Genomic DNA, 288358 nt, shown 5'->3' with positions numbered 1-288358 from the left:
ATTACTCAATGCTACTTGGACAGAACATTGTTGAAAGCAGCAAAGCAGATGATGTAGGTTTATAAAACCACGTGTGGGATGGAAACAGTAAATAGGTACCGATTATTTATCTTTTCAAATAGTTAAATAAATTGGAGAAAGTATGTTTTTAGTTCATACACAATCAAGCGGTGGAATTTATTGCTGGAGAATATGGCTACATCAACTAGCATCGTTGGGTTTTAAAAAAAAAGTTTGAACAAGGTTCTGGAGGAAAAGTCTATAAACACTTATTAACCAGGTACCTTCAAGAAACTCACCATGTATCCCAAAAAATGAGCAATACAAAATTGGATCTACGTTTTGGGATTGGCCCCTATTGGAGGCAGGATGCTGGGCTCGACGGACCTTTGGTCTGAGCCCGTATGGCACTTTACTTTTAAGCTCTTACTATTCATAGGATGTACGAATACCAGCATTTAAAGTAGGCAACCCGAGTCAAGAAATACAAAAGAGAAAAAATAAAAATGTGAAACAATGTGATATAGAGCTGTCTCACACTCACCTATAATTTCATTATTATTTAATCTATCATTTGCCTTTCCTATTCACTACCTCCACATTCCTTCCAGACCCACTAACACATAAAAGGAGAGAGACTGACATTGATCCACACAAAAGGTCACGCTGCTCAGCAGTCACATGACTAATATCACATGACCTTTTCTGTCGCACAGATAATTTGACCATGCGTTCCGTCTCCTCTATGACGCAGGCGCCGCGAAGCTCGGCCGCCAATCATAACTACGTCTCAGCCCAAGCGCTACCAACTCACGTGACATGGTGACGTCAGAGAAGGACAAATTCGATGGTGTTGGAGGACGTTCTGTCTCTGTGAGCCGGCGACGGGAAGCGGCCGCCATCTTAGAACGTGAGGCTCGTGTTGTCGGGATTTTTTTTGTGGGGATGAAAGGGGTGCTGGTAGAAACGGGCCCTCAGATGTCACACTGGAAACGCCGATGAAGCTGGAAAGGAAAGTTCATAGTTGACTGACTGCCGCTGTAGGGTGGAGGTTATTAGCGGGCGTCGAAACTTGGTCTGGCGGTTAGGGGGGGGGCAGCCTAGCCTAGCCTACCGCGGAAGGCCTTCGAGCGCCCTGTAACTGGTGTTCCCTTGTCCCGTATTGTATCTCTTTTTTTTGTTTGTTTGTTTCATTTTATGTGTCGCTAACCGTTATTGCTTTCCCTTTAGCATCAGCCCGCGATGTATTTCTCCGTCGCCTCTGTGGCTCGGGTGAATCCGTTTAGCGCCCCTCACTTTCAGCTGACCCAGGATGGAGTGAGCGTCCGGAAGAGCAGCGTCTTGCAGCAGCCGCAGAACGGGACCTCCCGGCGTTTCGCCGCCGCCTCCGCGACTACTGAAGGTGAGACCCGCGATTGTGGTATATAGATTAGCACCGCGTGATGAGGCAAATCGGCACCGGGAGACCACCTCGCTCAGCCTCCTTCCTACCCCCTACTCTGTAAACTTCGACCTGGTCGTCCTTTTAACTATAAATCTTTTTTTCCTAATGAAAGTGAGCATAGGCCTTCTTTCATTGGTAGGGGAGGGGGGAGGTTTGTACCCATCCTCACCGGTTCCCACAGAACGGTTGTTGGTATTCTTGCTAGAGATCGGAGATTTGAGTCGTGGAAAGGAGCTTTGACCTTTCTTTGTCTTCTCTGAGCCTCTTAGGCTTTGGAGGTCAAGCGAGGATGTAATACCAGTTATGCAAGTGATGGAGCTGTGGAAATTCAAGGCCTGTATTAAAGTTGTAAGAATTAAGAGAATCTGCTGATGTAACTTTATAGTATTTCTTTTAAGTGTTTGAATATATTCCTTGATCAATAATACTGCTGTATAGTTGAGCCCGTTTTTCGTTCAGCTTTTTTTTTTTTTTCTCATTGTTTTTGTAGCTTTGTTCTTAAGATGTGCATTTGAGTAGTGGGTGGAAGGGCACATTGATATGTTTGTACCAATATTACTGGGCATAATTAACTTGTACAGTTGTGAAATCAACTTGTCCAGAGCCAGAGTTTACTTGTACTAATCAGTTGAAACCAGATCATTTCAGTTGTTTGTGGCAACCTTGGTTCAATGTTAAACAGTTTAACCTTTGAAGTAACATGCTAATTTATTTCCTTACAAATAACCCTTTTCATCAAATTATTTTTTATATTTGGTCATCTATTTTTTTAACTTTTTTTTAATATACCGATAGCTTTTTACACATCGTACCGGTTTACAAGGAACAAAGTGGAATGGACCACAAAAGGGTGTATCCTTTACATAGAACAGTGATAAATGGATATGAACATGGAAAAACAAAATAAAGAAAAGACATCATTAAGATAATACATAAAAGCAAACTTAGGTTCAGCATTTAAACCAGGAGGATAATAAAATATATACAATTTATGTAAGTAGGAAAAGCATAATTACATTGCAAATAATTATCCAGGGGTTCAAGGGGGGAGAGAGTTAAAATAGACAAGTGATTAAAGAGTAAGATATAGGGTCTAGGAAAGGGAAGAAGAACTGAAGGGTGAAGAACTGAATTAATTTGGGAAGTGACCCTTGGGAAGCAGAGGTAAGTCAATTGAGAATAGCCGAGGTGTGGAGGAATTTAAGTAAAGGCCTGCTGAAATCACTGGTCATGAAATCAGTCAATATTTTGTTAGATTTTGTTTAAATCTGGTCAGACTTTATGTAATCACACTAACAGGCCGATACAGTATAGTGTGCTCCGGAGCGCACTGTTAGCCGGCATTTGGACGCGTGTTTTGGACGCGCTAGCTTTACCCCATATTCAGCAAGGGGTAATAGCGCGTCCAACCCCCCTGAACCTAATAGCGCCCACAACATGCAAATGCATGTTGATGACCCTATTAGGTATTCCCGCGTGATTCAGTAAGTAAAATGTGCAGCCAAGCCGCACATCTTACTTTAAGAAATTAGCACCTACCCAAAGGTAGGCGCTAATTTCTCCGGGCATCTTAGAACGGTGCACAGAAAAGCAGTTTTTACTGCTTTTCTGTGCACCTTCCGAATTAATATCATGGTGATATTAAGTTGGAGGTCCCAAAAGTTTAAAAAGGTAAAAAAAAATTTGAAATCGGTTCGCGGGTTGGCTGCACATTTTACTTACTGAATCGCGAGGGAATACCTAATAGGGCCATCAACATGCATTTGCATGTTGCGGGCGCTATTAGGTTCGGGGGGGTTGAACGCGCGTTTTGACGCGCTATTACACCTTACTGAATAAGAGGTAAAGCTAGCGCGTCAAACGTGCTTCCAATCGCAGGTTAACAGTGCGCTCCGGAGCGCACTGTACTGTATTGGCCTGTTTAAGTGCCAATGGGCCTTTTCCTTTGCACATTGGATAGGTTGCTTAATACAGGAACTGGGGGTGAAAAAAAGGGGGGAGTTAAGATGGTGTCAAACCCCCCCTTGATTTTGGGGGGGGGTTTGACACCATTTTACCCCCTCCCACTTAAATCCGAGGTAATTAGTCATACTTTGGCTGTAAAGTATGTAGATTTTACTGTAGCAATAGTCAGTTTTAAAATCTGTAATTGCTCCGGTGTTGAATTGTCTGCTCAGGTGAGTGAGAGTTTATAATCACTCAAGGAACATGGAGAGAGAATAAGTTATGAGTAAATATTAAAGCTTGTACGAGTCAAATGTAGCTTTAATGAAAGATAATTAAGTTACATCAGAAGTTTAAAGAAGATTGCTAGGAGGTTGAACTGGAGGTTTTTGAATTTTCCCTAGCTTCTTGATTACACCTTTTTGAAATGCTGAAGAAATTTTATGTGGATTTTCTAAAGAATCCATTTCTTCATTTTCAAAAGCATTTTATTTGGTAAGGAGAAACTAGTTTACTCTGAAGAAAATGTTTGTAAGGTCAAGTCATCTAATAGTTCTAATCTTACATCTGACTGCCACTACTCTAAATAAACTGTAATAGAGCTTCTTTATTAGTAAGCTTTACACATGAATCTGATTAACATTAAGATTTTTCTTTCCTACTAAGAGGCAGAAGATAACTGTATTAGGTAAAAACAAAATAGATGAAAAATGTTTCTTTAAAAAAAAAGTGCTCTTGATGCAAGTTTTGTTTTGAAAATTTCCATATGTTGTGAAACTGGCGAGAACAAGATTATATAGAATGTATGGGAAAAGCTGGGGAAACTGAAAGTGGAAAAAGTCATGGGGCTGGATGAGGTTCATCTGAAAGAGCTCAGAGATGTGCTGGCAGCTCCACTGAGTGACCTGTTCAATAGATCCCTGGAAAAGGGAGTGGTGCCGAGAGATTGGAAAAGAGTGGTGGTGGTTCCGCTTCACAAGAGTTGGGAGCAGAGAGGAGGCTGGTAACTACAGACCAGTTAGCCTCACCTTGGTGGTGGGAAAAGTAATGGAGTCACTGCTGAAAGAAAGAATAGTGAATTATCTATAGTCGGGAGAATTGCTGGACCAGAGGCAACATGGATTCACCAGGGGAAGATCCTGTCAGACAAATATGATCGTTTTTTGACTGGGTGACTAGGGAATTGGATAGAGGAAGAGCGCTCGATGTCATCTACTTGGATTTCAGCAAAGCTTTTGATACAGTCCCGCAGAGGAGGCTGGTGAGTAAAATGATAAGATTAGAAGTGAGTGCTGAGGTGGTGGCCTGGCTTGCAAACTGGTTGACGGACAGAAGACAATGTGTGATGGTAAATGGAATTTACTCTGAAGAGAGAGCGGTGTTAAGTGGAATGCCGCAAGGATCTGTGTTGGGACCAGTCCTGCTCAATATCTATGTGAGCAACATAGCGGACAAGATAGAAGGTAAGGTTTGTCTTTGTGCGGATGACACAAAGATCTGCAACAGAGTGGACATGCCTGAAGGAGTGGAGAGAATGAGATGGGATTTAAGGAAGCTGGAAGAGTGGTCAAATACATGGCAGCTGAGATTCAATGCCAAGAAGTGCAGAGTCATGCATATGGGGTGCAGAAATACAAAGGATCTGTATTCGATGGGGGGTGAAGGGCTGATGTGCACGGAGCAGGAGAGAGACCTTGGGGTGATAGTGTCTAATGATCTAAAGTCGGCAAAACAATGTGACAAGGCATTAGCTAAAGATAGAAGAATGCTGGGCTGCATAGAGAGGAATATAGAGTTAAAAAAAAAAAAAGGGAAGTGATTATCCCTTTGTACAGGGCCTTGGTGAGGCCTCACCTGGAGTACTGTGCTCAGTTCTGGAGACCGTATCTCCAAAGGGACAGAGACAGGATGGAGGCTGTCCAGAGAAGGGCGACCAAAAAGGTGGATAGTTTTCATCAAATGACTTATGAGGAGAAATTGAAGAATCTAAATATGTACACCCTGGAGGAACAGAGGTGATATGATAGACTTTCAGATACTTGAAAGGTTTTAATGATCCAAAGACACAGACAAACCTTTTCCATTGGGGAAAGAAATCAGCAGAATCAGGGGTCACGATTTGAAGCTCCAAGGAGGAAGACTTAGAACCCATGTCAGGAAGTATTTCTTCACGGAGAGGGTGGTGAATGCCTGGAACGCCCTCCCGGAGGAAGTGATGAAGACTAAAACTGTGAAGGACTTCAAAGGGGCGTGGGATAAACACTGTGGATCCATAAAGTCTAGAGGATGTGAAGGAAGAGAGGGAGGCTTGCGGGAAAGTCTTCTACTACTACCTGGAGATAATACCCTTATTCAATAGACATACACGGTAAATGCGACTCAGACAGTGCTCTATGCTTCAACGGCAAGAGGAAATGTGAAAAAAAGGATTTGCATTCACAAAAAATGCAGGGAGTAGCTTGCTTGTTATGGCGGTTACTACCCCAAACCAAACAAGCCCGATGTTTCACTTTCAATGCATATCCAGTGTTGCTCTCTGCTTCAACGGCAGGGGGAACGAAGAAAAGTGGATTTATATTCAGATAACAACCAACAAGGACTGAATTGCACATGCTGGGTAAACAAATAAGCATGGGAGTAGCTTGCTTATTGCAGCAGTTACTACCCCTAACCAATTAAACTAAATACTTTACTTAGAAGCAGTTCCAGCACTTCTCTCTCTCTCTAGATATATATATCTATCTTTTTTTTTTGTCCATTTTTTTTGTCCATCTAAAAAATAGATTAAAAAAAAGTTTAAAAAATCTGCTTTTCCCTTTTAAGCCTAAGTGATTCCAAAATTGGTGATCGGTGTTATCTGAAGTAATTTAAGTAGACTAGATACTTTGTAGTCATATGCTGGCAATATAGTGATTTGTTCTGATTTTGTCCTAGTTCACTTGCTATACATTCTTGATTACAAGTAAAATCAACACTTATCCCATGGTTTCTTGCTTTGCAGTAGGGAGTCCAATCCTGGTACATGATTTAAGAATAAAATCTTATGCTTTTGGAACTGTTGGTAGCTCTTGATGTTTATGATTTCAGATGTTAGGAACATTTTAAATTAGTTATTTGCATGATATAGTTGCAGATTTGTGTCTTGGTGTACCGGCTCTGTTTCAAAACATTTTCCCTGTGATCTCGATATTTGCTTTTCTCGGAAGAAATGAGGATAAAATCATCAACCTTGTATTATGTATCCCTCACTGATTCGTTTTTATTTCATTTTGGATAAAAGCACTAGGCAAGGAAACTTCCAAATTTGGTTAGAAATCATATTTTGAACCACCAGAAAGTTAGTATCTTAACTTTTTTTTTTTTTTTTTGTCAAACAGAAGAATATAGCTGCAGATATGGATCTGGCAAATTCTTTGCTCTTTGTGGCCTTGGTGGAATCATTAGCTGTGGTACAACACATACTGCAGTGGTCCCACTAGATCTGGTCAAATGCAGAATTCAGGTTTGTGGTTGCATGACAAAAGGCAATGCAGTGGAATAACTAAAGTATGGCTACATGTGAATATAACAAGTAGTTTCACTAACTAATCCAAACTGGTCCTGAATGTCCTTTAACTTTTATGTTCTTCCAGCAATGCATGTGGTTTATCTAAAAGCATGGTGTGTCTCTTTGCTACAGAGTACAGCTGTGAATATGGTTCGCTCAAGTTTTATGCGCTCTGTGGCTTTGGTGGGGTCCTAAGTTGTGGTATAACACACACTGCAGTTGTTCCTCTGGATTTAGTGAAGTGCCGTATCCAGGTTTGTATCCCGTGAAATATAAACCGTGTTCCAACAACCAACTTACTAACTGTCTGACCCAATTTTGTCTTGTGCTTGCCTTGTCCTTCTTGAAAATGATATCATTTGTAATGTGATTCAAGTTATGAAAATACATGAGAATTTGGTACTCATCGCAGTAAATTAAAACTTTGCAGAAATGTATCAGGCAGGTGATCAAAGATAAGTTATAGTATCAAAAAAACACAAACCCTCAAGCTTTATTTAATCTGGAAAAAAACTGCTGATCAGAAGTCAGTTCATCCATGCTCACATAGCAGGTTTGCAGTACTTCAGGTGTAGTCCTATGTAATACTTATGTCTTATTTCCAGTCATTTCTGAAAATGTTTATGTAAAAAATCTAACTGATTTCTCAAGGAAAACTTATATAGTGGACAAGCTAAAATCATGTGTTACCAAGTGACCATCATAAAGCACCAGGTTGAGTTAGTATACCTTATTCTGCAACCCGCAAATATTTGTGTGTACTTAAAAACTTTAATCTTCAGTCACTTGGCTCGTTTTATGCTTTTTTTTTTTTTTTTTTTTTCAAAAAATATCTGCTGGTAATTATTAAATATTGCACATGTAACAAATTGTGCTTTTAAGCTTTAAGGAACTTGCATGTTACGGTGTTGACACTGCAGCGTTTCGGAGGGTTACTCCTTACTCAGGGGTTGCAACAGCTCCTCAATTCGTGAAGTGGTGTGCATTCTACACCCTTGGTGAATAAGTCCAGCATTTTCTGCCAAAGAACATCAACGTAGTTTTGTGTTGATAAATTTAACATCCAACTATGTACATTGGTGCCACAATTGTATATGAAAAGGTTCTCACCTCAGACTTCTTCCATGGTGCTCATTCCACATGTGCAGTGTATCACTTTCGGTTTTCTCCTCAGTGTCTACAGTCGGCCTCTGATGAAGCCGCCATGTTTGTACTTTTTTTTTTAAATTTTATTTATTTTAACACTTTACAGGCAATCCCCGGTAGGAAAATGCATGTCCACCATCATATTCTAGTATAGTCATTGTGCCACCATCCGGGATGATTAGAATCCGATTTGATTGAACACCGGAGCAGCGTGTCCACCAAAGATCTTAAAGCACTGGTGGTGGCACATTGCGTATTGAAAGGACATTCCTTCGGGGATTTTAAATGGACTATACTAGAATATGTTCCTCTGATAGAGCGCGGGGGAGACACACGCCAGATTAAATCTAAGAGAGAACTATTGGATACATAAACAATATGGTAGAACCTGGAGGTTTAAATGATGATCTTAACTGGTACACACTCATTTAAGCTTACATTCTTTCAAAAAAATTGTCAGTTGTGCAGGGCATTTTATACTATAATAGTTTGATCCTTTTGACAACCAGAGTTTCGCAGGCTTTCAGTTATATAAAAATGGTGGCTTCATCAGAGGCCGCCAGTAGACACGGAGGAGAAAACCAAAAGTGATACACTGCACATATGGAATGAGCACATAAGAACATAAGAATTGCCATGCTGGGTCAGCCCAAGGGTCCATCAAGCCCAGCATACTGTTTCCAACAGAGGCCAAACCAGGCCACAAGAACCTGGCAATTACCCAAACACTAAGAAGATCCCATGCTACTGATGCAATTAAAGCAGTGGCTATTCCCTAGGTAAACTTGATTAATAGCCGTTAATGGACTTCTCCAAACCTTTTTCGAACCCAGCTACACTAACTGCACTAACGACATCCTCTGGCAACAAATTCCAGAGCTTTATTGTGCGTTGAGTGAAAAAATAATTTTCTCCGATTAGTCTTAAATGTGCTACTTGCTAACTTCATGGAATGCCACCCCATGGAAGAAGTCTGAGGTGAGAACCTTTTCATATACAATTGTGGCACCAATGTACATAGTTGGATGTTAAATTTATCAACACAAAACTATGTTGATTTTCTTTGGCAGAAAATGCTGGACTTATTCACCAAGGGTGTAGAATGCACACCACTTCACGAATTGAGGAGCCGTTGCAACCCCTGAGGAAGGAGTAACCCTCCGAAACGCTGCAGTGTCGGAGTGTCAACACCGTAACATGCAAGTTCCTTAAAGCTTAAAAGCACAATTCATTGGAATAGGCAGAAAGCAAGATTTGTTACATGTGCAATATTTAATGATTACCAACAGATATATTTTTTGAAAAAACAAAGAATAAAAAGAGCCAAGTCAAGTGACTGAAGATTAAAGTTTTTTTTTAAGCACACACAAATATTTGCGGGTTGCAGAATAAGGTATACCAACTCAACCCGGTGCTTTGATGGTCACTTGGTAACACATGATTTTGGCTTGTCCACTATATAAGTGTTCCATTAGATTTTTTTTTATATTAATTTTCTCAGTACTGAGGTTGTATTGAAGTAAAATGTTTAGCATGAGGCATACTACATAGATTAGACTTTTTTTTTTTTTATGACATTTGATTTTCAGTCTTAAGATTTAACCCTAAAATTAAGGTTAACTGTTCATTCGCCTAGACATGCATGCATATCTCATGTTTTAAAATTTCCTCTGCATTCAGGCAAGCCAATCCCCACAGTGGATTTTGCACCTCTACCAGCAGACTGAGATGGAGTAAAAGATGTCACATATATAGCCCTATCCCAACACAGCACACCAGAATTTTCAGGTTCCAGCAGATGGTGGACATGCATTTCCCTACTGGGGATTGCCTGTAAAGCAAAAAAAAAAGTACAGTTTCTGGAACAGGCACATTACTGGATAAGTACCGCTTGCCTCCTGAGGTGATACTGAGTGGGTCCCTCCCTCCGTTGAGAGCCTTGAGTATGATAACCTTTTTCTGGCATAGTCTTACAAAAAATAAATAGCTGTTGCAGGCCAAGACTTTCATCCTTTCCCCCTGTAGCAGGAGACATCTTCCTGCTGTCAGCCAGACGTTTGTGAGGTTCTCTTTCGTTCAATGCCGACCACCAACTTCCCAGCATTGATGTTCATTGTATACCACTCACATCTCTGGGGAGTTTAGTGAGGGTGGAGGAAGAGCAGGTTGAGCAGGCTTTTGGCTAGGCCAGGCTTCCTCTCTCTGGCCATGTGGTAGGCAGTGGCAGTTCCTTCACTCACATTTTTTGTATATGACTGCGTCTCCTGTTTGTGTGCACGCTTCATAGATTGGCTGTGTGCGTAGCTAAACACGTACTTTGCCGTGTAGCTGAATGTGTATTAAGTGCGTATCGTACTGAGGCACATTAACTGGGTCACTGTGGAGCCAGAGACAAAAGTCTAAGCGCTTAGCAATTTGTGCTGCAATTTTCTCAGTGGAAGGGAATGGACAGTGGAGTGCCTCAGGGATCTGTATTGGGACCCTTACTTTTCAATATATTTATAAATGATCTGGAAAGAAATACGACGAGTGAGATAATCAAATTTGCAGATGACACAAAATTGTTCAGAGTAGTTAAATCACAAGCAGATTGTGATAAATTGCAGGAAGACCTTGTGAGACTGGAAAATTGGGCATCCAAATGGCAGATGAAATTTAATGTGGGTAAGTGCAAGGTGATGCATATAGGGAAAAATAACCCATGCTATAATTGCACAATGTTGGGTTCCATATTAGGTGCTACAACCCAAGAAAGAGATCTAGGTGTCATAGTGGATAACACATTGAAATCGTCGGTACAGTGTGCTGCGGCAGTCAAAAAAGCAAACAATGTTGGGAATTATTAGAAAGGGAATGGTGAATAAAACAGAAAATGTCATAATGCCTCTGTATCGCTCCATGGTGAGACCGCACCTTGAATACTGTGTACAATTCTGGTCGCCGCATCTCAAAAAAGATATAATTGCGATGGAGAAGGTACAGAGAAGGGCTACCAAAATAAGGGGAATGGAACAGCTCCCCTATGAGGAAAGACTAAAGAAGTTAGGACTTTTCAGCTTGGAGAAGAGACGACTGAGGGGGGATATGATAGAGGTGTTTAAAATCATGAGAGGTCTAGAACGGGTAGATGTGAATCGGTTATTTACTCTTTCGGATAGTAGAAAGACTAGGGGGCACTCCATGAAGTTAGCATGGGGCACATTTAAAACTAATCGGAGAAAGTTCTTTTTTACTCAACGCACAATTAGACTCTGGAATTTGTTGCCGGAGGATGTGGTTAGTGCAGTTAGTATAGCTGTGTTTAAAAAAGGATTGGATAAGTTCTTGGAGAAGTCCATTACCTGCTATTAAGTTCACTTAGAATAGCCACTGCCATTAGCAATGGTTACATGGAACAGACTTAGTTTTTGGGTACTTGCCAGGTTCTTGTGGCCTGGATTGGCCACTGTTGGAAACAGGATGCTGGGCTTGATGGACCCTTGGTCTGACCCAGTATGGCATTTTCTTATGTTCTTCTTATGTTCATATAAGGACATTGCAGCCAGAGCTTTCTGTGAGCCTGTCGCGCTGCCTGGATGCTCGAGGTGATTTGCCCCCTACTGATTTTGCCAGCGCTACTTGCTCACAGGACGTCAGGTTTCAACCTGTGGGGCCTGGTATGGACACATCCTCTCCTCCTGGGTGGAATTTTTCCAGGGACTACAGACTTTTCTACAGGGGGTGCCCTTCAGAGTTGGTAATGCCATCATAGAATGACGGCAGAAGAAGACCAAACGGCCCATCTAGTCTGCCCAGCAAGCTTCACACTTTTTTTTTTCTCATACTTATCAGTTACTCTTGGCAAAATTGAGATCGCATGCACGGGGTCTCTGTCTGCCACTGCATGCAAATGCTGTGGTGCAACACTCCCTGACAATGTTTAAGTGATCTGGATGAAAATGACACTGATTTGGATTGTTCCCCTCTTGAGGAAGGGGAAATTCTCCCAGATTTAGAGCCACATAGAACTCAGTTTCTTTCATAGGGATGAGTTGCCAGGTCTGATTTCTTAGACTCTGAAGCCCCTTGGAGTGGCTAAGCCCGATCATTAGAGATGGAAGGTTGAAAACATAACAAACCTGCCCTGATGCAGCATTAGTGAAACGTTGACAACGTTGGCTGAGGAAACACATCGTTTTATGAGGCACTTTCTTGCTAAGAATAGAAATATCATTATGGAGCAAGTTGAAAGATAAGTGCATAATTTATTCCCCGCCCCTCCCCCGAAGAGGGTAGCAGTGGAAACTACATTGGAAAGATTTTTGGACCTGAAGATCATAATTGCTGTTCCTAAATTGTAACAAAATACAGGCCGCTGTTCAATCTATTTTGAGGTACTCATGAAAGAGGGGTGTCTTTGACCAATCCTGGATCTCAAAGCTGTCAGTTGTCATTTGCGCGTGGCTTATTTTATGAATGGAGACTGTACGCTCCATCATAATGGCAGTACAAATGGGAGAATACCTCATGTGTCTCTGGATCTGACTGCAGTATATCTGCATATTCCCATTTGCCAAGAACATCAATGGTTCCTAAGGTTTGCCTTTCTGGGACGTCCTTATCAGTTTCAGGCCTTGCCTTTCGGGCTGGCCACTGTGTCCAGGACCTTCTCCAAGGTCATGGTTGTAGCACTAGCAATCTTGTGCAAAGACTGCATCCTAGTTCATCCATATCTGGATGATTAGTTGATTTGAGCTAAGAGCATGGAAGAAAATTGCTGGACCTCTCGCAGTGTGGTCACCTTACTGCAGCATCTAGGCTAAGTGGCAAACTTGGCCAAGAGCAACTTATAGCCATCTCAGATGCTGGAGTATATCTGCATTCACTTTGATACAAAGTAGGGCAGCATGTTTCTGCCAGAGAGTCAGATTCAGAAGTATACTCTAGTTCAAACCCTGAGAAGGATTGTTTGCACAACAATGGTCTTCTCTTCTGGTCCTGGGTTTGATGGCAGCCATGTTAGAGGTTGTTCCCTGGGTGAGGACACACATGCAATCTCTTCAGCACAAGTTGCTTTCCCGCTGGAGGCCGCAGTCACAGGACTACACGGTGAGGCTTCTCTTATTGGAGGAGTGTGTCCAGTTGCAGAGGTGGTTGCATGCAGATCATCTCAGGAAGGGTGTTTCTTGAGATACTGGCTTGGTTAGTGCTCATAACAGATGCAAGCCTCCTGGGTTGGAGGGTTCACTCAGGAGTTGATGGTACAAGGTTACTGGAATACCAAGGAACTGTAGTGAAGCATCAACCGACTGGAAACACACAGGTGGTATGGCTGGCATGCTTGTGGCTTGCCGGGCGTCGAGAGGCTCAGGCAGTCCGGATAAAGTCTGACAATGTGACAACAGTGGCCTAAATCAATCGGGGTGGAACCAGAAATCAACAAGTGTCAGAGGAGACAGATGCGCTGATTAGTATGGGCACCATCTGCTAGACATATCCTCCCACTTTGCCGGAAAGGTCAGTGACTTTCTCAGCAGGAAGAACTTGGACCCAGGAGAGTGGGAGTTAGCAGACGAAGCCTTTCAGTTCATAGTGGAGCACTGAGGCTGCCCATACTTGCTGGCAACTTCCAACAACAAAAATTCTGCAGTTTTTCAGTTAGACGGGATCCGACAGCACTGGGCATCAATGCTCTTGTTCAGGTGTGGTTACGTGGCAGCCCGCTTCCCACCCTGGCATCCCAATACACTGGATCATTCTGAAGGTTGCAAGTCTGGCCAACACCATACTTTCGGTGGCTTTGGATTGGCCCTGGAGGCCATGATATGCCCATTTGCAGAGGTTGCTAGTGAGCAGTCACCTCGGACTGCTGCCTCCTGAAGAATGTTATAGCAGGGACCCATTCTTTACAAAGCTCTGGTTTTGATTTTATCTTATAGTTTGGTCCATGAGAGGACTAGGTGGTTCAAGTGTGTGGTTATTCGCTTGTAATTTCCACTTTTACTTCAGGCCAGGAAATTTTTGTTCACATCTAGCCAATATAGTGTGTGGAGAATATTCGAGGCCTGTTGTACGGAGAGAGGTTCTCAGCCTCTGAGTGGATATTCCATTGATTTTGGAATCTTTACAGGAAGGGCTGTGTAAAGGTTTGGTCCTTAACACTTTGAAGATTCAAGTGGCAGCTGTCATCTGTTATAGGGGGTGAGTCAGTGGTGGGTACAATGTGGCATATATACAGAAAATAGAGGAGGGAAGGTAATATAAAATCTTAAAGGGGGGGGGGGACAGGCATCAGGGATTGAGTTCACATGTGACAAGGAGTCAAGAGAGGGGAGTAGAAGGCTAGGTAGCATCCCCAGCCAGGGGACCGGTTGAAGGTAGTCCGCTGTCATCTTGGTTTGGGAAAGCTTTAAGGGCTTCTTTGAAGAGTGTTCTTTCTAGGAGGCATCTTATTGTCCGTGGTAGGCCGTTCTATAGGAGCGGTCCAGCAGGGAAGAAAGCGCATTCTCTGCTTTATATTAGGTGTGTGTTTCTTGTGGGTGGAGTATCTAGTAGCATCTGGTTAGAAGATCTTAGCTTTCTGGTAGGGGTGTGGATTTTTATTGTTGAGGAGCCATGGGGAGTTTAAGTAGTGAATCGGAGTGGATGATCATTGCCAGCTTATATTGTATTCGGAAGGAGATAGGGAGCCAGTAGAGATGTGCTGGCGTAGTAAGTGCAGTTTGTAGAAGGATGAGTTGGTGATTTTTCTTATGGTTACGCGTGGAGAGGGAGGGATCAACAGTGACTCCTAAGTTCTGTACACTTTGGGGGATGGGATGGGTATCGAGTGATATGGTTGAGAATATTGAGGATTGGATGGCACAATAGAATGATTTCTATTTTGGATATGTTGAGCACTAATTTATTATGGTGTTGCCATTTTTTTGGATCATTGTGAGGCAGTTGTTGAGGAAAGGTTCAGTTACCTTTTGCTAAGGAAAGATGAGAACCAGTTCAGCACAATACCGGTTATTCCAAATGTGCATAACCTTGAGAGTAGGATGGAGTGATTAACCATGTCAAATGCAGTGGAGATGTCAAGTAAACATAGGAACAAAGAGCCATGGTCAAATCCATGTCTCACTGTATCAAAGCTAGATAGTAGGAGTTCAGTGCTGTGGTGCTTCCTGAAAGCAAACCTTATATTGGGTTGAGAATGTTGTTTGAATCAGTGGAGAACTGCAGTTTCTAGTCCTTTGGCCATGAAGGATAGGGTAATATCGGACAATAATTAGAGGTGATAGATGGGCCTTTGTCTTCCCATCCTGATGTGTCCCAGTTGTTGAAGAGAGTTGAGCATCTGTGCCTTCCCTTAAAACTGATGTGGGGTCTTAATCTGGTCTTGAATTTCTTACCGGGGCCAACTTTTCGGCCACTACATGGCCTTTCCTTGTGGCTGCTTACCTTGAAGACAGTTTTGCTAGTGGCAATCTGTTCTGCACGTCAGCCTGCCTCTCGGAAACCTTTCTTGCCATGAGCCTTTTCTACATATGACTTTGGGAGCAGTACAGCTTCAGACTGTGTCTTATTTTTGCTAAAAGTGTTTTTTAAGCTTCATTTGATTCAATTTCCCTGCCCACTTCGGACAGGGACCAAGTAGAGAGTATTGTCTTTTGCGAACCTTGGATGTTCAGTATTCCCTTTTTGGTTGGATGCATGAATATTTAATTATCGGTTCAAGTATATTCAGTGTTTTCCACACTCTTTTTTTCAGGGAATACTGACAGGCTGATGTTGGGTAGGGCTGTATATCCATGACATCTGCTTTTACTCTATCTTCATCTGCTGGAGAGGGTGCATAACACACTTGTGGGCATTGGCCTGCCTTCATTAGAAGAAAGGTAAATAGTAATGTCTCCTTACTTTTGGATTTAGTGGCACAGTGCATTAATGAGGAATTGGGTAGGTTTTAGACTTCCTAAATTGGAGATTGTGAATGTTGGTCCTTAGTTATTGCTGTATCTTTTGACAGCTAGAAGTGCTTGTACTACATGGACAACTGTTTTGCCTTCTCATATCCTCTGGTTCATGCTGTTGTCAGCTTGTTGAACCTCCCTGCTTGTAACACAAAACCTTCTTGCTCCAACTGGTGGTCTCATGTTATTGAAGTGCTATGTGAAATGAGCCCATATAGGCAAGGGCAAGTACTCCTCCTTTATTATAGTTTGGGAAAAGAACTGCATGACGGACCCTTTCATGTTAGCTTGGAATCTACATCTCTTCTGTTTTTGTTTAAGCTAGAACATTCCATACCAACTGCAAGAAGCTAGTATTCCAAAGGGAAACTAGGAAAAGAAGTAATGACTGCTGCACAATTCCTTGATACGCCTTCTTTCACATCTCCAGAATTTTGTTCAAATGGTTTGGCCTATTAACCATACTGCCTCCTTTCCCCCAATAATTTAGGGTTTCAGAAAGGATTTTCTTAATTCTTCATCCTATGACTGCTAAGAATTTGAGGTTTGAGATGTTCCAAAGCAGCCCTGTTGAGGATAAATTTAATTGCTGGTAAAATCTGTGGTATGAAAGCTGCAGTATTGGCAAAAATATCATCTTCTAGTTTGCAGTTAACGAAAATCAAAGCAAGTTGGTATTCTGAGTAAATGTGCTGCTGCTTTAAGGTATGAACATGCTCCTTAGATCCACTTCTGTCTGTGCCAGGCTTGCACAGAGTTCAGCTAAATTTTCATTTGACGTTCTTGTTGCTCTAGTCAAATGACATTCAGCAATTCTGCACATTAACATTTTATGTTCTGATGTTTTAACGCCTGCAGCATTTCCCCTATCCATGACTTGAGCTGAATTTCATATTTACTTTTACTGAGTAATGTGCTTGATAACGCTAATAGACATTCAGTTTGCTGAAATGCAGTTACTGTCCTTTTCTGTCCTACATTTCTTATACTACCATGTCTATATACATGGTAGTATGAAACCCCTCGAGCAGTGGTTCTCGAGCCTTTTCCGTTCATGACGCACCTCATTTCAATTCACGGTGGAAATAAAGTAAACGTCTAGTATTTATTTTTATTAAGAATGACACAAGGGAAAGATAAGTACTCTGAACAGAAATGCATAAATAGTAAACATCCCATACCAAAACGGCACCAATTTCCAACACTCAAACAGTAACTACCTTACCTAAGAAAAGGCAACACTGAAATATTACACCAATACATCTCCTATTAGGAAAACGGACTAAGCCAGGTTGCTGTAGAGCCCCACACAAACTACACACCAGCAGAAAACCTCACCTGAATCACATGCTGACCCTCACCTAACAAAGAATAAAGAGACCAAAATGCATAACTAAAAGCATGCAGACAAAAACTGAATTGGAAACGGCAACAAGCCAGAGAGACTGTATGCAGTGTAACAAAGGAAAAAGAGAAACATCACCCATCCTTATAAAACAAATCCAGAAATATAAAATCAATAGCAGTAAAACTATACTAACAGAACAGATTTCAAAATAGCTGATGAAAGGAATATCCAGTAATTAAAAACTCATATCAAAAATTTCTAGATACCAATAAAATATTTCAAAATAACATACACAGTTCCAATAATGAAAAATAAGGATGATAAAATGCTTTGCTCTGCATACCTGGGAACTCTTGATATCCAGGTGCCCTGAGATTATTTTGCAGGAGGAGGGATGGTTTTTCCTCTCTGACACACACACTCTCTCACACTGGCTCTCAATCTCTCACACACACATGCTTTTTCTCTCACTTATATAGGCTCTTTGTCACACATTTTAAACACACATTCTGTTTGTTTCTCACACTTACACAGGCTTTCAATCGCATATTCACATGCTCTCCCATCTACCCTGGCTCTCAAGCACACGACACACATGCTCTCTCATGTCACAGGTTCTCAATCATACATTTACATTCATGATCTGTCACACTTTTTCACACAAACAGGTTTTCAGTCACATACGTGCTGTAACACACATGCACACGATCTGAAGCATGTATGCTAATTCACTCTTCTCCTCCCCCCCCCCCCCCCCCCCCCCCCCTTAAACTAGCAGCAGCCTCCTCCATTTCCAGCCCTCTTGGCCCCAAGAAAGGACTCTCATCCACCACGGGGGCTGACTTTTTTCTCCTCTTTTGCGCCGTGCCTCTCTTCTAGCTGACTCTGCACACACTAGTATGGTCTCTTCTTTCTGCAAACGCGGTCACTGCATACTACTTCCTCTTTCGGGCTGTGGGAGGCGGGAAGAAGAAACCATGCTGCGAGTGCCGCTGACTCCAGCTCTCCTGCCACGTTCTGCCTGGGCGGAGGATGAGTTCCTATTTCGCTGGGTCAGTGGGGGACTGGGAAGTGTGGCAATAAGCAAGTTAGTTACAGAAGCAGCTTATCATTTGGCTTAGTCACACTTGGCATGAAAATTGCCTATACAAAGCTTTCAAATAATCCTCTTCCCTAGTTTAGCATTTCAATATAACTGACCAAAATTGAGCATATAATTCTATTCCACAACTCTATACACCATTTGGAAGTAAATATAATTTGTTTAGAGCAGGATATGTGTTTTTACACAGGTAACTAAAACACCATAATTAAAATCACACAAAATCAGTAATGAGTCCAATAACAATTAAGAAATACATAAATATAGCCTCAAATTGTAGTCCCCTATCTGCATTTGGGTAATAGTATCAAATATTAACAATACCAGCTTTAACTCCTCATTGTAGAGGTCTTGGTAAAACCTACTGAACTGATTTCTTGCACTCAGTTGAATTTTTCTCTTTCACAAAAGCTAAATTCAAAAGTTTCTTGAAAGTTCATTATAATGGTTCAGACCCCAATTAGCTCTGAGAACTTTGTCCCTGTGCAACCCCTAAAAAAAAAGTGGATACGAATTATGAGAATATTCAGACACTGCTTATGACATTTGAACAAGTCATTTCACTCTCCATTGCCTCGCGTACGAACTTAAGGCCTCATTTACTCAGCATTTTTCCCATAAATGCAGAATGGGGGAGAAGCCTTAATAAACAGGATTTTCCTAGCGTCCATCTGTCTACACTAAAGAAAACAAAATTATCAGGTAAGTAATTTCTCCATTAAATTGTAAGTCCTCTGGTATCTGAATGTAATCTGCTTAGAGGCTGACTAGTCAGGAAAGGTGGAATATAAATTGGATATGAAATGTTTACACGTATATTGATGGCATACATTTGTAACTCCCAACAGAAGTTACTCGCTAGAATGAGTCTTTTTATTGAAAAGAAATAGGATTTAAGAAGAAGTCTTTACTGTGGACTCTGGAGAGGAAAATACAATTATAGAAAACGAATATCCAGGTTTGATAGCTGAATCTAGCCTGTCCCTCCCTGCTCTGGGGGTTCTTAATTACATTTTTCAAGGGCTACAAATAAGTCTAGTTTCCAGACCTTGAAAGCTACACAAATTAGCCTGCTTGTTGGACAGTGTATGCAGATTTACATAATATTTATTGTGGCTTTCCTGGAAACCAGGACTCTGCAGCCTTTGAAGGTCCCTGCCTGGTTGAAAATTTAAGCATGAAAAAGATACTGGAGCGAGTGAGTTGTCTTTATTTTCTCTCTTATACACTTTCAGAACCTAAATTTTATTTGTTTAGGTGGACCCAAAGAAATACAAAAGCATTTTCAATGGATTCTCAATCACAGTTAAAGAAGATGGTGTCCGAGGACTTGCAAAAGGATGGGCTCCAACCTTCATTGGGTACTCAATGCAGGGACTTTGCAAGTTTGGGTTTTATGAAGTCTTCAAAGTCTTGTACAGTAACCTTTTAGGGGAGGTAAGTTCACATTTTGTCTGACTCCCTGCTTACCCTCTTACTGCCCATGATTCATTAGTGACCACTGACCCATCTTTTTTTTTTTTTTTTTTTTTTGTGAGTAGTGAGAATTTGGTGTCTAAACTGACTTCTAGACATCTAGAGCATTGTACTGGTAAACTACATTTGATACTGGCATCCAGTTTTCTTCTCTATCATTGAGACCTGTTTCTTAACATTGTTGGTTTTTACTTAATTAGACCCTTGATCTTATTTTCTTCCTGACAGTACATATCTTCACCTATTACTACTTTTATGACTTTAAGGAGCTTTAGCACCTGAACAGTCTGGGTACCTCCCATTTCGAATGTCTTCTACTGAGCCTCCATTTTCCTCCCCATTTGTAGTCAAACCCAGCACTTAGCTTTTCTGCCTCACATGAGATCTTGAAATTATACCAGGTCCAATGTATAGACATCCTCTGTATTTTACACCAGACATTTTCCTCCTCCTCCACACCTTATTCTGTCAGGCTTTTTTGGATAAAGATTAAGGGAAAGTTGAAAATTTAGGGGTTCAGTATCTATCCTCTCCTATTTCTTGTTCTTTCCATTATCTTTCTTCCCTCCCTCATCTCTCCTCATTTTCTGACTGCAGGCATCCTGTCTAGCATGACCCTTTTTTTTTTTTTTTTTTAATGTCTTCTATCCTTTCCCTCTTGGCTCATCCTGTTTTGTCCCAACCTTGGTGATGCTGCCGCTGGTAATCTCCTCAGTTGGTGTTTGCTCTGTATTTCAGGAGAATACATACTTGTGGCGTACATCTTTATATCTGGCTGCATCTGCCAGTGCAGAGTTCTTTGCAGATATTGCCTTGTCCCCAATGGAAGCTACAAAGGTTCGCATTCAGACACAACCAGGTTATGCTAACACTCTGAGAGAAGCTGTTCCAAAAATGTATGCAGAAGAAGGATTATGGGCGTAAGTATTTAGTACCCAGACATGTTCTGTCAATGGCAATGTGATCAGGAGCTCTGGGTGTTTTTTGTGTAAATAAACTATAAATTCCATCTCGTCCTGCTATACTAGTCCAACCCAGACAAGTGGATTATTTCCCCTTTCCAAATGATGGAGGCAGATAATACTAATTTTTCATCTGACATCACAGCCACTACTTAGGAGGAGGTGATAGAAGTAGGAATCCAGTTTTTCTGCCTCTAGCAGGTGGTAGAACCGGCTGATACGGCAGCTTGTCATTGGATCCAAAGTCAGGCTACTGGTTGCAACCAGCAGTACAAGCCCTTGCTCTGCTGCCAGCCCCTGAGGGAGTATATGGTTGAGCTTTGGCTGGGGAGCAGATTTTTAAAAAAGAGAAAAAGGGGGGGCCTTAGGAGAATAGAGAAGTTTGTTTCTATTTTTCTCTCTGAAAGGAACTTTTCCTGCTTCCTGTGCCCTTTGTGAATTCATTTGTCATAGTGCTCCCTCCTTGCTCTCCCTCACCCCCACTGTTAAAAAAAAAAAAAAAAGAGAAAATAGAACAATTGGGCTAATAGCGGCTGTGCATGTCTGCAAGTGAGAGGAGTGTGCAGGATAGCAACAGCTAGGAGGCAGGGCTGGCCGTCTGGCAGTGAGTGCTGCTGGCGTTACTAAACTGGGGGGGGGGGGAGTCAGAGCAGATGCGGCTGAAGCTCTCTAGCAGCAGTATATGGTGCAACTGGCCTGATGGATAGGTCGACCTGTGGTGTCCATCACTGCAGGGTCCGCTGGGCTGCAGTGGAGAGATGACCTGGCTCAGACTCTCGGAAGGGTTTGGCTGCCCCTTTGCTGCCTGCTGTCTTTAGTGTGCCGACTCTGCAAGGCTGTATGGACTCGTGGTGGCGGCCAGCTTGAATCCTGCTATATGCTTGGGCTTGCATGTCAGTGAGGAGGCAGCAGGGCCCAATGGCGAGGAATCTGATTCCCCTCCAGTATTGGTGTCAGCTGTAGCTGCAGAGAGATCTGTAAGGAAGATTCTTCTGGTTTGGCCCATGGGAGACTTCTCTCTGGAATATTCTCACTTCTTTCACCTTGCCTTCTCTAAACCTGGGTTGGTGCAAGGTGGGGCCATTGCAAAGGCATCAGGTGGTTTTTGTCATCTGTTCCCTCTCCCCATATCCATGCCAAGAGGGTACGGCTGGCTATTAAGGCACCGGGGCCTTCTTGGGAGGACCCAGGGAATTCTGAGAAGCCTGGAGATGCTGATAGTTTGGTGTCCTTAGAGGAGCAGGAGCTTCTTCCTATACATAATGTGGATTCCATGATTCATCTTTCACAGGGACGTGATAGGCTATTTGATTTAAGCAGGTGATTTCTTGTCTCTGCTGGAGGAGTCACAGCCTCGAGACTCCAGTGTAGGGCTCTCTCTAAGCAGAAGACCTCTACCACCTTCCCGCTCCACCTAGAGGTAGAGGAGATGTTGGCTGAGTGGGAATCTCTGGAGTTGAGCCTATGGGATGCCAGTCTTCTGCAGCTCTTTTATCCCCTCCCACTGGCCTCGGTATAGATGTTTTTCCAATTCCCGGTTGTGGATGCTCTGGTTACTGCTGTCACCAGGTGTACCACCATTCCTGTGGAGGGGGGCATGTCCCTAAATAATCCACAGGACAGGATGAAGGAGCCACCCTTGTGGCATTTATTTCGTTAGCACCAGCAGTCCAGATTTCCATTTGTTCGGCTATGGTGGTCCAGGCTGTCCTTAGTTGGATCCAACAACTGCTGGAAAGTGCCCTCCTGGCCAGTGGCCCTTTTGGTCGCAATGCGTCAACTGACGTGGCTACATAATTGGGCAGCTGACTTGATCTAAAACCTGTATGGGGAAGTTGTACATGTGCATGCGATGCAAAGAGCTCCTGGCTCTCAGAGAACGAGTCCAATCTCTGGAGGCTAGAGTGGCAGACCTGGAGGAGCTGAGGCAGATAGAGAGGTATATAGATGAGACCTTCAGGGACATAGTAGTCAAGTCCCAACTTCAGACTGGTAGCCCTGGTGCTGCCTTGGAGGAAAAAGGTCTCATGATGGGAGAGCACCAACCAGGGGTAGCAGGAAAGGATCCTGTAGCAAGGACCTGCTCTCCAGGTGATGCATTATCCTTTCGCACTGAGGATATCTCCCCAAGGCCTACTGCCCAGGAGGGAAGGGTTAGGTTGGCCGTCATAGTTGGTGATTCGATTATTAGGAATGTAGATAGCTGGATGGCTGGTGGGCGTGAGGATCGCCTGGTAATATGCCTACCTGGTGCGAAGGTGGCGGACCTCACGCGTCACCTGGATAGGATTTTAGACACTGCTGGGGAAGAGCCGGCTGTCGTGGTACATGTGGGCACCAACGACAGGAAAATGTGGGAGGGAGGTTCTGGAAGCCAAATTTAGGCTCTTAGGTAGAAAGCTTAAATCCAGAACCTCCAGGGTAGCATTCTCTGAAATGCTCCCTGTTCCACGCGCAGGTCACCAGAGGCAGGCAGAGCTCCGGAGTCTCAATGCGTGGATGAGACGATGGTGCAAGGAAGAGGGATTCAGTTTTGTTAGGAACTGGGGAACCTTTGGGGGAAGGGGGAGTCTCTTCCGAGGGGATGGGCTCCACCTTAACCAGGGTGGAACCAGACTGCTGGCGCTAACCTTTAAAAAGGAGAGAGAGCAGCTTTTAAACTAGAACAAAGGGAAAAGCAGACAGTCGCTCAGCAGCGCATGGTTCGGAGAGAGGTATCTTTAAAGGATACTAATGATGCATTAGAATTAGGGCATCCCGACAGTGAGGTTCCAATAATAAGAAAAGTAGTCCAACTTTGAAATGTTTGTATGCTAATGCCAGAAGTCTAAGAAGTAAGATTGGGAGAATTAGAATGTATAGCATTAAATGATGACAGACTTAATTGGCATCTCAGAGACATGGAAAGAGGATAACCAATGGGACAGTGCTATACCGGGGTACAAATTATATCGCAATGACAGAGAGGAGCACTCGGGAGGAGGTGTGACGCTTTATGTCCGGGATGGCATAGAGTCCAACAGGATAAACATCCTGCATGAGACTAAATACAAAATTGAATCTTTATGGGTAGAAGTCCCTTGTGTGTCGGGGAAGACTATAGTGATAGGGGTATACTACTGTCCACCTGGTCAAGATGGTGAGACGGACAGTGAAATGCTAAGAGAAATTAGGGAAGCTAACCAAATTGGTAGTGCAGTAATAATGGGAGACTTCAATTACCCCAATATAGATTGGGTAAATGTATGATCGGGTCACACTAGAGAGATAACATTCCTGGATGGAATAAATGATAGCTTTATGGAGCAATTGGTTCAGGAACAGACGAGAGAGGGAGCAATTTTAGATCTAATTCTCAGTGGAGCACAGGACTTGGTGAGAGAGGTAACGGTGGTGGGGCCGCTTGGCAATAGTGATCATAATATCAAATTTGATTTAATGACTGGAAAAAGAACGGTGTGCAAATCCAAGGCTCTCGTGCTAAACTTTCAAAAGGGAAACTTTGAGAAAATGAGAAAAATTGTTAGAAAAAAACTGAAAGGAGCAGCTACAAAAGTAAAAAAAAATGTCCAAGAGGCATGGTCATTGTTGAAAAATACCATTCTAGAAGCACAGTCCAGATGTATTCCACACATTAAGAAAGGTGGCAAGAAGGCAAAACGATTACCGGCATGGTTAAAAGGGGAGGTGAAAGAAGCTATTTTAGCCAAAAGATATTCATTCAAAAATTGGAAGAAGGATCCAACAGAAGAAAATAGGATAAAGCATAAACATTGGCAAGTTAAATGTAAGACATTGATAAGACAGGCCAAGAGAGCATTTGAAAAGAAGTTGGCTGTAGAGGCAAAAACTCACAGTAAAAACCTTTTTAAATATATCCGAAGCAGAAAGCCTGTAAGGGAGTCAGTTGGACCGTTAGATGATCGAGGGGTTTAAGGGGCACTTAGAGAAGATAAGGCCATCGCGGAAAGATTAAATGATTTCTTTGCTTCGGTGTTTACTGAAGAGGATGTTGGGGAGGTATCCGTAATGGAGAAGGTTTTCATGGGTAATGATTCAGATGGACTGAATCAAATCACGGTGAACCTAGAAGATGTGGTAGGCCTGATTGACAAACTGAAGAGTAGTAAATCACCTGGACCGGATGGTATACACCCCAGAGTTCTGAAGGAACTAAAAAATGAAATTTCAGACATATTAGTAAAAATTTGTAACTTATCATTACAATCATCCATTGTACCTGAAGACTGGAGGATAGCAAATGTAACCCCAATATTTAAAAAGGGCTCCAGGGGCGATCTGGGAAACTACAGACCAGTTAGTCTGACTTCAGTGCCAGGAAAAATAGTGGAAAGTGTTCTAAACATCAAAATCACAGAACATATAGAAAGACATGGTTTAATGGAACAAAGTCAGCATGGCTTTACACAGGGCAAGTCTTGCCTCACAAATCTGCTTCACTTTTTTGAAGGAGTTAATAAACATGTGGATAAAGGTGAACCGGTAGATACAGTATACTTGGATTTTCAGAAGGCGTTTGACAAAGTTCCTCATGAGAGGCTTCTAGGAAAAGTAAAAAGTCATGGGATAGGTGGCGATGTCCTTTCGTGGATTGCAAACTGGCTAAAAGACAGGAAACAGAGTAGGATTAAATGGGCGATTTTCTCAGTGGAAGGGAGTGGACAGTGGAGTGCCTCAGGGATCTGTATTGGGACCCTTACTTTTCAATATATTTATAAATGATCTGGAAAGAAATACGAGTGAGAGAATCAAATTTGCAGATGACACAAAATTGTTCAGAGTAGTTAAATCACAAGCAGATTGTGATAAATTGCAGGAAGACCTTGTGAGACTGGAAAATTGGGCATCAAAGGGCAGATGAAATTTAATGTGGATAAGTGCAAGGTGATGCACATAGGAAAAAATAACCCATGCTATAATTACACAATGTTGGGTTCCATATTAGGTGCTACAACCCAAGAAAGAGATCTAGTTGTCATAGTGGATAACACATTGAAATCGTCAGTACAGTGTGCTGCGGCAGTCAAAAAAGCAAACAATGTTGGGAATTATTAGAAAGGGAATGGTGAATAAAACAGAAAATGTCATAATGCCTCTGTATCGCTCCATGGTGAGACCGCATCTTGAATACTGTGTACAATTCTGGTCGCCGCATCTCAAAAAAAGATATAATTGCGATGGAGAAGGTACAGAGAAGGGCTACCAAAATAAGGGGAATGGAGCAACTCCCCTATGAGGAAAGACTAAAGAGGTTAGGACTTTTCTGCTTGGAGAAGTGACGACTGAGGGGGGGATATGATAAAGGTGTTTAAAATCATGAGAGGTCTAGAACGGGTAGAGGTGAATCGGTTATTTACTCTTTCGGATAGTAGAAAGACTAGGGGGCACTCCATGAAGTTAGCATGGGGCACATTTAAAACTAATCGGAGAAAGTTCTTTTTTACTCAACACACAATTAAACTCTGGAATTTGTTGTCAGAGGATGTGGTTAGTGCAGTTAGTATAGCTGTGTTTAAAAAAGGATTGGATAAGTTCTTGGAGGAGAAGTCCATTACCTGCTATTAAGTTCACCTAGAGAATAGTCACTGCCATTAGCAAGCAATGGTATCATGGAATAGACTTAGTTTTTGGGTACTTGCCAGGTTCTTGTGGCCTGGATTGGCCCCTTGTTGGAAACAGGATGCTGGGCTTGATGGACCCTTGGTCTGACCCAGTATGGCATTTTCTTATGTACTGTTTTGAGGAGGATCTGGACCAGTTGATGAATCTTGGAGAGCCAAAACTCCAATGCTTGCCAGAGAACAAGGGCTGCTCCTTTTTATAGTGTGGGCAGAGGTCAGGGGCTGTTTCAAGCCTCTAGGCGATGCCAACTGAGTAAACTCTTTCGGGGTCACCTTTGGAGTATTCTGGTCCAAGAGGCCAGGGTCAGGATTTTTGTGGAGAGAGAAAAGGCAGAGGTCTGATACCTGTTCCTCTAGAGCAGGGGTGGGCAGTTCCGGTCCTCGAGGGCCACAAACCAGTCTGGTTTTTAGGATATCCCTAATGAATATATATGTGAGAGATTTGCATGCACTCTGCCTCAGTTGTATGCAAATCTGTCATGCATATTCATTAGGATATCCTAAAACCTCGACAGGTTTGTGGCCCTCGAGGACTGGAATTGCCCACCCCTGCTCTAGAGGGGCCAACAGATCCACCTATAAGGGTCTGTGGGTTTTCTCCCCCATTATTCCTGTAGGGGGGCACCTGTGGGAGTTTGAGGGAGTGGACCCATATAAAGTCCAATCAGTGGGTGTTGGAGATCATCCAGTCAGGTTTTGATGTTGGACCTTCATGTCCTATTCGGGACATCATTATGGTATCTCCCTGTTCCTCTCTAGCCAAACAGGCTGTCTACGAGACCTTATTAAAACCGCATATCATGCGAGAAGTGGTGTCTGTGCCTCCTTTAGAGCAGGGATGGGGCCGTTATTCCATTTATTTTGAGGTGCCCAAAAAGGATGGTTTCTTTCATCCCATCTTGGAACTCAGGGGCATGAATCGCTATTTGTGTGTCCCTCGTTTCCACTTGAAGACTCTGTGGACTTTGCTTGCCGCTGTTTAAAGAGAGTTCCTGTGTTCATTGGACCTGACTGAGACCTATCTTCACATCCCAATTCAGAAATTGGATCAGAGGTACTTTTTGTTTTTGCGTGCTGCATGATCTTTTCCAGTTCAGAGTTTTGCCTTTTGGTCTAATGAGTGCACCACATGTTTACCAAAGTAATGGTTGTGGTAGTGGCCGCTATCTGGAGTGAGGGAATCATGGTGCCCCCATATCTCGATTCATTAATCCACATGTCAACTCATGAGGTGGTGTGCGTGACTAGAGTGCTGCAGTTTTCTAGAGGACTAGGGCCGGGTGATCACTTTTACCAAGAATACCCTTTAGCTTACCAGTTTGTGGAGTATTTGGGAGTACTGTTCAATACTCGGTCAGACAAGTGTCCCTCATGGACGAGAGGGTTCACAAGATAAGTCAGGTTTGAAGCTTCCTGGTGCTGCCCATTCCCCACACCTGGGGCTATTTGCAAGTGCTAGGCTTTATGGCGCGACCATGTGCCCTCTCTAGGCATCACTCTTGTCTAGCTAGTCTCCAGAGTTCCAGGACTACAAAGTGCACTAACCTCTGATTCGGCCGTTTTGCAATTAACTACACTCATGGATGATTCCTTTGCATTTGTTGAAGGGAGTCAGCCTAACCACACTGTCCTGGATCTTGGTGATGAGGGATACAAGACTCTCCACTTAGGAACTCCTTGTGAGGCTGTTGGCTCAGGGTAGTTTGACGGAGGCTTTGTGCTCCATCAGCCACCTGGTAACCAGAGCCATTTGTCTGGCCCTTCTCCATTTCTGCTGTTTTGGGAAAAGTCCATTCTGGTCCTCTTGGACAGTGCCTTAGCAGGGGGCAACCCAGAGTTGGAGTTTCGGTAGAGACATCACTTCTCTTCCCCTGGGCAGAGAGGAAACTATGGCTGCTCTCAGCAGTGCACACTTGTCGGCCAGGAAACGTTCAAGCAGTCTTTTTCAGCCAAAACCTGTTGGATCCTGGAGAATGGGAGTTGAGCTTGGATGTGTTTTGCCGGATTTGTCGTAGATGGGGTTGCTCACAGGTGGATTTGATAGTGGCCCAGTGAAATGCAAAGGTAGACCACTTGAGCCGTGACAGAAGTAGGAGCTCATGGGCATCGATGCCCCAGTGGAGCCTGGCTGGCGGGAGACCACCTGTACGTCTTCCTTCTGTGGGCAGTCAGTGGCAAGCTGCTACAGAGAATGCAACTAGAAAGCAACTGGGTCATTCTGATTGCACCAGACTGGCCTCACAGGCCATGGTATGTGGATCTCATATGGTTGCAAGTAGACCAGCCCTTTCGCCTTCCAGAGGCATGTGGTCATGGAGGATCCTACTTCATTTTTGTCTTATGGCCTTGCTCTTGAGTGGAGATAGCTCTGCAAGAATATGTATTTGGCAGTGATTTTTATGCTGATAAAGTCTCTGAAATGGTCTACTTCCTTGGCCTATATTTGCATCTGGCATCTGTTTGAATAATTTTGTGGGTCCAGGTTGGGGTGTCCCTGGCATGCGGATGTTCTGTCTTGGCCTTTTTCAGGGCAGTCTCGACAAGGGGCTTTCTTTGAAGGTGCTGGTGGTGGCAGTTTCATGCTACCTGGGTCCACGGGGGGGTGCTTCCCTAGAGGCTTATTTTGAGGTATTCCCCCCCCCCCCCCCCTCTTGAAGGGTGTGAAGAGGTTGCAACCCCCTTTTCGACCCATTGTTCCCCTGTGGGATCTCAATTTGGTGTTGAAATCCCTAACGGAGGCTCCCGTTGAGCCTTTGAAGCAGACTTTGTTTTCAGCGATTGCTGAAGGATCTGTGTTCCTTGTGCCTATATGTTCCACACGGCGGGACTCGTGTTGCAAGCCTCGTCTTGCTGGGATCCCTTTTTGGTGATCTCGTTGGCGTGGTAACCTTTCTGTTTCTGCCTAAAGTGAATTCCATGTTTCATATCAATAAAGTGATTTTTTTTTTTCCCTTCTGGCGTTTTCCCAAGAGGAATGTGGGCTGGAGTATCAGTCTCTCAGGTGCCTAGAGATGCAGAGCCTTGTGCCGCAATATTTGGAGGTCACCTATGCCTTCGTCAAGTCTGACAAATTTTGTCCTGTTTGGAGGTTTGCATAAGGCTACCTTAGCTCACTGGATAAAAGAAACTATTGATTCAGCTTATTTGCTCAAAGGCAAGAAGCCCTCAGAACTGGTGTGCATGCACTGCATTAGGGCGGACGTGCATGCACGTGTGCCTGCTGGCATTTGCTGGGTGGCTGTGTGGTTATCCCTGAGTATTTTTGTGAAATTTGATTGGCTGGATGTGCTGGCGTGGGAGAAAGCTGCTTAGGAGTGGGGTTCTGTGGGCAGCCCCACTCCTAAGCTTTTGGTACTTCCCACTTATCTGAGCTAGAATGGTGTAGCAGGACAAGATGGACAGAGAAAAACCTCCTTTCCTGTTTTTCTTTCCATTAGTCCTGCTGCATCCTGGCAAGCATGGGTGCAGGTTTTTAGATTGTTCTGGTTAGATTTCAGAGGTAGGATAGATTTGAGCCTTTTCCCTTTCTTACCAGTATTGTTGCATTCATTCTTATTTGTTGCAGGAAAACTCCTTTTCAGGAGTTTTCTATTACTGTTGGACTCAAAGCTTTGTCAGGATGCTGGATTCCTGCTGCTAGTAGCACCACCTAAGTAGTGGGTGTGAGGTCACAGGAAAAAAGTGTTATCTGCTGGTAAGGGGAAATAACCCACTTGTCAGGGCTGGACTAATGCAAAGAAAATGAACAGGTAAGGACTTTTTTTTTTTTTTTTAATATTTTAACTTTTTTATTAGTCTGAGATTTATGCATTCCTCCCAATCTAAAATATCAAGCCATCTTGGGGTGAGGTTTTGTTTCTAAATTTTTATTCTGCATCTTGTACCAGATTCATTCTGTCATCCTCTTCAGAATTTGTCTTGATAGAAATTGATGCCATAAGCAGTGAGTTGACTTTAAACTGAAAATAACCAATTGAATGCTTATGGAAAACTGTGCTTCGGTGCAATCATTCTTTATGGGAAGTTTATAGAAAATAGTGTGGCATGTGCTATATTTATTAAAGCTCCCTCTATCAGTCGTTTTTAAAAGCCGCCTAATCCAGGACTTCATTTGTCCATTGTGTATAATGATTTAGCTACAAGACACAGCCTTTTTATTGTAATCATTATAGTAATGTAAATTTATCTTGGCTTTTGTTTATAAAGTCTTTCTGCAAAATGAGTTGAAAAGAATACTCTCATAAGGACCAGATCAGGGTGGTTGGTGAGGGTGCCCAGCAAAGAATTCCTTTTAAAAATCTGTAATCAAAGTGCACTTTTTTTCAGCCTTTTTTACCCCCCAAAAAGGTTGAAAAGCAGCAACATGCTCCTTAGATCCACCTTTGTGGATGCCAGGCTTGTGCTGAGTTCAGCTAGACTTTCATATGAAGTCCTAGTTGCTCCAGTCAAGTGACATTCAGCAACTTTTTGGTTGCACAGTCAAAGGTGCTTGAGTCATTGGCATGTGAGAGCAATATACCTGCAAGTTAGCCTTTTACGTCCTGATGTTTAACGTTTGTAGTATTACAGCGTTTCCTACCATCAGGATTTGGCTGGTATGCAGACATTCTTATAAATCAACACTAAATGTATTAAAGTGCATTGTTCATTAGAGCAGCTGTTTTATTTTTATTTTCCTTCTAAAGCTTCTACAAAGGTGTAGCACCCTTATGGATGAGACAGATCCCGTACACCATGATGAAGTTTGCTTGCTTTGAGCGCACTGTTGAAGCGCTGTATAAATATGTGGTTCCCAAACCCCGAAGTGAATGCAGTAAACCAGAGCAGCTGGTTGTCACATTTGTGGCTGGTTATATTGGTAAGCAAACTTTATTTTTAATCTTTATAATTTAAATTGTCTTCAAAATCTCAGTGATTCTCGGTGGAAAGTCTTTTCAATACTACAACATGTTGATGCTTTGAAGAGGTGAAATCAACTCTTAAAATCCCATTTTGTGACTCAGCCCCTGAAAGAGTCCTTCTTTAGCTTCTCTTCCTGTTTTTAGAATCTTTAGTCTGCTATTCATGTTGTATTCAGGCTTTACAAGCATCACCGATCTTGCATAAGGCTCTGGCATCCTGATTAACTGACATTTTTAAGGGTGACATTCACCAAGGATAAGTTTTCAGTGTTTTGATTTAAAAAAAACCAAAAAAAAACTAGCATTACAGTATCTGAAACTATGTGAAGCATAGAATTTGTGCAGGTAACACAAAGGTCTGTTTTACTATATCTTTGAGGGAGGTGAATGGTACACTCTTCGGTATTAAGAACCAGTAGTAACATTACATAAAGAGCAGAAGAGAATTGTCATAAACATACCCATATTTTTATATAAAAATTTACACAGCATGTCCAATATTTTTAGAAATTACCACAAAGGTATGTTGAGGGCCTAGTGGACATGTAAAAACAATTGCACCTTGAAAGTTATTTTTTTGTCTGCCACAGATAGCTAAAAACTAATGGTGGTTTTCTCTTTGAACATTTGGTGTAAAAATCTAATACCTATAGTACCTGAATGTAAACAGATCTGATATCTCAGATCGAATGTCTATATATAAAAAAGAATTTCCTATTCATAAGAATAAACTCTTAGATAATTGATTTTAAAGTACATTTGTAGGAATCTAAAATTAAATTTGAATATTCATAATATGAATTTGCTCCCATTTCTGATTGTAGCCTATTAACTTCATACCTGCTGTTCATAGTCACCAGGTTGAGAGTACTGCATTTCTTGTTAACACTGTAATTATTGAAAATCTTTCAGCTGGTGTGTTCTGTGCCATCGTTTCTCATCCTGCTGACTCTGTGGTGTCTGTGTTGAACAAAGAGAAGGGCAGCACTGCTTTGGGTGTCCTCAAGAGACTTGGACCTACAGGTAAAAAAAAGTGCTATCCACCTTGGGATATCTTTTTAACCTGTATTCTCTTCTTTGCCTATATTTATATAATATATATATATTATTTTCCATTTTCCAGGTGTCTGGAAAGGTCTCTTTGCCCGTATTATCATGATTGGTACCCTGACTGCACTACAGTGGTTTATTTATGACTCCGTTAAGGTCTATTTCAGACTTCCTCGTCCTCCTCCACCTGAAATGCCAGAGTCCCTAAAAAAGAAGCTTGGTTTAACTCAGTAGACAAACCATGGACTGAAGCATTACTTACCCATGTCAGTAAACCACATACTGAAAAAAGGAGATTTTTATATATAATTGACCATATGGAAACTTTCCATTCTGTTCACTAAATGCAATTATTGGTTGTGCCCTTGCCCCATGTGAGGGTTCAAAGATTATATCTGTTTTACCATTGTCTGTATCTATATCTGTTGAATTAATAAACAAGCTACAAGAGATTTGTAATATTTATTTCCAAGTCTAATGAACTTTCAGATTGGCATCAACAATGTCTTTCTAATAAATCTGTATAGAAGACATCAATAAACTTAAGACTGAAGGCCACATTTTAAATTTACAATGACTTAATTTGTAGCATTTCTAGGAATGTTCTAGAATATTACCTAAATATTTAAAAAAAGCATAGTTAACCATGAAAAATAAGTAGTACTAGTGCAGGGGTGGCCAGTTTTGGCATGCATAATCTATCTCATCCATATTCATTGTGGATTTCCTAAAACCTGGCCTGTTTACGGCTCTCAAGGACTGGAGTTGGCCATCCCTGTACTAGTGTTAAAACTTCATCTGAAAATTGATTTGGTGGTATTCTAAATTAGTAAGGGGCCTATGTAGTAAGTAATGGGCATTAACATTACTGGACTGGAGGCTGATTCTGACTTGTGAGGAGGTTGGGGAGCATGGTGCCTTGTGCTGGAAGGCTCCAGCTTTCTGTTTTGGGGAGGGGTATAGGGGGTGTTATGGAATAATTAAACAATATTAACACTACTATATTGTACATATTTTAGTACTTTGGAAATTTAAAACGCCAATGAACCAGCCCAATTATAATGGGCATGTAATGCCTACTAACTGCTGATATTTATGCAGGTTAATAAATAGACTTCCATTTTGACTTGTGCAAATTTTTAAAGGACAGTAAATCATTTACCTATTTATATTAGAATTACAAAAGCATTGCTGGATGAGAGAAAACATAAAAATATCCTCGCTGGGGCTAGTCGCATGACCTTGAGCACAAGGAGCGCTTGGCATGGTTCAGAAGTAACATGTTTGAACCAGAAGAAAGTGGTAGTTCCCTGTACGTACCAGGATCAGTCCAGACGGTGGGTTATGTCCCCCGTCCAGCAGATGGAGTCAGAACAAAGCTTCGGAGGGTGTTGCCACATAAGCCAGTGCACCTTTAGAGAAGTCTCAGTATAAGAATATGCCATACTGGGTCAGATCAAGGGTCCATCAAGCCCAGCATCCTGTTTCCAACAGTGGCCACTCCAGGTCATAAGAACCTGGCAAGTACCCAAAAACTGACTCCAGCAGATGTGAGTAGGGGAGCCTTAGCCCTCCTTGAATTTGACAGTCTTTCTTTGGCTCTCTTTCTGTGTTCTCTTCTCAGTGGATCAAGTTTCTTAAAGAAAAAAAAAAAGTGTTCCCTGTACGTACCTGGATCAGTCCAGACCGTGGATCAGTCCAGACCGTGGGTTATGTCCCCAATCCAGCAGATGGAGTCAGCCCAAAGCTTTGAGGGGGTGTCACCATAAGTACTACTACCCCCTCAGCAGGAGTTCAGTATACCGGCCTATCTTCCTTCCAGCTTGTTGCAAGCTTCCAAGTTCTCTCCCCTTGTTGATTGTAATTTTTGACTTATTCCTACTTATTGTTATCTTTCATTTACGTGAATTTGTTACTCTTGTTGTTTTCCCTTTGTTAAACTGTAAACCGATCCGATATGGTAATTTACTATGAAGGTCGGTATAAAAAACTGTTAAATAAATAATAAATAAATCTTCTGACTCCAGCAGATGCGAGTAGGGGAATCTGGGCTTGCTCCCGATCACCTATAACCTTTTTGTGTTTCCCTTGTTTTGGGGCTTTATTCTCTGTCTTTGGTTAGTTTGTTTGGATCAAGTTGTTTTTAAAAAAAAAAAAAAGGGACAAAGTTAATTACTTAATTGGAGAGGCGTGGCTCCCTGTTGTGCTTCTCTGTCTCTCTCTCTCTCCTTTCCGGCGTTAGTGGCTTCTCCGGGGTAAGTTGCTTTTCAGTTGCTGCTGTTATTTTATTTTACAGTTAGGTTGGACACGGTTGCCGGTGGGACCGGCCTACCAGCGCCTTCTCCCTCTCCCGCGGCCATTTTGCGGCTCCACGTGGGCTGCAGCGGGGAGCAGGGGGATAGTTGTCGGCGGGTTGTGCGGCCAGGAAGGCCCCCCCGCGGTGCCGTTTTTCTCGTCGGGTAGTGCAGGCCATCCGGGCCCCCCCCCCCGCAGCGGCGCTTCGTCTCGCGGCCCCCCCCCCCCCCCCCGAGGCCCTGGGTGTTTTTAGCTGCCGGGAACTGTTTTTCCATCGCGATCTCGATGCCGCGGCCGGCGCGTTGCTCAGCCTGCGGCGAGCCTGGATCGCGCGTGTCAAGGGAGGGGATCTGCGCTAGGTGCCTCCCCGGGGGGGAAGGCACATCTCGGACCCTCACTCATTCTCTCCCTATGGCAGCCTTGCCCGGGCGGCGTGGGCCGGCCCCTCCCCCATTCCTGGCGGGAACGGCAGCCATTTTACATGCGCTGCACCCTGAGGGAGCTCAGGCAGCGCTGGGGGATGGGGAAGCCTCAGAGGGCTCTCCCCCGTACTTACAACCGGAGACAGATCCGGAGGAAGACCGGCAGGGTCCCCCGGGGCCCCCACCCGCGGAGCCCCCCCCGAGTAGGCCGGGGTTTTCCCCGGAATTTATTCGTCTGATGCACACAGCGTATCTTCAGGAGCTGGCGGCTCCCACGGGACCTCCACCACCCAAGCTACTGCGACCTTCGTCCCCCTCCCCGGCCCCCCCTGCTCCGGCGGGCGTGGGGGCCCCACAGCTCCCCGTTCACGCCCGACTCCCGGTGGCCTCGGGGGGGGACTGGGTCGGCCCCAGTTTCCCCTGGGGCGGATCCTGCAGCTTCGGGACAAGGGGACTCTACTTCAGAGGGAGAGGATCCACGCACGCTGCGCCTCTTCCAGCGGGATGAGCTGGATGATCTAATCCCTCAAATCATTCAGGGGTTGGACCTCGATCCTCCTCAGGACCCGCCAGCTCCCGTTGCGCCCGCTGTCGTCACTTCCTCTAAGAAGGGGGATCCCGTACTGGCAGCCCTTCGTCCAAGGGCTCGGGCTTTTCCCATTCACGAGTCGTTCCTGCAGCTTCTTACCAGGGAATGGGATGCCCCGGAAGCGGCTCTGAAGGGCAGCCGCGCCATGGAGAGGCTGTATCTGCTGCCGGAAGATTTCCTGGATCTCATCAAGGTACCCAGGGTGGACTCCGCGGTGTCGGCGGTCACGAAGCGGACGACCATACCAGTCACGGGTGGAGCGGCTCTAAGAGATACGCAGGATCGCAAGTTGGAAGTCCTCCTCAAGCGGGTCTTCGAGGTTTCCGCCGTGGGGCTGCAGGCGGCGATGTGCAGCTCGCTTGCCCAGCGGGCCAGTCTTCTCTGGGTGCAGCTACTGCTCACTTCGCAGGTGTTGCCACCCGGGGAGGCCGCCCAGGCGGATAGGCTGGAAGCTGCGGTGGCATACGGGGCTGACGCCTCCTATGATCTTTTTAGGATCCTCGCCCGCTCCATGGCCTCGGTGGTGGCGGCTCGTCGACTTCTCTGGCTACGCAACTGGGCGGCGGACACGTCCTCCAAATCGAGTCTGGGTTCCCTGCCATTCAGGGGTAAGTTCCTGTTCGGGGAGGATCTGGACCAGATCATCAAATCCCTGGGGGAAAACGCGGTCCATCGCCTGCCGGAAGACAGATATCGATCCACCAGGGCATTCTCGTCCTCCCGGACCAGAGCCTGGGCGCAAAGGCGCTACAGGAATTACAGGCCGGCGGCGGCTCGGCCCCCTGCCCCCAGGTCTCAGCCCTGGGCACGCTCCTTTCGCGGGCGCCGCCCCGCACGTCCCACTCCCACGGCGGGACAACCCTCTCTCAAGTCCTCTCAATGATGTTCAGCTCGCCCACTCCACCGTCCCCAGGATTGGGGGGCGGCTGGCGTTCTTCTACGAGGAGTGGGTGCGGATCACCTCGGACCAGTGGGTTTTGGACACCATAGGACGCGGCTGCGCGTTGGAGTTTGCCCGCGCTCCAAAGGGACGGTTCATCTTCTCTCCCTGCGGCTCGGCCGTCAAGCGAAGGGCGGTGCAATTGACGCTGGACAGATTGTGGGAAATAGGCGCCATTGTGCCCGTACCCTCCGGAGAGGTGGGCTCGGGCCATTATTCCATCTACTTCGTGGTACCGAAGAAGGACGGTTCCTTCCGCCCCATTCTGGACTTGAAGGAAGTCAACAAATCCCTTCGGGTGGTCCGGTTCCACATGGAAACGCTACGATCGGTGATCGCGGTGGTACATCGAGGGGAGTTCCTGGCCTCCCTGGACCTGACGGAGGCCTACCTTCACATCCCCATTTGCCGGGAGCTTCATCGTCTCTTACGGTTCAAGATTCTGGATCAGCATTTCCAGTTTGTGGCGCTCCCGTTCGGATTGGCAACGGCCCCGCGCACCTTCACCAAGATCATGGTGGTCGTGGCGGCTGCCCTTCGGAAGGAGGGTATCCTAGTTCATCCTTATCTGGACGATTGGCTCATCCGAGCGAAGTCTTTTCGGCATGGACAGACGGCAGTGGCCAGGGTGATAGAGTTTCTGCAGTCCCTGGGATGGGTGGTGAACTTCTCCAAGAGCTCCCTCGTGCCTTCGCAGCGCTTGGATTTCCTGGGAGCGACCTTCGACACCCATCTGGGCGCGGTTTTTCTACAGCAGGACAAGGCGCAGGCCCTGCGGGAGCACATACAGCGGTTCTCTGCATTATCAGCTCCCACCTCCTGGGACTATTTACAGCTCCTGGGGGTGATGGGGTCTACCATTGACATGGTCCCCTGGGCATTTGCGCACCTCCAGCCTCTGCAAAGAGCACTTCTCTCTCGTTGGAAACCACTTTCACAGGACTACCAGGTGATTCTCCCGCTGCCCCAGCTTGCCAGGAGCAGCTTGTCCTGGTGGATGGTCCCAGAGAATCTGGCTCGCAGCGTGTCCCTCGATCTACCAAATTGGGTAGTGGTAACCACCGACGCCAGTCTCGTAGGCTGGGGAGCAGTCTGCGACCGCAGCGCCACGCAGGGGACGTGGTCCGCGGAGGAGTCGAAGTGGTCCATCAATCGTCTGGAAACCAGAGCGGTCAGGCTGGCGCTTCTCCACTTCCTGCCTCTCCTTCGGAATCGGGACGTCAGAATCTTATCCGACAACGCGACAACGGTGGCCTACATCAACCGACAGGGCGGCACTCGCAGCCCGCAGGTCGCGCTCGAGGCAGCGATGCTGATGCAGTGGGCGGAACGGCATCTGGGCCGTCTGGCGGCCTCGCACATCGCGGGAGTAGACAACGTCCAGGCGGATTTCCTCAGTCGCCAGTTTCTGGATCCCGGAGAGTGGTCCCTCTCCGACGAGGCCATGCAGTTGCTTGTCCGGCGGTGGGGATCTCCCCACCTGGATCTCATGGCGTCCGCCCGGAACACCAAGGCTCCTCGGTTCTTCAGTCGCCGGAGAGGAGCGGGGGGCGGAGGGAGTCGATGCTCCCGTGGCCGGCCGATCTGCTCCTATACGCGTTCCCTCCGTGGCCGCTGGTGGGAAGACTACTCCGCCGGATAGAGGTTCATCAGGGGACGGTAGTACTCGTTGCGCCAGAGTGGCCAAGACGGCCTTGGTTTGCGGACCTCCTCCAACTGGTAATCGTTGGGCCCATCCGTCTGGGACATCTTCCCCGCCTCCTTCACCAGGGACCGGTATTTTTCGACCAGGCAGAACTCTTCTGTCTTGCGGCCTGGCTTTTGAGAGGCGCCGCCTCCGCCGACGGGGCTACCCGGAGGCGGTAGTGTCTATGCTGCTGCGTTCTCGGAAGACTTCGACGTCGGTGGCCTGTGTTCGAGCTGTGGTGTACCGGCCTGAACACCAGACCCACGGAGGCGTCTGTCCCCCAGATCCTCCAGTTCCTCCAAGCAGGGGTTGACAAGGGACTCGCTTACAACTCCCTTCGGGTTCAAGTGGCCGCTCTTGGCTCCCTCCTGCGTGACGGAGGTTCTCTGTTATGACACCCGGACATCGTCCATTTTCTCAAGGGGGTCAAGCACTTGCGGCCTCCATTGCGGGACCCTTGTCCCTCTTGGAGTCTCAATCTGGTACTACGTTCCATGTCGGGACCTCCGTTTGAACCTCTGCGGAATGCGACGATCAAGGATCTCACTCTCAAGGCTGTGTTCCTGGTGGCCATCTGCTCCGCTCGGCGTATTTCCGAGCTACAGGCTCTGTCGTGCAGAGAACCTTATCTCCGATTCGGGAGTCTCGCTTCGTACTGTGTCCTCCTTCCTTCCGAAGGTGGTGTCCGCGTTCCATATGAATCAGACGGTGGAACTTCCATCTTTCCCTTCATCGGAGCCGCGGTCTCTACGTCTCCTTGACGTCAAGCGCGCTCTGCGCCTTTACCTGGAGGCTACGAATGATTTCCGGACTTCTGACCATCTCTTCGTCCTTTGGTCCGGGCCCCGGAAGGGATCTCAGGCCTCGAAGACGACCATTGCAAGATGGCTGAAGGCCGGCATTGCCGCTTCCTACATTGGGGTGGGGCGGATGCCCCCGCCCGGCATTGTAGCGCATTCTACACGTTCTCAGGCGGCCTCCTGGGCGGAGAGTCGCTCGGTGTCTTCGCAAGAAATCTGTAGAGCGGCCACCTGGAAGTCGTTGCACACGTTCTCGAGACACTATAGACTACATCTCGCCTCGTCCGCCCATGGACACTTTGGCGAACAGGTTCTACGAGCAGGCCTCGCAGGATCCCACCCGGGTTAGGGAAGCTTGGGTACATCCCACGGTCTGGACTGATCCAGGTACGTACAGGGAAAAGAAAATTATTACTTACCTGCTAATTTTCGTTCCTGTAGTACCATGGATCAGTCCAGACGCCCACCGCATTTGGGTTCTACTCCTGCTCAGCTGTCTTTGGGGCTGATTCTTCTCAGCTGTTCCTCATGTTACAGTAGTGTCTTCCTGCTGTTGTCTTTTCACGTGTTTCCAGTTTTCACTGTTTATGGAGGTTGACACGCTATGTTCGGGGTCCCCACCCGTTGGTGGGAAGGTTCCAGTTTCTCTATTTCAATTCAGTGGCTTATTGTTGCCGTCTTGTTTCAACTTGATCCACTCAGGGGGTTTCTGTTTACTCGGGCTTTGATATACTCGATACTGAACTCCTGCAGAGGGGGTAGTAGTACTTATGGTGACGCCCCCTCAAAGCTTTGGGCTGACTCCATCTGCTGGATTGGGGACATAACCCACGGTCTGGACTGATCCACGGTCTGGACTGATCCATGGTACTACAGGAACGAAAATTAGCAGGTAAGTAATTTTCTTTTTTTGCAAATAGAACAGGCACCTCCTCCCTTTGAGCTTGCAAATAGTTCTGGGGCTTCGGGACTAATCTGCTTCTCTCTCCTCTCTCCTCAGGCAGTTTCTGTGGGGTAAGTTTTTTTTGAGTTGTGATCTTCCTTGTAGGTTCCTCAGAACCGGCTCTCTTCGGGGGTGACAGCTGAAAGTTTCGGCCCCTCCCCCCTCCGCTGTGTCCCGATCCGTGGCCCCGGGACGCGCATTCCTCGGGGCTGCCGGAAGCTTTGAACAGGTTGCTCAGCAGAGGGTCGAAGTTGGCAGCAGACGCGTTTGCCCGCGGCGCCCCCCCCTTCCAGCGCGGATGCCGCAATTGAGCTGGTTTTCGGCATGTGGGGAGCCGGGGTCCTGGCTCTCCCGTGAGGGGCTGCTCCTGGTGGGGAGGCCACCTCGCAGCCGACGGGACGGCTGCCATCACGTGATCAAGCACGCCTGCATGTTTGAGTCTGGCCTGTTCCTGTCTATGGCGCAAACGGTGGCCATTTTGAATTTGGAACCAACGCTGTTATCGCTGGAGGGGGAGGACTTGGATGAAGAATTTCCCAGCCAGCCACCGACCCTAACGCCGGTCCAACCTTTGGACCCCGGTTTTCAGCCCAGGTCTCCCCCTGCTCTGCCTCACCCGGGCCCTGCTCCCTTTACTACAGAATTTATAATCCTGATGCACAATACCTATATGGCACGTATGGGCCAGCTCCCAGACCCCACGACAGGACCCTCACCCGCCAAGGTCCCCAGGACAGCAGATGCCCCTGGGGGCAGGCCGTCAGGAGTATCACAAGGGTCCTCCTGGGTGCGACTCGTGTTACCTCTGGTAGTGGGAGTCTTCTTAGCTCCGGATCCAGCTCCTGTCGATCCACTGCCTGGGATGGACGACCCGGTGCTTGCGGCCCAGCTGGAAGGCGACTATTCTAGGGTACTACAAATTTTCCAGCGGGAAGAGCTGGATGCCCTCATTCCGCATATTCTACAGGAGTTAGACATTGAGGCTCCCCAGGATCCACCAGGACCCTCTACCTCTGGCAAGAAGGGGGATCCAGTACTAGCGGGCCTTCGGCCCTTGGCAAGGGCCTTTCCTACCCATCCCTCTTTCATGCAACTGTTAGCTAGGGAGTGGGACACGCCCGAATCTTCACTGAGAGCAGAGCAATGGAGAAGCTCTACCCTCTCCAATGACTTCTTGGACCTTCTCCAGGTCCCCGAAGGTAGACTCAGCAGTCTCTGCGGTCACAAAACGTACGACTATTCCGGTCACTGGAAGAATGGCTCTACGGGATCTTCAGGACTGTAAGCTGGAGGTATATCTCAAAAAGGTTCTTGAGGCTTCAGCCCTCTGGGTCTGAGCAGCCAACTGTAGTTCCCTCGCGCAACAGGTGGGTCTTTGTTGGGTGCAGCAACTTTTGACCTCTCAGTCCTTACCTCTGGAGGAAGCCACTCAGGCAGATCACCTGGAGGGGGTCATCGCCTATGGAGCGGATGCTTTGTACGACCTGCTGCGAGTGCTGGCAAGAGCAATGGTCTCCGTGGTCCTTGGCACGACGCCTTCTGTGGCTTTGAAACTGGTCCGCAGACTCGTTCTCCAAGGCACGGCTAGGATCCCCACCGTTTAAAGGGAAGTTCCTGTTTGGGAAGGATTTGGATCAGATCATCAAGCTTCTCTGTGAGAATGCTGTACACCGGCTACCCGAGGACCGGCCCAGATCTTCCAGGTCCTTTAATCCTTCCAGGAGTCGTTTTCGGACACAGCGCAGCTCCCACACTACCAGGCAGTCAACGCCCAGGACCCCTTCTTCCCGGTCTCAGTCGTGGACGCACTCCTTTCGGGGTCGCAGCCCAGCCAGGGACGGGGGGGCCAAGGGGGCCTCAGCCAAGTCCGCCCAATGATGCCAGAATGATCCACTCCTCAACACCCAGGATTGGGGGACGCATCTCGCTCTTCTACGAGGAGTGGGTCCACATCACCTCGGATCAGTGGATCTTAGACATACTAAAACGAGGTTACGCATTGGAATTTGTAAGGCCCCCGCGAGACAGGTTCCTCTTCTCTCCCTGCGGAACACCACACAAGCAGCTTGCACTTCGTCAGACGCTCGACAGGCTGTTAGCCCTTGGGGCTATCATCCCATTACCTCCGAGGGAGGTGGGCTTCGAACACTATGCCATCTACTTTGTGGTTCCCAAGAAGGACTGTTTCTTCCGGCTGATTCTGGATCTCAAGATGGTCAACAAGTCCCTCAAGGTTTTCCACTTCCAGATGGAAACCCTACGGTCTGTGATAATGGCTGTTCACAGGGGGGAATTTCTGGTCTCTCTGGATTTCACAGAGGTCTACCTTCACATTCCCATACTCAAAGCGCATCAGCATTTCCTCTGCTTCAAGATCCTAGGTCAGCATTTCCAGTTCCAAGCCCTCCCGTTCGGTCTTGCGACCTCGCCCCGAACATTTTCGAAGGTAATGGCGGTGTTGGCAGCAGCTCTCAGACGAGAAGGGAATCTGGTGCACCCTTATCTCGACGATTGGCTCATCCGGGCCAAGACACTGACTCAGGGGCAGGCAGCAGTCACTCGGGTGGTGCAGCTCCTACAGTCCCTCGGATGGGTCATCAATTTTGCCAAGAGCAGCCTTCTTCCGTTGCAGTCCTTGGATTTCCTGGGGGCACGCTTCGACACAGCCAAAGGTGAGGTCTCTCTGCATCCGGACCGGGCGGAATTGCTTCGAGAACAGGTGCATCGCTTCTCGGCACTCCTCGAGCCCACAGCCTGGGACTACCTTCAGCTCCTGGGATCCATGGCCTCCACTATCGATCTCATACCCTGGGCTTTTGCCCAGCTGCGCCCCTTACAAAAGGGTGCTGCTCTCGCACTGGAAGCCGGTCTCACAGGATTACCAGCTTGTCCTTCCGCTCCCACAGTTTGCCAGGGACAGCTTCCTATGGTGGCTGGACCCGTGTCACCTGGCGCAGGGCATGCCCCTCGACATGCTAGAGTGGTGGTGGTCACCACGGATGCCAGCCTGTCCAGCTAGGGGGCAGTCTGTCAGATGAGATCTGCACAAGGAGAGTGGACGAAGACTCAAACCACGTGGCCCATCAATCGCCTGGAGACTAGGGCAGTATGCTTGGCGCTGGAACAGTTTCTTCCTCTCGTGCGACATCGGGTAGTCCAGACAACACGACTACAGTAGCATATATCAACCGCCAAGGGGGCACAAGGAGCTGTCACGTCTCCCTAGAAATGGACCTCCTGATGGCTTGGGCGGAGATCCACCTCGCTCGCCTAGTAGCCTCTCATATTGCAGGCGTGGACAATATTCGGGCGGATTTTCTGAGTCGACAACTTCTGATTCCCGGGGAGTGGGAACTCTCTGGGGACGCGATGTGACTACTCGTCTGTCGCTGGGGGACCCCGCACCTGGACCTTATGGCCACCTCGAGCAACACCAAGGCTCCGCGATTCTTCAGTCGCAGAAGGGACTACGGCGCAGAAGGCATGGATGTGCTTGTCCTCCCCCTGGCCTCAGCATCTTCTATTTCTATGTGTTCCCACCATGGCCATTAGTAGGCAAGGTCCTCCGAAGAATAGAGGGGCACAAGGGATCTGTGATTATGGTGGCACTGGAATGGCCACATCGGCCTTGGTTTGCGGACCTGATCAACCTGGTGGTGGACGGTCCGCTACGCCTGGGGTACTTGCCGCGTCGCCTGCATCAGGACCCAGTATTTTTCGATCAGACAGAACGCTTCTGTCTTGCGGCCTGGCTTTTGAAAGGTGGCGACTCCGACGCAGAAGGTATCCGGAAGCTGTAATCACGACGCTGCTCAAGGCTAGGAAAACCTAGACATCCATCGGTTATGTTCGGGTCTGGAGAGTCTTCGAGGTCTGGTGTGGTTTGCATGCTACACGGCCAAGGTCGGCCTCAGATACTTGAGTTTCTGTAGGACAGGTTGGACAAAGGTCTCGCCTACAACTCCTTGTGTGTTCAAGTCACGGCTCTGGGGTCCCTTGTTGCAGGAACATGGGGTCCCTGTCTTCTCATCCTGACAGTTCGTTTTCTTCAGGGAGTGAAGCATTGAAGCCTCCGAGCTAGTCTCCTTGTCCTTCCTGGAGCCTCAACTTAGCCCTCCGCACTCTGACCGGACCTCCCTTTGAACCACTGCGTTCCTCCACTCTCAAGACAGTCTTTCTGATGGCCAGCTCATCTGCCCGTCTGGTTTCAGAGCTACAAGCGTTATCATGCAGGGAACCCTATCTCCGTTTTACTGACTCCGGCATGTCCTTACGCACAGTGCCTTCCTTTCTGCCCAAGATGGTTTCGGCCTTTCACCTGAACCAGACGGTAGAATTGCCTTCCTTTTCTACGGATGACTCACGGGATCTTCGCAGACTAGATGTCAAGCACATATTGATCAAATACCTCGGTCACCAATGAATTTGGTGTCTCTGATCATCTTTTTGTCCTCTGGTCTGGACCAAAGATGGGTTCCAAGGCAACCATTGCCTGCTGGTTCAAGGAATCTATCATAGGGGGTGGGTAAACAGCCCCCCACCCCCGGGGGTCAAAGCCCATTTTCTTTGCTCTCAGGCAGCGTACTGTGTGGAAAGTCAGTCGATCTCCACCCAGGAGATCTGTTGGGCAGTGACTTGGAAGTGTCTGCATACCTTCACTAGACACTACCGCCTACAGTTCCAGTCGCCGGTCTTTGGCCACTTTGGGGACAGGGTCATTTGAGCAGGGCTTTTAGGGGCCTACCCTCTGTAGGGAAGCTTGGGTACATCCCACCGTCTGGACTGATCCTGGTATGTACAGGCAAAAGAAAATTATTCCTTACCTGCTAATTTTCGTTCCTGTAGTACCATGGATCAGTCCAGATGCCCTCCCTCTGATATTTGAGTTTGGGGGTTTGCTGCTCAACTTCCCTTCTGACTTCACTAATCTGTTTCATCCTTTCATCTGTTAACCTCTATGTTAAGGGGTTGTGCTGCTGAGTTCTCTTTGCAAGTTTCCTTCATTTGGCACCAGAGTTGTGTGCCCTGTTTTAGTAGACATTTAGTCATGATTGTTAACTGTATATAACGTGATCCACTGCTGTTCTCTAAGGCTTTGATATTCTCGATACTGAGACGTCTCTGAGGGTGCACTGGCTTATGTGGCAGCACCCTCCGAAGACTTGTTCTGACTCCATCTGCTGGACGGGGGCCATAACCCACAGTCTGGACTGATCCATGGTGGTACAGGAATGAAAATTAGCAGGTAAAGAATAATTTTCTTATGATTATGGGATGCAACTTCTGGCATCAGTGGTGTAGAGGGTATGGATCTGAGAAGCCTTGAATCTCCAGCCCTTTGCCATTGGAAGAAGCTAACATTTTTTTTGGTAGCCTGCTGGGAGGGGGAAATATAAAAGTAAGGGTTATCCTCCAAGACTTCAGTATTTCTCCTTTTGGCTGACAGAGGTTGATACAGTAGTGGAAGACTTCCTTCCCCAGGATCACCACAATCGCTAAAGCAACCATTGGAGATGGCAGTAATTGGTACCTAGATTATAAGGTGGAAGCAATAGTGAATAGTAATCTTCATTTTTATGTAGCATTTGTGTTTCTCAGCAAAGCATGTTTGTTTAATGTTCAGCTCTTGGAATAGTTTGGCATGATACATGCCACTACTTTATTTCCATTTTTTATTGGTATTCTATTTTGCTATTTAATCAGCAGTTGAGTTGCAAAAAAAGATTACTTATACCAGGGCTTCCCAAACCTGTCCTGGGGATCCCACAGACAATCAGGTTTGTAGGATATTCACAATGAATATGCATCAGACCAATTGCCAACCTCCCAATGATTGCAAAAATCATGGAGAAAGTAGTAAACAGACAACTATCCGAATTCCTAGAAGAGAATGACATTCTAACCTCCAATCAATTCGGATTTCGAAAGACACTGAATCTCTACTAGCCTCGCTTTCTGATAACATCCTCATCAACCTGGAAAATGGTCAACCTTTCCTTCTCGTCTTACTGGACCTCTCCTCAGCATTCGACACTGTGAACCATTCCTGCCTCATTCAGCGTCTAGCAGATATTGGTATAACAGGTTCAGCGCTCAACTGGTTCAAATCTTTCCTTGAAAACAGGCAATACAAGGTTAGGATTAACAACAAAGAATCACTCCCTATCAGATCAAAGCTGGGGGTACCTCAAGGATCATCCCTTTCACCTACACTATTCAATATTTATCTCCTTCCACTCTGCCATCTACTATCTAACCTCAAGCTAACACACTTCCTATACGCGGATGACATTCAGATCCTCATCCCGATAATCGAATCCCTCCACAAAACGTGGTCTTACTGGAACAGCTGCCTTTCGGCAATCAAAAACATGCTAACAAGCCTCAACCTCGTGCTAAACACTAGCAAAACTGAAATCCTCATAATAGCTCCAGACAAGTGCTCTCTATTCAACCCAACTAGTTCCACCCAACTCTCCTTCACATCAATTGACCACAAGTAAGAGATCTTGGTGTACTTCTGGACAACCAACTCAACTTCACCAAGTTCATAAACAATACTACCAAAGACTGCTTCTTCAAATTGCAAGTCTTAAAAAAATTAAAACCTCTTCTACACTTCCGAGACTTCCGCTTGATACTACAATCTATCATCCTCCCTAAACTGGACTATTGCAATTCACTCCTCCTGGGCCTGCCAGCCAACACCATCAAACCACTTCAGATGGTCCAGAATGCGATGGCCAGAATTCTCACTAACACCAAAAAATGGGATCACATCACCCCTATCCTCCAAAATCTTCACTGGCTGCCTATAAAATTTAGGATACAATTTAAATCCCTCATGATGATTCACAAGGCTCTTCACAACATCTCCCCCCTCAACCTATCCTTCCAACTACAGCAACACATCTCCAATAGACAATCAGAAGTGCATACCAGAACATGCTTCACACCCAGCCAACAAAAACCTCATTGAGGAAACAAGCTCTGTCCACTGCAGGTCCCCATCTTTGGAACCTGCTCCCACCAGACCTCTGCCAAGAACCATGCCTTCCGACATTCAAAAAGAAGCTAAAGACTTGGCTATTCACAAGCTTTCCCTGAGAGCTAAAATCTGGTGAAGCGACAGACGATATACCTACCTCTGTACATATGTTCCTGATTTATGGTTCCCAGTTACATTTAATTGAGTTTATGAAAGTTCTCTTTAATAGTTTTCCTGTATACTTGTGTTTAATGTATTCTGCCTTGAGGCGACTGTTTTAATGTATTTCCGCCCTGGAGGTGACTGTTCAGTTCCTTGTCAACCGGTGCGATACGTATTCTTTACAGGAACATCGGTATATAAAAATAAAAAATAAATAAATATTTGCATACCATGTAGAAAATAAAAAAGCAGTTTCTGTCCTGAGCCTCCCAGGGGTTTTGTAAGGTCCTGAGGACTATCCCCTGCTGGTTGTTGAGGCAGCTGCATTTACAGGGTCAAGGGCCCTCTTATTCCTAGCTAGCAGCTCTGGGTGCAACACCGGCGAGCCCGGTTCAGTCCACCCTGCCGGATCAGGACTGTGGACCACTGCGGGGCACGTCTTTAAAAAAAAAAAAAAAAAAAGTTTGTTTTCTGTCAGTGTCACCAACGCTGTGCCTCTCTCTCTTTCCCCTCCCTGACTGTGCTTGGGCAGACCGTGATTATTATTATTATTTTTTTTTTTTACAGAATTTTAGCTTTCTCAGGCCTGCTGCCCGATGCCGCGCATGTGGCTTGGCCTGCACGTGTCTTTCTCGGGAGTGGCTGTGCTCGGTGTGTCTTCCGAGAGGGGGAGGGATTCTCCGGGGCTGCGAAAATGGTTAAAGGTAAGGCTGTCCGAGCTCCTTTAGTGTTAGTTGCACAGAGATCAGCTGAGGCAGATGTGTTCCTGCTGAGTGTGGGAATGGAGGCCTTTTTTTTTTTTTTTTTTTTTTTTAAGAGTTTTAGATCAGCAACTCGTAGCTCTGGGGGAGGGGATTCTCCTGCCTCCTCTCCTCAGCCAGGGTTTCCTGGAGGGAGAGAACCGTTACAGCCTCTCACCTGCAACTGAGGATAGCCCCTAGGGGGCTTCTGACTCCTCTTCCTCCTTCTCCTCTGAGTTTATTTTATTTCTTCACAAGGCTTTTAAAGCCAGGAGGGAAGGGAAGCTGCAGGCTGAGAGTAAAACTTCCTCTAGTGGTCTTAAGTCTCTTTCTTGAAAGCGGTCTAAGGGAGTCTCTGGGTCCTCCAAAGCTAAGCGCCCTTTGCATACAAGGGCTCATCAAATACGGATTCCACAGGTCAGGATACGGACCCAGGGGACCAGGACCCGCAGGGCAAGCTTCCGATGGGGGTGTCTACACCCAGCAGAAGTAATCCTCGTAGCTCCAGAGTGGCCGAGAAGACCTTGGTTTGCGGACCTGGTCAAGCTGGCAGTGGCAGGTCCCCTGCGGTTGGTACTGCTCTCGGGCCTTCTCCATCAAGGGCCCGTGTGTTTGGAAGAGGTCGATCGCTTTTGTCTAGCGGCATGGCTTTTGAGAGGCACCGCCTGAGGAGCAAAGGGTATTCAAACGCTGTGGTGGCAACACTTCTCCGGTCGTGCAAGACATCCACCAACCTCATGTATGTGTGCGTGTGGAGAATCTTTGAATCTTGGTGCGTGGACCGGGCAAGTGTTCCTACTCTGTCTTCGGTGTCTGATATTTTAGGTTTCTTCAGATCCGGACTCGTCAAAGGCTTATCGTGTAGTTCCCTGAGGGTTCAAGTGGCAGCTCTGTTTACACGGTTCCATTCAAGGCGTGGCGTTGGCTGCTCACCCCAATGTGGCTCGTTTCCTAAAGGGGCAAAGCATTTATGTCCCCCAATCAGGCACCCTTGTCCTTCTTGGGATCTGAACTTTAGTTCTCTTAGTTCTGTGTACGGCACTCTTTCAGCCTCTGAAAACGGCTACAATAAAGGATCTGACGTTAAAAGTTATTTTCCTTATCGCTATCACATCTGCTCGCAGGGTATCGGAGCTCCAGGCTCTATCCTGTAGGGAGCAGTTTCTGAGAATTTTGGATTCTGGTGTGTCCTTGTGGAAGGATCCTTCCTTTCTTCCGAAGGTGGAGTCTGCTTTTCACGTGAATCAGTCAGTGGCGCTTCAGTCATTTCCCATTTTAGACTGGTCAGATCCTATGTCTAAAGACTTACGGAAGCTGGATGTTCTGGCGTTGTTGCGTTATCTGGAAGTTACTAATGCATTTCGTGTGACGCACCATCTTTTTGTGCTGTGGGCTGGTCCGAAACGAGGAAATAGGGCATCTAAAGCTACGATTTCGTGCTGGTTGAAAGAGGCTATAGCCTCGGCATATTTGCTGTGTGATAAGTCTGTACCGTTTTGGTCTTGGGGCTCATTCTACCCGTTCGCAGGCGCCTTCTTGGGTGGAGTGTCAAATGGTCTCACCACTGGAGATCTGAAGGGTGGCGACTTGGAAGTCTTTGCATACCTTTGCCAGACATTACAGACTGGATGTTCAGGCACTGGGTGAAGGAGGCTTTGGAGAAGCAGTGTTTAGAGCGGGCCTCTCCAGATCCCATCCCAGGTAAGAAAGCTCTGGTACATCCCAGAAGTCTGGACTGATCTGGGTACATAGAGGGAAAGGAAAATGTTTCTTACCTGATAATTTTCGTTCCTGTAGTACCATGGATCAGTCCAGAGTGCCTGGGGAATGCATGGAAGTAGGGGAGAGTCTGCTCAGTTATTGATTGATTTTGTTTTCAGATCTGCAGAAATTGGATTGACCGTCCTCAAGTGATTCTACAGGTTCAGTTCCTAGGAGGGTTAAGTGAATTGGTTATTTCTTTTTCTTGTTGAAGGGTTATTGTACATAGTTATGGTGTGTGTTTTTTTGTTTTGAGAGCCATTCTGCTTTGACCTTGAGTAATACTGCCGGACTGTATGTGGTACCATCCTATATAAGGCGGAGTTTTGTTTTGAAAACTTCTGTCTCCATCTGCTAAAGGGGGAGGGGGAGGGGGGCAAACCCAGGAGTCTGGACTGATCTATGGTACTACAGGATCAAAAATTATCAGGTAAAAAACTAATTTTCCTATCATGCATATTCATTGTGGATATCCTGAAAACCAGGTCTGTTGTGGGCCACCCTTGCTTTGGCTTTAAACATAATCTCATACCTAGTTTAGGGATGCTCAAACTGGTCTCTGGGCCCTCCTCCAGCTAGTTGGCTTTTCAAGGTATCCCTAATGAATATGCATGAGAATTTTGCATACAATGGAGGTAGTGCTTAGAAATCTCATGCATATTCATTAGAGATGCTGAAAAACTGACTGGCTAGGGGGCCTCAAGGATTGGTTTGAGCACCCCTGAATCACCATCTTGTTCTAGATTCTCCCTTTTTCTTTCCCCTTCTTGGAAAGCTAACCACTTGCTTTGGAGTAGGGCAGTCTTTCATTAAGATTTCCCACAATTGAGGACAGATGTTCCCTCTGCTGACTGGCCTGTGCCCCTTGAGGGTTACCAGCATTTAGCAGGAATTGCAGACTGCAGCTCTCGCTGTCTGCCTTCTCAGCCCAGAGACTGAGGTACATCTGAATGAAATAGGAATGACGGGAAAAGGCTGGAAATATAATAAAGGTGGAAGAGTGGATAGAGCAAGTGAAAACATAGCCACCAGGTTAGCTTTCTGCTGGATGAAAGTCAGAGTCCCCCTTACAATCTGCTACAGAAGGTGGATGGCCAAATTATGGGGTGTACATCAAATGGCATGAAATACCAATGTGATCTTTTCCTTGCTTTTTAATTAAATGTTTTTGTATTTATCTTCCTGTATACATTTTGAATAAATATATAGTTTTTAATAAAAACATATTTTCTATGTTGGTCACTCACTTCAGACTGGTTCTGAGATGAATATTTCAGCAGCTCCCCCAGTGTATTTATTTTGCTGGGCAGGGTAGCTATAGAGCTGTGTAAAAAGAACTGTTCACATTTACAACCATTTATTTTACATTTGCTATTTTGTTTATTTGGCCCAGTTTGTTTTCAATGTACTCATTTTAATTTTTTCACACTTGTTTTAATACATATTCATTGAGTATTGATACATTGATATTGAGCATATTATTCGTGGTCATACTCATGGTTTTGCACTTTGTCAAAATATCCTAATTATAGCCTTATGCTCAACACATCCACAAGTCTGCAGCTTCTCTAGCTAATTGGTGTTCTCCATTTTATTAAAGTTTTTTGATGAAGCTTTGGAAGATGTATTTGTCTTCAAAACTTATTCCTATAAATAGTAATTTAAGGTGTATTCGCGTATTGTTTTATAGGATTTATTATACCCTAGAAAGGATTTTCAAAATTGGGTGGAAGGAGTCTTCAAATTATATAACGGGTGGAGATGCAGTGACCACTTTCTTCCGTATGGGTTATATGGATACTGGAACGAGATTGCATTAATGAGGTTTTCAATATTGTAACTCCTCGTAACCCTTTAACTCTGCTTTTTGGTTGGGTAAAGTTGAAGGTGTGTGTGTATCTTGTACTCATAGGCTTACAGTGATTATGGCTTTAGGATGACGGATAGCTCAGCACTGGAAAGAATAGCAGGTACCATCTAAGGAAGACTTCATGGCGAACAATTTATTTACAATCCTGAAAGAGAAAGCAGTTTTTCTGGATAAATAAAGGTTGCATGTACAAATTTAAGAACATCTGGAAATATTTTTTCAATGTTTTTCAAAATTGATGAGAAGATATGAGTTACATGAGACTGAGGATTGTCAGGCCTATGATCTGGGGGTTGAAACTATCCTTACTCCATACAAAAATAGTCCTTGTCTTGTTTTGTGTGTTGTTCATTATAAAATGTGACACTCAACAAAGAAATGTCTTAGAAAAAGCCAACATAGGGCCGGATTTTAATACTTACGCATGGGCGTAGATTTGTGCGCACAACCCGGTGTGCACAAATCTACACCCGATTTTATAACATGCGTGTGCAGCCTCACGCATGTTATAAAATCCGGGGTCGGTGCGTGCAAGGGTTGCACCTTGCACGCGCCAAGCCCTAGGGGAGCCCTGATGGCTTTCCCTGTTCCCTCCGAGGTCGCTTTCCTTCTGCCCCCCCCCCCCCCCCAACCTTTGTTCCATAAGTTGCGCCTGCCGGCCGAGTGCTGGCACACAATCCCCCAGCATGGCCGCTGTGCCGGAGGCCTCGGTCCTGTCCCGGGGCTTGCACGTGTCGCCGGGCCTATGCAAAATAGGCTTGGCGCACGTAACCCCCCCCCATGTGCATAAGGCTTTTAAAATCTGCCCCATAATACCCAAACCACCCCTCCTTTTTTGAAAAGTGACTCCGAATCAGTGACCAAATGTCATACTTTGGGTCCTTTAGCTAAAATCATTGTAGGACTGAGATTTTTGGTTTTCAGTGACTATCCACAAAAACTCTCAAATTAGTGGTTGCTCTGATGCAAGGTTGGTCGTCTTGTTATTTGTGTAAAAGCATTTCAGAGGTATACTATGAACTGGCAAGAGTAGTAGTTTCAGCAGGTGTATGTGCAGACACTTTCCTTATTACTAGATAAGCCATCGTGTGCTGAAGACAGCATTGTTTCTAGAACCACAGGGCGCTAAATCTTTTAGCCTAGTTGTTTTGTCACTTGTAAATTAAAAACAAAGAAAACAAAGTCTTTCACTTACTTTATAATTGTTCTAAGCAGTGCTGACAGTTGGCTCAGAGGATGCTGTTCTGTTCGATGGATCTGACTTTTTGTTCCAACCCAATTATTTACCCTTTAGCACTTGTCTGACTTCTAATGGCTGTGACTCTACTAATTTCCTGTCGATAATTCCTTTTTGTCAGTCCTGTTTGGGTTATGGGTGAAATGCTGCAGTTATGAGTAAGAGTGGGAATGAATAACTATTCTGGGAATCCTATGTTCCTTAATTCTTTTGGCCCTTTGCAGTCTGCGACTTTTGAGTTTAAGTGGAATGTCTGGTAACACTTTTGCTATAAATTATCTTGCTTCCCTATTTTTTTGGCCACCAAAGCATTTCTAAAAAACTAGAGTCTGTTTGCAGCTGTATTTATGATCTGAAGGGATTTCTACATATGCCAGAGTTATTTATTTTGCTTTTGTTGTGAAAGTTATACTCGGGATATACATTTTATGAGGGATTATCAGGGATTGATCAGATGTTCTGTTGCATCAGGGAAACCAAAGCTCAAAATTCTACAAATAACCTCCAGGAATTCTTCAAAGTTAAGTAAAATGTTTTAGAGGCTGGCAGTTTGACATATCACTTACAGTATGTGAGAACTTGACCTGACTGTATATAAGGACATGCTTGAGCTAGAAACATTCTTATCCTAAAATAATTACCGTGTAAGAGAGAGGTCTGGGCAGAACTGGTTTTAGGGACAGGTTAAGGATGCCACCACCACTTCAAAGGCGTTCTGCTGTGGAGTTTCTTTTGGGACTCCCCCCCTGCTCTTCTGGGCCATGCAAAGTAGCAATCATCTAGCCCATGAAGCACGTCCCTGAGGCTAAGGCTGACTTGTGGGGGGGGGGGGGGGGGCTGGCTATGTCAGATGATAGCTTACCCAACTGCTTCGGCATGCTAACAGGGTGCATTACATCACTAGTAAAAACAGAGAAGTAGTATTACCTTTCTCTACAGGTCTCTGTGGAGACTTCCACCTTGACTAGCATGCATAGTTCTGACACCCACATCTACAGCCACATATATTTTATTTAAAAAATAAATAAATTTATATTTGGGGGATGGAACCAATATGGCCGCTTGAGAGACGCTTCTCTTTGCTGCTCCGCCTGCTTCCCCGAAATGTCTTCAATTTTTTTTTATCTTACCTTTATCATGCCGCACAAGAGGAAGGGGAAAGTTAGGCTCTTTCCATCTGATCCCAACTTTCCCACGCATCAACGTTCTAGTTGTGAGTATGCGGTCCCCAGGTCAAGAGTTGAGGGCTTCCAGTCCCACTGGCGAGGCAGAGAGGGGAGCGCTGTTCTTGCCTGGGGAGATCTCGCTGAGCCCTCCTGGCCCAAGACTGCTGCTGTTGGCTTCTCCCTCGAGCATTGCTGACCACGCTGGGGCGCCGTGGAATGGCCTCACCCGGATGGAGCTGCCGGTGTTTTTGCCTGATCGGGTGCCGATTTCCTCTTCTCTTCAGCAGTCTGGAATCTGTGGAGAGAAGTGTAGTTAGCGGAGGTGCCTCCCCGGTTTCATCTGAGGGGAGTGTTTGTGCTGCTGGAAGTGGAGAGGGGGGTGTTCGGCCTCCCCTGGAGATTTTGAGGCCGGCTGTGGTCACTTTAGAGACCCTTTGGGACCTAAAGGCAGGTATGTCCTCTATTTTCAATGAACAAACCCGGCGTTTAGAGACAGTTTTCCCCCAAATTGGACTTAGTTGCACAGGATCAGCAGCAAATCCTTCAGGAACATTCTCTTCTTCTATTCAAGCGTTGTGAACTGATGTTAAAAATGTACTGGCTCCTAATGCTGCACTTATCCGGGAACGTATGTTCTCCTTCAGAAGGCTGGAATTTATGGAAAACTCTTTGCCACATTTGAACCTGCATTTGCTGAATTTCCCTAAGGTTCTCGGTGAACTGCCTTTGATTACTTTAAAAAAAAAAAAAATATTTGGTTGAAGTCTTAAAGATTCCCTCTGATTTAATTCCCGTCGCAAAGAAGATTGTGTTTCTTTCCTAGAGACAAAGTTCCTCTCCGTCGAATAATGAGGGGAATTCCTCCAGTTTGACTAAAGATTTAGAAAATTCCAACGTAGCAGTGACTGGAAGATTTACTTTGCTAGTGTCTTCCTTTTCTGAGCAAGATTAAAGTCGTCTTATGCGATATTACTTTGTGTTTAAATGTTTCCTTTTTTGGGTGGCAGAGTCCGAGTTTATCCCGACCTTGCCAGAGTTACTCAGTTGCATCAAAAAGCCTTTTTGAATATGCGCTCTGAAGTTACTTCTTTAGGCGCAAGTTTTCATTTGCGATATCCTTGTAAATGCATAATTAAGTTGTGGTATAATACTTGTGTGTATATATATATATTTTTTTTTAGTCCAGAACAGCTGCAGCAGTTTTTGAATGTTAGAGCGACAGTTCCTGTTATCAATTTATAGAATTACTGGGCCATGCTGTAATTAGTGGAGAGTCTCACGCTGTATTTCAGGGGGGGGGGGGGGGTTATGTTACTATTGTTCTCCTCTTTTACTTTCCTCACACCCCCCCCCCCCCCCCCCCCCTAAATTTCTTCTGTAATGGATCAGAGATTGAAATGTTTCTTCTTTCTATAATTTCTTTCCATTAAGAAGACATTGTCTTAATTTGTACTATCAATTTTTTTTTTTTTTTTACAAAGTATTACTTTGTTGTAATATGTAAAGACTAGCCCTCCCTCTCTCCTCTCTCCTCCCAGCTCACTCTCTCCTCCCTCCCCCTCCCCTCACTCTCTCCTCCCCTCAGCTCACTCTCCCTCTCTCATTCCCCTCCCCTTTCAGCTCATCCACAACCGATAATGGGGCTGTCCCTCCCTCACGCGTGCCGCCGCTACTGCTCCTCCCACTCCTGCTCGTCGTCGCCGCTGCTCTTAGCGACCCAGCGCCATTTTTTTTTTTCGGGCACTCTGGCCGACGTGCTCGCATGCGCGGTAGAGCTGCTCTCTACTGCGCATTTGCAGCACTTCGGTCAGGGCTCCCTTATCTAGTAGATTAACCAACAGGCCGATACAGTACAGTGCGCTCCGGTGGAGAGCACTATTAGCGCACGTTTGACACGCTATTTTTACCCCTTATACAATAAGGGGTATTAGCACGGCAAAAATGCGCGGCCACCCCCCCTCGAAACTTAATAGCGCCTGCAACATGCAAATGCATGTTGATGGTCCTATTAGTTATTCCCGCGCGATACAGAAAGTAAAATGTGCAGCTAAGCCGCACGTTTTACTTTCAGAAATTAACGCTTGCCCAAAGGTAGGCGTTAATTTCGGCAGGCACCAGGAAAGTGTACAGAAAAGCAGTAAAAACTGCTTTTCTGTACACCCTCCGACTTAATATCATAGCGATATGACCCATAGCTGTCAGCGGGTTCGAGAACTGACGCCGGTAAAATTGAGCGTCGGCTGTCAAACCCGCTGATAACCGCCACTTCGGTCAAAAAGCAGGCGCTAGGGACGCACTAGTTCCCCTAGCACCTCCTTTTACCGCTGGCCCTCATTTGCATGTTCCCTCCTGAATCACACGCATAGAAGAGTGGCCTGTGCGCGTGTTGGGAGAGTGGGCGCTCGCCGGCTCTCCCGCAACTTTTACTGAATCAGCCTGAAAGAAAGTATTAAAAAAAAAAAAAAGTATATTCCATGGATCCAAAAAAGCTTATTCTCAGTGGCTTACATCATAAATATGAATACTGTCGCAGGTCACGTATGACATCACTCACAGGAGGACCGGAGCACTGACGCACTTCAGTTTTCCAGGCCTCGACGTAGGCCTCCAGGCCCTTGCAAGGTCTGCACAGGTGCCAGGAGAACTGCCTGGCAGCCAGTCCAGCCAGGCTCCCCAAACAAATACATAGTGTCTACAAACTGTTTTGTAACAGTCCTTTGTTTTATAGCGCCCTCCCTGACGACTACAGGTGGGTCACAAAACAACTCACAGTGGGTTCAAACACCTGTACAGAGCGAACACCGCCTGGCTTCTCTAGCCAGCAAACAACCGTCCTGCCTGGGAGTTGCACAACTGTTGTACAGCAGGTTACGGCCTTCCCATTCCTTTTACATTATTTTGCTGCACCGTGTTTTTGTTAAACATCCCAAACATACAAAATACACCCCCCCATTAGCAGCATCACTCATTCTGTTTCCATGCTGGAGTCAGTGGCTTCCTCTGCTGGGGAATTGGTGTCCATTTCCTCCTCCGAGGAGCTCGGCCTTTCTGGCCAGTTGTACCACTCCGGCATGCCCTCCTCTTCCTCCACCATTGGTTCGGGTGTGTCTGAGTCACAGGGGCTCGGTTCAGCTGCATTCTCGGCATCCTCCTTTGCCCATTGGCTCAGCTGTGCCTCCATGAATCTGGGAGTTGTAGTCCCTTTTCTGCTCCCAGGCGCCCACTGCTGCCTAACTCAGCTCCGGGTTCTTCCAGCATTGATCCAGCCCAGGTTTTCCTGCCTCAAAGCTGGCTGCACTTCATCACAATACATAATTTCATATTAAAACAAATCAGTTATGGCAAACATACAGGCCAATACAGTACAGTGCGCTCCGACGCGCGTTTTCCCATACCCCTTATTCAGTAAGGGGAGGAAAATGCGCGTCCAACCCGCAGCACCTAATAGCGCCCTTAACATGCAAATGCATGTTGATGGCCCTATTAGGTATGCGCGTGCGATTCAGAAAGAAAAATGTGCAGCCAAGCCGCACATTTTACTTTCAGAAATTAGCGCCGACCCAAAAGTCGGCGCTAATTTCTTCCGGCACCGGGAAAGTGCACAGAAAAGCAGTAAAAACTGCTTTTCTGTGCACCCTCCAACTTAATATCATAGCGATATTAAGTCGGAGGTCCCGAAGAGTAAAAAAAAAAAAAAATTTGAATTCGGCCCGCGACTGTTGGGCTGAAAACTGGACAGTCAATTTTGCCAGCGTCCTGTTTCCGAGCCCGTGGCTGTCAGCGGGCTCGAGAACCGACGCCGGCAAAATTGAGCGGTGGCTGTCAAACCCGCTGACAGCCGCCACTCCTGTCCAAAAAGAGGCGCTAGGGACGCGCTAGTGTCCCTAGCGCCTCTTTTTATCGGCGGGCCTAATTTAAATAAATTAACTTACTGTATTGCGCACACAGGAGAGTGTCCTGTGTGTGCGCCGGGAGAGTGGGCGCTCTCCCGCATTTTTTACTGTATCGGCCCGTTAGTAAACAATCCAGGAGCACAAGAATTAGGCAATGCAGGATCGGAAGGCCTGTTGAAATAACCTTTCACAAGAGACAAAGCTTTTTTTTTTTTTTTTTTTAAGTAATAGTTGGGAAGTCACAGTTCTAATGGCAACTTGTTGCGGAGTTTGGGAGCAACTACTGCGAATGATCAGAATTGTGTGTCCATAAGGCGGGCAATCTTAGTAGTAGGAATCTCTGAGTAGGACCATACACTGTAAGCATTACACAAATACTTTCTGGGACAGTTTGCTGAAGTGTTTTAACAGCCTTGAATTGCGTTAGCTAGCTGATAGAGAGCCAAAGTACTTCAAACAAATAGGAGTGATGTGATCACCATAAGATACAGCTGAAATGACTTGAGCTGTGGCATTTTGGGCCAATTGTAGGCCCTTTCCCTAAGTAAAGGGAATTAAAATAATCCAATTTAGATAAGACACAAGTATGTATACCATTTCAACAATCACTAGTGAATAATATTGGGTTTAATCCTTGTAGCAATTTAAGATTATAGAAGAAAGCACATGTCAAAGCTTTGACCTGAGCTTTCAAGGAAAGGTTAGAGTCAATATAGACACCTAAGTATCTGACCTCGGACTGAATTGAAATAATTACATCTAGCTGGAAGGAGATCACTAAGTCACATTTTGCAAAATGGCTGATGCAAAGGGCTTCAGCTTTAGCTGTGTTTAACAGGAGTTTGTGCAAACAGCTTAGGACCAAGGGAAAGAATGATAGATCTCTATCAGTTATTGGGGATAAAAAAACATGAATAGCGTCAGCATCAATCTGAAGGAACGTGAATAGCTTTAAGGGTAGCATATAAATGTTAAGTGTTGCAGAGAATACAGAGCCGTGGGGTACTCCAGATGCCAATGGAATGCAGTTAGAGAATTTTAGACATTTATCTGCTGATATTGATTTAAAAAGGCAAATTAATTTAAAAATGGGCTGACCAATACCTACTACTTTGAGGTGCAGCAGTAAAATAGGGTCAATTGTATAAAATATTGCTGTAATATCCAGCAATATTAACATTTAAATAATGTTCTCATTTTTCCATAGGGTACCCAGGGGCATTGCTAGGTACTTAAAAGACCTGGGATCATGCCCATAAACTATTCTACCTCCTCTCCCCACGAGATTTTGTACCTTGCTTTGAGCATTAGAGTGCGTAAGACCAGTAGTTTCCAAAACAAACTTATTCATGATCAATTTCCTCCCAGCACTCAAAGAGCAAGCCTGTAAAAACACATAAATGGACATCACGCTTTTAAATTACTACTCAATATACAAATTCTGTCACCTCAGTAACAGCCACATAAACTCCCTCAGTTATTAGGCACATTGTGAGACAAAACAAAACTTGCAAAAATGCACTCAGGCCCTATAGAGCAAACCTGCCATGGCAGAACATCACTAATTGCCAGACTCCAACACCAACAATCCCACCTCTGAAAAAGCTATAGATTCCTACACACAAACCACAGATTAGCAGAATGCCTGACCTCAGCCTCTCACCAAATCCAGAATGCCTGACTACGAATTAGAAACATGCAAACAAGAATTGAAATGGAAACCTTGAGAAGTCAAACTCTGCTGCATGCAGTGCAATACTGGCGAAAAAGAAGCAGATGTGCATTTCCACCTTTCCTGGGCAAAATACAAGAGGTTCACCTTCCCAGGCTGACATAGTCCAGACACTAACCTGAAAATAAAATGGGTTTCCTGCCCCTCCCCCCTCTACCTTTGTTGTCTGGGTTTTGGCCCCAGTCTCTCTTCCATCTGCCTCTTGTCTGTCTTCTCCTAACTACATTTTCTGTTTCTTCTCCATCTTCCCTTCCTGTCTGACATTGAACTTTCCCTTTCATTTCTTTTCTGCCTCTGTCCACTCCAAACTAGATTTCACTCCTCCCCCTTCCATTTTCCAGTCCTGTCTTCCTCATTTCCTAAGCCTACTTAACATCTGTTCTCCCATTTCCCCTTTCTCGCTCTCCCCCTCTGTTTTTCATCCAATTCTGTTCCTCCATTTACACCATCTGTTCTCACCCTCTCATCAGTCCTCAACTACAATCCTCTGCCTCTCATCCCCTCATTAGCCCTGACTTCATGTTTCACTTATTTTCTCTTCTTCCTCCAGCCCCTTTCTTCTGTCTCTTATCCAGAGGTGTAGCCAGAAATGAATTTTTTGGGGGGTCAAGTTTAACATGGATGGGCAGTTGATATAACAGCTCTAATCCCTACTAGTTGTATTCTTATCAATAAATGCCTTAGCGTGCACATGCTAATGGATTTCCAAGTAGTTTTATCATAAGTGATGTTATAAAATATTTTAATTCCATTATTTCAAGCACGTACCAGCATTACAAATATCTTGTTAATCTGTATTAATTTATTTTATATTTATTGCTGTTTATAAATACATCATGTAAAAAGTAAACAAAGAAAACTGAAACATCAGATCCAATCACATAATAAATCAAATATCAATGTATTCTTTTATGAATCCTCTTTCCAAAAATGCAGAGAATATCATAACTACAATAAAACAGCAATAATTATAATAATCATCATAAGAACTTTGCAACCATTGCAGAATGGAGCTAGGACCTGCAAAAAAAATAAAAAAATCAAATTCTGATGTCACCTCAGTGACAGCAAAACAAACTCCCCCAATACCATTTTGTGAAGTAAGATAAATACCTACAAAAAACAACAAACAAACCCCAAAACAATGCCTAGAACCTTGCCATACCATAACAGCAGTAACTCTTGGGACTCAAATAGCAATTATATCTACAAAAAGCCAGCAAAGGCAAGCATTACACCAAGCCCTAGAATACTAATACACCACCTAGTGGGCAAACAGAACAAGCTGAACTACAAATCCCTACAGAGAAAATACATGCTAGCCAAAATACTGCACATTGGGCTTGGGTTTGGACTCCAGCCTAGTCTGAAGCTTGGCCACTTCTGTGGACATCTGACAGATCAGGTAAGTTTGGGGGGGGAGAGGGCTTGGCCAAGACCTTGACGTCATGCTTGGGCCTCTGCTTTGGGCTACAGCCTCTGCTCTAGGTGAGGCCAGGCCCAATTCATTCATTTAAAACAAATGCAACGACTAAGGCTTGTTTCACTTGGGGCCCTAATTCATTTCAGGGCCCCCCCGGAACGAATCTGCCTTATGCATTGCATTTTGCGCCTTCATTTTAAATGAATGCACATCCCTACTGTTTGGAACCACAAGGGCCTCTGAAGACAGCAGCCACATGAACTGGACAGGCAGTAAGAGGACCTGAGGAGGAGCTAGCACTGCCGGAAGAAGCCTAAGCTTTACTCCAGCAGGCCCAGACAAGGATGGAGGGAAAAACAAAGTTTCAAGCGACTGGAGGGACGACTAAGACTTGGGGCACGTCAAAGAAGACTTGGAGTATGGGCTCCATGTGCCCAGACACCCTTGATGCTGCCTTGAAAATTCTAGAGTCAATAGCAGATGGGTTCCAGTGCTATGGGCTTCATGAAACCCAAATTGTAGCACATTTATTTATTTATTTATTTATAGGGTTTATATACCGGAGGTTCCTGTATAAAATACATATCACCCCGGTTTACAAGAAACAAGAACTATCGCTTCATTTAGCGGTTTACATTGAACATTGAACATATTAATTAACATTGAACATTGGACATTTAAATGTGATCATCCATTTAAAAAACTCTTGAAGCTGTTCACGAACAGATTTTTCTAGTAATTTAGTCAAGAAAGGTAAGTTTGAAATGGGCCACTAATTATAAATTAATGTACTTATTTACCTAGCCTTTTCCCAGAGGCACAGTATGAGTGAAAAGCCTTTAGAAATCAGGTACTAAGAGAAAAGCAAGAGACTTTTTTTTTTTTTAACTTTCAGAAAAACTACAGCTTTCTTAAAGCATAGAAGGACAATACTGTGGTGAGGTGACAGAAGAAATAAACTGCAGCCAACTTGGAACAAGATCATAGACATAGAAAGTTGGTTTCAAGACAGTAAAGTACTGAGGAACTTCAGTTACAGAAACTTGTAAAAAAAAAAAATGTTCTCATAGGACAGTAACTGGTATGGAAAGGTATGGAAGGATGAACTATTAAAGATTTAAGAGAGAATAAAGTTTTTGAACAATTAAGAGAAGACTAGTTTAGAGAAGAAATATTTTTTTCTTAGTGGAATCAATCAAGCTACGATAACATCCCAATAAAATGAGCTAGTCTTCTTTGGTAGTTTTGGAGTAAACCGTTGATAACTGCTTTTTTTTGCTCAGAATTAACAAATTTCACTGAAGTATTTCTGGTCAAGGATGCTGGAAGTTGATTTATTCCAGATATCAAGTCAATAGTAGGCAACCCATCACAATTTATCATTACAGAGTTCCAAGGGGCTGTAAAACTGGGGATATCAATGCTGGTATACCTAGGAGCTCCTTAAGACGGAGTAGGTTTCTGGGGCAAGGAAAACTTAAAAAAAAAAAAAATTCAACAATCAGTCCAGAGCAGCTTAGTGTGCTTTAAATAAAAAATAGATAGGATTTTAGACATTGCTGGGGAGGAGCTGGCTGTCGTGGTACATGTGGGTGCCAACGACATAGGAAAATGTGGGAGGAAGGTTCTGGAAGCCAAATTTAGGCTCTTAGGTGGAAAGCTTAAATCCAGAACCTCTAGGGTAGCATTCTCTGAAATGCTCCCTGTTCCACGCGCAGGTCACCAGAGGCAGGCAGAGCTCCGGAGTCTCAATGTGTGGATGAGATGATGGTGCACGGAAGAGGGATTCAGTTTTGTAAGGAACTGGGGAACCTTTTGGGGAAGGGGGAGTCTCTTCCGAAGGGACAGGCTCCACCTTAACCAGGGTGGAACCAGAATGCTGGCGCTAACCTTTAAAAAGGAGATAGAGCAACTTTTAAACTAGAACAAAGGGGAAAGCCGACAGTCGCTTAGCAGCGCATGGTTTGGAGGAAGGTATCTTCAAAGGATACTAATGATGCATTAGAATTAGGGCATCCCGACAGTGAGGTTCCAATAATAAGAAAAGTAGTCCAAGTACCTGTAACTAAAAACTCATCTGAGCTAAAAATTCTAACTTATCCCTATCAATTAAAAAGCAGAATGAAAATACAAACAAAAAACAAACTAAATGTTTGTTTGTATGCTAATGCCAGAAGTCTAAGAAGGAAGATGGGAGAATTAGAATGTATAGCAGTGAATGATGACATTCACCATCTAAGAGACATGGTGGAAGGAAGACAACCAATGGGACAGTGCTATACGGGGGTACAAATTATATCGCAATGAAAGAGAAGAGCATCCGGGATGGCATAGAATCCAACAGGATAAACATCTTGCATGAGCCTAAATTCACAATTGAATCTTTATGGGTAGAAATCCCTTGTGGGGCGGGGAAGACTATAGTGATAGGAGTATTCTACCTTCTACCTGGTCAAGATGGTAAGACGGACAGTGAAATGCTAAGAGAAATTAGGGAAGCTAACCAAATTGGTAATGTGGTAATAACGGGAGATTTCAATTACCCCAATATTGACAGTAAATGTATCATCGGGACACACTAGAGAGATAAAATTCCTGGATGGAATAAATGATAGCTTTATGGAGCAATTGGTTCAGGAACTGACAGGAGACGGAGCAATTTTAGATCTAATTCTAAGTGAAGCACAGGATTTGGTGAGAGAGGTAACTGTGGTGGGGCCGCTTGGCAATAGTGATCATAATATGATCAAATTTGAATTAATGACTGGAAGGGGGACGGTAATCAAATCCATGGCTCTCGTGCTAAACTTTCAAAAGGGAAACTTTGATAAAATGAGAAAAATAGAAAAAAACTGAAAGGAGCAGCTACAAAGGTAAAAAGTGAAAGAGGTGTGGTCACTGTTTAAAAAAAAAAAAAAGGTGGCGATGTCTTTTTGTGGATTACAAACTGGCTAAAAGACAGGCAACAGAGAGTAGGATTAAATGGACAATTTTCTCAGTGGAAGGGAGTTGGCAGTGGAGTGCCTCAGCAATCTGTATTGGGACTCGTACTTTTTCAATATATTTATAAATGATCTGGAAAGAAATACGATGAATGAGGTAATCAAATTTGCGGATGATACAAAATTGTTCAGAGTAGTTAAATCACAAGCAGATTGTGATAAATTGCAGAAAGACCTTGTGAGGCTGGAAAATTGGGCATCAAAATGGCAGATGAAATTTCATGTGGATAAGTGCAAGGTGATGCATATAGGGAAAAATAACCCATCCTATAATTACCCAATGTTAGGTTCCATATTAGGTGCTACCACCCAAGAAAGATCTAAGCGTCATAGTGGATAACGCATTGAAATTGTAGGTTCAGTGTACTGCGGCAGTCAAAAAAGCAAACAGAATGTGGGAATTATTAGGGAATTGTGAATAAAACGGAAAATGTCATAATGCCTCTGTATCGCTCCATGGTGAGACCGCACCTTGAATACTGTGTACAATTCTGGTTGCCACATCTCAAAAAAAGATATAGTTGCGATGGAGAAGGTACAGAGAAGGGCTACCAAAATGATAAGGGGAATGGAACAGCTCCCCTATGAGGAAAGACTAAAGAGGTTAGGACTTTTCAGCTTTGAGAAGAGACGGCTGAGGGAGGATATGATAGAGCTGTTTAAAATAATGAGAGGTCTAGAACGGTTAATGTGAATCAGTTATTTACTCTTTCAGATAATGGAAAGACTAGGGGGCACTCCATGAAGTTAGCATGTGGCACATTTAAAACTAATCGGAGAAAATTATTTTTCATTCAACGCACAATTAAACTCTGGAATTTGTTGCCAGAGGATGTGGTTAGTGCAGTTAGTATAGCTGTGTTTAAAAAAAGGATTGGATAAGTTCTTGGACGAGAAGTCCATTACCTGCTATTAATTAAGTTGACTTAGAAAATAGCCACTGCTATTACTAGCAACGGTAACATGGGATAGACTTAGTTTTTGGGCACTTGCCAGGTTCTTGTGGCCTAGATTGGCCACTGTTGGAAACAGGATGCTGGGCTTGATGGACCCTTGGTCTGACCCAGTATGGTCTGACCCAGTATGGCATGATCTTATAGTCTTTGCATCAATAACAGTGTTCCCTAGGAAGATCAGGCAGATGCCTAGCAGGCTTCAATAAGGTACCAGAAGGCAACATTCTTCACACATTGAAAAGCTCAAGGACAAGAGGTCATCATATGAAGCTCAGGGAGGGAGATTCAAAAAGACTGAAATGTACTTATTCACGAAGAGGGTTTTGGATACCTGGAATAGACTTGCTCTAGGGCAAATGGTGCCCTGGGTGAAAAATGTTGAAGATACCATTCCCCCCACCCCCCAAAAAAAAAAGCTCCCTCGTGGATTAGCTGGGGTGAGGGTTAACATAAGATTTCTCTACACATAAGCAGTGGGGGAAGGTTCCCTCCTCTCTTAGCATCCCCCCTTCCTTAACTCTCTCCCCACCTCCACCCCCTGTCTTAGTCCCTCCCCCAACAGCTTTGCCTCCTGCACAACATATGCTCCCTAAAGCCTTCTCTCAGCACTCTCTCATCTGCTACTTCAACCCTGCCTTCCACAGCATCCACTCCCCTGTCTCTTAAACCAACCCTCCCCCAGCCCTAGTATCTTCTTCCTAATCTCTTAACTCTCTGCCTCTTGCCTTTCCCTTCCTCCATGCTGATGCCAAGTTCCCAGCCCTGGTTCCAACTGAGCTGGAAGAACAAAGGAGCAGGAGGAAACTGCTCGGTCAAAAGAAAAATATATACAACCATTTGTAGTATTGCCACCTTCTGCTTTGTACGCTGCAGCACTGCCTTAACCGACCACATCCTCCAGCTTAAACTATTGCAAATTGCTCTTCATGGATCTGCCACTGAGCGCTCCCTCTCCATTACTGGTGGTTATGTAAAATTCAGCTGCCTATTTCTGCAAGTCTTCCTATGACCATAAAACCCCTCCTCTCCAGCACTCTCCCTGCTCCAAGTAACTTACAGTCTAGTCTATGGGAAATGTATTTAAAAAAAAAAAAAGGTCAGCGAGTCTGAGCTTAATCATTTTCCTCTAATAAAAGCGGCATATTAGAAATAAATGAAGGAAATGGGGAAAAAATGTTTTAAAGAAGAATGAGGAAGCAGATAAGGAACTAAGACAAGACCAGTAACAAGCAGAGACAGAGGATAAAAATCAAACTACAAACACACAAGTGGCGAAATTGTTTTTTAATTATGGCAAGGATTTCCTGCCCTTTTGCCCCTGTGCTAGGTAAGCTCTTCTAAGGCAAGGGCCTCCCAGAGATAGAGGAAATGATGGTTACCTGTCTTTCTCATTCAGACCTGTGGTCACCAGTGTAAATAAGGTATTTTTCAGGCAGCTCTGGCTACAGCAGACTCCAGGGTGCGGGGGATGGGCTGAGGCAGTCCTGGTTGTGTCCCACTGGATCTATGCACTTGTGTTACTGCCTTTCGTTAAGAAACTGGGGCTATAAGTCTGTGCCTTAGGGTAAAACCAGGAATTGGCTCAGCCTTGCACTGACGACATGAAGCTTGTTGACAAGCCTAGCCCTAACTATTAAAGTGGTTTATATTCAGTAGCGTGGCGAGCGGACAATTTATCCGGCTAACTTTAATCAGATATTCAGTGATGTGCTTGGCTGGATCCAGCTGGAGGAAGTCCTAATTAGCCTAGTTATCCAACTAGCATAACTTCATCCCAGAACACCCCCAAAACACCTCAAATGTATCCAACATTTAGCTGGCTAAACAATTAGGAGGTGGTCAGAACGGCAGGAAATGTAACACTCGTGGTTTGTCTGGTAAAGTCCCAAACTCGGCCAGACAGTGCCTGAATATTGATCCCACAATTGTTACATTACCCAACTGCAATTGTTCATAAGTCAGGAGGGGAAGGATCTGTTTGATTACATTTTTCCTACAAGGTCTTCGTTCAGGATGCAATTTCTCTCCAAACCTGAAAAAAAAAAGAAATTCTCCAAAACTGGAAAAGAAGCTTTTCTAATTTCAGAACTTGCACAAATGACAAATTGCGTGTGTTTTTCCCACATATAATTCTGAATATGATGAATCCACAGTTTAAAGAAAAAATATTTTGCCCAGTTTAAAAAAAAAAAAAAGGCAAAACAAATTGACTCTCCTAAAATGATAAAAATGACAGACAAAAATGTAATTTTAAAATTCCTGGCCATGTACCACTTGCTGCTCAGCAAGCAAAGATCCATAACATTGCATTCCTGCACTGCTGCCATTCATAATAAATTCACATGACATTCTTTGCTGTTTTTCTTGCCTGGAATATAGGGAGCTTGGTGGGTTTCAAAGCTATGCTCCAATGCTAAAATTGCTCTAGACACACACTGGCATTAGTCCATTAAAAATAGTGGCATGGGGGCCAGCTTCGGTGGAGCAGTGGCGGCGCTGAGCACTGACAGGTGCAGGACTTGAGTTCTGATGCCAGCTTCAGGTTGGCCAGGACTGGGCATGCTGTGGAAACAATGTTCACAGCCCTTGCTGCCTGGGGGAGGGGCTTCCAATCCTAGTGCAACAGTGACACCTGGTGACCTCAGGACTCATGATTGCAGGGTTCCAGAAGGGGCCCTGGTGCATGGCCCCCAGCTGAGGGCTGTTGTTTTGATAATGGTGCTGCTAGGTACATTGGCAGATGGTATAAAATAGGGGAAAGATTCCAGGGGAATTGTGAATGATAGCTCATGGCACAAGCTCCCGGCAATGTTCCACCGACAGATCCAGGGCAAATTATGCCATGGAGCTCTGGATAAGTCCTCCATAGTCTCTGAGGTGTTTCAACCTTCCTTTGTTGTTCTTCAGGATCCCAGCGAGGGGGCACAGTACTGTGAACAAACGGAGGAAGTGACAGCTGTGGGCTAAACACCCATAGAAAAAGATTGAAATGGTCATTGCTTTATGGTATCTGTTCATAAAAGTCAAATACATGAGTAGAAATTCTTTGCAAGCCTGTGCATGGCTGTAAGAGGGGTCCTGGTTTCTGTAGTTTACTTTTCTGAAAATTAGCCCTATTAGAAAATCATCCTTTGAGTGCATTTTGGAGTCCTTTGTTTAGTCAAATTGGCCAAGTATTATACAGCCTTGACTGAATGTAGTCTTGCAGAAGCATTTGAATGCCCTGAAGCGTGGAGAGGAGGAGGAGCTCCAGGTGTCTGGTGAATAAGCTGTCTTGTGGCACTTTGGTGAATAACATGTCAGAGTATGATGAGTCATTACCATATAATGGCGACACAGCTGCAGAAGGTCAGGCTCTGCCCTTTTGGACAGGGTGTCTTTAATATTGGGTCAGCGGGGACTGACCTTTAAGCACATGAGAAGAGCGAAAGAACAGTTCCTAGGGGGGAAAATGACCTCAACGGGTGGTGGGAAGACCTGGGTGTCAGATGCAGCTTTTCCGCTGCTTTTTCCGTTATCATGTACCTTGACTTCGGGAGCAAGTTCATATTAAACAAATAACATGCATAAAAACAGCTCTGGTCTGTAAACTGAACTATAAACTGCACACAAATTCAAATTGAAGTGACCCATATTTGGTTAATTTGAACTGGTAACTTACAAAGGGTAAGTGAGCTAGTGAATTCTACAAACTAATTACCTTCCAACAGTGTCCCCTCATGATATATTCAGACAGAAGCATTGTGTTATCATAACTGTGTACACCGCATTGGTATAGTTGTATACATCTGTAAGAAAAAGAATATAATTGGGTATCAGAATTATTTTGTCTCCCTGAAAGAGCTGTGATTCCTGAGAGACATTTTGTGCTGTTTTGTTTTTGTTTTTCTACCTCTGCATTTGAACTTTCCTTGAGGAGCAGACTGGAAGCAGGTAATCCCTCCCACCTACCGTAGTCCAACATCCTCTGCTCCAGATAGGCAGCCTCATTGATGAAGGTGTGCACCAAAGAAGCCTGCTCCTTTGGTCAGTCTGAATGCAGTTGTAGATTTTAGTACAGTCTAAGTGGATTTGTAGATTTTAGATCGAGGATCTTATTTATAAAAAAAAAAGGGTGCAGAGACAGATCTGGTAGTCACATCCCCCCTGTACAGCTAGTATTTCAATGAGACTTTGTGCGCAGGGCTTCCTGCAACGTTCTGAGGAATATCTTCCTTCTTGTGATGGTTCTATATTACTGAAACAGAGCTGAAGCCCAGCAACCAGAATTGAGCATGCATGCACTTTACTTGGAAGGTAATTAGTTACTTCATATTAGGTGCAAAGCAGGTGCCTGGACATCTGAATGAACTGGTTGGACAGTAGAAGAGGGATACAATTTATTATTATTTGCTGAGTGACTACGTACTATCTCCAGGGCTCTCTAGGCCTAGATCCCAGACCCAATTATGGATTTGATAAACCTTGTAGCTCATCTGTAAGTGCCAAACCAATAATCTGCCAAAGGGGGTCATTCATCAAATTGCGATAATGCCCTAACACATGTGATAACTACCACATCGTGACTTAAACATGTAAATTAGGGGAGGGGTGAGGTTAGAAAACTTTTGATTCTGGTAGTGCTGTGGGCAATAATCTTTTAGACGACATCGCTGCCAGTAGCACCGGAAATAACCCCACCTTTTCCAGTGGCGCTATGGGGGGGTGATAGTGTGCGGTGCAAATTTATAGCGGAATGATGAATCTAGGCCTAAGTTACTTGACATGCCTTCAGGTTGTAGGCCTGTGTGATGCTCCTGTTATGGTACGTACAAATACACTTTTATTTGAAACCCTGAAACCAAGGGTAATCCTATCCCTGACATTAATAGCATCCATTTCTTAGCCAGGCCACAGCGATAAGCTCTCACTCATGTGTAGCTTATGAGAATGGGATAAAGGGTTTGTCCACAGAAGACCTGAAGCTATTGAAAATCAAGCCAAAGGCCTTAACTTGAGACTGTGAAATGTTCCTTTCTCAGCCATAATATCTGCTGGAGTAATGTTCAAAAGGTATCTTACTGAAATTCTGGGTATTCCAATGGAAAATGTACTACCAGTGAATAATGTGCATTACTTCCCTCAGAGGAGAAGAGTTGTGGGCACAGATTCAGAAGAAGTTGGACCCTTTCAGCCATCTTTGGACACCATTGATTTACAGGTCTCTTGGAGAGATCTATGTCAGAAGAACTTAATCAAGTTTACTTAGGGAATAGCCACTGCTATTAATTGCATCAGTAGCATGGGATCTTCTTAGTGTTTGGGTGATTGCCAGGTTCCTGTGGCCTGGTTGGCCTCTGTTGGAAACAGGATGCTGGGCTTGATGGACCCTTGGTCTGACCTAGCATGGCAGTTTATGTTCTTATGTTCTAGATAAAGGCAAAAACATGTCTATGTCTAAAAGCACACAGCAGTGTTGTAAAGACTAGAGTGTAGTGCCTTACATCAGGATCTCGGGGGTTGTCTCTTAGCTAGCAGTGTAAGTGCTTAGTTAGGTTTCGAGATACCCAAGTAACTGAAGATATTTATAAATCCCAAGCATCACTCTCGAGTTAAGGAGGCTATGGGAAGTACAAACTGAGCATCTGCAAGTTTCTAATAGAATAATCTGGAGCTATAATACTCATTCGATCTATTATCCTTAATGTAGGGGGTTTCTACTTTTGCTCCCAAATTTACTTGGCTCTCCCCTACCAGTGGACTAATGTTTATAGACCCTACTAATTAATGTTATGCTATGGTTATTTTGACATTCTTGTATAATTATTTCCTTACTGTTGCCGTTACGTGTTGTCTTGTGAGCAGATTTTGTAGATATTTATAAATGCATCATGCAGAAGATATTTAAATAAAGGTGAGCATTTCCTTTACAAACATAGTTAAAAAGGGGTTTGCATTTATTTATAGTCTTAATTTAATGAGGCTATTTCCTATGGACACAAAGTTAAAAAAAAAAAAAGCAGTGATGTAGGTGAGCAGAGGAGATAGGCCTTGGCAGGTTTATGCATTATCACCATTATTTTACTACTGGAAACTTCATGGAGTCAGCATTAGATATGACCTATGGGAGATGGGGCAGGAAGTGCCCACGCTTGCTGGAAAGAGAGAAAAATATGGAAACTATTCAAAGTCAAACTCAAAGCAGGCGAATTTCCACCTAAATATCAAAATGTCAAACTAAGCGGATCACAATTAAACTTTGAATTGGACAGAGTATATATCCATTGGATGTTTGACAGCAGATTTGGTTAAAAAATGTGAAAAGATTTGATTTCAGATTAAAAACAAAAACCAAAATAAATCCATCAATATGAGGAAATCTGAAGTGAATTCCTTCTAAAAGGTTCATTGAACCAGTTTGATGTACCTTCCAAAGCTTCTCCAAGTTTAATGAGCTGTTCAGTGCCCCTGTTTTGAAGAAGCTGGCACTCGTCGACCTCAGGGATTTTATCTGTGCTCTTGTTTTCACAGTCTCTCTCTGGTGTGTGAGAGAACTGTGAGATCTTGATTAATGCATCCAGCTTACTCCCTCTCCCCAGTGCCTTTGATAAAAAGAGTCACACTGGGGGAAAAAAAAGTTGCATGTTAATTGTGATTTCAGGCATGCATTAAGTACTGCCCTGGGGCATTGTGTGTCGGAAGCTAAGTCCGTAGCAAACAACCAAGTACAATTAATAAATCACACATTTGACACCCTTCCTAAATAGACATGGGAGAAGACATCTAAGCAGTGGATTTGATTCCTGGGAGCCCCTTGTTAAATTTAATCTATGAGCACTCATTTTATCTCCAGGAGTAAAACAGAGAAGTGTTCAGTAAGGACTAAGACTAGCCTGTGGTTGCTCATCTTTATATCTATGCAGGAATAAGTAAAAAAAAATTGTTCAGCTTTTTTAGCTCAACTTCTCTCCTCCTGCAGTGGTTTACTATAAGCAGGGCCACCTTCCTGATGTCTACAACACCCATTGCAGAGGACAAATGGTACAGTCAGTGTTACTCCAAAGCCTCTGTCAAAACTATCCCTTCAGATTTCTTTTACTAGCCTGAAAGAGAAAACACGCAAGACAAAGTGTCTGCTCAGTTTTGGGAGAATTGTACAGCTAGTCCAACCACTCTGGATACAAGCAATTATTCCTTTGTCAATTGCAACTTCTCCCCCAGCGAACTTAAGATCAAGCCCGAGGAAGAAGCCTAGAAATTCTCTTCCCACCACAGCCTTGCTGAATCCTCAGGCAGTGGGTATCCCCCCCATTTACCCCGTCCAATGGTTGTTAGCACACCGAGGAGAGCTCGTAGGATTCATAGCTCTTTAGGGTGCAGGGATTCTGGGTCGGATTTTGTTCTTTGAGATGTTCTTTAACATTCCAGAGAGTTCAGCTTTGCATTCCTGCCATCTGGCATGGGATTCCCCTTGATAAATGTCTTTCTCGGGAGCTGTATGTCTGGTATACGCATACCTACAAGGATAGAGGTCGGGATTTTTTTTTTTTTTTTGCTCTGAAAACGTGTGGGACTTTATTGCCAAACACCAGCTGCATCTCTTGTTGTAATGACAGTAATTCTATATTTGTGGGGGAGGACCATTTGTGCCTTCCATTTTCCTGGATGACTGCTATACCTAATCAGTGCTCTATAATGAAATGCTTCTATGCTATTTTTGACTCTGCCAGTCCAAACCATGTTTACATGGAGCTGAGCCTAGCCAGCTGAAATGCTGATTCAATTCTGCTTCATCTCCGTCTTGTGCAATCCTTTCGGCACCAGTATTTGGAGATCTTTCTTGTATTACTTTGGTTTCTGTTTAACAGTTCTTCCTCTAATATCCTTTAAAGTGGTTTGTTTAAAACTGCAGAGAAGAGTGAGCTAGTTTTGCAATGTTGATTGGTCTGACCCCCATTAGCTATTTTTCTCTAATATGGATTTTTACAGGGCAGAGAATTAAATATATTGGTCTTTGCTGTGTTCTGGGAGGTTGCAAGAGACATGAGATCACTTTAAGTCAACAATATTTCTTTTTCTCTTTGCTTCCTTAATAAGTCCAATTCACTGAAACATTGTCCCATCTGCTTTGACCAGATTGTCAGTTCCATGACTCAGGGACTCTCTCTTCTTTGTTAGGCCAGTTCTGCGTGCATCTTGTAGGATTATTAATATGATTAACAGTAGTAGCAGTGAAAAGCCTGCATAAAATGCCAGAATGTGTTAAGTGGGAGTAAGCTAACACAGGAATTGAAACTGACATTTCTGTTTAAAACTTGAGCATCATGGACCTTTTAATGTTAGCGCTATAAACAAATACATATTGATTGTATACATGCTGGTCGATTATTTTTATTGGGTCACAAAAGATCATGGTTTCTTAAAAGCTGGACTGAATTAAATTCCCATCTGAAAATCCCCTTCACAAACTTTTTGCTTAAGCTGGAATGGGAATGTAAAGCTAGCTCATCTAATAACATGAACACCCGCCTATCTCCAGGAACATAATGTAGGCTTTGTTCCGAACTCTGAGAAAACCTGACATTAACTATAGAATAGCAATGGTAGGGGGGGAGTGGATGGGTTCAGAGCTTCTTCACATCTAGGTCACTGATTCCAGTCCAGGGCAGAGTCCACAGTAGATAAGAAAGCTTTGTTCTGTCTGAAACGCCTTTGTGTATGGAGAGGGCCATCCAGGAAACTCTTCAGCTTGACAGAATGACAGTTAGAAGACAGTGGGGGAGGACCTTCCCAGGCAAGAGGTCAGCCAGGCTCTCCCTCTGAGTCACAATTAAAGGAAAGGTTTATTTATCGTGTAACCTCCCTGCCTCATCCCTCCCCCCCCCTCCCCCCAATCTGGAGCACCTTGTGATGTTTAAAATTATTTTCTATTTATAATATTTTTCAGTGCTTTTTTTTCCCTTTTGATCTTGATAAAAACTTGTGTTAGGAATTGTTTGGAAAGGACAGAGAATAAAAGGCGATCCTCGCAGATATAGTTACACTGGCGAAGGTACAGAGAAAGGCGACCAAAATGATAAAGGGGATGGAAATGCTCCCCTATGAGGAAAGGCTAAAGAGGTTAGGACTGTTCAGCCTGGAGAAGAGATGGCTGAGGGGGGATATGACAGAGGTCTTTAAAATAATGAGAGTTCTAGAATGGGTAAATGTGATTCGGTTATTTGCTCTTTTGGATAATAGAAGGACTGGGGAGCACTCCATGAAGTTAGCAAGTAGCACATTTAAAATTAATTGGAGAAAATTATTTTTCACTTAATGCACAATTAAACTCTGGAATTTGTTGTGAGGGGATGTGGTTAGTGCAGTTAGTGTAGCTGGGTTTAAAAAAGGTTTGGATAAGTTCTTGGTGAAGTCCATTAGCTGCTATTAATCAAGTTGACTTAGGGAATAGCCACTATTACTGGCATCAGTAGCATGGGATCTAATTAGTGTTTGGGTTCCAGGTACTTGTGGCCTGGATTGGCCACTGTTGGAGACAGGATGCTGGGCTTGATGGACTCTTGTTCTGGACAAGGTATAGCAATTTCTTATGTTCTTATGCTATATTTGATATTCAGAATATAAGACAAATAACAAATCATTATGCCTCTGTATACATTCATGGTATGACCACATCTTGAGTATTGTGTGTGCATTTCTGGTTGCCCCCAAATCAAAAAAGATTTGGAATTAGGAAAGGTTCCAAGAAAGGTGCCAGACATGAAAGGTTTGACATGGCTTTCTTATGAAGAACAGCGTAACAGGTGAAGTTGCAACTGAAAAGGGACATGACAGCATAGGTGCCAGCTCTGTGGTTGAGCACCCTTCAGTGAATCTACAGAGAGGTAACTTGTATTCAGCTTAGCACCCCCAGTTGTTTTGAGAAATTGGCTCCTATATATGGTAGAGGGGATTCAAATCATGAGTAGTGTGAAACAAGTAGGGAACACCATTAGGACTAGGGAACAGCCCATGGAACTAACTGGTAGTAGATTTAAAACAAAATGTAGTATCTTTTTAGGTCAATGCACAATTAAGCTGTGGAATTTGTTGCCGGATGATGTGGTAAAAGCCAGTAAAATAGGGTTTAAGGATGGTTTTGACAAGTCCAATAATAACTATTAAAATAGGAGAAGGCAACTGCCAGGATTGAATGGATTTTCCTATTGAGTACCTCCTCCAAATGACTCACATTGACTACCCTTGGAGATAGGATGTTGGGCTTAATAAACTATTGGTCTACTTTTTCCTTAGGCTCTTAATGGAACTTACACAAAGCTGTTTTGTTGTTGATGTATATCATGAGGTCAGTATTCAAAAGGATTTGTCTAAGTCATAGACTTAGCTGTACAAATCCGCCATTTAACTTTATCCACCCTTTCCTCATCTATGGCTCTATATGGAAATTCTTTATTCCCCTCCTATCCCCTCTCCTGACCCACCAGCAACTTCCAAACTACTCCCTCCTCACACCCTTGGTCCCCTCCAGGATCCCTGAAACTCCTGCTGAGAGTGTGGTAGTCTTTTTTAGCTGCTCCCAGCCACTTCCAGCATTGCTCTTCAGGTCACTAGTTCCTGCTGGTTTTTTTAAATTGGTAGGTTGGGGAAATGGAGATCATACTCTATGCTTGCACCAGTGGCACTGCCATGGGTGGGCCTGGGTGGGCCATGGCACACCCACTTTGTGTTCAGGCCCACCCAATCAGTGTTGCACGGTGCCGAGAAGAAGAGGCCCGATGCAGGGCCGTTGTGGAACTCATCTTGTGCAGCCTGAGAAAGAGGCCTGACGCAGGGTCATCCCGTGTGGGCTGAGAAGAGAAAGTCCAATGCAGGATTGTCACGGAGCTCATCCTATGCGACCCAAGAAGAGGAGGCCCAACGCAGTTCCATCACAGAGCTCATCTTGCACAGCCCAAGAAGAGGAGGCCCAACTCAGGGCCGTTGCAAAGTTCATCCCATACAACCCAAGAAGGAGGCTTGTCACAGCAAGGAGGCCCAGGAGAGAGGGAGAAGCTTGAGTGTATATGTGTGAGAGAGAGTACAGGAGTGAGAAGCCTGTGTGTATATTTGAGAGAGAGCATGGAAGTGAGAAGCCTGTGTGTGTGTGTATGCATGAGAGAGAGCATGGAATGAGAAGCCTGTGTGTATGTGTGAGAGAGTGCATGGTTGGGAGTGAGAAGCCTGTGTGTCCTGTATACATGTGTGTGTGGGAATGAGTCTGTATGTGTTTTTGAGAGAGAGTATGTGGGTGTGAGATCCTGTGGATATGAGAGAGCAAGCATGTAGGAGTGGGAGCCTGCATGTGAGAGAGTGCATGTAAGGTGAGAGCCTGTGTTTGTGTGGGAGTAGGAACATGTGTGTGAAAGAGTATATGAGAGTGTGAACCTGCCTGTGAGAGTGGGAGCCTGGTAAGAGAGAGTGTGTGGTAGTGGGAGTGGTTTGAGGGAGGAAGGAAAGAAGACAGATGAGAGAAGAAACAGAATAAAAGAGACCTTGAAAAGGAATTAGGAAAAGACGGACAAGGGGAAAAAGAGACTGTGACTAGCTGTTTAGAAAAATAAGATCAGACAATGAAGGTAAAAAAAAATATTTTGACTTTCAGCAATTGACATATGCTATCTTTGGAAATGTGCATTTCTTATATATTTGTATTTTACTTTTTCTTCAGTATTCCACTGTACACAGTTTGGTTTCTTGGGTTTTCCGCTTCAATATTGTCCGCATGTTTCTGTTTCTAATTTATAGTTTGTTTTTCTGTATTATGTAATTAGCTAATTTATTATTTTTTTATTCTGTCTGTGTTGCGCATATATGACACAGGTGCAGTATTTTATTTAGCGTGTAGTTTCTCAGTAGGGATTTGTAGCAGTCTGGCCTGTATGTTCAGTAGGTGGTGTATTAGTGTTCTAGATTTTTTTTTAGTTATATTTTTGTAGGGGATTTGTATTACTTCACAAAGTGCTTGACAGTGGACGGAGTTTGTTTTGCTGTTACTGAGGTGACACCAGAATTTGAATATATAGATTTTTGCATGTTGGGTTATAGTATGAACAATTCTAGTTCTGCTTTGCACCCATTGCAAATCTTGAGTTCTTATGGTTCTTATGATTATTGCTGTTTTATTGTAGTTATGATATGCTGCATTTTTGAAAAGAGGAATCATAAAAGAATACATTGATATTTGTTTTATTATGTGATTAGATCTGATTTTTTTGTGAAGTGTTCTTTCTTTACTTTTTATGATATGTATTTATAAACCGCAATATATATAAAATAAATTAATATAGATCAATAAGCTATTTTTAATGTCGGTAAGTGCTTGAAATAAAATATTTTAAAGCATAACTCATGATGCATGATGGCTGTTGCAGACTACAAAGAAATCCATTGTCAGGTGTATTGTACGGTACTATTTATCGATAAGAATACAAGTAGTAGGGCTGAAACCTATATACCTACTGCCCACCCATGTTAACCTTGGGCACCCCCCCAAAAAAAATTCAGTTCTCGCTACGCCACTGCCCTGCACCATTTTTTTTTAACTTTTTTTTTTTTGGGGGGGTGGTTGGGGAACGCTGGGGAATCAGGCCTGAAGACCCCCAAAGTTTTTCTTTTAAGTTTGCTTTTGCAGCCCCTTATAGCTGGTTAAGTAGTAAATTATCTAACTGCGTGTGGCTGGAAAACTTTCAAACCTAATCGTTGTACTCAAATATAATAACCTATTAGATTTGAATATTATTCATCTAAAGCTAGCTGGATAACTTTAGGAAAGTATATTCACTGGGACGTTTATTCTGCTGAATTATCAGAGTCAAGTTATATGGTTAACTTTAGTCGGATAACTTGTCCACTCACCGGCTTACGGAATATTGGCCTTCGTATTGTTGTATGCAAATCTGTTTTAACCCATCGGGTTAAAACCACTAGCCCCTCTTAACATTAATGCAAATTCATAGCAAAAGAAAAAAATGACAGTTTTAGCTGAAGAATTGTTATAATTTGGCCTTTGTATAATGATCATGTACGTTCTGTTTAGCAATGCAATACAGTATAATACTACGTTTTGAATATCTTTCCATAGCTAAAATTAAATGTATTCCAAATTTGGTACTAAAGCTAGAAACAAGTTATTGTGAGTAAAATAGGCAGAGGTGAAAAGAACACGGCATTGTGCATTTTCCGTGTCCCTGCAGCTCTCATTAGATGTTAAGTCCTATTTAACCACTGGGTGGTGCTGTAGGAAGATCTATAATCTGTGAAATGGGACTGACATGCTGCAGTTCTGTTCTGAGAATGTCGGTCAAACCAGTCTCATTAGGGTTTCATTTCCATGGCACATTCATCTCAAGAAAAATAAGAGTTGAGAATGAGGTTGATAAAAGAATAATTGAAAAGAAGTGGCAATTGGCTGCAATTAAATAAAAACTTAGTAACTCAGTAATTCAAACCCAAGGCCATACTCTTGCAAATATCGGTCAATTTAGTTTAAGATAGGGTTAGGAACAGCCATAACAAACAAAAGAACTGGCATACTGGGTCAGACCACAGGTCCATCAAGCCCAGCATCCAGTCTCAGACAGGCCAATCCAGGTCACAAGTTCCTGGCAGGATCCCAAAGGACAGTTCAGCCCTTCTTGCTCACAACTAGGTATAAGCAATGGCTTTCCAAATCTACATGGCTAAGAATGGTTAATGGACTTTTTCTCCAGGAACTCGTCTGTACCCTTCTTCAAATCTCACTGTTTTCACCATATCCTCCCATCCAGCTAAAATATTATCAGATATCACATCTAATAAAACCATTTTTTTTAGGAAATCTGATGCAACTAGAACATCTAAGCTTCCTTGGGACACATATATTCAATCATTGCCACGCCAAGCGTGGGGCCTTATTTTAAATGATTATTAAATTGGATTATTTGTATTGGTTTATATTGGAGGTCTGCTGGGACATGCTTAGGATAACCGGGACGGGGGTTATGGGAGGGAGGTGTACAGGAGGGGGAGTATCAGGGTATGTACATATCCACAGGGGGGTGCTGGGAAGGGACAAACAAGTGCATCTCCCCATCTGTTGTGCTTAATATTGTTAACTGTTTGCACATTTGTTTGTACCTGACTGATGAAACTTGGTAAACATATTTAAACATAAAATAGATTTCCTGTACAGGGTGATCATTATCCTATTTAAATATTCATTTGCATACAGTGGAATACTTAACTGAACAATTAAGCAGAAATATTTGAGGGAATGCTTCAAATATGTGTAACCCTGCTTGGGGCTGCTACACAGGAGCCTGCTTTTCTGGAGTGTCCTTCCTATGAGTGCCAAGAACTGGTGCCATTAGTGCTCTGCTAAATGTAAGGTTTGCTTCCTTCCTTCCCTCTGAAGGTTGGGTGGAGGGGAGAGTTTAAATAGGGCTGCAGCAGCAGGAGGCACAAGCTAAAGCTGAACTGTTCCAGGTTGAAGTGTGGAGTTTGATGGCAGATGAAATTTAGGGGATTCCTCAGCCAAGAGTCCAACTAGTAAAGTGAACAAGTGAGTTTTGTAAGCGAGAGAATTTAACTGTTTACTCTCCCAGGGGTAACGCCCCCTTGACCACTTACCTCGCAGGGTGTTCCTGGGTCTGGGACCCACCTGGCGGGAGCCCCCTAGGGCAAAATCCGTCGGTCCTCACGTTCTTGGTGCCTCCACCTGGGGAAGAAGGTGTTAGGGGTGAGATTTCCCTCCTTTCACCCCAGGAAAACAAATGGGACTGTGAACAAGGCTGGCAGTGTGTACAAATATGTACAGGTTTATTAGACTATACAAGTATTTATTTATTTATTCTTTTTCTTTACCGACGTTCATGACCTGTCATATCACATCGGTTTTCATCAAACACAGGAGAAATACATCGAACAGGGGGTAAAAAATTGGTCGGTAACGGAGTATTAACATTTTTGCAATTATTAGAGAATAAAAATTATGAACAAAACCTAGGGTGGAAAAGTAGAGGGTAACAGGGGAGATGGTGGGAAAGGGCTACTTGGGACTGAGGGATAGAAGCAGTATAAAATATAACAATATAAAAATATAAAGATATAGCAATATAAAACAATATAAAAACGATGTAACCACTATAGCAATAAACGATATAACTTATATCTTCAGTGTCTTAAGTATCCAAGGCTGAGGAATCACGAGGGGGAGTGTGAGGAGACCTTGTGGTAGGGAAGGGTGAGGGCGGGGTACCCTGGATGGGGAGGGTAGCACGAGGGTTGACAGAGGGGGGGTAAAATGAGAATTGACAGGAGAGGAGAACAGGGGGGAAATTGGGGGGGGGGTGCGGGAAGATAGGATGGCTGGGGAATTAAGGCTGAGCAGTAATGCAGGTCAGGGAGGGTTCTACAGTTCTACAGTCATTTTAAGGAAACACTTGCTTAAAAAGCCAAGCCTTAAGTTTTTTCTTGAAAGTCAGCAGGCATTGTTCTTGGCAAAGTTCTGGGGTAGTGCATTCCATTGTGAAGGACCAGCTGTGGAGAAAGCACGTTTCCTTATGGAAGCGTGGTGAGACGACTTGGTGGGTGGAGCGAGAAGGGTATCTTTGTATGCTGTTCTGATTGGTCTGGTGGAAGTGTGTAGATGAAGAGGGATATCTAGTACCAGGGAGGACTGGTTATGGATGGACTTGTGTATAATGGTGAGGGCTTTGTGAAGGATTCTGAAATTAATGGGGAGCCAGTGCAGATTCCGTAGGATGGGAGTGATGTGATCTCCTCGGTTAGAGTTGGTTAGTATCCTTGTGGCGGCGTTCTGGAGCATCTGTAATGGTCTCGTGGTGGTAGTGGGGAGGCCTAGTAGGAGGAAGATGCAGTAATCAATTTTTGAAAATAAGGTAGCTTGGAGAACCGTGCGGAAGTCGTGTAGGTGGAGGAGAGGTCTAAGCCTTTTCAGAACTTGTAATTTATAAAAGCATTCTTTAGTTGTGTTATTGATGAATTTTTTTAAATTTAGACGGTTGTCCAATATAACGCCCAGGTCTCTCACTTGGGCCGTGGAAATTGTAGCGGAGGAGGGGAGGTTAATAAGAGGGGGGTTGTTGTCGTCCAACAAAATGAGAAGGAGCTTGGTTTTGGCCATTTTGAGGACTAGATTGAGGCTGGAGAGGAGGTGGTTGATGGAATGTAGGCAACTGTTCCAGAAGGTGAGGGTTTTGGAGATGGATTTGTACGTCATTGGCGTAGATGAAATGGATTAAATTTAAATTAGCGAGGAGTTGGCAGAGGGGTAGGAATAAATGTTGAAGAGAGTAGGGGAGAGGGATGATCCTTGAGGGATTCCAAGCGTTGAGCTGATGGGGTGAGATTCTTTGTTGCCTATTCTAACCTTGTAGTTTCTATTACTTAGGAAGGACTTGAAGCAACTAAGGGCGGTTCCTGAAATGCCGATGTCCGAGAGGTGGTTGATAAGGATTGTGTGGTTCACGGTATCAAACGCAGTGGAGATGTCGAGCAAAGCCAGTAGAAATGGTTGCCCTTTGTCTAATCCCATAAGGATGCTGTCCGTGAGAGAGATTAGGAGGGATTCGGTGTTTAGTGCTTTGTGGAATCCAAACAGAGCTGGGAAGAGTATCTTATGATCATCTAGGTAGTCTGATAGTTGGGTGTTGACCAATTTCTCCATGAGTTTAGTGATAAACGGGAGGTTGGCGATGGGACGAAAGTTGGCAGGGTTAGTGGGGTCCAGATTTGGTTTCTTTAGTAGTGGTTTAAGAGAAGCAAGTTTCAGATTATCAGGAACTGATCATTGGGATAGGAAGCAGTTTATAATTTCAGCCAGTGGTTTGGAGATGGAGTTGGGGGTCTCAGCTGAGCAGAATGAGATGGTTTAAATGCAATGGCCCCCCAAGACCAAAACTGCCCACTAAATCCCTTTCCATGTCATAGTTCTGTAATTTAGGAGTTTGAATCCTCTGATTTTTTTTTTTAGTGATATTTCCTACAAAATTTTCCAGCAGATGTCCAGGGGGGTTTGAATTTACAGTGCATCTGGGGAGTTTGTGTTGCTGTTACTGAGATGACACTAGAATAGAATATCTTTTTTGTATGAATAGTTGTACGTGGAAATATCCTAGTTCTGCTCTGCATCCATTACTGGAGGTCAGGGGGTTCCTGTGGCTGCATGGTATATGTTTACATTTTGCCCCATGAGGGTCATGTGGTCAGTGTGTCATGCATGGGAGCATCATCTGTCAGGTGTGTCTTGACAGTAAAAAAAAAAAAATTGAGAACCACTAGCTTGAGTAGTAAAAACATGTTTGAATTAAAACAACAATTTGATTATTCATATTAAGCTTAGAATCCACTCTAACACCCACTGTAGAGATAACATCTTTAAGAGCAATGGAAGAACTTGTCATTGTAGGAGGAATGATTAGGATAGACTTTCTTCTGCTCACCCATATAGCCTCTCACTTCTTTAGGTTAATTTTCATCCTACGTATGGTTAATCATAAAGCAAGATTCTCACAGGTTGAAATGTCTTATTTCACCAGTGTTAGAATGATCAATATGAGCAAAGCCATATCATCTGCATACAAAAATGTGTGGAATCCTGCTTCCTTAGACTGTAAGCCCTCTGGGGATAGAGAAATACCTACAGTACCTGAATGTAACCTGCTTGAAAGTGCCGAAAGGCAGTATACAAATAAAATAATAATACTAGTCACCTGGTGCGACATACAAAAGTTTACATCTGTAATAAAATCAAGAACATAAATAAAAAGACAGTGAAATAAATATGCTTAACTTTAAACAAATAAAGCAAAAGGCTAATAACCTAAGGGCCGAAGCAAAGTAAATGAAGCAGCATCCTCATAAAAATGCCTGTCGAAAAAGAAAAGCCTTAAGCAGGGACTTAAAAGATTTGGTGCAAGTCATGCAGTGAAGACCTTCAGGCAGAGATTTCCAGGATAGGGGAATGGCCACAGCGAAGGCCCCTTTCTCAGGATCGAGCCTGGCGCGTCATACGCATCAACGAAATGCCCAGCAGCGGGGAACCAATGCAGATCAGCAAGGACAGGGGGTGATATGAGCTGTAATACCTCACCCTGAAATGAGATGAGCGGTGGCAATTTGAAGCATCTGTAGTGCCCGTAAAGTGTAGACTGGAAGTCCAATAATCAAGAGGGGACAAAATGAAAACCTGGATCACTGCCCAAAATTCAACGAGGCCCAAAAGAGTTTTCAAGGCATGCACCATATGTAATATGACCCCCCCCCCCACCCCCGTCTTCTTTTTTTTTTTTTTTGCCACAGATTTAATCTGGTGCTAGTGGAGGGTCAGGTTAGAACCAACAGAGACACCAAGACTACCCGTAGAGTAGTATTCTCGACCGCTAAAGACAGAGAAGGAAAAATGGAGGTTTTACAAGATACCACTAAAACCTTGGTGTTTGCCAGGTTCAGTACCAGTTTGCTGTGGGTAAGCCAGCGTTTAATAGCAAAGATATAGACTGATGCAGAATCAACAGTCTCAGTCCAGGCAGATAGCACGGGACTGAAGAATTAATTATTATCCGCGTGGAATCCGCATCTCACACACAATCCAGAAAGCAATTTGACCCCTGAGGTAAAATAGGAGAGTTGCTAATGGAAAGCACCTAACTGGAGCCTTCTGGGATCCTGCATATAAGAGCTCTAGGTTCGGAAAGATCCGAGTCCATCCCAACCTGATAAAATCGGTCACTCAAATAAGACTCGGACCATTGTAATACCAGTTCCATCTAGACCAGAAGCCAAAGTAACAATCAATGGTGATTTATAGAGTCAAAGGCTGCACTCGTGTCTAAACAGACAACTCGTGCATTCTTGTTCTAATTAACTTAATTTCACTTCATTTAGCAAGGCAAATAGTGCAGAATCAGTACTGTGGTCTTTCCTAAGACCTGATGGTTTGGGGTGGAAGCAATTTGTTTTATCTAAAACATTTTGAAATTGACCTGTGACCACTTTTTCCAGAAACCTTCAAAAAGAAAGGAAGATTTGAGACTTTTTTGATAGTTGTTGAGGTGAGCCGAATCTAAGGATTCCTTTATTAAAGTAATGGTTGTGCTATAGCCAATTTCACAGAGGGAGGAGCATAACCTTGTGATAAACTAATGTTAACAATAGAGTAAGTATTTGCTTAATCTCAGCTCTGGCTTGTTTACTAATTTAGGACCTTATCTACTAAACATTTTTCCCCTAGACTCAAACAGGCTGATGCACTATAGTGCGTTCAGGCTAGTGCCACTGCTAACACTCTATTGGATATGTGTTTTGGATACGCTAAAATAACCCCCGGTGCAATACGGGGATTAGTGTGTCTAAAGCACATGTCCAATCGAGCACATAGCTAATAGCGCTCATCACATGCAAATTCCATGTAGCTAAGGCTATTAGTTACTAGTCCGCGATGCCAAAAATTGCCACGCGGCCAAGGTGCCCATTTTAACGCAGCAAATTTAATGCCTGCCTGGTAGCTGGTGTTAAAGCATGCCACACTTAAGGGCTCACTGAAAAAAAAAATCCAGCTTTCTGTGTTTCCTCCAGTTAGTATTGTCGCTCAAGGGCTCAACAACAAAAAAAAATCCTGCTTTCTGTGGTTCCTCATAGGGGGAACCACAGAAAGCAGCATCCCCAAGGTCTGGCCCGATTGGCCAAGTGATGCACATCTGAGGTCCCTTAAGTAAAACAGCCCTTGCCAGACTCATGTCCAGTGTTACCAGTGTCGGACACTTAATATTATTTGTTTCACTTCACTTACTACCAATTGGTCTATTCACTGCCACATGTCACTGAAAGGACCAATCACCTTTCAGAAGGCTGCCTTGAAAGGGGATTGGTGTTTCAGTGAAAAGGACTGATTGGGTACAGCCCTGCCAGGGCTGGGAAGAGAGCTCTGGCCAGGCGTTTGTGGGTGCAGAGCCACGTCTCCTGGGTGTCCAATGCAAAGCGCTAGGGACACACAACTTATCCATTGCGTGTCCCTTTTAGCATGGCAGCTCATTTGCCTATTGCATTGAGCGTCCAGGAGAGGTGGATGTACGTGTGTTCAAAAAACGTCTGCCCAGTTTAGACACACATTTTCTACATGATGATATTGCAACGGCCTGAAAATGAGAGAGAACCTTTAGTAAATAAACTAAAGTACTTACAGATAGGAGCCAGCATCCTTTCAATTGCTACAACAGTGCTCAGATTGACTAGTAAATAGTCCAGTGTTAATGTCCTTTCAGGAAGTTCTCAACCTCATTCCTCTAGAGGAGATGCAATTGGGTCTGTTCAAAATTCCTCTTCAATCTTTGTAATCTTTTCCTCAAAAAAGTTTGCAGTCTTTCATTAAGAAAAAGAGAGGGGCAAATAAACTATCCATACTTTTATTGGAGAACTCAGTGGCTGCTTTAAATAAATATTTAGAGCAACTGACAAATTGGTTTATACCCTAAATAAGCCTTTTTAGCTCTCTGAGTTTCCCTCTGATAGTGATTGCAATTCATCTTACAAGGTGGTTCATGCTGGTCTGTTCCCTGTTTTTGCCAATTCCTTTCCAAGTGGCATAGCCACTACTGCAGCGTTCTCAGACTTGAATAAGATGATGGTGGGTTACTCCTAACTTTCTTAAGAGTGACTTATCAGTGGAGCAGCTTAATTAGGGGCTAAAGTTATCTTGTGAAAGAACAGAGCAATTATTTGAAAATGATCCACCACAATTGATAGCCCCTCTAAGTCTACATCCCCATACTTTCTAAAATTCATTGAGTGATTGTGCTTGGGTGACAACAAAAATAGAAGGTAATTTATTTTCTGCTTTTTGGCACTTCACAGCAGATTACATTCATGTACTGTAGGTATTTCCCTATTCCTAACTGCCTAATTCACTAAGGCTTTTCTCCCATTCTGTGTCTATGGGAAAATACCTTGATGAATCAGGCCCTAAGTTTGTAACTCAGGCAACAAAGTGACATGCTCAAGGTCACCAGGAGTAGTGAGATTTGAGCCCTGGATTCTAGAGACTGCTACTCTAACCACTAGGCCACTCCTCCACTCCACCTACTGCACCTTCCTCCGTTATCTTGTTAGCTTCCAACAGTGCTAATGAGGTCCAATAAGGTGGGTTGTAAATCAAAATTAAATTAAAAGTCTTCTTGGCTCCTATGCTCAGGAACATGGCATAAATGTAAGATCTGGATACTAAGTTTAACTCTTATCTGCACTGTCTGGGGATAAATAATTGCCACACCCTCACCTGACTTAAAAGGTCAAGCTTTATGTAGGACCGATGCAAGAGTATTTAGGACCTTAGGTAAACCTTTGTTCATTCATCCTCTCCCCCATCTCAATTTACCTCAGGCACAGCGCTCCCTCCTAGCAGCAGCAGTGGCTCCAGCACAGCGCTCCCTCCTAGCAGCTGCAGTGGCTCCAGCACAGCACTGCCTTTGTGGTATTGGCTCTGGTATAGCAGCCTAGTTTGCTTAATGGAAGCACCAACCCTGGCTTAATGCAAAAAGGTGCATCCAGGCTCACAAACCTAATTTATCTCCTGATTTCAGTCAGATCTCTATAACACAAAGAACTGGAAGACTATGCAGATACCAAATTCGCAATGTGCACGTATTTCATAGAAATGGAAAATGCATTGACAAGCCACATTTAAACACAGTTTTTCCTAATACTAATAATCGGGCCGATACAGTAAGACGTGTGGGAGAGCCAGCGAGTGCCCGCTCTCCCGACGTACACCCAGGCCACTCGATTCAGTAAAGAAAGATATGCAAATTAGGGCCCATGGTAAAAGGCGCTAGGGACACTAGCGCGGCCCTAGCGCCTCCTTTTTGACAGAAGCGGCGGCTATCAGCTGGTTTTACAGCCGACGCTCAATTCTACCGGCGTCTGTTCTTGAACCTGCTGCTAGCTACAGGTTCGGAAAAAGGACGCCAGCAAAATTGAGCGTCTGTCTTCCAACCCGTGGGCCATGGCCAGATTAAAATTTTTTTTTTTATTTTTGGGGTCTCTGACTTAATATCGCTATGATATTAAGTCGGAGGGTGTACAGAAAAGCAGTTTTTTCTGCTTTTCTGTACACTTTCCCGATGCCGGCCGAAATTAAAATGTGTGGCTTTGCTGCACATTTTACTTTCTGTATCGCGTGGGAATAACTAATAGGCCCATCAACATGCATTTGCATGTTGCGGATGCTATTAGTTTCGGGGGGGGTTGGCCGCGCATTTTCCACGTGCTATTACTCCTTACTGTATAAGGGGTAAAAATAGCGCATTGAAAACGCGCGGCCAAACGGGGGCTAACAGTGCGCTCAGCCTGAGCACACTTTACTGCATCGGCCTGAATGTTATTTACATTATCTTTAATTTGAAAAGGACTCTTTATTAAACAGCTGGGTCTTCTGGACCGTCACATAACATGATAAAATTTCTGTAAGACATGATAACGACCTTTACCCATGCACAATTCAATAGAAAATTATCTCTAAATAATGAAATGGATGCAGAATCATAGAGATTTGACAGTAGTTTTGGGCCCAAATCTGCACTGTATGAAGGGCCGACCACAAGGACAGGGCCCTTTGGCAGAGCCCACCTATGGATTGCCCCCCCGGGGCAGGATCAGCCAGGACTGTGGCAGACAGTAAACAGGAAGAGGTGAAGGGTACTGGGGGGGGGGAGAAGGGGTGCCTGAAGGGTAGAAGGGAAGAATAGAGGTGCCTGATGCGGAAGGGGTGGTAGAGGAGGAGGGGTCCCTGCTAAGTACCAGATGGGGAAAGTGGATGGAAAAGGGAAGGAAGGGTACATGATTACATGATAGTGAAGGGAGGGAGAGGCAGGAGAAAAATGTAACAGTATTGCACCTTGTGGTGTCATGTGTTGTGCACTTTTTCACTGGGCCATAGGTGCCAAATTGCCTGGCTCAGGCACCAGCAGCTGTGGCTCAGTGCCACACTTGGATTCCAGGAGCAGAGAGAAGCAACCTGTGAAGCCCCTGACTGTAGAAAGGAGGAAGCAGCTAAAGAAACAGGCAGGCACGGATAAGAAGGCTTGGAAAGGGGTAAAAAGCAGCAAATAGCAACTCTGGCGCCGTCTTGGACAGGCTGATGATACATTCAGTACATAAATACATCTCATTTATAGGCGGCTTATCTTGCCTTAAAAACATCCTCTCCATGCATCTTCTATGAGGCTGGGGATCCTGGGGGGTTTTTTGTTGTTGTGGGGCGGGGGTGTTGTGTTTGTGATCAAAATATCCTTTATCTGAACCTGAAGCCTTAACTATAAGGAAACTGAAAGCAAAACCTTACGAAGCAGAAGACAAAAGGGAGACGCAAGCACTCTAGAAAAATAAACGGGAAGTCTGGATTTGTAGGGAGTGGGCTTGGACTATCCCGAGTCGCTGGTGGGATTGATTGTACAAGCGAATTATTTTATTCCAAAATGTATCTCTCTCTCGACTGTCATCATTTTACCTTACACCACTGTATTTTAATGAGACACCGAGCACTATCTCCCTTTTCCGTCTCCCATTCCCTGGCTTGAACACCCTCCAGCCGATGGCACCTGATGTCTTGAAAAGGCTGCTCTGTCCACCAGTAATAGTGCGATCTGACATTATTTTTACCTGCGGCGAAAGAAATCTGGCAGGGGCTGCACCCCCTCCCCCCCATCACCTTTCTTTTTCATGCACCGTATTCGGTGGGATGGATCTATTAACGTGGGGTTTGGGCACCCCCCCCCCCCCCCCCCCCACCGATTCCAGCAGCGAGGAGAAGGGCGGGGGGTGAGGGAGGACCGGATCGGCCCCGCCCAAAGGCTTTCCCCTTCGCCTTGCAATCCGCTAGGCAGGCGCTCGCTTAACTTCCCCCACTACAAAGGAAGGAAGGAAACGAACGGGATGAAGGCATCGGAGGGAGAGTGAATCACCATCCTGTGCTGTAACCGTACACCCCGCACCTCGCCGCGCCGAATCGGAGGAGCCGCAGCCCCGTCACGGCTGCCTTTAAAGAGGTGCCCGTCCTCCCCCCGGCCGCGAGCGGGGACGGATCGTGCTGTACCCTCCTCGCGAGGGGCTGAGGTCCGCAGGAGCGATTGCAAAAGAGCCCCCCCCCCCCCCCCCCCGCGAGGCCGCCGGCCCAAATATAGCTCGGAAAAGAGCGGGCGAGCCAGGAAAAGCCCGCAGCAGCCGATCATGCTTTAGATATTTCGTTTCCGCTCCCCCCCTCCCCCCCCCATCCATGCCTGGCAGCGGGGCTTGCGCGCTCCGGAGAGCCTGGCCGGGCTGCTCGCCGCCGGCGCCCTCTTGCTGCACGGAGAGCCCAGGCAGAGGCCGGAGGGGTCTGGCACCGGGTTCGAGTCGCTGCTGCTGACCTTTCGTCATCGTCGCTCCCCCCAGACCTCGTTGGAAGTTGCTTCCTCCTCACCTGGGGGGGGGGGGGGAGGGCGTCGCGGGGGTGGTTGCAGTTGCATCCTGAAGAAGGGGGGGGGCCCGGGACACCCAAAGGCTGATGGCGATCTGAGGATGGTGGCCGCGCGCTTCTCTCTGACCTGACGGCAGAGGTGGACCGTGGGTGCTGGCGGCGGTGGAGGAGAGATCGGAGGCGGCTTCCACGCTGCGGACCGCCATGGACGGGGGCGCCGCCGCCGCCAGCAGCAGCGAGGCAGAGCCCGCCACCTGCCGCGCCGGCGAGCGCCTTTCGCCGGCCGAGCAGGAACCGGCGCCCGCGCTGGAGCAGGGGGGCGCCTCGCCGCCTTCCCCTCCTCGGGGGGCGAGGAGGCAGCAGCAGCAGCACGGGGTGAAGAGGCACCACCACAAGCACAACCTGAAGCACAGGTACGAGCTGCAGGAGACCCTGGGCAAAGGAACCTACGGCAAAGTGAAGCGAGCCACGGAGAGGTTTTCCGGCAGAGTGGTAAGCACACGCTCTTTAAATTCCAGGCACAGAATGCAAATGACGATTAGCGCCAGAAATCGGCAAAGAGCTAATAATGTACCGAGGCCAAGAGCACGGAGGGTTGCACAAAAGTGCGCTCAGCGGTTGGAACAATTGATCCGCGCTCTTCTGTCACCTTTATTACGTTTTGATTCTTTGTGCCCATGCCTGGCACACGCCTCTCCTCCAAGAGGAAAACTGATGGCTTTCTGTTGTAAGTGCATGAAGTAATTGTCTTTAAAATATCTGAATATTGGATGTCGCGAAGCAAAATACATTGCGAGGGACGCAATCGACTTTTTGCGCTTGATTGTCCTCAGATGTTCCGACACTCTGGGTTGCAGGGCGCGAGCTTAGACATAAACCACCATGACGTCAGCATTTCCTAGGGGCACTTATTTTGCTAAAGAGCAATTAATGCTTTTTTTTTTTTTTAACGTATGCGAGCATGGTACTGAAACAGTATTGTTCGTGGTAGTTGAGGGTTTGTGTAGCTGAAATTGTGGATGGCAGAGATGCAGGGAGTTATTAAACTAAAGAATCCATGTGGTTTTATTTAAAGCATGCGATTTTATGTACAGGCAGCCTGTAGTTTTAATTCTGGTGCTGGAACGATTGCCGATTGTATGTGTTTCTAGTAACTGGATCTCTGTATGTCTTAAAGAAGCTTCCTAAACCTTTGAGTCCAGAGATCCGCACCGCCGTTTTCAAAGATCTGAAGGGAGGGTGCTGTTATCGGGACCTGCCAGTTCTCTCCACTTGGCTGTCAAGTGTTTTAAGGCGTCAGCAGCAGTGAGGAGGAGGAATTGAGGCAAATTCCCTGCCATCTTTTTCGGGAGTCATGTCTTTACATGTTTTGGATAGCAAAACATCAATGGTCAGTGGGTCGTCTTGTGAGGCGAAGACCAAAAAAAAATCATTAACATCACCTGTTGCTTTACAGTGGATTTGTTGTTTTTTTTCAGTAGACTTTTGTAGAAGAGCAGTAAAATGCCTTTAATGGCATGCAGGTTAGCTTAAAATGACCCTCTTTTTATATGCTTGATTGGCCAACTCAGCAGGTCGTCAGAGCTAGGAGTGACGGTAGCACAACGTTCAGCACCAGGGAGGCAGCGTGTTTTTGCTCCTGCTTGCTTTTTGTTGCTGCCTAGAGAGGCATGTAAGACTGATAGGGCAGACTGGATGCTTACAAGCACTAATAAAAGTACCCATGGCTTCCTGAGGTTGGCCATGGGTGTGTGGCACATGTAGTCAGTAGCTGAAAAAAGGTTGGAGGGGGATAGGGGTAGAAGAGAAGGGACACCTCTGGCTAGGTTAAATAAAATTCAGGACATCCTTTCTGAGCCCTTGTCTGTTTGTTTGTTTGGGTTTTTTTTTGTTTGCTACTTTGTCAGACTTTTGCATTTTTAAGATATATATTTTTTAAATTATGTCATCTGTACATATTTCAAAATTTGTAGCCTGTCAGAATTCAGTGTGCTAAAGATGTGGCCTGAATTACTTGGGAGGGACTGTCTGGATGAACATTAAATCCAATCACAAACAAGCTCTGGAGAATATTTACTAGCTTGAAAGGTAGTGTGGAAAGTAAGCCAGAAAGACCTTACTGGACAGCAACACCAATGTTTGCACAGCTTCTAAATGTTTGCCTGCTAGCACATGGCTTTCTCTTGGGGTCAAGTCTGGTCTTTGGCTTCAGCAGCACTGCTTATAAATAAACATGTCCTGAGCAGATCAGCTGATAGCAAATTTTTTGCTGCTTTGTTTAGTTTTGCCATCTGGGAGGTGTACCAAAAATGAATCAGCACCTGCCTTTTTGAATCATTTCGCTATATACCACCAAAATATTAGCACCATTTACCTCCATGGCTCATCTGCTGTTCTGAGATCTCAAATGCCAAACAAGGCGTCAGCTCTAATAGATCTTGCACTTAAACTGTGGCATTGAAAGCAAACCACAACTGCTGGATTTAGCCTTGATCTCCGGGGCTGGTTCCTGCAATAGATGACCATGTCCGTCATGTTCTGTACAGTATTTCGAAATGGCACATGACATTCCAAGTAAGGACTCAGGAGGGTTGTCCATTTTTTCTTTTTGAGTGAAAAAGATAGTGACTGAGCTTGACAATATATGATTATTTATTTGGGACATAGTTCATATATTTATTGAATTGGAGTTGCCTGGATACTTTCACATGAGATTTGTTGCTAGAAGGTGCGGGGCGTAACTTGCATGAAATGGCAGTTATAACCAGCCGGTAGTGCTTTCCTTGTGCTCACCAGTGTGAGTAAAAAAAAACCCAAACTTTTATATTTAATCAGAGGGGCTACTGCCGTTTCTCTATTCGGCTGGAGGAATAAGAGAGAGTCAGTAAGTAAGCGGGCATATATGAGTAGTCGGTGAGAATCTCAGTAAGCCAGTGTGTGTGAGAGAATGTGACTCTGGAACCCATGAGGGGAGGGTTAATATTGGATCAGGTTCTCACAAATGGAGACAGGATCTCTAACGTCCAGGTAGGAGCCCAGCAAAGGGCCATGGGTCATCAGACAGCATGGTTTGACATAACCTAGTTCAGAGAGGTGCCTGGCAGATCAACCGAAGGACCTGTTCTAAGGATCCTTGGAGATAGCAGTGATACTGCATGGTTGAGGAAGGGCAGCTATAGTCCCGCTTCACAAAAGCTGAAGCAGAGAGGGGGAGGTTTGAGAACTACAGGCTGGTTAGTCTTACCTCAGTGGTGGGAAAATGAATGGAGACTCCTTTGAAGAAAGATAGTAAGCTGTCTACAATCCAGTGAGTTGAGGAAAGGTTGTGTCAACCAAATCTGATTGATTTAATTTGATAGGCTGATGAGGGAATTAAATCAAGGGCAAGCACTTGATGTGATTGGTCGGGATTTCAGCAAACATTTGCTACAGTCCAGCACAGAAGGCTCTTAAATAAAATAAGCAGCTGGGGCGTGGGTCTTAAGATTGTGGAATGGATAAGAAACTGGTTGACTGACAGATGATGGCAGATAGTGGCAAATGAGACACACTCTGAGGAGAGGAAGGTGCTTAGTAGAGTGCCTCAGGGATCGGTTCTGGGACCAGTTCTATTCAAAATCTTTGTGAGTGCTATTGCAGAGGTGTTAGAAGGAACAGTTTGTCTCTTTTGCTGATGACTTTAAGATCTGCAACAGAGTGGACACCCTTGAAGGAGTAGAGAGAATGATGACTGATCTAAGAAAGCTTGAGGAGTAGTTTGAAGATTTGGCAGCTGGGATTCAAAGCCAAGAAGTGTAGTTATGCATTTGTGGTTCTGTACATAATGGGGGGGGGGAGTGAAATCTTGGGGCATTGGCATCTGATGAACTGGATGTAGCAAAGCAATACAACAAGGAAGTGACTAGGGCTAGAGCGATGCCGGGCTGCATAAGGAGAGTCATGACCAGCAGGACAATGCTCTTGTACAGGTCATTGGTGAGGCCTCACCTGGAATACTGTGTTCAGTTCTGGAGACCATATCTCAAAAAGGATAGAGGTAGGATAGACTTGATCCAGAGAAAGGCAACCAAAATAGTGCAGAATCTGCACCAAAAGCCAAAATTTGTATACCCTAGAGGAGAGAGAGGGGGGGATATGATACAGACCTGAAAGGTATTAATAAGCACAAGAATCAAACCTTTTCTAATGAAAGGAGGTTGTAGAACTAGGGGTCATGATATGAATCTCCAGGAGAGTAGACTGAGGAACACCATCAGGAAATATTTTTTTCAAAGAAATGGTGGTGGATGTCTAGAATGCCCTTCTGGAAGAGGCAGTGAAGACAAGAATGGTAGCAAAAGGGAGTGAGATTTAGCTATCTAGTTGTTTCCATCAATGTTTGGCAACGTCCTCTCGTGATGGCGGTAGGGCAGGGACAGTCTGCTCTTGTGTTTCTGTGGCTGCGTCAGGCCTTCTGTACACAGCAGTGAGGAACGGATGAATGAAGTTGGGGGAGGCCATTGCCTGCTTGAACGGTTCGGGTGGGGCCCTTCGCCCCTTATAGTATGCAAAAAGTTGAAAAGGGAGGAAGGACTCACCATTAATGTCCTGGGATGGGGCATCCTCACCCTTCGAGTAACCCGCATGGAGCAGCAGTTGCAACCCTAAACACCTTGCTGGTCAGACTGGATGGACCATTTTGGTCTTTACCTGCTGTCATTTACTATGTTACTATGTAAATTATACAATGTGTAGTATTCTTTAGTAGACGGTCTTGAGCTATGAAAGGATTTCTCCGCTTCTATGTGCGGGAATGGTGGGGGAGCCAAACCCAATGTATGCCCAGACCCCCTGGTGCAGCAGCTCGTTGCCGAAGGTAAAGCACTGCCCCTTATTTGCTGGTGTTATTACATTGCTTCATGGCTTATCTCGCTGAATTTTCTGCTTGTATGTCACCGGGGTACCGGACAGCCTGGGCCCCTCGGTGTATGTGCATTTACAGAGTGGAATCTCAAAGGGCCATGCTCACGTTTCTCTTAACGTCTGCTCGGGTTCCGTCTTTGTTCCGTGTGCTCTTCTAGCCAGCACACGCTGAGGGCCCTGAGGAGCCAGCCGTACCTCCCCAGCTTTGCATGGAGTGATGCTCTCCGTGTCTGGGGCGGCGGAGGTGGCTGTTGCGCTGCTCGTTTCACCGAGATGGAAGCATCCCTCCTAAAACCTCGCCTCGGTTATGACCCAGTGTGACCGCATGGAGCAGTCTTGGCATTGAACAACACTCTCAGAAGGCATTAATGGCCATCTCTCTAAAACGCCGCCACTAAGTACGGATTGCATGCCTTGTGATCTCTGAAGCGAAAGCTGTTTTGCCTTCAGGTGAGCTGACAGATGAAAGGGCGATGCAGACACCTGGGGGAAGTCAAACAAGTAGGCTGTACACTGGGTCTACTGTTTATAACTTCCATCTGTCCTGCTATAAACTTTTTATGACATGGCAGGCAAAAAAACTAGCTTGATTGACTGACTGTGAATTCTGATCTTTTCCAGTAGCTGAGCGTAGTGACTGATTCAAACTAATTATTTTAATGACTGTATGCAAGCTGTCTGTATTATTAGACGAGTAGTCTCGCATGCATTTGTAGGGTGACAGAACTGCAAGGCTCAGTGAGGCTCAATGGGAACCAGTAATGCATTATTATGAATCTGACAAGGGAAAGAAATTTGGCACAAGAAACAGCATTTTTGCCCAGAAATGATCCTGGCAACTATATAATGCTACTGTTCATCATATTATTATTCCGAGTTAATTCAGACAGAAACCTGGGGCTTCATAGGTCACCTTACTCGCATATAAAGGCCTTGCATGGATCAAGAATTTTGAGAGCATCAGGCCTTAAGAATTTTGGCCTTGGGCAAAAAACCCAGAAGTAAGACCCTACATGGTTTTTACTGTTCAACAGTCTTGACAGTTCCTGAAAGCAGAGTGCGAACCCTTGAATAAGAAACAGTACCTAAATGTTTTCCGCTTTGAAGTGGCTGAAAGGCAGAATATAAATAAATAATATTAATAATAAAAATAATTTAGAAAAATCACAATATTAGCCAGGGTTAAGTGTGTCTGAGAGAATTTCACAATGGTGTTCGTCCATTCCATCCCACCAACATTGCTGTACTTTGGAAGTAATAGTGTAAAAGTATTGCCTCCTTTTAAGCTTGAGAGAATGAAAACATATCATCTGAACTCTATACTAGCATATCGTGGACTTATGTTTTGTATTATATTTTGAAGGAACTGTGTAGTTGTTGCTGGAACAATGAAAAATGTGTGCATATGTATCTGTGTGTGTGTGTGTGTGTGTATATAAAACAAAAAAACCCTGAAAAAACATACACTACTAAAGTGAAAAAAAAATGTTTTGTATAATTTGTATAATTTTTTGATCTGCTTCTGTATTATTTAAATCAATTATTTCTACTTTAGTAGTGTTTTTTTTTCAGGGGTTTTTTGTGATTTATACATATTAGTAACATTACAATTGGATTGTATTTTAGTATTGTCACTGGTTGTTATCTATCTATCTATCTATCTATATATATATATCTAGATAAAGAGAGAGATCACAAATATCCACATGAAGCACTAATGCAACATATTGAATCAATAAAAAAATATTACAATTTTAGCACAAGTATGAGTTAAGAAATATATGACAAAGGAAAAGCTTGATTTCCTGCATTTTTTTGTTGGAATGTAAACCGATGTGATATGTAAAATCGAACACCGGTATATAAAAATAAATAAATATGTAATAAAATAATAAATATGTAATAAAAAATTGTAATTTTTGTATTGATCCAGAATGATGCATTAGTGCTTCATGTGGATATTTATTTGTGATCTAGATTAGAGAGAGGCACTTTATTTATAATTGTACACTGTCTATGACTTTCTTACAACTATATATATATATATATATATATATACACACACACACACACACTCTGATCTATCTCTGGCCATCCGTGAAACTCATACACCACACATCTTAGAAAGAAAAATGGATTCTCTACAGGTTGTTACTGGACCAACATTAATAATTATTCAGAGATGCTGTAGTACATGAAAGAAGCATGGAAAGGATAGGAAAAGAATGTTGGCACTTTGCAATAACTAGATAAGAAAGCCAGGAGAAAGCAGAGCAAAGCAGTGCCAAGAGGGAAATACATTTCATTAGCATATCACCGAGATACAGTAAGTGCATCCAGAGCCTGGCTCTTGCTGTACACAAAACTGGTGCACGGCATCCACCAAGATCATGAATTAAAAATGAAAAGAGATTGTTTGCACCTTTTTATAGCAACTAGATGAGATACATCAGAAAGCAGGGCTAGAGTACAATAAAATATTGCCAAATGGGCCATAAATTTCATGACCAGTTCATTACTGATGTACAGTAAGTGCATCCAGACTTCCATTAGAGCTTGCCTGATGCTGTTTCCTGTCCTTGGTGTCTGTTTCAGTGCAGGCACAGAGACCCTCATTTGCTGTTCCCACATGAAAGCTGTTGAGCATCTGTAAGCGATGTTTATCTGCTTTTAATATTTTTAGCCTACATGCTTACTGTGTTAGAGAAACCCTATGTGTCTGAATGCTAGGAGGCTGGGTGGGTATGTCTGTTACAGTGCACAGAATTTTATCATGCCCTGATTAAATATCTTGGACGCTTGCCAAAAATTCCAGATGTTTAATGCATGTAGGCTTTTCAATAACCTTAAACTCCATGTTAAAACTCGTGGAAAGAAGGCCTTCACATAATTGGCCCTTATCATAACACTTTAGTGTTTATTTATTGGTTCCAAATTAAATAGAATCACCTTTTTCCTATCACTCATCACTAACAGTGCCAGTGTGAAATCCTGATTTGAAATCTTTTTTATGCTGGATTCATTTTTAATAGTTACATAAAATGCAGGTGGTGTATATCCTTTTTTTTTTTTTTAACAATATCTATGTGGTGCCAAATCCAAGTCACCTACAATAAGTTAATATATAGGATATCGACTGCCCAATAAGAATACAGGAATTGAAGATGGAGGTAATGCATATAACTAGGCCAGCGTAAGTAAATGCGCCTTTAATTGCTTTTTGAAAAAAAGTTATTGAAGGGGGCCTCGTGAACTTGAGGTGGAAGGTTGCTTCGTAGGAAGGATGCAAGAAGAGTGAGAGGCCCAAAAATGGGAAAGAAGGCTAGAGAGGGAGATGTCAGGCAGAGATGGAATGACTGAGCATAGCAGGGGGGAGGAGAGACAGCAGGGAATGGAAGCCTTGGACACCCATTTCAGGGTTGAACTGGAACTGTGCAAATTGCAGCTTGGTTCGAGCTCTTCAGATAGTATTGGAATTTCCCCGGGTGCGCCGGGGAATTTTTTTTGAACTACTTGTATGGCATTTTTATTTTTTTCCACAGATTTCAAGGGAATTCCCATGCCTTAGGTTTGGAAACTTGACGTTCAAGACATTTCTTGTTCACTGGAGTAAATCATTCATTGGCCAATGGAAATCCACCACATAATTGGTTTCCGCCCATGCCTGAGAAGGTAGGGATAGGTAGGACTTGGCTTGCTTGGTGCCAGTGTGTGCTAAGAAGAGGAAGCCACTGACTTAGCAGAGGCCTCAGGCTTAGTCTAGACCCAACTCTGCCATGCACTCTTTCTGGTGGTTTGCTCAGTGGTTAAGCAATCATACAGCTCTGCCTTAAGTTCAGTGTCTTACACACTGATTTGTAGTGAAGATTTTGGGGAACCCTTTTTTTTTTTTTAACTTTTCTAGTGACTTTGTTGAGGCGTGATTATTGTGATCAGGTGGCGTAGGTCATTGTTCCGTAGTCACATGGATCTGTATTCCTGTTCAGTGTCTTACACAATACAAACTCGTCGAGTGGATTTGTAAGGTAGAAAGAACTTTGAATCGTATGCAGAAAAACAGGGACACAGTTAAGAGTATGTGTGACGACATATATCTGTGTGTCTTTGTGAGAGTGTGGCCGGTCTGATAGCTTCCTCTGTATTCTCCCACTACCCCTCCCACACGAACTCCACTGAACAAGGACAGGGTCATACGGTATTGCTTCACAGAACCCCCCCCCCCCCCACCCCCCGCAGTTCAGCACACATGTCTTTCTCCCCACCTCTGTTATTTCATGGTTTAATACCACAGTTTCAACTCCCTGTGGTGCCAGGGCTTCCCAAACTTGTCCTGGGGACCCCACAGCAAGTCAAGTTTTCAGGATTGCTATGGTTTTGAGGTGTTGGAGTGGAGACTTGGGTACTGCGGTGATGGTCATGCCCACGGGGAGGAGCCCCGTGAGAAACCGCAGTACTAGGCTAGACTCTATACACGCAGACACAGAGAATTTGTATTTATTATATAGCTCGGTGGTACTTCCCAGGAGGGGCAGCAGTGAGTTAACTTAGAAGTAGTCCAGGGGTCCTCAGCAGAGGAGACCAGTCTCACACTTGAGTAGATGAGAGGCAGCGCAGGGTAGCAGAGGAAGGTCCCGGATGTAGACTCCAAGCACTGAAGCTGAAGATGAGACAAACTTGAAAGGGTTGTACTCACTGAAGCAGAAAGCTGTATTAATGAAGATCCTGGCAGCCAGAAGTAGTTCAGATTCAGGAACCAGAGTTGGGAGAGCAGGCCCTCGAGGAGCGAGTACCCGGTATCCCAGATAGGTACCTGAAAGAGAGCATAAGGGCCCCCGAGGAGGGGGTACCCAGGTTAGCGATGAAATACCCCGAAGGGCAGAGAGAAGGCTTCCTGCAGCAGCAAGGAAGCGGCAGAATAGCTTAGACCAGAGGCAGTCCAATCCAATCCAATCCTTGTTAACTCAGTTTGTTAGCAAATGAAGGGCAGGCTAAATACCCGGATGTCGTGATGTCACTCAGAGGGGACGCCCCTGAGGTTCCCGCCATGACGTGGGTGGCGTCCGCACGCTTTCACCATAGGAGGCCCTCAGGAAATCCATGGCTAACACCGTCGCCGTTGCCTTTCCGGGGATGCTGGAGAGAGCGGCATGAAGACACTGCAGCAGCCATCTTCCCAAGGCTTGAGGAGAGAGAAGGAAGAAAGGTGAGGCACAGAGGTCGAAGCCGTCTGAGACCGGACGCAACAAGGATATCCCCAATGAATATGTATGAGATAAATGTGCACATCTTGGAGACTCATTATATGCAAATTATCTCATGGATATTCATTGGGGATATCCTGAAACCCCGATTGGCTGTGGGGTCCCCAGGACAGGTTGGGGAAGCCTTGGTATAAGCCTTCATTTGCTAGAGGCCTGCATTCCCCCCGTAAGTACAGCTCCCCTGTAACAGCCAAAAAAAAGTCCCTTCCATAACTCCCGTACGTACCAGTCAGCTCTTTGTGCCAACCTCGCTCATCTTGCTTGTTCTTTTTCATGACCCGGCAATTTCCTCTGCTCCTTTGCACTTGCAGCTCCATTCAGAACCAGGGCTGGGTTCCTGTCACCATGAACCTTCCTGCCTGACCACCCAGGGATTTCTCCCTTACTTTCGTAGCCCGCTCTTAGCATTCTGGTTATTGCATTGACGAGCAATCCATGCAGTCAGGGGCAATGAGTCTGGCCACAAGTCGTCCACCTCGAGCAATGACCATGATTCCTCATCCCCCAGGGGCTGCGAGTGCTGCCTCCGCATCACCCCCCAGCTGAACGGAAGATCTGACTTGGGGACTGAACTGGGAAGCTTCTGCATGGCAGTGCTGCACACCTGTTACCAGGAGGGCCCCTTCACTTGACTTCTGGGATTAGCTGTAAATCCAGCTAATTATGAAGCAGCCCCCTCTTCCTCCTTCTCTTTCAGCGTGTCCTCAAGTGGCCAGACGCCATCATTTCAAGGAAGAAACGTGCACTCCCTTACAGTCTCTCTTACACACTTTTGGCAGGGTAACGGACTTGGCCTGCTGCCTGTCTGGTGCCCACTGCCAACACTGTCGAATTGGGTTTTTTTAATTTAAAAAATATATGATTAATATCAGTCAAACCATTTTTTGATAGGTTCACACACCTCTAGTAATAATAAACAGTTTGAAAATTGCCTGGTACTTAAATTGAAGCCAGTCCAGAGAACGGAGTAGTGAGAACCCATGGAGGACCGTGGACGAGGACATGAGCTGCAAGGTGTTGGAAAAGGCAGGGAAAGGAACTGTGCCAGGGAAACCAAGTGAGGAGCAGGCTGGACAAATAACCTAATGATGTACGGCATCAAATGCACCACAAAGAATGGCAGGATTTGTCTTGAATCTCCCAGCTATGCTGTTTTTTTTTTTTTTATTTCCTTTGGAAAACTCGTCACACTGAGCGAGTTGAACCACTGCTATTTGCCGTTTCGGAAAAGTAAGTGCCTGATCCTTCTCCTCTTACATGTGAATTTAGAATTCAGGCATTTGACAATGAGAGACATGAAAGTTAAGCATCACGGACTAAATAAAATGCCTTCCCACATAGTTCCAGCTACTCAGAGCCTTTATTAGAATGAAGTCTAAAATCTCTCTGTAAAACGCTTTCTGTGCTCCTTACATGGGGTTCTGTTTTTCGATGAAAGTTGGATTTTGCCTACATAGGCGGCTGAATGCCAATTGGATGAATCCCACATTGCCAATGGTTTTCTCCCTCTCTCGTGCCTTGTGCATGCAGCGTGAGTAGGCTACCTTCTCGCCCTGTTCCTGGATTGTAACTGACAAGTAAAAGAAGTGATATGACCATCCACATCTTTAAGACAGGCATCCGAAAAGTGTATCGTGACGATCCCCTTTAGGCTGCCCTATATTTGGACATTGCAATGTTTTATCATTTATTGTCAACATGAAAGCGATTACAGACTGTAATTACTTTGCGGGCCTTATTTGAACAAATAAGATCACTGGGTGCCGGCATCAAAATTAATAGAGCTTTTCAAAATTTTCCACATGTTTCCGAAGGATATTTTCCCCATTCTGTGCCTCCTAAAAAAAACAAAACAAAACCAAAAATATCTATGCATATATTGGACACAATGTAACAAATATAACAAGGCACTGAATGACTTATGCAAAAAGAATCTTTATTGAATAAGGCTGCATAGGTGCATGTCCCCTATGGGAGATTCCTCGGGAAATTAGAAAGCCATAGGCTAGGAGGCAGCGTTCTGTTTCCTGTCTATTGCTAACTGGCTAATAGACAGGAAACAGATGGTAGGACTAAATGGTATTAGTGAAGTATTGCAGGGATCAGTATGGGGACCTGTATTGTTTAGCATATGGTGGTGGATGTAGTGATAGTGCAGTGTATTTCTTTTCTTTTTTAAGTTTGCTATTATGGTTGATATGTGTATTGTGATTTGTAATAGTTTTAGAAGTATTGTTTTATGTATAACAAATTGTGTGTATGTGTATATATAGATACAGATGTAATCCGCTTTGAACATGTGGAAATGGCAGAATATAAAATGGAATACATCATGGAGAAGGCAGGGCTGGTGCAAGAGTATTTGGTACCTCTAGCACAGAACTCCAGAACAGTCTTCCCTTATTTTGGTGTTATTAACTCTGGCACAGCACACCTCTGGGCCTTGTGCTAGTAGGACTTTGCTGCCCCCAAAACTTTGTAACTCTAAGTGACTTCCTAATTTGCCTAATGTTAGCACCGGCCCTGGGAAAAGGGAATGAGTGAGGGAATCAGATCTGCAGATGACACAGATAGTTCAAAGTTAAAACAGCAGCAGATTAGAAACATAGATGGCAGAAAAAGATTATATGGCCCATCTAGTCTGCCCATCTTCCCAACTAATTTAACTTTACTATTCCCATCACTCTCTCAGAGATCTCCTGTGTTTATCCCATGCTTTCTTGAATTCAGATACAGTTTTTGTCTCTACCACCTCCACTAGGAGGCCGTTCCATGCATCCACTACTCTCTCTGTAATGAAATATTTCCTAAGATTTACCCCCCTTTCGTCCTCATTCAATGACCCCTTGTAATAGAATCTCCTTTCATTGAAAGGGGCTCGCCTCCTGTGCATGGAAATCTTTGAGGTATTTGAAGTCTCAATCTTCTCTCTTCTGTCTCGCCTTTCTTCTAGGTTGTACATGTTTAGATCTTTAAGTCTATCCCATGCGCTTTAGAATGAAGATCACTGACTATTTTAGTAGCTGCTTTCTAGAATGAGTCCATCTGGTTTATATCCTTTTGAAGGTACAGTCTCCAAAATTGTACACAATATTCCAGATGAGCTCTCACCAGGAACTTTATACAGGGGTAATATTACCTCCCTTTTCTGATGACCATTCCTCTCCTTATGCAGCCAAAAAGGTTTTTTGGCTTTTTTGTTGCTTTATCCACCTGTTTGGCCACCTTAAGATCATCAGATACAAAAACACCCAGATCCTGTTCTTCTTCAGTGCTTAGAAGAATTTTTGCCTCCAATACTGTACCTTTCCCTTGGGTTTTGCATCCTAAATGTATTACTCTGCATTTTTTAGCTTAAATCTTAGCTGCCAGACCTTAGAGCATTCCTCAAGCTTTTCTAGATCCCTCTTCATGTTTTCCACACCTTCCTTGCTGTCTACCCTGTTGCAGATTTTGGTATCATAGGCAAAAAGACAAACCTTTCCTGACAATCCTTCCGCTATGTTGCTCATAAAAATAATGAAAAGAACCAGCCCACAGACCAATCCCTGAAAGACACTGTTAGTAATGCCCCCCTCCTCAGAGTGAACTACATTTACTACTACCCTTTGTCACCTTCCACTCAGCCAGTTTTTTAAAAAAATTTTATTTCTGAATTTTCAATAAAGAACATACGTTAATGAACATTAACTGAATACAGATTATGATACTGCATATAATAACAATCTCCAATATTTCAAGGGGTAATTATAAACTACATCATCTGTATTTTCTCAAGGCAATCCAGGGAAAAGAAATTTTTACATGAGCGGTTTAAGGAATCCAGTTTTTAGAAAGAAAAGAGAAATTAATCACTTTTCTCATCGCATACAGAGAAAAACAACTTAAACCTCTTTGGAACAGGCTATCATAAAACTAACTTTGAATACTAACAACTTTCAGCAGAGAGTATTAAAAGTAGAGAATTCAGCTTTGTTGTGTAACAAAGTAGCTTTAGTTGAAGATAGATTGGATGAAGTGGAAAAAATGCAAACAATGATAAAATCTGAAATGATTAATGAAAAAAGTTAGAATTTCTCAAATTCATTAAGATATCCTTATCTTAGGGTATTGAATTTTCCTTTTCAGAACTTAATATCAGCTGTAGATATGTTCAAAGATTATATGCAATATGTATTAAAAATGCCTAAACAATCATTGCCTGCTCTGGCAAAGGCCTTTTATATACATCCAAGGAATACAGAAGATCATTTGGGAAATATACAATCAGAAGGGCCACTTAATTTGACTGAGGTGATAGAAATGTCAATCGATACTAATATTGCTACTAGAAGTACACTCTTTGTATCATTTTTGTTTACAACTGAGAAGGATACGGTTCTCCGATTATTTCTCAGACATCGTCTTGAGAAATTCCACGGACAAGTATGGATCTATCCAGACCTCTCAAGAATTACTCAATTAAAAAGAAAAGAGTTTCTCAAGTTAAAATCAGAAATCCTTGTAAGGGGGGCTACATTTATATTAAAATTTCCGTGTAGATGTGAATTAAAATATTTAGATCAGAAATATGTTTTCCATGAGATATCTCAGTTACGGTCTTTTCTGGATTTCACCCCCCCAAATGTGGGAAGTAATGCATACAGTTTCTAACCCAGTTGGCCATTCTAGGGCCCATACTAAGGGTGCTCAGTTTATTTATGTTGGCTGTGTGGAGCTGTGTCAAAGGCCTTACTGGAGAAGGACCTTGTGAGACTAGGAGATGGCATCTGAATGGCAGAAAAAATGTAATGTGGGCAAATTCAAAGTGAAAGCCCTAGGGAAAAAATAACCCCAACTACAAGTACACAATGTTGGGTTCTGTACTAGGAGTCAACACTCAGGAAAGGTAGCTTGGACTCCATGTGGATAATACATTCTCAACTCGGTGTGCAGCAGTGATCAGAAATGCAAATAGAATGTTAGGCATGGAGAATAAGACAGAGTATCATATTGCCTCTGTATCAATCCATGAAAGTATGGGACAGGGTGTATCGACAACTCCCTCATGCTACCGTAAGGAGCCCTGTTCAAGATTTTAGCCCAGGCCTCCTTAAGGCAGAATGCCGCTAGGGATTCTGGGTGAAGGGAGGTTCCCTTCACCCTACTATAAGAACCCAGGCCTAGAAAAGCTTGGGGAGGCCCCAGGGAGCTGGTAAGACCTCACATACTCCCAGACAGTGGATGTTTACCTTGAGTTTTGTATGCAGTTCTAGTCATCCTTATCTTAATAAAAAAAACCAAACATAACAGAACTAGGAAAGGTGCAGAGGAGGGCAATTAAAAGGGATAAAACAGCTCCCCTTGATGATAAACTATACGTGTTAGGGGTCTTCAGCTTGGGAAAGACACGGCTGAGAGGAGTCATGATAGAAGTTCATAAAAGCATGAGTGGGATAGAACGGATAAATAAGGATTGGTTATTTACCTTTTCAAATAATACTAAAACAAGAGGCCATGCCATGAAATTAACAACCAGCAGATTTTCTGGTACGGGCGCGTCCGCCACGCCGCTGACGGGCCGAGGGTCTGGGCACCCTCGGGTACATATCGTAGGCGCGAGGAGCACGGCCGTCTCTAAAGCGGGTGGTGTGAGCCCTTGGGCCACGGCGAGAGCTAGGGAGGAGCCCCAGCCACACCGTGGGAGGTGAGCCGGTGCTGGCATGGTGAGCCAGGCGTGTACCGAAGCAGGGATTCAGGAGCGGAGTCTGACCCTCAGCCGGACCTGCACGCCCATGACAACCAGCAACGCAATGTTGGTTGATGAACGGTCCTCCGACTGTTCCAAGCCCTTTCGGACCTGCCGCTGGGTAACGGCAAAGGGCGGCAGGCCGGACAGAGAACGAGGGCAGACAGAGTCCATGGTACACGAAGGACATCTTAGGCGTAGGCCAGTGCAGAGACAGAGGCAAGGACTGGTGCAGAGACATCAGAGGCAGGAACGAGGTATGAGGCATACAGGAGACTCAAGGGCGAGGTACGAGACTGGCAACATGGAGCGCCCTACACAGCCCACCCGCGGGGCTGGTCACGGACCACTACAGAGGTTGCCTTCAATAATAAGGTAAGGCTTTCTCACAGATATAGGAACGAGGTGCATGGCTTGCATCACGAAGCGCCCTACACAGCCCACCCACGGGGCTGGTCACGGACCACGACATGGCTTGCCGCAAGGCACCAGGACATCTCGAGGATACAGGAACGAGGTGCATGGCTTGCATCACGAAGTGCCCTACACGGCCCGCCCACGGGGCTGGTCACGGACCACAACATGGCTTGCCCCGAGGCACCAGGACATCTTGAAGATACAGGAACGAAGTGCTAGCATTCAGGAACAGGGTAAGGCAGATAGCTGCACTCCTGGCAGTCTATAGCAGGGTTTGCTGCACACCGGCAGCCTGAAGCAGGGGATTGCTGCACACCGGCAGCCTGAAGCAGGGTCATCTGGGAAACTCAGGAACTGGATCAAACACAGGATCCAGAACAGACATCAGGTAACACATCAAGGCAAGGTCAGGAACAGACATCAAGGCAAGACAGGACAAGGAGCCATCAAAGCAAGGCAGACCACGGAGGACCTGGATCAAGGAGGAGATACAGACAACTGTAATCCGCAATCCAAAGGCAAGTTGCAAGTGAAATGAGAGTCCTTTTATACTGCAGGATGTAGGCAACTCCCTGGGAGGAGTTTGCCAGGACCGCCCCTTGCTGGCCCTATAACTGGGGTAGAGAGCTGCAGGCCGGCCCCTAGGGAGAAGGGCGTTGCCTCCCTCCCTCCCAAAATAGTAGAGCCATGCAAGCCACAGGCAGGCCTCAGGAACAGCTAGGCCTCCCAGGCCCTGGAGCAAGTCCTGGATGGTGCACAGGCGAGGCCCTGGCTTCGGAGCGTCCTCCGGAGGAAAGGTAAGATACCTCCTGTAGCGCAGCAACAGGGGGGATCGTAACATTTAAAACAAATCATAGAAAGTACTTTTTTTAGTCAATGCGCAATCAAGCTGTGGAATCAGTTGCTAGAGCACGTGGTCAGGGCGACGTTTGGACAAGTTCCTGGAGGAAAAAGCCAAAAAACATTATTCATCAGCCATCGCTATCCCTAGGAATGATTAAGAAGAAAACGATCTACTTTTTTGGGACCTGCCGGGATCTTTTGACCCAGACTGGCCGTTGCTGGAGACAGGATGCTGGGTTTGAGGGACTTTGGTCTGACCTGGCATGGCACTTTTTACACTCTGAAGTGAGATGTGCAGAGACCTGTGCCTAATGCGGCAAAATTCCCAGCCTCGGACCTTCAGTAGCAATTCCCCTCTCCTCCCTTCCTTCCATCGACAGGATGCTCCAGCGCAGTAAGCGTGGGGGTCTAAGCCTTCACTCCACGCCCTGCTTCTTGTGGGGAGCAGGACCTGAGAGCGCGCATTTACTGCAGCGGAACTCCATAGGGTACAGGACCAGGGGGCACAGCAGGGCTTTCGGGTTCATCCAGGCGGTGGCAAGAGCAAGGAAAGTCTCTCTCTGAGGCTGCTGGGATGGGGGGAGGGGAGGGGAGGGGTGGCAGAAGAAGCAAGGTGGGGCTTCAGAGTTTTCTGGGAGGGTGGGGTGGCGGCAAGGCACTGGCACTGGCACTAATAGTGCCTAGCGGCAGCATTTCACCCAGTTCCTCTCTGCAGATGCTCCCTCTTTGTGATTACTTTGCTGCATGAACTGAACCCAAAGTACTTTTTCTAGGCATTCTGGTAAACAAAAAAAAAAAAAAAGCCTCTCTTTTTCACAGGATTAACCTTTCTAATTTTAATGATAGGAGTACATTTTTGTGTGAGAGTGACAGAGAGAAGAGAAAACCTTCTGGTGAAAGTCTGTCTAGAACTGCTTCAAGAGAGGTTTCTCATCCCTGAAGGGAAGCAGATCAGTGAAGGAGCTCATGATGAATATTAACGACGTACACTTCATGGACCTGCAGTTATTTACGGCTGTCGGCAGAATTGCCAACTTAATTCCGTGTAATTCTTTAACCGTGTTTAATTGTGTGTGTTGCAATGAATAAAATACTCGGATTAGCAAGCAGTTTGCCACTGCAATTTTAGAGTCCTCCTCCTTCCATTTATTACCATTTTAAAGTGAGAACTGTTACATAACCAGGGAGGGGAAGAGGGGAGAGCCTGGTTGGGGACAAGCGAGGTGAGCTCTGTGTTCTTGGTGGAACATTTTTTGGTACAGGAGAAAATAAGTGTTTAGCCTTTGGAAGAATGCAGGGAAGGCAGGCCGCACCCCCCCTGGGGCTGTGTCTGGCGAGTCGGCCTGAGACGGAACAGCCCATAAAAATACCAGTCAGCAAATGTTGGCACCTTGCCATAAAAAGCTTTTTAAAATACACCTGTGAGACACATTTAAACCTAGGATCGTTGTTTGGACTCTTTTTTTTTTTTTTTTTTCTTTTCTTTACTAGGACTAGCAGCATTTTTTGGGGGTGGGGGGAGGGCGATATTTTTTTTTTCAGTGTTTTTTTACCACTGCATTCATAACCAGCTGAAGCAGTAAAACGATATACACATCCTGGGTCCATTCTGACGGAAAAGGCAGAAGTTTTTTTTCTGTCCGTTTTTCATCTGCGCATCTTCTTCCGAGGTGAAATCTGTTCTGTATGCACGTATTTGGAAAGTGCTCTTCTGTGATCGGGGCTTCAAGTTAACCGATTTCTTAACCGGCCAGTTAGAACGATTCCCTGTAGCTGTGCACGTGCGATCTGATGTTTTTGCTTTGTAGTTCATGGATTCCTCCTGGGCGCCTGGCGGCACCCGGTTGCTCAATGACTCCCCCAATAAGCCCGTCGCAGATCCGCACAGGAGCGCGCGCAGCCCTCCGCCTGGCTGGCCGGACCTTCCCTGCTCAGCCTCAGCAAGCCACCAGCTTGAAAGGAAGCAGAAGCATGAACTACTTTAACAGTCAGACCTTTCCTTTTTCGTCATTGCTTTCTTGGTTTAAATCTTTTATCTGGCACCCTGACTAGGCTTTTTGGCCTTCCTTTCCAACTCTCTTTCCCCCGTTGCTTTTGCCTCCCCCGGTCAGTATTTTGAGCCTTGCTCGTGTGGAATTAGGGCTTTGTGACCATAGGGACTTTGTTAAAGGAGCAGCAAAACTAAAATGAAACCGGAACTCGGAGCAACCTTTTGAGGGAGGAAATGGATCAGAAACGCGGGGGGGGGGGGGGGGGGATTAGGAAGTGCGTTAAGACAGGAAGGCAAAATCTTGGTGTTGGGAAGCTGGAGATGTAGGGTCTGAGAGAACAGGTAGGTAGGCAAGGAACTCGGGGTTACTGGGTGTCTTCAAGTGGGTAAGGTACAGGCTCAGCCAGGCCTGGCGTGTCCCATGTTCCTTAGAGAAAACGGCAGTACAAATGCATGCAATGCACACAACGGGGAGGACCCAGGACCAGCTCAGCCTGTTCCCCCTGCTTCCTTAAATGCAAAGAAACGTGCCTGGTTATCTTTAACTGAGGCAGCCATAACTGTTATTACTCAGCATTTCTTTAATGCAGGGCTGAAAATCATATCTTTGAGAGATCTTTGGCCTCCAATGTAAGTCTTCGTTTAGTGTAGTCAAGAGGTAAAAGGAGCACTTGAAAGTAACTTGTGTCATTCTCTCCACTGCTCAACTCATGATTTATGAACTGTCTAGTTACGAAAGCAGCATAAATGCAGTCTTATTTGGGCATTTTTTAAAAAAATTGTTTCACAGATGGGGCATACGTTGTAGACTTGTAGTAAAATATCTGCTGTGGGATATTTTTGTCAAATTGGACCAGGCCATTACATTGCTAGACTGGAGTTTTGAAAAAAGAAAAACTGTTGTGTGTTTCAAACCTAATATGTGTAGGGGACAGCTGGGTGGTACTGGTGTTTATTTGTACAAAAGCAGCCTCTCTGAACTCCAAGGCAATGCTTGCCTGGGACGTGGCTATGCAAGAAGAGAATCGTTTGGGAATGTACAGTACTGCCATCAGCCTACACCCACTTACTTCACATTTTACTGAGCAGTGCAGCTTGTTAGGTCAGAAAGTGGAAAAAAAAAACCCTGGTTGTTTATTGTAGTATTTAGTAACTGAGTCAGATTTTAATAGTAAGTTTGTTTTACAGTGATATTGTTCTGCGGCTTTTAGGGCATTGTTGCTTTAAGGTCCTAAGCCTATTCTTGTAATTATTTTATTGTTTTGAGCATGATCTGTTTGCTATTTGGGGGATGAGGTGGGGGAGAGGCATTGGATTACTCTTTTATCTGGTATTATTTATGCTTTTTAGACTTTTTTTTTTTTCATAGCGTGAAGGTTTGTATTCCAAAGTGTACTGTATCTACTGTTTGTTTGCTAAACCTCGAGATAAGATTGAAAAAGCAATCTAGAAATTCAAAATAAATATTTTGAGTTAATTTAAAGGTTGGTGTCCACTGAACTATACCACACATGTTTAAGCACATTCTGAAAATTATTACTGAAATATTATAGTTTTTATAAGAAATTAAATTTTAGCAGTGCAGCCGTGCCACTGAATATACCTAGCTATCTTAAAAGTTAGCCAGATAGGTATATCTGGCTAACTTTAGACCTGGTTGCAGCTAACCAGCTAACTCCGCTCCTCCCCAGGACTGCCCCTGACATATCTGGCTAAATACTAGCCGGTTAAAGAGTTATCCGGCTAGAATTTAGCTGGACAAGTCGCTGAATATCGAGGCTGAGCCATTTGGGCAGATAACTTTTCAATTAAACCTCTAAATTACGTTTGAATATCCACTCCAAAACAAATGACCCCACCTTGGACACAGTGAAGGAGTTTGTTTTTAATAGTGGGGATGTTCAAACACCCACTGCACTCACAGGACTATCTCCACCTCTTTTTTCCAGCCCATTGGAGGGAACTCCCTAGGTTCAGACTGCACTTTTGGGGCATTCCTCTTCGCTTCTTTTGATGCTGGCACTGGAACCAGAGCAAAATTGCAGCCACTTGTGCCTATTTTTAGCTTGCCAGCCATCCATTTTTGGATGCCATTTTCAAACCCTGTTGAATCTGGAAAATATGTATTCCCAATATTGATCACCGTACTTTTAAAAACGCTCAGCAGAAGCTGCAAGCAAAGCTGGGAAAGGAAGAGCAGAGACCAGGAAGCTCCTGGGTTGATGTAAGCAGTTGCAAGCCTTCTTGCTTTTCTCTGTTCAGTGTGCTCAAGTTGAGCTCTTTAGAGCGGATTAAAGTTATAATTTTTATGGAGCTGATTGGACTTTGTGTGATTTGAACCATAAAAGCTGTGGATTTCCACAAATGTTTGGTGCTGAAACCCATGACACCCTCCGTGAATAGGAGGGTAAGAAGGAATAGCCCCTGCCCCTTATTTAAAGGAAGACTCAAGCAGTATTCAGGTCCTGAACCATGGCTGAAAGGCTGGAACAGCTCAGAAGGAAACATGGCTTGATCAGAACCTTTACCACTATACTGTTACGGGGCAGGAATCTGATGTGGACTTACTGGAGGAGATCCTGAACCAGTCCTCGGTAAGAGAATCATGTTTAAATGAACTTGATGCAGCTTCACTTTCTCTAATAACCTCCCTAAAGGAGATGGAATAGGGAACAGAAGCTGCTGAGAGTTATCAGGATCGTATCATTTCATGGAAGACACTTGCCAACAGGCCAATTCAAAGGGAGAAGGATAAAGTGACCAATGCTGCTGGCTCTTCAGTTACACATGCAAGGCATTCCCCTGCCTGGAAAGCTGTGAAGCTTCGCAAACTGACCACAGAGAGATTCTCGGAAGAAACAAGCTACTAGCAGGGATTCTGGAGCCAATATGAAACAGCCATTCACAAAAATAATAGTTTATTGGCAGCAGACAAGTTTAACTTCCTGAAATCTTACTTGAGTGGCACAGCAGAAAATGCCATAGCTGGACTAACCCTATCTGAAGAAACTATGAGATGGTCATAACATTTATTCTAGAGAGGTTTGAGCACAAAGATTTGGTGATCAGAAACATTTAAATAAGCTTTTAAACTTACCTAAACCCTGCTTAGAGATCCACAGATGTGCCTGTCTTATATAGACTATACAAGGAGTATGAAATTCAGATATACAGTTTGGAAGAGATAGGCATGGTCTCTGACAGTTATGGAGGCCTTTTGTTTCCTATATTGTTGAAATTAATTCTTGGCGACATTGCACTTGAATTTAGCCGAGAACAGGAAGAAGAAAAGTGGAAGGTAGCAATCCTTATAAAATTCCTACAGAAGGAAGTAGAAAGCAGGGAGAGAGCACTCAGCTTAACCAAATGGGAAGGTGCCCTAAAAGATACAGAGCATCAACACTACAGAAGGTCAAGCTTATACTGAGAGCAAAGGACAACGAAATGCAGTGTCCCTTCTGCTATTGCTCTCCCACTGTCTCTCTGAAGGCTTACAATATTTTGTGATAAAACAGATCACACCACCAGTGACTGCAAGAACTGATATCTTGTGTGCCTGACGCCATGACGCATTATCAGATTCAGGAGAGTTAAGGCAAGGATGGGTTTCTGCCTTTTCTTCTTTCAGGCACTGTTGGGAGTCATGGTGCCAAGGGATGAAGATGAAAGGTGGTGGACTCAGGAGTAATCTATGGAAATATTTCTTGACAGAGAGAGTGGTGAGTACATGGAACAGCCTTCCAGAGGAAGTGGTGGAGACAAGGACAGTATTTAAATTCAAGAAAGCACAGGATATAAGCACAAGGGATCTCAGAGAGAGGTAGACATTGAAGAACTGAGTATTTGGTGTGGATCGGCAGACTAGACATTTTTTTTTTCCTGCCATCATATTTCTATGCTGCACCCTCTCCCCGACTCTCCTTCACAATCTTCCAATAGGTCTCTGATTTCTTTGCTGTCCCAAAGCTTCCAATTATCCTGCCCTGCTCCCCATGAACCTCCAGTTCCTGTCCTCTTCCCTCCACAGACCTATAGATTAGATTCCCACCCTGGCCCAGATCCCCAATCGTTTCCCTCCCACTGTTCCTCTGCAGACCTCAAGGCTTGGGCTCCAGCACTGGCTCTGCTGTTGCAAGGCAGTGGGTGCAGGGCTGTGTGCTCACAGACTCTGTCCCCACACAGAAGACCAAAGGAGGCAGGGCCTGTGGCTACATGGCCCAGCTTGACTCAGTCCCCATGTTTATAGCCTTATATCAGCAGAACCCAAGCCCTGAGGTCTGTGGAGAGTAGCAGGAGGGAAAGGATCACAGGTTCAGGTGGGAATCAGATCAGGTCATGTTGGGGAGAAGCAGTGAGATTAGAGGTCATGGGGCAGGAACTTTGCTGCCCCCCCCCCCCCCCCGCAAATTGTGCTACTCCAGGCATAGACCTAATGTGCTTATTGGGAGTCCAGGCTTTAATGAAGGGAGGTTTATGCTTTGCATATGGGAAGAGATATCACATAATAGTAATGCACAATGAGAGACACCGTTACACAAAATGACACTATGGTATTATCTATTTCATCAAGTAGTGCAAGACTATAAACAAGGCATGGAACTGTATTGCTACAGATTGCTCAAGCATAGGCAAAGGGCCCCCAGAGTAGACAAATGATATGTTGCGTATATGATGGAGGCTATAAGAGAAGCAACATTTGGGAAGACATTTCCAGGGCTCTGAACCTTCATGTTGGAGAAAAATAACTGAAGCTCCGGTAATGACTAAAAGAAACAGAATCGGAGATTTATCCTAAGAAATCTACAAGATGCACAGAAAAGCACTGAGTTAGAAGATCTGGATTGAGATGCATGGAGATTCTTGTGGATGTATGGATCCCCTGATACAAACAAAGAGATTGTGTTTTAGTAATGACTAGGCCAAAATGATGAGACTGACAATGAAATGCTAAGAGAAATCAGGGAAGTTAACCAATTTGACAGTGCAGTAATAATGGGAGATTTTAATTACCCCAATAATGATGTGCTAGAAAGGTAATGATCCTGGATGGAATAAATGAGGGCTTGATGGAGCAGTTGTTTCAGGAAATGATGAGAAAGGGAGCCCTTTTAGATCTAATAGTGGAATGCAGGATTTGGTGAACATGGGGGGGGGGGGGGGGGCACTTGGCAATAGTGATCATAACATGATCAAATTTGAACTAAAGACTGGAAGGGGGACGATGTAAAGCTACAGCTCTAACACTAAACTTTCAAAAGGGAAACCTTGATTAAATGAGGAAAATAGAAAAAAACTGAAAGGTGCAGTTGTAAAGGTTTAGAGTACACAACAGACGTGGACATTGTTTAAAAATACCATCTTAGAAGTGCAGTCCAGATGTATTCCTCACATTAAGAAAGGTGGAAAGAAGGCCAAACAATTACCAGCATGGTTAAAAGATGAGGCGAAAGAGGCTATTTTAACCAAAACAACTTCTTTCAAAAATTGAAAGGATCCATCTGAAGAAAAAAAGGAAAAAGCATAAGCATTGTCAAGTTAAATGTAAAACATTGATATTTCAGGCTAAGAGAGAAATTGAAATGAAGTTGGCCATAGAAGCAAAAACTCATAATAAAAAACTTTTTAAAATATATCCGAAGCAGGAAACTGTGAGGGAATCTGTTGCACCATTAGATGATTGAGGGGTTAAAGGGGCTCTTAGGAAAGATAAGGCTATTGCGGAAAGGCTAAATGAATTCTTTGCTTTCGTGTTTACTAATGAGAATGTTGGGGAGAGACGGTTTTCAAGGGTGATGATTCAGATGAACTGAACCAAATCACAATGAATCTGGAAGATTGTCAAAATAAAGAGTAGTGAATTACCTGGACCAGATGGTATACATCCCAGGGTTATATATTTTTATTTATTTATTTATTTATAAAGATTTGTTGACCGCACCCTCCAAGGTTCGGGGCGGTTTACAGTAAAATGAGCATAATAAAATATAGTTTATGGTACAACATTCATATATAAAAAAGTTAAAAAAATCAATAAATGAATAAACATAAAGAGGGTAATAGGGGGCTACAGATACATTTAAAGTAGAGGTCCTGTCAATGGATGACTAATCATAGAAGGTCTTTGAGAGCCTGTTTAAATAGGTGTTGCTTTAGGGCTTTCTTAGTCTTGCTTGTCACTTAGAATTCTAATGGAATTGGGTATGAAATTCCATAAAATGGGGCCAGCGATGGAGAAGGCCTGCTCTTTTGTCATATTGAGTCTCGTTGCTTTAGGGGAAGGTACCTGAAGAAGAAATTGGTTTTGAGATCGGAGGCTTCGTAAAGGTGAAAAATTGTGGATAGACATGGGCTATTGTTGTTTTGAATGAGATTGTGTATAATGATTAGGATTTTGTATTTAATCCTCCAGGAAATTGGTAACCAATGTAGTTTTAGCAGGACAGGGGATATATGATCATGTAATTTGGTACTGGTCAGAAGACGTGCCACTGCATTTTATGACAACTGAAGAGGTTTAGTTGAGGAAAGTGGTAGACCAAGATATAGGGAGTTGCAGTAGTTGAGACCGTTAAGGATTAGGGATTGTAATATAGTTCAAAAGGCTGCTGGTTCAAAGAGAGGCTTAACATGTCTGAGGAGACGCAGTTTATAAAAGGATGATTTAACTACAGTTTTGATATGAGCTCTCATGTCAAGCTTGGAATCTAGGAAAATGCCAAGGTGGCGGGCTATCAAGGAAGTCTTGATGGGTGTATGGTTAATGAATATGGAGCTAGGGATGTCAAATGAGGGGCTATGAAATATCATGATTTCTGTTTTGGAGAGAATTAAGGAGAGTTTGTTATGGAGTTGCCAGGACTTCACAGATGATAAACATAAGGTGGATGAACTGGGAAGTGGACTGCCAAGTAGGGAAATAGAAATGGATATCGTTGGCATATATACGATAAGAAACCCCTAAGGTGGAGAGTAGCTGGCAAATTAGAGGGGTTGTAGATATTAAATAGAGCAGTGGAGAGGGCTGAACCTTGAGGTATGCCAGTGTGGAGAGGAAACCAAGAGGAGGTAGCAGAGTATAAATGTACTTGCTGGAATCAATTATCTAGGTAGGATGAAACCATGACATGACAGAACCAGAGAATTCAATATTCTTAAGACAAGAAAGTAAAACTTTGAGATTGATGGTATCAAATGCAGTAGATAAATCAAGGAAGATGGATACATAGGGTGTCCCAGAGTCAAAGCCTCTATGAATTGTATCTCTACTTGATAAGAGAAGAGTTTCAGTACTATGGTGGGGGCGAAATCCAAATTGGTATTGATCAAGAGGAGAGTGTTCATCAAGGTAGTCTGTAAGCTGCTTCAAAACTACTGATTCAATGATTTTAGAGAGGAAAGAAAGTGAGGAGATTGGCCAATAGTTATAATCAGTTGAGGAAACAGATGGATTCTTTAAGAAGGGGGTAACAGTGATTTTCAAGGAATCTGGAATGGTACCAGTGGCTAGGGATAAGTTGACAATTTTGGGCAATGGGTAATACAATGTCATCTTTGACAAGTTTGAGTAGAACAATAGAGCAAGAGGTAAAAATGCAATGTGTGGGTTTCATTTTAGATATGATGTTAGAGATTTCAGTACTGGCAATAAAGTCAAGAGTCCTAGGAAAAATCAGAGTCTGCATGAAGAACAGGGGTGGTAGTTGCTGGAAATGAGTCAGTCAGGTTCTGAATTTTACATTGAAAGTGATTTCCCAAGATTCACATAAAGGTTGTGGTGATATAACTTCAGGGTATTTACCCTTGGTGGAGGGGGGGGGGGGCAGGTAATAGATTTAACAGTATTAAATAGGATTTTAGGGTTGTTGTTGGCAGCCACAATACTTTTGGAATAAAATTTATTTTTTGCCGAGTTAACAGCGGCTCTGTAAGTGGCGCGTTCAGTGTTGAACTAAGTAAGAGAACATAACATAAGAACATAAGAAATTGCCATGCTGGGTCAGACCAAGGGTCCATCAAGCCCAGCATCCTGTTTCCAAGAGTGGCCAAGCCAGGCCACAAGAACCTGGCAAGTACCCAAACAACAAGAATATCCCATGTTACTGATGCAATTAATAGCAGTGGTTATTCCCTACGTAAACTTGATTAATAGCAGTTAATGGACTTCTCCTCCAATAACTTATCCGAATCTTTTTTGAACCCAGCTACACTAACTGTACTAACCACATCCTCTGGCAACAAATTCCAGAACTTTATTGTGCATTGAGTGAAAAAGAATTTTCTCCGATTAGTCTTCAATGTGCTACTTGCTAATTTCATGGAATGCCCTCTAGTCCTTCTATTATCCGAAAGTGTAAATAACCGATTCACATCTACCCGTTCTAGACCTCTCATGATTTTAAACACCTCCATCATATCCCCACTCAGCTGTCTCTTCTCCAAGCTGAAAAGTCCTAACCTCTTCAGTCTTTCCTCATAGGGGAGCTGTTCCATCCCCCCTATCATTTTGGTAGCCCTTCTCTGTGCCTTCTCAATCGCAATTATATCTTTTTTGAGATGTGGCGACCAGAATTGTACACAGTATTCAAGGTGGGGTCTCATCATGGAGCGATAGAGACATTATGACATATTTTCCGTTTTATTCACCATTCCCTTCCTAATAATTCCTAACATTCTGTTTACTTTTTTGACTGCCGCAGCACACTGAACCAACAATTTCAATGTGTTATTCACTATGACGCCTAGATCTCTTTCTTGGGTGGTAGCACCTAATATGGAACCTAACATTGTGTAACTATAGCATGGATTATTTTTCCCTATATGCATCACCTTGCACTTATCCACATTAAATTTCATCTGCCCATTTTTCCAGTCTCACAAGTTCTTCCTGCAATTTATCACAATCTGCTTGTGATTTAACTACTCTGAACAATTTTGCATCATCTGCAAATTTGATTACCTCACTCGTTGTATTTCTTTCCAGATTATTTATAAATATATATTGAAAAGTAAGGGTCCCAATACAGATCCCCGAGGCACTCCACTGCCCACTCCCTTCCACTGAGAAAATTGTCCATTTAATCCTACTCTCTGTTTCCTGTCTTTTAGCCAGTTTGTAATCCACGAATACATTGAAATCGTCAGCTCAGTGTGCTACGGCAGTCAAAAAAGCAAACAGAATGTTAGGAATTATTAGGAAGGGAATGCTAAATAAAATAAAGAATATTATATTGCCTCTGTATCACTCCATGGTGAGACCCACCTTGAGTACTATGTGTAATCTTGGTCTCCACATCTCAAAAAAGATAGTTGCACTGGAGAAGGTACAGAGAAAGGCGACCAAAATGATAAAAGGGATGGAACGGCTTCCCTATGAGGAAAGGCTAAAGAGGTTAGGGCTGTTCAGCTTGGAGAAGTGATGGTTGAGAAGGTTATGATAGAGATCTATAGAAGTGTGAGATATTACCATGGGAAGCTTGCTGGGCAGAATGGATGGACCATTGGTTCTTTTCTGCCATCATTTCTATGTTTTTATGAATAGGTTCCTGGTGGAGAAGTCCATAAACTGCTATGGATTTAGGGAATAGCCACTGCTAATACTGGCATTATTAGCATGGATCTATTTAATGTTTGGGTACTTGTAACCTGGATTGGCCACTGTTGGAAATAGGATGCTGAGCTTGATGGACCCTCAATGTGACCCAGTATGGCATGTTCTATCTTCTTAGCCTCTTTGCTGCTTCTTTTAAGTATCCCTCTCCTCTTCTAATTGGCAGATCCTAAGGCTCATACTTGGTTCCTGTTGAGCCTTACCTTTTCAGCAGCTTCTGAGATTCCAAGAGCATCATCAAATCCTTGTTGAACTGGGCCTTTATGGCCTCTACCTTCACTTCCAGGCATTGCATGTTAACCTTTTGTAGCTCGGAGTTCATCTTCTCTCCTTCCCATTTGGACCCTCCTCTCTTGAATCTGGGCTTTGTAATTCTGAGCTTCTTCAGTCAGCGACTTCCTGCTCATATCTTATTCTCAGTTTCTGCTGGGCTTCTGTGACACCCAATATGCCTTTTAGCTTTGTCTTCAGTGACTCCAACTCTTGACCAAGGTCCTTCGCCTGCTTCTCAGGCGAAGTTGCTTGAAGCCTTCTCTGCTTTTAGATCCTCCTGTAGTCCTATTATTTGATTTTGCAGCTTTTGTACAAGTGTAAGAGAACTGGCCTTCGGTACAATTTCTTCATCTCCTTTTAGTCCTCATGATTTGTAGCTCCTCTTCTTTCTGGGCTAACTGTAGGGTGCAGTCTTCAATTTGAGCTTCAATCAATTCCTTCTTTTTCAGAAACTTGAAATTGTGGCTTCTAGAAGTAGGATTTCCTCATCCATCTTCCGAATCTGGACCTCATGGATCTCTCTACCTCCTAGTCCATTGTCAGCTTCAACCGTGTAACTTCCTGCTCAGCTCTCCCCCGGAGTTCCTGCTGCATGGCTGCAAAACATGAAACCTCTTCACACTTTACCTCTGGGGTTTTCAAAACTTTCTTGCTTCTGTCTCTCTGTGTCCTCTCTCCACCTCACTTCAGAGTCTAGATGCCCCGCAGGGGTGGGCAAGTCCAGTCCTTGAGGGCTGCAAACCAGTCGGGTTTTCAGGATACCCCTAATGAATTTGCATGAAATAAATTTGCATACAACTGAGGCAGTGTGTATGCAGGTCTCTCTCATGCATATTCATTAAGGATATCCTGAAAACCTGACTGGTTTGCAGCCCTCGAGGACCGGAATTGCCCACCCCTCTAGTGGGCTTCCTGTAGCTCATTCTGGAGTCGTTCAACTTCTTCACAGGATGCCCTGTGGCCAAGTCTGCATTTGCCAATAGGCACGCTAGGTCTGTGCCTAGGGCAAGAAAAATCTAGGGGGCAGTGGCCAGCTGAGATTTTGCTGCTTCCCAGCTGTGCTGAATCTCTTCTGTTTCCTGCTCTGCCCTTTTCCTCCCAGTGCAGACAACAGGAGGGGAGAAGTGAGGCTGGAAGGGACAGAGCAATGAAAAACTGCTGTACTTCCTATTCTAATCCATGTCATTCAGGGACATGAGGGGAAGAAGTGAGCCTGAAGCAAACAGAGCAAAGTAGGCTGTGCCTTAGACCTTTTGCTCTGTTGTAATGGGTGGGAGAGTGCAGGAGAGAGAAGCATAGTACCAATAATGCCTGGGGGGCTGGGGATGGGGCAGAATCCTAAATCCGTCACTGCCCCTGGCTGCTAAAAAATCTGGCAACAACAAGTTTAACTGCGCCTGCCGTTCCATTTCCTGCTTCTACATGTTCAGAGCTTTCTCTAATTGCAGCTCTGCCTTTGTTTTTGCTTGGAAGGCTTCTGCCAGTAGTTTGGCAATGGCCTTCCTTTCAGACTCCTCCTCTCCATATTTTCCACTAGTTAGCTCCCTTAAGCTTTGCTCCATAACTGAAGCTTGTGTGGCTGAGGATATTTTCCCTTCCCATATCCTCCCATCAGCCTTAGGTTTCTTCTTCTTTTGTCTTTTAGAGTCTAAAGGCTCCCTGTGTTTTCACACTTCCCTGAACTTTCTCCATATCTGCCATGTCATATCCTTTTGTTAGTAACTGTGGGGCCTAATTCTGACAAAACACCCATGGTCCGATCTTTCTTTTGGCCTGGAAATAGCGACACCCTGCTTCTACGAAGTTATTCCAGCCTGGCTAACTAGAAAACAATCTAAGGGGGCCTTTAATCGTATTATTCCCCTCAGGTACTTCTTTATCATAAGGGTAAAACTCCTCTTCATGACCATTTTGTGCACAAAGTGTGCAAAATGAGAAGATATCTGTACACGTGCTTCTTTGCACAGTACCTCAGGGACTTCTCCTTTTATCACTCTGCTCATATAAGCCTCAGGCTCCAAAACCCTGTCCCTTCTACCTCTCTTCCTCATAAGGACATTGCTCCCCAACATGGCTGCTTTGGTCACAAGTAATGTCACCTGCAACATATTATTCCCAGAACACCCATGTTCCTGCCTCAGCTTTGGCAAAGAGACAGGTTTCTGTGGCATGATCCGTTTGTTGGCACAATAAACACGTAAACTCACCGGGGTCAATATTCAAAACTGGCCGGTTAAGTAACTTAGCCGGTTACAAGCTATCCGGCTAAGTTACGAGGTATATTCAGCAGCACGGTTACGCTGCTGAATATATGCGCATAACTGAGCGCTTAGCCATATAAGTCTAACTGAGGTTAGACCTGCTGTATGGCACATCTAGCTTAGCCGTACAACTTATGCGGCTAAGTCCGAATATCAGCAGTTAGCTGCATAAGCTGTACAGCTAACTTGCTCCGCCCTGATCCGCTCACTACATGCCTATTTTTTTATGCAGCTAACCTTTTAGCCATATAAGGGTCTTATACAGCTATCAGCGGATGCTAAATGTGCATGGATATTCAGCGACCGCTGTTTAGCCACATAAGTCCCACTTATCCGGCCAGATAGTGCTGAATGTGCTTTGAATATTGACCTCACTATCACTGCGGCGTTGCCCTGCCGTACCTAAGTTTTTGCCAGTGCAGCCAGTATTCCTTTATCAGGTACCCCGTAACCTTTTAACCTACAAACAGATATCTTCCATCTTCCTTCATCACAAACATTCCAGGACATATTTTTAAACCTGAAACGACCCAATTACTTTCTTTAAAAGAATGCCCATCCCTTCACCCCTTTTCTTAAGTTGGCCATAATAGTCCCCTTTCAGAAAAATACTTGTGTGCATTTCCACTTGATCTTTCTGGAATCTTCTCTCCTCAGCATCACAGCATGGGCTGCACAGTATATACTCCTGGCTCTGGCATTTTGCTCCAAGCGTTCATCCTCCACCAGATTGCTTCACAGTCTGCTGCTCTGTATTCCCTGCCTTTCTTCCAGCCTTCCTGTGAAAATAGAATCCAAGTGCAGGCTGCCTGCAAAGACCTGCTACGTTCACTGCGCCCTCTTTATATAAGCTCACCAGCTGTGGTACTTGTACCAACAGTAAGATGCATTACTGCATTTCAGGGCTGCACTCGCCCTCACTTGACACCTGTAGTCCACCAGTCTCTAGTATGCTTACCAGAGTGTAGAACAAAGTGGGTCTTTTGAGCTCCCCATGGCTTACTCTGTCAGCTCTCTGGCCAATTCTCCACATCTCTCTTACAGGCCGATACAGTACAATGCGCTCCGGTGGAGCGCACCATTAACCTGCATTTGGACGCGCGTTTTGGACATGCTAGCTTTACCCCTTATTCAGTAAGGGGTAATAGTGCGTTGAAAACACGCGTCCACCCCCCCCCCCCCCCGAGACTAATAGCGCCCGCAACATGCAAATGCATGTTGCGGGCGCTATTAGTCATTCCCGCGCGATACAGTAAATAAAATGTGCAGCCAAGACGCACATTTTACTTTAAGAAATTAGCGCCTACCCAAAGGTAGGCGTTAATGTCTGCCGGCGCCGGAGAAGTGCACAGAATAGCAGTAAAAACTACTTTTCTGTGCACCCTCTGACTTAATATCATGGCGATATTAAGTCGGAGGTCCCAAAAGTTAAAAAAAAAAAAAAAATAAATAAAAATTTAAAATCAGCCCGCAGCTCGAAACCGGACGCTCAATTTTGCCAGCATCTGGATTCCGAACCCGTGGCTGTCAGCGGGCTTGAAAACCAACGCCGGCAAAATTGAGCGTCGGCTGTCAAACCTGCTGACAGCCGCTGCTCCTGTCCAAAAAGAGGTGCTAGGGACGCGCTAGTGTCCCTGGCGCCTTTTTTTACTGCGGGCCCTAATTTAAATATTTTGGTTTACTGAATCGCGCGCACAGGGCAGCGGGTGCTCGCCCCTCTCCCGCGAACTTTACTGTATCGGTCTGTTAGCACTCCCATCTGGACTGGACTGGTCACTCCCTCTGGTCGTTTGTGCTCATCTCTTCTGGTCATTGTCTCTTAGTTGCCTGGCTGTCCATAATTCTTTTTACTCTCTCTCTCTCTCATGCTCTCTCTCTAATCTGCTCCCTCAGAACTGCTACTGCCATTGGCTCCAAAACTCTCTAGGTCATGGGTCTCTGATCTGTGCACAGCTTTAGACAAGATACTCCCATTTTCCTTGGGAAAGGGGAAAAGAAAAAAAAAACAACCCCTAGCCTGCACAGCTCTTGCTGACTGCAGGTCCCCTAACTGTCCAGGCGGAACTCACCTTCTTAGCCCACTGCATTCAATGGCTTCTGCTGCAGCCTGGCCCCAACACACAGTTCCCCCCCCCCTTTTTTTTTTTCTGGCATGGGTCTCTGCCTCTTCAGGCACTTTCGAGCATAAATCCCACCTTTATCACCATATGTAACACCACAAGGGGTCCTTGGCTTGCTGGAGAACAGAGCAGTCTGGACTCTGGCTCTCCTTATACACACTTTTTTATTATTTACAAGATAAGATGAACTCAAACGGCCTGCATACCTCAGCAGTGCTTGAACCAAAACATATAGCAATCCCCAATAGGTCAGTGTTGTAGTGGGACTTGCCTTCTTCTCATTGTGAGGCCCTCGCTGTTCCCTCCGAGCCTGGCATTTCTCTTATCCCCCTGCTAAGAGAAAAATGCCCTGGGACCAAAACTCCCTTCCTGTATGAGGTGGACCAGGCCGGTCTATTAAGGTATTCTGGAGTTTCTATTATACACTCTGTCACAGCGCCTAAGAAGATGAGTTTTACCACAGAATTTAGGCAACTTAAAGCAAACACTGATTTAGTCCAGGTCCCTAAGATTAAGAACTTGAGCACACTGCCCAGTTCAAATTCTGATGAAAACAGCATTTGTATTCCAAAAGTGTACTGCTTTTCTTATTAGATGGATAAATCAATTTGTTCCTGGAAAGGGAAGTTTCATTCTCAAAATTCCAGATGACTTTGTGTACAGGCAGTTGAGTGAAGAATTTCTGTTTTTAATATAGGCCCTGATATTCAGCCTCTGGCTGGATTGCAAAGTTAATTGCATCTGAAAAGGATGAATAGGGTATCGTACACTGTGCTAGAGCATCATCAAAACATGTCATAGCTTTTCACTCCAAGCACTATTATAATAATTTACAGGGAGGTCCATATTCAGAAGCATTTTAGCTGGATAACTCAGTGATTATCTAGCTAATGAATATTTTAAACACTTATCTGACTAAATTCTAGCTGGATAATTTTTATCTGGCTAACGTTTGGCTGGATAAGTCAGGGATGTTCTGGGGTCAGAAATGGGAGGAGCTGAGTTAGCTGAATAAGTTATCCAGCTAAATCCAATACACCTGTCCTAAAGTTAGCCGGATAAATGTATCCTGCTAACTTTAAGATAGCTGGATATGTTCAGTGGTACACCCATGCTGCTGAATATATAGGCTAAGTTAGCCAGATAAGTTTAGCTAGCTAGCCAAGCCACACAGCGGCTGAATGTGGACTTCCAAATGCCCAATATAATGTCCAGTTCCTTCTTTTTTTCTATTTTCCATATGCATTAGTGTCTCTCAATATTTTTCAAAAACAATATTTATTTAGAAAAATAAAACCCACAGTCTACTTAGGATTTCAATAGTCTCCAAAGATATATACTTAGCAATGATATATCTCTTAGATTAGAGTGCCATCTGGCCATACTCCTCCACACTGATATTCATTAAAGTCCCATGGAATGACGACGTACACTTTCTGCTTCAAGGGTCTTCATGAAGTACAACTATAGAAATAAAGATCAAACAATGTCACACAAGAAGTAAATAAAAAAACAAGCACTAAAAAAGCCACCCTGCTTCTCCATTCATACCACATTCGCAATTGGACATCTGTCTCACAAGGCTTTGCGAAACCAGATTCCACCTCCTGATTTTATACTAGGGAAGGGGGATGCAATATCCATCCAGTCAAAACATCTGATGTCACATATAGCCAATCAAAAGAAACTTTTTTTTGCAAATAATAATGGGGTAGATATGCAAAGCTGGCCATTTTAAGTAACTTAGCCGGATATAACTGATTTGACTAAGTTATGATGTATATTCAGTGGCACAGCTAAATATATATATATATACCGTATGTGCACTTCGCCAGATAAGTCTGTCTGCTTTATGGGGCGTCTAAACTTAGATGTACACTTGTATGCCTAACTCCGAATATCAGTAGTTAGGCATATAAGTTATACGTCTAACTCCCTCCGCCCCTGATTCGCCCAATGCATGCCCACTTTTTTTTTTGTGGACATTTTAGGTAGATAAGAGACTTGTATGACTAAGTGGCAATTGCTGTTTGTATGCACATATTCAGCAGCCACTAGTTAGCCACATAAGTCCCGCTAAACCATCTAAATAAAAAAAAAATCGCTCAACAGAAACTCTACTATATCTTTATTTGACTCTGTGCTACAGGAGTTTGACAATGATGATTCCTATATACTAAATAGTATATATATACTAAATATATATATATATTTACTATATATTTATATACTATATACTAAATAGTATATATATACTATATATATTCCTATATACTATTTAGATTTAACAGTAGCATTCGAAATGGTTGACCACATTCTACTATGCCAACAGATGAAAAAAATTGGAATAGACAGACGTGTACTCAAATGTTTCTCCTCCTTCGTAGCTGATGGGACTTTCCAAGTCAAACTGGGCAACCTCCTATCTGACATATTCCCAATTGACTCTGGTGTCCCCTCAAGGCTCTGCACTCTCGGCTACACTTTTCAACCTCTATATGCTTCCTCTATGTAAATTACTAGCAGATCCAGGAATCAACTTCTTCCTATTCGCTGATGACATACAGTTCTACATTCCTAGTGTCAAATCAATTGAAAATACAACAGTGAAACTTTCAATATATATGAAAGCAATTCAGCAAAAGCTATCTCAGCTAAAATTAACCCTAAACAAAAATAAAACTGAAATCGTATAGCTAAAAGGAAACCAAGCTGTAATTAAACCGCCATCCCTAGACCTGGATAATTTTCACATCACACCCTCTGAGCAAGTATGGGATCTAGAAATACAGATCAATGAGAACATCATAATGAAAAAGCACATAAACAAACTAATTAAAACAGAATACTCCAAGCTGCAAATTTGCTAACATTTACTAATCTAACATTCCAGGACTTCTGAACTGTTTTACAAACTTTGATTTTCTCAAACTTAGATTACTGCAACTCACTAGGGCTCCCCTCAGGACGATTAAAACCATTACAGCTCCTATAAAATGCCACTGCAAGGCTACTCTTAGGGAAAGTAAAATTTGACCACATCACCCCTTCGTTGATTGATCTACACTGGCTGCCAGTACAATCAAGATTTCACTATAAAGTGCTAACATTCATCTTCAACATAATCAATGACAGTAACTCCTACTTTATTAGGCGTGACTCTTCAACCATACACACCACAACGAACTTTTAGATCACAAAACAAAGGACTATTGACAGTACCTACTAGGGATGTGAATCTGGCTTCGGACGATTGAAAATATCGGACAATATTTTCAAAATCATCAGAAATCGGGGTCTCCCCCAAAACGATAGGAAAACCCCACGATATTGATCGTGGGGGTTCTCTTATTGTTTTGGGGGAGGGCGGGAAAAACGGCACACAAAAATAACCCCTAAACCCACCCCAACCCTTTAAAACTAATACCTTAGCTCCCCCCCCCCCAAAAAAAAAACTTTACAGGTACCTGGTGGTCCAGTGGGGGTCCCTGGAGCGATCTCCTGGGCCGTCGGCTGCCACTAATCAAAATGGCACCGATGGCCCTTTGCCCTTACCATGTGACAGGGTATCCATGCCATTGGTCAGCCCCTGTCACATGGTAGGAGCACAAGATGGCACGGGCCATCCAGTGCTCCTACCATGTGACAGGGTCCGGCCAATGGCACGGATACCCTGTCACATGGTAAGGGCAAAGGGCTATCGGCACCATTTTGATTAGTGGCAGCCGACGGCCCAGGAGCGGGAGATCGCTCCAGGGACCCCCACTGGACCACCAGGTACCTGTAAAAGGTTTTTTGGGGGGGTCAGGAGGGTGGGGGAAGCTAAGGTATTAGTTTTAAAGGGTCAGGGTGGGTTTTTTGTTTATCGGCTCGTGCGCAGCCAATAAACAAAACCGCGATCGGGCCCGATGGAAAAAAAAAAACCACATGTGAACCGGAATCCGAACAGATTCCGGTTCCGATTCACATCTCTAGTACCTACACCACGGAACACTCATCTAACGCATATAAGAGACCGGATGTTCTCTGTTGCGGGCCCCAAATCATGGAACTCCCACCTGAGTCACTATGTCTGATTACAGAAAGAAAGAGCTTCAAACGTGAACTGAAAACATGGCTCTTCAAAAAAGCATGTGATCTAACATAAAATAACTTGTAGAAAATTACATTGATTATAGTTTGATGTACGAACAACAAATAGTAAGACTTCACTTTCGATGCACATCCAGCATGGCTCTCTGCTTCAACGGCATGGGAGAAGACTTATACGTCACGCATATCCAGCATAGCTCCCTGCTTCAACGGCAGGGGAGAAGAAAAACAACCAATAAGGGCTAATAACATAGTCTGGGTAAAACAAATAAGCATGGGTGCAGCTTGCTTATTGCGGCGGCTACTACCCCTAACAAATCAAGCTAGATATTTCACTTGGATGCAGCTCCATCACTGCTCTCTACATTAAAGGTGGGGGTGGAAGGGAAATAGAACCAAGAGCTAAGAGAAACAGATAAGTATGAGAGAAAATATGTGTGAAGCTTGCTGGGCAGACTAGATGGGCCATTTGGTCTTCTTCTGCCGTCATTTCTATGTTTCTATGTTATGTTATGTATATAAAGAGTATTAAGAGAACTCATTGACTACCTCGAGAAGGTTACCTAAAATGAACTAATTGATCATGAATTACTATTTAACAATCTAGCTAACTTTGATGTTGTGTGAATGTTGCAAGTGCTGATGCTGTGTTGACCTATAATGTGACTGTTGCTTTTGTAAACCGTTGCTATCTTCTTTTGGAATGACGGTATATAAAATGCCTAAATAAATAAATAAATAGCGCTGAATGTGCTTTGAATATTGACCTCGATGTGTTTCTTCTTTCTAATAAAAACTCTTATATATCTAAACCCCATCTCCTCCAGTCCTCTGAACATCTTTAATTAGATCTAAATCTGGACTTCATGGAGACCCCTAAAGCAGACAATTAATGTCTCAACATCGATGTCAGGTGTTCCATAGGACTTATGAAAATCAGACTACGGTCAAGATAGCATTCTGAGAAACGTCATTACTAAGCTGAATATATTTTTGGAGAATGTTTGAGTCCTAAGTAGATTGTGGATTTTATTTTTCTAAATGGATATTTTTTTTTTTAAAGATATTGAGAGACATTGAAGTTTATTTTAATTGCATATGGAAAATATCAGAAAAAGAAATTGGACATTATATTGGACATTTGATAAATGATTATATCAGTACTTGGAGTGAAAACAGATATGTATTGTTTGATGATACTCTAGCACATTGTATGAAACGATATCCATCCTTTTCATATGTGATTGATAATTATTGTGGATTGGAATACTTACCTCTCTGTGAAATATTGTAGATTTTATAATATGTGTGCATCGGCGCGCACATGTTATAAAATCCGAGGGCCGCACACACTTGTGCCGGATTTTATAATCCGCGTGCATATGTGCTGGTGGCACGCACAAGGGGGGGGGAGGGGAAATTATGCAACCTCTACATAATGACGCATTTGGGCCTTCCCCAGTTCCCTACTCTCCTATCTAAACTCCCTCCCTCTTCCCCCTCTCCTCCACACCCCCTAAACACTACCTTTTTTTTTTTTGGTTTGTTGCAGAACGAGCTGAAGTAAGCTGTGTGCGCCAGCCAGCTGCCAGCACGTGAGTCTGTGGGACAGTGATCAATGGCATGTTTCCTGCCCCACCCCTTTGAAGAGGCCCGGAAGTTGTGCGCATACCAGCGTTTATGCGAGTAGCCGGGCCTCTTCGAAAATTTGTCCGGCGTGTGCAAGGCCCGGCCATGCACGTAAATGCTGAAATTTACGCGTGTAGGGCTTTTAAAATCCGCCCTAAAATAGGGAAAAAAGCCTTAATGAAACTGGCCCTTAGACAGATAAACTTATCTGGCTAATCTTGTTCAGTTATTCAGCAGCATAGCAGTGCCACCGAATATCCACAGCTATTTCAAAGTTAGCTGGATGAGTATATCTGCCTACTAGCTTTGACTGCTTTCATGCAGTCTTAAATTTATCCGGCTAACTTAGCCAAATAATGATGAATGTTGGTATTTATCTGGCTACTTTAGCTGGATAGCTTACCCTCATCTTGAATGCTTCCGCCCCACCCCAACTTATCTGGTTAACTTTTTAGCCGGATAAAAAGTTAGCTGGATAAGTGCTGGCCATGAGTGAGGCCAGATAATCAAATGGCATCATTTGTCAGGCTAAGTCCAAACTTAGCCAGACAATGGCATTAAATATCAGGCTCATAGTAGTTTAAAAAGCCTAGTTGACTGCTCAGAAACAATGTCATGGTGGGGGGAATTAAAGATAGCCATCTAGGGGGACGCTGATTCGGAAGCTCCCTAGTGCATGTATACCTTTTCCCCCTGAATTCCACCTTTTTTCCTTTTGTAATTGGCCATAATGAGCAGGAAGAGGAAAGGGAAGTCTTTTGCTTCACCTGGCGCTTCTATTCCGACTTGGGGATTGATGGAAGATCATGTTAGTCCTTGATCTCCTGTGAATAGAGCCCATAGGGACCAGAGTGGGGATGCCTTATTCACTACAGAGGTCTCTCTCAGTCCAGGCATGAGAATCCCGTCACCACCACCTTTGGGCGTTGGTCTTAGTGATTCTGGATACTTCCTGGAATCTGTCGGCTGTGTTGCTTCTAAAGATTGGCTATCGATTGTCAAGCATGGATTGCAGAAGTTCCCAGATGCCTCCTCAGTAGTTGATTCGCCAACTGTTGTGGGCCCAATGAAGAGTCTGATGGAGTGTGGGGACCCTGATGAAGGATTGTAGGAATGCTGCAAAGAGTCCAGGGAGAGTCGTGAATATTGCAGGCAGATTCAGAAAGTTGCAGGAGTAGACAAAATGCTGGGTTGAAGAATCTTCAAAGCCAGGTACTGGGGATCCCTAGAGATTAGAGGTCTCCCAATACCAGTGGTTGTATCTCTCCCTAGGAAACTGGGAGGAGGCTGTAAAGGATCCCCCATGTCACCCTATTTGATATTTGGAAGGTGGTGATTCAGACTGGAGTACACTCACTGATTCTATTGATCGATTTGTGTGAGTTTTCAAAAGGAACCAACTCCATGATGAAAGAGCATGAAAAGAGATTGGATTGAGGGTTCGGACTCTGCTTTAGGGGCCCAACTTTATACTCTACAGGCCTCCAGTTGCCCACAGAGAAGTATTAAAGATCTCCCAGGAAAACGATATTGCTTTTTCAAGGATGTATTATATCCTTTAATGAAGAAAGGGGTAAATGGAGAAAAAGGCACAATGGATACTCTTATTGCCGATTTAATGTATACCTATCAGCCTTTCTGGAGTTTTCACCAGATGATATATCTATTAGAGCAACACTTTTGGTCATGTTTTACTTTGAAACAGACAAGGGCTTGGTTATTAGACAGTATTTCAAGTGGTCACACAGTTCAAATATTTACAGATGTTGCTTGGGTTTCCCAACTTGAGGAAGTCTTTCCTCCAATGGAGACATCAGGTTGTAGCATTGGGAGCTTCCTTTTTTTTTTTTTTTTTTAAAATCTCCAAGCAAATTTCATCAGGGGAATACGTTTATTTTCTTTGATCCCTTCCATTTGTAGAGATTTCTTTCTGATAAAAATGTGGTTAAGTAAAATTTTCCTTCAATGGTTGGGTGCATGGCTGTTCAAGATTGAGGTGGATTCCAAATAAGTCAATTGACGCAAGGCTTGGCCTTCATAGTATGGCTTATGCTTTATTTCCTATTTTTTCTATTTCCTCTCTAATTGATGTAGACTGGTTATATTTGTTTTCATTTACATATATCAGATTTCTTTGTATCTATACATTTATTTAAATGTTTTAAATGCTAATAAATAATAAAAGAAATATCAGCATATTGAAGAAGAAGCTACATTTTGTGGATGTGTAATCTATGAAAGGATCCAGGTTGGTCATGGACTTAGCTAACTTGGCCATTTTAAAATAAGCAAAGATACAATTGAGGATCACCTGACCCCTCTGCTTCTTATGATCCCTGAGATGATGAAATGTACGTGAATTGCTAAATTTGTCTGTTTTTAATAAACTTCCTTTTTAATCTTAACAGTTAGCCATTTTTTTCTGACTTGGCTTTTACTATTTGTCATGTGCTGTTGAGCAGATGTCACACACAGAACTGATGAGGAAAACATGAGATGCTCACTATGAATGGCTATGCATGTTTTATGATATTAATAAATAAGAAAGGAAACAGATAATCCCATTTGGTTTCAATTAGGGTTGCTCTAGTTTTCCAAAACTTAGCTGCTAATTTACGGAATAACATTACTGGGGAAAAATTGTTTTGTAAGGCCTTTTTAAATATAATGTTTTTATTATTAGCACTGTCAAAGATGGCTGAATGAGTAAATTATGTTGGAGGCTCCGTGAGAGCAGGCTAAGGAAAAGGCGGTATGGTGTAAGCTTCCCCAGGCTTTAAGTTTTTCAAAACAAAAAAGGAGGGCTGTCGCGCTCCTTAGATAATCCCGACAAAGGCATAAATCAATTCATATCTTTATTCCCAAAATTCATCCTTATGAAAAACAAAATTCTGGACGGTATTAACATAAGGTAAGGATCTAGGGCCATCACAAGGCTTTTTGCAGCTTCTGCATGATGCTGTGCTGCCGCTGTCCATATAGTCTTATTTTTGAAATAAGAACCTGATTTATTTACGATTCTGGTATGATTGCTTGGGGTAGGCAATGTTCCTGTTTCATGTGGTTTCTCTTCCATGGTTACCCACAGTATCCTCTTCAGAGGTTTGCCTTAGAACATTCTGTTTTTAGGTTGCTTAAGAGTTAATTTACCTAAACTCACATAATCTAAAACATGTTGCATTTCCCCTCCAGATATTGTGAATGTGCTCAGCATTCTTGAAAAGGCCCAAAATAGACAGACAGAAAATCTCCAGCCATGAAAGATGCAGAGGGACCTTCATTTTCGGTTTTTCTTTTTTTACATTTTTCCCAAGAATTTATCAAGCTTTATTAGGACAAGAACAAAAACAGGAAAAAGTCAGTAGAAAAATGGGACTTATTATTTTTCTGGATAAATATCGGAGATTATTTTGTTGGACAGAATTCAGGATGTTACGTTCAGCGGTCCACGGGCTGCTCCCGCGAACTGCTGCACTCACCTCCAGGCCGGGCCTTCCCCACTGTCTTCTGACACGGTAAAACCCTCCGGGCCTATTTGCAGCAGGCTGCTACGCTCCAATGTGGTGAGAAGCCGCCAAAGCCCCATGCGGCAGGACGCCACAGACTTCTGCTGGCCCTGCTCCTCCTAGGGCGCGCGCCTGATGTCGCCCTACCTAAAGGCTCTGTGGCAGAAAAATCCTCAAGGTGCCATCTGATGACCTCCTTCTCTTTTTTTTTTTTTGTTCAGGCCTATAAAAGGCCTTTGCTGACACTCCTTTAATGCCTCAGCAACAGGTCCCCCTACTCTTGGAGTAGATTGTGTTGCTTCAGTGTCCTCTCTCCAGTTCCAGTCTCGTCTTCAGTTCCAGTGTTTTGTCTTCAGTACCATCTTTGCCTTCAGTTCTCCTTGCCTGACCTTCCCTGCCTATCCGTCCCTTTCGGATAGATACTTGGTTTTGACCTCATCCTGATCCCGGATATGCTTGACTGCTGCCTGCCACTGACCGCTGCCAACTCTGATCATCGCCTGGAGCTTGAATTCATCTGACCTCTATCTGCTTCAACATTAGCTTCCCTAGGACAACTACCTATGCCATCAGCGGAGGCCCTCACCTAATACCTGCTGGCCCCCGCACCCAAAGGCCGACGTGGAGGGGTTGCAGCAGATAAACTTACCTGGCTAACTTTGCTGGCCACCCAGAGGCTGAAAATGGCCTATCCAGTCTGCCTATTGTGATGGCTCACCGTCCGTGAAGCCTCGAACGCCGCTCTTTCGTCTCCAGTTCTGAGCCACCAGCAGTTGCCCCGGTCCCTGGAGTTCGATGGGTTCACGAAACTCCCTGAGTCTGTGCCTCTGCTGGCCCCAGTTTTGCTGGGCTTCGGGGTTCTATTCGGGCAGGGTTGGGGGTAAACAGCCCCCCCAAGCCCCCAGAGACAACACAGAGAGAGGGATAGTTCCTTCAAAGCAGTTTAATAAGTAACAACTGGCTGCATTACATGGAGTTTGTCCCCTCCCCCTCCAGCCCTCTGATTCCCTTACAAGCAGTGCTAGTGCAGAGCACTCATTTACCTCCTCCGTTCAGCCCTATTACCAACCCCAACTCCACAGGCCCCTTTAGGGAAAAGCTTATACTTCTCCCCTCCACCTGGATTACTCTGTATCCATGCCTGAACAGGAGGACTCCTCTATCCCCGAACCTACCTCCATCTCCTCCTCCTCTGACTCCGAAGAGCTGGGTTTTTGTGGCCAGTCCCACCAAGGGGGCACGCCCTCTTCCTCCACCTCCATGGACTCATCGGTGTCTGCCTCATTAAGCTCTATGCCTGCCACCTGTTCACCTTCAGGCTTTCCTCCCTTGTCTGGTGGTGTTTCAGGGAAGCTGGGATTCGTAGTCCTTCTCTTCCCCTGCGCCCCCTGCTGTCTGGCTCTGGTATTCTTGTTGCTCTTATAGTAGCTTGTCAGCTCCTGCCTGCGGCTGGGCTGCGCTACATCACACTATCCACATCTAACATATACAGTAACATAGTAATGATGGCAGAAAAAAACCAAATGGTCCATTTAGTCTGCCCAGTAAGCTTCTTATGGGTAGTATCAGCTTACTCCTATGTTTCCATGCAGATATCCCCAAGCCTTATGATAACCCATAAAACATTTACTGATAGCAACATTTTTACTGGTTGATGAGCCTTCTTGAAAATTCAGACAGTGCTGCCTGATGTGCTTTGCTTATGGACTTGGCTGTAGATGCAGTCCTGTGCTTTTTCCCTTATGTCTGCGTATCAGTAACCCAGACTGTAAACATCAGAGCCTGTGTTGGTTGTCATCTGAATCCAGACAACCATCAAAGCGGAGAGCAATTTTTGCAGTTGTGGGGAAAGCATCAAGACTTAACATACACACACACTTCTAAATTAGCCCATTTACTAGAGCTGAGAGCCTAAATTTAGGGTCTTAGGTTCATTAGGATCCTGTGTTTAGGAACCTAAAACGTAAGTGGCTACAGGGACAGGGTTAAGATGGGGAGACAAAGTTAGGAGCTTACTACTGATTTTCAGCACTAGGCACGTAATTTAGGAGCCTAAAGGGTAGATTTTAATGTGCGCATGCTTCCCGGCATGCAAACATGGCGTACGCGTGTTATAAAATTGAGTGGCCACGTGCACATATACGCTGGATTTTATAATCTGCGTGCGCAAGAGGGGGTGTAGTTTTGCAAGTCCACGCAGCAACGCAATCGGCACTTCCCCAGTTCCCTAACTCCCTACCTAACCTTCCTTCCCCTTCCACTCTCTTCCCCACCCCTAAATCAACGCTACCTTACCTTTTTTTTTTTTTTTTTTTTTTTCATTTTTTAAGTTGCTGCTCCTCCAGTCACTGTACCTGATCTCAGTAGTTGATGCTTGGTGACCCCAAAACATGACCATCATTCAGTGGTTGAATTGGCACAGGTGTCTGCAACATGTGAACAGTAATAACACAAAGCATCAAAGCATCAACCTGTGCATTACTGTCCCATGTGCTTGAGATTTATTTCAGCATGTATATAGTGCTCCAAATCATGGCCTGAGGAAATAGCAAATAAAAGGATTTTCCCAAGTAGTGCAATGGTTTTGAACCCTGGTCTGCTGGTTTCCAGCCTATTACTCTGAACTGCTAGGCCACCTCCAAAATTTATTTTGTGAAAATTTGAATTTGTGGTTTCTTACAAGAGGCAGTTTATATGTGCATATCAGCCCAATAAAAGTGCATTCGGGTGGCAGGAAATGACATCACTGGACAGTGCCATCCTGTTATTTGGTAATGTCCATTCTTGAACAGATCACACTGGGCTGGATTTTAATACCTACGCCCGATTTTATAACATGCGTGCGCACAGCCGCGTGCATGTTATAAAATCCGGGGTCGGGGCGTGCAAGGGGGTGCACACTTGTGCACCTTGCACGGGCCGAGCCCTAGGGGAGCCCCAATGGCTTTACCTGTTCCCTCCGAGGCCACTCTGAAATCGGAGCAGTCTCGGAGGGAACTTTCCTTCCGCCCCCCAACCTTTGTTCCATAAGTTGCATCTGCTTCCGGGCAGGTGTAGGTTATGCGCGCCGGCCGAGTGCCGGCACGTGATCCCCCCGGCACTCGGTCGCTGTGCCGGAGGCCTCGGTCCCACCCCGCCCCTTTCACAAAGCCCCCGGGACATACGCGTGTCCCGGGGCTTGCGAGCGTTGCCGGGCCTATGCAAAATAGGCTCGGCGCATGTAGGGCTTTTAAAATCTGCCCCACTGAGTTTTGTACTCCAGTGCAATCACTAATTTTGCTCCAGTGGACCTATCTCAACTGGTTTGAATTACGTGTTTCATTTGGGAGTGCATTGGACATCACAGGCTATTGAATATTGTTGAAGCCACCTTGCTCATTGGTTAACGACTTGCAAAATGAAACGGCTCCATTAAAAGGCGGCTTCGGTCTGTTAAAGTGCTGGCACGGAATTGTGGAGTAGGCTCGGATTCTCCAAGCTCTGTTTTATAATGGCTGTTATCGGGAATCTGGAAGTAGTGTGTTTCTGCATAAACCCACAGATTAGCAATAATTCAGGGCAGAAGATTTTAAAGCAAATTTACTATTACTTTTATTGGCCTACATGCATATTTAAACTAGTATGCCCATAGATATAAAACATAATAAAAAGTTGCTTAAGTAACCTATCTTGCCACCTGCATTCCTGCCTGTCCTTGTTATTGCAGCTGCCAGCTAATAAACATTAAGAAAAAACAAAAACCTGCACAAACGCCCAACCCCCCTCCAGGTTTAGACTGGCACATTTCACGAATGCGCTGTTGGTTGCTGTAAGGAAGGCATTTGAGTAGCTGCTCGCAAGATTAACATGGAGTCGGACAATCCTTCAGACAATGGTGCGGAGTCTTTGCTGAATAATTGATCAGCGTTTCAAGGCATTGGTTGTCCCGGGATGCGTTGCCATGGTGACAGTCCAACCTGTGATTCCTTGCCAGGGAATAATCTCCCCAACAGTTCTGCCAGGGAAGGAGAGAGGATCACGTTCCCTATCAATCCAAGCAAGAAGGCGGCCTTGCAGTGACACTTTTTTTTTTTTTTTCTACTAACCTTCCCCTGACCTTCCTCTGGGTCCTGTGCTGGGCAGGTTTTCCCCTCTATCCCCCTCCTCTGGCTTGTAAAATGGTTTGCAGTTCATGTTGAAAGTTTTAGTGGGATGGGAGGGGGGTCATCCTTTGGCCTTGCTGGATAGCTTTTGGGTAATCTGTTGAGGGAAGAGGTGTGGGCGACTGGTTCGAGCACTGGACTTCTTACATGAGTGAATTTAAATGATCCCTTCCTCTCACTGACTCGCTGTGTCGGCTTGGGCAAGTTATTTTATCTCCCTGCGCTTCAGTTTACCCAGCTCTGTTGGTTAATAATTAAGCTATCATGGTTTCCGTCTTTTTTTTTTTTTTGGCCCAGTTAGCATCTGTCATGTTAAAGAGGCCAACTCGATTTGTCAGGCTTTCCGTCTCGGACGTGGCTGTATGTCTATTTCTAAAGTAATCCAAAGACCCATTGTCCAAAAACTCCCAATATTCAGAAGATATTGCATTCCCCGCACCGTGCTCCATTGTCATCTGGAATGGGTGCGCCACGTAGACATCCTAAGCCAGGAACTTGGCCTCATCCCGCCATGTGCCGAGGATATTCCCCTTGTCTGGAAACATTCATTATCTAATGAGGCCTCGTATGAAAAGTGCTTTACTGTGAGCTTTCTCACCCTTCTGCATGCAAGGTATTTTACAAATACCATCCGATAATGATAATTATCCTTATCTCATCTCAGGCTTCTGTGGGGTTAGGCACTTAGGTTGTGGTACTTGTAAGACCTTCTTATGGCTAAAGCTGTTTACTGATCACGTAAGAATCACAAAGCATAATCATTCTCATTCTCCTGCTTTTCGTGCATGGTAGCATGCTTCCCCCCTCAGCTTTTGTATTTCACAACTGCAGGATCGGTGGATAAACATCAAATTAATTAAAACAAGAACGGTAAATGACACTGTTAGTCGAGAAAATTATAGAACGACTGCTCAGGTGAATGGGAAGTCACAGGAAGGAGTAAAACCCATATGAAATTCTGGCCTTAATGTCCACATTCCTAGGCAAGCAGGGAGTAAGACTTAACATGGAGCATCAGCTGGAGCCTTTCCAGCTTTGTCTGCAAATTTTATTAAGTGCACCCGGGCAGGTAAGAAGCCCTATGCATGCCTTTGCAAGTTAAAACAAATCTGACACTGGCCCAGGAAAGCTCAAGTTAAAAGCTCGAGCTTCTCTGCAACTGAATTCTCAAAACATCACCTGTCCGTGAGCAGATGTAATAACGGATTCATTTTCCACATCTGAATTTAAAAAGACTCACAGTTGCACTTCTCAGTGTACGATTTTCATACACTGGTTATCTCGTGATTGCTTGCCGCCTGGTTTATCATCCTGCATGCATGACGGAGATGTTTGTCAGTCTGAAATACCTTGGTATTTGAGAAACGTGAAACTGTGTTGATCAGAATGAGGATTCTGTATAAGGAGAATGCAGTGTTTATTCTATTTATATGTGTTGATGCTTCCGGTCTGTCCACACTACGCAAGATCTGCCTTTCTGGGACCCTCACAGAGTTTTAAACCAGTGGCACATGCTGAGCACTGCCAGGCAGAGGATTCCCAGTTCAATCCCTGGATCAGGTGTTCTGCAATCTGGGTGGGATTGGGGCTTGTGATGCTATGGAGGCAGCGTTCACAGCTCCTGGGGAGGAGGACGTCATGGTCAGCAACAAGGGTGACCGCCCCATGATGAAGGGCTCCAGAAGGAACCACGGGACCAGACTAGGAAGGGTGGGAAGATCCATTAAACTAGGGGAAACATCCCCAGATAGTTGAGACTGAAGGGTCATGGCCCTAGAATCCCAGCATTGGATTACAACTGAGCAATCTAAAAAGGAGACAGGATGAATCCCTCCCTCAACCCTGTCCTGGAGGCACAGCTAACCAGTCTGGCTTTCAAAATAACCAGAATGAATATGTATGAGTTACTATGTTGCATACATTGGAGACTCTGCGTATACAAATCTGTCTCAGGCGTATTTACGGTGGAGATCCTGGAAACCCGGCTGGCTGTAGGATCCCAAGGACACATTCGGGAAGCCCTTTAGGTATTTTGTTCTAAGCATCTGCAGTGGGGGTAGTTCATAAGGTAGTGAACAATAACACAGCCTTCTTGTTTTGGTTACGAGACCTACGGGTTTGTTTATTCTGCAGTGTATAAAAGGAAATGTACTTAAAATATCAGTCCGATCACATTAAGCAAGCTGGCAAGCAGCTGTAGTAAAGAAGGGAACAGTATCCCGAGGGCGAGGGCTAATAACATCTCCTCAGGAGATTTCTATTGGGATGTCCCAAACTGGCAGGTATATTGCTTTAGCCATCAGCTCTTGCACCTAGACTTTCATCCAAACTTAGCCTCATGGGGCGAAAACGTGCTGTTATTAAAGGAAGCCAAAAAAACATGAGTAAACACAACATTTTTAAAACATGGCTCAGTTAAGATAAATATTGCAAAACCCCCTAACTTGTAACAGGTGGCATTCCAAATAAAGCCTGACCACATTTTGTGATGCTCATTTTTTCTGTTTCTGAATGTCTTTCTGGGCATAATGTTAGCTCAAACATCCAGAAACAGAAGGGTTCGTATTCAGCCACTCGCTGGATAGCAATTAGCCAGATAACGTATCCGGCTAACTTTGGAGGCATATTCGATAGTGCGGCTGCATTACTGAATATAGCCGGCTATGTTAAAGTAAGTTCATCTGGCTAATTTTTGGACAGCTCTACGGCATGACCAGACTTAGACAGATAAGTAGTCCGGCTAGCTCTGAATATCACTGTTATAACTCCTCCCCGAAAAGCCTCTGAAACGCACCTAAGTTAGCCGGATAAGTGCACAAATATTCATTTAGCTGGATAACTAGCGAGTTATCAAGCTAAATGCCTCTGAATATGGACCTTTCGACCTGAAAGTAAACCTCCATTAGAAGAACGTGCGCTGATGAAGATTTCTCGTCAACTGTGTGTGTTTTGTTCCCTGGGAAGTTCTGCATTAGGAAATGTGGGTGCAGTGCAGCTTGAAAACACTGCTGCAATGTTTCTAAATGGCAATGTGTCAGGTCACAGTCACACTGCTACCCGGCTGTACGGATTTCAGCCTGCTTCATGTCTGACTAAAAAAGTGTTGTCTTTTTAAGGGGGGGGGGGGGGTGTGATTTTTTTTTGCAGATCTGCCTGTGAAGTTTGTTGATGTTCCTTGGCGAATCTGGGAGAAATCCAAAGTCAGTTTGGAAGATGTAAAGTGATTTTTGCTGTGAATGCAACTTTTTTTCTTTGTTAAAAAGTTTGTTGAATCTGCAGAATTTAGTTTGTAGGTTAGTCAAATTGGCTGGGAGGGAAAAAAGGGTTGAACTGTTTTTTTTTTGTTTTTTTTTAAGAGAATCACTTGGCTCTGGTTTTACATTCACCTTTGATATCACAGCCGTTTGAGTGACTAGGTGACACCTGTTTCTGCTCTTCAGAGTGCAGCTGAACAGCTTGAAGCCTTAAGCAACCATGGAACAAAGAACTAATGAGAAAACCATCCCAGGGCGCTCTCAGTATGCAAAACTAAAGGAATAATTTCATAACAGTCATCAAGGCTAGAAAAATATTAGAAAATCCTCAGCACCAAGAGGGATGACGAGTTTTGGTCCTTGAGTGCTGCAAAGAAGTTTGTTTTTCAGGACCGCCAAATTATGCAAATCTGAATCTTGAATCGCATGTATACAAATATATCTCAAATATTTGTTGTGGAAATCCTGAAAACCAGCCCTGCAGGCAGAACGTGAGGAATGGAAGTCACCATCTCTGAAGCAAACTTCTTCTCTCCCTTCCATCCCTCCCCATGGTGCTTCTCTTCCTGCACCCACCCATCCCATTTATCCCCATAGCATTACTCCTTTCCCATTTCTCTCCTCCATATCTACCTCCTTTCCAGACTCCTCTTCCCTCCTCCCATCTTTCCTCCATCCAATTCCGCAATAAATTCATTGAAAGGCTGGCAGTGTGGGGATGGTGCAAGACCGAGACCAGGATCCTGGACTTTTCTTCTGGATCTCCCCTGACTTTCTAGGACCAAGACCTCTCTTACTCAAACTGTACTTATATTGATGGGGAAGTGCTGTGCTGGCAGCCTGGAGGAGGTTCCTTGCCTAACAGTCATACATGTGGCGCAGTGGCAAGTGTTGTGCATGTCCACACAGAAGGTCCCTTGTTTGATTCCCAGACTAAGTCTTCTGCACCTCAGGTCAGCCATGGTGGGTAATGCTGTGGAGGCAACATTCACAGCACCTGGGGGCTGGGTCAGAGTCGTAGTCAACATTTAGATCAAAACCTGCTGGCCAGATTTAGAGTCCATGATACATGGTTCCGGAAGCAGCCCTGCTACATGGCTCCTGGCCGCAGGACGATTGCTGCAATGACCAGATTAGGAATAGTGGGAGGGTCCATTTAAAATAGGGGAAGACTCTTGACATAGTTGTGGTGAAGGTTCATGGTGCCAGAATCCCAACACTGGTTCCAATTGAGCTGGAGAAAGGAGGAGCTACCATGCAAAAAACCCCACTCGTTCATATTCCTGACCACGCCCCTGATTATATGCTTGAATTGTCTACACTACTGACATTAGTCTTAAAAATAATTGTAGGGTAGATTTTTTTAAAAAGCACGCTCGCGTCCATATGCGCGCGGTTCCCAGTGTGCACACATGGACGCAGCTATTTTATGACACATGCATTTCGGTGTGCGCATGTTATAAAATCCAGTTCCCTCCGTGCACATGCGAGCCGAATTTTAATATCCACATGTGCGGGCGGGTGGGCGCTTCTGTGTGCAGGGGGGGAGGGATTTTTTAAATTGTGTGCAGCGACGTGATTTGCCTTTTTCCCAGTTCCCTATACCCCTACCTGGCCTTTCTACCTTTTCCCCTCTCCTCCCTGACCCCTAAACCCTCCCTAACTTTTCTTTGTGTTTTACTTAAGTTCTCTAAGGAGCAGGTGTAAGTTACAGCCGGCGCGCGCTTCCCCGGGACAGGGCCTAATGGCTGCTGTCCAGGCCGGTCCCTACCCCGCCCCCCCTGGCCCACCCCTTTTCCCTTGGCCGGCACTTCTGCACTTACCAGGGCAGTTTTAAAAAATGCGCACGGCCGAGCCACGCACGTATCCCCCCCAGTTTTAGCACGTGCAGCGTTTTGAACATCTATTTGTATGGTTTTTGGAAACAACCAAAATGCAGAATTTAGGAGCCAACTAAATGACCAAATGATTGCAAAGCTGAGTTGTATCCTTGAAAGGACTGCGTTTTGAAGACTCTTGATAACCTTTGGTTTGGTATTGATTGATACATCTGACACAAGCAATCTCGCCCTTGATCCTGAACACATTACATGTGAGGTGCAGGCTGGTTCCTGAAACGTAGCTTTACACCACTATCAGAATCATCACTGTCGTCAGCAGTCTTAGCCGAAGACTCATTCTCTGTAGTAACACAAAGGTCTAAACTCATCTTCTGGTTGAAGCAAGTTAGTGGCACGACCATTGTACCTTTTTGGGTAAATACGCTGTCATTGTTCCTACTGCTGTTGCTTTGTCATTCGCACTAAATTTTATCCTATGGGGGAGCTGTAGAACATTTACCTTCTCCAGGGGGTGACTCGCTGTGAGATACATTGGCTCTACTTGGGGAAAACTCTCGTCTAATTTCACATTTTAATGCTATGTAGTAAATAACTCTCATCTATTTATGATATGTTTAGCTGAGTCATGCAGCTTCTTCTTACAGCGGTCACACTGAGTTCTATAAAACCTTTATATTTGTGTCACACGCACAAATATCATTTCCTCTGTTCCCACTGTGCTTTCTGGAAAAATTTCCAGTAACGCGAAGAACTTCTGAAAGGTAACGGGTACAGGAAGGATGCAGGAAGGATATGGTCTTAAGCGACGGGATCAGTTTAGGACAAGGCTTTCATGTGACATTCTGGAATTTTCCCTTCGTGTGGCGCGTTTAGAAATGCATATAGCAGGCAGTCAGGCAAGTCATCTGACTGTGCGATATTATTTGTTCCTCAGTTTAAGGAAATACAAGCAAAAGTTAAAAATACTGCAGATGTTCAGTCTACTACAGTTCACTGTTTTTTGTTCAAATCAAATGCTATGGGATCCAAGGCCTTTGTCTGTTTTGTTCAGTTCAGGGTGATGAGGGACTTTGCAGAGGGACTTGCTTTCTTAATTATGCTGTTTTATTTCAGCCTTAAACTCTCTTATGGTGGATTGTTTCTGAGTCCATTGAATTAGTTGACTTAAGACTGACTTTGCATCAATAACATACATTAGGCCTCACTTTCATATCAGACCATTGAAATATCAGTATTTTGCTTTGAAGTTGTACACAAATAGACAGTCAAATAGCTGTTAATTCAGTAGGTTTCTACTGAATGGAAGTATTATTGATGGCTTCTTACTAAGCAGAATAACTGTCTCCGCGTCACCAGAATCTTATGTTAAAAGCTAACACAGAACCTAGAAGGAAAAAAATATTTTCCAGTTGATTTCATATGGTAGAAAGGTCATGTTGAGCTGAGCCCTAAATTCCAACTCCAAAATAGCTTATCAGAGCCATCACCGCAAGCACCTGTCCGGAGCACCGAACATATAGAAAAAGCAGGGCGAGCCCCCATACTGCCAGTCCCTTTCCATCTGCACCCATTCTCAGATGTATTCGTGCATGTCTTGGGACCCAGCCTGCCCCAGTGGAAGGGTAGGAGCTGTGTAGCTAACCAGAAAGCAGGGATACGTACCAGGAGGGGCAGGGAAAAGGGTGCTGATGCCAACTATTGCCTGGGCCATGGTCCTGTATTTTTTTATTTTTTTTTTTAGAGGTAGGGACCTTCATTTTCAGTTGTTGTTCATTTTTCCTGGGAATTTATTAGGGTTTATTATAACAAGATCACAAACAGAAAGATCCAGTGGAAAAATGTGATTTATTATTTTTCAGGGTAAATCTCTGAGTTTATTTTGGTGGACAGAAGCCAGGACAGTAAAAGATTATGAAACAGATTCTCCCACTCACTCACTCAGCAGCATTCCTATCGCTACCCCATCCCCTGCTAGCAGTTCCACTCCACCCCATTGCGACAGCCTTCATCCTTCCATGTGCAGGCTCCAGGCTTCTCCTCTCTCTCCGTCGGCAGCGTGCTTGCTGAGGGTCCCGTGCTGTGCCACACTTCAGGGGTCAGGGAGTTTGTCAGGAAGTGGTGGGCATGGCCCACTTCCAATGCTGCACTGCTGGCACCAAGCCGCAGGCACTTTGGCTGCCTGGGGGGAGGGGGATGTGCTTTTGCTGGTGGGGGTCTAGAAACATTGCAGGTGCTTTAGCCCGCCCTGCTTTCCAGCAGTTGCTGGAGGCCTTGAGATACTGCAAGCTGCTCATTGCTTGGTCTAAATTTAGGCTGAAAATCAGGTTTAACTGAAAATGAAGGACTTTATTTATAGGGAATGGTTTTTCAGAACGAACAAGCCTATTTTTTTTATTTATTTTACACACCTTACTTATGTTCCACAGCTTCCCAACAGAGCTATTAGTACAGTTTCCGGTTCGTTTGATGTCATACTTGATGCCAGTCTTAGGGCTGCCCTGTGCCATTTTTAAAAGTGTAAGCTGCGAGGCGGGCGCACCTGGGAATCGCTCCTGCCTTTTCTTAGGATGAAGAACCCCATGGAAAGGGCTAAGGTGAGGCCCACAGAGGGGGTGAGGGGAGGTCAACGGCTCCATGGAGGCTCTGGCTAGACTTGGCTCAGCCTAGCCTGAGAAGGCCCGGGCTCCAGATTATTAGCAGGTGGTTGGGGAGAAATAAGAGTTGCCAGTGAGGCCCTCCCTCTTTTTTTTTTTTTTTAATTGAATATTTTATTTTGGTAAGGCGAACGAACCAAAACAAACATAATAACGGTAACTTTCAAAGGGGCGCGTGGGTGCACATTGAAGCAATGTGTATGGGCAGGGTTGTGCCGACTTTATAACGTGTACGTTATAAAACAGCCTTGGCGCATGTATGTGTGTGCATGTAATTTTGCAAGTAGGCACGCCCAACTGCAGAAATCTTGTTTCAGCCATGTAAGGGAGGGAATTTTATAGCCGGGGCATGTCCACGCCAAGACTAGTTTCACCAGTTCGTCCACCGTAGAGCCTAGGTCCTCCAAGCCACCTTGTTTTAATAGCCTGCACACTCCCCTAGTTACCCCAGATCCTTTAAACGCCTCAGGAATGACTTTTTTTTTTTTGTTGTTTTTTTAAACATAGCAGAAGTAAAGTTACGCAACACTAGACCCGGGCGTGTGCCCAGGCGCGTAGCTATGTGTGGGCACATCTCTTGGCCCCTCCCATGCCCCTTTTTGATTCTGAGTGAGATGTGCACGCCGTGGGAGACACGTGTGCATATAGGTAGGTTTTAAAATACATGTGCACACGTATCTCCCGCTTTTGGTATGTGCTGGGTTTTTAAAATTCACCTTAATATGAACCAAAAAATGAATACAAAAACCCCTTCCTGAAACAAAAAAATAAAAAATGTGAGTGTGCACTTCCTTAATTTCTCCTTGATTTTTAAGAAATGCTTATGCAGCCACATCAATTTTTTTTTTTTTTTTTTTTACAAACCATGCAATGCAGAGTAAGTTGTCATGCGATATAGCATTTAGCAGCAAGCTTACCTACATGTTTCAATGCCGTCTTCAAACTCTCTAGCACCGTGGAAGTAGGGGCAACTTGCATTTAAAAAAAAAATAAATCATTTTTATTGCAATTTTAGATAGAGCAGTGCCTTCCAAACTTGTTTACAGTTGTGAACTTTTAATTGTATGACTTTGTTACTACAGTGTTTCCTTATGTGTTCATTTTTCTATGGATATATATTTTTTTCCTGGCTTTTTAGGAAAACGAGTGTCATTGGCTCCTCCATGTTGCTGTCAGCTTTGAATCCGCTAGTGAGACTTGTCACAGATAAGGCCAGGCTTAAATTATACAGTGATGACAAGGACAGTGAGTGCAGCAAAGCAAAGTGTTAATGAGGGAAGCACAGCTTTATACAGTGCTTCATGCTGGCTGAATTTTGAATTTTGGCCTGGGCAGAGGAAAGTGGGATAGCTCTGTGATGTATGCAATCTGATTGAAACATCGATGAATAATTTATTTAAAAAAAAAACTGCACCCTTTACATGAGGTCCAGGAAAGCGGACATGGAGAGCATTAAGAGCTAACTAGAGTATTCATTTTTCATCCTGAGAGAGCTTTTTATCCTAATGCACTTCCAAGTAGAAATATTCTGTTTTGCTGACAGAATGATTTGGAAAGTTCATCATATTAGCTTCTTTAAAAGAACAAAATTATTTGGAATATTAAAAAACCTCTAAGTACTCAAACTTTTTAGCTTATCATGCGATTTGCACAAGGCATTTACTCTCCGTTAGTGCCCTAACTCAGATCATTTTTCTCCAGGCAAATCAGCCTGCTAGTAAATGCCCTGTCCTTGGTGGGAAGTGTTGCTGAACTAATTAAATACTCATCCCTTCTCCACTGAAATGTGACTGTTAGCATTTTATTGTCAGAATGTATTGAAACCGCTCCTGAGCCTCTGACTGTGTCACAGATTTTAATCCCACTCCCACTGGATCTGAATGGGTTATTCCAGCTAGGATAGTTGCCTGACTAGATCTGCCAGCTCGCTCAGGTCAATCTGAAGAGCTAATCCAGTCCTGGATTTAAGCGCTTATCCTAGTTTCCCTAACAAAAAACCCCCCAAAACTAGGCCTATTTTAGGCTGAAATCAAACAGTTCTTCCTGATAGAGGAATCGTTTATAAACCAAACATTAGTTCTCGCTTAATAAAGAGAAAAACCAAACAGAACCAGTCTAAACTGAAAATAAACAAAATCCAAGTTACGTGTGATTGTAAATCAAAATGAAGACAACCAGTGAACAGGAAAATTGATATTAAACATAAACCATATCTGGAACAGCAAATGGGGTTTAAGTGCTGCTCCTACTGACACCCCCCACACACACTCTTCTCTCATACAGACCTGCCCAACTAAGAAAAGGAGGTCTACATTCAATGGGGCAAAAACAAACCTGCAAAAGCCTTTAGAGCTCAAGTGTTAGACCTAGGCCTGAGCCAGTCATATCCCATTCCTTGAACATAAGAGTTACCATATTGGGTCAGATCAAAGGTTCATCAAGCCTGGTATCTTATTTTCAGCAGTGGCCAAGCCAGATCGCACGTACCTGGCAGGATCCCAAGGGGTAGATAGATTTGAAGCTGCTTATCCCAAGAATAAGCAGTGGATTTCTGCAACTCTACCTCAATAATGGTTTAGGGACTTTTTCTCCAGAAACTTGTCCAAACCCTTTTTTTTTTAAACGCAGCTACAATATTAGCTTTCACCACATCCTCTGGCAATGAATTCCAGAGCTTGTGCCAATCAGAGCTGCTGCCGGAGGATCATGGGGAGTAGTAAGGCTTCAGGAATACTGACCTGGCAGTACGATTTTGAGAGAGGGCAGGTTTTACATCCTGCCCCAATCTGCTTCTGAAATATTTTGCAGTACAAAAAAGGATTTGGTGCCTTGACATTTAAGACTAATCAGAGAAAATTCTTTTTCACTCAATGCACAATTAAGCTCTGGAATTTGTTACCAGAGGATGTGGTTAGTGCAGTTAGTGTAGCTGGGTTCAGAAAAGGTTTGGATAAGTTCTTGGAGGAGAAGTCCATTAACTGCTATTAATCAAGTTTACTTAGGGAATAGCCACTGCTATTAATTGCATCAGTAGCATGGGATCTTCTTGGTGTTTGGGTAATTGCCAGGTTCTTGTGGCCTGGTTTTGGCCTCTGTTGGAAACAGGATGCTGGGCTTGATGGACCCTTGGTCTGACCCAGCATAGCAATTTCTTATGTTCTGCCTGCTCCGCTGTACTCGGGGTCTGGCAGGGAACCACAGAAACTGGTTCAGTCGTACGGCAGCACTGGTTCTTCTGGATTCTGTTGTGGGAGAAAGGGCAGCTGGGAAAGGAACTGCAAGATGCTGGGGGATTCTTCCAGGAAGATTATGCAGTTTGTTAATTTTTTTTTTTTATCCTAAGTATATGGCACAGTGTGCCGCAGTTCTCCACATCATCAGCCAAAGAAGTATTTTGTCCCTATATGATAGCTTTAGTTTCAAATTGGGCAGCACAGGGACATTCTCAGTGTGCTGGAGCATTAGAATTTCTGAACAGTCAAGCCAGTAAATAATAAGGCTTAGCCTCGCAGAAAAAATGTATTGTGTGCGATTCAAACTGTTTTTGCAGCTGTATGTGGGTTCGTTCATCAGAAAGGCTCTGCCTGCACATCCTTCTCTCTCCAGAATTACCCAGTTTTATGGTCCCTTCAGGCTCTCTCTTTTTCTTCCAGCTCGGGCAGAACCAGTACTGGGATCCTGGCGCCATTCACAATGACCTGGGGATTTTTTTTCCCCTCCATTTTAAGAGACCCTCCCTCCCCCTGTTCAGACTGGTCATGGCCGCAACGGTCCTGAGGAGGTCACGAGTCAGGCAGAAGGTTCCTTCTGGAATCCTGTCTTGTGGGCTCTAAATCCGGCCCCCAGCAGTCGCCCTTACTGATGACTATGACAACCCCCCCCCCCCCCGGGCCGCAAATGCTGCCTCCGCAGCATCCTCAGCCCTAGCCAACCAAGGAGATGGAAGACCTGATCCGAGAATTGGACCACTGTACTGCCGAGCTGGCTCCCCACTGCCATCTCTTCTGCAGGCAAAAGCAGCTCGGTCTTTGAAAATGGTCTGCCCCGTGTGAACATGAAATCATAGGTGCAGATTTGTGCCGGTATTTTCTCTTAGCAATTTTCAAAGGGAAAAAAGTTTCCCTTTGAAAATTTGGTACAGAGTTCATGGGTAGAGAAAGAACCTGCGGACTTCACACTTCTGTGAGGAGTTTGAAAATTGCCCTCAAAAAGTATGAATTCGGCTCATATGTTTATTAGGTTATCTTATACTGTTTTTTGATTTGGTTTTTTTTTTTTACGTTCTTCAGAATCCTTGATGATAATCTCACAGTTTTCTATCTAAAAAGCTTAACTTATAGGGCCATGCCTAGATCCCACCCTTATTTAACCTGAGCTCTGGAGAAAATTAGGCTTATCTCAGTCTTATTCTACTGCAGGGGCAGGCAAATCCAGTCCTACCTGCACCAAATGGCCTTCAGATACAGTTGCATTGACCACTTCCATTGCATGCAAATGTATCTCATGCATATTCATAGCAGACATCCTGAAAATCTGACCAGCTTGTGGCACTCGCCACAGATATATCAGTTATGGCCATTTTTGTTTTTTTATCTTATTTTTTTAATCATTGAAAAAATGACTCCAGTGCTTTTTAAATGCTCACGTGGACTGGTTTCACACTGCACCAATGAGTAACATCTGTGTTTACTTGGAGAATTCACTTAATTACTTACTTGCATCTGTTCAGTTCCCAAGCTAATGCTCAATTTCCTTATTTTTACAGGTTGCCATAAAATCAATCCGCAAGGACAAAATTCGTGATGAACAAGATATGGTTCACATCAGGCGGGAGATTGAAATCATGTCATCCCTCAGCCATCCCCACATCATCAGTATATATGAAGGTTGGTGAGATGTTTTGGTTTTTTTCCATTGGCATCTGTCTGATCAAAGCTCTGTGTGGTCTCCTACGGCAAAGGGAACTGCTGGGACCATGCCCAACAGTCTGTGCCTAAGATGAAATAAATCACACATAGTTACGTTGCACTAATTATGTAGCTTAGCCATATTGACTGTACCCAAATCAAAATTAAATAACTCATCACATCATCACAACTGGTTACATTTTCAGAATTTCTTTTGCTAAGCACTTTTAAATCACTGTGGGTTAAAAATAATTACTTTAAGCTTTGTATTTTTGTGTTTTTTTTTTTATTTTTAACCCAGCGGTTTCCGCCTGCTCCTGTGGGCTTCCAGCCTGTCCTTCCTAAGCCTGTATTCATAATTATGGGGGATTCCCCCTTATTCTGCCCCTTCCATCTAGTCCAGCTATTTCAGTGGCACTTTTTGATCAGAGATGACCATGATATCTGAGTACTGGCACGTGTACATCCCGAGCGTGGTTAGTGGGTGTGGCTGTCAGAAGATGACTGAGATTTTACCCCACCCTCCCCACTTACTGCCTCCTCTGCATTCCCACCCCCGCCTGCTAATCCAAGGACCAAAAGCCAGGCTCAAGAATTGAACTTGGGTCTCTTGTATGGTAGTATTCAGTGCTACCACTGAGCAATCGAGCTGACTACAACAACTGCTTGCATTTAAAAGAAATACCTAGTGCTACAGTTATAGTGTCGCATCTTCAAATTCAAATCCAGTTTTGCTTATAAACCACTGATCCTCATAAGCAGTACACAAAACAATATATATTGCATTCATACAATAAAGGTATTCACAATTATTTATTTATCTCATTGATAGCTCAAGGTGGGTTATATCTAGATATTGTAAGAATTTCCCTGTTCAGGGCTTCCAATCTTTCTATATGAGGTAATAGAGGGTGAAGTCATTTTCCCAAGGTCACAAGGAACAGTGGAGGGATTTGAACTCTGGCTTCCCTCATTTAAAATTGCTACTCTAACAACTAAACTATTTCTCCACTCCAAGCCCAATGAAACAATAATTAAAATAAAAAAACATTGAATCATTAAGTCATATATATTTAAATAAAAGATAGATCAAATAGAAGATATGAAGCTTGTGCTCCTGTTAAAACGCAAGTGGATGTTAAGAGTTACTGTTTTTCGATTTATAATCTTTGTGACCATTTAGTTTAGCCGCTTGCCTGTAATTTGAGAAGGGTAATAGTAATATTAGCACCCTGCAGGAGCTCACCAACACGTTAGTTAAAATGGGCAACTTTTTGTCATGGGGACATCATTTACCATTTTCACTTTGTGTCTGTTTCCAACACTGAAGCATGAGCGGCTGACTTCCAAAAGCTCAGTCGAACCCAGGGCTGGCACCTTCCACATGGTAATGTACAGCCCTTGTTGCCTGAGCTACAGAGTCAGCCCAGAGTCCTGTTTTTCAGCCTTCATCCCAAAGCAATTCTGGGCTTTACAGTCCTGCTCTTCTCAGGAGCAAAAACCAGGAGTGAGAAGCTCAAGTTTCTTTGGCATGGGAGCAAACGCGCCAAAGGGCTGGGCCATCCTGTCCCTAAACAGCCAAGAGCAGCAGCCTGTATGTGGTCACCCTGACTGCCAAGAGCAAGCAAAGTGCTGTGCTGGCAATTTGGAAAGTGAAACACGCCACAAGAACCGCACTTGAGGTCTCCCAAGAGGGTTTTTCGTTTACGCAGGAGCTGTTCTGCATGAGGTTAACCCCTCTTCCCCTCTGAGAATAGGAGCAGCCAGCAGGGTGAGAGGAAAGGGAAATGGTGATGGCATAGCATTGGGTGTGTCCTAAGGAAGGCAGTTCACCCAGTAATGGATCTAAGCCGCAGAAGGCGATGTGGGGAAATTGGAGAAAGAGAGCCATATGCAAGGAAAACGCTGATTAAATGGTGGTAACGGTGATCACAGGAAACACATGGAGGGAGCTGCATGTCCTTTTCAAGCAGCCAAAGAAAGGAGAAACCTCTCACTGAGAGATTTTTTTCACTGTAGGGTGGAGATTAAAAACCCAATATGAGCACAATTGCTATTTAATGCAGTAGAGAGAGAGAGAGAGTGTATGTGTATTGCATTTGTGGACCCTCTGGCCAAAGCAGGATTGGTGCAACCTGCAAGGGAAGAGCCCTGCAGGTTCCCACCGTCAGCAGGTGGACACGGACAAGGCAGAGGCCCAGCTAGAGCTTTGCCTATCTACCAGCCCTCTTTCCCCTCAGGTTGTGCCTTTGGGTGCCAGGGCCGGGAGGTATCAGGTGGCGGCCTCTGCTGATGATGTACAAGGTTGTCGTAGAGTCGCTAGCTGGCAGACAGGTCCGACCTATCCAGTGGCAGGCAGCAGTCAGTGGCAGACTGTGGTCAAGCATATCCATGATCAGGCCAAAGTCAAACCAGGTATCCGTCAAGCTGGGAAAGGAGGGACGGATAGGCAGGGCAGGAAGGCGTGGAGAAGAACAGGCGGGCAGTGACGGAGAAGCTGAAGGACAGAAGACAAGGACACTAGAAGCAACACACACTTAGAGTAGTGGGAGCTGTTGCTGAGGCATTGAAAGAGTGTCTGCAAGGTCCTTTTATAGGCCTGAGCAAGTGAATTCATCAGGAGGCACCTTAAGTCTTTTTTTTTTCCAGCTGTGGGCCCTTTTAAGCACAATGTCGTCGAGCGTGCGCACACCCTAGGAGAAGCGGGGCACGGTGGAGTTGGTGGCATCCTGCCACGTGGAGCGTTGACGGCGTCTCACAGGTGTAGGAGCTTGGAGGGCTGCTACAAAGATGCCTGAAGGGGCTGCGCCGTGTCGGAGTCAGCAGGAACGGCCCGGCCAAGAGGGTGTCAGTTCGCTGGAGCAGTTCATGGACCACCGAGCGCAAAAGTGTGTGTGTGTGTGTACTTATGTGAGAGATGCAAACAACCCAGGGCATGATAGAGCAGGGAAGGCAGGGCTGACAAGGTGTAAATGAGATCATGGCATTCGCTCCTTCTCTCTCTCTGCAGCTAAGACTTTTGTTTCCATTATTTACTTAATTTACAAATTGTACAAAATGCTCCTACAAGTTAAACAAGCTCAAAGCAGTATACAAAGAAATAAAAAATATTCATAGTAGCATAACAATAAAAACACCAAGACAACACAGTCAATGTAAAACTAAGAAACATAAACTGCTCATTCAGAGGTTGACATTCATCCTGTCATGGAGTGTGAGCCTTTTGCACTCAGGTGGGATTGACGCTGCCCAACTGGTGACCCAGCTAGGCCCCCATCATCAGTAGGCAGCAGGAGCAGCTCAAGGCAATCTTCTGCCTGAGGCGAAGGATGAAATGGCGCACCCTCCTTCCCCCATGGCCCGGTGCAGGTGAAATCATCAAGGGCCAGGGCACCAGGGAGGCAATGGAGGGTGAAGTGACTTGCCCAAGGTCACAAGGAATGGCAACAGGATTTCCCGTGGTTTTCCCCCAAACCCGATACCAGAAACGAGTCCGGTACCGATTCACATCTCTAGAAACTACATGCTAGCAGAATAACTAAAGCCTCAGTCTCACAAGCAGAACACAAATAGACTCTCACCAAATACAGAATAAAGAGATCATAAAATATAAATTGAAATGTGCAGACAAAGCTGAACTGGAAATCACAAGAAGCCAAACTCTGTAAGTAATGCAAACACAAACAAGAAATATAAAACATTAAACATACCAATAAAAAGAATGTCAAATCTACTGATAAATTCAGCCAATTCTCCCACTCTCCATACCTGGGAACTTTTAGATTTCCAGTCCTCCTGAGATTGTTGTAGATTGGAGGAGGGTGCACAAACTTTAACCTCTCTCACATACATACAGGTACTCTCACACACGCACACAGGCACTCTCTCTCATAGACATGCATACTCACCCTCTTACACATTCACAAACACCCTCTCATAAATACACATATACACACCCTCACCCACCCTTACACACACGCGCACACACACACACACACCCTTACCCACCCACCCTCTCATACACACCTCCTCATATACACACACCCCACAACCCTCTCATATACACACACAGACTCTCACCCCCCTCCAACACACAAGCAGTCACCCATCTAACCAGGCAGGCAGTCACTCTCTCGCACACACATACAGGCAGTCACCCACACACAACCCTGCTCGATCCACTCAGTGGCAACACAGTGGCACTACCCTTTCAAAATTTTGTCCCAGGCTCACCAACCCAGGGGGGAAGCTTGCCAAGCCTGTTGGACTGTGAGTGCTCTGTTGGAAACTGCGGGACGTCTGCATCCCCTCCTGCCCCGAGATCTCTGCCTCTCGAAGACTTGTTGGAATCTGCTTTAGAGAAAAGGAGAGCGGCATTTCCTGCGCGTCGGCAACCAGCAGGAAAAAGAGTTCGCCTTGACAGACCCCACCCCCCGCCGGGAAATCTGAGAAGCTACTGGTCCGCAGCAGATGACATTGGGATAAATGCGACTCCTGCTGCCGGGGATTAGGGACGTGTGTGGCCACTGAGGAGAACGAGCAGGGCCCTGCAACGTGTGGAGAGTGCGAGAACACACAGTGGGGGGGTTACCAACAGCAAATCTCCTACGTAGCTTAACATACAGCTTTCCAATATGGTCTGCAAGTAGTACTCGTGTTTCTTTTCTTTTTTATCTTTTCTCTCTTCCTGATTGACTTTAACACTTTTTAAATCTGTCAAGCTGTTTCCAAAGGTGGCTTACCATGCATTAGGCACAGATGTATTCTTTCTCTCTCTCTCTCTCATTCCACCCTCACTTCACATCCTTTGTCGGTGCATGATAAGCAGAGAATGGCCCAGTCTACAGAACATATTTTTAAGATTATTTTTTTCCAACCTGCCTTACAATGAAAATACTCAGATCAGCCTCTAAGAAAGAAGTTTAATATGCCAATAACCTTAAACTCCTGCAAAATTTCTAAAATGACACATGAACTATGGGCAAAACCCCCCCCCCCCTAGTTCTCCCTTCCACTTTAAGCAGGGGCACCGCGGCAGCAGGAGATGATGTCAGATTAAACGCGATTCCTGGTGTCCGTGGTCAGGGATCGGCAGGGGTTTGGTTTATCCCTGCCCGATCCGATGTTTGACTCTGGAGGCAGGGTGAGGCGACAGCTGCGGCAGAGGTGTTTTGGAGGGGCACTTTTTTTGCCGCTTCAAAATTCTGCCGCCTGAGGCCACCGCCTCACCCTTCTTCATGTTAGAACCGCCGCTGGTAGGCAGACCTCTACCAGCCTCCTTATCCGCAGGTTGAGCTTGGGTGACCAACTGCCTGGTTTTGCAGCCTGTTGTACAGTCTCCGGTTACAAACGATAACCAGACACAGTAAAACCCGGTCGAGCGAAAAGGTGAAGACGTTCGGCGGCTGAAGACAAGAGGAGGCCGCAGTGGGCCGCGAGAGGAGCCCATCCCGTTCGTGGCAGAAGACTGAGGTGGCCCCAGGTGGCCCATGAGCAGAATGCCACGAAGTGGAAGGAGTGCCCCAGTGGCTCCGTCCTGATGAATCTAGTGCCTAGAATCAGGCAGCAGCCCTCTGCTTCCTATTCCAGCCCCTCCTAGGCAGCATTCAAGGGAAAAGGAACTGGGGTGAGCCTGGAGCAGACACAGCACAGTGCAAAGCAAACAAACAAACAAAAAAAGCCCCCCCTGCTCCCTAATCCAGCCCCTCCCATTCTCTTGTTCTCCCATTTTTCTTTTGTCTGCAGGGAACAGAAAGGGCAGGAGAATTGAAGGAGAGGGTATGTATGAGAAACGAGTGGATAGCAGACCAAAGAATTCAGTTTTTGCCTGGATGGTCCTATCTACAATTTGTGATACCTTTATTCTGTACTTGATGAGGGTTTGTGTTCTGTATGCGAGACCAAGGTGAAGTATTCTGAGAGCATGTAGGTTGTGTGTAGTATTTATAGCAGTCAAGTCGCCCATGGCTGAAGATGAGGAAGGCGCCCGTGGGCCACAGCCAAGGAACAATAAGCAGCTAATGACTTCGACACTGCCTGTGAAGTGTGTGTGCGCGTGCGCCGAATGACAGGCACAGTGACAGGAGTGTGTGTGTGTGTGAGATTTAGAGGCTTTGTGCCTGAGTGAGGGTGTGTGTGTTTGTGTGAGAAGGGGTGTGTATGAGAGAGAGAGAGCCTATGTGCAGGGGTGTATGAGTGTACAAAAGAGAGAAGGAGCCTGTGTGAGCGTGTGCTTGCCAGAAAGAGATGGAGCCTATCTGAGGGTGCATATGTGCGTGCGAGAGAGAGGGAGCCTGTGTAAGGGTGTGTTTGAGAGAAGGACAGAGGGAGCTTGTGAGGGCTAGGGTGACCAACTGTGATAGAGCAAGCCTGTGTGGCCGATCATCCATTGAGAGAGAGGGAGTGTGTGTACATGAGAGAAGAAAGTTTATGCATACCCATCGCCTCCCTCCACTCCCCAGTAATCCATGACAATCTCAGAATGATTGAAAATCAAAAGTTCCTGGGTATAGAGAGTTGGAGGTTTATAAATCCTTAACTGTTTAGTGTGAAACATCAATAACATTCATGTCGGTATAAAAAAGTTCATAAATAAATTAAAGATTTTATTAGTTTGCTGTCTTTAAATATTTTATTGGTGGTTGGGAAATTTTATAAAATTTAAGTTTAAATGAGCTTTTAAATATTAGAGGTTCTGTTCATCAGATGTTTTGAATTATTTACTCTATTTATTAACATGGTTTTACTATTACAATTGATGTTTTATATTTCTTGATTTGTTAGTTATTTTATGAGAAATTGTGATGTTTCTGGTTTTCCATTGTTGCACTGCATGTAGAGTTGCGTTTCCAGTTCAGTTCTTGTCATATGTTTTTATCTATACTCTGGTCTGACTTGGTGAGGTAGCTAGCATGCTAGCATGTAGCTTCTGTGTAGGAATCTATTGCAGCTTGGTTTGTTTTTTTTTCCATAACAGGAAGTGTATTGGTGTTTTAGGGTCTGGTGTAATATTTGTTGTGTTGCCTTTTTTATGAGTAAGGTTGTTACTGTTTGAGCACTGGCAGTTCATCCAATTTTTGTCTGGGAAGTTTACCATTTTGTAATAGTAATTTAATTTATTCATGGCTTTCTGAGGGCCAAGCCCACAAACAATGCATGTTACAATAGGCCTGATACCATGAGATCAAGGTGGATGATCTGAAATGTATGCAAATGAGGGGGAACAAACATGCCTCCTTGAGATTCCTCTCGAGTACTCAAGTGTCCAGTCGTGGTCTGTGGAAAAGTTGGCAACCCTAGGTTGAGCCTTTGTGTTTGGAGGCTGGCAGGACTTAGGAAAGAGTCCTGGGGATACTGGACCGACGAAGGCAGAGAAACAGGGCAGGGCAGGCGACAGACAGCGGCGTCATGTACCAAGCAGTGGTCGGGGCAGGCAGAGAGCAGGCGGTGTCAGATTTCAAGCGAAGGTCAGAGCACGACCTGGGGAGCAGGAGAGGACCGGAGCAGGACGAGACAAGTGAAGGGGAGAGGAAAGGCAGGCAGCACGACGGTACTGCAGGAACAGAGCAAGGCAGGACAAGGCTGGGCAGGAATCGGGCAAAGCAGAGATGGATGCACAATACACACAGGCTGGGAGCTTGGCGAGGTTTTAAATGCCCCACTGACGACATCAGAAGGCACCGCTCCCTTGGTTCCTGCTGCAGGGCCTTCTTAGCTGGATGTGCGGCATGTGCCTAGGGCTAGGGGTGGCATGAGGTACAGTGGAAGATGGCGGTGTCCTGGGGTAGTGCAGCCAGTTGTGGGGCCATTCCACGACCGGGGTCAGTGAGCGGGATGGTACTTGGGTAATCTTTACCTGATTAATCAGTGGAACCTAGCCAGGTAAGGGTCCCACTTAACCAGGTAGTTACTTGGATAATTCTAGGCTAGCTATTTTTTGCAACCAGACTTAGCTGACTAAAATGTAGAAATACCCCCAGTGCCACCTCTTTTTATCCATTTAAATTTTGTGGAGCAGTGAGTTCCCCAGACATAATTCAGTCGGGAAGCAAGGGGAAATTCTGAAATCTCATTTTTTTTTGTCCAAGCAACTCCAAAAAGTACCCAAGGTCCCTGAATGCTGACCTCATAAAATGATCCCAGAATTACATCAGTTTATAAGGCAGAGAAAAACAGGCCTCCCACAAACCAGTCAGGAGGCAGCCTTAAAATTCTCTGAAACAGCAAAGAATACCAACCCCCTGCCCATAGCAGAAAAAAAAAATCACCTGATCTCCAAAACAAAGATCCCCTTATTCCCAAGCAAGCCATACCAATATCAAAACTAAACACAAGAAAACTAAAGCAAACCTAAAAATGCCCCCTTCCCCTTGTATTGTTTTAAAAGTGTTTGCTTTATATGTGTGTATAATAGAGGTCTTTAGCTTCTCATTACTGGAGGGGAGAGTCTGGTGAAGTGAGAGAGGAGGGAGTGGTGGAGAAGGCAAGCATATCATGGAATGATGTCATCAAAGAGAGAAGGGGGGGAGGAGAGGCGGGCATAGGGTCCAAAAGGGAGAGATGGAGCAAAAATGGCTGGAAATCCTGGCTCCTCTCAGTCTGACAGAGTGGGCGTGTCAGGCCTGGGACCTTATTCCAATTTTTGATGATGGCTTTGTGGCTGCTGCTCTGCATGCCGTGGCCCAGGCAGCACAAGTGCCCTAGAGCGGACCAGGGACCTTGTGCAGCTATTCCACTGTGCACTTCTGAGATACGTGTGGATGAAGAAATCCTCATTGATGGCACCTGTTTGTGGCTCATATGCACCCTGCGAATATACTACGGTCAGTTCCAAACAGTGGCTGTGTGTATTTTAATACATACCACAGTGCCACTCCTAGAGCCCGGTACCACACTCTGAGTGCCTCTTTTCTACAAATATACACACACAGAGCAATGCTCGTTTTATGTTATGGTTTTTTTTTTTGTAACCTCTCCCCATAACTTTCATTTTTACCATAGCCAGAGGTTAGATCTGAAAGAAAGTGGCCCTGTTTAAGAAGGCTGCAGGGTTCCACTGGTTAGCAGTGTTGGATCAGCTGTGGCAGGAAAGTGAGGCTGCAGCCACAGTGAGGGCCGCAGCGGGTCCTGGTGGCAGACTTGCCCGCATTGAGAGGTCCGATGGCAGGTGGAATGGCAAGGGCTGCATTGGCAGTGAAGGCCCCAGGAGTCAAGTACCTCAACTGTGGCCGTGTCAGATTAAGCAGTGGCTGTGGCAGGATTAAGTGGTTACAAGCTGTGTTTATGTTGTGGTAGTAGCATGTGCATTGGGGTGCCACGAGAAGGACGGGCATGGAGATGAAGTTATTATTACTGGGGGCGGGGAGTGAGAGGATGAGGTACTCTAACCTCAGAAATGACATTTGCAGTGAAATGTTTGGCACACTTTGATTTCAGCAGCAGCCCCACCGTAGCCATGGCAGCCTCTAGTCCTGGAAGCAAGCAGGACTTGAAATTTTGTAAAATGTCTAGTGACTTTGCTCTTTTTTTTTAATGATAGCAAGCCGTGAGGGGTCATTTTAAAGCGTTTGATAAGTTCTTTGTAATTGTGCCCCTGAAAACCTGTTTTAAAGCATCAGCAGGGCCATTGCAAGAGCCCTAGGTGAACCTTCGGGTCATGCACACCTTCCCCCATGTTACCTATTGCTGGCAGCTCCAGCACAGCAGCCCCTCCTACTGGTAGCAGCGGCTTCAGCAAGGCGCTTCCTTCACTGCCAGTATTGGCTGTGGGTACAGCACTCCCCTTGGCTTCACACTGGCTGGATTTTGCCTCCTCCAAAATATTGGCACTCTAGGCGACCGCCTCGTTTGCCTAATGGCCCTGAGTATGGAGAGTGTCATCAGCTGCCATTGGTTTTAACACATTCATCATAAACCTTCTTAAAACCCGTTTCTCCATTGATGTCTGGTGTTAAATATGCTGAATACTCTGCATTTTCACTTTCACTTGGCACATTTTCTGATTTAAATTACTTGTAGTATTCAAGAATGGGAATCTGACAGTTAAGTAGAGACGCATGCCTTCATGTTTCCTTAATTTTATACTAAACAAACCTGGACACGTCAGGGGTAATTTAAAACTAAAATTGGCATATACATACGGCTCAGTGCGTGGTAAGCGATTTTCAGAAGGGAGGAAGTGCACACAGAGAAGCTTTGCTCGTACATAGAAGGCATTTTGAGGGCTTTCCTGAGTGGGGTTTGGAAGTCTGCGCTCATTCACGCATTTTGTAAACTGAGCACGCGCGTAAATCATCAGACATGCAAGCATGCTTTTGCACCTGCTAATCAAGTGGCGGATATTAAATCTGACTTCTCCTCTTCTGTCCATGGTTTATGGGCAGCTTCTGGAGCAAATGCTGGAGGGTGCGGGTGAACTGGTGGAGGTCGCGGTGAGCTGGTGCTTGGAAGATCGCACACATCTAAGCATTTTCATAAACTAGATAAGCACATGCGTCAGCCAACTTTATAAATACCTGCGTCCGAGCATATATTGAGGGTTATTCTGCACATGTTACAATTATTTAGTGCGTATAATATATATATATATATATATATATATATATATATGCATTTTTAGGTGTATAAACTACAGGGAACCCTGCATTAAAAAAAAAAAGTGTGCATTTACTGAAACATACGCACCTACTTTCTCGGAGGTGATATGCGGTATTTTATAACAGGTGCGGCTCCTGTTGCACAGTTTAAAAATAGGGGTTTAACTTTAGGCATATCTGCTTTCGTGCTGAGTTAAGTGCCCTATTGAAAATTACCCACGTTATATATTTTATTTATTTATTTAACACTTTTTTATACCGACCTTCATAGTAATAACCATATCAGATCGGTTTACAAAGAACATAGGAATAACTGAAGCAATAACTGGAGAAATTAACAATAGCGGTGAATAAGTCAAAGTTACATTTAACAGGGAGAAACAACTTGGAAGCTAAGATAGCTGGAAGAAAGTAAAGGCATGAAGTAATTGTAATATAATACACTAACGAATATGGGCTAAAGCTTAAAGTGCTTTAGCCTAGAAGTGCCAGGGTCCATCGTTCTAGAGAGTAAAAAAAAAAAAAATAAAATATGAAACTATATATGAAACTGTTCAGAAAAATGTGTTCTCTGTATTTATAATATTTGATGAAAGTGCATTCCTGAAAACTAGATGTCCATATTCAGATACAGTCCAGCTAGCAAAGTTAGCTGGATGAATGTTTCCAGCTAACTTTGGAGGCATATTAAATAGTGCAGCCGCACTATTGAATATAGCTGGCTACCTTTAGGACAGCTCTTTGGCCTGACCAGACTTAGCCGGCTGGCTCAACTCCTCCCAGTTATTAACCCGGAAAGCCCCTAACTTATCCAGTTAACTTCTAGCTTCCTAACTTACTAGCCAGCTAGAATGTAGCTGGATACATGCCCAAATATTCATTTAGCCGGCTAACTTCTGATTTAGCCAGCTAAATGCTTTTGAATATGGTCCTCCTTGTAGATAAGAAAAGTTGTGTATCAAGTGTACTTTCTGATACATGGAGTGGAAAATTTGGGAAAAAGTCTATTTTAATTGGGTTCAGTGCTGATAAATATAGTAAGGATGTGAATAAAAGAAAGACTGTTGAGGTGTTAACATAAAAGAAGATGCTGACAGGGGGGCTGCTAAGGCTGCTGTAATGTAATTGGTCAGAATCTACAGACAAATCTGTGACATCAAGTGGTTAAAGCAATATCATAGATGGAATTGACCTTCTATGACCAATCCCTTGCTTAGTTTTAGCAAGACTAATATGTTCTACCCCGCCCTGAAACATTATCCATAGAGAAAATCTGTTGAAGCCTCAGCCGCAGAATGTGTGTGTTTGTGTGTGTGTGTGTGTGTGGGGGGGGGGGGGGTGCGCACGTTCCATGGGTTGATCCAGGAGTGGCTCTTGCATGGAAGTGATTGAGAAGGGTGTCTGTTAGAGAGAACAGAGCATCCCTTTCCATTTGGTCAGAGTGCTGTAGTAGTATAAAACAGACTCTGTGGCAAGGGCTTGAGGTGAGCGGATTAGCTGTTTAACGGAAGGAACTTTTTAATTCTACTCCATATAAAATAGATACGTTGCAAAAGAAATATGGCCTTTTTTACTGGAGATAAAGGAGGCCGCCTGTGGTATCAGTCACTCTGACATTGCATTTATACAGACCAAAGTTACAGAAACATTGTTTTCTTACCAAATAGTTAACTTTGAAAGTAACTCAGACCTGTTGTTTTTTGTTTGTTTGTTTGTTTTTTTTACCTTAAATAGTTAAGTGAGAAAATAGAAAATGGGGAAATGCATCTGCATTTTGTTTTGCAGGCAGGGAAACCAGTTTAGGTTAGGTATACATGTAAGACTCTGCATTAGGGTGCATAGATAGCCTTAAGGACTGTCACGGTCATGGCAGAAGATATAGATATTTTTTAATTTTAGCTTTTAGCTAGGGAGGCAGGTTTTCTCTCAGAGTCAAGAGGCTAGGTGGCAGCTGCATTGAGAGAGCTATCAACATTCGGGAATCCCCCATTGTCATCTCATTTGCTAGACTCTTCATGGAATTTATCACGTTGTCACTGATCAGGAGTGACTGTGAGCATACTGAAAAGAAACTTTATACACAACTAGCAAAAAATACCTGGTGTTGCTCAGTTAGTCTGGTCTATAATAGCCTGTGTGTGAGTGTCTCTCTGGGTGTGTCTTTGCTTCTGTGTGTGTGAGTGCGAACCTGTATGCATATGTGAGCCAGTGTGTGTGTATCTGCATACTTGTATGAGCTTCTATGTGGTTGTGCGCGCTTGTATGAGCTTGTGCATGCCTATTCCTGCTTGTCCCTGTGTGTATGGAAGCATGAGAGACAGGGCTTTACTGACAGCATATTAGCGAACACCTCACAGTATGCTTGGGTTGTCTGGTCAATAACAGCTTGTGTGTGTGTTCCTGCGGATGTAGGTGCCTGTGACTGTGTGTGTGCATAGGTGCCTCTATGTTTGGGGGGGATGGGGCATGCGCTTCTGGGTGTATATGTATATATATGTGTGTGTGTGTGTGCGAGCATGTGCCTGCTTGGTGTGTGTGTGCCTGTGTGTCTGTGAGTCTCTGCCTGTGTGTGTGTATCTGCCTGCCTGTGGAGGTGTGGGTGCGCCTGTATGTGTGTACCAGTGTGCTTCTGTGTATGTGCCCGTGTGTTTGTGACAGTGCTTTGCAGACAGAGAATATTGTTTTTGCATAGTGCACCTTCTGTTGTTCTGGTGGTCACAGACGACCATGTGACCGACCGACACAAGCTTTTTATATTTATTTATTTAAAATCTTTTCTATACCGTCGCTAAGTTATATACCATCGCAACGGTTTACATGTAGGCACATATTTAATGTAAGTAAAAGTGTACTATAGTACATTCTAACAGGTGCTGTCAAAGGTTCGGTTACAATATATCATTAGACAAAATAATTTTTAGAGAAGTGGGTCATGACCGAGTGTACTGAAAGTACTTTTACGGGTAAATTTATTATACATAGTGTTATCAATATGCTAGTTGTGATGTGGGGTTCATAGACTACTCTACTGTATTGTCAGTACAGTACTGTACTGAGAGTGTGTCGGTGTTTATCTGCTTATTCCTGAATAATTTCTATTCTCCCGTCTCCTTGTAAAGTGCCTGTTTAAAAAGCCATTATATATATATCTCCTCAAGATATATATATAATCGAGGTTAGAATTTGTTAAATGAATACAGATTGAGTTGTTTTACAAAGGTATTTAAGGGTTGCATATGTTACATCTTTTCTATGGAGTTCTAAAGAGAGAACACAATAGTAGCATTATAAATATTGGCAGAAAAAGACCATCCGGCCCATCTAGTTTGCCCAGTTATTCTCTCCACACTATTAAGGATACCCCCCAGCTACCATTTACAGAGTGTGACTACCTGCAAGATTTCTCCTTATCCAGGTATTTTTTTTTTGTCTCCATCCTTTTTACTCCATCTTGCGTAGAAGAGACTGCAAGATTTCAACTTAGTTCCCTCCAGCACCCAATCTTTCCCATTCTTAATTACGAAGCTCTGCAATAATCTAAAGAGCCAGCAATACTAGCATGGCCGCTGCCCAAACATCCAGCCTCGTAGGTCCCCTGAGCAGCCTGCTGGATAGATTCAGCTACAAGTGCCTGTGTTCCTTCGAGTTACTTCCAGGACATGCAGCCTGCCAGACGGACCCAGCTGCTAGTTTGAGTCTTTCATCGCACTGTCTAAAGAGCTGCTATTGCTATGAGTTTGGAATCATGAACTATTTATTCATTTCAGCATTGAAAGGGGGCTGTGCATTAAATTACATGCAGGTAGAAATCTGTGCCCCAGACAGCTTAAGTGGGTACTTGAGGCAACTTGCCTAAGGTCACAAGTTAAGGTGCTACTAAGCTACCCCACCTCTCCCAAAACATTTTCCTGTGTCTACTTCTGCATTTGTTGGAAATAACCCTACACACCTCAGTTAATTACAATAAAATATCACATAATTGAAAATCAGAAAACATACAAAGTTTTCTTGGTACTTCCCTGAGAAGTAAAAGAGGAAGAAAGATTAGAAAAACAGAATAATGAGGTTAGTATTAAATAAATTAAAATAATTATATTTTATTTACTTGTACATTATTCTGCTACCTGTGCCACTGCTCTTCTTTCACTGGTGCGCTGTTGGGCCTGGAAAACCCCACTAGCCCTTCTGAATCCTTTGCTTCCATTTAAGAACATAAGAAGTTGCCATATTGGGTCAGACAGAGGTTCCATCAAGCCCAGAATCCTGTTTCCAACAGTGGCCAATCCATGTTACAAGTACCTGACAAGTACCCAAACATTAAATAGATCCATGCTACTAATGCCAGTAATAGCAGTGGGTGCTCCCTAAGTCAACTTGATTAATAGCAGTTTATAAAGTTCTCCTCCAGAAAAGTATCCAAACCGTTTTTAAACCCAGCTACACTTTCTTCCCTAACCACATCCTCTGGCAATGAATTCCATAGTTTAATTGTGCATTGAGTGAAAAACTTTTCTCTGATTTTGTTTAAAATGTGCTACTTGCAAACTTTATGGAGTGCCCCCCCCATGTCCTTCTATTATCTGACAGATCAGGCCGATACAGTACAGTGCGCTCCGGCACTGTACTGTATCGGCCTATACTGTATCGCATGCACAAGAGAGTGGCCTGTGTGCCCGCTGTCCCGCGATTTTACTGTATCAGCCCGAGAGTAAATAACCAATACACATTTATTCATTCAAGTTCTTTCATGATTTTATAGACCTCTATCATAGCTCCCCCTCAGCTGTCTCATCTCCAAGCTGAACAGCCTTAACCTCTTTAGCCTTTCCTCACAAGGGAGCCACTCCATCCCCTTTATCATTTTGATCGCCCTCCTCTGTACCAGATGTTGCATAATCTTTCCCTCCCCCATTGCAACAGCAACCAGAAATCTGATAGAAACGTGCAATATAACATTTTAACCAGCATTCAAAATGGAATTAAACAGCATATACTGTAATTAATAGTTGGTGTGCCCACCGTTAGCTTGCAAAACAGCTTTAAAATATGCAGGGGAAGAGCTTTTTTTTTCTGCTTGCTGCTGAAATTTTCAATAATTTTTTGGCTTCCTTGAGACAATTTTAGCGGTCGACCGTCACCAAATTCTGTAAAACACTTGCCGGCAGTCTTGCCCCATGTCCTCGGAGTCCAGCTTTCTCTTTGACCTAATTTTTCAGCAGTCCACTTTTTCACAATAAAGGTTGCTCAACTATCATACGATCTGGCCATAGATAATAAATGTAAGTAATGTGGAAGGTACTGTTAAGTTCTGAAGTGAATGGCCTACAAAACAGTACATACATTATATTAGTGGGATAATCCAGGGGGGTGCTGGGGGGGAGGCAAAGGTTATGCAACGCCCGGTACCTTCTCCGCTGCAATTAAATCTTTGTTGTTGGGTTTTTTTTTATTTTTTTGGCTTTTTGCATGTTTAAAGTGTACTTATGCGAGCAAATCCTATGGACAATTCAATGGCATATATTTTACCAATTTTCAAAAGCACGCTTGAGTAAAAGGGGCGGATTTTAAAAAGCATTTACATGCGTAAATCTGGGTTTTACGCATGTAAATGCACTTTACTCGAGTAAGTGGGCTTTTGAAAATTGCTACAATATATGCCATTGAATCGTCCATAGGATTTATTCGCATAAGTTCACTTTACGTGAGTAAATGGCTTTTGAAAATTGCTACAATAGTAGTTACATTTATGCGCATAACTCCTTTGAAAATTACCCCCAAAGTGTATTTACACGTGTAAAACCCAATTTTAAGCATATAAATGCTTTTGAAAATCAGGGCCTGGGATGGTAACTTTCAAACCGGTGTGCAGGCGGATATATGTGCGCTCATGCCGGCGAGTGCCGAGATACACGATTATTTTATAACATACGCACACATGTTATAAAATAGTCTGGCGCATAAATCCTGCTTCTACCACGTAAGTCAGGGAATTTTGAAAGGGGCGCATGTCCACGCCATTGCCAGTTTAAACAGTTCGTCCACCAGTTTGCCTGGTTACCAGCTAGGTCCTCCAAACCCTCCTGGTTTGATAGCCTACAGTCGTCCCCCCAGTTACTCCAGACCCTTTAAACCCCTCAGAAAAGGCTCACGTGACAGGGGACCTCAGCATGCGCCGGAGTGCATAACTATTTACGTGCACATCTCTTGGCCAGGCCCTGAAATGCCCACGCCCCACCCAGTTCACACCCATTCTCCGCCCCTTTTTGGAAACTTTTCAAAATGGGGTCAACGCGCATCAGCCTGACTTCTTCGCACATCACCCGATAGATGCATGCGCTGGGATTTTAAAATTCACCTCATAATTTACAAGATATTGATTTACATGTCAGGGATGGGGAACCTCCAGTCCTTCAGGGCACCTGACTGGGGTGCGACACTCAAGGACTGGAGCTTCCCAACTCTTGTAGGCTACAAACTGTTGTAAATTACTTCATCTTAATATAAACCCAGTCTACCTGGGTTTGTATTTTTTTTTTCTCCAAACATCTCCATTTCAGCCCCTCCTCGCAATCTCTGGGAAATGTAATGAGTATATGGGCTAGCACAGTTCACAGGGGGGGGGGGGGGGGATTTTGGAGACATTTTGTTATTATTGTTAAGTTTCTTCCCCCACACACACCTACGCCTCATGTAAATTCTTGAGAACAGGATCAATTGCATCGACCATCAGTGAAGCCACAGGCACTATTAAAAAAAATAAGCATTCTACTGGGAAAATACTTGCAGCTGACTGGAGAAGAAAGCTACCCCTTTTAAGGGAGCCAGAACATTGTCCTTTAAATTCCATTAATGGCGCTGGGAGTCAATAAGGGGAGAATTTTGTAACACCACACATAAGTTAGCCAGCAAGTATGCATGCAAGATAAATGATCCCAGTAGAACTATGGGCACACAATTGCACCTGCTCTTTGGTTCGCACAGTTTTGTCGAGAGCATTTATCCATCGGGCTCCCTATACGCACGTATATGGCCATGGGGGAGATCTACTACAGCATTTTATAACCCACGTGTATCAGGTACACACAACTTATAAAATACACCTATGTGTACCTCCTCTAACATGCACTCGTATGTTTCAGAATAACATAAGATATGCCATACTGGGTCAGACCAAAGGTCCATCAAGCCCAGTATCCTATTTCCAACAGTGCCCAATCCGAGTCACAAGTACCTGGCAATTACCCAAACATTAGACAGATCACAAGCTACTATTACTTATTAATTACCGTCATAGCAGTTTATGGATTATTTCTCTAGGAACTTATCCAAACCTTTGTTAAACCCAGCTACACTAACTGCTGTAACCACATCCTCTGACAGAGTTTAACTATGCGCTGAGTGAAAAAGAATTTTCTTCGATTTGTTTTAAATGAGCTACTTGCTAACTTCATGGTCCTATTATCTGAGAGAGTAAATAACCGATTCACATTTACTTGTTCAAGTCCTTTCATGATTTTGTAGACCTCTATCATATCCCCACTCAGTCGTCTCTTCTCCAAACTGAACAGCCGTAATCTCTTTAGCCTTTCCTCATAGGGCAGCCGTTCCATGCCCCTTATCATTTTGGTTGCCCTTCTCTGCAATTTCTCCAGTGCAGCTATATCCTTTTTGAGATGCGGTGACCAGAATTGCACTCAGTATTCAAGGTACGGTCTCACCATGGAGCGATACAGAGGCATTATGACATCCACCATTTTATTCACCATTCCCTTCCTAATAATTCCTAACATTCTGTTTGTCTTTCTGACTGCTACAGCACACTGAGCCAACGATTTCAATGTATTATCCACTCTGACGCCTAGATCTCTTTCCTGGGTGGTAACTCCCAAGATAGAACCTAACAGGGGTAGATTCTAAAAGGTACGTGTGAGCTTCCTGGCGCACACACATAGACGTGCGGATTTTATAATCTGCGCACACATGTGCAGGGGGGCTGAATTTTGTAAAAGTATGCACAGCGACACAGTCTGGACTTCCCCCCAGTTCCCTCCCAGTGTGCCGCAATTAAGGAGCGGACTGGGAGGGATCCCCCCCCCCCCCCCCCCCCTACCTAACCTACCTAGCTACCCCTAATTTTTTTTATTTTTTTACTTGCTGCTTCTTGGGAGCAGAAGCAACTTACTCGCGCCGGTGTACAGTGGCACTGTCCCGGCCCGTCCCCCGGCCTGCTCCTTTGAAGAGGCCCGGCACTTGTGAGCATACTGGGGTTTACGCGCGTGGCCGGGCCCGTTTGAAAATGTGCGCGGCCCGCACAAGGCCCGGCCATGCCCGTAAATCCCAGGTTTTATGTGTGCGAGCCTTTGAAAATTTGGCTGTAACATTGTGTAACTACAGCAAGGATAATTTTTCCCTATGTGCATCACATTGCACTTGTCCACGTTAAATTTCATCTGCCATTTGGAAGCCCAATCTTCCAGTTTTGCAAGGTCCTCTTGTAATTCATAACAATCCACTTGTGATTTAACTACTTTGCATAATTTTGAGTCCTCCGCAAATTTGATCACCTCACATGTCGTACCCCTTTCCAGATCATTTATAAATATGTTAAAAAGCACCGGTCCAAGTACAGATCCCTGAGACACTCCACTGTTTACCCTTTTCCACTGAGAACATTGACCATTTAATCCTATTCTCTGTTTCCTGTCTTTTAACCAGTTTGCAGTCCACAAAAGGACATCACCTCCTATCCCATGACTTTTTAGTTTTCTTAGAAGCCTCTCATGCGGCTTCTAAGAATGCCTTCTGAAAATCCAAATACACCACATCTACCGGTTCACCTTTGTCCACATGCTTGTTCACCCCTTCATAAAAATGTAGGAGACAAAACTTCCCCTGGGTAAATCCATGTTGACTGTGTCCCATCAAATCATGTCTATCTAAATGTTTTATGATTTTATTCTTTATAACAGTTTCCATGAATTTTCCTGCACTGAAGTCAGGCTCTCACCGGTCTATAGTTTCCTGGATCACCTCTGGATCCCTTTTTAAATATAGGGGGTTACAGTCTTCAAGTACATTGGAATACCTGCAGTGTATTGAAAGCGCGCCTATTTTGAAAACATATGCATTTATATATTACACGTGTGAAAACAATTGTGACCTGTTCACATAAAACCCTGTTTATGCCTGGAAGTCAGTATATTTTAAAATGCATGTGCATAATTGAAATCACCAGGTTGCCCAGTCCTTCTCCAGGTCATCAAGACTCTCCTAGTTCTTCTGCTCTGAATCCGACCTCCCACCCACCCAACCAACAGTAAACAATAGGTGAGTCTGATATCAATTGCACAAGATAATTAGCAGGTCTAAAATTACATGAATGTACGTGCACTAGTCTCATTAAAATAGCGATTTGCATGCATACCTCTTGGCCCTGCCCCCAATGCCCCTAGAGTGCCCCTTTTTTTCACACGTAAATGTGCACGAGACCAAAAATACATGCACACTTTTGGTATTCATAAAATAGCGACTATGTAAGTACAAAGCTATTTACACACAAATATGCTAATTTTACGCAGGTAAAAGTTTTGAAATTTCATGCCAAACTTTTCCAAATCAAAACGCTTGTGCCTAAGTCCCAGTCCCATCCAAACTCCAGCCCTCTCCCCTATGCATGTAAAAAAAAACCCCATGTTAATGCAGTGTGTCTGGGCGTAATTTTATGCATGCATCCGTCATGCAATTTTCTAAAGGCCATTTCTATGCGTAAAGCTCTACTTTCCCACAGACGTTCCTTTGAAAATTATGGGCTGCAGGGACTGGGAGTCGGTAGCAGGGCTCAGGGTAAAGGCTGCCTGAAGCTCGCTCTCTGGAACGGTGACCATGCTTTACTGAATGACCTTGGAAAATGGATTGCTCTGTCCTCTTTGAATATAACCTGCAAACGTGTTTTTCTTAAAAAAAAAAAATAAATTGTGTTTTGGTAGCCTTTTGACCCTTGGCTAAAAGCGATTAACGTTTTGAATTTGTCAGCTTGGTATAAACATAAGTCGTTGCTTTTTCAAGCAATACATAGGCTTTTTAGCCCCATTATATATATATTTTTTTGTGGTAACCCAACCAAAAAGATGTTGTTTTTATCGCTTACTCGGTAGGAAAGGATAGACCCTAATTCGCAGCCAGGAGAAATTCCATCTTCTCAGCATGCTGGTAATTGGTGGGAGGGTGAGCTCTTCTGATGCGGCTGCCTGCTCTTTGAGTGGAACTGGATCCTTGAGACTGATGAGGATCAGAATTTCAGCTCCAGAGCAACATGCCCTCTTTCATGAAAACCCTAGGACCCAGTGTACTACACTTTTGAGAGAAGGAAAAGTGCATATTTATACACTTAAGGTAACCTACTGCAAAACCGTCCCATCTGGAATTATTTAATTCTAGAAAAAACTCAAATATTGTGAGAGATTCTATTCTCCAAGTCAGTGGTTTAGTACTGGCTTTGCTTTGGGAAGCATTTAGCTTCTTTTCGCTTTCTGATAACATGAAAACGGAAGACTTATTTCCCTTATGAAGGGGGGGGGGGGGGGGGACATGAGCCCGACAAGTAAACAGATGCCGAGCAAATGTAATCTCTGCAGTAAATATAACAGTGATCTGGACGTTGTTTAACAAAACAAAGTGTGAGCGGTCACACTGGTCCCAGAGAGAACCCAGGTAAGAAATGCACAAACGATATTAGAGCAGCCTGCTGGATCTTACAGTTCTTGTACAATGACAGTGAAGCCTGGACCTCGTAGCTGAGATGTAGGCAGTCCCGCATCCAGGTCCATCTGGCACGCTGTGTAGGGAACACAGGGTGCAGGATGTCTGAGCAACAGCCACTGGAGTATTTGAACGTTGACATAACATCTGCACTGTCTTGACCCCCCCTGACATGGAAACTTTCAAACTATGTGCAGGGGTGTAATTTCCAACGTTACTTTTGTGCATAAAACCCTGCTTTTCCGTACCTCTTTGACAGCCGCCCCTGCGGGTGTGCGTGCAAAACACCGCATGTAACCCTATTACGCACATGCACTTTTCTGCGCACTCACGGTAGATGTTCCACGGGGCAGAGTTGGGTCAGGGGTAGGGGCGTACGTAACTTCCTGCCTGAAACCAGTGCGCACACTTGGAGGATTTTTTTTTTTTTTTACCTCCGCCTTCTCAAAGCAAATCTATGCGTGCAAAATCACTTGAAATATTTTATTGCAAACTCTTGACTTTACCGCTCTGCGCACGCGGTTCTAAAATCCCCCTCCCTATGCGGACTCGAGCCTAGAGCAACAAAAACAAGAATGCGCGCGTTCGTGATATAAGCCCCTCTGTCCCAAAACTGAACAGGGACAAATAGAGCAAGTGGCCTAGCACGCCAAAGAATAAACTACAGGGAGATACATTCCTTCACAAGAGAAGGGCAGGAGGTCATGATATGACGCTGGAGGGCTCGGAGCAAGGAAGTATGAAAAAAAAATCTTTTTTTTTTTTTTTATGCCTGAGAGGGGGCAGGCGCCTCACCATAAACCAACATTTCATTTTTCCACAGGGGGCTTTCCTGAGGGTTTTTACATGCCATTGGAAGGCCGCACCAGCCTTCCCAGAGGGGTTAGTATCAGCACGCCGTCAGCTTTCCCTTGGCAGCACCGTGCCGGTGGTTTATTGCAGTATGGAATGGGCACGCCTTGCGGAAAATCTTGCTCAGTTGTGCAGCTCGCTCGGTCGTCCCAAGATATTTTCCTGGAGGCTAGGGTGAACCCTGGAGGGGCTGCTGGTAACCAAACAGCAAGGAGGGAATTCATTTCCAACTTCTCACATTGATTCGGTTTTCCACGGCCTGCAGTTTCTGCAATGGGAAGAGAAAATTACGGGATCGGGGCTACGGACAATGAAGCCTACAGATTTCCCCCCGTCCACATTCGCACAGAAGACTAGCGCTTGTCTTAATCGCATACTGATAACATCTGAAGAAAATCAGAGCTGTGAAATCTTCCTTGCCAGGGTCTCCTTAGACGTTAGCCTCTAAAAAAAAATATATATTTCTATGGTAACACGGCCCAACCATGTTCCTAAGTAGTTTCCTGTTTTGCATAACTATTTTGACTTTTAAACGAGATCCTTTTCATTCTTTTCTTATGATAACACCCAGCATTTTACACTGTTATTCCGCAGACCAGTGATCAGTGATAAAGCAAGTTAGAACGAACTTCTGCTTCCAGTTCGATGTACCCCACCCATCTCGGATTTCCTTCAGTTGCTTATGATTTAACACCTAAATAATTATGCTTGCCACATGAACCCATGTTCTTTGGAAAACTTTGCAAATCAAGCTATATGTATACATGCACACCTGGTTTTGAAAACCTATTTTTTCATAACTAAAAAAAAAAAAAGATTTAATAATACTGTTTTCTGCATAGACCTCCCTAGCATTTGTACTTGAAAAAAAATCTAAGCTTTTATAGATTTGGAAGACGTGGCTACGTAGTATATTGTCTATAAAATATTCTGTCTGGTAGTCTAGTTCAGGGGTAGACAACACTGGTCCTCGAGTGCCACGAGCCGGCTGGATTTTCAAGATATCCACACTGAATATCCATGAGATATCTTGCATGTATGTCCCGCTTCCACTGCACGCAAATGCATTTCATACATATTCAGTGTGGATATCCTGAAAACCCAACCGGCTTGTGGCACTCGAGGACTGGGGTTGCCTACCCCTGGCCTAGTTCGAGTGACAGTTGGAAGCTTTTTCAGTTTCATAATTTTATCTTCCTGCTTAACTAGAAGTGGAACCTATGGAATCTGAGATTTCAGTAATAATCCTAGCAGCATCACTGACTCATGATTGCAAGGCTATTTTTTGCCTGGGGAAGATTGACTCAATGCATATAAATTAGGGAATGATATATTAAAATACATGGAGGCGCTAAAAGCTGTTTGCACTGAGAAAATAATATTCCTTTTTCTTTGTGCCAGTGGTTTAGAATTCTGTGCAGGAGCAGATCGGTCATATCAGTGGGTAATTCCGTGAACGTGGCAATCATTCATCTTTGCTGGCCAGTTTGAAGCTAGCTCAAGACGAAAGTACAAATTGTTGCTTATTTAAAAGGCTCAGAGATAATCAGAAATAACATCATTCCCATAAACAATATCTTGGCATGTCTGCTATGTTCCTGGCTACTGAAACAGCTTCTAGCTTCAGCATAATAATTGCCACCTCGTGTCACCTTCCCATGGCTTGATGCTCATTTGGGGCCAGGTATGAACAAGGATCAATGGGCGAGTTTGGGGGAGGGGGGGGGAGGGAGGGAGAGGAAGCACTGAATACATCTGGCTATTAATAGTAATGCACTGTACACAATGCAAATTACAAACTTGTTAAAACATCAAAACGTAGCCTTCTATTATTGCCCGCGTGGACTAACGGGGCTTTAAACGATATCATTGAAAGGAAAGGTTATTCGATCTATGTGTACCTAACATTAAACACAAGCAAGGTTTGTTCTTTTGATTTGGCTGCCCCCCCATAATAAAGGAGCACTTTGTAACAGTCCAAAAGGTACTTCTGTCTGCGGCTGTTAGGAGAGCAATAAAAATACCACGGAATGGAAAGACACCAGATGGAAGGAATGTCAACCTAATGGAACTAATTTAGGAGATTGCTCCAGATACAGAGCTACAGAGCACAAGGAGAATTCTCAGTGCTCCAAAGCCGGGAGCTTGGCCATACCTCCTAAACCAACAAACTGAAACTCCTGGCCCTGGGGGTTACGTGTGAACTGGAGGAAATCAGCCCACTATGCGGTACTGCATTAAAAAAACAAAACAAAGAGAGAGAAAGCTCCTTATTTCCATTCTGAATGCCTTTTCTCTATTTGATTTTAGCATCCTGTCCTACAGAACCCCTAAAAAGAGCAAAACTGTCAAGAAACGGTATAAAACTGGTTCATGTTAACCTAGTAAAGTTTTATATATAAAAAAAAAAAGTGATTAAAAATAAGCCACCAGTGGTTTACCTTATGACTTTTCTTTCTTCATCACTGAATAGCGTGCCTGGTAACAAGACCAATACACTTTTTCTTTTTAAAAGTTGAATTTTCTGTCTAGAGATTGCGTGCTCTGACCGATTCTAGTATTAGATGTAGTGATTTAGAGATGTTTTTAAAGCAGAATATTTTTTATGAAAGCAGGATATAGCAGGTAGGTTAAATTAAACATGGGGTAATTTTGAAAACCCGACCCACAGCTGCCATCTGTGTGGGTCGGGTTTGTGGGGTGCAACGCATGGAGAATTGAAAATCAGATCTCCCAGTGTGCTTCCACTCCTCCCACCCACCCAACCAACCCCACCTCCAGGAATGGCCATTTTTCCCTGTGCATAAAAATACACACGCTGCTTCGCTTTCACTCACGCTGAGACTGGGCAATTTTCAAAACGCCCATTTTAACATCACATGCAAACTGGTGAAAGGCTTTGAAAATTGCACTCATTGAATTCAGGCGAATCACGTGCCAGGGGAGGGTCACTGTAAGCCAAAGCATTAAAGATTGTAACTGCTGAATAATGATGGGAGAGCATGGTCTAACTGTTAATCATGTGGTATTTCTGGTTGGAGCCCTGGCTTCTGTAACTTTCTTCTGTCTTAACTTCCGATGATTCAAGTGTTATCTTAGGAGGTACTTTTTGAAAAGTTTTACGCCCTTAAACTGACTTTTGAAAATTGCTACTTTTACTCACATAACTCCTCTGAAAATTCACACCCTAGGGCTGAATTTTCAAAAGGTTTTGTACATATAAATGGGCTTTTGAAAATTGTTACGATATATTCTATTTTTCTGTGCGTAAATCCTTTTTGACAATTACCTCCTTAATGTATTAGGGTTAGTCTGATGAGAAGGTATCACCTGAGATGTGTTTGATGTTTATTCCTATGGTTTTAAATTGACCACATTACTTTATCGGAGAAAGGGGAAAACTGAGAACTTTGGCAATTTCACAGGTTAAAAAAAAAAAAAGCAAACTCAGTTGGTTAGTTGTAATGAGGACAACTTTCAAAGCCATTTGTGACGGTATGTGGGTATTATGGCAATTTAGCTGAGTAAATCGGCCTCTTTACTGTCCTTCAATACATGCGTTATGCTCCTTACAAAATCCACTTGCAGAAAAGAAAAGCAGGTACTTTCTATTTGAAAGCTGGTACAAAGTCCACAGGACGCCAGCCCAGTGCAGGCAGTTTGAAAATTTCCCCCAGAATTCTTCTCTTGGTAAATTAACTCAGGAAATTCACAGGCAGGAAGCTTGGTGTTCACACTCATCCCCCTCCAGGAATGTTGATCTACGCCACACCAGATATACTGCTGTGCCCTCTCCTGCTATGTTTACTACTCATTTGTTGCTCTTTTACATCAAAATGCCATCACCTTTTTTTTTTCCCCCACTTCCATAGCTCCTAGGGCCTGATGTACTAAAGGATTTTCCCCAAATGCTTAGTACCTAACTTTCAAACCTATTCGTAGTACTGCATTTGCATGTGCAAATGGACACCTGGAGGTTAACACTAGCATTTTCTAAACTGTGTGGTGAGAGCTACACAGTTTATAAAATACTGCTCCGAAAGTACGTGCGTGTGTTTCAGTATGCGCGACTATTTCCAGTGCAAGAAAATGCATCGTTAATCTCCCATTTTATAAACATACCCACGCATGTTTTACATGCAAAATAATCATGGCACCGCGGGAATAAACACCCAGAATTGTACATGGACTGCAGAAAAAGTTTATTTATTTTATTTATTTATTTTAATTTTTTATATACCGGAATTCCTGTATACAATACAAATCAATCCGGTTTACAATAAACAAATTAACCCTGGTTGGGGCGGTCCGACCTGGGCTTATTACAAGGAACATTGAAAGAAACAATAACATTTAACAAATAACAATTAACATTATTCGTGTTTTGAAACAGTATGTGTGTTCAACTTTTTACAAGGAACTTTAGTAGCATATATAGTCTACAAGTATACAGTTATGTAGTATGTGATTAATGACTGATTAAATAAACATTGCGAATAAGCAAGTACATAAATTAAGTGTCAAGGTGTTAGTGACACCCTGCAATGGTTGGAGCTGAAAGTCAGGAGGTTCTAAGGATTTAAGGAAAACCACCTTGTTCAGGCAGGCATTTTTGTAGGGATTGATACAGACTTTGCAGGTTTGGTAATGTGTGTTGAAGTAGTTTGACCATTTCTGTCTTTCAGTTTGTTTGATTGTGTATATTTTTATGTTCACTGCCTAGGGCCTCAGGTAAAGGCGCTTAATAAATGCTGCAACTAAACAAATAAATATTTCATAAAGTTTGGGCGTATATTCCCCCTGATCTCAGACAGGAACCCTGCCTGTTGACGTTCAGAAAAAAACTCAAGACCTGGCTGTTCCAACAAGCCTTCCCCTAACTCAGGTCCGCCTCAGCTTCTAGTGCCTTATATTCAGTGCACTCCAGCTCAGACGTCGTAAATGATTTGTTATAGTTACCGAGTTACCTTCCGCTACTGGCTGCTTCTTCTCCCAGTTCCATTACCCTTGTTTTATTGTAACTTTTGCCTTTCTCCGATATGTTAACGTTATAACCCCCTGTTTCCTGTAAACCGACATGATATGATCTGTATCATGAATGTTGGTATAAAAAAAAGCACTAAATAAATAAATAAAAAATAAATATTATTTTGAAAATGCTTACGCGGGTAATTGGAATTGCCAGTTCACCTCTACCCTCTAGCACTTCACCCTGAGCCCCCGACTAGATCCTCTAGCACCCTCACCCAAACACTGCAGACAACTGACGAGACGGAATTCACTTCCATGAGTCAATAAAGCAGGTGGAAAAGTGTACAACTAAGTGTGATCATATATATATGCATATACCGCTTTCAAATTGCAACTGATTGCACATACTTCTGAAGCCTGCCCCGGAACGGCCCTATATCAATCACCCCTTCCTCCCCGGTAAAATATACACACAAAACCGAAAATGCATGCTTACTTTTGAGGGATATAAAACAGCGTATAAACTTGCGGGTATATGTTATTTTTACATGTGGAACCCCTTTGAAAATTCTCCTTTTAGTGAGTACGTAGGTCCCACTGTTTCTAAAATGCATGATATTGCAGCATCTAAAGAGGAGGAGGTTGGGGAAGGCAAGAGGGTCAACTAATTAAAAAAAACCACCATTTTGCTCATCTTCAGGTCAGACCTTTTCATTTGGTATCTAATTAGCATCTTAAAATCTTATAGGTAAATAGCATTTGAGGTGGCAGACAGCCAGACTTTGCACGTGTCTTGTATATCTCTGAGTGTGGGTCATTGAATTTAGATAGAAAGGTGTATCCTTTTGCAAATAATGCAGAGGGGCCTGTTTTTTGCCTGCCTTTAGGTGTGAGGAACAGGAGACAGAGTCTAGGAATGGAAATCATCAGCGTATTGAGAGGTGTTTCCTCACAGTTGGCTCAAAAGTTCCTGATTTATTATTTGGAAAAGCAGTTTCAAATAATAAATATGGGAGCAGGTAGTAGGGGGGCCAGTTGGTAGGATCCTTGAGTGTCTGAGCTGAAGCATTCCCTCCCACATTGGTGACTGGAGGGCGGGGTTCAAGTAACATTGCTGTACATTATTTTCAAAAATTAAAACAAAAAGACTTCCACAGAAAGAAAAATGAACAAGTGCTAAGAATCGGGAAACCCGGTATCTTGAAGAAAATAGCATGTAGTTTTGTTTTCAAGCACTTGCCTGACAGCCAGTCAATTGAGTTCTCCACCGTGAGAAACAATTTAGAGGAGCCAGTCTCTTTGGCCCTTTCCAGCAGACCCGGGTCTTGGGGGACAGTATCCCGGTCAACCTGCACTGGGAGCCACACCTGTCAAGGCAGAAGCCAAGGGCAAGATTCAGAACGGTCAAGAACGAACAGCCCCCTAATACAACGGAATGCAACTAGTGCTGAAGGCTGGGAATTCCTAAGTCAAACAATCTGATTTTTAAATCAGAAAAGCCAGTTAAAAGAGTTTAAATAATTGTTTTATATAACCAAAAAGAATGCCCTGAAAAGTACAGATGCATAGAAGTTATGATGCTTCTCAAGCTAATATAGAAGCCAGCAAACTAAAGTGTGCTTAATCTTGCCCAAGTATGTGTGCAGATCTGCATTTATTGCATGTACTAATTGGCAGTGTTAATTGCATGCATTTGAGTCCATGAGGGAAAGTGCTTTATCACTAAAACTTAATTACACTTCTCTGAGGCATAGTGTACTGCATCACAGTCAGAGTATTGCAAGAAAAACAATTGCATGGACTTTATCTCTTTGTTCATAGCTAATGAGCTGCTTTGCATAAATTTGCATCTATGTTTGCCTCTTAAACTAGGAAAAGCTAAAGTATGAGCGATAACGCTGGTTTTGCAAGAAAGCGAAAGTACGCACAAATAATGCGTGAACACCTAGATCACCCTTGCTAGCAGCGCATTTTGGCAGGTACTTGCATATGTGAGTTTAAGCACACTGAGGTTCCTGGGCCGCCTCTTCTGAAAATGAGACCAGCTTGAATAATGCTTCCCTAATGAGAACTTCACTGGCGAGACTGTATGTAGGCTATTGGGTCTAGCTAGGCACTGTAAAATGACAGCAAGCACTAACATGATTTGTCAGTCCTCTCATGTAGGTGAAATAAGGTGTTCATGCTGAATTTCAGTATTTAAATGTGACACATTTCACAGCAACCGGCACAGTGTGGCTTTCCAAACTGGTCCCAACCTGCTAGCCCTGCAGGATGTGTCGGAACAGCTTAATCAGCTGTAAGTTCCTTTGCAGACATCTACGGAGTTAGCCTTTTGTTTAGGGATTAAAAAGACTGCTCGTCATGAAGTTTCCGAAAATAAAAAGCTTTCGTCACTCTTAGGGTATAGAATCTTAGAGGTCCACAAAGAAGGCTTTAGTTACAGCTTGAAGAAAACGCGGGTCTCTAGGGATAAACTTACCCAACTCTTAAATGATGACGCTGGCCAACAATTGTTTGACATGGAGCCGTTACCTCGTGTAAGTTCAAAACACCTCCGAGTGAATTTTCAAAATGTTGCAGGCGTAAATAGCATATATGCTTGTAAATAGCATATACTCGCGTCTCTGCTGTTTTATAATCTCTATATATGTACGTAAGGGTCCACAAGTAAATTTGCATATGTAAAAAATGGGGCAGGCCAGAGAGGTTCCAGGGCAGGGCTGACATTTACTCATGTAAGTTGCTAATTTATAGGTATGTAGATTTGGCAGCTTACTCGCATATATTTACACCTGCTCTGTAGTAAGTGATTGTAAACATCTTAAAAGTGAAATACTGACTGCTGGAGGGGGTCTGGGTGAAATGGGGGGGAGCTGAGGCAGAAGAGCCAGGAGGGTCTCCATGACCTGCAGATGGACTGGATAAACTGGGAGACTAATTAGTAAAACGGGTAATTTCATTGCTGCTGCATACATGTTACAAAATGTCCCGACTTCCATGTGGAAACCCGACTTACTGGAAGCAGATGCAGGTAAATTATGCAGGTAAAATCTCCACACGTATATTTTTAAAGTTAGATGTAAAAAATATACGAGTATAGCAGTTGCCCGCTACTTATCTGGATAAATTCCAATTTATCCGGCTAAGCAGGGGTTTTGCTGCCACTTAGCTGGATAAATCTTGAAAGCAGCACTTAGCTGGATAAGTTTTGATTTATCTAGCTAAGTAGTGGCACTTATCTGGACAAGTTTCAATATATCCATCTAAGTAGCAGCAAAGCTGCTTCTTAGATGAAGTCTTAACAATGCTATTTATCTGGCTAAAGTGCTCTTAATCCGAATAAGTAAGATAATACAGCTACTTATCTGGATAAGTAGCAGACTTACCCATCTATTTTACTTAACCGGATAAGTAGCACTTTTCAGACTTGTCCGGCTATCTGACTTGCAGCCTGATACACTGGAAAAGGACCTTGATGAATCAGGTCCTTAACTGGATAAGTAGCATTTTTAAGAATTATTCGGCTAAGTAGCGTCACCACACTGGGGCTAATTCATCCTTTTTGTATGCATGTCCAATGAAGAACTATGAGCTGGTTTGACATTGTTAGTATTGTTCTACATTAACCCATACATTTCACAATCTACGTAGTAAGAATATAATTAGTCAGTAAGAGGTCCATATTAAAAGGGGTTAGTCCGGGTAACGTTTGAGGCTTAAATATCCCGTCTCTCTGACCGGCTAAATTTCACCCAGGTAAATTTAGCTGGATAAATCAGGGCGGGGTGGAGGATTCCGTAAAGGTTTTGGGGAGCGGGGCAAAGTTATCCAGATAACTCTAATACTCTGAACACGCCTGAGAGCAGTTCTAAAGTTATCTGGGTACATATATACTTTGATAACTTTTAAACCTACCTGGCGGTATTCAGAATATAGCTGGGTAACTTTAAAATAGAACCTGCTAGGCCAGCAGGGCTAATCCCCCCCCCCCCAAATACTTTTAAAATATCAGGATGTAGCACCCAATCCCTGCCCCCAATCCTGATATAAAAAAAAAATTGCAAGCCATAGCAGCTGGAGGTCCCCCCCCCACCCCAATATTTGGATAAAAGTCCTTGCTCCAGACCTCCTCGTCCTCCCCCGAAGGCTGAGCCGGGAGCTGGTAGAATCACACCGTGCTCCCGGCCGTGTCCAGCATTGCTAGAGCAGCACCGGATGAGGCCAGGAATGCAGTCAGACTCTTACCAGAGTTTGAGAGGGTGGAAACGGAGGGCAGAAGAGCTCATGGATCCAATATTTTTATTCTAATAAATAGCATGGTGAGGGGCCTCAGGCCGAGAGGGAGGAGGAATCTGTGCCCTACCATTTTTAAAAAAAAATATTTTGGAGGGGTTGGGAAATGGACCCTGCTGACCTGGGAAGTTTTTGGGTTTTTTTTATTTAACCGGCTGTATATTGAATGTAGTCAGGTACATTTGAAGTTATCTGGGTGAACATAGCCAGATAACTTTTAAATGAATATATTCAGCTTCGTGGCTAAAGCATATTGAGCAGGAGACTTGTCCCACTGAGTATTCGGCTAAAGTTACCCGCATAACTTTGCCGCTCGCTGGCCTTCTGAATATGGACTTCTAAGTATGCAAGGCCCATCATTTTTACTTTAAACCAATATTTTAGGGAAAAAATCCCGGGTTTTACAAAAATGGTTCTTCACTTATTCAGATTTTCTTCCTAATCTCGTAACACTCAGACAGAATTTTGTTTTGGTCCTCACAGACTGTCCTGGGCTCCTCTCGCCCCGAGTGCAACCCCCGGTCCCTCAATTCCCAGCCCCTGAAACCCCCTGTGATGTTTCATGCACAGCACGATAAACCCAGAAAAGCAGTGAGTCCCCTTTTGCAATGATTTTCTCCCAATTTTGTGGTAAGAAACACTGATTAATCCATGGGCAACGTAAAATAGCAAATGGCAATGAGGAGGCCTTGTAAGTATCCTTTTTTATTACTTAGACGCACTATGGTCGCGTTATGAAACCAAAACCAAAATGCAGAGAATTACCCAGCTCAGAGGAGCTTCCAGGGTACCATTTAGCAGTCAAAAAAAATTGTAGTCATAGAAAAGCCCCATCCTGAGGTCAGAAGTAAAGAACGGAAATTTGGGGAATGCAAAATGGTGTTTTGATTTCTATGCAGATAAAGGACAGGAAGCATTTGAAAGTGTTTGGGGAGGGGGAAGGGGAATTTTCTGCTGGCTCCTGAAGAATTTTGACTGGCGTCCAAGCTTTCAGAAACCTAAAGCTGAGGCATTTTAATTTAGGCCTGCTATTTATTCACCTACATTTAGGCATCTAAGGGCCAGATTTATTGAGGCTTTTCTCCCATTTTGTGTCTACGGGAAAACCCCTTAGTGAATCAGATACTAAGTGGGGTGTCTTAAAGCTGAAAATCATGTGGTGGGGGGGGGGGTAATTTTCAAAAGGATTTACATATGTAAATGTATTTACTATTGTAGCAATTTTCAAAAAACATTTACCAGCACAGAGATGAATTTAAAAAAAGGCCAGCACGAGCCAAAGCCAGGAGGGTACGCACAGAAGGCGGGCCGGCGCACGCCGCACGGATTTTAAAAGGCACCCGCGTACGCACCTATCTCCCGGTACGCGCTCAGAAATGTTTTCACAAAAAAAAAAAAAAGGGGGCCAGGTGTGGTCGTGGTCTGAGCATTCCTGAATTTACGAATGAAACCAGCCCGTAAATACATTACGCACACAAGCACGCGCTGGAGCCCCCATCACGTCACTTTACTTCTGTAATGGATGCCATGTAAGTCCTAAAACTAAACAAAAATAGAGGTGAGGGGGGGTTTGAAGGTTCGGAGTTAACAGGGTAAAAAAGGGAGGCTGTTTGGGGGGGGGGGGGTTAGGAAGTCCTATCCCTTACCTTTAGACAAACTGGGGAACATGGCCAATTGCGTCAGCAATGTTCTAAGATTCCCCCACTTACGCGGTAGAGGCAGCATTTGCGAGCACATGCACGCGTCCGTATAAAATTGTGCATACGCGCGTACAGCCTATTTTTATACCATGCACGCATATACGCGCGTATGTTATACAATGGCCAAGTCGCTGGGTGCGCGCCGGCATTCGCACGTACATGTGCGCTCGCATGGTTGTTTAAAAGGTTCTCCTCCCCAAGTGCACCTACACGCGTAACTCCTATGGACAATTCAATGGCATATATTGTAGCGATTTTCAAAAGCCCACTTACTCGGGTAAAGTGCATTTACACATGTAAAACCCATTTATAAGCATGTAAATGCTTTTGAAAATCAGGCCCTAGGTGTCTAACTTACTTCCCTTAACCTGCCCCAGGCCCCACTCCCCATCCTAGTAAACACAAGTGCCTAAATGTAGGCACTCAGGCCTCATCAGTTGTCAAAGTTTTTGGAACGTTTCCCCCTCATGTCTGCAGCCTGTCTAGTACAGGGTACTAATGGTCAAAGAGTGTCCCAGGTCCATTTGCTCTCTCCTGACTCAAGAGCGAAAGGTAGAAGCTTTGGCTGACATCACAGAATGCCCTTGTGTTTTCTAGAAACAAAATATTCATTTGTGTCTTGAGATGACAAAGGCTCACCGACTGCATTGGTTTTTACGCAAATATGGTGATTACCCTACAGCTTCTCCTTTTTTTTCTCCCCCCTTGGACAGTGTTTGAGAATAAAGATAAGATTGTGATCATCATGGAATACGCTAGTAAAGGCGAATTGTACGACTACATCAGCGAACGGCGAAGGCTCAGTGAGAGAGAAACGCGACACTTCTTCCGGCAGATCGTTTCCGCCGTTCACCACTGCCACAAGGTAAGAAGGGATGAGAACATTCAGCTGGCTGTTGTAGGCTGACTAAACATTTTAAGAAACATTTTCTAGCCATTTGTACTACTGTTTTTTTTCTAGAAAAAATAGTTGTATATTGATAGTAATGAATACTGATAAACCAAAAGAGGGGTAAAGGCATGGAATGGCTTTCCAAGGGAAGTGGTGGATGGGCTCTTTTTTTTTTTCCCCCATATAGACCTAGAAAGAGAGAAAAGTCTTAGCCTGGGATAAGCACAGAGGATCTTTAGGGAATGTGGGGATAAAGTTGGACACGGTGGTGCTGCTGCAGTAGGAAGGGAGAAGGGGCAGAACAGATAGCCCTTATGGTCCTTATCCGCCACCCGCTTTTATGTTTCTATATTAAACAGTGCCCCAAAGGACCAGGAAATACTGAAGACAAGGGAGGAAAATTCTCAAAAGGTTTAGAAGCCTAACTTCGGGAATTTGGGGGGGAGGGAGGGGGTAATTTTATAACAGGCCGCATACATTTGCCGGCTGTTATGCGCCCAAGTCATACCAGTTTCCAAAGTGAACTTGCGCATGTACGTTCTCTTTGCAAGTTATCCCGGCAAAACTGTGCTCACCCAATGACACTTGCTATTTGCTGTGCATGGATTTGACGAGATCATTTACTCACCTGCTTTTAGAAAATAAGTATGCCTGCCAATCCCAACCCTGCCCAGACTCTACCCCCCGAGACGAGTGCGGAATATTATGCCTGCGCCAGTCATGCAATTTTCTAAAAGGCCATTTCGGTGGGTGAAAGTACCTCTGAAAATGATCTCCTCCTTAGCCCCTTTGAAAACTGGCTGGAGCAGAATCCCTAAATGTAGGTGCTTCGTTTAACTCGGAACCTCACCTTAGGATCCTAAAGAGTGGGTGACTATGGGGGCATCTAACTTAGGCTCCTAAATCTAAGGAAATGAATTACAGGCATAAAAAGTTAGGCTCCTAAAGTTAATTTTCAGTAAAAAAAAACAAAAAACCCAAAAACTCCCAAACAAACCATTTAAGGCCTTTTAAGTTTGTCTGAAAATCCGTGTCCATTTAAACACTGAGCATTTTTTATTTTTTAAATTGACCCAAAATACTACAGTAGCAGAACGTGGCTGGATATGTCATTCAGGAGTTTCCAAGCCCTTTGCCAGCTAGCAGATTTCTATTCCACTCCCATTCTTCCTCTGACTTCCCCGAAGCGGGAGGAGCTCACAGAATTCATTTAGTACAACACTTGAGGATTCAGGGCACCATCCAGTAGGCCTTTTATTGGCGCTGTTCAGAGAGGTCCAGTAGGCACCCGGGATGGACTGGAGCTTTTTTTTGGGGGGGGGGGGCGGCTGTTGTTTTCTCTTGCCTGCAAAGAATATATTACTTTTACCCAGTGGGGGGTGGGAGAACCCTTGGAATTAGGTTCCGAAAAGAATCCCCCCTTGCTGTTTTATAGGCTTTGTAAGAGAATAGATTCCAACCATTCTTCCCCTAACCACACAGCAAGTGACTAATACATCTCCTGTCATATCGTCACGAGAACAGCAAGCAATTGTGTTAGTGAAATCAGACCTGAACCAGATACAGCGACCACCACGCCGGGCCAATTCTTTGAGCCTTTGTAACCCAACATTCTTTGTTTCTTCATAGAGCGGTGTTGTCCACCGAGACTTGAAGTTGGAAAACATCCTCCTGGATGAGAACTGTAACATTAAGGTAAGCGGGGAGGTGGGGGGTGCTTTGAACCAGTTGGCTCTAACTGCATTTGTTTTTGCTTTGGAAGCAGCTGAGAATTAGCAGCCTCCGAGTAACTCATCAGTGGTATGGATGAAAGGAGAATGTGAAAAGGAAACAGCAGGAGAGTAGGGTGGAAGGGGGAATTGCTGGTTCCATTCCAGATGGTGTTTGCCTTGCGCAGAGCAGGCCAGTGATTGTGGGGCCAGGGCTGCTAAGATTTCAGTCTGCTGTCAGCTGGGACTAGAAGGACTGAGGAGTGTCCTGCAGATGATATATTAGTGGCCTGGGCCGTAGCAGAAGGTACTAAGAAGGTAAAGGAAGATGCTATGGCTGAGGTGGGGGGGATATGAAAGAGGTCTTTAAGATCATGAAAGGTCTTGAACGAGTAGATGTGACTCGGTTATTTACACTTTCAAATAATAGAAGGACTAGGGGACATTCCATGAAGTTTGCAAGTAGCACATTTAAGACTAATCGGAGAAAATTCTTTTTCACTCAACGCACAATAAAGCTCTGGAATTTGTTGCCAGAGGATGTGGTTAGTGCAGTTAGTGTAGCTGGGTTCAAAAAAGGTTTGGATAAGTTCTTGGAGAAGTCCATTAACGGCTATTAATCAAGTTTACTTAGGGAATAGCCACTGCTATTAATTGCATCAGTAGCATGGGATCTTCTTAGTGTTTGGGTAATTGCCAGGTTCTTGTGGCCTGGTTTGGCCTCTGTTGGAAACAGGATGCTGGGCTTGATGGACCCTTGGTCTGACCCAACATGGCAATTTCTTATGTTCTTATGCTACCTTGCAGGGCATCAAATGGTTCAGCTTTAGAAAAGGCCTCAGCTCCAGCTTTTGTTCGTGTCATCTCTTTTACCCAAGCATAATCATCTGCATGCGTAAAGAGCAAAGAAGATAAAGGATTGAGAGAATGGGAATAAGAAATTTTGGGTATTCTACTTGATGCTGGACTTACCATGAAAGACCACATCAGAGCAGTAGCTAGATCTGCGTTTACAAGCTACACTTAAGAGACTAAATTATTTACTTTCATTCTGCAGCCATTGGTGTTAATGCATATTGACTACTGCAATACAGTCTAGCTGGGCCTTCCAGATTCATTTTTAGAAGTTCTGCAGCTTAGACCAAAATACAGCTACTTGCATTATTACTAGCCATGAACCTTCTAGTCTAGAAAAGCTTCATTGACTACCAATTGCTTGGAGAATAAAATTTAAATCATAATGCTGGTCTGTAAGTCAGTAAAGAACGATGGCCCGTCGTATTTGAAAGAAGTCTTGGAAGATTATACTCCCACCTCCCCATTACGAACCTGTTTGAAAGGGCTTTTGGTTATTCCTTTGCCAAAGGTGGCATGTTTGATTGAAACATTTAAGCGAGCTTTCTCAGTAGTCCCAGTGATGTTGTGAGGAGACAGATTGCCTAGCATTTCAGAAGAGGGTTGAACCCTATTTTTTCACGCAGGCTTTTGGCCCAGATGCCTGATGTTATGTATGGTCTTGGCTCGCCTTTCATTGTTCCAAGGGAAAGAGTTTAGGCTGCCTAGTAATGATTTAGATGTTTTAATTTTGTATTAGTATGTGTGCTGGATTTATTCTGGTCTTTTATTATTTCATTGGTGATGTTTTCTGGCTTATTGATGTAATCTGGTTTTTGTTCATATTGTAGGTTTTGTTTTTGACTATGATTATATTTAATTTTCTTTACTTGTATTCCACCAAGAGCAAGCCAGTCATATTGGTAGAATACACATTTTTTTAAAACAAATAAGACCATATTGTGCAGTTTGAGGGGTGCACAGATGAAGAACTCAAATTCTTAACAGAAATACACCATGGAGGAAAATGATGTGATATTTGAAGCAATACAGACAAATGATGTAGGGCTTTTGTGCAGAATTACTGTAAATTTTACCACTCAGAGAAAAGTTTCTGAATCACAGAGAGAATGTGCAGTCTACTGAAATGACAGAGGAATGTCTTTAGGGTATTTTAAAATATGATAGTAGAGTCTGATGCCGTAGGATACAAAATATTGTTGATATTAAAGTAATGGGGCATGATACAGTTCTGTGAACATCTGAGAATATTGCAATTGAAAATGCTATTTTAACCTGTAAAACACATGCTTTGGTATTTGGCGACATTCTAATCTACAAGATGATTCCGTATCGAAACAAAGCCTACAGATTATAACAAACCCTGTTTTCAGGGGGCTGTGTTGCCTTAAAAGGGCTTGGGTTACCTGCATGGAGTGCCCATAATTCTAACCCTAAAGTCTACGAGTACCAGGTGTCCGGCTGTTTAGGACAGCAGCGTCACCAGCATTAGTGGCTGTTTGGATTATCACAAAGCTTGGTAGTAAGACATGGGAAGGAGCCTAGATATTGGATTAAGTATGGGTCTTGTGAAAAAAAAAACCAAATAGGAAGATGACCAGGCCTAAAATAGTCTAAAAGCAGAGTGAGCACCAAAATAAAGGGTGGTATTAGGAACAGGGTTGAAAGGATGAGTAAATGACGTGGCTAGTGTTTAAGTTTGTGAATTTATATGCTTATCACCCCAAAGTGTTAGAATACCAGAAAGGAAGACAGCGGGACAGACTGGGTGAGCCAATTGATCCTTACCTAGCTCTGTCTACTGTGTTGTGTGCATGATTCATCTTAGATGCTGGGAAGGAAGTTGTAAGGCACAACTTTATTCTTGGTATAGATTTTAGATACCTACAGCAGCAGTGTTCAGCTCAGCCAACATGACCTGTACAGCCATTCTGGTTTTCAGGATATCCACAATGAATATGTGAGAAATAAATAAATAAAATGTATTTACCTTTAGCTCTTGCCTTTTCATAGATAGCTCAAGGCAAGTTAGATTCATGGTTGGTAGGCATTTCCCTGGACCTAGAAGGCTTCCGATCAAAAGGGGTCATTTACTAAGTAGTGTTAGGCATTTAACGTGCAATTAATGCCTTAATGCAAAATTACATGTGGTATTTTAAATACCAAGCATTATGAGTTGCTTTGCATGCAAATGTATGCAAAGCAGCTCATTATTAGGTAATGCTTTGAAAATAAAATAACGTGGCTTGCCTGACAAATCACAATCTGTGTTATTTTCTGGAGCTGGAGCTAACATTCTGTGGGAGCATTGGGATGCTGACATGCATTGCATACCAGTGCCCACAGGGAAGTGAATTAAAGGACCCAAGCAGTCCAGTTTTCCTTCCCTTCCCAAGTGCGGCCAAAACACGGGGTCTGGTGAAACCCCATGTATCCCCCCCCCCTCAACTATTTTTCCCCCCCCCTCCCCTTGAGGCGGCTCCAGCATCCAAAATTTGAAAAAAAAACGCCAAATAGTCACGACTCAGGGCCTCTTCTTCTTTCCAAATCCAGCCCTTTTTTTTACAAGTCCCCCCCAAGCAACCAATCTGCCCCAGGCTTCTGACCCCCGCAAGCATCCAATTCTCCCCCAAGGCTTCCAATCCCCTTGCCATATCTTACAATCCGTGGTGGGGCTAGTGGCCCAGAGTACCCACTAAGCTCTGGGTCCTTCACCGTCAATGCTGGCTGGCCAGTTTTTCTACATATGCCTCTATCATGTGATCAGGGCATAAGTGTGAAACCGGCCAGTTTCTAACTTGAGGTGTTTTACCGCCAGGGAAAATACTGCCATGATACTTGGAACTGCATCTTAAAAAATCCCGCAGTTTTTCTCTCCTCTGGGGAAAATATCACAACTTAGTAAAATACTCCTTAAGTTTGTAGCTGAGGCAGTGGAAGTTGAAGTGACTTGCCCTAGGTTGCAAGGAGCATCGGCTGGATTTGAACCCTGGCTTCCCTGGCTCACAGCCTGCTGCTCTAACCCGGCTGCTGCTCCATTCCTGTTTGCACAACAATGGAAGGAATGTGTGTACATACATTTCATGCCTGGTCATTGTGGATATCCTGGAAACCTGACCGGGGAGGCAGATCCTGAGGACTGGGTTGAGAACCACTGGCCTATAGTACAATGCCTGCTCCGTGCATCGTCAATTCGGCAAACTTGGAGTTGGGCAGAACTCTTGTCTCCTCATAAAAGAATCATCTGCCCTTGTGAGATGTGTAAGTAAGTCTGGATTTGTCACCGGGCACGAGCTCTTCTCTGGGGGTTCCTAGAGATATTAAAAGAATGCTGACCACACAACTTTCTGAGGCACGTTTAAATTAGGCCAAATCATGGACTGAAATTAAAAGGAGTCCGCAGAGAAAAAGTAAAAGTAAGAAAATGTGAAATCCTGATTAACCCATAGGCCACCCTGCTTTTATCAGGCCTCCTGCAGAAAATAGTCTTTTGCTGAGGCTACCAACTACTTTCTTTGCTTAGCGCAGTGGTTCTCAACCTTTTTTTGGCCGGGACACACCAGACAGATGGCTCTCACATGCGTGACACACTGAACATGTGACCATTATGGGGCTAAATGTAAACATGCACTCTGCATCCTCAGGAATCCCCTCAACCCCCAGCAATGAGTGCAGAGCAGATCTGTACAACTCGCCATACAAAAAAGATATTCTGGTTCTGATGACATCTCAGTAAAAGCAAAACAAACTCCCTTTACTACCAAGCACAATAGCCTTCCTTATGACAAGACAGTAATTTACCACTAATGCATATCCTATTGGTAAGATTGATACAAATGCCTACATGCTAGTAAAATATCTCACCTCTGTCACACACCCAGAACTGACCTTCACCAAGTACAGAAAAACCACAAATTGTAAATATGGAGACAGAAACTGGAATGGAAAACAAAAAATAGCCACTCTGCATGCAGTGCGAACCTGGAGAAATGGAAAGAGAAATATAGCACCTAACAGACTCTCAGGATTTGCAATAATGCACACAAACTAATCTGCACAAAGTTACACCTGTATTATGGAACACACTCAAACAGTAACAACCCTATCTAAGAAATACAACTATTAAACCAGGCCCTAAACACTAATACATTTCCTATTGGGAAAACAGAATAAGCCAAGCTGCTATAGAGCCCCACACAGAAATAATTGTAAAGTTATACTAAAAATGTTACAAAACAGCTGCTGAACAGAATAATATCCAACAATTAAAAACTCATAAATTATTAAAACATGTCCAAATATCAATAAAATATTTCAAAACAGCAGACATCGCACAATACCCAATAATTAAAATGGCAGTCAATCAAGCAAAATAAATTTTAAAAGCCACCTTTACTTACCCTCTCCAGCAACTCTCCTACTCCTTTCCCTTCCAGGCCAATAGCACTCACCAGAAGCAGCAAGGGCTGCTGAAGCTCTGTTCTCACCGTCCTCTTCCTTAATGCACGCACGCACAGGCACGCGCGCACACACACACACACACACACACACACACACACACTCTTTCACACCAGTCATCTTCCTCACCAGTCTCTCTCTGTCACACAGAAACACATCACCTCCCTGACCAGTCTCTCTCTCAATCACACACAAATGCTCTAGCACCCATTCACACAGAGACACACAAGCTCTCACCCAGGCACTCATTCACACACAGACACACAAGCTTTCACCAAAAACAACGTCGTCTTTACTGGAGGGATGGGCTCCAGTTCCACTGCGGCTTTACTCCGGCGGGCCTTCTTTTTTCGCCACCACGGGGATGGGCTCCCGTGGTGGCCTCGGTTGAGGTCATGTTTCCTCTTTGCTCCCTTGGCGGCCTTGCTTTGTCGGGGTTCGACACTGCCATTCCTCCCACCCCACCCCCGAGCTATGCGATACCTGCCTCACCGGCCAATCAAAGGCTTCCTCCCTTCTTCCTACTCCCACTGGCAGGTAGAAGGGAGGAGGCTTCTGATTGGGCAGTGGGGGTAGGAAGAAAGGAGGCTTCCAATTGGCCCGTGGGGGCTGGAAAAAGGGAGAAGGAAAGTAAAACGGGGCAGAGGGACACCGGGAGATGTGACACACCTGCCAGTGTTTGCTGACACACTGGTGACACTGGTTGAGAAGCACTGACTTAGAGGTACCAGTACCTCTTGCAGAACACTTTCCAAAGTTTTTAGATTCATGTGTGGGGGAAAATAAACGAAACAGCTTCTAAATGAACCTGTTATACCACATGGGCCCCGTTAACACAGCGAGGAGAAGACCAGGAGCACAAGCTGGGTTTCTGGAGGACAGTCTGATTTGGGGATCACCACTTCTGGGAATGAGTGGCAAGGAATGGATCTGCCAGGGATTTTGCAGGTGACTTGGATTGGCCACTGTTGGAGACAGGATGCTGGGCTCGATGGACGATTGGGTCTGACTCAGTTTTTCTACAGTCTTTAATCATCTAGGCCTGGATTTATTAATCGGCAGACTAGATCTGTGCCTAGGGCAGCAGAAAGATGGCAGGTTGGCTGAAGATTTGCTGCCTTCCAGCTGTGCTGAATCTTACTAAGCAGCAAACAGCCTTCTACTCCCTGATCCAGGCAGCATGTGGGGAAAAAGAAGAGGGGTGAGCCTCCCAGCCTGACTTCCCACCCAGTCTGGCATACACGGAGACCCGCCCGGTGCCAATCCCTTCTCGCTCACACACATTCAAACACTGCCCCTCCCTCCATTCTCCCCTCACATAGGTACAGGTCCCTAGCTGAACCCATCTTATTCCCCCATTCTCTCTCCTCACCTCCCCAAATTGTTCTCCCTCTGCTCTGTCTCCTCCAGGCTCAACCCCTCTCCCCTGCTGTCCCTGAATGACAGGAGTGGCCTGGCTGGATTAGGAAGAAGAGTGGCTCCTTTGCTCTGTTATGGCTGCTCCAGGCTCACCTCTCTCCTCATGTTCCTTGCACGCTGCCTGGGAGTGTGTGTGTGTGTGTGTGTGGGGGGGGGTGCTGGATCAGGAAGCAGAGGGCTGTTCTCTGCTGACTGAGATTTGGCACAGCTGGAAGGCAGCAAGTCTTCAACCAGCTTGCCGCCCCTAGATTTTTCCTGTCCTTGGCACAGGCCTAATCTGCCTGCTGACAATCTAGGCCTGTGTACGACGACAGCCTGCTCCTCCCCAGCACACTCACTCTTTAAAATATTTTCTGGGTTGACACCAGGCATATGTGAATCAAGCATGTTCCCTCCTACTTTGAGCATTCAGCTGACCGGCACTTCTGTTAATGTTTATGAACATTATTTATGGACTGGTCTTGAATGCAACACTGGTATTTCCTAAAATGCTGATTCTGGAACTGTTCCCAGCACTAAAATAGGATGTTTTCATCTGACTCTACAGCATTTCTCCCCTCCCTGCAGTGTTTGGTTATGACAGTCCGTTGGTCTCTGCGTTGGTATCACTGGAACTGTTATAGGGTTTTCCTCTTCATATTTATTAATTTTTTTTTTTAAACCAGACAGTTTCCTCCTGTGCCTTTTTTATTACAGTCCAGTCAGGACCAGGGCTGGGATCTGGATCCATTTAGTCTTTATTGCCAACTAGCCGGGAACTTTTTCCCTGTTTTATATCCCCCTCCCAAGTCCATTCAGTGCAGCGACAGTCCTAGGCGGGAGGGGGACTGGGCCACGCACCAGGGTCTCCTTCCTGAACCCCGCGATATCATGCCCCTGAATCTGGCCGCTAGGCATCACCCTTAGGCAGTGCCATGACTCCCTCCCCCCACTCGGCTGCGAACCCAACCTCGGCGGCATCTTCATCCCTAGCAATGCCTCGGCTAGCCTACGGCCAACATGGCCAGGGCCAATAGGCACCATTACCCAAACGGTGTCACCGCTGCCGGTCACACTGTGGAGACTTCCACTCCAAAACAAGGCCTTTAGTGCAGCGCCACGCCTGCCGCAGCTTCCCTCCCTCCCCAGGACCGGCATTCAGGGGGTGCCGAAACGCTTACAAACAGGTGCAGCCACACAGGCGCAGTACCCGCCGCCAGCACAATCGCAAACAGCTGAGCACGTATGGAGCGGCGAGGGAGGGCATGCAGTGAGAGACAGGCGCACTGGCCTGCAGAAGGAGGGTCCGCAGCCAGATCCAGTCTGTGCCGGCACGCTGCTGCGATCCTGCTGAAAAAGGGGGGTGGGGGTGGGGGCAAGAAAGAGGATGGGGAAGCAGAGCATCCGTTGTGGACCGAGGCTGACATGGAGGGAGGCTTTGGACTAGGGGCAGGGCAGCAAGGGGGGGGGGGGGTGTTGCAGGGGTGGAGGCGGAGAGAAAGAGAGGGAAGTTAGTGGTGTCCTGTCCCCTGGGTGATGGGGAAGAGAGGAGGAGGTTAGTGGCTGGTGTCAGGGAAAGGGAGACTGGATGGTAGACAGGAATAGAGAGGATGACACTTGGGGGGGGGGAGCAAGAGAGGAAGGGAAGGAGGGGTCAGAGAAAGGGATACTGGTGCTGGCCTATGGAGGGGAGGCTGGAACTGAGAGGGGGACATTGATGGGTTAGGGGAGAGGGCTGGAGGAGACGAAGGAGGTACAGAGAGGAGGATACTGGTGCTGGCCTGGGCAGGGTCGGTGGACGCACTGGATGGATGCCTAAAGTGCATTGGTCCCGAGGGGGCAGCAGAAAGAGTGGGCTGGCTGCCGTCTCACTGGCCCCTGTGGCAGGTCCCAGAGGAGGCAAAGCAGACTTACAGCAGGACGCAAGTAGCAATAGGACTGCTTTAGGCACATCTCTCTCCACCCTCCCGCCCCTCCTTGCTGCTGAGCCGATGTCATTCTTAGGAGCCAGGAGGCCCTCAGGAGCACAGATGCAGTAGAGAAACGTCTGCTACCTGCTTCATTTGCATTCCGATATGACAGGAGCAAGAGCAGAGCAGCACGGGAAGGAGACAGAGAGGAGAAACGTCTTGCAGCAACTTCTCTCCTTGTACTGTCTAGGGTCATCAGTATGAGGCTGGACTGCAGCTGCCAGTGTGAGAGCCTGTGTGTATGGAAGAGAGAGCATGTATGTACGTGAGGGAGAGCCTGTGGGGGGGAGAGAGAGAAAGCACGTGTGTGTGTGTGAGGAGAGAGAGAGCGAGTGTGTGTGTGTGAGAGAGAGTATGTATGTATGTGAGGGAGAGCCTGTGGGGGGGAGAGAGAGAAAGCACGTGTGTGTGTGTGTGTGTGTGTGAGAGAGAGAATGAGAGAGAGCGTGTGAGAGTATACGGGGGAGAGAGAGCGAGTGTGTGTGTGAGAGAGGCAGCGAGCGTGTAATTTTGTGGGAGCATGTTGGGGGGAGAGAGAGGAAAAGGTTTGTGCACATCCACAAGAATCTCAGGGTGACTAGAAATCAAAATTTCCAAGGGATGGAAAGCTGGTGATTTTTTAAAAATCCATAATAGTTTTAATTATTGGTGGCTGTTTGATGTTTCTGGTGTTTTGAAATATTTTATTGGTTTTTAGGGAAATCTTGAAAAATTTGCCTATGAGTTTATAATTATTGGAATTGATTCTATTCGACAGCTGTTTTGAAATATTTTTTTATATCTCATGAAACAATGATTAAGAGTCGGTTCCTTACAGACCTAAGGATCACATTTTGGGACTAAGGTCACACTTGTGTTTACTTATAGATTATAATGAGGTCCGTATTCAGCCGCTGTGGGGTTGTGCTAGTTAGCCGGTTCTACGTAACCGGCTAACTAGCAGGGTATATTATTTAGCGGTGTGGTCATTATGTATAACCAGCTAACTTTGCTCCGACCAGAGTTAGCCACAGAAGGTAACCGGCTAACTCCGAATATCGAAGTTAACCGGTTAACTTATGCGGCTAACTCCGCTCCTCCCCAGAACGCCTTCTGCCCATCCCCCCACTTAACTGGATAAATTCTAGCTGGGTAACTAGAATTTAGCTGGATAAGCCATTTTTAACAGATAACTATTACGTTAACTATCTAAATGGCTTTTGAGTACGGACCTCAATAATAATAGTGTTGTTTTAAATTTAAAAAAATTAGTCTTCCAGCTTGGGGTGTTGTATTGTGCATGGGGTAAAGGCGCTTTTCTTCACTTGGCCATAGCTGTCAAATTGCCTGGCTATGGCTCTGATCCCCATCAAGCCAGGCAGCGGAAACCCCCCCCCTCCCCCACCCCCCGCTTAGATCAAACTGGGAGTCTTCCACATGGCGATGCACAGCAGTTACCAGCTGAACCTCTAGCTTTCGTTCTTTTTTTTCTTTTCTTTATTTAATTGGGATATTGATCCAGTCTTGATTTTTTTTTTTTCCCATTTGCACATTCCAGGGCATTTTAGGGCCTGCAGTCTGCAAACTCCACGCAAGCACAAGTGCGCAAACAGAACAAAAACAGGTCTGAACCCAGAGCTTTCCAGAGGAACTGGAGCGGGTTAGAACCTGTGCACCAGTTCTTTTTAAATATCAAAACGGTAGCCTCCTGCCTCCTCTCTCTCCCCCCCTCCAGTCACAGCTAGAGATTAGGTTTCCAAGTGTTTAGGGTCGACCTCTGTTGGCGCATTGAACACACAAAGCTATAAGACCCCAAAGTCATTAGATTTCTAATCAAAATTCCTTTTCCTGAAAAAAAAAAGCATATTTGGAATTTTTCTGTAGGGAAGGAGGGGAGGGATGAGGAAGGGGCAGCAGTGGGATGCACAGTAATCCGATGCATACCAAGGATTCTTACACGCTGTAGTGAAACCATTGAAGGTCAGGCCATTCACTGCATTATTCTGAGCTCACATCCCCTTTAGCTAGTGTAATCAGGAGGCTGAAATCATTGTCTCGGTATTTCTAAGCTGTCAGAGCAGGACAAAGCCTGCAATGTCGTGAGTTTCCCTCTCGCAGAATTGATTAGTTTTGGGGGATTTTGTTTGGTGAAGCAAGTCATTATTTTGAGTTTGAATGTGTGGGTTTTTTTTTTTTTTTAAAGACCCTTGGTAGAAAATCTAACTGTAGTAGCTGAAAGAACCTTAATCCCTGCCTCGTATCTGTCCACCTGGCCCCATTATATTTACAGAGTAACACAGTAAATAAGGGCATAAGAAAACAAGAATTGCCCTACTGGGTCAGACTGATCCAACAAAAGCCAATCCAGGTCACACGTATCTGGCAAGATCCCAAACACTAAACAGATCTCATATTGCTAACACTCGGCAATAAAAAGTGGCATTCCCCAAATCCACCTGGTAATAACAGTTTGTGGACTTCTCCTCCACGAACTTGTCCAAACCTTTTTTTTTAAAACACAGCTCTGCTAACCACCTTAACCACATCCTCAGGCAATGAATTCCAGAGCTGAAATATGAAAAAGAACTTTCTCCAATTTGATTTAAATGTGCTACTTACTAATTTCATAGCCTGTCCCCATGTCTTTGTAATTGTTGAAAGAATAAATAACTGATTCGCATTTACTTGTTCTAATCCACTCATGAACCATCGGAGTCTATGTTTTGTGATGCCTGCAGGTTTGTGCATTTTAGCATATATTTGGGTCCAAAATATTTAAAAAAACACCAGTCTGTCCAAACCTGAGACCCCCACACTGTCTCTGGTTTTCAACCACACAAATTCCCATTGTGTAAACCTACCCCCATATCTGCATGACTTCTGAACGCTGCTCCCACCACTGTCTCACTTATATCTCTCAATATAGTCACATATTACGCCATCCTGGAGGACCTTTCAGCAAGCTTGTTATTGCCAGGCTGGTGTACATCACCTTGGGTGTAACTGTGCCTGTATGTTATTACTCCTGGAGAAATTCTGCATCCAAAAAAATAAAAAAAATTCTGCATATAATGGGGTTCATTTTCAAACTCCGTGCGTAAAATCAGCATATATATATGTAAGTAATGTGTACCCGAGTAGATGCTATTCTGGATGGATCGTGAGTGTGGGCATACTTGCAGTGTCACACGTAAAGGTTAACAGGAGAAACAAAAGGGGGGTAGTTTAGTGGCAGGGCTCGGAAGCACGCACACAAGTTGCCGTTTTGTAAGCAGTTTGTGCGCATATATTACTAAACTTGTCCTTACACCTTTACATCTGCTAATTTAAGTCGCGGGAGTGAAATCTGACTTGTCTTTTTTTGTCTGCAGTTTTTGGGTGGGAGGTCTGGGTTAAATCAGTGGGATGTTGGGGGTGAAGTGCTGAAGGGGCTGGATTACAAGGTCTAGGTAAGGGCGGACTAATGGAGGGGCTGGCAAATTGGCGATTCCAAGTATGCAGAAAAAGTAATTATTTTCTTAAGCGGAGCACACGCACTGCTGCCTCTGCAAGCAATTGTGGGTTATTACACATGCACATGTCACAATTATTTCACACATAATATATATATATGCCTGTATTTTCATAAAATGGGTAGAGAAAGTATGCGTTTTCCTGCATTACAAATACACATACATTCTAATACATAAGTGCCTACTTTTGGGGAAGAATTATGCTGTATTTTCTAAACTTTGCATCTCCCACCATTCATAAATCTCCACAGGCCCACTTCTATGCACATTTGGTGACTTATGCAGACGACCGAAAGTTGGGCTCAATATGTTTAAATGCTGCATACTTTATTTGCCAAACTAGTACAAATATAATTGTGACCTTTTGAGTAATAAATTTAAATTGCAATAAGGAAAATCGGTCTTTCTAAAATATGCAGAATATAAGTATTGTTTGGTATGGAATTCCCCAGGTTTACTGTAATAGAACACAACAAATACATAAAATACCACTGAAGACTTGTCTTCACTATAGAACCAGGACATTCGAAATTGACAGTCACCTATAGTTGCTCACGATAATCAGTTGGCATCAACCTAATTATGTCTTTATTGGTAAAAAATTATTCATACAAAAAATCTTAAACACCATAAATAGCCCTCTATTTATCTCTCACTTCTAAGGATTATCTTAACATATGAATCCCTTAAACTGTCCCTCAGTTCACCAACCATCAAACCAACCACTTATTAACTCCCCCTTTATAAATACACAGGACACCATGAAAAATATAAAACATTGACTGTATCCCCAGAGAAAAAAAGGGGGTGGAAAAAAAAAAAAAAGCAAAAAACAAAACCAAAAAGCAAAAGTAGCAAAACAAAAATCAAAGAACCACATTAAAAAAAAAAAAAAAAAAGCATTTACATAAAACTCCACATGGCTCAAGTCTTTTAAGTATTTATAATCCTCTCAAAGAAAAATGCCGGTTCACCACCATACACTATCGTGGTTATGGTCACAGTTGTTTGCTGCCCTATACGGCTGGAGTAGAATATTATGCCAACTGATTATTGTGAGCAACAGTCGGTGACTGTCATTTTTTAATGTCCTGATTTTACTGTAATAGAACACCAGAACTAGAGCTTCAGGTTTTTGCAAGAAAGTAGTGCTGCCTGCAGCTCCTCTGGGGCTCTGCAGATTTGTCATATTACATCTCCAAGATCAGAAGCCCCCATCCTCATACCTGGAACCTTTTGAGATTGCTGTTGATTAGCAGGGAGGGGTGCAAGGGAGGAATAATGCATAATATCAGCTTTCTTTTTTCTATACACTTCTTACTAAACCACATGCTCTCTCCTCCCCTATCCCACCACCAGTCTCCTCCGCCAGGGATGCTCCTACGGTAGCATTCTTCCCTTTCCTCCATTCCTGACCTCAGCATTCTCTTTGCTCCCCCCCCCCCCCCCATGCCACAGTTCCTTGACTTGTGCTCCTTCACTCAGCCTTCAGCTGATTCCCAAATCCTGGACTCAGGGCTGAAGACTGAGCTGTGTCTAGTGCAGCTCCTCTTCAATTTCTCCCCATGTGCTGCCTGTAGTGTGTGCTCATGGCTCACCCCTCTCATCCTGTTCTCTGCAGGTTTCCTGAGGAGGAAGGGGTGAAGTTGGAGCTGATACGGCAGAGCAGAAAAGAATCGCTCTGTTCTCTCCTCTAGCCTCTTCCCTCAGGCTTCCTGAACGGGAAAGGCCCAGAGCTTTCTCTTATTCCCCATGAGCCCAGCAAATTGACACAAATTCCCAGAGTCTCCAGGCAGAAGTCCATTCATTCTCTCTTCTTCCCACCGCTCCAGCTCCCCCAACCCATTCTCTCCCAGCTCATTCTTCCAATCTCTCTTCCCTCAACAAGCCTCCCTCCTCCTCCAGCTCTTTTGCACAATAATTCCCTTTTTCCCCCCAGCACTTTCACCACTTTCTCTGCGCTTCTACCCTTCCCCAGCTCTTCTGGGGGAGGATAAGAGCTTCTAGCCTGTCTCCTCAATTTCTCTCCCCAACTCCATGCAGCCAGTCTCCACTTCCACTTGCTTCTCCCACTAGTTAATCATCATTGGTCTCCACCCCTCGCCAGCCTGTCCCTAGCTGCATCCTCACCCCCCTCGCCCTTCACCTTCTCCCAATCAGGCCCATACAATAAAGCCACGTGGGAAAACGGGCGCTCAGTGCTGAGCGCTCACTTTCTTATAATGCGTGTCCAGCCACCTCTCCTGGGAGCGCATTAGAATATTTAAATGAGGAGTCACGCTGCCAAGGAGGCGCTAGGGACAAAGTGTGCACCCCTAGCACCTCCTTGGCAGCGGGCGCCCAGGAGAGGTGGCCGAGCATAAAAATTTGTGGATGGGCGCACTTTTTTTTTTTTTTTTTGGATCTGGGGAGAATAGCTAATAGCTTCATCACCATTCATTTGTACGTGATGCGCGCTATTAGTTTCACAGGGGGTTGGCTGTGCGTTTTGGCTGCGCTAATCCTCTTATGGTATAAGGGGTTGGGGATGCGTATTGTATCGGCCTGAATGTATGCTGTTGGCCTACAGTACATATTCCTTCTGGGAAAATGCAGCTCTCAAAGAGTTGAGCCTTATCATGCCGGAACTCCTTCGCTGTTCTCACAGTCTCGCGAGCACAGCTTGAGACTTGGGGCTCAGTGTTACTGAGTTACATGGTGCCAGAAGGTAACCGCTGTTCTAGGGCAGCCCTGGCAGTGGGCATTGCTTTTTCTCCTATCCTCCCACCCAGGCCATCCAAATTCTGCAGGAGAAGTGAAAATGCACACAGGAAGGGAATTTTGTACAAATTTCATGTTGCACAGTTGTGTAGATTTTCTCCCACAAGTATGTTCTGTATCATTGAAGGAACATGTTATGCTTGCTAAGTATGTGTTGTTGCAAGAGCATAGTACCCGCCAGGTATTTGTCATTGTTGGCATACTGTGGTTGCCTGTTATATTTCACCAAAAGCATTTTTCATACCAGCCAAGTGCAGGTTATTGTTAGAAAGTATCTCACAGCTGGCTCACGTTGTGCCCATGTCATTAGTGAAGACTTATGCCTGCTTGGATTATTTTGTCGCTGGCATATTTTATGGCTCACCTGTCCTATGTCACTGCAAGCACACTCCTATGTGCCTTCATGCATTCTATGGGCAGACTTTATCCCTGACTAATATGTGATCATTGGAAAATATATTTCCCTAAGAAAAGCAGAACTCCAGGGCCATGCCTGTCATGGAGTAAAACCAGGACTGGATCAACCTGTTGAATAAAAAAAAAAGTGGAGCCAGTCAGTAAACCTAGTCACAGAGAAAGCTGGGCTTGACCAACTCCAGGCACCAGGTCACCCTGGTGACATGAAATTGAACTGTTGTACCTATGTCCAAGGCAAGCCAATGGAATGAGGAGGAAGAGAGAATGGTACCGGCCATGCTGTCGCCCGCACTGGACAAAGAGAAGGTCAGCAGGCCGCGGAAGAGAACTGCTGCCTGATGATGGTGGAGAGACTGCTGAGAAGGAACTGCGGTTTAAGAGAGACTGCGTGTTGGGAAGAGGCTTGAGAGAGACTGCTGGGGAGTGGGGGATTGAGAGAGGGAGACTACTTGGAAAGGTGGGGATGAGAGAGAGAAAGGGAGACTCTGGATAGGGAGTAGTTTGAGAGAGTTAAACTGCTGGGGGGAGGTAGAGAGAGGAAGACTGATGGGGAGCCAATCGGGGATGGTAGGGGGGTGTAGTTTGAGAAAGAGAGGGGGTGTTCAGGGAGGTTTGAGGGAGAGTGCTGGGGACAGTGGCAACTGAGAGAGTGACTGTAAGGAGGAGGTTGAGAGAGCTCTCAGCAGCTGGTGTTTTCTTTTGTCTCTAGAGTTTTGGGCTGACTACTAGATTCAAATAAAATTAGTCAAGATCGGGTTAAAGCACTCTTCCTGTCTCCTCCCTTGAATGTCCCAAAAAATGCAGTTTCAAATAATAGCAGACCTGGGTTTCCTGGAAATCAGAAACACCAGCCAGCATCTGTCAGGGAAGAGGTTTTAAACATAATGAATGCTAAGTCATTCTGCTACTGTTGTTCCTTACCTTTGGGAAAACCTGGGAATCTGTGACAGAGCATCTAAAATGCGTTTCTGTACTGGTTCTGTGGCGGGGTATCGCTTTCTAGACATCCACTACAAATAGATTTCATTTATAAGATCTCCTGCCAGAAAAATATTCTGCATGTGGCTACAGTTTTTGAACATGGCAAAGTGTAGGTTTGGATGCAGTTCCTGTGGTTGGTTGAGCACGGTGTTCTCTATTCACCTTCGGTGCAGCAGAGAGCATTTGTTGAGGAGTAGGGCCTCAGATCCCAGCCTTTTTACATTTTATCTATGTATCTGTTCATATTAATGATTTGTCCCTTCCCCCAAGCTGCAAACTTGCAAAGTAAAATACAATTCAGGAAAAATATAACAAACTCCAAAACAAAATGGTACATACCTTACTTGCCCAAGATATTAAACTGTCACCTGATTATCATACATTGATAAGTTCTGGGTGGCTTACTACGAACATGATACTAAAAAGTCATAATACATAAAAACATCTATCCAGCATTCATAGCCTGTAGTGCAATAGATAAATAAATAGATCGCCCTGATCATACGAGCCAGAACATAAAAATATTTTCAGTTTATTTATACAATAATCTTCAGTAACCAGTCACAAGAGAAAATATCTCACCATTGGTTAAAAACAGCAGTAAATAACCAGATTTCAACATGTTCCCTGCAGGATAGATAATAATCTTTCAGCTTCCTAGGAGGAGAGTGGACCAACACAGAGTATTTGAAGTGGTTTGCTGAGGGAATCCTCAGGGGAGTCTACTGACATGATCTTAATGGTCTACATGGGACATAAGATATAAGACGATCACATATGTATGGGGGGTGGGGCACATCATTTACTGATCTAACAACTCAGGATAGAATTTTACAACAGAAAGTAATCGGCAACCAATGAAGACTACTCAATGCCAGTGTAATATGTATGGGAAGGGGTAAGTTTAAATGTATACGGGCAATGTTATTTTAGATTAACTGAAATCTCTGGAGGGTTTGTTTTTTTTTTGTAAACCCAAAATATAAAGTATTACAGTAATGGTATATCGCTGTCACTAGCATGTGAAATATTGCAGCCATATCTTTTTATGGCACAGACGGGCAAAGCCGTCGCAGCATGTGGCGATGGTAAAAAGAAATCAGCACTCGGAGTTAATAATCACTCCTAACGTCTGGACCTGTTGACTAATTGAAAGTGAAATGCCTTCTAGTGTTAATGTAGGGGAAGGATTTAACTGTAATCTAAGAAGATTAAGACACAAGGATATTGATTGTAAGCAAGATGTCAACCTAGCCAAAAAATCTTGCCATGATTCATCTATTGCAGAGGAAATGTGACTATCGTCTGCATGCAAACAATGAACACCAACCAGCCTTCTTAATCCGAGAGCACAAAGGTTAAACCATCTGAATAAACCGAATGGGGCACTGCCCAAAGTGCCCATGTCAATTCCCAGGGAGCAGAAAAATCGTTCCCGACCATAACTCTTTGATTGCTGCCGTTCAGAAAAGATCTAAACCAATTCACTAGGTAACCTTAGATTCCTGTACTCTGTGTATATCAACAACCGTCTCAAAAGCTGAGACCAGATCCAGGACGACTACTGCCGAGGCTCCGGTGCCAGTCACTCTTACAGGGCCATGAAAGGTGTCTCCATCCTAAACCTGGGCCGGAATCCCCACAGACAGGGGTCAAGAAGCGTCTTATCCTCCAGGATCCGTCAGCTGGCCTGCCGCTGTCTGTGGAAGCAATTTACTCCAAAAGGGCACATTTGTAATTAATACACGAGTTAGGATATGCAAACTGCAATTGTTTCTTCAGGGGAGGTTTACTAAGAACTGAATGAAACTTCAAGGGATTATAATCCTCCCTGGGGAAAACCCCGTAATTTCCTGCTCCTTTCTCATCCTGAAAAGCAAAAAAAAAAAAAAAATTAATAATAATAATTCTATTATAAATTACAAAGTTATAAATGTTAACCCACTATTCAGTCTTCCAAGCAACAAGCTACTTTGCCATTCACAACTTTTTATGACACAGATTTAAACAAGCTGTAATAATATTGTCAGTGCAGTAGAATTTATAGTCCGAATGCCGAGACAATTAATAAATTACTGATTTTGACTAAATGATAAACAATGGTAAACCACCATGCATGGAGGTATTAGGGGCTCGATTCCTTCTCTCCGGGTCCTCCAAACCTGGGACCTTTTAAAGAACCCTGGCTTCCAGCTCTCCTTGAAGTGCCAAGAACGTGAAGCAATCTTGACTTCTATTAATCTTCTTGCAGAGGGAATGACAGCTTTAATGGGGAAAGCTGATAAACATCAGTCTGTCGGGATGGGAGGGGACCATAATGTAAATACTCTCTTCCTGAATGGCCAAAATGAAAACCTGGCTGCCCAGTCTCTGGAGTGAAAACCGGCGTAGCTTTTGTTATTGTTTCATTATTTCTTTTTTTTTTTTTGGTAATGCATTCCCTTACATGCCACGCCATTATTTGATGAAGGAAAACACGCCGGGTGTGCACGCAGCGGCATCCTGAGCTACGAGGGTAGGCGAGGGAGCAGTCTCTCGACCTTTAACCCCAGAGCCCCGCCGTTCCTCCCCTTGATTGACGGGGCGCACTTCTTAAGGCTGCAGACCAACTTCCTGTGAAGGGGCTCAGGGTGCCTGGTGGAATTCAGGCCAATTAAAGCGGAATCCCGGCTCCGCGATTGTGCCGCGGCGCATTCCATCCAGACAAAAGGCTGCTCTTACAAGAGCGCTCCGGAAATGTCCTCGTCCGCCCCAAGGGGCAGGTTCACCCGCTGCCGCCCCCCCCCCCCCCCCCATCATCACTGACGCGGCAGCCCTGCTAATCATGTGGGGGGAAAACCATCAGCAATTAACTTGCAGACACGTACCTGTTGTTAGACGAGCTTCACACAACACTTCCCTGGGGACTACTTGTCTGGTCTGCTGATATTAGAAGTACATCTGAATTGGAAATTGACTAGGGTGGAATAAGCAGCCTTAATTTATTAAAAAAAAGAAGAAGAATTGACGCCTATTTCAGATTTTAAAGAGAACCGCTGCAGAGTCCGCCAGCATGCTAAACACAGTGGGCTAGATTTTCAAAGGGTTACAGGTGTAACCCCAAAAACCTGACCCTGAGCGCGCCGAGCCAGCCCTGGGACGCGCGTATCCGTGTTATAATGTAATATAGTTATATTCTTCCATGTTACAATGTAAAATAGGGCGGACTCCGCCCTATCTCTGTTTCCTGTAAACCGATGTGATATTTCGATCGAATGTCGGCATATAAAATAAATAAATAAATGTCCCGGGGCTTTGAAAAGGGGTGGGGTCATGGGTGTGGCGCCGATCCGGGGGCGGGACCGAGGCCTCCGGCACAGTGGCTATGCCAGGGGGTTGGCGTGCCGGCAGCCAGCCGGCATGCGCAAGATACGCCTGTCAGAGGCAGGCGTAAAAAGTTAAACAAGGTACGAGAGGGGATTTAGGTAGGACTGGGGGGGGGGGGGAGGGTTAGATAGGGAAGGGGAAGGTGGGGGGGAGTGGAAGAAAAGTTCCCTCCGATTTCGGAGCGGCCTTGGAGGGAACGGGGAAAGCCATCGGGCCTCCCCTAGGGCTCAGCGTGCACAAGTGTGCACCCCCTTGTGCACACTGACTCTGTATTTTATAACATGTGCGCGGCAGTGCGCGCATGTTATAAAATCGGGTGTACATTTGTGCGCGCTGGGTAGCGCGCACAAATGTACCCCGCACGCTTCTCTTAAAATCTACCCCAGTGGGCACTGTGGGCCTCGTCTGCTGTGTCCCTTTTAGGGCAATCATTTCCAGGCAGGGCATGACCAAGGCTGATTCATGGCGTAAAAGCAGTTACTTTGTAGAACTGGCAGATTGAAAGGGCAAAAAAGTATCGATTTTCTTACAACATTAAAAGCCAAATGGACACTGCATGCGTATTTTCAGTAAAGGTTGTTAGTCGATTATAATCTGAAGCGAAAGCAGCAGAGAACACATTAGGAACTGAGAGAATTCCTCTTTTTCTTTTTCCCTTGGCAGATTGCAGACTTTGGCCTCTCCAACCTCTACCAAAAAGACAAGTTTTTGCAGACTTTCTGCGGCAGCCCTCTTTACGCATCTCCCGAAATTGTCAACGGAAGGCCCTATCGCGGCCCAGAGGTGAGTGGTAGAGCACGGATGGTATAAGCAGAGCTTTAAATTAATCTGAATCTGTTTTGGGCAAAAAAAAAAAGAAAAGCCTGCAGGTCAGTTTTGCTGACACTACTGCAATGGCACATGCTATGCCTAAGGTTTTAGTTTTGTGCATGAGTGGAGGAGTAGCCTAGTGGTTAGAGCAGTGGGCTGATAAATGAGGGTGCAAATCCTACTTTCCCTGTTAATGTTTTGTGACCTTAGGAAAAATCACTTAACCCTCCACCACCTCAGTTACAAACTTTTAAGGGGTCACCAGATTTCCCAGGATTTTAGCATTATTGGGGGGAGGGGGGGAAGAGAGACACATTCAGGCCACGATTAGCAATGAGCTGCGTGTTGGCAGCTCGTTGCTAATCAGGGTATGTTAGGTACAACTCCAGAGCTGAAGCTAACTTTCCTGAAACTAACGCAGCTTGTGATTTTTCAGGCAGGCCACGTTATTTTCTTTACATGAGATCACCCAGTAAAATAAATATGTAAAAGCGCCAGATGCAAATCCAGGTGAACGTTCCAGGCAAAAGAACTTCACAAAGCCCACAAATCAATCTGTATGGCACACTTTTGAAAATAGTGCAACTCTTGTACAAAGATTTAGTTTCCAGCAACCAAATTCTACAGAAAATATAAAATCGTGCAAGAAAAATAACACCTGTGAAAGGTCTTGTGAAACTTTTGCCAAAAAAGTGGCTAATGTAAGAACAGAAGAAAGTTCCACAGTGAACTCTGTGCATGTTTTTTCCATGTACGATTTTCTTTTATTCCGTTACAGTAACTGGAATTGCATTTAATTACTCCAGACCTGAGCCCAAGGTGAGATACAGTTCAGCTTATTGTAGGTTTTTCCCTGTCCCCAGAGAGCTTACAATCTAAGGGGTTCATTTACCAAGCTCAGTTAGGTGTTTACCGCACGGTAAACACCGTAACACGGTGATAATGCCCGATGTTTTAAATGCCATGTGTTATTTCCCTCTGTTATAAATCGCTTTGATTTTACTTCAGAAAGGTGATGAATTAAGTTCTAATAAGCTAAACAAATCTGATGCAAGTAAGTTACTGAGATGCTCTGCATGCAAATGTATGCAAAGCAGCTCATTATAAAGCCTTTAACTGGCATACCGTTTGTAAGCAGGGAATAATAATGTGACTGGGCATGCAGGAGTAAAGATGCCCCACAGTCTGCTTGGATGTGTGGCAAGGGAATCGGGTGGAAGACCAAAAGGGCATTCTATACTCTAGCAGTTTGAATTTATCCTAATAAAGGCCACAACCTGGCTCCAGTTGCAAAATTTTGAAAAGAACTAAAAACATCTTGCAGCCGACTCGCTGGCTCATGGCAGCGCAACGCGGAGGGGCCTGGATCTGATTCCTGCTCCCTGGTCCAGCCAGGGCTGGGCGCGCCATGGAGGCAGCATTGGCAGCCCCTGGGGAGAGGGAATCCCAGTCACTGAGCAACAGGGACACCTGGTGGCCAGATTTAGGGCCTATTACTGCAGGGTTCCTGAAGGAGCAGCAGTGCACGGCTGCCGCACCCCCCCCCCCCCCCCCCCCCCCCCCCCCCGCTGAGAATTGTTGCTGCAATGACAGAACAAAAGCAGATTGGGAGGGGATATTAACTAGGAAAAAATCCCCAGGGTTGTTGCAGACAAAGGCCCATGGTGCTGGATCCCAACCCCTGGATCTGATGGAGCTGAAAGTATAAAGGAGCTACAGGAAAACAGCCGGATCAAAAAATAAAAAAGAAATATATAGGGTTTGGGTTTTTTTGTGTTATACTAATTTTGTTTCAATAAAAAAAAATGCTTTAGGTAAAGAACTAAAAAGTGCCCCTCGTTCTTTTCTTTTGAGAAGTTAATGCATAACGAGGCAGTCAATGTTGCGTTTGAAGTGGCAGTGGTGTTCCCGAGCTCCCTCCTCAGGGGGCAGGTAGCTGCTGGATCCGGCAGCCGCCGCTTCCTGGAGAGAAGAAAAGACCCGGAGAGCCTGTGCTGTTTTGGTCTCAGTACCTGGGATGTTGGCCTGGTCAGAATCTTTCAAGGGCCATTTCCTCCGGCCTCCTGTTGCACACAGAAGGAGGCGGAGCAGCAGCAAAAAAAAGGTTTATCTGGCTAATGGCAGAAGTTAGGCAGGTAAACATCCCACTTTGCAAATTCCACTCCTCCAGACCAACTGTGTGTTTTTCGTTGCCAGCCAGCTAAATTTATCTGGACAACTCTAGTTGCCCAAACAGCTGGCCCAAATCTAGCCGGACAAGTTGAAAGTTTGGGTAAAGATAACTGGTAAAATTACCTGGTTGTCTTTATCTGCTCAGCTTCCTGAGATACCATAACTTAAAGATGACTTCAGTGTGGTGCACAAATAACCCAAAATAATTTTTTTAAAATCTGAGGAGTTCCCAGAAGCATCCAGTGGCCTTTCAGATGCAGTAAAGCAGGAGAAAGGGTGTCTGGGCAACTGTCCAGGGATTATAGCAGGATATTTTCTGGTGGGCGTATTGTGAATTTCAAACTCCAGGGCTCTCCTTAATTTTGAAATTTCTTCTGCTTGATTTATGCAGTCGGGGAAGGTGGTCAAGGCATGAAAGAGAATCATGGTATTAGATTTATAACATCACAAAATCTTAAGATTCTGACTTCTCCAAATAAATCTGGCTAAGTGTCCTGTAAAGGTGACATTATAGGCACTAATTTTCAATAATTAAGAAACATGGAAATGTCAATAATGAAAAAGGATGAAGTGCACTAGCAAAATACCAGATGTACTTAAACTTCTGTTAAGGCTGGTGGGAGCGGTTTAAACCGTCCCTTTGGTAGCACAGCAATCTCCAAACAGTACGTAGAGTGGGTTGTGGATAGGGCGAGGGAAGTTTTTCTTGCGCACTTACTTTCTGTCAGCTGCAAGGTTCGTTTTTATGGTTTTTAATACTCCCGCTCGCTTTGCTTAGATTATATGCGCAGGGCGCGTAGACAGTTTCTTATCACGGATTGCAAGCAGAAGATTGTGAACAGTGACAGCAGTATTGTCCTCTGAGATGCCGATGGTACTGCATTCCTAACTGGGCCGTAATTATAGCAGTAGTGGTAGAGCTTACATTTTGCTCGTGTCTCTGGTGACACTGCTGGCGAGAAAACAGAGGGAGGATGAGACACACAGTAACAAACGTGTTAACTTTACACTTTGGCGCCATTAAATGTCAGCCTGCCGATTTTTACCTCGCAGCTCTTGTAGCGTTCCATTGCCCACTTCCCTGTTTTCCTGAATGCCGCGGGCCGGCTGCTGCCGGAGCCTGGGAAGCAGGCGTAACCACTGTAAAGGCTTATGCTCCCTTGTCTCTCTTTTCTCCTAGGTCGACAGCTGGGCCCTTGGCGTGCTGCTCTACACACTGGTCTATGGAACGATGCCCTTTGATGGCTTTGACCACAAAAACCTAATCAGGCAGATAAGCAGCGGAGAGTACCGCGAGCCGACCCAGCCTTCAGGTAGAAACGTGAGCTGGCGCGTGATGCCTTAAGATGGCAGGGGGTTAAGGGTGCCTTGACTTTCAGTATTGCTTTGCCGGGACCTTCCAGTGACAAGGGAAGAGAGGTCCCAGCCCCTTTCGGACCCTTGTGTCTGCTATTAATCCCGGCTTGGGTGCAGTGCTTACCAAGGGCCCCTTTGAAATCCAAATTTTCTAGGCAGACAGATTATATTGCCTTAGGGAGGCTTCAGTCGGCTTTTTTTTTTTTTTTCTTAAACTAGATCCCTGACAGCAGAAAGTCTGTTAGCGATTGCAAATGGAGTTGTTCAGACAGGCTGAAAACCGATATAAGGGGCAGCGATGGCAGATCGGTTTTCCCGGCTAGCACGCGGCGCTTATCAAACCCAGAGGAAAAACAGTAAACTGTGTGTGTGCCAAAGAAGGCGTTCCTTGCCCCCTCCCTCCCCCGTGGTTGTTGCAGCAGGGGGGGTAGGACATCCAGAAAAGAGGCAGGATTTCATCAGCAAGCCGTTCTTCTTACTGCTGCCCAGCCAGTCTCCTTCCTTGTCGGTTGTTGTTCCCACTGCGTTGATTCTCCTTTTCCTTAATGCAGCGGTGGTGATGTTGATGGGTAGGGGGGGGGGGGCACAGTTTTGTGTCGACCGTGGAATGTTTATGAAAGGGAGACACTTCCCACAGAATGAAGAAAACCAGCTTGAAGCATTGTACTCGCCGGCTTTATTTATTTATTTTCCTCCCCGCCACATTTAACTCATTATGTCCCGGTGTCCTATTTAGAGGACAGAGGCTTAAAACTCCGGGACATAATGGGTTAAGGGCCTTCCGCTGACAGGGCAAGAACGTTCAAGGACCTGTGCCCCACTGGGACGTTGGGGTGGGTTAAGGGGGGCCTGTGCACTTACACTCACTGCAAAACGTTTTTTTACTGCGAGCTCGCTAAAGATTGTAATGCGCACGTTAAAGCGTCACTGAATGGGCGATGCTGTACTTCTTCTTTTTATTTATTTATTTATTTTAAGATCACATGTTAAAAATTAGCCTAATTGCACATGCACAGTAACCTAAAAAAACAAAAGGGTCTACATGCTCGTTCTACTTGAGCACTGCTACAAAAATAGCATTTACGCACCATTCTGGAGCATGCTCGGTTCTCTTTTCCTTATGCCCCTGCTTCCTTGCTTCAAACCTGGATATTTGTTATATGAGCAATAGGGGCTGGCGGATGGCAGTGAAGGAAGAAATGAGACCAACCAGACCTTAGGAAAGGAGAATAAAGAAGAGCAGAGTTCTAGAAGGGGAAAAATACAGACGAATGCATAGCTTGCAGAGTCTTGTACTCCTTCTATGTATGACCATTGTTTCAGGTCTGTGTGTGAAATCCTGAGTAAGTGGTGATAGTGGGCCACCACTTCTCCCTTGCTATCCTTCAATTCCTCCCTCGCCCTGCTGTATGGTCCCACATTCCTCCACCCAATGTCTAATGAGTTTCATTTGGGCTCCCTTCTGTACCCATCTGGACTGACTGCATTGCCTGTGCTCCACCATTACCACCTTTCTTTCTGTCTCTGCTTGCTCTATAGTAGGCCTCTCTCCTGGGATTAACACCCTTCCCTTTCTCTTCCCTGTTACACCTTACCCATATCCTTCCACATCCACCCATAGTCGCTTGCTCCCTTCCCTCCCTAATCACACCCTTCTCTTGCAAAAGTCTTACTGACACAGAAGACTGCAGTACAAATCAACTCCTTTTCATCATTTATAAGATCTAAAATTCTTTAATAATGTCAATTTTACAATGAATACCTCTGAATATTTCTGTAACACAACCCCCCCAAACCAAAATTCACCCCAGATCAAAGTGCCCCCTTACAATGGTCCATATATAGAGTATAGACTGAACCTTATAGGGTCTCTCTCTCTCTCCTTCTCCTTGAGTGTGCGTAACATATGTGCATAAAGCTGCAGACGTAAGTGTGTGAAGGTTATTTTATAACCTACACTTATAATTTATAAAATAGCACGTATCTTTGCATGCAGTGAGATACACATGTTTATGGGCGCACGTGCGGCCCTTTTAAAATCTACCCATAAGCTTTTAGTGCATAGGCTCCTATGTATCTTCACAAAAGGTTTGGTACCTCAGTATATCTCACTAGGTTGACTGGTGAAAAATAACATCAAAATATGACGTTTTTGTATTTCAGCCATGATCTTCAGTATTTTAATCTCATAACACAAACACATTTGATGTCACAAGGAAGGAAGGGAGGGAGATTTAAAAAGCAAAGGAAAAAGTAAAAGGAGAAAAGTGGTAAGAAGAGTGAGGAAATGGGAAGGAGAAAAGAGAGGGCAATGGAATCAGATGCTGGCAGCCTCTCTTTCCTCTATAAGACCTCTAAGGCTTTTGAGCCCTGGCATTGACTTTGGATGCAACATTGAAAAACCTTCAGCCAACAGGCATGTCCTGATTTTTCTGCCTCCTTCCATGATTTTTAGCTTCTGGAGATCATAGAAGAAGGCTGGAAGCCTCGAGGGTCTCTCTTTTGAGTGAAGGATCACTCACAACCTGGCAACCCTTTCTTCCTAGAACCACACACCATAGCCTGGACTCTTTAAGACTCAATCCAGATTTATCCGAGTTTAGGACCTGTACTGTGATCCAAATGATCCTGAGTTTTAGTACAACAGCCTGCCTATATTTATTCTAGAGCCTGTACTATCTTGATATTTTAAAATTTGTAATGAAAAACAAGTATGCTATTTTGACTATTTTTAACAAAACTCTTTGCTCTTAGATGCTCGTGGCTTGATCAGGTGGATGCTAATGGTTAACCCTGAACGTCGTGCAACCATTGAAGATATAGCCAACCACTGGTGGGTGAACTGGAGCTATAAAAGCAGTGTTTGTGACTGTGACAGTTTAAAAGACTCAGAATCACCACTTCTGGCCAGATTCATTGATTGGCACCACCGTTCAACCAATCGGCAGTTGGATTCTGACAGCAAAAGTAAGTGCCTCTCTAAGCCCCCTGGATCCGAGGTCCTGCTGGAACGGCAGAGGTCTCTGAAAAAATCCAAAAAGGAAAATGACATTGCACAGTGCCTCCAGGAAGGGGCTGAAGAAAATTCTTCCAAGTCCATCTGTAAGAGGCCCAAAAGCATCTTGAAAAAAAGGAGCAACAGTGAACACCGCTCTCACAGTGCAGGTTTCATCGAAGGTATGGTTAACCCTGTCTTACCCTCTACTTTTAAGACAGAACAAGAACTTTGTAGAACTGGTATGACTGTAAAAAGTGCTGTAGAGGTGGAGGCACCAGGCAGATTTGGTGCAAAGCAGTCTAGTCCAATGCCTAAGAAAGGCATTTTAAAGAAAACTCAACAGAGGGAGTCTGGTTATTACTCATCTCCAGAACGAAGTGAGTCTTCAGAACTGTTGGACAGCAATGATGGGACAGGAAGCAGCAGTGCCTGCCAAGGCATCACAGAAACATCCAGAACTGTGTCTCATAGCTTGTCCTACAGGCGAAAGGGTATATTAAAACATAATAGTAAGTATTCCTCCAGCAGCACTGGCTCATCTTTGGTCAGCCCTGCTGAACAAGTCCTAGATTCCATGGAAGAAACAGCCGTGTCAGGTGAAGGATTGTCTCGTAGTTACAGCCGCCCTTCCAGTGTGATCAGTGATGACAGCATCCTGTCCAATGACTCCTTTGAATTGCTTGACCTGACAGAGAATAGGTCAAACAGGCATAGGATACGGAGCTGTGTGTCTGCAGAAAACATCCTGCATCTTCAAGATTTTGAAGGACTTAAGAAATGCCCCCGCCCTCAGAATCTGAAGCGTTATCGAAACCGGCTGGGGGACAGTAGTTTTTCTCTTCTCACAGACATGGATGATGTGACTCAGGTCTACAAGAAAGCTCTGGAAATCTGTAACAACCTCAACTAGATGGAGGACAATAGGAGGAAAAATGTCTTGTATACCTTCCTGATGGAGTGACAAGTTGTTTGCTGATTGCTGACAGTGGTAACTGTGTAAAGATTTGCTTCAGAGTTCTGCTCCCCCTCTTCTCTCAGTGTGAGATTTTGTACAGAGCATCTCACTTCAATATCAGTTGGTTTTTTTTACCCGTCCTAATCATGCCTAAATATTTTTTGGCTCTGTAAAATTGAAGATCTTATCAAACAGATCTTATTAACATTTTGTTTGCATTTTCTGTGCCATGAGATTTCTCCTTTGCTTTGCCCCCATTTGTTGCCCTCTTTTTTTTTTTTCTTCACCTTTTAAAAACAGATCTAATATAGATCTAATAATGGCTTGAACAACAGGTAAGCCTCAAAATCTGAGAGAGTGGCAGGAGTTAGTGTTATTGAAGCACTGCCACTATCTGCCCTTGAAATGTCACATTTTGATCTCTGCATATTCCTCACTATTTACCCAAAAGAAACCCAAGTTGCTGTTTGAAAACTATCAGAAACCTATGTTGCCCAAATGTGCCTCAGATTAGTCATTTTAAATTTCCAAATTGTTTTCAGCAACCAAACTCATTAAAACTATTTTGATTTGCAAGCATACATTAATCACAAGATGGAGCTTTCTATTACTTTCCCTGTCAGCAATCGGTATTGTCTTGAGCACGTGATAAGGTTGAACTGCAGAAAAGGTTACAAATTTGTTTGCTTTCAGAATGTTGGTAGAAGAAAGGGTTGTAGCATGTAGAGAAGGATAAGAGTTGAGAAGGTTAAAAGTGTATTTGTAAAGGCAGAATGCATCTAACTAGGTGGTTAGTGGAACAGAACAAATGTTGGTTGTTGGCAAGAAGGGATAGCAATGGGGTTGCTGAGAGAATTGGCGTGGAAAATGCAAGAGATTAACATATCTGCATATGAGATGGGTTCAAAAGAGGAACAGACAGAAAGGTAGCAGGAGACTGAGAAGGGATTACTAGAGAATTTACCTAAGCAAGGGACTTGTGGCTTACACTCAAGGTATTAATTGGGTCTACTGGAATACCTGAATGGAAGTCTCTGGTAAGAAAGGCACTGCATATCTGACAGGCCTGGGCAAACTGACTTGATGGCGTCAACATTGGCTGCAACTCTCTAGTGCCACAAATGTGAATGAGAAATATTGCAGTATGTGTGAAATACAGTATATCCTATTGTTATTATTCACTTTGAAACCACCCAGCATCCTGGTGTCCAAAGTGACCTCCAGTAATGTAAAGAAATAACACTTAAGAGGAAAAAAGAAGCAGCAAATGTTTGTCTCTGTTTCCCGTTTCTTCTCACCTTGCAGCCGGTTGATGTTATGGGTGGTATCACAGTCCTTCAGGCTGTAGGCCACATTTCTCAAAAGTTACCCAAAGTGTTTAACTGCTGTCTGAAGGGCAACTTTTACTTTCTCAGTTCACCTATGTGGAGATAACATTTGTTTTACCAACCTAATGCCTATAAGTACCTTTTCGCTAGGGTACGGGAATGGAGTGCTGGCTTTCTGATAGCATTTTCCATGTGATGGGCTCAACATTCGCAGCATCCTTTCTCGGGGAAAATCTGAAAGAAACCCATAGTGCTAAAAGTATTATTTAAGATGGAGAGTTAATTAAATTAAATGAATGCTAGCAAAACAGCTTCTAACCAAGTATCTGGGTGTGAATTATTTCACTGTTTTATCTGGCAATAAAAAAGTAAAAATAACAAAAAATGAAGGAAAAGTTGGATGAAATGAAATTGAGAGGGTGACATTTGAGTTTCAGTATCACCTAGAGTTTGCCCAGGCCTGCTGTTCTGTGTAAAAATAAATGTGAATGAATGATTGACTGCTTATTGCCAAACTGGAAATATTATATAGGGACTTACTGGCATGTTATCATTCCTAGAAGAAAAAAAAAAACTTGACTGCACATCGTTATTGGTATTGTGATTTTTATTTAATTGTTTTCTTCTTTTTTTGTAATGCCAAGGTGATTTTTTTTTTAATTTGTCTTTGCCTTTTTATTTATTGCTCTGAAAGCCATTTCAAAGGTATAATATATTTACTGTAATTTAAATGGTGAAGCTTATTTTGCAGCTCCTGCCAAAATTCGTTAATTTGTTTTTGATTTTCTTTTGGTTTTCATTGACGGGATGGTTTGAGCTTCAAGAGGCACACCAGGGACAAGCTGGATAACCATTCAAAAGTGTTTGTATTTTTACCTGATACTGTTTTTGGTTTTTTTTAATTAAATAAAATGTAATGAGCAAATGAACTGCTGATATCATCTGATCAGGTTTTTTTCTTGGGTGTTGAGCATATAATCTTTTAACCAATTTTTTTTTTTTCATATGGAAAAATTGCCAGAATTTGCACACTGCACGTGGGAGGACTTTTGCACAACAGCAACACCTAGTGATCAGACTCCGGTACACACATACCAAGTTCCATAAGCAGCTGCCATAATGGACTAGATGGGATGGGAATATTATGTAACAGGGAAAATCCCCGTGGAGTTGCAAATGAAGTCTCATGGTGACAGGTCTCAGCCCTAGTTCCAACTGAGCTGGAAACCCAGAATGAATGAAGAAACTGCCAGAACAAAAAAATAAAAAAAGCTGATGAATCTCAGAAAGCTTGATAATTTTTATTTTGTATTCGCCTTGAAGCATTTTACAATTTCTAGTCCTGCTTCTAGCCGGGGGAATAGGTCCCAGAAAGATTTAAAATGAAAGTTTTAAAGAGGACTGCACATCCCAATGTCTTTGGCGTCATCTCAGTATATTATTGTAGTGCCAGGTTATAGCTGGAAGAAAAACCACTTTGTCATACTTTTAAAGCAAGGAAGTAAATGCCATGCTTATGTATGGATCTTCTAGTGCTTTTCAACTTTGACCCTATTGAAAATGTCCTCACTCTTATCAAATAAAGATCAGTTTCAGTAAGGTGGGGGCCAGGCCTATGCTCCGCTTTCTCCGTCATCTGGCCCTGAACAGAGAATTTTAACAGTAGTTGTGCTGCTGGACAGACAGATTGAAGAGGAATAGTCTAATAGTTAGAGCTGCAGGCTGAGAACCAGGGAAGCCATGGTTCACATCCTCCTAATGCTCTGTGTGATCTTGCGCAAATCACTTTTCCCTCAGACACAAACTTGGGGCCTGATTTATTAAGGCTTTAATCCCATTCTGTGTCTATGGGAAAAATGATCCTTTTAGCTTGTAAGTCCTCTGGGGCCAGGGAAGTATCTTTTGTACCTAAATTGTAACTCGCCTTGTCCTACCAATGAAGAGGCATGAGCCAAGTCTAAATAAATAAATAACCCCAAGCTATTTTATACAGGAGTTCAAAAGCACTATTAAAAATGTATTAAACATCTTGCTAACTTGGATTGCATAGCAAATGAAGCACGGTTGACAGGAACAGGCATTTGCCTTCTATTGACCCCATTCTTAAAAAAAACGCCCTTAAAAATCTCACACAGACCTTCCAATGGAAAAGATGCATTCCTGTAATCTTGCAAATGGCTTTGCTGAAGGGCTTGAAGTGGATCATTTAAATATTTGTCACACTTTTCACACAGTTTATTTTTTTTTTTTATTGAGGGGGTGTGGGGAGTTGTCAGTTGTGCAAGGCTGGACTTTCCTGCAAACATAATAAACATTCTTCTCTTTTTATTTTCATTTTTTGCATAACACCTGCAAAATCCTTAAATCTGGCCCTAAGTCAGGTTTTCGAGCTGCTCCTTTCAATGCTCTTTTTTAAGTGTACCTGTGAGACATGTATAGCTGGAGCATCCAATGATTGCATCAGCTCCTTTGTATTTTGAAATATAATGTGGGTGGCCAATAAGACTTTGCATGCCATGAGAAATTTGGCAGAGAGAGCAAGCCAAGATTCTACTTTGCCTCATCAAATACAGTACAGAAGAGTAGCTAAGAAGGGCTTGTATATTTATTTAAGAGATTAATTGAATCCCTGGACCAGGTGCGTGGCAGGTGAGAACAGGACAGGCTTTCTTAAAACAAGCACGTACAGTAATAAAGCCTGAAAAGGAGGCTCTAGACGGGGTGAAAGCAGGGAGCTGAATATTTCATCCTATCTGCTAATGTAACAGAGCAGGTTTTGGTTTTTTTAAACAATAGTTACAGCAATATTGTTTTCTCCTTGAGGTGGTGGTGATGGAGGTGTTTCACGTAACAATTCAGGCCGATGCAATAGCGGTGCGCGTTAAATGGGTGCTCATGATTGAGCGCCTGCTCCCTTATCGCTCGCCGAGCCACCTCTCTGGGGTGAAAAATGCAAATGGGCTGCCACAGTAAAAAGGAGGCGCTAGGGAAAATTGTGCAACGCTAGCGCCTGCTCGGCAGCGGATGCCCGGGATAGGTAGATGTCAGCTGGTTAGGAAAACGGACGCTTGTTAATTGAGAGTCCCTGTTCCTAACTTAACCATGGCACACTTTTTTTTTTTTTTTTTTGGGAACATGTCTAAATTTTAATTCCTCCGACTTAATATTGCCATGCTATTAAGTCAGAGGAAGTACAGAAAAGCAGTATTTTCTGTTTTCTGTACACTTTTTGGGCTCCTCCAAAATTAACGCCTGCTCAGGGCAGGCGTTAATTTTGGCGAATAAAAATATGCATGTAGGGCGCACATTTTTTATTTTTTTTTGCATTGGGGGGAATCGATAATAGCCTCATCAACATGCATTTGCATATGATGAGTGCTATTACCTATGCACGCAATTGGATGCACGTTTTGGATGCGCTAACCCCCATTTTGCATCGGGGGTTATGGACACGCGTCCAAAATGCACATCCAATCACGGGTTGAGCCGTGAGCTGCAGTCAACGCACAGTATTGCATCAGCCTGAGGAAACCTCTCAACTAGAGCCTTGCAACACACCAAGCATTAGAAAACTCAGCTGGCAGAGAAGTTTCTCCCTCTCTTTCTTACTAGCAGAGGCTAGTCATTAGAACATCAATGGTTTAGAACATAAAACACGTCATACTGGGTCAGACCAAGGATCCATCAAGCCCAGCATCCTGTTTCCAGTCCAAGTCACAAGTACTTGGGAAGTACCCAAACACTAAATATATCCCAAGCTTCTATTCCTTATTGATTAATAGAAGTTTATGACTTCTCTAGAAACTTATTCCAACCTTTTTTAAACCCAGTTACACTAAATGATGTAACCAGATCCGCTGGCAATGAATTCCAGAGCTTCTTAATTATGAGTTGAGTGAAAAAGAATTTTCTCCGATTTGTTTTAAATGAGCTACTTGCTAACTTCATGGAGTGCCCCCTAGTCCAAGCTCAAGGATTTTTTTTAAAGAGGAATGGGTGAAACAGTTTGATTCAAACTCAACCTAGATAGATTTCAGCCTGAAAGAAATTTTGAAAGTTGCAAACATACTTGAGATGTGCAGGGAAAAAAAGTCATTGCATTTTTTTTTTATACCATGGATCTCCAGGGAAACTGCAGATCAGTGTGAAGCCACTGATCCACTTGAAAATTGAAGCCAATTTCCCATGGATCTATTGGCCAATAACCTGACCCATTTCTTTAAATGAAGAGAATGATGGAAAACTGAACATTTATAGTTCCCTCTGCTGGGAGAGAGGAGGGGAAACAGAGTCTCGGCCATTATTCAACAGTAGCCGGACTTAGGATGCACACTTTCCAGGTTTCTGAGGGAGCCATCATTTGTGGCTCCAGACTAAGGACAATCACTGCAATGGGCTGGTTTTAATGTGACACCTTAGTCCAATAGAGGCCCATTCCAATTGAGCTAGAAGCCCAAAGGAGCCGGTAAAAAAAAAAAAAATTGCATGCTAATTTTGACAAGCCTCAAGATTTTCCATGGGTTCAATGAATTAGATTGTGAAAAGTAGTTTGTCCTTAGTTGTTTTGTTTCTTTTAAACTCGTATAGCATTCAGCAGTGTCTCAGTAGGAAAAGTAGGGACTACAACTCCTAAAATGATTTAGGATTGGAGTCACAAAAGCACAGCTGACCAGTCTACACCTAGTCACCTGAAGACAAATACACAGTCCCACTGACTGACTCATACTATTTTTATTCAATTTTCTTAAGGAAAAAAAATAGGTTTATGAGCTCAATATGTTTCTGTGTGTGTTTGCCCTACCCACACCAAGTTTTTCAGGCGTCAGGAAGTCCAGGAACATCCCAATAGAGGTATTTTGGGGGCAGATCTATATATATATATATATATATATATATATATATATAATATATCCACATCTGTGTATCACTGCAAGATCCAGTGTGGAACATCTTGTAACTTCAAATAGCAGGTGTTTATATCAATATTTTAGACCATATAGACTAAGAGTCTTCATTAAAGTTACTCAGTGTGTTAAGGATAGAGGACTGAAGGATGGGTCCTCAGTGTTAAACAACTGTGTGTTCTATTGGGCTATACTATTAGCCCCAAGAGGATTCAGATACTTGAGAACTCTCCAGATTTCACCCAGACACTCCAGAAATCCAAAGGACTTGCCGGGCCTCTAGGCAACAGTGGAAAACTCTGGGTGCTGCTGCTGAAGCTGCCCACATGGGCCCTCGAAGAGGAAGTCACCTGGTCCTATGTGGGCAGGCAGGAGAAAGAGCGTCGGCATTTGGAAATAGGAGGAGTCTGGGCCACGTTGGCTTGTAGAAGGAGGCTGCTGCTGCTAGTAGTTTCAGGATACAGAAAGAGAGAATGAATCAGCAGGTATTTAAGAGAAGGAGATAAGTGAGAGGGAGAGAAGTAAAAGCAAGTATTATCTTCACAAGATTGAATGGGCAAAAAAAAAAATTACTACAAGAAGCTTCTTGATGTAGCAAAAAATAGACCAAAGCTACTGCACAGCCTTGTCTCCCAGATTTCCAGAATACCACCTAAAGACTGTATATCCACCATTAACCTTACTGTAAATGGGGTAAATAAAATTAAAATAAATACCTGCCCAATTGTTACTGGGGCCATGGGAACCTGGGAGCTCCCAACAGCCAGAGAGAGCCCAGAAGTGCTGTGATTAGTTTTCTAAAAAATAGATAAATGCCACTCAGTGCAGCTGGTGCAACACTGCAGCAGCAGAGCTGGGAATGCTGCCGTTGCTAGCTTAAGCCAGCTTAAGCCAGCAGACAGTGTCAGGGCTATAATCAAAGCCCTGGCATAATTACAGTGCAGGCCAAGGGGTCCTTACAGACTTGGGGCAGTGGCATCAGTGAGGAGCTGCCCACAAGGTGCCTGTAGGAAAATTAAAGTTTAAAAGTTAATAAAACTTAAACTAATGATCTTAAAAGTGTAAAATGGTGACGTTTCAAAAGGGGAGCATGTAGAGAGGCTGCCACCTGAGAGTTAGTCCCTGGGAAGTATCCTGGTGACCCCGGCGCCAATAACTCTAATAAACTTTTGCCTATGAATAAAAATTAACATTTTGCAAGTATTGGCATGAATTAGGGGTACTTGTGACCTGACCGCATCTGGAGTTTGGGGTCAGAAGTGAATATTAATTCAGTTATCCCACATGTTTTCCCAGGGGGGTCTCTGTGATTGAAAGGTGATTAAAACCTGTCAGAAACTGTGGTTTGGTGGTGGTGGTCATCAGGTGAGATCATATAAATATGGATTTAACCCTTGGTTTGGGGAAAAATGTTTATTATGTAAGTTAAAAATATAATTAGCAGTAAAAATGTTAAAATAGCTAATATGGTCAGGACTACTGTTACATTTATTTAGACGCTAACATGAAAGTTTGTTGTGATTTTGGAGTTATATTTATTGGTTTCATTTTCACATTCATTTTAATGGGCAATCTAAAATGTAGTAAAAACAAGTTCTGTGCAGCTCTGAGAGAGAAAAAAAAGAAAACTCTTTGCCATCCCATAGACAATGTCATGTAACGCCATAGTAATGCTAGCCCATCTCAGTGTCTACGCAAAGCAGCTGGGTGATCAGGTCTGCATAGCAACACCAAGTTGAGGCAAAGTACAGAAAGATTTGAGAAGTAATTTGCATTAAAAGAATGTTTTGAACATTCTAAAATTCTTTTGAAAGCTGTGTTCTTTAGTCAAGGAGTTTTTAAATGGTTTCTTGGTGGATAAGAAGTTTTTGTTTTTTTAAATAGATGAGAACTATTTCTTGAAGTCTTCAGAGAAGTGAGGATCTCTTATGAAGATTCTTTTCAGAAAGCATGTGGAGACTGCAGGAAGAGCTGTGCTGGAAATCTGAGGCAGAGTTGTGCATGGAGGCTGCAGAGAGAGCTGTGTTGGAATCTGAGGCAGGGTGAGAACTGGCTGGAAATCTGAGGCAAGGTTGTATTAGAAACTGCAGAGAGAGCTGTGTTGGAATCTAAGGCAGAGTTGTGTTGGAGGCTGAGGCAGAGCTATGCTAGAGACTGCAGGGAAGAGACCTGGTTGCAGGTTCCTGTCACAGAGGCTTAGACTAAGTGGAAAGCACCCAAGGAAGAGCACAGTGTGTGAAAGTGGTGCTCATTGTAATTCTAATCCTTTCTGAGGTAGGGAATTAGTTAAAATTAAGGCTAACTTTCTGTAGCTGGCCCATAATATTTTTGCCAGCTTTGATTAATAAGTGGATGTGAGAAAAGTGGATGATTGATGGTCTGATTCTGAGCTAATTTAATTGAAGTACATACTACCTCAGAAAGAAAAATTGTTCATTAAGTCCCACAGACTTCAGATTGTATACACTCCACCTGTAGATAAAGTTGCTACAGTGTTTAAGCACAGGACCTGTAAATAAAGATATCTCTGTGTTGTTTCCTTAGAGGAAAAAAACAAATCTTTGAAATAACTTGGAATATAGAAGTCCTACAACTTTTTCCTGTCTTTATTGGCAAATAAGTGTGGAATGTGAGAGAGAGTGTGATTAAATATTTTCTTTACTCTGAATTTTCTCAAAGCCAGCATCCTTAGACAGGATTGAAATAATTTTTTAATTTCTATTAACATTTAGATGCACACACTAGCAACATTGTAGACTGTAGAAGATTAGTGGTGTTTTGCATCCTAAATGTTCTGGCTATTGGAAAGGTTATAGCATGGAAACACCCTTATTGCATTATAACAGAGATCAGTTTGAATCTGAACAGAGGTTTTGCTGTGCTGGTTGTGTTCCTCAATATGAGTGAGTGCAAATTCAATACAGTTGACCATCAATTGCTATTGAATCAATTGTTTGACTTTTCGCGTGCGTTCACTAAATGGGGGTGGAGTCGGCCCCAGAAGAGGAGGAGTTGGGGTGGCACCGGGGCCGACGTTGTGGACACATTGCTGGCGACGAAATGTAAGGACCCTTATCGCCGCCAGTTTCGTGCTGAATTAACTACACCTTTTATAAGAACATAAGAACATGCCATACTGGGTCAGACCAAGGGTCCATCAAGCCCAGCATCCTGTTTCCAACCGTGGCCAATCCAGGCCATAAGAACCTGGCAAGTACCCAAAAACTAAGTCTATTCCATGTTACCGTTGCTAGTAATAGCAGTGGCTATTTTCTAAGTCAACTTAATTAATAGCAGGTAATGGTCTTCTCCTCCAAGAACTTATCCAATCCTTTTTTAAACACAGCTATACTAACTGCACTAACCACATCCTCAGGCAACAAATTCCAGAGTTTAATTGTGCGTTGAGTAAAAAAGAACTTTCTCCGATTAGTTTTAAATGTGCCACATGCTATCTTCATGGAGTGCCCCCTAGTCTTTCTACTATCCGAAAGAGTAAATAACCGATTCACATCTACCCGTTCTAGGCCTCTCATGATTTTAAACACCTCTATCATATCCCCCCCCTCAGCCATCTCTTCTCCAAGCTGAAAAGTCCTAACCTCTTTAGTCTTTCCTCATAGGGGAGCTGTTCCATTCCCCTTATCATTTTGGTCACCCTTCTCTGTACCTTCTCCATCGCAATTATATCTTTTTTTGAGATTCGGTGATCAGAATTGTACACAGTATGGTGTAGTTATTCGGTGCGAAAGCCGGCAGCCAGCGCACCGCAGTGGTGCAATGGCTGCCGGCTTTCGCAGGCCCGCCCCCCCCCACCCCCCTTTAGCACCGGATTCTCTAAGGTCACAGACCTTAGAGAATCCAAGCCTAAGTTAGTTGAAGTCATTTCTTGAGAAAAGGACTTATTGGTTGCACTGCTGTATCACAACCCTGACCCTTTTTGGTGGTGTTCCTCACTTTTTGACTTGTATTTATCTCCTCTCACCACTTTGGTACAGAGCCCTGGTTACAACAGCTTTTTTTTTTTTTGCATGGACAATATCCAGGTGGTTGTCCACATTGATCCCAAAACTACTGATTTCTGCAAATCACTGGATGGCTGAAGACATCTAAACTGAAATAAACCCAGAGAAGTCAAAAGCAATGTGGTTTGTTAGGAATCGTGACCCTCATGATTTACCTTTTCCCTGTGATGGCAGGATCACAAATCCAATGTAAACATATTGTTTACTACTTTGGGGGTATGGTTAGACCCTTCATTACATTTCTCCTCACATGACTCAAAGCTTATGCAAACGTCTTACATTTTATTTGCAGAATAACGCCTTTTCTAGATTCCAAAGATTTAACATATTTAACTCATTCATTAATACTGAGTTGCTTAGATTGTTGTAACTCTTTGTGCCATGATTTTTCTTCTAATCTTATTTATTTATTTATTTAAAAAGTATTTGTATACCGTTTTTTAAAAAAGGAATTTTATCAAAAACGGTTCACAGATTTAAAACAAAAATAAAATAATCAAAATAAAATGGAATTATTAAACTTTACATAAAAATAGGCAATAACTAGACAGGATGCTAGTATATAAGAATTTATCAGAAAGCTCTAGGGTGCATAAAATACTGTAGCTAAAATAATCTTTGGAAGAAAAAAATTCAGTCATGAAACTTCTCCCCCTCATTGGTTGCCTATAGTGAGCATGTATGAGTGAGAAATAGCATGTGAGTGAGTGTGTGGGGGGGAATGAGAGGAGTGTGAGTAAGCATGTGAGTGAGAATGAACACATATGTGTGAGAATGAATATGCGAGAGTTAGATTGAGAGAAGAAAAAGTTTGTGTGCATACATCCCTCAGTCCCTACACATGACAGTCTCAGAGTGACTGGAAATCACAAGTTCCTGGGTATGTGGATGAAGATAAGCAGAGATTTCTAAAGACAAATGTGAAAGTTAGGCCAAGAGACCATTCCCACTCTCTTAATTTTTCACTCAAAACACAATGAGTAGGAACATAACACCTCTACCATAAAATCATATGTCAGAGCCAAGTATATGTTAAAAGAAAAATCTTGGTGGGGTCACGTGATGTGGTGAGTCGGGGAGGACATTCTTTCCATGGCTCCGAGCGCCAGCTGCCCACCCACCCGCATCTTAACTCGCTACAGCCGACTATCACCCAGGCAGAAGGAGGGAGCGACAGTGCATATGTCCATAGTTCGATATATGCAGAGATCTCCGCCCGCCATGGCCGCTAAAAGCAGCAAAAAGGAGAAGGAAAAGACCCACGGGCCGGATCCCAAGATGGCGTCCGGCAGCGAAACCAGCGGTGATCCTGGCCTGGCGGGGGTCACAATCAGGCAATTGAGGACGTGATTCGAGCAGCCCTCGATGACAAACTTGCTGGTATTGTCACCCAGCTTACAGAGGTACGTGCTGCTCTCAATGACTTAACCCCGATACTGGATCAGGCTGAGAGCCGGATTACCACCCTGGAGGATGACGTGTCGGCCTATACCCGATCTGCGGAGACACATAGCAAGGCGATCGGAGACCTGACAGAAAGACGACCTAGAAAACCGGGCCCGACGCTCCAACCTACGTTTTCTGGGCTTCCCTGAGTCAGTGGAGGAGAGGGACCTGACCTCCCTGTTGGAAACATGGCTGCCTGAGGTGCTTAATCTCCCGGGCTTGCAAGGCAAACTGCTAGTGGAGAGAGCTCACAGATTGGGAGCCCGGCGCGATTCGGAGAGCAGGCCCCAACTAGTGATAGCAAAACTGCTAAACTACACACAGAAAAATGAAATCTGGAGGGCATACCGTGGTAAACAAGATATCTGCTACCATAACCACAAAATCCGGATTTTCCAAGATTATTCTGTGAGAATATCGGAGCAGCGCAAAAAATTTTCAAGTGTCTGTTCTCAATACTTTGCCAAACAGATCAAGTTCCCCTTGCAGTACCCAGCCAAATTGAAAGTTTGGCATAAGAACACTCAGCACATGTTTACCACCCCAGAATCAGCCCGAGCCTAGCTCCTCTGACAATGGAGAGAGCCGTGAACTAAATAGAAGTGGCACCGGATATGAAGCTGAAAATTACTGCCTTTTGGAATAACATGCTTTCTGACCTGGCTATTTGGTGCTGACTGGAAGATTCTGGGACTGCAAGCTGGCATTGCTGGCATTGACCCCGTTGATACTGCCACTCCGGAGATTCTGATCCTCTGGATAGAAAATAATCTGCACAAGGGGCAAGGACCCAGTTATACTGGGAGGCGGACATCAGGAATGCTGAGTATTGTCTCCCTTCTCATTTTAATGCCACCCCAAACTATATCATCGTCCTGGGGATAGCACACCTTGTGGACAGAGAGGGACATGGCGCTCGAGCACAGGATAAGTGACCCCAATACTCCCAAGCGGAGGTTCTACTGTGAGACTGGGGGGGGGGGGGGGGGGGGGAAGAAGGGAAGGGAGGGAGGGTTGGTAGCGGGAATGCAACAGTTTACATTTCTGTGTTCCAGGAACTACGATGTCTATATACTCTATGGTGTTGGTATAACTGTGGTACTGCTTTTTGTTTCCATCTGGGGGGGTTCTCATGCGTAATTCACACATTCCAGCAGGGATCTCGAATCCAGATCACACAGGAGGGAAAGGGGGAGGCTAGGCTGGGGGCCTCCTCCTCCTCCTCCTCTCAAGGGACTGGTATAGGCTACATTGATCTAGTATTCCTGATGGGAAATGTCTAAATTAATATCTTGGAATGTAAACGGACTAGGCACTCCACTGAAGCGAAAAAAAGTGTTGTCCCATCTTAAACACTTACAGGCCGACGCAGCGTGCCTCCAGGAAAACACACCTCACGGACACGGAGAGCACAAAACTTCAACGGGAGTGGGTGGGAACCTGTGTCTACGCTGCGGCGGTCCACCGGAAAGGGGGGGTAGCAATTTTAATCAACAAATCTGCTAACTTTCAAATCTTAAACACTATACCCGACCCTGAGGGTTGTTATCTTATCCTAATAGGAGTGTGGAATACCAAACCAATTACTCTCTGCAATGTTTATGCCCCAAACGCATATACTCATGCGTTTTTTATGTATTTGAGCAATTTACTCCATACACACACCCAAGGCACGATAAAAATCCCCCACTACGGCAACCTACTGGTAAAAAACTAAAAGGAATAGCCTACCTGTGTCATCACTTAGGCCTTATGGATGTGTGGCGCACTGTACATCCTAATGAAAAAGATTACTCTCACATTTCGAGATCCCATGGCATGATGTCACATATCTATTATATATTGATCTCCCAGGACAATTTTTTTAACATAGCTTCCGCGAACATTGAACCCCAGGCTATATCTGATCACTCCCCGATCTCCATTCAATTAAGCTCCCAGACTCCCGCTCATAAGGCCCACATATGGCGATTTCCTAGTTTTCTTAAAGACGATATCCACTTTCAGGCTTTTCTGTGGGACAAATGGAAAGATTTTGCCAAAAATAACCAACAACATGTAGACATGCCCCACCTATTCTGGGACTCTGGGAAAGCGGTACTCCGCGGGAAAATTATTGCCTATATCCACTTTCGTAACCAACAAATAAAAACATTTTACACTTAGAGACAGTGCTCCATCAATGCTCCATCGAGCAAAAGAGGTATTGATACAGTGGCCTGGGCCGATTGAACACGCTCTTAGACTCCAGAGCCCAAGCTTATTTACCGAAGGGGCAACTAAACTTATTCAGATTCGGAAACAAGCCCAGTCGATTGCTGGCAAATCTAACTAAAGTACACAGGCTGAGATCCTTTATTGCCAATGGGGGGATTTTAAGAGCCCTGCTCACGTAAATCCGCCCGGATTTACGCGAGCAGGGCCTTGCACGCCGGTGCGCCTATTTTACATAGGCCTGCGGCACGCGCAGAGCCCCGGGACTCGTGTAAGTCCCGGGGTTTTTCGAGGGGGGCGTGTCGGGGGCGTGTCGGGGCGGGGCCGATCGGCGGGGCGTTTTCGGGGCAGGATGTGGCATTTCGGGGGCGGGCCCGGGGGCGTGGTTTCGGCCCGGGGGCGTGGCTGCGCCCTCTGGAACCGCCCCCGGGTCGCGTCTCGGCGCGCTAGCGGCCCGCTGGCGCGCAGGGATTTACTTCTCCCTCCGGGAGGCGTAAATCCCCCGACAAAGGTAGGGGGGGGTTTAGACAGGGCTGGGGGGTGGGTTAGGTAGAGGAAGGGAGGGGAAGGTGAGGGGAGGGCAAAAGCGAATTCCCTCCGAGGCCGCTCCGATTTCGGAGCGGCCTCGGAGGGAACGGAGGTAGGCTGCGCGGCTCGGCACGCGCCGGCTACACGAAATCGGCAGCCTTGCGCGCGCCGATCCAGGATTTTAGCAGATACGCGCGGCTACGCACGTATCTACTAAAATCCAGCGTACTTTTGTTTGCGCCTGATGCGCCTACAAAAGTACGCGAAGGCGCCCTTTTTTAAAATCTACCCCAATCTGAAGATACACTCAGGGGGGATCACAACCAAGGAACCTGAAATCAGTGAAATTTTCCACCAATTTTCCACTACTCTTTACACGGCTGACTTGAGGGGGTGCCCGGCAGAGGAGGAAGATTTCTTTCGGGATCTTGTTTTCCCTATGCTCATAGCCTCCCAACGCGCCTTTTTGAACCAACCCCTCCAGACATATGAGATATCTCAGGTTATTACAGTGGCCCCTGAAGGGAAATCCCCTGGCCCCGATGGGTTTTCATACGACTTTTATAAGTTATTTCACCAGAGCATAAGTACCCCATTGACCAATTACTTTACAGCTGGGCTGATGCAAAAAGGTTTTCCTGCCCACATTCTGGTCCTCCTCAAACCTGGTAAGGACCCGTTATGTCCACCATCCTATAGGCCAATATCGCTGCTCAACTGTGACTTAAAAATGTTAACAAAAGTTGTAGCTGAACAGCTTAAAGTTCTCTTACCACACCTGATATCTTCTCACCAAGCGGGTTTTGTCCGAGGACGAAAACCGAATGCGAATATTGTTAAGCTACTTACTGCCAGGAACTTATGCCAACAACAAAGCATCCCGGCCTTAGCTGTAGCATTCGACTCTGAGAAAGCCTTCCAGGAACATATGCCAACAACAAAGCATCCCGGCCTTAGCTGTAGCATTCGACTCTGAGAAAGCCTTCGATCGAGTAGCCTGGCCTTATCTCTTTTCGGTCATGCAAAGGTTTGGTATCCGAGGCAAATTCCTCCAATACATTTCACTATTATACGATAACCCGACCTCACGCATTCTAGCCAACAGTTGTCTGTTGGGGGCAGTCAGGATCCAGAGAGGGGTACGTCAAGGCTGCCCATTATTTCCATTATTATACATATGTCCATAGATCCCCTACTCCGAAAAATTGATGCCTTCAGGGCGGTGAAAGGCTTTGACGGTCCAAACCACATTTTTAAAATAACTGCTTTTGCAGATGATTTATTAGTTTTTGTTACGCAACCTCTCCGATCGCTCCTGGCCGTCTTAGATATTCAGAGCCAATTTGGTCACTTTGCAGGCCTTAAGATCAACTATGATAAATCTGAGGCATAGACATCACAGGGCACCTACACAAAACCTGGTAAGGTATCTTCCCGCTCCGGTGGGTATCAGATATTCTAAAGTAAAGTAAAGGCATCCGAGTTCCCGTGCAAATGAAAAACCTATACACGTCAAATATACAACCCCTTATTACCCAAACACTAGCATCCTTAAAAAGGTAGACGCCCCTTCCCTTATCATTAATAGGCCGCATACACCTCTTTAAGATGATACCGTTGCCTAAATGGCTCTACACCCTTCAAATGGTACCCCTTTGGATTAAAAAGAAAGATCATAACCTAATACGTCAGGCCCTCCACTCTTTTTTTGTGGTGCGGAAAAAGGGCCCATTTAACTATGGATATACTAACCAGATCAGCAAAGAGGGGTGGGTTGGGTTGCCCGAATCTAGCAATGTATAACTTAGCATGCAGCATCCGACACGTAAGAGATTGGCTTTTTTCCACATCAACGTTTACCCCATATCAACATCTTTTAGAATGGTATGGGGTGGCTTCCCTCTATCCCTTGTTACAACTCGACAACCAGCTGATATCCCACCACATTAAGACCCATGAGCTTCTTCGTACATATCGGAAGGCCTGGCTTATTTCTGCAAGATAGGGTATGTGACAAATCATTTAACATCACTGATTACTATCACAAGACATAATTTGTTTCCCCCCGGAAAAGGGAAAGGTGTTTTCCATCATTGGGTACATTGGGGCTAACTTTTATATTTGACCTGTACGATAGAGTGGCTGGTATAATACTCCCTTTTCAAACTCTTAAACAGAAGTTTGCGCTACCAGATTCCGATTACTTCGCATACCTGCAGGTCGCCCATTTTATAACAACATTACGACCTCAGCTGGAGGAGATCCTGGACATCCAACACTTAAGAGATATAGTACAATTGGGGAAAAATAAAAAACCTACCATTTCTTATTATTACAAGGAAGCAATGTATCTTGATAACTCGCAAATCTTAGCTCCCATATATGCTAAATGGACAGCCTGGGCACTGTTCTCACTGACGTTTGCTGACTTTGAGAAATGTTTTAAGGACTTACATGCTGTATCAGGGAATGTTATATTGCGTGAAACCCATTACAAATTTCTTTGGCAAAGCTATATTATCCCCATCCGGGCCAGACAATTGAAGATTACGCAGCCCACTAATTGCCCCGAGTGTGAAGGCGAAGAGAGTGACTATTTCCATTGTTTTTGGGACTGTGGGGAAGTTTCTCAATTTTGGAGGCAGATAACTCATGCCTGCTCAATTTTCCTCCATAAGATTTTACCTTTAAACCCTAATCTCTGGCTATTTGGCTTTGATGTTCTGACCCAACTGCATTTGTCTGCCCTGGTGGGCTTATTTATCAAAAAAGCAGGTTTAGTGGGGAAACAGATAATATTGGCTAATTGGTTGAACTCACAAGGCCCCAGTTATGAACATTGATTCTGGAAAATGCTATGCCTTTGCTTCATGGAGCACGCCCTTCCTACGCAGGCTGCGCCAAGGAGGTGTGTTAATATTTCTCTGATTTTGGGCTGGCTTTACCGCCTATCTTGCTCCCCACGTCGGACACCTACGAGATCCTTGGAGTCCAGCTCCGAATTATGACCCCAGAAAGAAACAACACATTGAAGAAGCATGATCAGCTATACAGAAAGAACTGATGCTTCGGTTATACCCAAGACTAAACCAACACCAGCTATGGAACTTTCTTTTACGCCACAGGTGAGGGGGGAGGGTTATCAAAGAAAAACAAACAAAGCAAAGGTTATTGTTGAGCTATGTTGGTTTATTGCAATTGAATAAATACAGTTTAAAAAAAAAAAATCTTATGCTTACTACTTAAAATATGTTTGTCCATTTTCCTTGCTCGAAATGTTTATAAATCTTTAGCACCCTACTATAATTCCTCAAAAATTGGACAAATATTACAGGCTGATGACTATGCTTAGTGCATGACTGTCACTGAAGATTACACATGATGTTACCACCCCAGGTTTGCCTGAAGTGGCATCTGTGAAGACAGAGCCCCTTCTACTAGTGCATCAGTGTTGAGGGCCTGATCTGGGGAGGCCTACAGGGTAGGTGCTGGTACAAAGCTGAAGCCCTTATGTGGGGCATGGGGCGCTCCATCGCTCACTAAATCTACCCTTGCCGTCCTGTAAAGATATTTGTAAAGTGCGGGCTCATGATAGTGCTTCAGGAGTTGACCAGTGAATGGTCTGTGTAAGAGAAAGACATGCTGTCACCGAATGAAAGAGAAGAAAAAACCCCCCTGAATGAAAGTGAAAAGGTGTTTTCTAATGGTTTGGCACACTCTGACCTTGTTTTTCAGCTGCTCATCTTGCTTGGAACCTTGTTAAGCATATTGGAAGACTAACAAGGCATTCCATTTATGTGTACGGTTGCTGTCTTTATGGTCTCTCCCTAAGTGCTTCAGAACAAATTTAGATGAAGTGGTATTGACTGGAGTGTGGGCAAGTGTTTTTGACTTCTTGCCTTTCTTCATGACAAAATGTCACTTGTCAAGCATGCTTTGTACATTTCTTCCATCCAATTCCAGATGTTCTCTGAGTAGCTTTATATAATGGAAAAGGGGTAACGAGGCTCTTGCATTTTTTAATGAGCCAACAAGACATTCTTAGCTTGAAGTCAGGTCAGCCCTAAATACCTCTTTGTATATTCATTAGGGCTTATTTGCCACTTACAGGCTCCCGAGAATGCATTATCTATAGCAGCAGTATTCACTTCTAGTCCTCGAGAAGCCCAGATGGGTTACGTTTTCAGGATATCCCTTATGAATATGGATGAGATAAATTTGCATACAGTTGAGGTAGTGTGCATGTGAATAGCACTGATCTGCTGGCTAGCACATTTGCTTGTCCTCCTAGAATAGGTATTCACCACGGCCTTTCTTCCAGCAACAAACTGGGTGGTATTCGACCCCTCTGTGTTTTGTACAAGGCCTATTTAGAGGACTTGACATTGCAAGTACTTCCTCCCTAACGTAGACAGCAACCTCTGTTTCCAAAGACTATTTCTTAAATATCAGTATTGTATCTGTGCTTGGTAAAATTTATGTAACTGTAGAATAGATGGAAAGCGATGTAAAGCATAACTATTTCTATTTTCTGTTTCATATTTTTATATCACCTTCTTTCCAAGCCCCCTTACCCTCCCTAAATGGGCCCCAATAAAGAGTGCAATTTTCATTCTGCCCCGTTAGCCGTATAAGTAGCCGTGAGTTAGCCGTATAAGTAAATTATACAGCTAACTCACTCTGCCCCTGATCCACCAGTACATGCCTACTTTTTGTGCATGTAACTTTTAGAACTTAGGCCTGGATTTATCAAAAATGCACTAAATATCACATGTGATATCCCTATAAAATATAGAATTATATATAAAACTCTCTCAATCATCCACAAATCTATCTACAAAACTACATCACTTGACCTCAGGATACCATTGCAGCTTCACTCATCCTCCCGTCCGTTGAGATCTGCTCAAAATGGCTCTCTAAAAACCCCTCCAGTCAAAATTTCTTCAAACAAAAGAGCCTTCTCCACAGCGGGCCCTAACCAATGGAACTCTCTCCCTGCAGACCTTAGGCTCGAACAATGCCCAATCACATTCAAAAAAAGACTCAAGACCTGGCTCTTCACCCAAGCCTACGCCTGAGTTGGACTTTATTTCTTTCCCCTGGTCAATCTCTTTTATGTTCCCCCACTGTTTAACAGTCATAAAAACATTTAAATTCCCCTCCTACCAACAACCGACCACTTGTTATATATTTGAGTCTAATCTCTAGATTCTAAAAAATTTCTACTATTTAAAATTTTTGTATTTTATAATGTGTTAGCTAATTTAATTTACCCAAGTTCCCCTTTCCTTGTTTCGCTGTAAGACTCTCATGTTAAGTCATTTAAATGTTATATGTAAACCAAAGTGATTAGTAACATTGTTACTAGAACCCCGGTATATAAAAAATGTTAAATAAATAAATGTGATAAGAAAAGGAGTGTGTTTTATGGTAATAGGCAGTTTATTACAATTTGTGCTAATACTATGAGAAGTGCAATCTTTTTTGCACTTTGTGATAAGTGCCAGAATTGTTGTATTTCCTACATACAATCACTGGTAGGATGAGAGAGAGAGAGAGAGAGAGACACTAGCCATAATGCCCTCACACTAGATAGGTATTTATATCTCTATGGGAGGCCCACCTAGTAACTCAAGGTGAGGTTTAGGTATTAGTGTAGGGGTTAGGGGCCACTTTGACATTCAAAGTGAGACGTCCGAACAGAACAGTGCTCTCTTGTGAAGATTTGATGACCTTCTGAGTGAGGAAACTCACTCCAAGATGAGATTTGTGCAGTGCTCTCTCAACCTAGCTTGATGGACACTCTACCTGGGTAACATTAAGCTAGGTTGAGAGAACATTGTACAAATCTCATCTTTGGGTGAGTTTCCTCACTCCGAAGGTCATCAAATCTTCACAAGAGAGCACTGTTCTGTTCGGATGTCTCACTTTGAATGTCAAAGTGGCCCCTAACCCCTACACTAATACCTAAACTTCGCCTTGAGTTACTAGGTGGGCCTCCCATAGAAATATAAATACCTATCTAGCGTGAGGGCATTATGGCTAGTCTCTCTCTCTCTCAAACATTCGGCTCGATACTTTAAGGCCGCGGTAGAAGCAGTGCGGCAGTGTCAGGCGCACCCTTCCTCCCCGCACGCACAGTTCTCTTGACCTGGCGCCTGATACTCTCTTCTAATTGCATGCAAATGCATGCCGCGGCTGTGAAGCGTTAGGGAAGGGTTATGCCCGCGCAACCCATTTTACTGTATAGGCGCTTAATACAGCGCCTATACAGTAACCTGGGTGCGCTGGTACCTGTCATTTCAAATGTCATTTGAAATGACATTTGAAATGACAGGCACCAGGAAGTGTAAAAAACAAAATTTTTAAATACCTGTCGGAGGGCCGCGTGGGTCCAGGCGGCCGGCGGGATCCGGGAGGCGGGTGGTCGCGTGTTAAATCTAGGCCGCGGGCGGGTGGGCGCCTGTTCCAGGCGGCGGCGGGGGCGGGTGGACGCGTGTTAAATCTAGGCCGGGTCACACAGGCGCGCATTCATTCATCCAGGCGGAGGAGCTGGCGGCGAAAGCAGCCGGCTCCTCCGCCTGGATGAATGAATGCGCGCCTGTGCGACCCGGCCTAGATTTAACACGCGACCACCCGCCCCCTGGCTCCCGCCGCCGGCCGCCTGGACCCACGCGGCCCTCCGACAGGTATTTAAAAATTTTTATTTTTTTTTCTGACAGGTTTTATGTGTCCCACAGCATTACATTTTCTCGATCATCTCTGTATCGCTTTTTTTTTTATTGTGTTTTATTGTTTTTGAGTATCTTAAGCGGTGTCGATGGATTTGTTACTAGACTCACAGTCCTAACACCTACTAGGGGGAGGCGGTAAACTAACACGTTAAGGCCGCGGCAAAACAGCGGGTTACTAAGGAGATAATATCAGCGCCCGTTACAGTATCGGAGGGAAATAGCTAATTCCTTCATTATACAGCTAATTCGTTCATTTACACATCATATACATGCTGCGTGCAGAAAGGGTTATGGGTCTATTTTACGAAGCGCTAAGGACGCGTGAAACTGGAGACTGTATCGCTGGATCGCCTTACTCGTCTGTATTGTGCGCTCCCAGCACGTTACAGACGGGGAATCTTTAACCGCACGTTACTGTATCGACCTGATTATTAGCCAAGTAGACCACTGTTGGAGACAGGATGCTGAGCTCAATGTACCTTGGTCTGACATAGCATGACACTTCTTATGCTCTTATAATGTCAGATAGAAACCAAAATGGCCAATCCACTGCCCAGTTGATATTCATCCTCTTTTGGTAAATGTGCATATATACTTAAATAACACAACACCAGCTTACTTCTTGGTCCTCCACTTGATCTCCTAATCTTCCTCTCATATATGTGCCAAGCATAGTCAAAATCCATCATAGTGTTGACCTCCCCATACTTTCTTGATGTCTTCATGTAATCATAGTACTGCTCATTGTTACGTTTGATAGTCCATGGGACGTCCTCCTCCCACGATGGATCACATACATCAGTAAGACCCAGTTCCACTTGCAGCTCTGATGCTGTCTGCACACTGTCCTGCTTCGGCCTTCTCCCAGGCCCCCCTTATGTATGTGTGTGATGGATTCTTAAAGGGCCCATGGTGGGAAAAGCCCCACGGCACCCTCAGATGATGTCACTCAATTTGAGATATTTAAAGGCCTCACGCACTGGCACTCATTATCTCAGCAACAGGTCTCCCACCTTGAGCAATACATGTTGCTCCTGCATTCCTGATTGTCCTGTGTTCCTGATTGCTCCTATTTGTTCCTGCATTCTTGTGCTCCAGCCCTACCTCATCCAGCCTTGCCCTGCCTAGCTGTTTCGTCCAGGGTCTCTTATGTGTCTTCGTCCATCCTTGGCCTGATTTCCTGATTCTGACCTCTTGCTTTGAACTTGACCATGATTGCCTGATGCCTCGAACTGACCTCTTGCTTGGACCTGACCACATATGCCTGCTGCCTGGACATGATCTCTTGCCTTACACCTGACTACACTTACTTGCTGCCTGTCCTGACTGTGGCGTTCCCTTGGATTCTTGCTCTTTCTACCACCGGTTGGCCACCAGAACCCAACGGTTCAACCCACAGGGGAGACGGATGGTATAGGTGAAGTTCCAGTCTGTCCTGCTTCAGGGCGCATTTGCCAGCTGTCGGTGTAGGCCTCATAGGTTTAACTATGAAGCTGCATCAACTATGCCAAAGCATTAAACGCTCACTCCCATGCCACTCATCTCACTATTTGTGCAGACTCTGCTTGGAGTAACTTCTCCTTATATGGTTATGGGGTTCTTTCAGCTAGTAGTCTATTAGCTGAAGAAGCAGACCTCAGGAGTTGACTCACAATAAGGATACATGCCCCTCTATGTTTGCAAGTGCAAATCCAGCAGAAGACTCCAAATAATAGTGTACTAAGTAGGAGTGGTTCTAAACTCTTTGCCATTTTGTCCCTGGATTATTTACAGCACTAGCATTTCACAGGTATAATGAGTTCAAGTTTCAATTTTCAAAATAAGGAACGAAAGGGCAAGGCAACATTCATCAAGGAAGCATCTTCTTGCTTGAAGGAAAAATATGGGAACACTAGGAGAGGACTGATCCCTGTCTCCTTAATGAGGGAAGAAGGGAAGGAATCCCTATGTTACGCTCTAAGGAGCTGAATCATAACAGTTCTGATTGAAAAGTCCACACAGGTATTCTTTGTTTATCTCTCCAGCAGCTGTAGGTCGCTCAGGAAGGAAGCCAGGCCTCTCTCTCCTTTGTGCTGTGCTGGCTCCTGCTCTTTTCACTCCACAGTTTGGAACGCCTCACTACTGCTCCAACTACACAAACACACACACTTTCTCTCTCTCCTGCAGACCTGCCCAAGCTTGCTCAGATCACTCCCAACTAGACCCTTAGTTATTTCTTCACAGAATGTACTGAGATATACCAACGTAAACAGGAAATGAGGGCTACATCTGGATGTTTCCACTGTCAATCAGCTATTTACAGTCTTGAATTTTATTTGGTCTCAGTTAAATTGTATCTATGTATGCAAACAATAACTAAAAAACTCTGCAAAGCAAAAAGTGGAGCTTGATTTTAGATAATTATTTTTTTTGGATATGGTCTTGGGCAAATGGGGCATGAGATCATGCAGTTGGTGAGAAACAGCTTAGTCCAAGGTTGTTCTTTTAATGGCAAAGGCACTACTGGATGTCTCAGCATATATTGTATTCCTTCCTCAAGGACTAGAATGAAAAATGTAGAAAAATGAAAGAAAATCAAAATACAGAGAGAATGGTGGGAAGCAACAATACATTTTCAAGTTGTACAGGCAGAAATCTCCAATGGATGGGGCATCAGCTAGCAGTTCTAATATGGACCATTTTCAAAGGCATTTACCTGGTTAAATAGATATTTGCCAGAGTAGATTGACCTGGCTGAAAATTGTCTTCCTCAGAACCTGGGATACGATTCATTTCAAATGAAATGGGAAATCTCAATTACATTTTTCATTTTGTTTGGAAAAAAACCCCAAACACTAGGAGCCTAGGCCACTTCCTCTCCCAATCTACCTCTGACTCCCCTTGTTGCCTTGCCAAAAAAAAAAAAAAAAAAGCAAGGGCTATAGCTTCTTCCCACAAATAATGTAGTAAGCTGCCTCAGTACGGGGACAGATCAGAAACATGCAAACAACCCAAATCTACTCAGAGATGAAGACAACCTATCCAAAGGGCAAGTTTTATCAGACAGGTCAGTTCACAGAAAAGCGCTGACACAGCAGGGTAGCGATGGTCAAGAGACAGGACCCCAGTACAGTGTCACCATGCAGCAGGAGCAGTAAACCCCCCAATAAGCTCCCTTCTTGGTCAAGGCAGTAAGTGGAGCTACAAAAGTAGAGTAGAGTATCCGGCAATAAATTGGTGATAGTAATTGGAGAATCCCAAAATTTGAGCCCCACTGGTTGAGGCCAGTCCACTATAACTTTGAGTTTCTCACGGTCCATGCGAAGACCATCTCGAGACACTATATTTATTTATTTATTTATTTATTTATTTATTTAAGTTTTTTTATATACCAACATTCAAGACGATAGTCCCATCATGCAGGTTCACAAGAAACAGGGGTGCAATTAAAATAAACTTTACAATTTGAACAATAGTGCAGAAAAGCAGTTACATGTAACAGGGAAACAATAACTTGGAGTAAGAAGGAAAATGAAGATCAGATAATTATATATATATATAATAACATTATAAGGGGTGGCTATTAATGCTATTACTAGCGAAGTATGTTGATTGAAGGGAGTTAAGTAATGTTGGAGTTAGGAAAGGCCTGCGTGAACAGCCACGTCTTGAGTCTTTTCTTGAATGTTGAGATGCTGGTTCACCAAATATATTGTATTAAGGAACTAGCTTTTGGTTTCACCAAAAGCTAGTTCCTTTTGGTGAAAAAGACATGTTTCTAGTTTTGCGTAGTCTATTATCTCGAAGACGTTGAAGGACTTGCTTAACATGGATCTGATTTTGATGTTTTGTCTTGGAGAAAATTAAAATGTCGTCAAAGTAGACAATAACATGAGAGTAAAGAAGATCTCGAAAAATGTCATTAATCATGGTTTGAAAAACTGCCGTGGCATTACAAAGTCCGAATGGCATTACCAGATATTCATAATGTCCATCACAAACGTAAAAAGCAGTTTTCCACTCGTCCACTTCTCATATTCAGATTAAATTGTAGGCCCCCCGGAGATCGCGTTTCGTGAAAATCTGTGCTCCTCTCAACCGACAAAAAGTTCTGAAAGAAGTGGAATAGGATACTGATTCTTTTTAGTGATGGCATTGAGTCCTCTGTAGTCAATACATGGCTGCAGTGAACCGTCTTTCTTTTTGAAAAAAAAAAAATCCGGCTCTGCAGGAGAGGAGGAAGGTCTAATGAATCCCCTGCTAATGTTCTCGTGGATGTATTAGTTCATAGCCTCAGACTCCAGCTCAGACAGGGCATAAACCCTCCTCTTGGTGGGAATTTTACTAGGAAGTAATTCAATTCCACAGTCGTAGGTGCAGTGAGGTGGTAGAGTCTCTGTTTGTTGTTTGCTGAAGACATCAACAAATCAGGCATACTGATGTGGTAAGGTAGATAGAATAACTACTAAGCAAGAGTCAGTGGGCACGGCTGGTAGAACCCATAAAAAGCAACTCTGATGACAGTAAGCACTCCAACTGGCCAACTGCAACATTCCCCAGTCAACCTGGGGTTGATATAGCCTTAACCAGGGTAACCCAAGGATCACCTGGTTAACGGAGGAGGGAAGTACATTTAATTGAATAGTTTCCTTTTGGAGTATTCCAGTAGTCATTTTGATGGGTCTGGTAATTAGAGAAATTTATTCGCCAGTGGCTGTCAAGAAACAGAAGACACAGTGAGAGGAGTTCTCAACGGTTCAGTAGGAATGTGATATCGACGGACTAGTTCTTCTTCTATGAAGTTGCCGGCTGCCCTGGAATCTAGGAAGGCCTGAAGATGAATAGTGCAGTCATGGACAGAAACTGATACCAGAATCAGGATTTGTGGAGAGGGGATAACATGACCCAGGGAGGCCTCTCCCACCAGTCCTAGGTCCAGGAGTTTCCCCGACTTATTTGGACATTTATTGACGAAATGTCCTGTACTAGCGCAATAAAGACAGAGGTTATTTAACCTTCTGCGATGTCGTTCTTCAGGTGTTAACTGACATCGATCGATCTGCATAGGCTCCTCACCAAATGACTGAAGTTCAGAAGTTTTGGAAGCCATGAGAGGTCATTGAAAAGCAAGTGCCAGTCGAATGGGTCATCTCAGGTCCGCCTGTTCATGAGACCTTTCCTGAAAACAAAGGGAGCCCCAACTTTCAAAAGGGAAACTTTGATAAAATGAGAAAATAGTTTTAAAAAACCTGAGAGGTGCAACAGGTGTGGACATAGTTGAAAATAACATCCTAGAAGCATAGGCCATATGTATTCCATGCATTAAGAAAGGTGGAAGACAGGCAAAATGATTACCGGCATGGTTAAAAGGTGAGGTGAAAGAGGCTATTTTATCCTAAAGATCTTCATTCAAAAATTGGAAGAAGGATCTATCAGAAGAAAAAAGGATAAAGCATAAGCATTGGCAAGTTAAATGTAAGACATTGATGACAGGCTACGAGAGAATTTGAAAAGAAGTTGGCCATAGAGGCAAAAACTCACAATAAAAACTTTAAAAAATATATCCAAAGCAGAAAGCCTATGGGGGAGTCGGTTGGACTCTGGATGATCGAGGGGTTAAAGGGGCACTTAGAGAAGATAAGGTCATTGCAGAAAGAGTAAACAATTTCTTTGCTTCAGTGTTTATTGAAGAGGATGATGGGGAGTTTCTGGAGAAGGTCTTCATGGGTGATCATTCAGATGAACTGAACCAATCACGGTGAACCTGGAAGATGTGGTAGGCCTGATTGACAAACTGAAGAGTAGTAAATCACCTGGACAAGATGGTATACACCTCAGGATTTTGAACAAACTAAAAAATGACCTATTTCAATTAATTTGTAACCTATTATTAAAATCATCTGTTGTACCTGAAGATTGGAAAATGGCCAAAGTAACCAGATATTTAAAAAGGGATCCAGAGGTGATCCAGGAAATTATAGACCAGTGAGCCTGACTTCAATGCCGGGAAAATTTATGAAAACTGTTATAAAGAATAAAATCATAAAACATTTAGATAGACATGGTTTGATGGGACACAACCAGCATGTATTTACCCAAGGGAAATCTTGCCTCATAAATTTCCTACATTTTTTTCAAGGGGTGAATAAACATGTGGACAAAGATGAACTGGCAGATGTGGTGTATTTGGATTTTTCAGAAGGTGTTCGACAAAGTCCCGCATAAGAGGCTTCTAAGAAAACTGAAAAGTCATTGGATAGGAGGTGATGTCCTTTTGTGGATTGTAAACTGGTTTAAAGACAGGAAACAGAGAGTAGGATTAAATGGTCAGTTTTCACATTGGAAAAAAGTAAACAATGGAGTGCCTCAGGGATCTGTACTTGGACCAATGCTTTTTAATGTATTTATAAATGATCTGGAAAGGGATATGACAAGTGAGGTGATCAGATTTGCGGATGTCACAAAATTATGCAGAGTAGTTAAATCTCAAGCAGACTGTGATGTATTGCAAGAGGACCTTGCAAAACTGGAAAATTGGGCTTCCAAATGGCAGATGAAATTTAACATGGACAAGTGCAAAGTGATGCATATAGGGAAAAATAACCTTTGCTTTAGTTACACAATGTTAGGTTCTATCTTAGGAATTACCACCCAGGAAAGAGATCTAGGCATCATAGTGGATAATACATTGAAATCGTTGGCTCAGTGTGCTGTGATGATCAAAAAAGCAAACAGAATGTTAGAAATTATTAGGAAGGGAATGGAAAATAAAAGGATGGATGTCATAATGCCTCTGAATCGCTCCATGGTGAGACTGCATCTTGAATGCTGTGTGCAATTCTGGTCACCGCATCTCAAAAAGGATAGAGTTGCACTGGAGAAAGTACAGAGAAAGGCGACCAAAATGATAAGAGGCATGAACTGCTGCCCTATTAGGAAAGGCTAAAGAAGATAGGGCTGTTCAGTTTGGAGAAGAGATGACTGAGGGGGGATAAGATGGAGGTCTACAAAATCATGAAAGGACTTAAGTTAATGTAAATAGGTTATTTACTCTCTCAGATAACAGAAGGACTAGGGGGCACTCCATGAAGTTAGCAAGTAGCTCATTTAAAACAAAAATTAAGAAAATTATTTTTCACTCAGCGCATAGTTAAGCTCTGGAATTCATTGCCAGAGGTGGACGTTTCAGCAGTTAGTGTAACTGGGTTTGAAAAAGGTTTGGCTAAGTCCCTAGAGGAAAAATGCATAAATTGCTATTAATTAATAAGCAATAGTAGCTTGTGATTTATTTAATGTTTGGGTATTTGCCAGGTACTTGTGACTTGGATTGGCCTCTGTCGGAAACAGGATACTGTGCATGATGGTCCCTTGGTCTGACCCAGTATGGCATATCTTATGTTATGTTTGATCCTAAAGAATGCATAACAATATTAAATAGTACTGGCAATAAACAAGATCCCTGAAGGATGCTTGACCTATTCCAGTACCAGTTTGAAGGGTCACCCTGAATACATACTTGCTGCAAACGTTGTTCCAAGAAAGACTGGAACCTGTTCTTTTTATCCTTATTTGCTCCAATCTTTCTGCTAACCTTAAATACCCAATGGTAAAAAAAGCCAATGATATGCCAATTTGCACAATAATCCCTGTCTTTCTTCTATCTAAACTTCTATAAATATCATCCAAAAATGAAAACAGTACCTCTTCCTGATCTAAATCCAAACTGTTCAATGTCCAGAATGTGATTATTTTCTAGACTGATACTCTGTAAGTTGTTCTAACACACATTTTTCAAGTAATTTAGCTATGAAGCACACACATTTGAGATTGGTCAAAATTTTGCAATGTTTATTCTAGGGACCTTTGGATCTTTTAAAATTGGTCTAATAATTGCTTTTTTTCAACTCCTGTGCAACCACACCCTCTGTTAGAGACATTGATTACCTGCATTAACTGTGCAGCAAATACAACTAAAGATTGAATCCTTATCTGTTGATTAAACAAATACTTATCCAGCTAAATTAAAGCTAGATAAGTAGTTATCCAACTATAATTTGGTCAGATAAAAAAGGGGCATTTCAGAGGCATTCTGGGGAGGAATTGAGTCATCCAGTTAACTTAGGTTAGCTGGTTAACTTTAGACCTGCTACACAAGGCTGGATAAATAAAAAACCTATCCTGCTATATTCAAACATAGCTGGGTAGGTTTTTTAGTTATCTGCCTATAATTAGCCAGATAACATATTCAGTGGATCTGTTACGCGCTGCAGACGAACCGAGGGCTTGGAGGCCTTCAGATTCTGTTGCGAGTGCGAGGAGCGCGGTTGCCTCTAAAGCAGGTGTAGTGAGCCCTTGGGCCACGGCGAGACCCAGGGAGGAGCCCCAAGCCACACCGTGGGAGGTGAGCTGGTGCGAGCATGGAGAACCAAGCGAGGCACAGCTGAAGCAAGGACTAGAGAGCAAGGTCTGACCCTCAACCGGACCTGCATGCCCAAGACAACCAACAACGCAATGTTGATTGATGAACGGTCCTCCGACTGTTCCAAGCCCTTTTGGACCTGCCGCTGGGTAACGGCATTGGGCAGCAGGCCCAACAGAGGACGAGGGCAGACGGAGTCCTTGGAACACAGAAGACATCACAGACGAGGGCTGAAGCGAGGACATCACAGACGCTGAAACAAGCAGGAATGTGGAGGGATGTGACAATGGCACTGTCCCTCAGGGCACCCTACGCTGCCAGTACCACTGGTCAGGTCACAGACCACCCTGTCCTACACCCACAGGAGCGGGACCAGTGTAGGAAAGGTAAAGCGCTGCACAAGCAGTCTGAAGCGGGTTACTGCACTCCTGGCAGTCTGAAGCAAGTTAAAAACATCAGGACCAGGAACAAACATCTAGGAAAATCTGGAACCAACATCAAGGAAACAGGTAAAGACACAGGACAGGGAGCCATCAAGACACGAGAAGACCACAGAGGACCTGGATCAATGAAGGCGCACAGACAACTGTGAGACTCAATCCGAAGGCAAACAGGAACTGAAGTGAAGGTCCTTTTATACTGCTGTATGCAGGCAACTCCCTGGGAGGAGTTCACCTGGGCCGCCCCTCACTGGCCCTATGACTGAGGAGGAGTGCCGCGGGCCGGCCCCTAGAGAGAGGGCGTGGCCCGAACCAGAAAGTCCAAGCAGAGCCAAGCAACCCACAGGCAGGCCCCAAGAACATCGAGGCCTCCCAGGCCCTGGAGTAAATCCTGGATAGTACGCAGGCGAGGCCCTGGCTTCGGAGCGGCCTCCAGGAAGAGGTAAGATGCCTCCTGTGGCGCAGCAACAGGAGGGATTGCAACAGGAACGTTTATCCGGCCAACTTTAGCCAGATAACTTGTCCACTAAACGGCCTCAAGGTTGACTGAAAAGTTCCAAAAACCTCAGAACAATTATTAAGAACATAAGAACATAAGAAAATGCCATACTGGGTCAGACCAAGGGTCCATCAAGCCCAGCATCCTGTTTCCAACAGTGGCCAATCCAGGCCATAAGAACCTGGCAAGTACCCAAAAACTAAGTCTATTCCATGTTACCATTGCTAATGGCAGTGGCTATTCTCTAAGTGAACTTAATAGCAGGTAATGGACTTCTCCTCCAAGAACTTATCCAATCCTTTTTTAAACACAGCTATACTAACTGCACGAACCACATTCTCTGGCAACAAATTCCAGAGTTTAATTCAGCCAGTTTTATTCAGCCACAAAAATAAAAATTCATTTCTTCTAAAATACTGCCGGGCTCATTCTCACAAGAGACAAGAGGAAACGAAGCTTTCATCCAGATCTTAGACAACCTCTGTCCTCTTTCTGTAAAAAGGAAGTGTGAAATAAAACTTCCCTTCAAAGCAAAATTACAGAGGAGAGAAACAGCTAGGAATGTGCATTCATTTAAAAAAAAAAAAAAAAAGGTAATCCAAATATAACGGCTGATTTTTGTGAAGGTTCTGATTACCTGAAACAAATGTGTCAACCCTGTGAAAACCTCTGAAATTATTAGCAAATAGTGCACACTATTTCCCAAGAAACGTTTTTGAAAAATGCAGTCCCTCTAGGACAGGGGTCGGGAACCCATGGCTCGCGAGCCAGATATGGCTCTTTTGAGGGTTGCATCTGGCTCGCAGACACGTGTCGCCATACTTCGTGGTTCCCCGCTGACCCAGCTGCTCCCCGGTCCTCCGTCGCCCGGGCTTAAAATGCTGTCAGCCCGGGCGGAACGCGGCAGGACAGCTGGAGTCAGCGGCACCGGCGTGCTCTCTTCTCCTCCCCCCCCCCCCCCCCCGCGGCCCGGAAGAGGAAGTGGAGAGCATCGGGTGCCTGCGCGGGAAGAAGAGACCACACTAGCGTGTGTGGTCTCTTCTTCCCGCAGGCACCCGATGCTCACCACTTCCTCTTCCGGGCCGCGGGGGGGAGGAGAAGAGAGCACGCCGACTGGAGTCATCCGGGTGCCTGCGCGGGAGTCATCGGGTGTCAGCCGGGTGCCAGCGCTGGAGTCATCGGGTGCCTGCGCGGGTCTTCCCGCACAGGCACCCGATGCTCTCCACTTCCTCTTCCGGGCCGCGGGAAGAAGAGAGCACCGGCGTGCTCTCTTCTTCCCGCGGCCCGGAAGAGGAAGTGGAGAGCATCGGGTGCCTGCGCGGGAAGAAGACTGCAGCGCGGCTCGGAGGAAAATGAAAATCTTCAACCGCGGCCGATGGGACTCCGCCTTCGCCTCCGCGAGGGCTGAAAATGAAGGAGGTTAGCGTTGGGAGGGGGCTGCTGCTGCCGCGAGTTCCCGGGGGGGGGGGGGGAGAGAGAGAGTGAATGAGCGAGCAAGCATGTGTGTTTGAGATCCTGTGTGTGTGAGTGAGAGATTGCATGTATGTGAATGATTGAGAGCCTGTATATGTGAAAGAGAGTATGTCTGTGATTGAGATCCTGCCTGTGAGAGAGAGAGCATGAATGTAAGTTTACCATTGGGAACCTGTATGTGTAAGTTTGTAATTGAAAACCTGTTTGTTTGAAAGAGTATGTGTGTATGATTGAGATCCATTGTGTGTGAGAGAGATCATGTGTATGTATGATTAAGAGCCTGTGTGTATAAGTAAGAGAGAGATCATGTGTGTCTGTGTCTGATTGACAGCTGGTTTAGGTGATGGAGCATGTGAGTATGTGATTGAGAGCCTGTGTTTAAATGAGAGAGAGAGACCATGTGTGTCTGTGTGTGATTGAGAGCTGATTTAGGTGAGGGAGCATGTGAGTATGTGATTGAGAGCCTGTGTGTAAATGAGAGAAAGAGAGGACATGTTTGTAAGCATGTGAATGAGAGTCTGTGTGTGAGAGAAAAAGACAGCATGTATTTATGTGATTGAAAGCCTGTGTGTGTGTAAGCGTGAAAAGATAGACAGCATGTGTGTAAATGTGTAATTAAGAGCCTATATAAGTGAGAGAGAAAAAACATGTGTATATGTGAGTACTGAGAGCATGTGTGTATAGGTGTGTCATTGAGAGCCAGTGTGAGAGAGAGCGCTGGTATGTGACAGAGAGGAGAAAGTTCCAAGCAAACCACCCCACCTCCTGCTAATTCAGAACAATCTCAGGACACCTGGATATCAAACGTTCCCAGGTATGCAGAGCAAAAAAATTTTTGTATCCTTATTATTTTTCATTACTGGATCTTTGTGTCTGCTATTTTGAAATATTTTGTTGGTATCTGGAAATGTTTTATATGAGTTTTTAATTATTGGATATTCCACTCATCAGCTGTTTCGAAATATGTTCTTTTTGTTAGTACAGTTTTACTGCTGATGATTTTATATTTCTTGATTTGTTTTATAAGGATGTGTGATGTTTCTTTTTTCCTTTGTTACACTGCATACAGAGACTCTGGCTTGTTGCAGTTTCCAATTCAGTTTTTGTCTGCATGCTTCTTGTTATGCGTTTTGGTCTCTTTATTCTATGTTAGGTGAGGGACAGCACGTGATTCAGGTGAGGTTTTCTGCTGGCGTGTAGTTTCTGTGTAGGACTCTATAGCAGCCTGACTTGGTCCGTTTTCCTAATAGGAGATGTATTGGTGTCTTAAGGCCTGGTGTAATATTTTCAGAGACTTATTGTACTTTAAAAGTGTGATCTTACATAAAATGCACACATTTACTTGTATTTAGTTTTAAACATATTGTATGGCTCTCATGGAATTACATTTTAAAATATGTGGCGTTTATGGCTCTCTCAGCCAAAAAGGTTCCTGACCCCTGCTCTAGGACATTGGGCTAAAAATCCCAGGGAGGCCAAGCCCAGACATGGCCTCCCTGGGATTTTCAGATTTCCTCTCCCTGCCCCCATCCTTATGAATAAACTAGGGCCAGGGACCACCTTGACCCCCCACTTACCCCATTTTGGGAGATCTGTAGTGAAGGGGCAGGAGACATCCCCAGTCACTCATGTCCCTCCAACATCCCTTTAAAAATTGTGCCTGCTGGCCCTGAGGCTGTCACCATTTTGTTATATAGCCATACAACAAAATGGCACCAGCCAGCCCTGAGACTATCTCCATTTTGTTTGACTTCAAACACTGAGGGTGGTCTCAGGTTCGGCTGGTGCCATTTTTCAAAGGACACTGGTGACTCAGGAGTGTCAAGGAATTGTTTCTGCCCCTCTCTTTGTTACAGACCTCCATGGAAGGGGTAAGTAGGGTCAGGGAAGTCCCCAGTCCTGATTTATTTGCAGGAGACCCTGGGACCTGAGATAGCATTGTGGGATGACCCAGGGAGGCCCTGTTTCAATTCATTATTTTAAATGTGTATTTCAGTTTGGCAAACAAACTTAGCTGAAGTAAGCATTAAACAAACCAAAACCTGAATTAAATCCCCCCCCCCCAATGAAAAACCCCCCAAAACAAACCAAAACCAAAATATTAGGTTTGCACAACTCTACTAACTAGCATCAAATCTCACTCTATATCTAGGCTCCTCACCATCCTATAATACTCAAATAATCGGGAACAGACAGTAAAGAGCTCCTGTTCTCCCAACCTTCAACTCAAAAATCCACAGCGACACTAGGGGTCACTCTGATTTGTAAGCAAGAACCTCCCATGGGGGGTACTGTGGTAAGATGGTACATTCCTCTGATCTACACTCCACAGCATAACCTTGCTTCTAGGCAGGCCACACTCCTTAGTAAGGATCCCCATGGAGCCTTACACCTGTATAATCTGGAATGGAGGGGGGTTAAAGCCCTGCCACTTAACCCCACTAAGGACACAAAACTGGCTTTGTTTTTTTCATTCCAGATGAAGCAGAAAGCTGCAGTGGGAGGAGAAGGCGTTCACCCATCTTATGAGGATTATATTTTACGATGAAGATGACATGCGTGGAAAATAGATCATGCACGCACTGGTGATAAAGCTAACAATAAATGCAATGCCGCTGCCAGAAATTGCTTTGTAAATTAGCAGTGCATGCTGTGACGAGAATCAAAAGCTGACCAGAAAAGGACTTGTCACATTTACAGTAGGATGCTATTGAAAGAGCTGGCAGCATCTCAAAGACTTCTCTGTGCAGGTTTGTTGTTTCTTGCACAAACACACATTCCAGATTAGGCCTTTTGGGAGAAATCCCTTTCCCACTGGTAAATACACATAGGGAGGAAACATAAGATAAGACACAGACCAAAAGATAAGACACAGTCGGGATGGCAGTGCTAAAGATAATGGGTAATAAAGGGAGAGGTTGTTTTTTTTTTTATAGTACTGTTTCTTAAAGAACTGCATGAAATTGTTAGGATACAATTAAGCCCTGTTTTCAAGTTTTCTTGCCGTGGGCACATAGAGAAAGAAATCTTTTTCTTGAAAACGAGGCCCAATGAATGCGAGGTAACCACACTGTGCTATTATATTTATTGTACAATTCTATTACTAGCTACTGACTACATAAATGTTTGACTCATCTGCCTGCCAGTTTATTGCTGTGGCTTCAGCACATTTGTGGGAAGCGAAATCCACCACTAGTCATCCTACAAAGTAAACTTCTCAGAACCCTGTTATGAGGGCGAGCCCGCATTGTTTTCACATGCTAGACTGAGCAGTCACTCCCACAGGCTGGCTTGAAGTGGGGGAAACGCTTCTACCTAGACCCCCATATGGAATCAGAAATGGAAGAGGTGCCTTGGGGATCATGACAGGGACCCAAACCGCAAGTTCTGAAAAAAGGTTACTTTTCAGGGATATACACACACTGTACTGCGCCTTCTCTTCTCTCTATATGTTCGCTTGGGGCTCTGATCTCCTCCCATGGCTTTCAGTACCATCAATATGCCAATGGTTCCTAGATCTACTTCTCTGTACCAGAAATTTAATCCCGTTTTTCATTCTGCTTCTCTAATGTCACTGCCTGGATGTCCCATTGCCACCTTAACCCTAACATGGACCTAACCCACTTCTGTCTTTGCTATTTTACTATCTCTGTGGAAATCACAGTGTCATCCTTCCAGTCCCCTCAGCCTGCAGACTTCTCTCTCTCCTTCTCTACACACATCCAAAACACTTGCTATAATATGTCATTTCTATCTCTGTAACATCATCAAAATTCATCCCATTCTTTCTAAACACACTACCAACCCTCACAGGTCTTCCACTGAGCCATCTATTTCCACTACAGTCTATTCAAATTTCAGCTGTGAGACTTATCTTCCTCCAGCGCCATTACAGCCATGAAACCAGGGCTAGCTTTTGAGATATGCGTCCTGTGATTTGCATAAGGCATCATGAGTGTAACCCCTGTGATGGTAGAACCTGGATAACAGTTCCAGAGATGATATCTCACACTTCTTGTTTAGATGGACACTGTAGCTATCCCATTAGATTTACTTACAGGGTTTCCTGCATGGGGGGCGGGGGTTCCTTTCAAAACTCTCACATTGCTCTTATGTTTCCCACTTTCAAGACTCTTGCACACAGCACAGATAATCACAGCTCCAAGAATAATAAAGTCTATTCTCAATAATTGCACACAGCACAGATAATCACAGCTCCAAGAATAATAAAGTCTGTTCTCAATAATTCACAAGAAGAATTGTTTGATGGTTTCCAAAACTTCTCTTTTACTAGTAAGGTGCAAATGATGATTTAAAGTCTTTTCAGCAGTCTACTTCAATCTCAACTTGTTACAAGTTCTTTTAGCAAGTTTGTGACTTCTTTCAACCCTCATTTCTCAAATATTGAAGCCAATTGAAATAGTTCTTTATAGGGATGTGAATCGTTTTAGGACGATTAAAATTATCGTCCGATAATTTTAATATCGTCTTAAACCGTTATGGAACACAATACAATAGAGATTCTAACGATTTATCGTTATAAATCGTTAGAATCGTGAGCCGGCACACTAAAACCCCCTAAAACCCACCCCCCGACCCTTTAAATTAAATCCCCCACCCTCCCGAACCCCCCCCCAAATGACTTAAATAACCTGTGGGTCCAGCGGCGGTCCGGAACGGCAGCGGTCCGGAACGGGCTCCTGCTACTGAATCTTGTTGTCTTCGGCCGGCGCCATTTTCCAAAATGGCGCCGAAAAATGGCGGCGGCCATAGACGAACACGATTGGACGGCAGGAGGTCCTTCCGGACCCCCGCTGGACTTTTGGCAAGTCTTGTGGGGGTCAGGAGGCCCCCCCCAAGCTGGCCAAAAGTTCCTGGAGGTCCAGCGGGGGTCAGGGAGCGATTTCCCGCCGTGAATCGTTTTCGTACGGAAAATGGCGCCGGCAGGAGATCGACTGCAGGAGGTCGTTCAGCCGGGGTCCGGAACCTCCATGTGTATATGTCCAGCAATGTTCAGCCGGGGTCCGGAACCTCCAAGTGTATATGTCCAGCAATGTTCTAGAAATAAGTGGTAGTGGTAATCTTCTGTATTTATTTTATAGGGAAATGTCAAGGATGGTATAGTAGATAGAGTATGAAAAGAATAGGCCAGGCCTCTTGTTTTATGTTTGCATATCTTTGCAGAAAAGCTTTCAGACGTGATTGTAATCACTGGAAAAGTTCTACATTACAGTTTGATTAAAATGTCTGAGCAAATTAAATAAACCTGCTCATCCATGTTCAGACTGATCCCACTGCATTCCAAGGAGAGATGAGTTCTCAGCCGTACCCCGATAACAGCTTTGGTACAAGGTTGGCAGGGTGGGTTTGACTTTTTGAACTGAATTTCAGCAGGCCTGTGAAATACAAAGCCAGTACTTAAAGCCTAGCCTATGCTATTGCAAAGGTTATCTCTCTGTTTGCTTTTTGGGGGGTGGGAAGGTGGGAGGGATCACAAAATAGCCTTCTGTGATCTTCCAAAACACATTTTCTTGTAGGAGGCAAAACATTTTAATTGCGGATGCTTTCTGTAATCAATAGAAAATCTTTTTTTATTACTTGGGATATGCTGTTCTGTTCTCCCTCTATCACAGGGTATTATTTTTAACATTTGTTTTCATTGTCCCTACTTTGCAGCTGTACAACACTGCTGAATCATAATAATTTCACTGTTGTCAAAGCTGCACAGTTAGCACAATTACTTGCATGCCTAGCGCTCTACAGCAAGAAAATGCAAACGTGGGTATCAAATTCTTGCAGGCTGCACTTTCAGCTGATGATATTCTTCTCTGGAAGTGTGTATCTGCTTCCGCTGTCGGTCCAGATTTGTTGCAGTTCTTTCCAATGCATCATACTGTACGGAGCTGTGCAATTTTAGCCGCATGCTACAGTTTTACTCCTTTCCCAGCTGATTTCAAGAACACAGATAATATTTTCTTGGGGGGGGGGGGGGGGGAAGGGGGATGCACGTTTGGAGGGCCAGCCCAGTGACTGTGGCAGTGCTGCATAGTGCTATGCACAAACTGAAGTTAAGCAGTTACGAAAGCAGTTTTTTTCCCCTAACTATGCAAATGTCAGTCACTCCAGGAAGACTCTGCTTCTGCAACAGTCATCTGGGCCTGCATGATTTCTCTCCTGGTTTACTGCAACACGCTCTACATTGGGATGTCCTCCAAGCTAAACCATCAGCTACAACAGTGCATTGGAAATGCTGACAAATGGGAGAAAGTTTAACAAGATCATATCAACCTTAAAGGCCCTCCACTTGCTAGCAACACTCGACTGTGCCAAATTTATGTGACCCCTGGGCTAAGGTCGTCACTGAGGATTCTCGGACCCCCCCTTCAATTCCAAGGACTCAAGATATTCAAACTTCCCATAGAGTTCTCAAGTCCCTCTCTGAGTTTCAAGATTCCCTGTTGGGGCAGAGGGAGAGGTGGGGGGAGCAGAAAGATCTCTTTCCCAGGCCCTTTGCAGGCAGGTTGGTGGCCCCTGTAGCACCCTCACACAGGTATTGTGTCTTAATTCTGGTTTATTTAATAACAGTGACAAAATAACACTTCCTGACTTATGAACTGCAGGTAAACTTAACAGGTGACTCACAGTTTGGGTAAGGCTTACTTCCAGTCCAGGTATTCAGTCTGGGTCATTTCATAGCAGATTCTCTTCACAGACAGCACACAAACATGCCTGGAGACAGGACTTCTACTTACAGGTGTGGCACAAGAGTTCCAGACTTAATATCACAGCATAACATTAATGCAAATCAAGAGAAGAGCTCACGGGTCTGCCTCAGGAATCCCAAACTTTCCTTTGGCCTCCTCGCTGTCTAAATGCTGGTAATATCTTCCAGGTATTCAGCATTCCTTTTGAATCCTCCGAGAACCAATCCAGATCCTCAGGGGCGGGGCTATACAGCAGGCTATCTGCAATATATTGGCTTTCTTTGAGTCAGTCTGTGGCGCTATGCCTAAGACACCAGTACCACACCAAACAGATCCTGGTTCAACAACACTTTTTTCTGTAACATGAGTGTTGTGAAGGCAGTTTTTGCATACAGCAGTAATAATCACGCTGGAAGCTGATTGTGGTTTCCAGCTTAACTCTATTGACAATTGATAATAGAATAGTGCAGGGATTCCCAAACCTGTCCTGGGGACCCCACAGCCAGTCGAGTTTTCAGCATATCCACAATGAATGTGCATGAGATAAATTTGCATATACTGAGTCTCTGTAGTATGCAAAAAGGAAGGAGTTAATTTCAGATGGCACCGGGCAAGTGTACAGAAAAGCAGAAAAAACTGCTTTTCTGTACACCCTCCAACTTAATATCATAGCGATATTAAGTTGGAGGCCCTAAAAATTAAAAAAAAAACTTATTAAAAAAAAAAATCTGCCCGCTGCCCGTGGGTTGGAAAACGGACGCTCAACTTTGCCGGCGTCTGTTTTCCGAACCCGTGGCTGTCAGCGGGTTCGACAACCCACGCCGGTAAAATTAAGCATCGGCTGTCAGACCAACTGACAGCCGCCGCGTCCGCCAGTAAGGAGGCAATAGGTACGTGCTAATAAGGAGGCGCTAGTCCCTAGCGCCTCCTTATTATTTATTTATTTATTTATTTATTTATTTAAAGTCTTTTTTATACCGAAGTATAGCAAAAAATGCCTTCACTCCGGTTTACAGAATAACAACTTGATACATACAACGAGTTTGATACATATAACTAACAATATGAAAGAGAATCCAAATAAAACAAGCAATGAACAATATAAATGGGTAACATGTATTATATAAATGGGTAACATGTATTATATAAATACATATATATTATATACATATATATTATATACATATATATGTATATATACATATATATGTATATAATATACATATATATACATATATATGTATATATACATATATATGTATATATGTATATATATACATATATATGTATATATACATATATATGTATATATATGTATATTATATACATATATATGTATATATACATATATATGTATATAATATACATATATATACATATATATGTATATATACATATACATATATATTATATAAATGGGTAACATGTATTATAAATGGGTAACATGTATTAGCGCAGGCCCTAATTTAAATAAAGTATCGCACGCCCAGGAGAGGTACCTGAGCACACGTTGGGAGCGTGGGAGCTCGCCTTGGAGCGCCGGCTCTCCCACGGACTTTATTGAATGGGCCTGAAAGTGAGTCACACCCAGTGCTCAGTGTCTCACTCAGCCTGGTGATAGGACAGAGGCAGGAAGGATTCAAAGGCAAGGAAGATGAGGAGCTGTGTTTGAAGTGTATGATGCACAAAGTGGATACCAGCTATCCATGCAATGCACACTCCAGGGATCATATTCTAGCTAGGAAGAAGAGGCATGGCCATTGCATGATTGCATATGTTCTCTGAAAGGAGTTCCTATAAGTTTATGAACAACTGCTATGGGTTTGCGAGATGCAGGTGCTGGACTGGATCTAAGCATAAGAACATAAGAACATCAGAACTGCCATACTGGGTCAGACCAAGGGTCCACCAAGCCCAGTATCCTGTTTCCAACAGTGACCAATCCAAGTCACAACTACCTGGCAAGTACCCAAACATTAAATAGATCTCAAGCTACTATTGCTTATTAATTACCGTAATAACAGTTTATGGATTTTTCCTCTAGGACCTTATCCAAACCTTTTTTAAACCCATTTACACTAACTGCTGTAACCACATCTTCTGGCAATGAATTCCAGAGCTTGACAATGGGCTGAGTGAAAAAGAATTTTCTTCAATTTGTTTTAAATGAGCTACTTGCTAACTTCATGGAGTGCCCCCTAGTCCTTCTATTATCTGAGAGAGTAAATAACCAATTTACATTAACTTCTTCATGTTCTTTCATTATTTTGTGGACTTCTATCATATTCCCTCTGTCGTCTCTTCTCCAAACTGAACAGCCCTAACTTCTTTAGCCCTCATAGGGCAGCCGTTCCACGCCCCTTATCATTTTGGTCAACCTTCTCTGTACTTTCTGCAGTGCAGCTTTATGCTTTTTGAGAAGCGGTGACCAGAATTGCACACAGTATTCAAAGCGAGGTCTCACCACGGAGCGATACAGGAACATTATGACAACCTCCATTTTATTTGCCATTCCCTTCCTAATAATTCCTAACATTCTGTTTGCTCCTTAACTCAGCTGCACGTTTACTGGCAGGTTTAAAATGAAACAAACATATCACATTGACCTTAATGGCCCTGCATTGGTTTTCTGTCAGTGAGTGAGTCAAATACAAGATTGCAATGCCCATTTTTAAACTACTTCATGATCAATCATGTCATTGGGCTAATGCTATATTGAAATTTTATCAACCAACAAGAGCTCTTCACTCCTCCCAGTGTGTCCTAATTGAGGTGTTCTCCCCTAAGGTTGCACAATTCCATATGACCCGCGAATGTGCTTTTTCTATTGCAGGGCCATCCCTCTGGAATTGCTTCCCAATTGACATTAGATAATGTGCCTCTATCAAGAATTTCAGAAAATAAATTAAAACCTTTCTGTTCAACCTGTCCTACTGTTAATTCTATTTTTATTTTAATATTTATTTTTATGTGATAATTTTATGTTTGTTTTTAATTGCCTGCCTTTATTTTACTTATGATTTAATATTTTATTTTATGATTAATTTTATATGAATGTATTATTTTGTTTGTGTTTTATGCTATGACTGTACTCTTGTTCATCACCTAGACCTATAAAGTGTTAGGCGATTCATAAATTTTAATAAATGTAAATGGCCACAGTATACTGAGCCAACAATTTCAATGTAATATCCACTATGATGCCTAGATCTCTTTCTTGGGTGGTAACTCCTAAGATAGAACCTAACTTTATGTAACTACAGCAAGGGTTATTTTTCCCTGTATACTTCACCTTGCACTTGTCCACATTAAATTTCATCTGCCATTTGGAAGCCCAATCTGTCAGTCTCACAAGGTCCTCTTGCAGTTCATCACAATCTGCTTGAGATTTAATTACTCTGCATAATTTTGTGTCATCCATCACCTCACTTGTCACACCTCTTTCCAGATCATTTATAAATATATTAAAAATCACTGGTCCAAGTACAGATCCCTGAGGCAATCCACTGTTTACTTTTTCCCACTGTAAAAACAGACCATTTAATCCTACTCTCTGTTTCCTGTCTTTTAACCAGCTTGCAATCCACAAAAGGACATCACCTCCTATCCCATGACTTTTTAGTTTTCTTAAAAGCCTCTCATGTGGGACTTTGTCGAACGCCTTTGTTGAAAATCCAAATACAGCACATCTACCGGTTCACCTTTGGCCACATGTTTATTCACCCCTTCAAATGCAGTACATTTGTGAGGCAAGACTTTTCTTGGGTAAATCCATGCTGGCCGTGTCCCATCAAACCATGTCTATCTAAATGTTTTGTGGTTTTATTCTTTACTAGCGGTACCCGGCCACGCATTGCAGTGGCAGAGTCAAGTTCTTTACCCTCCCTCCCCCTTGCTCATTTACCTCAGTCACTCATCCTCCTCCCCCTTGGTCACTCACCCCCCCTTCCCTCCCCTGTCCCCACTCCAACTCTCTCCCCTCACACTCACCTCTCCCCTCATTCTCCCTCCCCTGACACTCACCTCCCCCCTCATTCTCCCTCCCCTCACTGTCACCTCCCCCTGCCTACTGCCTACCCTTCAGATCAGAAAACCTTTGTCTTTCTATTTCTGTGGGAACCCCCCACCCCAACCCCCACCCCCAATCCCAACCCTTTAAATCAAATAATAACCCCCCTCCTGCCCCCCCCCCCAAGATCTGGGAAATTAAAATTGTTGGTGCTGCATGTGGTCTGTCCCTGGGCGTCTGTGCGCATTATGTAGCCAAATAGGGGAGTGCCTAACCAAATTTGCACTTCCAAATTTGTTTTGTGGTCTGGGGAGGGCTATTTTGGTGCGTTCCCGAGATCGTGCAAGTTTAGTGTATGTATTTGTGTGTGAACCTCCCCCTTCCCCCAAAAAACAACCCTATGAGAAAAGTTCTCTTAAACTAACCACCCCACACTCTCCTGCCCCCCTCCCCCAGCCCTGTGAAAAACAGTAGCCCACCCCCCTGCCCCCCAGAGTTGCTGAATGAATGAAACCTGCCCCCACTCGTGACCCCTCCCCAAGATGTTCGCAATAAATTCATTACCACCCCCCACCCTCCAGACCCCCCGAGACCTGATAAAAATGTCAGTCGGTGGAGCGGGCGTTCAGGAGCGGTCCGGGAGCGATGTATTGACGTTGGTCCATCGACTGCGAGCACTGAAACGGGTTCCGACGGCCCTTTGCCCTTACTATGTCAGTGGGGTGGAGCAATGGCAGCGGTAGGTCCTCTGACATAGTAAGGGCAAAGGTCCGCCGGCTGCCAGTCCTGAAAATGGCACCGAGGGGCCCTCGCTCTTACTATGTCACATGGGCTACTGCCGCCATTGGTGTCCCCGAGTGGCATAGTAAGGGAAAGGACCATCGGCGCCATGTTGATTGCTGGCAGCCGTCAGCCATAGTGCAAGAGATGTGTCCGGACCGATCCTGGCCCCCCGCTGGAGCCTCCCGGACTTCTGTCAGGTTTTGTGTGTGTTGTGAGGGCCTGGGAAGTAAATCAATTTGGCATGTGTGTGGGGGGGAGGGGGTGAGGAGGGTGGTTTTGTGTGTGTTGGGAGGCTGTGGGAAGTAAATCAATTTGGCATGTGTGTGGGGGGTGTGAGGAGGGTGGTTTTGTGTGTGTTGGGAGGCTGTGGGAAGTAAATCAATTTGGCATGTGTGTGGGGGGTGTGAGGAGGGTGGTGGGTGTATTTTATCTGTAAAGGAAATAGTTATCTTTCGGCGAAAAAAGTGCACGAATGTGTTCAAATGGAAGTGAAACGTGGACCTGGACTGGCAAAATGATTAGTGTAGCGTGTGTTAGTGTAAGGTGTAACAGATGGCGCTTACGTCCAGCAGATGTCGCTGTTTTCTGGAAAACATTTTTAAACCTATTTTACCTGTCACAGGTGTGACATATCTGTAATATAAGTACAGAAGAACCTTCCTGTATGCGAAATGAAGGTTGTGTCCAAATTTGAAAGCAATCGGTTCAGTGGTTTCTGAGATTAGCGATTTTGTCCAAACTATTTAACATTTTTATTTATATAGATAACCGTTTGCCTGATTTTTCCCAGCACTGAAGTCAGGCTCTCACCGGTCTATAGTTTCCCGGATCACCCCTGGATCCCATCAGGCACGGTGACTTTTCTGTGGCATACCTGATTAGGTCTGAAGGTATACCGGCGTGCCATTGCACATTTGGTTGAGAAACACTGTTTTAACCTGGTGTTACAGGCTTTGAACCTTTGGATGGAGAAGTATGAAAGAAATAAAGGATGATGATGAGTTTGATTCTTAAGCTCAGCCTCCCCCCCCCCTCCCCATCCTGTTTCTCCCCTCAGGGTGCCTGTTGGCACAGGGACTGTGGGGAAAGGAGGAGGAGGGGATAAGGCTAGAACAGACACAGCAGAGCTGAAAACACTTGCTCTGCTCCCTTCTCTCAAAGTCCGTTTTCTCATGCTGCCTGGTGGGGAGGGGGCTGGAGCAGGGAATAGAGCTGCCTAGAACTTTCTGTTTCCAGAGAGACCACCATTAATTTATGCATAGTCCAGGAGACTTCGGGTGAAACCTGGAGCACTGGAATGGAAATGCCTTTCTTTTAAAATTACTACAGGACTATGTATGCTAATTGATTTCCTTATCTCGGTGATACTCATTCAAAATTGCTGTCAAATTAGTTGTTTTGACCATTTCTGGTGGATATGTCAAGCCTTGACTAAGCCAGTAGTGGTGACACATAGCCGACTATGTCTTACCTATGCTTCAGGCTAAACCTGTCTAGAGCGTCTGCATTTTACATGGCTCAGGAATTCTGCCAGACGGAAGCTAGCACAGTTTGGTCCCTATGCTAACACCTAGGCAGGTCCATCCTCTGTGATTACGTGGGAGTACTGCTTCAGACAGAAGGGGAGCTCAGAAGCAGAGGCCCAATCAGAATCTATAATGAACTCCATCCTTTCCCCTTTATAAAAGGAAAAAGAAAAAACCTGAACACTAAAGTTGTGGAGAGGGATACAAAAAGAAAGCTTTGAAACCAGTTTGTGCCTTTTTGCATGCCCTTTGAGAGACTGAATCCAGCCCTGTCATTTTCAGCATAAGTAGGAAGATGTAAGTAAAAGAAATATTGGTTTGTTTGTTTTTCCGGAGACCTACTATAGGATCCTTCCATGGGTTTTTGCATGGTTTGAAATCCTTCTATACTTGTCCTAGCTTGATAGTGTCTTTTGAATCATTTGCTAGCGTGTTTTAAAGTTACTGTATTTGTTAATTTAAAAAAGGACAGGGAAGGCTCTGCCAGATAGATAATTTCAATGTCTGGCTCAAAAAATGTTGTCAAGAAAGTGTTTCTGGATACATTGGTGGCTGGGGGCGTGTGTGGAGCAGAGTAAAAATGGTCTACATTTGTCCTTAGCAGAAAGAGAATTCTAAGTGAGAAATTCAGATCATACTTTATCAGGCATTTAAACTAGAGGGCGGGGGTTGACAGGAGGTGACCAATGAAATTGGCATGTCAGCCCCAAGCAATACAGGAAGTGGGAGGATAAAATAACAAAATAAATCAGCTAATAAAATCAGAAAAGGTGACTAGGAAGAGCAGCAAGCCAAGGGAAAAAAATTGGAAAGCTATGAACACAAATGTATATGGTCTGGGCAATAAAATCCCATACCTGCAGGTCCTAGTGGTGGAGGCAGACTTGAACGTCATTGCTGTTACAGAGACATGGTTCACTGAGTCTCATGAGTGGGATATAGCCATTTCGGGTTATAACTTGATAAGAAAGGACAGAGAAGACACAAAAGGAGGAAAAGCAGCTCCTTATTTCAAAAACAATATCAAAGCAACTGAAATGCAAGGGAATTGGGATAGGGAAGAAGCATTACGGCCTGTCCTAAAAAAAAGATGGTGCTTCCTAGGGATGTGAATCGTTTTTGACGATTTAAAATATCGTCCGATATATTTTAAATCGTCAAAAATCGTTAGGGCCACGATACAATACCAATTCCCCCGATTTATCGTCAAAAAATCGTAAATCGGGGGAAGGGGGAGGGCAGGAAAACCGGCACACTAAAACCCCCTAAAACCCACCCCCGACCCTTTAAATTAAATCCCCCACCCTCCCGAACCCCCCCCCCCCAAATGCCTTAAATTACCTCCGGGTCCAGCGGCACACTAAAACACCCTAAAACCCACCCCCGGCACACTAAAACCCCCTAAAACCCACCCGACCCTTTAAATTAAATCCCCCACCCCAAATGCCTTAAATTACCTGGGGGTCTGTAGCGGCGGTCCGTAGCTTAAATTACCCCCGGGTCCGTAGCTAAATCGGGGGAAGGGGGAGAGCAGGAAATCCGGCACACTAAATCGTGGTGTCTTCAGCCGGCGCCATTTTGCAAAATGGCCGCCGCAAAATGGCGGCGGCCATAGACCAATACGATTCGACGCAGGAGGTTGTTCCGGACCCCCGCTGGACTTTTGGCAAGTCTTGTGGGGGTCAGGAGGCCCCCCCAAGCTGGCCAAAAGTTCCTGGGGGTCCAGCGGGAGCCCTGGAGCGATCTCCTGCTGCAAATTGTTTCCGTACAGAAAATGGCGCCAAAAGTCCAGCGGGGGTCCGGAACGACCAATAAGACCCACTTAACTGCTCCATTGGGGATCCAATGTTGTGGCCCAGTTCAGACCCAATGCTAATGCCTCGGCCCAGACCCAGGCCCAACAATGGAGCCTGGCCCACAGGATGGGTCCCAACACCTGGGACTTGGCCCAGAGACATGCCCAGGCCAGGAGCCCAGGCCTCGGAGGTCCTCTTCAGCCATCTTCTTCCTTCTTTTTTTCATAATTGAAATGACAGCATCCACTGGGGACGTACTAGATTCATTTAAAACTTCTGTACACCAAAATGGTGACCTCTGCTGAAAAGGAAAGCACCAGAGTTAATTAACTCTGATAAATCCCAAGCAGATGCTATCATTTAAACTACAAAGAAGGAAGAAAGAAGACTGCTGGAGAGGACCTTTGAGGCCTGGGCACAGAAGCTATGTCCCAATGCCTGGGCTTAGGTCTAAGGCCGACACTGAGATCCAATCCCTGACCTAGACCAAGGCCCAGGTGATGGGGCCCAGCCTCCGGACCTGGCCCCAGTGTCTGGCCTGGGTCCAGGCTAAGGCCCCAGCATTGGAACATGGCCTTTGGACTGGGCCCCAGCTTCAGGTCTGGGCCCAGGCCTTGTCCTCGATCGAGGCCCTAGCATAGGGCTCAGGCCTTGGTCGATGCCTAGGACCCGGTGTCAGGACCAGGCCTTTAAGCCTGGGCCTTGCATAGGGTCTAGGCTGAGATTGCGGCAACCTTTTGTAGCCTAAGCCTACGCAAGGTCAAGCTTCAGCCTGGGCCTAGGCCTCAACATTGGATTCCATCCCTGGAATAGGTAAGTGAGGGCTGGGGAAGATCCAGGCCCCAGCATTTTTTCAGGTAGGAGGGATGAGTGGTGGGGATGGGATGTCTCGAGAGGCTCTGGTTTTTTTTTTTTAATGTTTATTTTGTTTTTTAAAATGAAATAAACATTAAACAAAATGAAATTCATGGGGAACCCCCAAGTGCAAAAGAAACGAAAAATGAAACAAAATGTTTACTTCTTTCCACCCCTAATAGTGGATGCCCTTCAAAGGGCTCAACTCAAACAAATGATAAGGGAACCCACGAGGAAGGGAGTTACACTCAACCTAGTGCTCACAAATGGGAATAATGTCTTTAATGTCCGTGTAGGTGCCCATCTGAGCACCAGTGATCATTAGACAGTATTGCTTGGTATCACAAATACGATACAGAGAAGTCACACGAAGACCCAAGTTTTGAATTTCAAAAATATGGACTTAGTCAAAATGGGCATGTTCTTGGAGAAAGAACTAGAAGACTGGGAGAAAATGGTGAGGTGTAATAATAGTGGATCAAATTAAAAGGAGTTATTACAAAGGCAACAAATCTATAAGTTAGAAAAGTAAACAAAAGTAAGAGGTAAAAAAAAAACCGATCTGGTTCTCAAAGGAAGTGGCTGAAATAATAAAGGCAAAAAGAAGAGTGTTTAAGAAGTATAAACGATCCCAAAAACAGGAACACAGGGAAGAATACCTGGTGAAACTGAGGGAGACCAAGAAAGAAATTAGTAAAGCAAATGGTCAAGGGGAAAAAGAATTGCCAAAGACATAAAGCAAGGTGACAAAACATTTTTCAGCTATATCAGAGAAAGAAGGGAGGCCCAAAGTGGTATAGTGAAATTGAAAGCTGACAAGGAGCAATGTGTGGAAAGAGATGAAGAAACAGCAGAAATATTAAACAAATACTTCAGTTTGGTATTCACTAAAGATGACCCTGGAGAAGGACCGATGCTGATTGAGATGGGGGGTGGGGTAGATGAAACTCCATTTACAGAAGAGAATGTATGGGAAGAGCTAGGAAAACTGAAAATGGACAAGGCCATGGGGCCGGATGAGGTACATCCCAGGATACTGTGCTGGTGTGTCTACTGAAAAACCTGTTCAATAGATCCCTGGAAATGGGCATGGTGTTGAGTGATTGGAGAAGAGCTATGGTGGTCCCACTTCACATGAGTGGTAGCAGAGAGGAGGCTGGAAACTACAGGCTGGTTAGCCTCAACTTGGGGGTGGGAAAATTAATGGAGATTTTGCTGAAGGAAAGGATAATGAACTATTTACAATTCGGTGGGTTGCTGGAGCCGAGGCAGCATGTCCTGTCAGACAAATCTAATTGATTTGTTTTGATATGGTTTCACGTAGGAGAATTGTGAATAAAATTAGAACTTGGGACTTGGCGTTAAGATGGTGAAGTGGGCTACAAACTGGTTGATTGACTGGAGACAGCATGTAATGGTAAATGGAATGTATGCTGAAGACAGAACCATGTTAAGTGCAGTACCACATGGATCTGTATTGGGACCAGTTCTGTTCAATATCTTTGTGAGCGACACTGTGGAAGGGATAGAAGGTAAAGTTTGTCTATTTGCGGATGATACTAAGATCTGCAATAGAGTGGATATGCCTGAAGGAGTAGAGAAAATGAAAAGTGATTTAAGAAGGCTTGAAGAGTAGGTGAAGACTGGGAAGCTGGGATTCAATGCCTAGAAGTGCAGAGTCATGCATCTGGGGTGCAGTAATCCAAAAGAGCTATATGTGATGGGGGTGAAAGACTAATGTGCACAGATTGGGAGAGGGACCTCGGGGTAATAGTGTTTGGCAATCTGAAGTTGGCAAAACAATGTGAAAAGACGATAGCTAAAGCCAGAAGAATGCTGGGCTGCATAGAGAGAGGAATAACCAGCAGGAAAAAGGAGGAACAATGCCCTTGTACAGGTCCTTGGTGAGGACTCACTTGGAGTACTGTGTTTGGTACTGGAGATCATATCTCAAAAAAGATAGAGAAAGGATGGAAGCAGTCCAGAGAAGGATGACTAAAATGGTGTGGGTCTGTATTGGAAGATATGAGGAGAGTCTGAAGGATCTGAATACCCTGGAAGAGAAGAGGTACAGAGGAGATATGCTGAGATACCTGAAAGATTTTAATGATGCATGTTCCGTGAACCTTTTCCATAGGAAATCAAACAGTAGAACTAGGGGTCACGATATGAAACTTCAGGGGGTACAACTCAGAATCAATGTCAGGAAATATTTCTTCACTGAGAGGGTGGTGGATGCCTGGAATGCCCTTCCAGAAGAGATGGTAAAGACAAAATCAGTAAACAAATTAAAAAAGGCATGGGATAAACACTGTGGATCCCTAAAGGCTAGAGTTGGAAATTAAGAAAAGGGTGCATGGGGGGTAACCTGCATGGAGAGGCAGATACTACCCTTAACACAATGCATGTTCAAGCAGCAGCATTATCTGAATTATCAAGAAAGCTGCTCACCCTGTAAAAATGTTGCTAGCAGTAATTTTGTTATGGGTTTGACAGTTACTTGTTTATTGATTGTTAATATTATTACCCTTAGCATAAGATTTGGGGGTAACCTGCAGAGAGCAGCAGTTACTACCCTTAACAGAAACATGGGGGTATCCTGCATGGAGCAGTAGTTACCACCATAGGAAACTTACTAGGCAGACTGCATGGACTATTTGTTCTTTTTCAGCCGTCGTTACCATATTATTATGTATGTTTTCTTATGGTGAATCATTCAATGGACCTCTAAGGCCCCACTGAATTCCCTACTAACGTATAGCTTGGTAGCCAGACTAGGACGGTAGAGGAGCTTTAGATGAGCTATTTCACAGCAGGCCTTGTAAGGCTGCTGCAGGGGGGGCTGCTTGTTCCTATATGAGGACAGCTGCTCTTGTGGATGTGTGGATTTTCAGTTGGTCATCTGAGAAGAAGGAATGATTTCTTTTGTGAAGCTCCTGATTTCGGGTTTGAGAAAAAATACTATGTTTTACACTTTGGACCTGGATTAGAGGAAGCATTGGCTTTCTCTTATGAGTTTTGTCCCTTTTTGAGGCAGGTGGAACTGCTTTTTCTGGACTTATGTTGAAGGACGTTTTTCACCTTTCCTTCCATTTTTACACATTGGGGGAGATTTCATATTGTTTCCATTTTCTCTCCAACTGAGAGATGCAGCATCTACTTAATCAAATCAGGGAGCAGAGCTCAGACATCAATCCGGTGTCTGATGGGAGAAAAGGTGCTAAGAGAGGAGTGAAGGGGAACCCATCCGGTGTATGGCCAGCACTCACATAACCATCCAGTAACAAGGAAGAAGAAGAAGAAGAAGTGCCCTTCAGGTTCCACAGGAGGAAGGAGGTGATTAGTAGGACATCTGAGTCAAGGTATGGAAAATGAGAGTCAACTGTTGGTCAGGAACCCTATTAATAAAGACTTTCCAGCGAAGAACCCAACTAGCAGTAGAGAGGGAACTATTTTGAGAATTAATCATTTACCAAACTTAATAGGGGGGGGGGGTTTACAGTGGAATGACGAGCCGCGAAGGAAAAAGGGGCGGGGGGGGGGGGGGGGGGCGATAGTGTGCACCCGGCTGTATCGTAGTTGTGCATTTTTGCCCACTGCGGTTATGGCACGGTGCATACTATGGCTCCCATAGCGCCACCGTAAAAGGTGGTGTTATTTCCTGCGCTACTGTTGGCGATAATGTCTAAAACATTATCGCCCGCAGCAGTATCGGAAAACCATTTCCCTAACCCCCTCCCCTTTCCCTCATTTAAATTCTAACACTGCAATGTGTTAGTTATCGCATGCAGTAGGGCATTATCAAGCTCTAACGCACACGATAACCCATCGTGTTTTGATAAAGGACCCTATCAATTTTGTTTATCGGATTTCTGCAACAAAGTAAGAAACTTGCGGGAAGCACAATGTTTCATCTTTAAAACATCTTTCAGTAAAGTTGTGTTGGAACACCAATTTGTTTTCAGCATGATTCTTACTATCCCCCTTCAGAGAATGTGAGATCGGCCAGGGCTCACGAGGTTATTCTAAAACCCCATCTCCATCCCCATGGAATAATCCTGTAGTTAACTGTATGTATGTATGTATGTATGTATGTATGTATTTATTTATTTATTTATTTATTTATTTCTTTTATATACCGACCTTCATGACAGGTGTCATATCAAATCGGTTTACATGAAACAAGGGGGAAAAAACATTCTTATCAAACATTTAACAGTAAAATAATCAGAGGAGGTGAAAAAGTTACATATAACAAGGAGATCGAACTTGGGAATAGAAGAAAGAGAGGACAGAGGGATAACCATTGTGATAAAAGGGTATCGCTAAGTAAGTTGCCGGTAGGCTTGAGAAGTGGAGTTCCGAAAGTGAATAGATTAAGGGAAAGCTTGGCTAAATAGCCAGGTTTTAAGTTTTTTTCGAAATGTTTGTAGGCAGGGTTCCTGTCTGAGGTCCGGAGGTAAATTGTTCCAAATAGTGGGTCCTACTATCGAGAATGCTCTTTCTTTGGTTGCGGTGTGGTGTAAAATTTTGTTAGGAGGTACATGGAGAGATCCTTTGTATGCTCAAGGACTCCTAAGATAGGACCCCAGTCCTGGGGATTACAGACATTGAATCATCTTTCCAACTCCATAACATACCACAGAATCGTTCTTTCTTCATAAATTATTTTAAAGCAGATGTGAATGCACCTGCATTCGCAATAGATTGTTGGATACAGATGGACATTGAAACGTTCCTTCCCCGCCACCTCTCAGCCTAAGCAAACACCGTTAGTTTTGTTTAAATGAGAGAAATATTAACCTGACCTTTCTTCTTTTATATTTCCAAAGAAACTGAAGTTTAAGCGCTGAACACTCTATTATTTCTCAAACCATCCTATCCCCAGTGATTTCAATCCTACCAGTGGCACCATGCACACCAGCAATCTTAGCAACAGAGCTTGCAGCAGAAGTCGCACGATACCTTTACAGGGGAAAGGATTATTACGATCGCCTGTTTGCTCTAGCAAGATCAACACCGAAAGGCCATGATGCATTTTAAATTACTGTAGTTTTAGCCTGATGAAAAAAACAGTTTATTTCTAACCAGTGCAGCGCTTTTGGATCTAGCAGTACAATCATCCTAGGTGACCTGCTTCAACATATCCCCATGTAAGACTTCTGCATTCCATGCTTGTATTAATAATTATGCACAATTGATGGTGAATACTAAAGCTTTACATTTCCTTGAGACATTCTGATGAGACTGGGGTGGATTATGGCAAAAAAAACCCCCCCAAAACACCTTAGAGAGAGGGCAAGGAGCATTGTATTTATGTATAAGGCTGACGCTTTTTCCTTGGTAGCAGGAAAGGGAGGAGCAGCTCTTCCCTCCCCCCACCCACCCCTTCACCAGCGTCTCAGTCTCCCGCCCTCTTTCTCACTTAAGCCTGTGGCTCCTGTCAGATAAAGCCCCTTGTACTGCAGGCTCCCCTTCCCACTCATCTACTTTCTGAACACTTTTCACTACTTAGTCTCACTAGATTTCTCCTTTTGCCACAAGGCCAGTATGTCAGCTGGATGCTTCTTCCTCACAGCTGGTTAGTTGTTTTTCTTTTGAACACATTCTCTTTTCTTGTTATGAGCAGGATCAGCACTTTATTTATTTGATTTATATTCCACTTTTCGGCAGTTCAAAGCGGATTGCATCCAGGAACTTTGGAGGACACTGCCAGGCCTGGTGAGATTTCCAGTGCACGGTGTCTACATGCAGGGCCCCAAAACAACCCCAGCACTTTCCCCCCCTCCCTAGGCTTGTACAAAGAATCTCGCACAGCAGGGAGCAGCCCTTTGCGTCTTGTAAGGCAGAGGCTGGAGCAGAGAAGAAAAGATCCACTCTGCTCCCTAATCCAGTCCCTCCTCATCCTGCCTTGCAGGGAACAGTAGGGGAGGGTATGAATTTGGAGTGGACAAAGCTGAGCAGAGCAAAGAAGAGCGATTCTGCTCCCTAATCCTGCCCCTTCCCTTCTGTTGTTTCTTCCCCTCCCAGGCAGCCTGCAGGCAGACGGGCTAGTAGTGAGGCTCCTCACATACTGGCCCATTGAGGGAATGCTAGCTTGGTCTCATCCAGGGGCGGACTGCCCTTACAAAAGAGCAGGGATTTGTCAATGCACTAGCAAACCCAAGATGTAATTTATATTTACCTGCACAGTTTAGTTACATATGATATATTTAAAACATATTGCATGAGGCTGCCCCATGCAGTTCCACAGTTCATTCATAATCCCGATTTGTTATTGTTTATGTGTACTGTCACTAGCATTGCTGACTTTGTTACCTCTATATTTTTAGGCTAGTATAATGTACTGGGGCAGAACAAAAATATGATTTTGATCTATATAATGCCTTTATATCTGGGAGTGCCTCATTTGTTGAGAATATTTCATTGATTTTTGTATAGGAGCATCAAAGAACTGAGATTTATATATGGATTTGAAATCTTTATGATATACAGTACCTGTCCATCCAGGAAATTCCAATAAGCATAAGCAAAGGTCAAGAATTCCCACCAAATAATTCATTTGTCCATATCCCCCATGCCTAAGAGTCAACCCTCAAAATGTACATTTGTATTGTAGGCAGCTAATTGACTTTTGGTCTTGTTGACTTAAGACCATGATCTAATTCTACCCACTAATGCCTTACTAGAAAAGTGTTGTACAAATTCCTTTTGTTTAAATCATGGTGACCTCTGGATTCCCTGTGAGTCTGGTATTTATACCACAGTAAGGCACATAGTCATAGCTGAAATAATAGATGCATTGCACTGCACAGATCATCAGACACAATAGAAGCTGCTACTAATTTTATCTTTTGATTCAGTGCTGACAGTATCAGAGGAAGGCAGAAGTTGCCTTATCTTTCCAGAGCAACTCTGTTCATCAGAAAAGGTCTTTAATGATTCCATGAATGAAAACAGAATTTCTTTTACTAATTTCTACTCAGATGGAGGGATAAAAATGAAAAAAAAAATTTGATTTCCAAAATTTTCAATCGAGAATGCTGGATGAAAAAAAAATAAGCTTTTTAAAATTTAGTCTTGTGAAAATTACAGTTCAATGGATAGCTATGAAAAATGAACAGCTGAATGTTGTGGTCTGGAAATATTAAAATCTAACTCATTTCTCAGCCTAGAGGGAACAGATTCAAAGTGCAAAGAAGGAGAGAATGGAAAGGGAGGAGCAAAAGCCATCATTGCCCTGGTGCCAGCACTGCAGAAAGAGGGCCCGCTGAAGCAGATAGGGGGTGGGAACGAGCCGGGCCATCTGCCATCCTCATCCCTGCCCAACAAAGGAGAGGGAAGCTGGGGGACAAGTGAGGCACTCTGCGGCCTCCATCTCTGTCCAGTGACGCTGCTTCTATCTTCTCAGCCTCCTGCCCGTTAAGTAGATAGCAGCAGAGCTATCTGCCCCGATCAGACACCCGTCCTACCACTGCCAAAGGAGAGAGAAAAGACACGCCAGAGAACGTTTCTACATTTATATATGTTATATTCCTTTCAATGGGTAAGATTCATTTATTTTTTAGGACGGTGTAAGAATTACATTAATACATTTTCCATAAGTAAAGCAGGTGATGATGAGTAGAAAGGATTTACAGTCCAACATGAAGCTGATGAGGGTGGAGAGCTCAATGTAATACACATTGAGAACTGCTAGTCTATCCCCACAGATGCCAAGCTACAAGCCTTTGTTTTTTTTCTAAGTTTGACATTGCCCTCATGCATAAACAGTATCTGAATATTTTCTCTTCATTCAGCTTGAATTTAGCATTGAGAACATAAAATAAAGTCTATGTTTCATTTAAAGCCACAGCAACTCTTGTTTCTAGATCTCAAGTCTTAAATGAAAATGTATCTTCCATAATGGCTTTTCACAAATTACATTTTTATTGCATTTTATTATAAGATTAAACTGTTAAACACATGCCATTGCTTCATATCCTGAAAATCAGACTTATGCATGGAATAACACTCCATTTATTGATGCAGTTGTTCAGTTTCTGTGTATAGATCCTATTCCCCTATAGTGATAATAAAAGTTTGGATTAATTACATCATAGAAACATTTAAAAACTAAAATGAAATAAGTGTATCTAAGTTGGACAAATCCTGTCCCATGCTTGTAAGCCAGAGAAAGACCTTTTTGAAACTGTAGTACAGGCAAGTAAACTTTTAAATGTTCTCTGTTGTACCTTCATCTTAAGTCCTGAGCTTTTGGGATTCTCTGTTCCTTAGGCGAGAAGAACTGCGAACCTCCAAGTTCTTCCATGCCTACTCTAAAACAAATAGTCACAATTAACCAACCCCTTCTGATACAATTTTGGAACAGTGTGCAGCAAATATATCATCAAACAATTAGATGAAGGTCTCATTACCATTTTGTTGTCTCCTTTTTCTTTTCTCTTACTCTAAAACAAAAGCATCGCCTATTCTCCCAGACAGCACAACCAGCCTGTGCAGGTCTTTCATGGCCCATTTCCCAACACACAGCCCCATCGTATATTAATCTCCATTAGGTGCCCAACTGAGACATGCAAACTCATTTTGATGAAAGCCTCTGTCAACCCGACGCACCCTGCAGCCCGGGCCCCAGTGTTTAAGTGCACCGTTTGAAAGAGAAAAGCAGCTCAGAAAGTTTCGTCCTTTGCAGAACTAAGGGGGGGGGGGGGGGGCGAGGGGGACGGTGCTGACAGGGGGAGAGGTGCCATTGCCATGGTCTCGCAGCGATGCACATAAGTAACATGCTGGCAGGGTTCCTACTCTCTGCCAGCAAAAGCGAGGCCATGTGGTGCTGGCCTTTCCCCGGAACCAGTGGCAGAAGAAGAGGCTGTGCCATGCCGCCAATGTTTCCTCTGAGCCGGTGGCAGATGAAGAAGCCCTGCCATGCCGTTGGCCTTTCCCCGGAGCTGGCAGCAGATGAAGAGGCCCTGCTCTGCAGCCATCTGCTGAAGAAGAGGTCTAAAATGAGAGTGAATGCATGTGTATGAGAGGGTGTGTGTGTGTGTGTGTGTGTGTGTGTGTGTGTAAGAGTGTATGAGAGGGTGTGTGTTTATGAGAGGGTGCATGTGGGTGTGTCTGTGTATGAGAGGGTGCCTGTGAATGAGAGGGTGTGTATGTGTGTATATGAGTGTATGAGAGCGTGGGTGTGTGTGAGTGTATGAGAGGGTATGAGTGTGTGTCAGTATGAGAGGGTGTCTGTGTGTGCATGCCTGCCCCAGTTTACAACAATCTTAAGATGATAGATATGAAGAGCCGGAGGTTTCTAAAATCCTTATTAGTTTTAATTAATTATTGGGTGTTATTTGATTTGTCTGCTGTTTTGAAATATTTTATCGATGTTTAGGAAATTTTTTTTTTTTTTTACACGTCTTCTTTTTTTTTTTCAAAATAATTTTTATTGACAGGAAGACAATACACCTTCACAGAGATCCAGTATAACAGAACTCAATGAAGAAACAGTGTACAGTACAAACTGTGCACCAAAACTAACAATACAACAAGTGATCCCACCAGTAATCGCACTCCCTGGTTTTTTACTTTTATACCCCGACTCCCTCCCCCCTTTTTCCTTACCATTCTACAGACCACACCAATGCCCACCTCATACACAACTCCAAGCACACCGCATACATACCACAAACAAACCGCCCCCTGCTCCCGTAACATTTCCCCGTCCCTGAACCTCAATGAAGATCATGTAGGCTTATAACCATTATTGCTGAGCTCGATTTTTAAAATTATATATAGGAGGGTGGGGAGGGGTGCCAAAGGAAGTATCTGGCCTGGGTGCCAAATACTTTAGGTACGCCTCTGCCAAAAGCTTCCAATATTTTGAAGTCCCCGTCACCATGACTGCGCAGCGATCTTAATCTCGTTTTGAGCATCGTTTGTTTGCCTCACGTTGTCAAGAAACAAATGGAAATATACTTGGTGAGAGAAGCTTAGAATATCATTTCAAATGTCACGGAGGATGTTAGCAGCTTGTGTATTTTCCGAATGCAAACATGCTACATTTGTTTATACACTGCTGGTTGAAATTTCGGCTCAAAGCGAGAGAAATGAAGAGGGCATTTCTCTTTTCCAGGTTGGCTGAAACAGCTGTAACACTGTTCCCAGGAGAATTAAAGAGCAGTACGTTCGGAGAGCTGGATCCTCTGTCCTGGTTGTGCCCTCTTTTCCACCAGCCCCTTGTGTGAGCTGGAAACTCTGCACAGAGCCTACAAGCAAATGGAGCCTGCTATTGTGTAACGCGCAAACAAAACACTGGCGTCCCCTGTGATATTTTCACTCAGAGTTCTTTACAGTGTCACACAATATGGCAATCAATAAAAAGCTTTTAAGGCCTTTTCTTGTGTAAATATTTAAAGGTACAGACCAGTACTAGACCAAAAAAAAAAAAATAACACTGCAGCGACCTAGAAGAGGAAACTCTGTTTTGCATTCATGAAACTGTCTGAGTGCTTTCGGCCTGAATTTTTGCACAAAGGAGCTTGTAAGTCTCTATCCTTGATCGCCACAGAGTGTTTGCCTCTTGCCTTCTTGCACTTGTGGCACACCGATGCTTGACAGCGTCCTCTTTTTTGGGCTGTCAAATGCACCCAACACTCCTTGCATAAACGGAACGCCATATTTATGGTTAAATACCATAAAACTTGTTACTTCCCAATGGAGATTTTCAAAATTAGGGTTTAGCCCTACACCTCCACCAAAAATCTTTCAAACCAAATGCAGCTAGAACAGTAGTAAAGAAACATCTTCATTGAATGCCCCATCTTTTGAAAAACATCTGACTTCACATGGGTTTGTAAAAACTTGTCAGAAAAAAAAAATTGCTTGCAACTGTTTTCATTCTACTTTGACATGAATTTGAGAGAAATCTCAGGGCTAAACTGCTCAGAGTCCCTCTAGTAAACTTACAAGGTATGGGTCGTATTTACTGAAGGGTTACTTTGTCCATTGTGGTTATAGGGAATATCCTATTAAATCTGACCTTAAAATAAGTACAGAGAGGCTGTATAAATTGGCCACATACATGCAGGGCTTGATTCACCCAAAACTGAGGTTTGGAAAACTTTCTGGCAGAAAGTTATTTGCTGCCTTTGGCAAACAAAAAAATAATTGTGTGGCTCAGAGGCTGTTGCATGTATTCAGAAAGTTATATAACCTCTCTTTATTCAGAAGTTCAGCATGGTTCCCATTAAGAATTATATACTATGTTATTAGCTACACTACAATATACATGGCCTCACCAACTCTTCAACGTCACCAGAAACAATTATCTCACCGTTGTGCAGAGGTGAATGTACTTAATACGCTGTTATTATCTTTACCATTACAACCATTTTATTAGGCATTATCACTATCAGCTATTCTGCTTGCAATTCGCTTCAGATATAATCATGGGCTCAACTTGTAAATGCTGCTGCCACTTTTTCTCTTATCTTTTTGTTCTTTTTATATAATGCAAATAAAATAAGTTGAATGCTTCACTTATCTGGGGTAGTTGTTATTTCTACAATGTCCCCCCTTGTTCCCTGGCATAGGTCCATATTTCAAATGGAGTTCTGCTTCAGGGGGAATAATTAATGCCGAAAGTCATCTTATCTTATATTTCTTTTGCCATCACTCTTCATGCTAGAGTACAATTAAAATCTGAATTAAAAACCAGCATTGTAATATGCAAACATCATTAACTGTTTAAAGGGGATGGAATGGCTCCCCTATGAGGACATGCTAAGGACGGAGGTTAGAGCTGTTCAGCTTGGAGGAAAGATGGCTGAGGGGGACAGAGGGCAATAAAATCATGAGAGGACTGGAATAAGTAAATGTGAATCAGTTATTTACTCTTTCAGATAATATAAGGATTAAAACAATGAGAATGTTTTTTTTTTCACTCAGTGTACAATTGAGCTCTGGAATTAATTGCCAGAGAAAGTGATTAAGGAAGTAAGCATAGGTAGGATTAAAAAAGGTTTGGATAAGTTCTTGGAGGAGAAGTCCATAAACTGCTATTAATGAAACTGACTTAGGGAATAGCCACTGCTTATTACCAGTATTAGTAGCACAGGATCTACTTAGTGTTTGGATACTTGCCAGATACTTGCAACCTGGATTGGCCACTGTTGGAAACAGGATGCTGGGCATGATGGACCCTCAGTCTGACCCAATATGGCAACTTCTCATGTTCATCCTTGAGCCTCTCAGCCTTTTTGTTGCTAGCTCCTTGTAGGTCTCATCAGACCAGAAGTGAACGCATGTACCTACTAAAAACCATGAATTTATAGGAACTACTAAACTTTCCTGTCACTCTTCCTCCAAATAGGAATTTTCCTCCATTTAACTCATAACCGTGAATGAAATGATTGAGTACCATTCTATTTCTGTGTTCGGGCCATAAAGTCGTATGGTTTGGAGTTTAAAAATCCAAAATTGTTCTTTCAGATTTCCTTCTCTTGGTGCCTCTTTAATGTGTTCGATAATGCTCCATTTTTAATGTTGGAAAGAGTGACCATGCTTCAAACAGTGTGTGCCACAGGAGCTTGAATTTTGCCAGTGGTCAGACAACTACGATGTTCTATAGCTCTCCCCCTCAGCCACCAAGTTCGGAGTCTAGGTTTTTTACTAGACTCAAATCTCTCTGCCGAAGCCCAAATCCGAGTAATGACTAAAGCAGCTTTCTTCAAACTACACCGGCTATGACATCTCAGCAGTCATCCTAGCCTCTGTGATCTCCTTCTGGATTACTGCAACTCACTATTCATTGAAATGACCATCAAACTGAACCAGAAACTTCAACTTGTACAAAATACTGCAGCATGACTGATGAGAAATAAAAACAAATTTGATAAGATCACACCTACCTTAAAGGCTCTCCACCGGCACCCCCCACTTTACTGTACCAAATTTAAAATCCTAACTGGAGCCTAAAACACCCTCACAGGCAATGTGCCACACTACCTCAGCAAACCATCTCACCTCCTACCTGCCTTCCCTCCCGCTCTGCCCTCAGTCACAAACCCACCTGGTAGTCCCTACCCTATGCCTCCGTCAGCACCAGGAAGATGACCTGAGGTGTCTGCACCAACTTTCTGGAACTCACTGCCACCGAATGTCAAACATTAGGGATGTGCAGGGCAAAAGTTTAAGTTCATATGTCCATATGTCCAAAGGGGGTCCCATTTGCGGTCAATATGGACATAAACAGAATTCAATGAGTTGAGTATATGTCCATATGTGCAAATAAAAATTTAAACCCCTCACCCTCCTTAATCCCCCCCCCCCAAGACTTACCACAACTCCCTGGTGGTCCAGCGGGGTCAGGACGCCATTTCTGACCAACTTTGCAAGGAGCACATGACGTCGGCGTCACTCCGACGTGGCGCCGACGTCACGTGATTCCCCGCGGGGTCGCTTCCGGGATCCTCGTTCGGCCCAAAAGGAACTTTTGGCCAGCTTGGGGGGGTCAGGAGGCCCCCCCAAGCTGGCCAAAAGTTCCTTTTGGGCCGAACGAGGGTGCCGGAGGGAACTCGCTGGGAATCTCGTGACGCCGCGTCACTCTGACGTGGCGCCGACGTCACGTGATTCCCCGCGGGGTCGCTTCCGGGATCCTCGTTCAGCCCAAAAGGAACTTTTGGCCAGCTTGGGGGTGTCAGGAGGCCCCCCCAAGCTGGCCAAAAGTTCCTTTTGGGCCGAACGAGGATCCTGGAAGCGACCCCGTGGGGAATCACGTGACGTCGGCGCCACGTTGGAGTGACGCGGCGTCACGTGATTCCCCGCGAGTTCCCTCCGGCACCCTCGTTCGGCCCAAAAGGAACTTTTGGCCAGCTTGGGGGGGCCTCCTGACACCCCCAAGCTGGCCAAAAGTTCCTTTTGGGCTGAACGAGGATCCCGGAAGCGACCCCGCGGGGAATCACGTGACGTCGGCGCCACGTCAGAGTGACGCGGCGTCACGAGATTCCCAGCGAGTTCCCTCCGGCACCCTCGTTCGGCCCAAAAGGAACTTTTGGCCAGCTTGGGGGGGCCTCCTGACCCCCCCCAAGCTGGCCAAAAGTTCCTTTTGGGCCGAACGAGCGTTCCGGCGCGAACCCGCGGGGAATCACGTGACGCCGCGTCACTCCGACGTGGCGCCGACGTCACGTGGTCCTCGCAAAGAATTTCAGAAATGGCGTCCTCACTCCTCGCTGGATCACCAGGGAGTTGTGGTAAGTCTTTGGGGGGGGATTAAGGAAGGGAGGGGTTTAAATTTTTATTTTGGATCAACAATCGCGATTTCCAACTTATTCAACATAGCTATGTTGAATAAGTTGGAAATCCGATCCTTTATGTCTCATCACTTTTTTAAGTTAAAAAAAAAAAAAAAGTAGCGTTTTACATTTATGTTCAATATGAATGCACACCCCTATCGACAAACATGCCACAGACCTGCTAGCCTTCAGAGTTACTAAAAATATGGCTCTTCCAATAAGCATTTGGCCTGCAACTGTAGTTTGAGGCATATCCTTCACACTCTGAAATGATCACTGCATGATTTCCTTAAAAAAACCCTGCTAATAACCACTGCACATGATCAGGTATCCCTCAGGACCACCCAAATTCTACCCTTTTGCAACATCCAGCACCTTGTCTATGGATGGCATCCCCATTCTCCTTCCTCTCTCCCCAAACCCAAAACCTGCTATAGTTACAGTTTACAGTTTATTAAAATATATGAATCGCCAGGTGCACAAAGGTTCTTGTTGATTTACAATAAAAAAACCCATACATAATCATTTAGACATACTATAAAACTAATAAAACATGTTCATATAACAACTACTCTGATGATCAGCTAAAGTAATAAGCAGCAGATCATAATAATCACATGATGGCCAAGCTGAATAGGTAAGTCTTCAGTTCAGCTTTAAATCTTTTAGTATTTGTTTCTTGCCACTGCTGGACGGGTAACTAATGAATTCCAGAGCTCTGGCGCTGCATTCGAGAAGGTTCTGTCTCTGGTCTCCCGAAGCTGGGCTAACTTACAGTATGCGAAGGTTTCCTCCAACAAACCTCTGTTCTGTGAACCTAGGATATGGGTAGGAGTGTAGATCTTAAGTAACGCATTTGCCCAGGGAAAAAAAGGTGATCTGAAGTAGATGATGCACCATAACAGAAAGTCTATGCATTATACTCCGCTGAATTGAGAGCCAATGCAAGTTATAGAGCACAGGTGAAGTATGCTCTCTGAAATGCGTGCCAGAAATAAGCCTTGCAGCGGTGTTCTGTAATAATTAAAATGCTTTTAAGGCCACAGCGGAGAGATCTAGGTAAAGCACACTGAGGGATAGTAAAATTAAAGCCTGGACGACAGAATGAAAATAATCAGCCTTAAGCAATGGCTTAAGGCCGCAAAGTAGTGGTAATTTGTAAAAACTAGATCTGATAGTAGCCTTAATATGTTGCCTGCACTTCCTTCTGTCCAAATCTGGACTCAGCCCTGCTGATAATAAGCTTACACACGTAATATATATAATTTTTATCCCTCCCCCCTTGTAAAATGTCTCCCCCATTACTTGTAATTGTAAATAGTTATTTTTGCTCACTCATGAAGTGTTTAATGCTACCCTGCTGTAAAAACTGCACCTCCTACTATCTGTACCGTAAAAAAAAACCAACCCCAACGAGAATATATAACTGTATAATGTTATCCTCCTGCACGTGGCGCCCCCTAGTAAATCCTCCCTGTACTGATATATAATTAGGAGCTTAGCTGCCACCCTGAGCAGATTGATCACAAGCTGCAGACTGTAAACAGCTACCATAACCAAACCACTATACATTCAAAGATTGTACTGCAACATTAGGCTATTGTAACATGCTTTGAACTCTTTTGCTGGAAAAGCATGAAACAAATAATGTTGATGATATGGAAATGTATGTATTTGATTCAGCTGGAAAGTGTATCCAGCAACAGTACCTGTGCCCCCAAACCACCAATAAACACAAATTTTTTGTACCCTCAAAGAATCCCTAATTAACTGGAAAATATACACTTAAATCCATAATTTATGAGCATCTAAAAAAGGAAGGCTTATTTATACACTAGAGAAATGTCATTACTGGCCACAGGAGATATGGTGATTGGTGACCTATGTCATTGGAAACCCTGTCTGAGATATCTTGAGTATTTCTTGTTGTTTACTTCTTGTTCCTTTAGATTTGAGCCACTATGCCAGGAATGTTTCGCAAAGCAAGATAATGTTAGTGCTCAGCCTGTAAAAAAGAAGATCCCTGTTCTTTTTGACCTTTTAAAATTGCATGCTCCTGAGTTTTTATGGGTGACCGAGACTTGGTTCTCAGATGAGGGCATCGTACTGATCAATCAGATTAATCCTCCTGGCTTTTAGCTATGTGTAAAACGTTGCACGAATCAGTGTGGTGGTGGCATCTTAATTGCTTTTAAACAATTATTGGTATTTCTTTGTGTGAAGTGAATATTGGGCAGCCATTTAAAGTTTTAGCACTCTCTTCTCTGGTGTGGAATATATCTTGTCTAGACACTCCCCCAGTCTTATGTCATTTCATTTTCCATGTTAAATAGAATGCCTAACTAGTTTGAATGTTAATTTGAAGTCACTCGGTGATTTCACTTTACATATTGATTTAGTACCTAGGTCAGTTTTGGGTGCTCAGTTCTTGGATTTTATATCAGCCTTTCGGTGGGATCAGATCATTCACAAGCCCACTCATAAGATAGGGCATATATTAGATCTTATGTTAATTAATTTTAATGTTTTTTCATTAATATTGTCTGATCAAAACAATGATAATATCAAAATTTTGAAGGTCCCTTGGTCAGTCTATTACCTTATTATAATGAATTATTTCTATACTGATGTTGTTAGACAAAGGTCAGTGAGGCCTTAGTTTATTTAAAAAGGGGGCCATTTAGATATTGATATATTTTGATTAAGGCTGTCCTCTGCTTGCACCAATATTAAGTTTTCTACTGCTATATCAGCAGATATGACTGGAACACTGCTCTTCAGGAGATTTTTGATGAGTTAGCACAATTCAAGTGTTTCATTAAGAGTCATAACAACAGCACCCCTTGGTACACTGCATCTCTTTGGAGGATGAAATGTTAATTACACAAAATCGAGTGTAGATGGAGGAAATCACAATCTTTAGCCGACTATGACTGCTATAGGCAATCCTTGGCAAGGTATAAATCAGCTAAAGAAAAAGCCAAGAAAAACTATTTTTGTAGCAGATTAAATCAATCTGGCAATTACTCACATGAGCTATTTCGAACAGTAGAGTTTGTAATGAGTTCAAATGCAAATAGTCTGGTCGATCCAAAAGCTTTGTTAGTTCCAACGCAATGTGAAAACTTTGTTCTTTATTTTGAGAAAAATAGTTTCTTCATCTGAGATCTCACAAGTCATCAGAAATTTGAATGATACTTCATGACCATTAAATCCTCATCCTACTGCATTAAAGGTAATGAGGGAAGATATTGCACCATTATTGATAAAGATTATTAAATTGTTCTTGACAGAAGGGAACCTTACTGATGCTCTCAAGTGTATATCTGACTATCCTATTTTGAAAAAAACTTCATTAGACCCATAGGGGTAGATTTTAAGAAATTGCGCGCAGGTGTCCATGTGTGCGCACTACCCGGTGCGCACACATGGATGCCCAATTTTATAACATGCACACGCAGGTGCGCGCATGTTATAAAGCTGGGGGTCGGTGCGTGCAAGGGAGGTGCACAATTGTGCACCCTATGCGCGCTGACACCTGCGGCCTTCACCCGTTCCTTCCCAGGCCGCTCCGATTTCGGAGCGGCCTGGGAGGGAACTTCCTAACCCCCTAATCTAATATCCCTTCCCCTTCCCCTAACCCTCCTGCCCCGCCCCCTAGCCCTAACCCCCCGACCTTTATTTACCTCTTGCGCCTGCCTCTGGGCAGGCGCAAGTTGTGCGCGCCGGCAGCCTGCCGGCACGCGATCCTCCAACACAGCAGCAAATGGCCGCTGTGCCGGAGGCCTCTGGCCTCGCCCAGCCCCTTTTCAAAGCCCCAGGACTTAGATGCATCCCCGGCTTTACGCGCATTGCCGGGCCTTTGTAAAATAGGCCCGGCAATGCGCGTAACCCCACCTTCGCGCACAAAGGGATGCACACTAGTGCACCTTGCATGCGCCGAACCCTCGGGGAAGCCAGCTGGCTTTCTCCGTTCCCTCCCCCCACCTTCCCCTCCCTTTCCCTACCTGTCCCGCACCCCAGCCCCAAACCCCCCCGTACCTTTATCTCACAAGTTATGCCTGCCAGAGGTGATCCCCCGGCCCAGCGGCCCTACAGAGGCCTCTGGCCCCGCCCCCGCCCCTGGACCGCCCATTTTTTCAAGCCCCAGGACGTACACGCGTCCCGGGGCTTTGCGCGCGCCACCGGGCCTTTTGAAAATAGGCCCGGTGCGCGTAACCCCCCCTACGCTCATAAATCCTCCTGGATTTACGAGCGTAACTCTTTGAAAATCTGCCTCATAATGTTTTTCTAATTAACACCCTATTTTGCCACTGCTATTTTTATCCAAATTGATTGATGTTATTGTTTTAAAACAGCTTAATTAGTAAATGGAGGATTTCTCCATTCTCGATCCTTTTCAATTTGGATTTAAAAAATCATTAAATACAGAGATTTTGTTAATTTCCATCATAGATATTATTTGGCGTGGCCTTGATTTGGGACAAAGATTTGTCTTTGTCTTGTTGGACATTTCTGCAGCCCTTGATAGGTTAATCATGAGATCCTGATTAACCATTTAAGGCCCATGGAATCCCTGGCTGGGCCAGTTCTTGCCTAGTTTACATCCTATATATCTAATCATAATCAGTAGATACATCTTGAATCTGGTACATCGAGCTGGCATATGATTCAGACTGGGGTTCCCGCAGGGTTCGCCCCTTACAACTACTCTTTTCAATATTATTTGGCTCCACTTTGCTGGGTTTTATCTTGTCTCAGTGTGAATTATATTTATTTGTTTAATATAAAATCTTATATTCTGCACCTTCCTAGCTATAAGCTTTCAGTGCGGATTACAATCTTAAAAACACATAAAATAATAACAAATGTTTTAATAAGTCACATAACACCTACCAACAAATAGCACTGACAAAGAAATACAATATGATAAAGTGATCATCATCCAAGTGCCTCCTAATACAACATTGCCTTAACCTTTTTTCTAAACTCTTTAATATCCTATTTTTTTTCCAACGCCAGATTAGTAATATATTCCACAGGACCAGGGCTACATAAGAGAAAGCTTGTGTCCTAGTTTGCTGAAGTCGGTACCCCTGGGTTGCAGGTACACTAAGCAACATTTTTACCCTCGGAGCATAATCCCTGCGTAGGACGATACCACTGTGATTCTCTCTTACCGCACAAGCATGGTTTGCATCAGGGGCGTTGTTAGCCCCGAGTCCAACTGACGGTCCCCCAATTCTCAGCAGCACATCTAAGGGGACGGCAACGCAGTCACTCTAGGAGGAAGAGGCACTGAGGTAGCCAGAACTGTTCTGCTCTGGCCCAGCCAATAGGAAGGCTGAGAGCTGCAGCGGGGAACGTAGGCAAGATTATTATGAACCAAAGGGGGGATGGAAGAAGAGGAAAGCAGGAGGAGGGACACGGTGGTGTCAATTGCACTGGCCAGACCAGGGGGAAGAAAGCAGCAGCAGCAGCAGCAGCAGCAGCAGCAAGAGAGACAGCTGGCCTGGTCTGTGCGGAGCCCGAAGAGGAAACTCAGCTGTGCAGGTTAAGCAGAAGACAGCAGTTAATATTTTCCTGTGCAAGTCAGGACAGAGGGAAGTAGTGTCATGCCTCTCTCTCTTTTCTATCCTCAACGAGGCTTGACACACTCCTCAAGGGGTCAAGTAGATGAGCTGGTGACAGGTGTGGAGTTTCATGCCTTGGGAGGGAGAAGAGAGCAAATTGAACAGGAGGGCTGTTGATTCTGGGATGGGTAGGTAAGAGAGTGCTTTGGAGGACATGAGTCTGGTTAAGAGGAAGAAATCCATCCAGCCCGCAGCCAGCGAGAGAGAGAAGCTGACATTAAACGAGAGGCTAATGCATGTGTGAGTGAGAGAAAGGGAGTCTGTTTTTCCATCTGTCTATCTATCTGTGTTAGTGTATGTGTGTGTGAGAGAGAGAGAGAGAGAGGGAAGTGTGTGAGTGAGAGGGAATCACATGTGTGCATGAGTGAGAGAGGGAAGTGAGAACATGTGTGTGTGTACGTGTGAGAGAGAGAGAGAGAGGAGAAAGTTTTTGTGCCTCTCCTACCCTACCAATCCACGAAAATCTCAGGGTGAATGGAAATCAGAAGTTCTCAAGTATGGAGCGTGGGGGATTTTTTAATCCTTATTAGATTTAATTATTGTGTGTTATTTGATGTTCACTGTTTTGAAATATTTTATTGGTGTTTGGGAAATGTGTAAACATATTTATGAGTTTTTGTTGGATATTGTATTTGTCAGTTATTTTGAAATCTTTTTATTAGTGTGCTTTTACTATGATGATTGTTTTATATTTCTTGATTGTTTGATGTTTTATGAGAAATGATGATGTTTCTATTTTTCCATTGTTGTTCTGCATACCAATTCTGGCTTTTTGTGGTTTCCATTTCAATTTATGTCTGCGTGTCACTTATCGTCACATATTCTGTATTTGGAGATGGTCTGCCTGTATTCTGTATATGTGATAGAGCTGAAGTATTCTGCTAGCTTTGTAGTTTCTATGTAGGGATCTAGAACAGCTTGGCTTGTACTGTTTTTTTTTAATAGGTGGTATATTGGTGTTTTAGGGTCTGCTGGAATATTTGCAGGGTTGCCTTTTCATAGGTAGGGTTGATATTGTTTGAGTGCTGGCAATTAATGCCATTTTGGTCTGAGAGGTTTACTATATTGTAATCGTAATTCGTTCTATTCATGGCTTTCTGAGGACCAAACCTATACCCAACAAGCCTTACAATAGGTCTAATACCATAAAGGTTCAATGTGTCTTTTTTACAGGGCTATCTAATTGGCACCACATCAATACATGTAAATATAATATACATGTTGTGATATCTTTACCTTAGAAGACTAGACATTGTCCTTTTTTATGTAAAATCTGTTATTATAAATATTTCATTTTTAATTGTGTGTCCCAGCTGATATAAGACTAGCACCAGCACTCATGTGCCTCTAACCCGCTGCTCCTGCCACCGAGGCCTGCCTTTTCCCTTCTTGTTTCAATCAGCATTTTGAACCCCTGCATGTGCAGAGGAGAGGATTCGGTGAGGGGAGGCACTGGATTGCCGCGCCAGGCTTCCACCGCTGCTCTTATGCCTGGTCTGGCCAGGCAGGTGTAAAGATCTATAGCAGTCTGGCTTCTTTTGTTTTTGCTTTAGGAGATGTATTGGTTTTCCAGGACCTGTTGTAATATTTACAGTGTTGGCTTTTCATACATAGAGATGCTTCTGTTTGAGTGTTGATGGGTGGGGCTGATTTTTTTGCATTAACTCATAATGGGCCTAGCCATGGAGAGAGCTGTAATGCTGTGACACCAGAATTGTAATATTCTTCAATGTATTTATCAAAATCTTAGGGGAAGGGGACAGTGGAAAGACTGATGGGTCTGCATCCCAAATCTAGTACCTAGCAACACCCCTTGTTCACATAGGGGTAGATTTTCATAGGTACGCGCCGGCATACATGTGCGTGCTCTACCCATGCGCGCGCCTGTTATAAAATCGGGGGTCGGCGCACGCAAGGGGGTGCACAATTGTGCACCTTGCGTGCGCCAAGCTGCGCTGCCTTCCCCCATTCCCTTTCCCATAGCCTGACCTTCCCACCACGTCCCCTAACCTTCCCCCCCCAGCCCTACTCTAACCCCCCCTGACCTTTGTCTTACCTTTTGCGCCTGCCTCTGCCGGCACACGATCCTCCAATACAGCGGCAAATGGCCGCTGTGTCAGAGACTTCTGGCCCTGCCCCTTTAGTAAAGCCCCGGGACTTAGACGCATCCAGGGCGTTATGCGTGTCGCAGGGCCTTTATAAAATAAACCCAGCGCGCATAACCCCCCCCTACGCGCGTAGGGCTTTTAAAAATCTGGCCCTCACAACTTATTTATTTAGGTTTTTATATTCCACTTTTTGGTACTGCACAGTGTACAGATTATATTCAGGTACTATAAGTATTTCCCTGTCCCCACAGGGTTTACAATCTGAATCAACATAGGGTAAAGTGACTTCCCCAGCGTCACAAGGAACAACAGTGGGATTTGAGCGTGGTTTTGCTGCTGCTCTAACCACTAGGCTGCCCTGTACATAATGGCTAGCCACTGCAGTTCCTGCAAAGTTGACTGCATGTAATCATATTTTGCCAGCCCATAACATATGTGGCAGCAGCATGCTATTAATCACTGCTATTAATCAAATTGACTTAGGAAATAGCCACAGCTTATTACTGGCATTTGTAGCATGGGAACTATTTACTCTTTGGGTATTTGCCAGGTGCTTGTATCCTGGAAACAGGATTCTGGGTTTGTAGGACCCTAAATCTGACCCAATACGGCAACTTCTTGTGTTCTTAGGGCTGAATTTTAAAAGCGTTGCTCATGCTAAAATACACATATACACACATATGTGGGCCACGTATGAGCAATACAGATTTTAAAAGCCACTAATTCTGCTTGTATATGCTAGGCAGATAAGGGGCAGGGCGTGGGTGTACCAGGGTGGGGCTGACAGTTACATGCGTAAATCCTTATTTTAAAACTGGAGGCCCCAGTGCGCAGTGGCTTGTTAGCCGCATATATTTACTGCTGCTTCTGATGAAGTGTAAGTCTGCAGAAATTGCATTTTAGGGCTTAGACGTCAGGGAGAGGGGTACGGGTCAAATATGGGGGTGTGCAGGATGAGGAGCCAGAGGACTCTGGATGGCCTTGAGATTGACTGGGCAAACTGGTGGACTAATTGGAAAAACTGGGATTGTCCCTCACATGAGCATATTTTAAAATCCACTTACTTATGTGCGTTAAAAACCGATAATATCCTAAGGAAGATACGTGAAGCATGTTTGCTCAAATAAACGGCTTAAAATTAGGGGCACACTTATGCGCAATAGGCATATTTTAAATCATAAATGTGCAAGTGCGCATATGATTTAAAATTGCAGTGTATTTTATTTATTTATTTAAGTGTTTTTATATACCATCATTAAGTTATTCACCATCATAACGGTTTACAAGAGGGCACCTATATAAAAATGGGTCGTATATTACATAGGTGGTGCCATTAGTATTGATTCGGTAACAAAAAGGCATTTATTTGTGGGGATTAAGTGTTTCATGGCAATGTGTCCTGAAGGTTGCCTACAGTTAAAACGGTTGAACTAATTCAGTAAGGAGCATTAAATTAGGCATTCGGTGCTTTATGCCGCATATCCTTGCTTAATTGCCTGCGTCAATTTTCTTTCTCGAAGGCTTGTATGAAAAGCCAGGTTTTGAGTTGTGTTTTGAAAAGTTTATGATTGCTCTGGAGTCTAAGGTCAAGGGGCATGGAGTTCCATAATATGGGACCGGCTAGAGATAGAGCTCGCTCCCTCACTTGGGTCAGTCTTGCGGTTTTCACAGAAGGAATGGGAAGGAGTGCTCTGTTTGCTGACCTTAGATTTCTGTGTGGGACATGTACTCTAAGTGCTGTGTTCAGCCATTCTGCTTTATCGTCGTGGATAAGTTTGTGTATTAGGCACAGTGCTTTGAACTGTATTCTTTGTTCTATGGGAAGCCAATGTAGGGTGGCGAGCGTATCTGTTATGTGATCTCTTTTGTTTTTTCCAGTGAGAATTCTAGCTGCAGCATTTTGTAAAATCTGTAGAGGTCTTACTGTAGTGTTGGGTAGGCCTAGTAGCAAGGCATTACAATAGTCTGTGCTGGCGAAAATCAGAGATTGCAGTACAGTACGAAAGTTTGGTAAGGATAGTAATGGTTTCAGTTTTCTTAGTATTATGAGTTTAGCATATCCTTCCTTAACCTTTAATGATATGTTTTGTTTGAGGTTTAGTTCATTGTCAATTATTATTCCGAGATTGCGAATTTTCTTTGCTAAGTCAATTTGTTGGTTGTTCTTGAGAAATATTGGGGTTTGTGTAATATTCATGCTTTTCCTTTCTAAGTGTATAAATTTGGTTTTATCAATGTTAATTATTAGTTCCATTTGGTTTAGCAGTTGTTTTATTATGTCCAGATACATCATGGCTAGGCCTATTGTTTTTTCAGTATCTCTGTTCGCGTGACTATACGCGCATGTATGGGCACCCACGTGCTTGTTTAAAAATTAGCATGTTATGTTCTTATACTGGAGAAATCCAAAACACAAAAAAGGATCTAAGGAAATGCACTCCAAATATTAAGCCTTCAAACATCCAAAGAGATGCAAGCGGATTAATAAAGTCCCGAAACTTAAACAGATTTATGAAGAAAATATTCTTTAATTTCACATTCAAAATGGCAACTCCCTTGCTCATCTGCCAAACCAACACAGTTCTCAATAGGGTCCCCCAACACGGACCCCGTGTTTAGCCAAACCCGGCTGCGTTGGGAGGGACAGTAATTGGTGGGATTCTTAACAACTGAAATGAAAAACAATTTAACAATGTAAAGAAAGGGGACCAAAAATAAAGATGGCGTACTGTTCAAAATATTTAGCCAATAAAACATACCTTATGTGCAATGTTGCATTCAAACAGTCAATGTAGCAAGGAGAGCAAGCAGTGAAAACAAACCCAGAAATTTAAAGAAACTAAAGTTTAGGCGAGAAAAACAGCCAATAAGAAAGCAACAATTCAGGGCAGCATTAACCAATCACAAGACAGTACCAAACGTATACAGTGGGAAGGCAAAACCCAGCAGATTAAATAAAGTATTGCCATTCTATTTCATTGTTAAGGCCATGGGGTGTAAGGCAATTTAATATGTAGATCCATTTCTGCTCCCTGTGATCAATATTTCGGAAAAATCACCGCCAAGAGGCAGAGGAGGCAACACGTGGGCAAAACTTCTCGCCTGATCGTACTCGGATCATTGAACACCGCTCAAATATTAAAACCAGTCATGACACAGCCCCTTTAGTGTCTCACTGGCTCTCATCAGGACATTCTGAACATGATTTGAAATTTTATGTAATTGACGTATTGCCTCCTCCGCCTCGTGTCTTGTGATTGGTTAATGCTGCCCTGAGTTGTTTCTTGATCTAGCCTCGCCCTGCAATCCCATACCACTCTGTCAGAACCGGAGCCATAACATTAAGGGCCTGATTTTAAAAAGCATTTACTCGAGTAAAACAGGGTTTTACTCGAGTAAATGCACTTTACTTGAGTAAGTGGGCTTTTGAAAATTGCTATAATATATGCCATTGAATTGTCCATAGGATTTACTTGTGTAAGTGCACTTTACTCCAGTAAATGGCTTTTGAAAATTGCTACAATAGTAGTTACATTTACATGTGTAACTCCTTTTGAAAATTACCCCCTAAGGCTTTTAAGAAATTTTAAAAACTTGTTTCAGGCAGATTTTAACCTTTTAACTCTTCATTGTTTTCGAATGCTAGGAATTATTAGGAAAGGAATGGAAAATGAAACAGAGAATATTAGAATGCTTCTGCATCATTCCACGGTGCAACTGCATCTTGAGTATTGTGTGCAATTCTGGTCACCGCATCTCAAAGAAGGTATAGCAGAATTAGAAAAGCTCCAGAGAAGGGCAACCACATTGATAAAGGGGTTGGGACAATTCCCCTTGAGGAAAGGCTAAAGAGGTTTGGGCTCTTCAGCTTGGAGAAAAGATGGCTGAGGGGAGATATGATAGAAGTCTATAAAATAGGGGTAGATTTTCAAAGGGTATCTTACGCGCGTAACCTCCAAAAACCTACCCCTGCATGCGCCGAGCCTATTTTACATAGGCTCGGCAGCTCACGCAAGCCCCAGGACGCGCCTATGTCCCAGGGTTTTCAAAAATGGGCGGTCCGGGGGTGGGGCTGGGGTGTGGTGGCGGTTCAGGTTGGGGGCCGAATCCTCTGGCACAGCGGCCTGTGCCGGGGGATGGCGAGCCAGCGCACGCTCAGCAAGATAAAGTAGGGGGGCATTTAGGTAGGGCTGGGGGGTGGGTTAGATAGGGGGAAGGGAGGGAAAGGTGGGGGGGGGGAGCAAAAAAAAAGTTCCCTCCAAGGCTGCTCTGATTTCGGAGGCAGCCTTGGAGGGAACGGGGAAAGCCATCGGGGCTCCCCTTGGGCTCGGCGCGCGCAAGGTGCACTGACCCCGGATTTTATAACATGTGCGCGGCAGTGCACGCATGTTATAAAATCGGGTGTACATTTGTGTGCACCGGGTAGCACGCACAAATGTACCCCACGTGTTTAAAATTTAAAATCGGCTCCAATATGAGTGGAATGCAATGGGTAAATGCAATCAGTTGTTTTGTTTACTCTTTCAAAAGGATAAAGAGTAATGGACATGCAATAAAGTTACTATGCAATAAAGTTACTAGGTAATACCTTTAAAACAAATAGGAGAAAATATTTTTTTTACTCAACGTGAAATTAAACTCTAGAATTCATTGCCAGAGAATGTGGTAAAAGCTGTTCGTGTAACTGGGTTTAAAAAAGTTTTTGACAACTTCCTGGAAGAAAAGTCCATAAGACTTGGGGATATCCACTGCTTATCTCTGGGATAAGCAGCATGAAATCTATCAACCTTTTGGAATCCTGCAAGGTAGTTTAGATCTGGATTGGATACTGCTGGAAACAGGATACTGGGCTTGAAGGTCTGACCCAGTATGGCAAAACTTATGATTTTGCTTGCCTTAATTAGTTTTAAATGTTTAGTTTATTTTCAGTTTTATGTTTGTACTTTTGTTAACTGCTTTGAATTAAGTATAATGGGGCGGATTTTCAGAGCCCTGCTCGTGTAAATCCGCCCAAAACCGGGCGGATTTACGCGAGCAGGGCCCTGCGCGCCGGGAAGCCTATTTTACATAGGCCTCCCGGCGCGTGCAGAGCCCCGGGACTCGCGTACGTCCCGGGGTTCTCGGAGGGGGGCGTGTCGGGGGCGGGGCCGGAGCGCGCGGCGTTGCGGGGGCGTGTCGGCAGCGTTTTGGGGGGCGGGTACGGGGCGTGGCTATGGCCCGGGGGCGTGGCCGCGCCCTCCGTACCCGCCCCCAGGTCGCGGCCCGGCGCGCAGCAGGCCCGCTGGCGCGCGGGGATTTACGTCTCCCTCCGGGAGGCGTAAATCCCCCGACAAAGGTAAGGGGGGGTGTAGACAGGGCCGGGTGGGGTGGGTTAGGTAGGGGAAGGGAGGGTAAGGTGAGGGGAGGGCAAAGGAAAGTTCCCTCCGAGGCCGCTCCGATTTCGGAGCGGCCTTGGAGGGAACGGGGGGAGGCAGCGTGGCTCGGCGCGCGCAGGCTATACAAAATCGATAGCCTTGCGCGCGCCGATCCAGGATTTTAGTGGATACGCGCGGCTCCGCGCGTATCTACTAAAATCCAGCGTACTTTTGCTTGAGTCTGATGCGCAAGCAAAAGTAGGCTGTTCGCGCGCCTCTTAAAATCTACCCCAATGGGTATATACATTTTTTAAGTAAATATAAAATAAATACATGCATGTAGTAGTGCTACCTAGTGTTTTAAATATTTATTACAGATGAGTCATTCTTAACAACATAACAGTTTGATAGTAGAGCATGTGTGTTTTTATATCCTTATAGTGCTGGAAATCATAATTCTTTTTTATATCAAGAGCATTTTAGAAGCCACTTTCTCAAATTCTTTTCTATAACACTAAAACTTCTCAAAATACTTTAAACTTGTTAGAAAAAACA

General features: G+C 44.1%; 2 protein-coding genes, 1 long non-coding RNA gene and 1 other non-coding gene across 7 annotated transcripts; 3 read left to right on the top strand and 1 right to left on the bottom strand.

Moving 5' to 3' along the window:
• Positions 1-750: 750 nt before the first annotated feature.
• Positions 751-32951, top strand: SLC25A3 (solute carrier family 25 member 3). Of its 3 annotated transcripts, none has more exons than XM_029601542.1 (8): positions 751-910; positions 1231-1402; positions 7068-7189; positions 19726-19905; positions 20683-20864; positions 31234-31406; positions 32362-32472; positions 32573-32951. In XM_029601542.1, the coding sequence occupies exons 2-8, from the start codon at positions 1243-1245 to the stop codon at positions 32731-32733; spliced, it is 1089 nt and encodes a 362-aa protein (XP_029457402.1). In that variant the 5' UTR covers positions 751-910; positions 1231-1242; the 3' UTR covers positions 32734-32951. The 3 variants fall into 3 exon arrangements, with proteins under 3 accessions (XP_029457402.1, XP_029457401.1, XP_029457403.1); XM_029601541.1 differs by lacking the exon at positions 7068-7189 and adding an exon at positions 6766-6890; XM_029601543.1 differs by lacking the exons at positions 751-910; positions 1231-1402 and adding an exon at positions 2265-2296 and having other exon boundaries at positions 7021-7189.
• Positions 30909-31156, top strand: LOC115091412. The gene has a single exon (XR_003856714.1). It is a non-coding gene; the product is annotated as a small nucleolar RNA SNORA53 (small nucleolar RNA).
• Positions 32952-50967: 18016 nt separating the features above from the next.
• LOC115089571 lies at positions 50968-66701 on the bottom strand. Its single transcript, XR_003856172.1, has 3 exons — positions 66485-66701; positions 54064-54394; positions 50968-51841 (listed from the first exon to the last, which is right to left on the bottom strand). It is a non-coding gene; the product is annotated as an uncharacterized LOC115089571 (long non-coding RNA).
• Positions 66702-88974: 22273 nt separating this feature from the next.
• Positions 88975-215020, top strand: NUAK1 (NUAK family kinase 1). 2 transcript variants are annotated; one of them, XM_029601539.1, is made up of 7 exons: positions 88975-90063; positions 148857-148977; positions 182884-183035; positions 184692-184757; positions 205131-205250; positions 208630-208762; positions 211560-215020. In XM_029601539.1, the coding sequence occupies exons 1-7, from the start codon at positions 89776-89778 to the stop codon at positions 212711-212713; spliced, it is 2034 nt and encodes a 677-aa protein (XP_029457399.1). In that variant the 5' UTR covers positions 88975-89775; the 3' UTR covers positions 212714-215020. The 2 variants fall into 2 exon arrangements, with proteins under 2 accessions (XP_029457399.1, XP_029457400.1); XM_029601540.1 differs by lacking the exon at positions 88975-90063 and adding an exon at positions 109002-109054.
• The last annotated feature ends 73338 nt before the right edge of the window (positions 215021-288358 follow it).

Source organism: Rhinatrema bivittatum, chromosome 4 (genome assembly GCF_901001135.1).
Source record: "Rhinatrema bivittatum chromosome 4, aRhiBiv1.1, whole genome shotgun sequence".
Classification (NCBI taxonomy): Eukaryota; Metazoa; Chordata; class Amphibia; order Gymnophiona; family Rhinatrematidae; genus Rhinatrema; species Rhinatrema bivittatum.
Note: the sequence above shows the minus strand (reverse complement) of the source record. Positions and strands in the feature narration are given on the sequence as shown.

Coding starts and splice junctions, on each gene's coding strand:
- SLC25A3 (XM_029601541.1), top strand. CDS start 1,243: ATGTATTTCTCCGTCGCCTCTGTGGCTCGGGTGAATCCGTTTAGCGCC. Junction 19,906..20,682: donor ACAGTAACCTTTTAGGGGAG/GTAAGTTCACAT, acceptor TCTGTATTTCAG/GAGAATACATACTTGTGGCG. Junction 31,407..32,361: donor ATTTGTGGCTGGTTATATTG/GTAAGCAAACTT, acceptor AAAATCTTTCAG/CTGGTGTGTTCTGTGCCATC.
- NUAK1 (XM_029601539.1), top strand. CDS start 89,776: ATGGACGGGGGCGCCGCCGCCGCCAGCAGCAGCGAGGCAGAGCCCGCC. Junction 148,978..182,883: donor CATCATCAGTATATATGAAG/GTTGGTGAGATG, acceptor CCCCTTGGACAG/TGTTTGAGAATAAAGATAAG. Junction 184,758..205,130: donor ATGAGAACTGTAACATTAAG/GTAAGCGGGGAG, acceptor TTCCCTTGGCAG/ATTGCAGACTTTGGCCTCTC.